Source organism: Dendrobates tinctorius, unplaced genomic scaffold (assembly GCF_039654945.1).
Source record: "Dendrobates tinctorius isolate UK_male_01 unplaced genomic scaffold, ASM3965494v1 ptg000019l, whole genome shotgun sequence".
Classification (NCBI taxonomy): Eukaryota; Metazoa; Chordata; class Amphibia; order Anura; family Dendrobatidae; genus Dendrobates; species Dendrobates tinctorius.
This window is the reverse complement of record NW_027361687.1, coordinates 59015299-59303656: the sequence shown is the minus strand read 5'-3', so window position 1 is coordinate 59303656 and position 288358 is coordinate 59015299. Positions and strand designations below refer to the sequence as shown.

General features: G+C 46.4%; 2 protein-coding genes across 6 annotated transcripts in view; one reads left to right on the top strand and one right to left on the bottom strand.

Annotated features, from left to right (window-relative positions):
- The window catches only part of ARHGEF11 (Rho guanine nucleotide exchange factor 11), a 173290-nt gene extending 143168 nt beyond the window's left edge, over window positions 1-30122 (top strand). For 4 of the 5 annotated variants that reach the window (XM_073567075.1, XM_073567073.1, XM_073567074.1 and 1 more), the window contains 19 exons: window positions 427-606; window positions 1378-1425; window positions 1623-1804; window positions 1886-2032; window positions 2114-2193; window positions 2733-2858; window positions 3023-3140; window positions 3566-3744; window positions 3833-3908; window positions 17676-17843; window positions 18115-18202; window positions 18284-18391; window positions 18519-18598; window positions 18710-18934; window positions 19079-19462; window positions 22382-22477; window positions 26170-26444; window positions 27355-27544; window positions 29370-30122. In XM_073567075.1, coding sequence (XP_073423176.1) covers window positions 427-606; window positions 1378-1425; window positions 1623-1804; window positions 1886-2032; window positions 2114-2193; window positions 2733-2858; window positions 3023-3140; window positions 3566-3744; window positions 3833-3908; window positions 17676-17843; window positions 18115-18202; window positions 18284-18391; window positions 18519-18598; window positions 18710-18934; window positions 19079-19462; window positions 22382-22477; window positions 26170-26444; window positions 27355-27544; window positions 29370-29419 — 2800 coding nt within the window. In that variant the 3' untranslated portion in view covers window positions 29420-30122. The remainder of the gene's footprint in view (window positions 1-426; window positions 607-1377; window positions 1426-1622; window positions 1805-1885; window positions 2033-2113; window positions 2194-2732; window positions 2859-3022; window positions 3141-3565; window positions 3745-3832; window positions 3909-17675; window positions 17844-18114; window positions 18203-18283; window positions 18392-18518; window positions 18599-18709; window positions 18935-19078; window positions 19463-22381; window positions 22478-26169; window positions 26445-27354; window positions 27545-29369) is intronic. The other variant, XM_073567077.1, reaches the window with a different exon arrangement.
- Window positions 30123-134835: 104713 nt separating this feature from the next.
- On the bottom strand, window positions 134836-275581 carry LOC141082979 (SLAM family member 5-like). Its single transcript, XM_073567072.1, has 6 exons — window positions 274990-275581; window positions 145383-145688; window positions 144034-144303; window positions 140755-140862; window positions 139964-140008; window positions 134836-136491 (listed from the first exon to the last, which is right to left on the bottom strand). The coding sequence occupies exons 1-6, from the start codon at window positions 275036-275038 to the stop codon at window positions 136238-136240; spliced, it is 1032 nt and encodes a 343-aa protein (XP_073423173.1). The 5' UTR covers window positions 275039-275581; the 3' UTR covers window positions 134836-136237.
- Window positions 275582-288358: the final 12777 nt, after the last annotated feature.

Sequence of the window (288358 nt, the reverse complement as noted above, 5' to 3'; positions counted from 1 at the left end):
CAACCTTTTGCCTTAAGCAGGTCTTATTCATTAGGGCCTTCTCGATAATCTTCTTCCTGTTTGTGATGTATTATTCTCTGCTCACTGACAGCCTTTAATGAAATCTTAATTTACCCTTGAGAGGATGGATGCTGGTCGTATCTCTTGTGTATTATTAGAGCAGCGTATTACAATGAATGACAAGGATGCTCGAATATGGTGTGCGTTATTGGGACTGGAAATGAATCAAGCTTGTAAATTAATTTATTCCCATTCCAAAGTTTTTGGATTCTCTTTGCCTTTCTCTCGATCATTTGACCCAAGGGTCACTGAAAGGACATAGAGACCCCACCAACAAGCACTTTTATCTTGTGTGACAGTACTTGGTCGTCTATCCGTGCACATTGAGTGAGGCCACCTCTTCACTCCGTCTTCTAACTCTTTCAGTGCCCGGTCGGAAGTAAAACTTGGACGTTCAGAAAGCTTAAAAGGGAGGGAAGAGCTGAAGAAATCTCGCAAAGCTGACAACGTTCCTCGCTCCCGTAGTGATGTGGACATGGATGCTGCAGCTGAAGCGACGAGACTGCATCAGTCGGCATCATCTTCAGCGTCCAGCCTGTCCACAAGGTGAAGACCTCCTTCTTACAATGCATTTTTTCACATGCTGCAGCTGCGTTAAGTGCTCCAGAGCTGCTCTGCCTACTATAAATCAAAAGGAAGCGACTCATGTAGACACCCATTTTGGAGGCGGTCACCCAAATTGCATACACTTACAAAAATGATTTAGGGTGCTTTTACATTGCACTTAGGCACCCATTCAGTGTTTCGCATTGGGGCTTGCTTCCGAATCCCTCACCAAAACAGGAATTGGACATATGTGCTAACGAGGCCATAGACTATAATGGTGCCAACAGAGCGAACATACGTGCTGAAGTGCATCATGTTCAGGCGTATATGGACAATCAGACGTAGTAGATTGCTTCTGGATGTCTGTCTCCAGTAGACATATATGCCAGAAAATGATGCACTTCAGAGCGCACATTCACTGCGCACCATTATAGTCTAATTTCCTGTCTGCGCATACTTCCAAATCTCGTTTTGTGAGGGGGGTTCAATTGTGATCCACGAGAGGGCCACTGAACGGGTGCCTAAATGCATTGTGAAAGCACCATAACGGTTCTCTCTGTTTTCTTTCTATGTCAGTCAATCTTGTGTGTGCTCCTCTTACAGCAGCAGCTTACTACATTCTTCCCAATGAGGGCATACTCAGCCAAACTAAGCATGCACATCTAAATGGGGTCAGAAAGAGTGGTTGTCTAAGATTTATGGGCTTGATGCTCTTTCTTCTTGAGCTGACCAAGTCCAATTGGATCTTCAAAAACTCTGTTTATGTAACAGGTCTTTGGATAACCCAACACCACCTTACACCCCCAAGCTGAGCCGCAGGTGAGTAAGAGTTGTTTTTTATGGGGTGGTTACCTCATGTTAGTTTGGGTGAGTTATAGGACCAGCATTTCTTTGTTGGATGAACTGTATTGACCATAATGTAGGGTGAGGTGATGGTGGTGAGTAGGAAGTCTTGGATTGGTAGACCCAAGTGGTACCATTACCACTGGAGCACTGATTTAGCTGTATTATTTTAGGAGTATGGAGTCTCCAAATATGATCTTTACTGGTGAATCCTTGCTGGCCAACCTACAAGAAGATGATTTGGGGCATATGTCTGACCCTGAGCCTGATGCCCAGAATTGGCAACACACCGTAGGCAGAGAGGTGACTCAACATCTTAGTGCAAAGGAGAGGGCACGCCAAGAAGTGATTCATGGTGGGTACCTGTACAGGTGTACAGAGATCATTGACATTTTAGGACCTACTCCGGTTCTCATGGTTGGTCACTTTTCCTCAGAGCTATTTATGACAGAAGCCTCTCATCTCCGGGTCCTTCGAGTTCTCGATCACATCTTCTACCAGAGGATGCGCAAGGAGAATCTTCTGTCCACCGAGGAACTTTTGCTCGTGTTTCCCAATCTCCCCGAGCTGATTGAGATCCACAGTAAGGATTTATTGACAAAATTTGAAGGGAAATTAAGACGACTTACAGTTTCTTACGCTCTCCCTCACTTTCTTATTGCAGATTATTTAGTAGAACTCATGAAGAGGGTGAGGGAGGAAGGACCAGTGGTTAAGGAGATTGGTGACCTCATGTTGTCCCGGGTGAGTACCGTTACCTAAAATTGAGAATTCCTACGCTGATCAGTTCAAAAATGACCAAACAGGCTTGTACATTAATGGATAGACTACCGTTGCCTATGGCCAAGAAGGTTTGATATCTGGTGTAGGAAAATTTGGTAATAGACTTGTCTATGCACATAAAAGTGTCTGTATGCCTGCCTATAAACCTATACTAGTCATCAACATAGAGGAACCCATTTTTAGCACAATTGTCCTCTAAGTCAAAAGGTGATATGGCTGTGTGGAGACCACCATGGTGGAGGGGCAGGACTAAGAAATTTCTGGACCTCTCTATAAAGCATTTATATTGATTATTATAAGGTCTGCATACATTGTCATTTAGGACAGTTCACATAAAGTTTTCTTATTCTTCTGAAACAAGTTGTAGGAGGGTTTGACGATCCTGTAAGAGTTCCATATATTAGGATGTTCCTTTTTTCTGAAGTGTGACTTTACTTCACTGAATAGGCCTAGACTGTAGTAAATGCTCATTAATTTTCTTCTTCTCCACTATTTTCCAGTTTGATGAGGCCGCAGGAGAAGAAGTGTGCCAAGAAACCGCCAAGTTCTGTTCATGCCAGACGATTGCGCTCGACCTTATTAAAATAAAAAAGCGTAAAGAAGCTCGGTTCAACCTTTTCATGCAGGTGCGGCCCATCTGTGAGCAAGCTGCTTCCTTGTCCATATTCCCTCCAGATCTTCAATAATCATTCATCCAAATCATCCATACATCCATCTAGTCATCCATATCCCCCATCGATTCATATATCCATCCATAATCATCCTTTGACTCTTCTTGCCCATGCTCTAGGAAGCAGAGAGCAGCCCTCAGTGCCGAAGACTTCAGCTGAAAGACTTAATTGTATCAGAGATGCAGAGACTGACGAAATACCCATTGCTCTTGGAGAATATTATCAAACACACAGATGGTAAGAAAATAAGTTAAAGGCAAAACTAAAAGAAAAAGCATTCGACTCCTTGCAACCTTCCCACTAGGGAGTCTGGTTAATATCACTGTGGTCTTTAACTAAACTGCCCACCACACAAAGTCCTTTATTTCCAATTCCCCGCTGTTCCTCCTTAGTGAGGCACAGGTCCCATGCTATTCACTTTGTGTCTTCTTTATGGTAAGGATGGAGCATGGTCGAAGTGGTAACCAACACTTCACTGCATAGGTTTAGCTATAAAGGCAGACCCACGTCCCCCACCGGAAGAGGAAGCAAAGAGACCCATGCCCTGCAGATGAAATGATGGACCGCTTTTTTAGATAGTCCCTTCTACCCTCCTCACTTAAGGGTGAGAGCTCTTGTTTTGTTTGAAACACGCACATTCATGCCTTTCTGTTCTTTTGCAGCTGGCACACCAGAAAATGAGAAGCTTTATCGCTGTTGGAGTAGATGTAAAGACATCTTGAAATTCGTGAACGAGGCAGTGAAGCAGCGAGATAACGAATATCGGTTGGGGGAATACCAGAAACGCTTGGACTCCACCTCCCTGGAGAGAAGTAATAACCCCTTGGCTGCAGAATTTAAGGTGAACATGACTGAAATCACACTTGTGGTCAAGGGACCTGTGGCACAGAGAAAATGTATCATGTAAATGACCATTTCCTATTTTACAGAACTTGGACCTGACGACAAGGCGAATGATTCATGAAGGATCTCTAACATGGAGGATAACGAAAGATAAAACCATCGGTAAGAAATATGCTTTGGTCGTCGAACTAAGGGTTGGTCAATAAATCTCATTGGCCTTGAAAACATGAAGAACAATGGTTTTGGTTTTCCACGTTGGGAAATCTCTTCTAGTTAGAAGGCTCTCTTGGCTCCTAGTTTCCCTAGTGATCAGTTATGGGGAAACCTGGTAATGTTTAATTTCTAAACGGCGCCACTAGAGGAGAAAAAAGGCATAACACAAAATACATTCACTTCAATGGATTGTCTATGTAATGCATGACAGGGCGGATTCTCCAAGGCAAAGGACACTCTTTGTAGCTGCATCTTACTATAGCCAAGAGGGGAGGATATTATCAATTAACTCTCTAAAGTTTCCTTGTTTAGCTATATGAGAATTGTTTTTCTAAACTTGGCAACCCTTCTGCTTGTCCTGATCTAATGGTACATCACTGTCATGTATTTGGAGGGCACAGGAGCTGAGCCCCATAGACTGTGTTTATAGCCAGCAGTGAGCGGAGCTAGCTCCGATTGCTGCTGTTTAATTCCTTAGATGCTGTTGTATAACACTGACTGCAGCATGTAAATGGTTGGCTTGCCCATCTGACCTTCACAGGGTGCCAAGAGGTCATGACATGGTAACCACGGGAGTTCCCAGTAATTGCTGGATTTTTCTTTTTTTGATTTCCATTAAATTATATGGTAAAATAAATGATGTAATTCAAAATTAAAACTGGTCTCCAGGAGGCTTGGCTGCCATGCACTGGCACTGAGTAGGCATTTGCGTGTGCATGAAGAGCTCCTAGTATCCTGCTAGAAAATCCTGATCTAATGACCACCTTGACACACTAAATCATTTTATGCCTGCCAAGGAGAATGTCAGCTGACAGCTGTGAGGAGAGGTACTAGCTGTGGAGCCTGAAAGAGCTGGAAACTGCAGAGGAGCCTCTGTGTCTGGAGTGCTGAGGAGAAGCAGCGGCCATCTTGGAAGTCTGGGACCAGCGTTCACAGAGAGACCGCAGAGGAGACACAGAGGAGGAAGAGTATCTCACACCTCACCTCAGAGAAGATACTGTGGATCTTAATACCTTGGCAAAGTTTGGCTGCTGGCGTGCAGTGAAGGTAAACAAGCAGCCAGCAGGAAAGCTGCAGTGTTAGTGCACCCTTGCTACTAAAGCCCTCCGTGTACTATTGCTGCAACCTGTGGGACACTCTGTGAGGAAGCCATAGAGAAGGAAAGTGTTCCTGGTACAGAGGGACGGCTAAGGCCGTGATTATGTAAATCATGCACCGAGGGTGGTGTTCAAGATGCAGCAGAGTCACGGATGCGAAAAGAATTAATTTCCACACAGTCCACTGTCAGTAACTATTCTACTTAAGGGGGTTTTACACATAGCGATATCGCTAAAGCATCACCGATTTGGTGACGCAGCAGCGATATTGCTATGTCTGATACTTACCTCTGACCGGCTCCCCCGCTGTCTGTCGCTTATCGCGCATCTCCATTTCTCATCGGCTGCTTCCTGTTGGGCTTCCTGCTGGCGCCGACGAGCGACGCGTGGACGCGGGATTGAGGACGTCAGGATCGTCTTGTCTGAAAGGTAAGTAACGACCGCTGTATCGCTGCTGCATCACTGTGAGATCTGCCTGTGTGGCAGCTCACTAGCGACCATTTAGCGATGCACCAGCGATCCTGACCGGGTCGTATCATTGTCGGGATCGCTGGTGCATCGCTAAATGTGAAGGGGCCTTTAGGAGCGAAGATATTCTTACTCGGTTTTGATAAACGCACAAAGAAACACATCAAGCAAACATTTTTCCAGAAGGCTATATCCACTGTGCTGGACAGCTCGGCACCCAAGAGAACTGTTTCTGCTATTTTCTCTGTGAGTTTACCTGTTGGTGTGCCCGTCTGAACCGGTTGCCGTTACCTTATTACACCTTGAGAGAAAACTGGTTTAATTAAGTAAGTGCCAAGCACGGGCTCGCCTGTGGTCTAGCACAGTGGTTCACAACCTTAAGAATATATATATATATATATATATATATATATATATATATATATATATATATTCCTATTTTCCAACCAAATGTTCCCCTACCGTTCCCATATATAAACAAGATACTAGAGGAAAAGTCCATCCTTGACAGTATGGAGAATATTAACACATTAACCTACACACATCAGAAAAGGTGCCATGGACAAAGTCAGTTGGAGCTGAATCACTGCTCCACCTTATATTGCCCCACAGAGAGACCCCGCTTCCAGCAGAGCAGAGGAAAACACAAGTCCTTCCTGGAGTTCACTGTGTGCTGTGTTAGCACCTAAATGTAGCATAGAATCCTTAGTTACTGAACAGCACGAAAATGTAGTGACAGATCCAGTTTTTCTGGCCCTTGATTCCGGTAGGAAAATGTGGTCCGAAGAGTCAATATACCTGACTAACTAAAGATTTTGTTCCGGCCATATGTCTCTTGGTGCCAAAATATACTGCGATGCATGCACGTTTACTTGCTGCCGGGTCTACTCCGAACGACACAATCAGGAAATGCAGGCGGATGCAGAGCTCTTCCAGCCAGTAAGCAATACCGAGGAGGCTTGTGCTATAACGCTTCCACAGGATGCGACACCTTTCGCTTCACAGGTCCCAAGTCACTTCTGTTCTTTAGCAGCTTTTCCAGCAGGAATTCCCTCGCATCCGGACAAGTTCGGATACAGGTTCAGTTCAGCTTTAATTTGCTACTGCTCTTTACTCAGTCGGATGCTGTCACGAGGGTATGTCACCTATCCCTCTCCAGCACAGCCTCATACACTCCTCATCCCAGATGACTCTTTCCAATATGGTCTCTCTTCCTCTTCCTGTCTTTCAGTTTTATAGAAAACCTCCCTTTTCACATCTTACAGACATATCACAGTCTCTTAACCATGTTCAAACAACAGCGACATCTTGTAGCCAGTTAACAACATTAACTATAAAGAAACAAATCAATTGACAACAAGTCAAAGATTATTCTAGAGTGAGTACAATTACATTTATCTTCAATTGTATCGCACTGGAGAGCCGACAAACATCTCACAATTATAAAGCTGCTATGACCCGTAGTAAAAAGATGGGCCAGGAAGATGGGGGACAATGTGCCGGCTTCCAAGATGGCGCCCATGTGTCTATTGGAAGGAGGCAAAAAGATGTCGGGAGATATTGCAGCAAGATTAGGGAAATTTGCACATAATGGGCCTGCTATTATACCTTGTCCACTGCGGTCAGGATCACATTTACAGGGAGCATAGAATACAACACCAACAGGATCCCTCTATTCAGCCCTAGTGAAGGAAGAATAAGAGGATGATGATATCCTGACACTGACCCAATCTGTTTCAACATCTTTAAACGTGGGGAAATCTCCCAAGGTAAAGGACTCATCCTGGTGAAACATTCCTGGGGGAATCCCCCTCCCATATGGAAGTATTTTATATGTTGTAACCAGAAATAACACCAATCTGATCTCATTGGCGGGCCAGGTAGGCCACATATTGCCACTATCGGCATGACATCCAAAAACTGGCGAAATTTGCTTTGGCAGTCGAGGGGAGAGTGGGGCTGCTTGAGGATGCTCCCCCTTCCCCTCCATCCGCAGCGAAAATCAAAATAATTCACAGGTGGTAGCAGCTCTCCAAGCCATGGTGGATGACCTGGAAAACCACACAACAATGTCTGGCTGGTCGGCGTCCCGGAGAAAATGGAGGGTAGGGATCCTTAAGGTCCCGTCACACCTAGCGACGCTATAACGATCCCGACAGTGATACGACACGACAGGGATCGTTGCCGCATCGCTATGTGGTCGCTATTGAGATGTCAGACAGTCCAATCTACCCAACAACGGAGCAACGATCTAGCATGTCATAGCGACCTTTGTAACGATGTCGGGAACGCTAATCCCCACCTTGTCTTGCTTCTGAGTCGCTAACGAGGTCGTTAGTCTAGGTGTCAAACGTGACGATACAAGCGACTCAGCGGGACATGAGCGACCAAAGAAATGTCCAGACATTTCGGGCACGATCAGCGATACCCGGCAGGGGGGCTGGTCACTGTCACACACAGCGATCTCGCTGGTAAGATCGCTATAACGTCACAGTTCTAGTGACTGAGCAGCGATCTCGCTAGCGATCTCGCTTAGTGGGCCTTTACTGGTTTATTGAAAAGTGGCTGTTGGTGAAAAGAGTCTCTCTCCCCGTTGTTTGCAGTGCAGATGACTCACAAAGTCCCTACAATACCGGGCCCAGTGGGAAGTCCTACTAGAGCTATCCTGATTAAAATTATTTACTTCAAGTATCTGGACACAAGCCTGAGGAAGGCATGTGATCTGCCAGATATTGCTCTTGGAGGTCAAAGGGTTTTATTTTTAAGATTTTTCAGTGGAAGTACAGCACAAGAGGTCCATGTTCCTTGACATTAAAAGAAGAATTTGCGAACTGGGTCTGCAAATACTCCATGACTTGCCCTGCCAAGTTGAGAGGTGTCACGCTGGGTTCCACTACATTTTTTTGAAAACCCGAGAGATGCTTTAAGATGGCTGGACACACGAGTGTCAGATCTGACAGAAGAGGGGAGGTGGAGGATTGTAGCTTTTATAATGTTTGTTCTTTCAGTTGTTGATTTGCATTTACATATGTGTATAAGAAGTATAAGGGTACGTGCACACGCTGCGGAATGCTCTGCGGATTTGGCCTCGCGTATTTTGTAAAATCCGCAGGTAAATCTGCAGGTCAAAAGACCTGCGGTTTATCTGCGGATTAGCCTGCGGTTTTGCCCTGCAGTTTATCATCTCTACAATGGAGGATATGGTAAACCGCAGCGGAATCCGCAGAAAGAATTGACATATGATGGCTGACTATTGCTGGAGCATCAAACGTGATTGTCCTCAAGTTAAACACTCCAGAAAAAGCTATAAATGTACATTTTTACCTTAAATACTTGCATATATATATATATATATATATATATATATATATATATATATATATATATATATATATATATATATATATATATATATATATAGATATATATATCCTTTGTAAAAAACATGATAGTGTTAAAAAACATATTTGTCATGCCTATTTCTTATATATTTCATTTTTTGTTCATATTTGTACTATTTAAAAAAAAAACAAAAAAACTTTTTAGGTACAGTAGTTTACATATTTTTGAGAAGACAAAAATCCTATAGTTCAAAAACTTGACGTGATGGAGAAAAACTGAGATCATTTCTGGATTCAGCATCCAAAAATTAATTAAGAACAGTTGTCTGACCTAGCTCCTAAAAAATTGCGTTCCCCAGTGTTATCTTTAACTGTCTTCATTTCTCTAATATGTACCCCATCAGAAAAGCCTTCATGATAAAACATACAACGTTATTTGGAGTCGACTCCTCGTTAATCTAAAAAAAACTTCACCAATTTTCTCTGAACGTCCTCACAATTAATTAGTTTCAGCCAGAAAGGATTAATTTTCCACTCAAGTGGTTGTCTATTCCCCATGTGATCTGCCTGCGTCCGGAACATTAGAGGGGAATGGTCCAACAAGGATCTTAGAGCATACTCAATGTCAAACAGAGATGGGACCATACATGAAGTACTTCACGTCTATTCTCGAAAGTGACTGGAATGAAGTGCAAGAGTATACTCATCTATCCACCACAGTTCGGCAGTGAAAAGTCCGAGTGGAGAAACCTTATCTTTCCCCCTTGGAAAATCATCCACAAGTGGATTCCAAACATTATTATAATTGTCCATAATTATTAAGGGTAGTTACAGCCATCCTGCAATTTTCACCAGGATTTTCGTAAAAAGAGGAGGGGGTATATGCCACTACAGTAATACATTCGAAGCATGTCACATTACAGCGTGCACCCGCACAAATCTTCCGTCCTCATCTTTAAAAAGGTCAATACATTGAAAGGGGATTTTCCTGTGAATTAGAAGGCCAACCCCCCCTGTGAGTAATTAGAGAAAACACAGTGAAGTCCAAACCCAATCCATGCTCTATTCATCAAAATAATGGGGGACCCGGTAAGCGATTAGTGTTTGGGTGCCATGGGATCACACCTCCCTGCACATTTCTTTATGGATTTCGAGAAGTTTCAGATTCTGTAGTAAAGGGTTAATGATTACCCTATGGACCATTCTACAGCTTGAAGTGCTCTGGGGTATCCTCAGGAGGAAAATAAACCAGAGCCGGTTTTCTGCCTAGCAACAGAGCCTAGGCATGCTGTGATTGGCTGCTTGGGCTGCTGAGGTAAGGGACGCCGTGATTGGAGGAGCGTCCAGGCGGGAAGGGAAATTATTCAAATGAACAGCTGAGAGGTTTTTCACTCAAGCTCTGGACGCTCTGAAGAGAAGTCACCCGCCCGCCCACCGCAATATGGAACGTTGGATTGGATCTTCGAGTTTGTCGTTTGGCTTTACTGTGGGCCAATTGATGTACTTAAAACAGTCGCCGTCAGTTGGCAATGCTTTTACAAATTGCTTCATGAGACCTAGTTTTATGTGCAGAGGTGGGAATAGTATATTCTTCCTGTCAACAAGTGGCTGATGTAGAATGTTAGCATCTCCAGGTTTAAGACCAGATCTTGGAGGCCAATTCGACTCAACTCAATGCTTTTCTCGAGCTCTGCTATCCCACATACAGAGAAAGCAGGGATACTTTGTGTACCCACGTTGCTGACCAAGAAGGAAGCAAACCATTTTAAGGTCAACACAGATGATCCAATTGTGTGTGTCATATTTCAATAACTCAATAACTCTCTTTACATCTCCATGTTCTTCACGAAGAGAGACAGAATGCCCAATAGGGACTGCACCAAATAAATTGCCATTGTGTAGAAGGACACACTTAAGACTCCGCTTTGAGCTATCAATAAACAGTCGCCATTCATTTGGATTGTACATTGAAAGCCCTAATTCTTGTAGTAAACCAGGAATATTATGGCAAAACACAAAACCGCTGTCACACCGAAAGTACTGCAAAAATGTACTTTCTCTAGTACGAAAGTATGATACCTTCGCTCCTTGTTCAAGTAACTGTTTCTCATTCAGCCTTGATGCTAGTAATTCTGAAGCTTTTTTTGATAAGCCCAATTCACGTGCTAAATCATTTAACTCGTGCTGATCAAATCCCTTACGAACTGAATCCTTGTGACTTTCAAATTCTGCATCATTGCTGTCACTGTGTTCGTCAACATCACTCAGAACTTCTAGAGATGGTAGCTGTTCGAAAACTGGCACTGGAATTTCAGCTGAATGAGGCATTGGTCTGATAGCTGACGGTAGATTTGGATATTCTATTTTACTTTTATTTTTCCTGTTAAATCCTGATGTTTTCACTAAACAGAAGTAACAGTCTGTGGAATGACTTTTTTGCTCTCTCCACACCATGGGGATACCAAATGCCAACTTTTCACGTGTTCCTTTGGTCCACATCCGTAAACTCTCGACACACTGCTTGCACACTATGTGAGGGGCCCATGGCTTATCTTGATCACCGAGTTTTACTTTAAAATATGCAAAATATGCTTGTTTGACAAATGCACTGATGTTTGCCCTTTGAACTGGAATGGTGAAAACACCACAAATATAGCAGAAGGAGTCAGGGTTGTTTAGGCATTTACGACGAGAGGAAGAAGAAGCAGACATGATCTGAAACAAAGGAAATATGTACATAAGTAAATAAAACACTGAGATGGAAAGTTACAAGCTTTGAAAACTAACAAAGAAAAAAATCATAAGATATATAAATTACAGCTAAGCGCCCAATGTAAAGAGAAAAGCTATCACAAATCCTATTTATTCCTACTATGATACATTTTTTGTGTAAAGATATTGATAATTATGACGTATTGGGAGCTGTACACACCTCTCACCACACTGTCTCAGTTGTGACTACTCTTACAAGTTGCCACGTAGCTCTATATGAGTCGAATTGTACTCAGATAGCAAGTCTTATTACAGAAATCAGTGCAATTGTGCTTCTATGGCAGGTAAGTTGAGGAGGAAAAACTTGACGTGATAGAAAAAAACTGACTACATTTTTGGAAACAGCATGCCAATTTTACAGTCATATGTAAAAGTTTGGGCACCCCTATTAATGTTAACCTTTTTTCTTTATAACAATTTTGGTTTTTGCAACAGGTATTTCAGTTTCATATATCTAATAACTGATGGACTCCGTTATATTTCTTGATTCAAATGAGGTTTATTGTACTAACAGAAAATGTGCAATCTGCATTTAAACAGAATTTGACCGGTGCAAAAGTATGGGCACCCTTATCATTTTCTTGATTTGAACACTCCTAACTACTTTTTACTGACTTCCTGAAGCACTAAATTGGTTTTGTAACCTCATTGAGCTTTGAACTTTATAGCCAGGTGTATCAAATCATGAGAAAAGGTATTTAAGGTGGCCACTTACAAGTTGTTCTCCTAGTTGATTCTCCTATGAAGAGTGGCATCATGGGCTCCTCAAAACAACTCTCAAATGATCTGAAAACAAAGATTATTCAACATAGCTTTTCAGGGGAAGGATACAAAAAGTAGTCTCAGAGATTTAACCTGTCAGTTTCCACTGTGAGGAACATAGTAAGGAAATGGAAGAACACAGGTACAGTTCTTGTTAAGCCCAGAAGTGGCAGGCCAAGAAAAATATCAGAAAGGCAGAGAAGAAGAATGGTGAGAACAGTCAAGGACAATCCACAGACCACCTCCAAAGACCTGCAGCATCATCTTGCTGCAGATGGTGTCACTGTGCATCGGTCAACAATACAGCGCATGCATAACGCCTTTTTGTATGACCAAACAACTCAATCTTTGTTTCATCAGTCCACAAGACCTTCTTCCAAAATGTAACTGGCTTGTCCCAATGTGCTTTTGCATACCTCAGGCGACTCTGTTTGTGGCGTGCTTGCAGAAACGGCTTCTTTCGCATCACTCTCCCATACAGCTTCTCCTTGTGCAAAGTGCGCTGTATTGTTGACCGATGCACAGTGACACCATCTGCAGCAAGATGATGCTGCAGGTCTTTGGAGGTGGTCTGTGGATTGTCCTTGACTGTTCTCACCATTCTTCTTCTCTGCCTTTCTGATATTTTTCTTGGCCTGCCACTTCTGGGCTTAACAAGAACTGTACCTGTGTTCTTCCATTTCCTTACTATGTTCCTCACAGTGGAAACTGACTGGTTAAATCTCTGAGACAACTTTTTGTATCCTTCCCCTGAAAAGCTATGTTGAATAATCTTTGTTTTCAGATCATTTGAGAGTTGTTTTGAGGAGCCCATGATGCCACTCTTCATAGGAGAATCAAATAGGAGAACTACTTGCAAGTGGCCACTTGAAATACCTTTTCTCATGATTTGATACACCTGGCTATGAAGTTCAAAGCTCAATGAGGTTACAAAACCAATTTAGTGCTTCAGGAAGTCAGTAAAAAGTAGTTAGGAGTGTTCAAATCAAGAAAATGATAAGGGTGCCCATACTTTTGCACCGGTCAAATTTTGTTTAAATGCAGATTGCACATTTTCTGTTAGTACAATAAACCTCATTTGAATCAAGAAATATAACTGAGTCCATCAGTTATTAGATATATGAAACTGAAATACCTGTTGCAAAAAACAAAATTGTTATAAAGAAAAAAGGTTAACATTAATAGGGGTGCCCAAACTTTTACATATGACTGTAGTATAAATCAGCTCAAAAACCTAACTCAACAGAAAATTTTTTTCAAATTGTTCCCCAATTAGCAGAAAAGGGTTATAGAATTGGCTGATAGTCAGGGAGATGGAGAAAATGCATATTCTAAAGAAATGCCCTGAGAATTTGGAACAGTGGAAGGATGCTCAAATGCTGCTATGATCCTTCCAGCTGGAGCAGGCGGACAACAAATGCATGTTTTTACAGCAGCAGGAAGGAGAGATAACCGGTCTTCTACTAACATGGCTAAAGCGCAAAGAGAAAACTCCTACATATATAGCTTAAAGGACAATGAGTGAAATGTTAAAACCCAGACGGTGGAAATATTAGAAGTATTACATTGATTTTACTCTAGGTTATACTCCTCTAGAGTCAATTATTCAAAAGAGGAGCTATTGGACTATCTGGGTGGGGTGGGTCTACTGGTTCTGCGGGACAAGGATAGGGAAGCTCGAGTTCAATTTCTTTGGAAGAATTGCAGCAGGCTATGGGGAAGATGCCCAATGACAAGGCCCGAGATCAGATGACCTGCCAATAGAACTCTATAAGTGATTTTAGGAAGTTTTGGGGCAAAAATACCTAAATATGACAAATAATGCATTCCAGTCAGGGAGCCTGCTGATCTCTTTACGGGGAAACAACAATCGTAGTGATTCCGAAAGTCAGAGAAGGAGAAATATCTCCTGGATTCATATAGGCCTGTATCATTGCTGACATACGACGTCTAGATTCTAGCAAAAATCTGAACAAGCCAGGCTTATGCCTTCAAAATCAACGGCCATTGACCTGCGAAGGGTATTTTTTAAACTTGCAAGCGGCACCAGATAAACCATCCACTAATCTATTGTCTAACTTGATGCCGCTAAGGTGTTTGATAGTGTGGAGTTTATGTGGGCGGTGTTGGGGAGATGGGATTCAGTCCTATTTTCATTAAATGGTTTAAGATACTATATGAATCCCCAAAGGCTAAAGTAAGGACTAATGGGGTATTGTCAGCGAGTTGAGGTTTTCAGGAGGACTTGACAGTGCTGCCCGTTATCGCCACTTCTCTTCGCACTTGTAGTAGAACAGTTGGCTTGTATTATTAGAAGACACCCAGAGATAGAGGGTATTAAGTTTGGGAACAAAGAAGAAAAATTGCTCTATATGCTGATGACCTATTATTGTTCATTAATAACTTGGATAACTCTATTCCAAACATAATGAACACATTTGGGACCTTTCGGGCCTTACAGTAAATTGGTCTAAATCTACTCTTCTAGCTTTGGGCTCCAGGAGTACTGCGTTTTGGGAGAGTCTGTACAACATTCTAGTAGTTTAGAAATTTAAGTATCTGGGAATTTACATTACTAATAAACCTCAGAAATTTATTCCATTCAATCTAAGTCCACTAGTTATTAAAGTGAGGAGCAAAATGTGTATATGGGAAAAACTACCTCTGTCAGCCTAGGTTAGAGTGAACCTCATTAAGATGTGCTTAATGCCATGCATTCTGTACGTTTTGCAAAACTCACCTGTCTGGATTCCAAAATACTGCTTTAGGAAAATGCACAACATCTTTAGAGATTTGGTGTGAAAAAGAGGAAATCCCAGAATAAAACTGGTAAAAATGCAATTACCCAAAAATCAGACGGAATTGGCTTTGCCTCATATGGGGGTACTACTTGGCTTCCCAGGTTCAGCACTTCCGAGGCTGGGCATTGGCAGAGGCCCAGGAAGCAGGATCGATTAGTATTAAAATACTTGGGTGGGGGAGAATTTACTGGAGATACTGGAATCGCACAAATTTGTAGGTAGTCAGAGTATATACCCTACCCGATCACTGGTTCATAAAATTGGTGGACATGTATAAGACTGTTTGGAGTGACAGACTGCTCAACATACACCCCTATCTGGAATGACTTTACTCTAGAGGAGTTGCGGAGATTGGAGGGATTTGGTGAATGGAAGAATCGGGGATTGAAATATGTGCATAAGCTATACTCAGATAAACATCTCAAGTCGTTCGAACAGCTGAAACGGGTTTAATTTACGTAAATCGGAATTCTTTAAATACTTGCAACGAAGACATGCAATATGGGCTCAGGAAGCCATCTCTGATCTTTCTATATCCTCTAATGGGCTGTTAGACTCCGTAATACCGGCAGAATCAACAAAGGGAATCCTCTCTCTGGTTTACAGCTCATTGTTGATAAAGATTTTAAAGATTTTGGGTGACCCAATGACTCAGGTTCGGGGTAAGTGGATGTGGTTAACATTTCTACAGGTTTTGGAATTTCCACAGTGGCTTTCAATAAACTCAGCAGTTTCTAGTTAATAGAGTTTATAGAATTGGGCTAAAGAAGGATAATCATTGTCCGCGTTGCAGCGAAGAAAATGCGGGCCTGATGCACATGCTTTGGTCATTCCTGAGACTGGTGGGGCATTGGCAGTGGGGGTGTTTGGTAGATTAATAGCAGAAATGTTTAATATTCAGACCACGCTTGGTGTGAAAATCTGTGTGTTAGGATTAACGGGGAAGGTGGGAGGACCTCCCCAGGTATAGTTAGCTATTGCTAAAATACTCTACCAGACTAGAGTATCCATATCTACACACTGGCTGGCAACCAGACCTACTTGTTTAGAAGAAGTGGTCCAAGCTCTCAACTCTACTATCTTAATGAAAAAAGGGGTTTATATTAAGAGGGGGGCTGTTAAATTTGGCAAAGTATGGGTAGACTAGATTAGGTGCGCAGCTCAGGTATCGGAGGAGCTGGCTAAAGACATCTTATTTAATTTACTAATCCTGTAAATTATGATTACCACCTGTCTGGGTAGTAAGATAATTTATTTGACTAATTGTTTAAGGGTCCTGTTACACATAGCGACGCTCCAGCGATCCCGACAACGATACGACCTGTTAAGGATCGCTGGTACGTCGCTACATGGTCGCTAGTAAGCTGTCAAACAGGCAGATCTACTCAACGATGCAGCAATGATACGGTGATCCATATAACGACCTCGGCGGTCATTGGGACCTTGTCACACAGCAGTTATTGTGACGACTCAGACCTCGATAGGCGTGCTTCAGCGTTGCCTTTTCCACGCCCCTCTGCTCCGATTGGTGGTCATTACTGCGTGGTTTGCTTCAGCGTTCCTGTCTGAGTCGCTAGTGCGCTATTTTTTCGTGGATCCGCAGTCATTGACACGGGGACACGCGATTATTATAACTGTACATGTTAAATGTTATGATTGCATATAATTGATAGCTGACCTATAAAAAGAAACACTACAAAGATCCTAATTTGAGACCACCAATCGAAGCTGACGGGGCGTTGAAAAGACAAAGCAAAATCACGCCTGCGTCCCTGAGTTCTGAGTAGCCAACGAGGTCGCTCGTCGTTGTTATGGTGTCAAACACAGCGATGCATGCTGGCCAGCGGGACACCAACGATCAAAAAATGGCCTAGGACATTCGAGCACGATCAGCGATATCGCAGCGGTTGGACGGTCGCCGCTATGTGTAACACGTAGCGAGATCGCTGGCGAGGTCGCTGTTGCGTTACCAAACCTGTGACGTTTCAGTAATCTCGCTAACGATCTCCCTATGTGTGAAGTACCCTTAAGAGTAACACCTATATCAGCATGGGTATGGTTTTATTTGTAATGCACATAGTGGGGGAGGGTGGTCGTTAGTTCTGGGTTGGGAAGGGGAGAACTGTATGGTGGTTATTTGAATGTCATTGAATGAACAATTGGTTTATATGGGTACTGTTAATGTATATTTTCTGTATGACGACATGTAAAATAATCTGCTGTAAACTGTTATTTTGCATTCAATAAAAGTTTATTGATTAAAAAACTTCTCTAAAAAAACAAGCCCTCATATGGCTTTGACGATGGAAAAATACAAAAGTTATGGCTCTTCGAAGAAAGAGCTGAAAGGAAGAAAGCATAAAAATGAAAAAATGTCTGCATCCTTAAGGGCTTAAACTAGTTGGTAATCTGGGATATGGTCATTAAGCCATTGTCTAATAACTAATATGAGTGGTCTTGGTTCTTGTCCCACAGATCTGCATGTTCTTCTTTTGGAAGATCTTCTAGTTCTCCTTCAGAAACAAGACGAGAAGCTGGTGCTTAAGTGTCACAGCAAGACCTCAGTGGTGTCCTCCGATACCAAGCAAACATTCAGTCCTGTTATCAAGCTGAACTCTGTTCTGGTCCGATCAGTAGCCACAGGTGAGGACTAGAGAAGGTATGAAGGATGGGGATCCATGGGATTTGTTGAGCTCTTACTTGAATAGCTTCGTTTTTGATGAGAATCGACACTGGACATTAATGACCTAAGGGGGTATTCCCGTCTCGCACTTGACACATACTCTGCTCCAAAGGACTTAGATGGAATCTCTCTTTAGTGACCAAATACGTTGTAGCAATTTTGTGATGGACAGCAGCTCCCTTGACGGTCTAGCGATCGTAGTTTGTGTTATTGTCTTTTTTCCTTTGACAGATAAGAGAGCCTTCTTCATTATTTGCACATCTGAACTTGGACCCCAGATCTATGAGTTGGTGGCGTTGACCTCTTCTGAGAAAAACACGTAAGTCTTGCTGCAGGAGGTGTTGTCAGATGGGATGTCTTTTCGTATCTAGCTTTTTATGACCTCCCATATTTCCGATAGGTGGAAAGACCTACTTGAAGAAGCTGCCAAAAGTGCCACGAGACATCCACCTACTTTTATAAAGCTGAACACTCAGAACCTAGTCCATTCCGGTACACCTTCTACAAGGTGAGGTCAAATATTGTCCATCTTGGTGTCTTTTACACATGTCTTATATACAATTGGATTAGGGTAGTTTTCTTAAAGAAATATCTAATCTTCACCGGATGTAACATTGTCCCTCTGTCTTTTGCAGTTCGGTGTTACGGGATGCAGGCATCCCAAATTTATTGGCCGAAGCAAGTATGAGAACCAACAGTGAAGACATCACAATTGGTGAGTTGTGAGATTTTCTAGAAAATCTCATCTATTCGATTTTTTTCCTCCGTGATTTCAAGAGAGACCAAATCATTCATGTGGTCTCTTGCTTGATGCTCTGTCCTGCAGATGAAAATCAGGCAGAGTTCCTGGGACACTCTAATAAAACTGAAGTTCTCCTAGAAGAATCAGAGAGCCTAGAAGATGATGAAGCACAGACACCTACACAATTGCCATTTCCAGCTCAAGTGGAAGATACAGGAGGGGGTTTGGAGGACCGGTCTGATCACACTTACCTCGCCTACCAGTGGCCTTCAGTGAGTGAAGGTTTGGCAGAATCTGCACTGGAAGATGGTAAGATATAAACTTGTTCACATTTTGGTCACTTGGTTGTAGAGGATCTGCTGTTACTTTTGCTTTGCAATATTGGTCTAGTGTAGGCTTTAGGTTCAATGACCATTATAGTTACATCCTTGATTGAAATTAATCTCTCTTTAGTCCAGAATCTCCGTCAGCTGATTCTACGGAGGCTTCTCCCCATGAGACATTCGGATCATTCTGATGATGACCACACACCTACGCCTTCAATGTCCGGTGGGGCAGGGCACCCATATGAGATGGTGACAGAATCTGTAATAGAGACTTTAGATGATGGTCGGGGAGAAATGTCATCACAACGCCCTAATATTGTAGAAAACCGTAGCACCGTGGAGGACCTCACTTATCGGCACAGGTGGCGAGGTTCAAAAGATGCAGAGGATACTATGTGGGATATGGTTGAAAGCCACTTGAAAGGGAGTTCAGAACTTGAGAACCAAAATGATCAATCACATACAAATTCTGAGGACCATAGTAGTAAAGCGTACAAAGTGGTGAGAAAAGGTAAGGTCGTTGATTTCACAGTCTGTCATTAACATGAACGTGGGTCAGGTAAACAAACTAGATGGGTCTGATTACTTGATCTGATACCATTAAAGGGAATCTGTCACCCCTTTTTTGAGATATCATATAATGGTATCATTCAATTGTGTGTCACATAAGGATTCTCTTAGTACTTTTGCTTCCCCCTGACCCCGCACCTTTCATGCATAAATACCTTTTTTATATCGGTTCAGATGTATGTAAACTGTCACTCTCCGGTCCGATGGGTGGGGCTTATTCAACTGCTCCCCCTCCCTGTCTTGCTCTACACATTTCTTCTTGTGTAGAGCAAGACAGGGAGGGGGGGAGCAGTTAAATAAGCCCCGCCAAGCGGACCGGACAGCGGCAGTTTACATACATCTGAACCGATATAAAAAAGGTATTTATGCATGAATGGTGCTGGGTCAGGGGGAAGCAAAAGTACTAAGAGAATCCTTATGTGACACACAATTGAATGATATCATTATATGATATCTCAAAAAAGGGGTGACAGATTCCCTTTAATGGTATCAACCATGCTTTACATCTGGGCTACAGATTATATGTGTATTATAGACTGAGCTGCCTTGCATTTGAGGGGTCTATTTGTTGTTTTAGTGTACCTTTCCTTCATGTCTGATAGCAAACTTTCGTGTTGAGGGCTTCACTTGTGATCAGATGTGGTTCTCAGAGTTTAAATTGATTCATTGCTTTTGATGACAATATTTTGTTAAAAGTGTTTCCTAACAATAAAATAACATAGTACCCAGTGATCAATCTGTAATGAAACCTGTAAATGTTGTTTCCCTGCAGTGCTGCCACAGTGCAAAAGAAGCATTACACATTCCAACTCCAATCAATGGGTTGTCCATGTAATGCATGAAAGGACAGGTCCTGAAAAGCAAGAACAATGTGCTTCTGCTCTTCACTTTGGCCTAGAGATGATTATTTATTTTGCGGACCACCTTTAATCCGTTCATAAGAATACTATAACAGGGTCTATAAAAAGGGAGTCCCACTTCAGCACAGTTTTTCAAGAGAACAGCTGTTGTTGCAGGTCACAGATGGTGTAAAAAGCCAATATTGTAATACTCGGCTTTATCTGTACCAACTTGTAAAACTATCAATCCTCTTGATGACTTTTTTTTTTTGTGCTTTGTCATTTAAAAGTCCCTTTTTGTTTTAGTTATGGTAAGAGTGATGAAATAGCAGTTCCATCCTTTAAATAGTGGGACACGTCTGAAAAAAGGTGTGTTTTTCACTTGCCCTTATTCCCTTGCGATGAACATCCAGTGTGAATACAACATTCCATGAAACGGTAAAATTCTCAAATACCAACCTAAATGATCACTATTGGTCGGCAGCACATTCCCTGATCGACAACACATTCTCTGGTGTTCCCTCGACATTAATGGAATAGGTGGCGGAATTAATTATAGTATGAATACCCCATGATAGTTGCAGTGGGATAATATTTAGCTATTCTCTCGTTATGAACAAATTGTTTTACTGCAGAAGTAATTAAAGGGTTACGACCATCATGAAAAGGTAATCCCTATCCAAAGGATCGGATGGACTCCCATGGATTCTGATAAGGGGACGTGAAATGCCCAGTGAGAATGCAGTAAAGTATTTAGCTAGCTCCGGCTAGTGATTGTTCACCTAACTGGCACTAACTCCGTTCTGATGCACCATTTGCAAGTTCCATTCTTGGGATCGATAGGATTCGAACCAGTGGGAGTCCCACCAATCCATTGTAAAGATGAGAACTTTAATCATTGGGAGAATCATTGATCCTAAGAATGAGACTGAGTTAGAGTATGCTTGGCATCTGCTCAGTTCTGGTGGGACATTTCAAAGCCCCGTTCTTGGGATTGGTGGGGGTCCAATCGATGGGATCCTTTGGATAGATGAGAACTTGTGGCTATGGAATAAGGGTGCTTTCACATTTCATTTAGTTATACACTCAGTGGCTCCATTGGGGCAGACATCTGAACCACTGCAAAACAGAACTTGGGCATATGTGCCAACTGGGCCATAAACTATGATTGTGCTTGGAAAGCAAACGTGCACTCTACTATGCATCATTTTTGGTTGTGTACGCTTACTGTAGACAGACAAACCAGATGCAGTCTACCAGATCTGAATGTCTGCCTCCAGTAGGCGTACTTGCCTTAAAATAATGCACTTCAGAGAAGTTTGCTCTGCCAGCACCATCATAGTCTATGGCCCATAGGCGCATACGTCCAAATCCCGTTTTGTGGGGCTTTGGACATATGCACTGACGTTGCCACTGAGTGTGTAACTTAAACGTAATGTTAAAGCACCCTAACCCTTTATCACCTATCCAAAGAATCCCATCAGTCAGACTCCCACCCATCCTGAGAATAGGGCTCGGAGATGTCCCCATCAAAATAGAGAAGATTCCTAGCAGGCACACGCAACACTTGATGGAGCTAGCCAAGTTCAGAACTGCATAATTAACCCCCTTAACCATATTGTGGCAAACAAATCTCTTAAATGGATTGTCCATCGTTATTAGAACAAGGTTGGCCAATCTCTTTATTCAGATCATGGTGATCACTATGGCACAGATAGCAGTTTCATCATGGGGGATCCATTGGGGGTGTTTGTAAGTCCTACATGTATCAGGCATGTAATAATTACCTTTTTGCCTTCTCGTCAGGGTGAGGAGACGGTATCTAACCTCCATGAGCCATTCCTTCTGGGAATTGTCAATCAGAATTGCACACTAACGATCTGTCAGCTGATTTTCTGTTTTACCTTCTAAAGTTTATATTTTTATTTTGTCTTTCCACCATATTCCCCCTTCCTTTTTATTTTCTTTTTCTCTTTTATTTCCTTTTTTTTTCTTTTTAAATTCTGGTGTCTTCTGCACAGCTGAGGTGGTGGGCAGTAATGATGTCATACCGTTGCCAGACAGCAGCCAATCAGAAAGAGTGTTGCAGGAAGCTGGCGGCGGAACGGTTTTAGATGGTAAATCTTTTTTTTTGCGTTGTAAGAATTGACAGGAGATGACCAGTCAGTCCTAATCACAGAGATGAGAAAACGCTATCTTCTCACCATCATGGCACAATGGCATCACCCTTCTCTAAAAAGAAAAAAAAATTCCAAAAATGTCTCATGTTGATATATCAATGACTAATAAAGTAAGGTTCCCTCATCTGTATGATGGTCAACAACATATTGAAGGTGGCATTTTAGATCTTGGGGTTAAAATAGTCTGCTAATTGGTGAAGGAATGTATTTAGACCACTGGGTTGAAAAAGTCTATTTGTTGATTTTGGAACATATTTTTGAAGCTGGTACTTTACATCCCGGGGTTGGTTAAGTCTACTTGTTGCTTTAGGAACATATAAGATTTGATTTATAGTTCACTGTCTCCTGATAAAGCAGCTTTTGAGTCTTGATTATAGAAACCTTAAGATTAATTCTATTCATTCTCAATCTTGACTGTGGTCTAAGCCAGGGTTCCCCAACGCCAGTCCTCAAGGCCCACCAACAGATCATGTTTTCAGGATTTCCTTAGAATTGCTCAGGTGATAATTGCATCACCTGTGCAATACAAATGAATTCCTGAAAACATTATCTGTTGGTGGGCCTTGAGGACTGGAGTTGGGGAACCCTGGTCTAAGCAACTAGACCTTCAAAGCTATGGACCATGAGATTTTATCTTACTAGTGTCAGAAGATGAGGTTGATGGGACTACCACCAATGTCCAGATTAATCAGGATCAATCTTAAGGCCTTTGTAGTAAAGAAACCAACGCTATTTTCCTGAACAACCAAACTCCAGGCATCCACAGTAACAGAAGAGACTATAGTGCTAACAACACTTATAAATTGTAGACCTACAGTGGGTACGGAAAGTATTGAGACACCTTTAAATTTTTCACTCTTTGTTTCATTGCAGCCATTTGGTAAATTCAAAAAAGATCATTTTTTTCTCATTAATGTACACTCTGCACACCTTCTTGACTGAAAAAAAAACAAATGTAGAAATTTTTGCAAATTTATTAAAAAAGAAAAACAAATATCACATGGTCAGAATTATTCAGACCCTTTGCTCAGACACTCATATTTGAGTCACATGCTGTCCATTTCATTGTGATGGTTCTACTCCTTCATTGGAGTCCAGCTATGTTTAATTAAACTGATAGGACTTGATTTGTAAAGGCACACGCCTGTCTATATAAGAGCTCACAGTGCATGTCAGACCAAATGAGAGTCATGAGGTCAAAGGAACTCGCCAGAGTACAGAGATATCCTGGATGAAAATCTCTTCCAGAGTGCTCTGGACCTCAGACTTGGCCGAAGATTCATCTTCCAACAAGACAATGACCCTAAGCACACAGCTAAAATAACAAAGGAGTGGCTTCTGAACAACTCTGTGACCATTCTTGGCTGGCCCAGCCTGAGCCCTGACCTAAACCCAATTGAGCATCTCTGGAGAGACCTGAAAATGGCTGTCCACCAACGTTCACCATCCAACCTGACAGAACTGGAGAGGATCTGCAAGGAAGAATGGCAGAGGATCCCCAAATCCAGGTGTAAAAAACTTGTTGCATCATTCCCATGAAGACTCATGGCTGTACTAGCGCAAAAGGGTGCTTCTACTCAGTACTGAGCAAAGGGTCTGAATACTTATGACCATGTGATATTTCAGTTTTTATTTTTAAATAAATTTGCAAAAATTTCTACATTTTGTTTTTTTTTTGTTTTTTTTTTTTCTTTTGTCAAGATGGGGTGCAGAATGTACATTAATGAGAAAAAAATGAACTTTTTTGAATTTACCAAATGGCTGCAATGAAACAAAGAAAATTTAAAGGGGTCTGAATACTTTCCGTGCCCACTGTAAAGCATTTGTGATCCCGAATATACTCATAAGAGTGAGACTGCTTCTGAAAGAAAATAACCCTAATTTTTCTAATTCTCCTTTTAATGAAGCCTAATTTTTTGGCATCTTCTCTATATTCCTGAGGGTCATAGATGAACAAGCTTAGCTCTGTTGACTTAGACTCATTTTTGTAAAGATGAACCAAGGGATGATGACTATCTAATGCCTTCATGTTTTATTTTTGTTCTTTGGGATATATGAAAGTTGGGTAGAAACTATTTTATCAGAAAACTTTGTTTTTTTTGAAACCCTATAGTATAAGTGTTAAGTTTACTTGATGCCTCTTGGTTTTTAATGGTGGTAACTTGATTGGGGTTTCAAACTATGGCTCTTTTTGGGTTTAGTAATTTGATTTACATAAGGGTATGTGCACACGTAGTTTTTAGTCTCTGCGGATTTTGTAGAGAAAACCGCAGGAAATCCGCAGGACAAAGTGCTGCGGTTTTTCTGCGGTTTATCTGCGGATTATCTGCGTTTTTTCTGCGGTTTTGCCCTGCGGTTTTACACCTCATAATGGATGAGGTGTAAAACCGCAGCGTTTCTGCACCAAACAATTGACATGCTGCGGATTGTAAACCGCAGCAAAACCGCGTGGAAAAAAACGCAGCATGTGCACTGCTTTTTTTTATTTCCATAGGAAATAAAGGTACTGTACAACGCAGCAAAATCTGCTGCGTTTCTGCAGAGCCAAAAACGCTGCGGAAACGCAGCAGAATCCGCAGCGTGTGCACATACCCTAATATTTTATATCAGGAAAAAACAATCTGATTGCATGGTTGTCTTGGATATTATGTTTTTTTTGTGGAGGATTGGGATATTTAGAAGTATCTTTACATTTGATCAATGATGGTAACCAGTCTAGATAACTCATTGGTCTGCATCCAAAAACTCAAAGGAACCTATTTTAAATACAAAAGAGGAGCAAAATCCTTCTTGAAAGGTAACCAAACTTTTTGATATGGTATAGCCACTGTCTAGCAGAGTTGATCTGTGGGGTTTGAGTTCTGAGACTCCCACCTATTGCAAAAGTAAAGGGGCAGAAGTGTTCAAGCTGGTATTTGGAGCATGGGTCTTTTGCAAAACTGTGATACAATACATTGATAAAAGGATTATCTAAGCAATACTGCCCTACTTTTATGCAGTCTTTGTTGGTTCTAAGATCCAAACCCCTTCCGTTAAAAAGCATTGAATGGTGGTTACAGCAAAGTTCTTTAAAAAAAAAAGTTTTGTCACCTTTTAAATAAGCTTCATATCCTCCCTACGTCGAGTTCTCCCACTTTTCCTTGAAACATAACTCATCCCACCTTCATTGTGTTCTTATCAATATTGTGATGTTATAGATGAGGTCCATTCGGAGATGTTCCTCAACCATTTTCACTAGAATCCAAAATCATTGATCTTCACCAATTTTATCGGTCAAGGGTGATGCCTCATAACCTTTTGCTTATCCAGCTAGCTCATTTTATTTTATTTTTAAACTTCTTTCCGCATTCATCTTGAGGTCTTTTCTTTGAACCTTGTAACCCCCGTGTTTCCTTCAAATAACATCTCTGAATGCACTTTTAGTTCTGCCAAGTCTAATCTGCTAATCCATTGGTTTGAAAGCTCAAAACCATATGGCCAGAGAGGAGAAGTCATCTCATCCGCTAGCCCTTCGCTTAGAAAGTGGTCTTGATATTGACTCCTCACCAATGTAACTGCATGATCTTGTGTTTTTTCCTATGTTAAAATTCCCTTTTCCATAACATTATTTTCTCTACTCTACACATTAGGAAATATGTTTTATGTGGTAATGCCAACTTTACCGCCATTACCAGAACCCAAGGAAGAGCTCCAACGATCTTCAGAATTGAGTCGGTACAAAGAACCAGAAGGAAGCCCAAATGTGACAAAATTGGCCAACAATGTAGAAAATAGTGATCTACCAGCTCAAAGTATAGAAAGCGAAGCGTCTGGCTCTGACTTGCCACCTAATTTGGTTATTGAAGATGTTGATACGATCTTCAGAACAATTGAACAGCTAACAGCCAAATTACACAGGTTACAGGTGAGATGACGCCCCCTTCAAATATATGACTGAATCGTGGGTACGGTGTGATCTAATTAATGTACAGTCTAACAGAAATGGAAATGGCCTCCTTGTTGGACATTCATTTGGATGGAGACTCATCTCTTGCCAAATAGAAATCCATTACAGAATTTGGCTCTGCCTCACTAGATTGCATAAGACCCGGTCAGCCTCCACATGCCGGCTTCTATACTCTGAGGTATTTGATACAAACTTCAACATGATTAGTTGGTCATGTTCTCGTCATTGTTGTTAGTATACATGTATACAAACAACTCTGATGGGCACGAAGATTTTTTTTTCCTATTCATATTCTGTGATCCTAAAGACCAAAACTTTATGATATGGCATTTTTAGATGAGCATCATCATTAGTTTGCTTCATCCCAAAATAGATTTTGGACTGGGATTCTCTTAAGGCCCCGTCTCACATAGCGAGATCGCTAATGCATCGCCGATTTTGTGACGTAACAGCGATCTAGCCTGCGATCTTGCTACATGTGATACGCAGCAGCGTCCGGCCGCCCTGCTGGATATCGCTGATCGTGCAGGAATGTCCTGGGCCATTTTTTCGTCGTTGACGTTCCGCTGGCCAGCATGCATCACTGTGTTTGATCGCTGGATCGTTGCTGCATCGCTGAAGAGATCTACCTGTTTGACAGTTTACTAGCGATCAATTTGCGACGCACCAGCGATCCCTACCAGGTTGTATCGTTGTCGGGATCGATGGTGCGTCGCTAAGTGAAACGGGACCCTTAGTCTCTCGAATTCTCCATGGTTAAGTCATAATTCCAGAAAAATGCTAACCTTTTCAGCAGAGCTCTTTGAAAGCATAGTTGCCCCCCAACGTGTCATAAATGTGAAATTTATGTGTTCTCACTTGTTATTAGGAGGTGGAGTCAGCACATCAGGAGCTCTTAAGATCTCTGAAGGATAAAACCACTGAAGATGCATCTCAGGAGCCTGAAACAGTGATGGTTGAGGACAACAAGCAACCAGAAGTACACCACGAGTCTGCTGTTAATAGTAGTTCCCTCTTTTTTGTCAAGAACAGCATTTCGGTGTCCCTTCATCGAGATAGTGAGTAGCATTTTCTCTGGTGGCTTTTTTTTAATTAGAAAACCTTGACTTTGATAGTTTTGTTGAATTTATGAAGTGTTGACCATAGTATGTTGTTCCTTGTGGGTTGGAAGATGTCCCCAGAGGAGCGATCTGGTCTTATGAAAGGTTATTTTCATGTCAAACATTTATGGCCTAGCCATTCCTATCTTGAGAATATGTCCTCTGGCCACAGGAAATGGAGAGGTGCCTGCTTGCTTGGAGACACAAAATGGGGGTCGGGGTATCTCAATTTTTTATATAGGTGTTGATTTCACCTCTGGGGCATCCACCACACATTTATGGCATCTCCTGTTTAAGATGAAAATAGCCTTTTGAACCTAAAAAGACCAAACATCATTTGTGTACTCAACTTTGTCTGGGTCTTCCATCCGCTTCATTTTAAAATTATGGTGTTAGTTTAGAGCTCCTCCTCAAATCTAGATATAAGTCAGGTGCTCCTGAGGAGTGCAGTATATATTATTTTTACGGCCTTTATAGCAAAACAACCCCTAGGTGTTTTTCATAAATACATATTAAAAAATAAAATATATAAAATAAATGTATATAATTTTTTTTTCACTTTATGGGTACATATATATCTTTTTTGCATAATAAATGTAATACAGACATCTAAACTCTAAGGCCGGGGTCACACGTGTGAGAAACTCGCACAAGTATCACATCTCAGTACCACTGCTGGTGGCACTCTGGACCGGAGTGTGCGGCTGCATGTATTTCTATGCAGCTGAGCGCTCCGGTCCCTAGTGCCAGCGGCAGTGCCAGGTATTGAGATGCAAGACTCGTCTGAGTTTCTCGCAAGTGTGACCCCGGCCTAAATGCAAAAGTATCATAAAATAAAAGATGGAAAAAAAATGAGAAACTGCCATTCACTGCAGTTAAACCATTGCCATGACCTCCCCATATTCTGGGATAACAGAAACAGATACTGAAACCCATTCTAATACTTTTAGTGTTAATTTGTTGATTTTAAACAGCAAAACTACTATAAATATAAAAATCCCTTTTTGTATATTCTACTTAATAAAGCAAAAAAAGACAACATTTTAGAAAAAATATAAAAATCAAACGCAAAGTTAAGTACAATATATGAAGTATAAATATAAAAGGCAAAAATAAAATCTATACCGGTATATAAAAAATGGCAACATGGTGAAGGAGGTTAAAAAAAAAAGTGTTACAATATTCATTTTATTCTTGTAGCCGTAGAAATATAGTTAAAGCGGTAAAGCCACCACTTACAATCGCTAAAAACTGTCTTGTCATTTAGGATCAAAACACTCTGATTGTTAAATGGAATCTGTAAGTAGGTTTTCCTGTGTAATCTGAGAAAAGCATAATGGAGGGCAAGAGACCTTAATTCTAGGCGGCTTGGTGCAGTTTTGATAAAATCCCAGTTTTATCTGCTGTAGCAGTGGTCTGACTGCTGAGCTGTTTATAACCCCACCCACAAAACTGATTAGCTGCTTCCTGTGTACATTGTCACCAATCAGTGGGGGCGGGGTTACACAGATTAGATGGACTGGCCTGCATGAGACAGCTAGTCCTGTAGTAATGATCTGCTGGTAAAACCGTGATTGTATTGAAACTACAGCACACAGCCTAATAAGTGACACATCGGTGGAATCGGACTCTCTTCCTCTACATTATGTTGCTCTCAGATTAAATACCCAAAACTTGATAAATTCCCTCTAATGGTGTTATTTAATTCCATTTTAAAGTCTACATCTATTTTTGTTTATTTTATTTGTGTGACAGCTGTAATCTGTATTTTTTTTCCTTGTAGGCCTTACAGATCCACATGATGATGCTTTAAATCTGACCATGGGCCTTTAACCATTGCCTAGATGCCAAAAAAGAAAACAAAAAACACTAGGGTCTCTACCACTACTGTTCAACCTCTGGTCTGTCCAGAATTGTATACAAGGGGGTCGGCATCATGGCGCGAAGCTGAACAAACATGGCTGCCGCCTGACGACATGGGCACTTTACAGTTGAGGTTATGATTGGACTGTGATTAAAAAAAAAAAAAAAAGTACTGACATGGAGGGGAAAAAAATAAACAAAAACTGGAATTATTTTTGGAGGCTGAAAAAAAAACAAAACACGAAGCATGTTAGCTTAATAAATTAAATATATATATATATATAAATATATGTATAGTTATATACCTATTTAAAAAAAACCTACATGATCATGGATTGGTTTCTAGCAAAATATGGGGGGTGTTTAATCTATCCCTCCCCCCAAAACGCGCATGCTCCTCCACGCCCGGCAGGAAGGAGACCTCTGGATGGATGGTTGGGGGAAGACGTTCTCGCCGGCCTGTGGTCGTCCATCTACACTGTGGAGAGTCTGTTCTGTAGAAAATGCACTATTTCCAGATAACGAGAAGCCTCAAACGTCTGCACACCGGGGCCACCTCCTTTTTGTTTTTCTTTATGTATAAATATGTATGTATGTGCATTTTTATTTTGTATATAGTTATATCCCCTTTGCCCTCTCTTCCATCTTGTAATTAAACAAGCTTTTTACCATTGGCATGTGTCATCTTTGTGAATGCCATGGTGTCTAAATGGTCGGGCTGTTGGCTTTTCCACAATTTTGGATACGTCCTAATGAAAATCCACAGCCACAAAAAACAGTACCTTTATCCTTGGGACCCTGTTATGAATGGGTCACCGAGGAGAGCAGGTCCAGGCTAAGTCACAGAAAACCAGAGAGGTTGGTACCTAAGCGGATTGCAGACCCCTGATCCTATCCACACAATTAGCAGTAGCCGTGAAGCGTAGTGAAGCGTACCTACGATGATCCTAGATGCCTTGGCACAGCCGGAGAGCTAACAGCCTAAAGCAAGAAAGGGGAAATCTAAACTGCCCCAGAGCAGACCCCAAAGGAATAGATAGCCCCCAAACATATATTGTCGGTGAGACAAGATGAAAACACAAACACAGGCAGGAAAATAGACTGAGCAAATGATGGGGCCCACACTGACTAGACAGGACAGGAAAGGAAAGAGACTGTCTGCAATCACGCAAAAAACCCTGCAAAAAGTCCAACACGTCTGATGAAAAAAACACTGAAGTCACATGACTTCGCCCCCCACTATATCAGCACTCTGGTATATTCTGAAAGCAGAGAAAAAAGAGACCAATCTAACAGGGGATAAAACAAACTGGCACAAGCAGTAATATATGGGCGGTGATTCAGCACAGCCCCAGCTGGAGCTGGCTGACCTGCACCAAGAAGAGATAGACAAAACCAGATCAAATGCTAACAAAATAGCAAATAAACCACTTAGCTGAACATGCAGGGACAGAGCTGGAGAAATCAGACCTCAGGAGGAACAGCAAGCAAATCACCAGCAGGGATAGAGGGAGTCAGCTGTCTTAAATTCCAATCTGAAACCCGAGATCTCCAATCGTCATCATCCTTATCAGGTGGCAAGCCTCTGTCAATCAGATCAGCTCCATTACCTCCAGTAACCACTAGAGGGAGCCCAGAAAGAGAACTCGCAACCCCTCTGTCGATCTGACCAGCTCCACTACCTTCAGTAATAACCAGAGGGAGGCCAGAAAACGAATTCACAACAGGACCCTATTCCAGTGAACTTTTTCTCTACCAACCCCCTCCTATTCTGCTTCTCTCTAGGACTGAACCGAGCAGGCGACACTACAGGTCTCTGGGCAGCCAACCATCTCCTACACACCACTCACCGGTCTCGTACAGGCTCCGTCTTGACTCAGCTGCTCCACTGCCCAGTCTGCCTTTTCTCCCTCTTAGGGCAACATCACAGACTAAATATATCAGTTGGGAGTCAAGTACACAACATTGCCATTACTACCACCACTTCAAGGGCTCATACTCAATTGCGAGAAATACGAATGAGTGCAATCCGATAAAAAATCGGATTGCACTCTGACCAATGTTATTCAATGGGTGACATCTCATTTGCAATTTTTTTCTCAGCCGAAGTCGGACTGAGAAAAAAATCACAGCTTGCTGCGTATCTCGGACGAGACTCGCCAATGCAAGTCAAAGGGTGCGAGAAAAAAATTGCACAGCACTCGCACCATGCGAATGCTGACCGATTTTTACGCACCAATGTCCTTTCAAAAGCCGGCAATTCATTTCCTGCGTACAGTAAAATCACACTGACACGTTAGAATAGAAAATATAGAATATGTACAAACAAACATATAGATAGTATTTATATTGCACTGAAAGATAGAAGAAAAGCTGGTAATTCATTTGTCGGCTTCTGTAAAATCATTGTTGAACCCGACAGGATAGGAGACATGGTTTACATACAGTAATCCCATGCAGAACAATTAAATTTATAGATGTCAGTGATTAATACTGTTAGTAGTATGTGTGTGTAAAATGTGGGACCTGTATGTATTTCATAAAAGAATGTTTCTCTCTCACCCATGACAGCACCACGGAGAGAGGGGATCCTCCCTTCAGGGACAGGAACCTACAGATAAAAGGGCGGTACCTCTCCTCCAGTTGGATTCCTGTCCCTGACGGGGGGACCCACAGTATGGCGTACCTGTAATTTTAGAAGAGTCCGGATCCGACCTGTCCGGTATACGGCAGCGGGGAGGCCCCTGTCGCGGCAGGAGCGGTGCCCGAAGCCGCCACCGCTGGGGCCGATGCGGGCTGCCGGGTGAGCGGGGGGGGAGACGTCGGAGCCGCCACTCCAGAAAGGAGATCAGGGCTCGCGAGGACCCGGTGGAAGTGCGGGCAGCGGCCATCTTGGTACTCTCTGTACCATGGCATTGGTCAGAGTGCAATCCGATTTTTTTCGCTGCCCCGAAAGTAGAGGAGCGGCTTCCGGGTCCCTGGAACCGGCGCATGCGCAGGAGCACGCTCCCCGGCCAGCGCGGTGCAGGATGGGAGCGGTGACGTCACGGGGGGGGGGGCAAAATTTTAAATGGTGGATTCACAACTCCTGGCTGGAAGCGATCCTGATAATGGGGGATAGCGACCAGCAACAGGAGCAGCATGCCAGGCTGCAGCCCAAGCAGCAGCAGCACCGGCAGAAGGAACGAGACAAAGATGGCCGTTCCAACAGTCACTCCACGCGGTGCAGTACGTCAGCGGCAAGGAGCAAATCGCCACCAGGAGATCAGCCTATACAGGACCTGACTCCATCTCCCGAACCGGTACCTGAAGCCGCTCTCCTTTGGGGGTAAGTGATCTTCGTGAATGTTCATCCTTGTAATACATTCCTCTCCCTTATTAGGGAAAGAAGAAGGGGAAAATGAAGAACAGGGAATGCCCCACTTGCACTAGACCCCTACCTGTATCATGGGAGAAAAAACTATGTGAGTCTTGCACAAAAGAAATTCTTTGTCAGGAGACTCCGGATTTCGCATCCGACCTAAGGGCCGCAATTAAATCAGAGGTTCAGAGTGCCCTTGTATCCCTTAAGCATAGGGATAAAACGAGGAAGAAAGACACGATAGAACCTCCCAGTCGGACTCTTCCACGTCGAGAGAAATCACGTCTAAAACCTCGGGATCCGGCTCCTCATCCTCAGACGAGGAAACAGGAGGGCATCACTGTTTTCCCCTAGAAGAGGTAGACAGACAAGTAAAAGCTGTAAGGTCTACCATGGGGGTATTGGACCCTAGGCCGGATAAAACAGTCCAGGACATGATCGGGGGACTAGGCCAGAAAAAACGGAGAGTATTTCCGCTTAACGAAATTGTCAAGGGCCTAATTGAAAAAGAATGGGACAAGCCAGACAGGAAAAATACTACAGTCCCTTCCCTTAAAAGAAAATATCCCTTTGAGGAGGAGGCATCTACGTCTTGGGATAAAGCCCCGAAGCTCGATGTAGCAGTCGCAAAGGCCTCAAAGAAATTCGCCCTTCCCTTTGAAGACATGGGCACCCTCAGGGACCCCCTAGATAAAAAGGCAGATACCTTTCTAAAGGGGGCATGGGAGTCAGCAGGCGGTAACCTCAGGCCAGCCATAGCGGCGACATGTACCTCAAGAGCCCTAATGGTATGGGTGGACCAACTTGAGAAACAGCTGAGGGAAGGGACACCAAGAGATAAGATCTAAGATTCTATCCCAGTAATAAGGGGACCACTGTACACACTGGGTATGGTGGAAGATGAAACCGGCAGGGTATCAAAGGGATATAATATATAAAGCAACACACAAAATAAATAATCAAAAAATGGCCTTTATTAAAATATAAAACAATAATAGTTGTACACTTTGAACAAATAAAAAGGCATCCCAAATATATACATGGTATTATAATTATATAATAAGCTTTATAATAGAGCTTTTTTAATAACCATGCCAAACTGGCTCAATGATAAACAGGTAAAAAATACATGTAATGGCCCCCAAAAAATTATAAATATTGTGCAATGTGTAACAAAAGATGATGTTGGCAAAGGCCAACAAAAGAAATAAGGTGCACAAATGATATGAACAATAAATGCCAATACGTGGTGAAGTGAAAACGCCACTCAATGGGAAAAAAGCCACACAATGGAAAAAAGGAAGGGGGACCAAGGATTAAACAATTACCTGGTGAGTAAATACCAGGAGAAAACACAGAGCATGCAATAAAAATTGTAACAAATTTTATTCAAGTAACGTACTACAAAAGACATGTATATAATAGTATGCATTTATGGACAAAAAACAGACAGTATCCACCCACAGTGCCCCACACCTCCATGTTGATGGAAAATAATCCCGGACTATGTCCCCGGGGAATACTTCAACCCCACAAACAATGTTAATACATAGTACCCAGGCACAATGGCCTAAATGTAATTACAATAAAGTGAACATCACTCAAGGGCATAAGTGTGAGAAAATAAACCGCAGTGTAAAATTGCAGTCTAAACATGGGGAAATGAAGTCCCAGGGGCACTTACCGGGAGTGGAGGCAAAGGAGAACCAGGCTATACCACCCCCTGGTGAGCCAGTAAATGGTGCCTAGTAACGCGCCCCGATGCGCGTTTCGGAGTTGATCTCCTTCGTCAGGGGGTGGATGTACTAGTGGCCGGTGCCTCCGTTTATAGTGAGTTCAATACCGGGCAAGGAACATGACGGCGCATGCGCCGCCACCACGACCCGGAAGACACATCGCGCGCAGCGTCACATGACCAAACACCGCCGGGTGAGCCCGGCGTGTCAGGGCATGGAGAGACGCCGTCGCCATGTGAACCACCGGCGCCGAGGAACAAATAAGAAGGTGTGCAGGTGCAGCTAAATACTGCAAGGAAAACCACTTATCCCTGCTTATCACCACAATGGATATATAACTTATGGGGACGCAAATATAAAAAAATCAATATGGTGGGTAATAAAGTGCAAAGTGCGTAAAAATTGATAAATAATGAGTGAGAAAAATAAAAAAGAATAATAATGAATAAAAAATAATAAATGATAAAATAAGTGACAATGTGTAAGCATCATTAACCCCTTCTTGCCATCCGACGTACTATCCCATCCACGGTACCCGGGCCCGTATGACCGGGGACGGGATAGTACGTCGGCGCGATCAGCGGCGCCCACGTGGTGAGCGCCGCTGATCGCGGCCGGGTGTCAGCTGATTATCACAGCTGACACCCGGCACAATGTGTCAGGGGCGGTCACGGACCGCCCCCGACACGTTAACCCCTTGCACACCGCGATCAAACACGATCGCGGTGTACCGGGGGTTAAAGGGAAGCATCGGCAGGGAGGGGGCTCCCTCCGTGCTTCCCTGAGCCCCCCACGGCAGCGCAATGTGCAGCGCTGCTGCGGGGGACTCCCTTCCTCCAGGCCCCCGAATCCAAGATGGCGACGGGGGCCTTCGGGGGCCTCCGGAAGCTGGCTTCCTCAGTGCCTGCAAAGCGCAGGCATGAGGAAGCCTTCTGCAGTGCCTGTGTCAGATCGCTGATCTGTCACAGTGATCTGTGATGTGACAGATCAGCAATCTGTCACAGGACAGTGATGTCCCACCTGGGACTATTTAATAAAGTAAAAAAAAAAATAAAAAAAAGTGTAAAAATAATTAAAAAAAAATCGCCAAATAAATTCAAAAAAAAAAAAAATATTCCCCCAATAAATCCATTTTTTGGAAATAATAAAAAAAAAACAATAAAAGTACACATATTAGGTATCGCCGCGTCCGTAACGACCCGCCCTATAAAACTGTCCCATTAGTTAACCCCTTTAGCGAACCCCTTAAAAAATAAAAATAAAAAACGAAGCAAAAAATCAAACACGATCGCGGTGTACCGGGGGTTAAAGGGAAGCATCGGCAGGGAGGGGGCTCCCTCCGTGCTTCCCTGAGCCCCCCACGGCCGCCAAACAAAGTGTAATAACGCGCGATCAAAAAGACGCATATAAATAGCTATGAAAACGTCATCTTGTCCCGCAAAAAACGAGCCGCCACACAGCATCATCAGCGAAAAAATAAAAAAGTTATAGCTCGCTGAATAAAGCGATGCAAAAATAATAATTTTTTATATAAAATAGTTTTCATTGCATAAAACCGACAAAAACATAAAAAACTACCTAAATGAGGTATCGCTGTAACCGTACTGACCCGAAGAATAAAACCGCTTTATCAATTTTACCGCACGCGGAACGGTGTAAACGCACCCCCCCCCAAAAGAAATTCATGAAATGCTGGTTTTTGTTCATTCTGCGTCCCAAAAATCGGAATAAAAAGCGATCAAAAAATTTCACGTGCCCGAAAATGGTACCAATAAAAACGTCAACTTGTCCCGCAAAAAATAAGACCTCACATGACTCGGTGGGTCAAAATACGGAAAAATTATAGCTCTCAATATGTGGTGATGCAAAAACTATTTTTACAATAAAAAGCGTCATTTAGCGTGCGACAGCTGCCAAACATAAAAACCGCCATAAATAGTAAATCAAACCCCCCGTTATCACCCCCTTAGTTAGGGAAAAATAATAAAATTAAAAAAATGTATTTATTTCCATTTTTCCATTAGGGTTAGGGCTAGGGTTAGGGCTAGGGGTGTGTTGGGGTAGGGTTAGGGCTAGGGTTAGGGTTAGGGGCGTGTTGGGGTTCGGGTAGGAGTTAGAATTGGGGGTTTCCACTGTTTGGGCACATCAGGGGCTCTCCAAATGCAACATGGCGTCTGATCTCAATTCCAGCCAATTCTGAGTTGAAAAAGTCAAATGGTGCTCCTTCCCTTCCAAGCTCTGCTATGCGCCCAAACAGTGTTTTACCCCCACATGTAGTGTATCAGCCTACTCAGGACAAATTGCAAAACAATTTTTGGGGTCCAATTTCTCCTGTTACCCTTAGGAAAATAAAAAATTGGGGGCAAAAATATCATTTTTGTGGAAAAAAATGATTTTTTTATTTTCACGTCCGAGTGTTATAAACTTCTGTGAAGCACTTGGGGGTTCAAAGTGCTCACCACACATCTAGATAAGTTTCGTGGGGGGTCTAGTGTCCAAAATGGGGTCACTTGTGGGGAGTTTCAATAGTTTAGGTACATCAGGGGCTCTCCAAACGCACATGACACCCGCAGACCATTCCATCAAAGTCTGCATTCCAAAACGTCACTGCTTCCCTTCCGAGCCCCGACGTGTGTCCATACAGTAGTTTTCTCCCACATATGGGGTGTCAGCGTACTCAGGACAAATTGGACAACAACTTTTGGGGTCCAATTTCTCCTGTTACCCTTGGGAAAATGAAAAAATTGGGGACTAATTGATCATGTTTGTGGAAAAAATACGATTTTTTTATTTTCATGCCCTGGCATTATAAACTTCTGTGAAGCCCTTGGGGGTTCAAAGTGCTCATCTCACATCTAGATACGTTCCTTAGTGGGTCTAGTTTTCAAAATGGGGTCATTTGTGGGGGGTTTCCACTGTTTAGGTACATTAGGGGCTCTCCAAAGGCAACATGACACCCGCAGACCATTCCATCAAAGTCTGCATTCCAAAACGTCACCACTTCCCTTCCGAGCCCCAACGTGTGCCCATACAGTAGTTTTCTCCCACATATGGGGTATCAGCATACTCAGGACAAATTGGACAACAACTTTTGGGGTCCAATTTCTCCTGGTACCCTTGGGAAAATAAAAAAATGGTGATTAAAAGATCATGTTTGTGGAAAAAATACGATTTTTTTATTTTCACGCCCGGGTGTTATAAACTTCTGTGAAGCACTGGGGGGGTCAAAGTGCTCACCACACATCTAGATAAGTTCCTTAGGGGGTCTAGTTTCCAAAATGGTGTCATTTGTGGGGGGTTTCCACTGTTTTGGTACATCAGGAGTTTTCCAAACGCGACATGGTGTCCGATCTCAATTCCAGCCCAAAAATGTCAAATGGTGCTGCTTCCCTTCCGAGCTCTGCCATGCGCCCAAATAGTGGTTTACCCCCACATGTGGGGTATCAGCGTACTCAGGACAAATTGCACAATAACTTTTAGGGTCCTGTTACCCTTGGAAAAATAAGAATTGAGGGTGAAAAGATCATTTTTGTGGAAAAAATATGATTTTTTAATTGTATGGCTTTATGTTATAAACTTATGTGAAGCCCATGGGGGTTCAAAGTTCTCACCACACATCTAGATAAGTTCCTTAGGGGGTCTAGTTTCCAATATGGTGTCATTTGTGGGGGGTTTCCACTGTTTTGGTACATCAGGGGTTTTCCAAACGCGACATGGTGTCCGATCTCAATTCCAGCCCAAAACGTCAAATGGCGCTGCTTCCCTTCCGAGCTCTGCCATGCGCCCAAATAGTGGTTTACCCCCACATGTGGGGTATCAGCGTACTCAGGACAAATTTCGCAATAACTTTTAGGGTCCTGTTACCCTTGGAAAAATAAGAATTGAGGGTGAAAAGATCATTTTTGTGGAAAAAATATGATTTTTTAATTGTATGGCTTTATGTTATAAACTTCTGTGAAGCCCATGGGGGTTCAAAGTTCTCACCACACATCTAGATAAGTTCCTTAGGGGGTCTAGTTTCCAAAATGGTGTCATTTGTGGGGGGTTTCCACTGTTTTGGTACATCAGGGGTTTTCCAAACGCGACATCGTGTCCGATCTCAATTCCAGCCAAAAACGTCAAATGGCGCTGCTTCCCTTCCGAGCTCTGCCATGCGCCCAAATAGTGGTTTACCCCCACATGTGGGGTATCAGCGTACTCAGGACAAATTGCACAATAACTTTTAGGGTCCTGTTACCCTTGGGAAAATAAAAATTGGGGTGAAAAGATCATTTTTGTGGAAAAAATATTATTTTTTAATTGTACTGCTGTACGTTATAAACTTCTGTAAAGCCCTTGTGGGTTCAAAGTTCTCACCACATATCTAGATAAGTTCCTTGGGGGGTCTAGTTTCCAAAATGGGGTCACTTGTAGGGGGTTTCCACTGTTTAGATACATCAGGGACTCTCCAAACGTGACATGGCGTCCAATCTGAATTCCAGCCAATTTTGCATTGAAAAAGTCAAACGGCGCTCCTTCCATTCTGAGTTCTGCCATGCGCCGAAACAGTCGTTCCCCCCCACATATCAGGTATCTGCGTACTCAGGACAAATTGCACAATAACTTTTGCAGTTCAATTTCTCCTGTTACCCTTGGTAAAATAAAAAAAATTGAACCTGAAGTATTTTTTTTATGAAAAAAAGTTAGATGTTCATTTTTTTTTTAAATATTCAAAAAAATTCCTGTGATGCACCTAAAGGGTTAATAAACGTCTTGAATGTGGTTTTGAGCACCTTAAGGGGTGCAGTTTTTAGAATGGTGTCACTTTTGGGTATTTTCTATCATATAGACCCCTCAAAGTGGCTTCAAATGTGATGTGGTCCTAAAAATAAAATGGTGTTGTAAAAATGAGAAATCGCTGGTCAACTTTTAACCCTTATAACTTCCTAACAAAAAAAAATTTTGGTTCCAAAATTGTGCTGATGTAAAGTTAACATGTGGGAAATGTTAGTTATCAAGTTTTTTGTGTGCCGTATCTCTGTGATTTAAGGGCATAAAAATTCAAAGTTGGAAAATCGCGAAATTTTCAAAATTTTCGCCAAATTTCCGTTTTTCTCACAAATAAACGCAAGTTATTTGAATGAAATTTTACCACTAACATGAAGTACAATATGTCATGAGAAAACAATGTCAGAATCACCGGGATCCATGGAAGCGTTCCAGAGTTATGACCTCATAAAGGTACAGTGGTCAGAATTGTAAAAATTGGCCCGGTCATGAACGTGCAAACCACCCTTGGGGGTGAAGGGGTTAAAGACATATTTATACATGATAGTACAAGTGCCACATATATATAAAAATGAAAAACAAAAGTACAAAGAAAAATAAGAAAAAATATACCAGTGTGTACAATAACATACTACAAAGTTAATAAAAAATATATATGATGTGCAACAAAATAATACGTCCACATTACATATGTGTAAATATAAACATAAAAACTTGTCTACGTCCATATTCCACATCGCAATATATACAAGCAAAAAATCTTGTCACTGTTTCTTCTTAATCAGATGTAAACGGTCCACCATAACACAGAATGCCGACCAAAATGTCTAAAATAGATAAAATAAAAATTAAAAAGTGCACAGAAATGTTATTATAAAAAAGGAATAAAAGATAAACTCTCATTTAGACCCAGTGGAGACACAGTATCCAGTGTCCAAATCCACTGGGTTTCTAACTGGGCAAGACGTTTACTGACATTTCCTCCTCTAATTCCTTTGCAAATCATATCAATGCCAGAGACTTTAAAATATATCACAATTGTGATCCTACTTTATTAAAAGTGTTTTGGCAAAGTTTTGAGGGAAGCAATATCTTCAACTTCTTTGGCTGCCTTTATGCCCAAAACCATGCTCACGAACCCTCACCTTAAGCTGGCGGGTGGTAAGGCCAACGCAGATGAGGGAACATGGGCACGTGGCATAATAGATCACAGCTGTAGATGAACAGGTGATGGATTTTTTAATATCAAAGACACGCAATCCATCAGAACTAGTAAAAGTACAAGCTCTGACAATATTGCAACAGGCAACACAAGAGCCACAGGGTTTACACCCTGCAGATCGTGTGTATTGGGTCATAAAATTGTTGACTGGTTTGGAAACATAATGGCTTTTCACTAACCGGTCACCAAGATTTGGTGATCTACGAAAAGCAATATTTGGATAGTCACCAATATACTTGGAAAGAATCGGGTCATTTTTTAAAATAGGTCAAAATTTTTTTAAATAAAATCTCATTTGTTCATTTTGACCATTAAAAGTAGTAACCTGAAAACATACTTCCGTCAATGCGCTTCTTCACGCTTCATCTTCCCACCCTCGTACCCTTATTAATTCAATTCCTATCGGGCAATTTTTACGTTTAAGACGTATTTGTTCTACAGACACGGATTTTTTGAAACAGGCTGGTCTACTAAAAGAAAGATTTCTTGAACGTGGCTATAGCAGGCGATCATTGAAGAGAGCCTTTAACAGAGCTAGAAAAATATTCAGGATTGAGAGTCCTCAGTAGTTGATACCTTTTAATGGCTAACTGAAAAGATGGTAATACATTGCAAGCTTTCGAGACTACTCAGGTCTCTTCATCAGGCTAGACTAATACAAAATCTGAAGTCACATATTTATGCACAATACAGCCTAACAGAGCTAAGCACACGTCACGTCATAATGCACTTTATACGGATACGAGTAGATCTGGATCTAAGGAAGTGGTCAGGTTCATAACTACTTTTAATCGGCATAGACCCCCCGGAAGGCCCGAACTGACAGCGCATCATGATGCGCACAGACCGCGCATCATGATGACGTCATTTCGGCAGCCAAACAGAGCCACAGCAGTGGCTCTTTGCATTATGGGAACTTCCGATTCCGTTATTGAAAAAATATCGGTACTCGGTATCGGAATTCCGATACTGCAAATCTCGGGTATCGGCCGATATTTGCTGTATCGGTATGCTCAACACTAGTAGTATGTATGCTTGTTGCATGCATGTAGTATATATGTAGTATGCATGTAGTATATATGTGGTATATATGTAGTATGCATGTTGCATGCATGTGGTATATATGTAGTATGTATGTTACATGCATGTAGTATATATGTAGTATGCATGTTGCATGTAGTATATATGTATGTTGCATGCATGTAGTATATATGTGGTATATATGTAGTATGCATGTTGCATGCATGTGGTATATACACTCACTGGCCACTTTATTAGGTACACCATGCTAGTAAGGGGTTGGACCCCCTTTTGCCTTCAGAACTGCCTCAATTCTTCGTGGCAGAGATTCAACAAGGTGCTGGAAGCATTCCTCAGAGATTTTGGACCATATTGACATGATGGCATCACACAGTTGGCGCAGATTTGTCGGCTGCACATCCCTGATGCGAATCTCCCGTTCCACCACATCCCAAAGATGCTCTATTGGATTGAGATCTGGTGACTGAGGAGGCCATTTGAGTACAGTAAACTCATTGTCATGTTCAAGAAACCAATCTGAGATGATTCGAGCTTTATGACATGGCGCATTATCCTGCTGAAATTAGCCATCAGATGTTGGGTACATTGTGGTCATAAAGGGATGGACATGGTCAGCAACAATACTCAGGTAGGCTGTGGCGTTGCAACGATGCTCAATTGGTACCAAGGGGCCCAAAGAGTGCCAAGAAAAAATTCCCCACACCATGACACCACCACCACCAGCCTGAACCGTTGATACAAGGCAGGATGGATCCATGCTTTCATGTTGTTTACGCCAAATTCTGACCCTACCATCCGAATGTCGCAGCAGAAATCGAGACTCATCAGACCAGGCAACGTTTTTGCAATCTTCTACTGTCCAATTTCGATGAGCTTGTGCAAATTGTAGCCTCAGTTTCCTGTTCTTAGCTGAGAGGAGTGGTACCCAGTGTGGTCTTCTGCTGCTGTAGCCCATCTGCCTCAAAGTTCGACGCACTGTGCGTTCAGAGATGCTCTTCTGCCTACCTTGGTTGTAACGGGTGGCAATTTGAGTCACTGTTGCCTTTCTATCAGCTCGAACCAGTCTGCCCATTCTCCTCTGACCTCTGGCATCAACATGGCATTTCCGGCCACAGAACTGCCGCTCACTGGATTTTTTTTCTTTTTCGGACCATTCTCTGTAAACCCTAGAGATGGTTGTGCGTGAAAATCCCAGTAGATCAGCAGTTTCTGAAATTCTCAGACCAGCCCTTCTGGCACCAACAATCATGCCACGTTCAAAGGCACTCAAATCACCTTTCTTCCCCATACTGATGCTCGGTTTGAACTGCAGGAGATTGTCTTGACCATGTCTACATGCCTAAATGCACTGCGTTGCCGCCATGTGATTGGCTGATTAGAAATTAAGTCTTAACACACAGTTGGACAGGTGTACCTAATAAAGTGGCCAGTGAGTGTATGTAGTATGTATGTTGCATGCATGTAGTATATATGTAGTATGCATGTTGCATGTAGTATATATGTATGTTGTGTGCATGTAGTATATATGTGGTATATATGTAGTATGCATATTGCATGCATGTAGTATGTATGTTGCATGCATGTAGTATATATGTAGTATGCATGTTGCATGCATGTAGTATATATGTAGTATATATGTATGTTACATGCATGTAGTATATATGTAATATGTATGTTGCATGTAGTATATATGTTGTATATATGCATGTTGCATGCATGTATATATGTTGTATGTATGTATGTTGCATGCATGTAGTATATATGTAGTATTCATGTTGCATGCATGTGGTATATATTGTTAGGAATCTGTGTCCTGCCATACTAATGCAGAGATCCAGACCCTCACATTCATCTCCAGAGGCTAAGTCCTTTCTGCCAGCTTGTGAGCATGCTCCTGGAATGAGCTCCCATTGGAGTTCAGGAGTCAGGTGCTCAGGTCCAGCTCCTGATTCCATTGGTTCAGCTCAGGTCTCTGGAGATTTCCGGAAGGTCCCGGTCACTATAAAAAGTGCGCATGGCCGTTATGCCATGCGCTAGTATTTTCTGATACTTGCTGCTGTATGTTTGTTGATGGATGCTTGGTCTGGTGGATGACTTATTATGAAACCCCTTCCCTCGGCTATTACGAGTGTGTGATTGGGTCAGCCAGTAGCAGCGCTAGCGCCAGCGCGCTCAAGCTTCAGCCATCTCAGCAGCAAAGCGTCCTGCATCGCGCTTGCGTTATTGCGGTTGCAGACTTCTGTGGCGTTCACAGTTGCAACGCCGTGCACACGCTCATTCACGGTAAGTCTGTTTGGTTGTAGTGCCACTTTAACTACTCCTGTGCTCGGCTACCGTACGTGTGCCGCTGTGTCCCTGTGCGTTTAACAGGCTCAGCGTTACCTTTTCTTTATTATTTTGCTGTGCAGCTCTGTGTCCCATAACAGAGACCGCCTCTTTTGCACTTGGGTGATTTAAAACCCTGTGCACACTACCGCTGTAGTGCACTGCCTCCCTTAGCAGCAGTTTTGCCATCTGCCGCACGGTGGACCCCGAGTGGCAAAGGCACTTAAATTATTTATTTTTTTTTGTGCCTTCCACCACTCATAACATATATGTAGTATGTATGTATGTTGCATGCATGTAGTATGTATGTAGTATGTATGTAGCATGTAGTATGTATGTAGTATGTATTTTTATTTTTTTGTACATTCAACACATTAGCCGGATGATGGGACTACTACTGTCCCATCATTGGCTAATGTGTCAATCACCGTCATGGTAGCAGGCATCGCCCGATGGGACTTGTAGTCCCATCGGACGATCCTGCACAGACCCCCGAAGCCTGCTCAGACCCCCGGACAGTCGGTACAGACCACCGGCAGGCCAGCACAGCCCCCCCGGCAGGCCGGCACAGACCCCCGCAGCCTGCACAGACCACCGGCAGGCCGGCACAGCCCCCCGGCAGGCCGGTACAGACCCCCGCAGCCTGCACAGCCCCCCGGCAGGCCGGTACAGACCCCCGGACAGTCGGTACAGACCACCGGCAGGCCGGCACAGCCCCCCGGCAGGCGGGTACAGACCCCTGGCAGTCGGCACAGACCCCTGGCAGGCCGGTACAGACCCCCGGGCAGTCGGCATAGACCCCCCGGAAGGCCCGAACTGACGTCGCATCATGATGCGCACAGACCGCGCATCATGATGACGTCATTTCGGCAGCCAATCAGAGCCACAGCAGTGGCTCTTTGCATTATGGGAACTTCCGATTCCAATATCCGATATTGAAAAAATATCGGTACTCGGTATCGGAATTCCGATACAGCGAATATCGGCCGATACCTGATATTTGCAGTATCGGAATGCTCAACACTAGTAGTATGTATGTATGTATGTTGCATGCATGTGGTATATATGTAGTATATATGTATATATGTTGTATATATGTAGTATGCATGTTGCATATATGTAGTATGCATGTTGCATGCATGTGGTATATATGTAGTATGTATGTTGCATGCATGTAGTATATACGTAGTATGCATGTTGCATGTAGTATATATGTAGTATATATGTATGTTGCATGCATGTAGTATATATGTATGTTGCATGCATGTAGTATATATGTGGTATATGTAGTATGCATGTTGCATGCATGTAGTATGTATGTTGCATGCATGTAATATATATGTATGTTGCATGCATGTTGTATATATGTATGTTACATGCATGTAGTATATATGTGGTATATATGTAGTATGTATGTTGCATGTAGTATATATGTTGTATATATGCATGTTGCATATATGTTGCATGCATGTAGTATGTATGTAGTATGTATGTAGCATGTAGTATGTATGTAGTATGTATTTTTTTTTTCTTTTTTTTGTACATTCAACACATTAGCCGGATGATGGGACTACTACTGTCCCATCATTGGCTAATGTGTCAATCACCGTCATGGTAGCAGGCATCGCCCGATGGGACTTGTAGTCCCATCGGACGATCCTGCTCAGAACCCCGAAGCCTGCTCAGACCCCCGGACAGTCGGTATAGACCACCGGCAGGCCGGCACAGCCCCCCGGCAGGCCGGTACAGACCCCCGGCAGTCCGCTCAGACCCCCGGACAGTCGGTACAGACCACCGGCAGGCCGGTACAGACCCCCGTAGCCTGCACAGACCACCGGCAGGCCGGCACAGCCCCCCGGCAGGCCGGTACAGACCCCCACAGCCTGCACAGCCCCCCGGCAGGCCGGTACAGACCCCCGGCAGTCCGCTCAGAACCCCGGACAGTCGGTACAGACCACCGGCAGGCCGGCACAGCCCCCTGGCAGTCGGCACAGACCCCCGGGCAGTCGGCACAGACCCCCGGCAGGCCGGTACAGACCCCCGGGCAGTCGGCATAGACCCCCCCGGAAGGCCCGAACTGACGGCGCATCATGATGCGCACAGACCGCGCATCATGATGATGTCATTTCGGCAGCCAATCAGAGCCACATCAGTGGCTCTTTGCATTATGGGAACTTCCGATTCCAATATCCGATATTGAAAAAATATCGGTACTCGGTATCGGAATTCCGATACAGCGAATATCGGCCGATACCTGATATTTGCAGTATCGGAATGCTCAACACTAGTAGTATGTATGTATGTTGCATGCATGTGGTATATATGTAGTATATATGTTGTATATATGTAGTATGCATGTGGTATATATGTAGTATGTATGTTGCATGCATGTAGTATATATGTAGTATGCATGTTGCATGTAGTATATATGTATGTTGCATGCATGTAGTATATATGTATGTTGCATGCATGTAGTATATATGTATGTTGCATGCATGTAGTATATATGTGGTATATATGTAGTATGTATGTTGCATGTAGTATATATGTATGTTGCATGCATGTAGTATATATGTATGTTGCATGCATGTAGTATATATGTATGTTGCATGCATGTAGTATATATGTGGTATATATGTAGTATGCATGTTGCATGCATGTAGTATGTATGTTGCATGCATGTAATATATGTATGTTGCATGTTGTATATATGTATGTTACATGCATGTAGTATGTATGTTGCATGTAGTATATATGTTGTATATATGCATGTTGCATGCATGTAGTATATATGTAGTATGCATGTTGCATGTGATATATATGTAGTATGTATGTAGCATGTATGTAGTATGTATGTAGTATGTATTTTTTTTTGTACATTCGACACATTAGCCAGATGATGGGACTACTACTGTCCCATCATTGGCTAATGTGTCAATCACCGTCATGGTAGCAGGCATCGCCCGATGGGACTTGTAGTCCCATCGGACGATCCTGCACAGACCCCCGGACAGTCGGCACAGCCCTCCGGCAGGCCGGTACAGACCCCCGCAGCCTGCACAGACCCCTTGACTGTCGGTACAGACCACCGGCAGGCCGGCACAGCCCCCCGCAGCCTGCACAGCCCCCCGGACAGTCGGTACAGCCCCCCGGCAGGCCGGTACAGACCCCCGGCAGTCTGCACAGACCCCCGGGCAGTCGGCACAGACCCCCGGAAGGTCCGTACACCCCCCCGAGAGGCTGTACAAGGACAGAAAAGGGTTTCTCTTATTCCGATACCGGAAGTCGCATAGACTTGAATGCGACTTCCGGTATCGGAATCGGCGATACCCGATACTTTTTTCATATCGGGCTGATACCATCCGATCCGATATTTTAGGGTATCGGATGGTATCGCTCAACACTACCTGTAAGGCATATTGTGCCAATTCAGGCCAGGTGTCCAGTTTAGCGGCCCAATAGTCAAATGGGAATGACCTGTGATTGAGAACATCGATATGGGACGAGAAGTAGTTTGTAACCATAGTTGACAAGTGCTGTCTCCTGTCACTTTCAATCGATGCAGTATTAGCAGTCGTGTGAGCGGGACTTGAAAAATCAGTCCACAACATGGTCATGAAAACCCTGTCTCCAACGCCACTTCTGATGTGTGCACCACCAACACCTCTTCCAAGTTGCCCCCGGCCCCTACGGCTCGTGTGAGAACCATCACCGCTGCTGTGTGCTGGGAATGCCTCAACCAACCTGTTTACCAAAGTTGCTTGTTTGTTAGCCAATATTAGGTCATGGTTCTCCTGTGGCATGATGCTTTGGAATTTGCCTTTATAGCGTGGATCCAGGATGCTGGCCAACCAGTAGTCGTCATCGTTCATCATTTTGGCAAAGCGGGGGTCCCTTTTTAGGATCTGCAAGGCATAATCTGACATGTGGGCCAATGTTCCCGGTGTCAATGATGCTCTGCGAGTGCTGGGTGGAGGAGCACTTTCTGGCAAATCCACATCCCTCCAGTCATGCACAAACCCTGTACCAGACCTTGCCACGCCAACATTTTTTCTTGCCCCACGAGAAGCATCCTCCTCCCCTAAATAATCATCCCCATCATCATCCTCCTCCTCCTCTTCATCTTCTTCCTCCACCTCGTCCAGGAGAGGTACCGGAGCAGACAATGGCTGACTGTCATCAAGACTTCCCTCCAACTCTTCCTCCTCATCAACCTCGGCTGCAGACGCCTGCTCCTTAATGTGCGTCAAAGTTTGCATGAGCAGACGCATAAGTGGGATGCTCATGCTTATGATGGCGTCGTCTGCACTAACCAGCCGTGTGCATTCCTCAAAACACTGAAGGACTTTACAGAGGTCTTTCAGCTTCGACCACTGCACACCTGTCAACTCCATGTCTGCCCTCAAAGTGCCTGCCCGTGTATCCTCCCACAAATGCATTACGGCCTGCCTCTGTTCGCACAGCCGCTCAACCGTGTGCAGGGTGGAGTTCCACCTTGTTGCAACGTTGATAATTAGGCGGTGCTTGGGAAGGTGGAGCAATCGCTGCAGCTTCTGCATACGACTGGAGTGTACCGGCGACCGGCGGATGTGCGAGCACAGTCTTCGGACCTTCTGGAGCAGGCCTGTTAACTCCGGATAATTATTGAGGAAGCACTGGTTCAAGGTGTGAGCCAAGCAAGGTATGTGTCTGAGTTTTGAAAGGGCTATCGCTGCCACAAAATTCCGGCCGTTATCACTAACTACCTTGCCTGCCTCAAGATGTAGACTGCCCAGCCATGACTCAGTTTGTCGCTGAAAGTAGTCAGCCAGTACCTCCGCGGTGTGTCTGTCGCCCAAACTCATCATCTTCAACAAAGCCTGCTGCTGATGCTTTCCACTAGCTGATCGATAGGGGGACACCTCGTGTGCAACTCTTGCAGCTGCGGATGGAGTGCTTGTGCGACTGCGCTCTGTGGACGAGCTTTCGCTTCTGGAGGAGGAGGGACGAACGCCTACAGCCAACTGTTTCCTATAACGTGGGCTAGGCAGCACTGTCCCACCACCGCTGTCCCCTGTGGACCCTGCATCCACCACATTAACCCAGTGCACAGTGATGGACACGTAACGGTCCTGGCCATGCCTACTGGACCATGCATCAGTTGTGAGGTGCACCTTTCCACTCACTGATTGCTTGAGTGCATGTACAATGCGGTCTTTGACATGAAGGTGGAGGGCTGTGATGGCTTTGCGAGAAAAGAAGTGGTGACTGGGTAGGTCATAGCGTGGTACTGCGTAGGCCATGAGTTCGCGGAAAGCTGTGCTTTCAACCAACCGATAGGGCAGCATCTCTAATGAGATTAGTTTGGCAATGTGGGTGTTCAAACACAGTGTACGCGGATGAGAGGATGAGTACTTTCTTGTCCTACTCATAGTCTCGGGTAGGGTGAGCTGGACTTGAGAGCTGCATATGGTCGAACTAGCGGTGGACATGGCGGACTGAGAGGGTTGATGATGGTGATGGAGTTGGTGTTCTTTCTGATGGCCTAGATTCAGTCTTTCGTTGCAATAACATTGATTCCCTGACTGATTTTCCCTTGCGCCGACAACTCAACATTTGCTGCTTGGGGTGTGCTAACCGGTGGGCTTACAGTGGGGGAAACAATGTAGTGTTGCTGACTACCTTCTTTGGGAGCAGTTGCACATGTGGTAAGTGAGTTTTGGTAGTCCGTCCACGCTTGCAAGTGCATGGTGGTTAAATGTCTTAGCATGCAACTGGTATTCAAATTTCTCAGATTTTTCCCTCGGCTAAAGGTATTTTCGCACTTCTTACAGATAACCTTTGCCTGATCATTAGGATTTTGTTCAAAAAAGTGCCACACTGCACTCTTCCTACTAGGGAAGACATTTTGAGGCCTTGCACGCTGTGCTATTTTGACTGTCTGGCCAAGCTGTCCTGCAACTCTTATGGTTTTTGTAACCTGTTTTTGGACTGCTCCGGGCCTGCCAGATAACAGCTGCTGCGATGTCGATGCCCCCTGCGGATGCTCCTCCTCCTCTTCTGAGCTATTGGTAGCGGCACCCTCTACCCCCAATGGATGCCAATCTGGATCAACAACTGGGTCATCCATCACCTCCTCTTCAATGTCATGTGCACCTTCCTCTGTGTCACCGTGTATGGTAGCATAGTATGCGGGAAGGGGCACCTGAGTTTCATCAGCGTCAGATTCTGCCTCAGTACACTGCGAGGACAATGTAGTGCTCTGAGTGAATGTACCTGCAGAATCATCTATCAGTGGCTGTGCATCAGTACACTCCATGTCAGATTCATCTTGGCCTGGGTAATTCACGATTTGACTTGATAACCCAGGCATGGTATGTGAAAACAGCTCCATGGAGTAATCTGTAGTGTGGCCTGCCGCATCCTTCAATTTTGTTTGGGGTGAAGGACACAAGGAAAGTTGTGGTTCATGACCATGAGCCTCCAATGACGACTCAGTGCTTTTATTTTTTTTTATTTTTTAAAACTTCAGAAGAGGAGGCGATAGAGCTTGAGGCTGAGTCAGCAATGTAAGCCAAAACTTGTTCTTGAAGCTCCGGCTTTAAAAGCGGTTTACCTACTCCCAGAAAAGGGAGCCTTCGAGGCCTTGTGGAGCCAGGCGATGATGCAGGCTCAACACCTCCTGCATTAGGTGCTATTTTGCTTTTGCCACTACCAGCAGATCCACCACCAACACCAACACCATCATTACCAGCTGCCAACCCCCGCCCACTTCCACGGACTCTTCCACCAGACTTCCTCATTTTTGCAGAAAATGTACCCAAAAAACCAACAACTATATGGTCCTGTACAACAAGGTACAAGGTGTATTATAGTAGTGTGGAGAATTGGAATCTCTCTAGACTTCAGGACACTGTTGGATTCTGTCAGGCCCTGTTTATATCACACCGCTATGTGACAAGCAGATTCTGGATGGTGTAAGAAAGGTATATAGAGGACTGTGGAGAATTGTAATCTCTCTAGACTTCAGGACACAGTTGGATTCTGTCAGGCCCTGTTTATATCACACCGCTATGTGACAAGCAGATTCTGGATGGTGTAAGAAAGGTATATAGAGGACTGTGGAGAATTGGAATCTCTCTAGACTTCAGGACACTGTTGGATTCTGTCAGGCCCTGTTTATATCACACCGCTATGAGACAAGCAGATTCTGGATGGTGTAAGAAAGGTATATAGAGGACTGTGGAGAATTGTAATCTCTCTAGACTTCAGGACACTGTTGGATTCTGTCAGGCCCTGTTTCTATCACACCGCAATGTGACAGGCAGATTCTGGATGGTGTAAGAAAGGTATATAGAGGGCTGTGGAGAATTGTAATCTCTCTAGACTTCAGGACACAGTTGGATTCTGTCAGGCCCTGTTTATATTACACCGCAATGTGACAGGCAGAAATTGCCTAGTGTATGACAAACTACAAGGTGTATATAGAATTGGGCAGAATTGGAATCTCCCTAGAGTGTAGGTCTGTAAGAACGGACAAACTCATGGGCTTTTCCTTACAGAGTCACACACAGATTGTCAAGCTCCGTGTTTTTGTATACGGACTGACACACTGTCTCTCTCTAGTTTTGAATGTAATCAAACAGCAAATATACTAAACTGTTAGAAAAACGGACAAAACTATAAGGTGTAGGTCTGTAAGAACGGACAAACTCCTCGACTTTTCCGTACAGAGTCACACACGTATATAGCTTCAATTTGGCCGTGATAACAGCCATTACACGGTACTGTGTGAGGAGCGTACACCGCTGTACGGTGTGTGAAAAAATGAACGCTCACTACCTCACCAGGACAAAACAATACAATTTGGATTGCTTTTAAAAAAGCAGTTTGAACACCAGTGTGCACACAGCAATGCAGCTAGCCTTAAAAGGCAGGCTAGTCACCACCAGCGCTGCTGCACAAAAGCTAAAATCTTCACCTTTCACTGCACTGTAACTACAGTGAAAAGCGCTAGCAGCAGAAGAAGTATTTTTTTTCTTTTTGCCTTCCTAACGCTCTCCCTACAGAATCAGCAGCAGCTCTCCCTATTCTGAGATCAGCATGAGTAACATGATCGGCGTGCACGCCCTTTTATACCCCCTGTGACGCCCCACAAAGCAAGCCAATCACTTGCATGCCCTTCTCCAAGATGGTGGTGACCGCTGCCTATGTCATCACGTTGCCCACAGTGTCCGTTCTTCCTGATTGGCTGAAAAAGGGCGCTAAAGCATCTTTTGAAATGCGACTTTGGCGCTAAAGTCGCCGACCTCGTGGCCGACCTCACGCTAAGGTCGGGTTTCGTTTCATGAAACCCGACTTTTGAATTTGTTTGACCCGTTTCGCTCAACTCTGTCCCGCAGGGAAGAAAAGTGAGTGATATAAAAACTCATGAGAACGGAAGAGTCTACAGAGTGTATGCTCCAAAATGGCTGAAATCATATTTCCGGTCACATGACCATATGGAAAACCCTCATTAACGCAATCCAACACATGGCTGTGGGGTACTCAGTACCGGCCGGGGTCTCAGAGGGAAGTGTCACAGCAGCGGTGACCCGGTCCGCCTGGGCGCCCATGTAAAAGGGGTTGAGTGATGGAATAAAGTTTGAGTGATTCGTGACGCCTCCTGTGGTGTTCGGCAAGGGAGGTGTTAAGCCGACACTGCAAGCAGATCCTCTGGGCCAGATGGTGTAGTGCAGCAATGATGTTGTAGCCCTCCACAGGTAGGGCTGTTGGTCCCAGGGCAGTGTAGGTAAATGTTTAGGAAGAGGGTGCAGTGTTTGGCACAGAGATGTAGCAGTGCTGAAGATGTTGCAGGAAGGAGGCAAGGACACAACAGGGTGCAGTTTCTTTACCTTTACTTGGCAAATGCAGTCCAGGGTCCCGATCACAGATGGCACAGGAGCAGGCTAACCTGGAAGCAACTCAGGAATCTCTCTATCAGATTCTATCACTAACTATTTTCCCTTCCTGGCCCTCAGAGCGCACTCCTCCCCCAATCCTGGTTCAGAGCTCCCGCTGTTGGCCTGGAGTGGGACCTGTGTTGCATGAAAATGATTAACTGCTAGAGAGACCCTTCCTTTCTTCCAAGCCTGACATCACCCTCCCTGGAGGAAGGCAATGCCACTGTGGCGACCATACTCCTGGGGGCGCCACATTGCCCCTTAGTGCAATTCAGTACTCCTGGACTGATGTAAAACAACATGAAAACATATAAACAATAAACAAATAAACAATTATGAAGGTTTCAAGATTTAAGAAAAAAATGAAAAATACAAAAACCAAAAGCTCCAAAAACAGTCCTGTGATGATAAGTCCAAGCATCAATGTCCATGGTCCATTCCTGGGCAAATGGTGAACTATGTGCAAGGTAGTGACCACACACAGTCCTGTGGTCAAAATGTCCATAAAACAAACGGAAAAAATTCAAAAAGGAAAATTCTTACAGAATATCTGTAGGCACAAAACTTGAACAGTTACATATATACATGTTAACATTTACATTACTTTAACTTCGTTATATACGGAATCTGATGGGTGGTACACCTTAGGTTGTACGAGTAGACCTGCGTAACTCTGGTGTGGGTAGACTGGGTAAACTGGGTAGTCGTTTGTGACCTCTTAGACTCACCATGGGCATGACAGATTCACCACTGTCAGGGCGAGGGTTCTCTGGCTCCACTGCTGGTATGGCATCTACTACCTGAATTTCCTGATTTTCAGAGTTCTCTTGAGTCACGTCTTCTTGTACTACCAGTTGGGGAAATGTCAACACTGGCACCACTATGGCATCATTTACTTTAGTCCAATTTGCAGGGAATTCTCCAAGTATAGTGCTGACCTTTTCTTCTTCTTCTATGGGTTGGATGTTGCTTTGTTCTTCCATTCTTTCTTTTAGCTGGTCAGGGCATAATTTCAAATGATCCCTTGATATTGCTGCTGAGGTTTCTCCTCCATCCTTGCTGATTAGGCACACCTTGGTATTGTCAAAGTTTGAGGGTAGAATGGTGTAAGGTTCAGCTTCCCATTGTTCATCCAATTTATGCAACCTACTTTTCCTCTTTAGGACTTGTTCTCCTGGTGACAAGGGAACTGCAGGTGCATGTTGATTGTACTGTCTTTCTTGTTTTTTGTCTTGCTTGAGCTAGACTCTTTTCCACACACTCTTGTACTCTATGGTACTGTTGTTGTCTCTCTGTATCCCAGTCAGCATCTGGTGATGTTACTTCTGGTGAAAGGACTCCCAAGTCCAAATCAATAGGCAACTTGCCAGGCCTCACTCTCATTAGGTAGGCTAGGGTGCAATTGGTGGAATTCACAGGAATATGTTTAATCTCTTTTTATTAAAGTGACTGGTTAGTACTGTATAGGTTCATTGCTCAGCTCATCTGTTCTTTCCTAGCATTTCGCAGTTTTCACCACTTGTTCCTTCATTTCGATATTTATTTCGTTAAGCGGAAATCTATTTCCAATTGCTATAATTATCTATAGTATCCGCCCAATTTATCATCATTTATCCCTGAAAGCAATTATGATTGCTTATGTTATTACGTCAGAATTAAAGTGAGAGTAAGAAGAAAAGGAAAGAAAAAATGGGAAAGGAAAGGAAGGACAATGCATCCGCTGTCCTCTGAAACCAGCCCAGGAGTACCGAAGAGAAACCCCACTACCGGGAATGTCCTTCCCATTTCTCCATGAGAGCCCTGAAACTCCCAGAGTCCCTGAATACAACCCAGGGTTGCTTGTCCATAAATACCTCGAGTTATCACCCAAAGCCTGTGCAAACAATTCCTCCATATGATGGATATGTGAGAATTCTGTTAGCCATTCAATCATGGATGGGATTTTCGTTGTATGCCAATGTCTAGGCATAACCATGCGGGCTGCCATCAGGCAAAATCTCAGGATGCTATTTTTTTGTTTTGCAATTGGTCCCGGTAACATGGACAGGATGGCCATCTGTGGAGTGGGGTTTATATCATCTCCTGATATTTTATTATAAGTTGAGAATACTTCTCCCCAGAAACTCGCTATCCCTGGACACTGCCACCAAATATGAATCAAGGTTCCTCTTGCGTTCCCACAGCGCCAACACCCATCTGCCACCGAGGGGAATATGGCATGCAACCTCACAGGGTATTGGTACCATCTAGTAAGAATTTTGAAATTCTTCTCTTGGGCATGGCTAGTCGGAGACATCCCATGAGCCCAGCGGTATGCCGATGTGATTTCCCTCTCAGTAAATGTGCACCCCATTTCCGCCTCCCATGCTCTAAAATATCCCGGGATTACTGTTGGAGTATCATCGTTTAGTAATTTGTACACAAGAGAAATTTGGTACAATGGGGGTGTCTGTTGGGCGAACAACCTCTCAAACTGTGTCAGAGAAGGTGGTGATCTCTCTCCACCAGAAATTCTTCTGACAAATGATTTTAATTGTTCATACTCCAACCAAGATAGTGTATGTGTGGGGTAATCGTCTTGTAACTCGTTGAGGGAGGAAAGTCCCCTCTGCGAGATTATTTGATATATTCTTTGATCGGATTCCACCCTCCATCCCAAAAACCTCTCACATTGAATGCCCGGTGGAAAATCAGGATTAGCGAATATAGGAGACAATGGAACAGTTGCGCTCATTAATTTTTTCTTATATTTTAGCTTGTCCCAACTCTTAAGAATCTCGCCAGCCATCATATCCCGACAACCCCCCCTATTTTCTCCCTATCTCTGGTAACTATCCACGGTAGATTTCCTGTTCCAGTCCAAACCATTGTTTGGTCTCCCGTCTGTAATGCCAATCAAAAAGATGGATCAATTGTGAGGCCTGATGGTATGTCTCTAAATCTGGAAGTCCCGCCCCCCCCTTGTGATTTAGGTCTCGTCAATGTTCTGTAACTCAGCCTATATCTGTTCTGACGCCATATAAAATGTATTAGAGCTGATTTAATAGTTGTAAAGAAACTTTGAGGTGGCGTGATCGGTACTGTCTGGAACACATAAAGGAACCGGGGAAGCACATCCATCTTGTATGTATTTATACGGCCAAACCACAAAATCATTTTCTGATCATACTTTTTGAGATCCTTTATAGTTTTATTCAGTAGGGTTTCATAATTTAGTGTGTATAATTTGTTTAGGTCTGAGGGGACCTGTATGCCCAAATATTTAATGGCGCCCGTCTGCCATTTGAATGGGAAATTTTATTTTGCCCTCTCCACATCCCCCCATGGTAAAAGGTTTTGGTGTAGTTTATCTTAAAATTACTGACCTCTCCATACTTTTTGAATTCGGACATTAGTGCAGGTATGGTGATGTGAGGTTGAGAGATGTATAAAAGAAGATCATCTGCATACAATGATGTTTTATAATGCTTCTGACCTATCTTGATACCCCATATGCTAGGGTTATTCCTCACCGCTACCGCTAAATGCTCCATTGCCACCATGTGCAACAAGGGCGAGAGAGGACACCCCTGTCTCGTTCCATTATGAATCTGAAAGGGGTCCGAGAGCAATCCATTAATTTTAATTGTAGCTGACGGGTTCGTGTACAGGGCCGCAATTTTGTATAAAGACCTGTCCCCCAGCCCTATCTGTCGGAGGGCTGATTGAAGGAAGCTCCATCTCACTCGGTCAAACGCCTTTTCGGCGTCCACCGATATCAGTCCCAGGTGCTTCCGGTGGGTCCTGGCATGAGCGATCAAAGATATAGTCTTCAACACTCCATCACGAGCCTCTCTTCCCTGAACGAAACCCACCTGGTCTGAATGTATGATATATGGTAATGGGGGTGCAAGTCTGTTGGCCAGTATCTTCGCGAATAGCTTTACATCTTGTGATAAAACACTCCGGGATCGCCTTTGCTGGGGTCAAAGGCCACGTGCGTTCAACATGAAACTCAGGCGCAGAGCTGGGATTCGGGTGTAACTGACCCTGGGTCAGGTTTATTAACGGTGAAAGCAATGCAAAAAGGAAATAAAACATAAAACTAATCCTTGCCTGTCTGGCACTAACTAAACAATGGACAACCTAACTACCAACTGGCAGGCTTCTCCCATCCAGCCAAACCACAGTTACAGTGGGCACTGCTTCCACTCACGTGTGTCTCTGTGTTCCCAGGCTGAGACACTCACACAACCACCTGGCATCCTTTTATATCCACCTCCCATTATTCACTAGCAAGCAAGTGCGATACTGACCAGACTAGGCCACATAGGAAAGGAATCTGGGTGAAATATATCTGCCCTCATCCACTATTCCCACATGATTCTCACATATCCCCCCTCTCTGCTCAGACCACTCCGGTCGAGCAATGACACCCGCCAAACAGTGCACTCAGGACAGGGCATCTGCATTCCCCATCTGTACCCCTGGGCGGTGTTCCACCGTAAAAGTGTAGGCCTGCAGGGCAAGGAACTACCGGGTAACCCGGCTATTCCGTTCCTTGTTCAAGTGCATCCACTTGAGAGGGGCATGGTCAGTGATCAGCCTGAACTTTCGGCCCACCAGGTAATATTTGAGGGCCACTAGAGCCCACTTAATGGCTAGGCACTCTTTTTCTATGACTGCATACCTTTGCTCGTGTTTATTCAGCTTCCTGCTGAGATAGAGGACTGGGTGTTCCACTCCATCCCTCACTTGTGAGAGTACGGCCCCGATACCGGTATCAGAGGCATCCGTTTGTACCACAAACTCGCTGCGGAAGTCCAGGGTCACCAGTACGGGCTGAGAGCAAAGTGCCCGTTTTAGGCTATGGAAGGCTTCTTCAGCCGCGAGACTCCATTTAATCATGACGGAGTCTTTCCCTTTTGTAAGATCCGTCAGGGGGGTAGCGATGGCTGCAAAATTGGGTATGAACCGGCGATAATAGCCGGCGATCCCCACGAAGGCTTGCACCTGCTTCTTGTTGACAGGTTGTGGCCAGTCCTGAACCGCCTGAATCTTATCAATCTGGGGTTTAACAACACCCCTCCCAATTACATACCCCAAATACCGGGCTTCTTCTAGCCCGATGTGACATTTCTTGGGGTTTGCGGTTAGACCTGCCTCCCACAGGTCGTCAATCACAGCTTGTACTTTCTGGAGATGAGTCTCCCAGTCCAAGCTGTAAATGACAATGTCGTCCAAATAGGCCGAAGCGTACTGCCTATGTGGCCTCAGGACTCAATCCATCAGTCTCTGGAAGGTCGCCGGTGCTCCGTGCAGTCCAAACGGCATCTACACATACTGAAATAGACCTTCCGGGGTAGCAAATGCCGTCTTTTCTCTGGCAGCCTCCGCCAGAGGGATCTGCCAATACTCCTTTGTTAGGTCTAGGGTCGTAATATACCGGGCTTTTCCTAACCGATCTATTAACTTGTCGACCCGGAGCATAGGGTAGGCATCAAATTTTGAGACCGCATTCAGTTTCCTGAAGTCATTGCAGAACCGGATGGTGCCGTCCGGTTTAGGAATTAGCACAATCGGGCTGGACAACGCACTGTGCGATTCCTCAATGACACCTAACTCTAACATTGCCTTCACTTCTCGGGAAACGGCTTCACGGCGCGCCTCCGGGATTCGGTAGGGCTTTACGTGAACTGTGACACCAGGTTCCGTTACGATGTCATGTTTCATTAGCATAGTCTGCCTGGGTTTTTCTGAGAAAAACTTTTGGTTGTGAAGTAGAAACTGCCTGATCTCAGTCTTTTGCCGCTCCGAGAGAGTCTCTGCAACCCGTACCTCCGGTACGGTATGCGAGCAGACGGGACGGGCCAGCTCCGCTGACAAGACAGACCGATCTTTCCAGGGTTTTATCAGATTTACATGATAAATCTGTTCAGGTTTCCATTTACCTGCCTGGTATACTTTGTAGTTTACTTCACCAACTCTTTCCTTAATCTCAAAGGGGCCCTGCCACTTTGCCAGGAACTTACTGTCCACCGTGGGGACCAGGATCAACACCCTATCTCCGGGTGCAAACGTACGGATCTTGGCACCCCTATCATAGATTCTTTTTTGAGCTCCTTGAGCCTGCATCATGTGTTCTTTGACGATAGGCATAATGGCCGCAACACGGTCCTGCATTTGTGTGACGTGATCTATCACCGTTTTAAACGGAGTGACCTGACCCTCCCAGGTTTCTTTTGCAACGTCTAACAGTCCGCGAGGACGTCGGGCGTACAATAACTCGAAAGGCGAGAATCCCGTGGAAGACTGGGGTACTTCCCTGATGGCAAAAAGCAAATACGGAAGTAAATAGTCCCAGTTCTTCCCATCCTTGTCTATCACCTTTCTCAGCATCTGCTTCAGAGTTTTATTGAACCGTTTGACCAACCCGTCTGTTAGAGGGTGATACACGGATGTGCGTAACGGTTCGATTTGTAACAATCGGCAGAGCTCCTTCATTACCCTGGACATAAAGGGGGTCCCCTGGTCGGTGAGTATCTGTTTTGGTATACCGACCCGACTAAACACATGCACCAGTTCCTTGGCAATCGTCTTGGTGGCCGTGTTACGCAAAGGGATGGCCTCCGGGTAACGAGTGGCATAATCCAAGATGACCAGGATATGTTGGTGTCCACGTGCAGACCGTGGAAGGGGCCCAACTAAATCCATCCCAATCCTCTCAAACGGGACTTCAATAGGTAGGGGTACCAAAGGGCTACAGAACCGGGGCTTAGGTGCAGAGGCTTGGCAGTCAGGACAAGACTCACAATATACACAAATATCGTGATGCATGCCTGGCCAAACAAAACAGTGTAATATCCTTTCGGTGGTTTTCTGGACTCCCAGGTGACCTCCCATCACATGTCCGTGGGCCAGGTCCAGCACCTGCCGCCGGTAGGGTTTTGGCACAACTAATAGTTGCACCGTATCTTCCCCCTTTTTCTCTATCTGATAGAGTAAATCATTCTCCAGAACCATGTAAGGATATGCCAGCCTAGAGCCAGGTTCTACGGGTACCCCATTTATCACTTTTACATTTGTCCTAGCCTGAGAAAGGGTAGGATCCTTTATTTGCTCGCTTTGGAAGTCATCTTTCTGAACTTCTAAATCCGGCAAACGGGGAGGTGGATGGCTGTCGGCCTCCTCCTCTTCCCTGGTCTCCTCCGTATCACCCGCCATGACTGAAAACAGGAACTGCAGGTCATTTCCCGCAGACTCTTCCCCCAAGTCTTCCGGGGAGACCTCTTCCAGGGGTTCGGGACCCACACGCGCCCTGGGAGAAGAATCATGTACACTATTACCCGAGGGCATCAACTGATTCTCCCACAATTGCCAGAAGTGGGGAAAATCCCGGCCCAAGATAACATCATGCAATAACGCAGGGACGAGTCCCACTTTATGTTGCACAGACCCATAGGAAGTAGTAATGCATATGACCGTGGTGAGGTACGAACAGGTGTCTCCATGCACACACGTTACCGAAAATTTGTCTGATGGTCCAGTCAGGGCTGACACCAGACTGGCCTTCACCAGAGTCACCACACTTCCCGAGTCTAAGAATGCCACCACATTTTTGCCATCAACAGTTAAATCACACAAGTGTTTTTCCACATCCTTTTGACCGGCATTCACACTCGCTACCCGTGCAACCATAGACATGCAGTTTTTAGAGTCTGTGACGTCGCACTGCATGGGTTCAGTAGTGACCGGACAGTTCGCAGCAATATGTCCCATCTCTTGGCAGCGGAAACACCTAACGGGCCCCTTGCTTAGACCATAGTTTGTTACTCTCGGCCTCGCAGTGCAGACAGTCCCGTTTTCCTCCCCCACTGTCTTAGGGATTTTTCCTTCTCCCCTACTCCCTGGAACAGTCCTACCGGTTCCACGTGGAGATGATGAAGAACGAGGTGGGGTAGCGTCGTCTCGGAGTCCTTCCGCCACGGAGTAACGTTCAACCAGATCCACCAGTTGATCTGCCGTCGTAGGATTTCCATGGCTTACCCACTTTCTCAGGGCTGGCGGTAGAGCTCTCAGGTACTTGTCCATGACGACTCTCTGGATTATCTCTGGTGGTGTCAGCACCTCGGGTTGTAGCCACTTCTTCGTCACGTGGATCAGGTCGAACATCTGTAACCGCCGTGGTTTATCCGGCTGATAAGTCCATTGATGCACTCTCTGTGCACGGACAGCGGTTGTCACTCCCAGCCGGGCCAAGATCTCGGCTTTCAATTTGTCAAAGTCCTGCGCAGCTTCAGGTTCCAAGTCATAATACGCCTTTTGGGCCTCACCGGAAAGAAACGGGGCAATCAGGCCGGCCCATCGTGCCTTCGGCCATTTTTCTCACACCGCCGTCCGTTCAAACGTGGTCAGGTATGCCTCGACGTCATCTTCGGTCGTCATCTTCTGCCAGTACCGACTCACGTGAATCACTCTCGACTCTGCTTCCAGGTTAACCTCAGGTAAGCTTGTCAGGCGCAGCGCCAACTGCTGGAGAAGCGAACGATCGGTAGCTGTCATGTCCACCAACTCCTTCAGCTGGGCCATCATCACCCGATTAGCTTCTTGCTGGACGGCGGTGGACTGTATCAGCGCTTTCACCACGTCCTCCATGCTCATGCTTGCAACGTGATGCCCGCATTCTCCACCACAATGTGATAAATCACTCCGGGATCGCCTTTGCTGGGGTCAAAGGCCACGTGCGTTCAACATGAAACTCAGGCGCAGAGCTGGGATTCGGGTGTAACTGACCCTGGGTCAGGTTTATTAACGGTGAAAGCAATGCAAAAGGAAATAAAACATAAAACAAATCCTTGCCTGTCCGGCACTAACTAAACAATGGACAACCTAACTACCAACTGGCGGGCTTCTCCCGTCCAGCCAAACCACAGTTGCAGTGGGCACTGCTTCCACTCACGTGTGTCTGTCACACAGACAGGCTCTCTGTGTTCCCAGGCTGAGACACTCACACAACCACCTGGCATCCTTTTATATCCACCTCCCATTATTCACTAGCAAGCAGGTGCGATACTGACCAGACTAGGCCACATAGGAAAGGAATCTGGGCGAGATATACCTGCTCTCATCCACTATTACCACATGATTCTCACAATCTATATTTATTAAAGAGATCGGTCTATAGTTAGAGACCACTGTTGGATCTTTTCCCGGTTTTGGCAATACTGTGATATAGGCCGCCAGAAATTGATGCGTAAACCCTGATGATTCAGAAATGGAGTTATAAGTCCTTGTCATATGTGGTGTTAACTGTTCTCTGAATAGTTTATAAAAGTGGGGGGAAAACCCATCTGGGCCAGGGCTCTTCCCGTTCCGTGTATTCCTTATGGCCTCATCCACCTCCTGTGTCGATATATCTGCTTCTAGCTCATCTGTTATCTCTGTGGAAAGTCTAGGAAGTGGCGTGTCTGCTACATATTTATCTATTTTAATCTGTATGTCCCCTGCGTAATTAGTCGACTGCGCCCCTTCCAAGCTATATAGCCTCTGATAGTATTCTCGTATTGTTTCCAGAATCTCCCCTGGGTCGTGAGTCTCCGTTCCCGTACGTTTCTGGATTTTTGGAATATAAGTTGTCTGAGTCCTAGGGTGTAATAATCTTGCTAGGGGGCGGTCGCATTTATTGGCCTTATGGTAAAGGAGACTTTTGAAATTATTTCTGAATTTCAATGATTGTTCGTTTAATACATTTCTAAGGGTCTCCCTATGTTTAATTAATTCCCCTAGTATTACCGGTGACATAGTATTTTTATGTTTTTGCTCCAATACATATATAGTATCCAGCAATTCTTTTGTTTTTTCCGATCTTCGTTTTTTAAGACGGGATCCATGTTTTACCAGGATACCACGAAGCACGCACTTAAGGGTCTCCCAATTCTCCGGGGTCGGGGTGTCGTCGTTTGTGTGATCTGACCAAAACTGATCTATTGTCTTTTTTATCTCGTGCAATTCAAGTCTTTCAGCAAATTTTCATGCAATCTCCAAGTCCAGTGACGGTCTACGATGTCCGGTGGGGAGACATCTAGGAACACCGGGGCGTGATCCGACCACAAGAAGCTATCAATAGAGGGTCGGGAGCGCCAGGACAGGGCATGATGGCTGACAAGAAAAAAGTCAATTCGGCTATAGGAATCATGAGAACTGGAGTAGTACGTATAGTCTCTACCTTCAGGATTTTGCGCTCTCCAAATGTCCAGCAGCTGCATCCCATGGATAGATTGTTTCAGAAGGGACAATTGTCTAGTGATTCCTCTCACATTTCATGTTGTGGTATCTATTCATGGGTCAAGAGTGAGATTGAAGTCCCCCCTATTACCATCACCCCCTCAGCAAATTCCGCTACCCTCTTCAGAAAGCCCCGACCAGCCCTGGCCTGATTTTCATTTGGGGCATACCACCCCGCAATAGAGTAAAGGGTTGTATGAATCCTAAGTTTTAATAGTAAGTACCTGCCCTCTGGATCCGCATGTGTGTCCTCAACCGTGTGCTGGAGGGACTTGTGGATCGCCACAGATACCCCCCTCGATCGGCAGGCGCTATGGAACCACGTCGTAAAGTATCGGTCCCTGATAGTAAGGATATGATTTTTTTCAAAATGAGTCTCCTGAAGTATAAGTATTCGTACCTTAAGCTTGTGCATTCCATATAGGATTTGTGTCCTTTTCTGGGACGTGTTAAGTCCCCTAGCGTTCAGGGATCCCATAGTGATCTTTGGATGCATTGTTGCCTGAGTTGTACCTCCTCCCTCCTGTCTGAGAGGGCCGCGGATGCTAAAGTAGATCTAAGTTATCAAAGAGATATAGATAGTGGATAGAAAAGGTAGATAATTAGACACGTATTCAGTTAATTGCGATATCAGGGTCAATATCTGTCAATACGTAGCACGTCTTTGAAGCCCGAAGTGGTGTGTTCTATGTAGGAAACCTTCTTATATCCTAAGATATACGATGGAGGAATATGTTAACTGCCAATACCGTTCAACGGGTTATGGCTCCTCCGTAAGGTCGTAAGCTATGCTCGATATGGAGTGAGACTCCCCCCTCCGACACAACCATCAGTTGTCTCCCCTCAACTGAGGGGGACAAATGTAAACTTTAACTGTAAATTAACCGAAACCCTTCATATAACGAGGTAGAGCCAGAATATGATTTGCGAACCTTGTTCTAGTGCCACTCACATCTCTAAATTCCCCATCAGGCCCCGAATGAAAGCTACACCAGGCTTAAACAATAACACAGGAGTGCCGGATGTCACAGATGGGTCAATGATTTGTTACAAAATACCATCTACATACTGTAATAATATGTTGCAGAAATCAACTATCTTCCAATACAGTCATGAACTTGTCTTCGGTTTGGACTACCACAGTGGGGCAGAACGATGGCGCGATATTTAGTACCCCTAGTAGAGGAGAAAGAGAAAAAAAAAGGGGGGGGGGGATTTTTAGAGAGGGGAGGAGAAGGAAGAAGGGGAAGTGGGGGAGAAAGGAGGGGGGAAAGGGAGACGAGAATAGGGGGAGAAAGGAGAGGGGGAAGAGGGAGGGAAAGAGGGAGGGAAAGAGGGAGGGAAAGAGGGAGGGGAAGGGGGCATTGTTTTCTTTATTCCCGTTGATTTCCTGTGGAAAGTGTCTGTTTTCTTTTTCCTATGTTCCGTCTATCTTGAAGACCTTGCGGAGTCAATAACGGTTGTTGCTTTGATAAAAATTCCGTTCCACAATACTATTCATATGTTAGTAAACTGGAGTTTAGACACTCATCTGCGCTCCTGTCCCCCATAAGAGTGAAACCAGATATATCCCGCAATCCCCTTCCCCCACCCAAACAGGCAGTCATGGAACCCGTTCTGTCATGGTCCTGACTTCATGGTTCTCTCCCATCTTCGTTGCCTCTGGGATCACGCCCTTCTCTGTCCAGTCTTCATGGTTCTCTCCCTTCTTCTTTGCCTCTGGGATCATGCCCTTCCCTGTCCAGTCTTCTGCCTGCTCTCCTCTGCCTTTGAGGGAGAGGTTGCCTGGGAGGGTCTGCTCCTCTATACTGCAACGGCAGAGAAGGCCAATCTGTGATTTCCACCCCTGGGATGTTAAGCGCCGCCGAAAAAGCAGGGATGCCATTCGGGTGACTCAGCAGGTGAACCCTGCCCTCTTTTTGGACACGTAGACGGAACGGAAACCCCCAAGTGTATGATATATCATTCTGGCGTAGGACGTCCAGTAATGGGCGGAGGGCTCTCCTCCTCTGCAGAGTCCACCGAGATAGATCAGGCAATAGCTTGATCCTGGTATCCTTGTATTTTATAGTGCTCTCTATTCTTGCCTTGGACATCACTTCGTCCTTTATTTGGTATCTATGCACCCGGCATATCACATCACGTGGAGGAGCCTGGTTATGAGGTCTTGGGCCTAACGCCCTATGAGCCCGGTCAAGTTCAAGAGGTGACTCCTGTGGTCGCTGCAGAACGGAGTTAAATACTTGCTGTAGTGTGCTGCTTAAGTCTTTGGGTGCCACTGTTCCTGGTAACCCCCGAACCCTAATATTGTTCTGCCTTCCCCTATTTTCGGCATCATCAAGCATATCTGCCAGCATTTGAATGTGATAGGATTGATCTGCAAGCGTCTCATCCTGAGCATCCAATCTGGCTGTCAGTGGCGTGATAGCTTGGTCATGTACATTAACCTTTTCATTGCACTGTTGTATCTTATCCCTCAAGGTTGATAATTCTGCCTTATAGGACGTCTCTAGGCGGGTCACATATTGTTCCATGTCCTGTCTGGTGGGCATATCACGTAGTCTAGCCTTCAACAGACCCAGATCGAGTCCTGGGGTCAATTGTGTGTTATATCCATAGCCCTGTGAATCATATGCAGGATATCAGTGAGAGGGCATCGTCTGTGGGGCCTGGGTTAGTGTGAGGCAACCCTCCTGAAATGGTTGGCCGCCCCCCACAGTTACTATAACAGGGGCTGTGATGTGCTGTGAGGATTCAGAGAAGCTTCTGGGGTGGGAGGACACAGGGCTCTGAGATGAGCCTTCATTGTAATCCATTTCACAATCTTCCTCTTCTGTCCTATGCTCTTCCCCGTCTTCCTGCATCTCCTCTGTCACTGCCAGCGCTGACCCCAGCTCTCCTCCCCCAGCTCCATCTTGGCGTGCTGCTGGTAGTGATTGATGTCCTCCCTCACACTCCCCAGTGCCAAAAGCAGCATCTCCGCTGTGTCTCACCTCCTGTGTCACTGATCTGTCGGCCCTGCTTCCCGCCCCTGCTTCTGCTGTGTCAGCGTCTGTTGCAGTGTCTGCTGCCTCCTTCTCATCCCCAGCCGCCAGGTTTCTCAGGCCTTCTCCTCTGTCTGGGCCGACCAGGAATTTTGTTATCTGTTGAGTGGCGGGCTCTGCCACCACCAAGGGGGCTCCCCCGTTTCCCTTCTTCTTCCTGGCACCCATGGTGGTGCTGTTGGGGTCCGGAATCGTGCGCTGATATGATTTTTAGTCGATTTTATGGAGAGAGCTCCTCTGCCTGCTTCCTCACTCCACTGCTGCCATGCCACGCCCCCTGAATTCACAGGAATATGATTGTAGAGGTCTACCAGATCTGGCAACTTTTCTGGCCACAGATTCCTCTCTTCCAAGGGCAAAGTCTTCAGTAGATCAATCACCACCTGGTTCATCTTTTCACACATGCCATTGGTCTGTGGATGGTACGGGGTTGTCCTGATCTTCTTGCAAGCGTACAAGTTACAGAATTCTTGGAACACTTCTGCCTCAAAGGCGGGACCTTGATCTGTAAGCACTCGCTTAGGATATCCATGTGGTCTACAGAAGTGCTGTTGGAATGCTCTGGCTGCTGTCCTGACTGTTTGATCTTTGACAGGCACAACTACCAGGAATCTTGAGTAGTGGTCAACGATAGTAAGAGCATAAATGTAGCCTGAACGGCTTGGGACCAGCTTCACATGGTCCAGGGCTATCAACTCGAGTGGCTGCTTGGTTATTATTGGCTATAGAGGAGCTCGCTGGCTGTTACGATCCTTTCTGCGCAGGTTACATTGTCCACACTCCCGGCACCAATTTTCAATGGCTTTCCTCATACCAGCCCAGTAGAATCTCTCCCGCCAATGCTTCCAACTTCTTCCATCCGAAGTATCCAGCTCCATTGTGGTATGCTTCCAAGACCATTGATGCCTCCCTCTTTGGGACTATCACTTGCCAGACCAGCTCATGAGTGCGGGCATTGATACTCCTCCGACACAGCTTTCCTTCATAGATGAACAGCTGGCTTCTTTCCTTCCACAACTGCTGGGTTTCTTCAGGAGCATCCGAGTCTGGGCGTGAGTCAGCTTGTGACAGTAGCTCCTTCACCAGGCGGACTGCGGGGTCGCTATCCTGCGTTTCTGCCCAGTCATGATGGGGCAATGGATTTAGGGTGACCTCTTTCAAGCCAGACCGTCTGTTTCTCACTCCTTTAGCATGTTGGGCCGCAAGTGGCCGGTGGAAGGGAGGTAACTCTATTTCTTCAAGAGCCTCAGGGTCTTCTCCTGGATCTGGCAGATTAGGCATTCTGGACAGCGCATCAGCATTGGCATTCTTGTGCCCTGCTCGGTACTTGATGGTAAATTCATAGTTAGACAGCCGAGCCATCCACCGCTGCTCCAGTGCACCTAGTTTTGCAGTTTCCAAGTGAGTCAACGGGTTGTTGTCCGTGAAAATGGTAAACTTGGCTGAAGCGAGGTAATGCTTGAATCTTTCAGTCACAGCCCACACTATGGCAAGGAACTCCAGTTTGAAGGAACTGTAGTTGTCTGGGTTCCTTTCAGTAGGACGAAGCTTCCTGCTGGCGTAGGAGATCACTCTTTCTTTGCCATTCTGTACCTGTGACAGTACTGCTCCCAGTCCCACGTTGCTGGCATCAGTATACAACACAAATGGTTTGTCATAATCTGTGTAGGCCAGAACTCCATCCCCTGTGAGAGCCATCTTCAGTCGGGTGAAGGATCTCTCCAACTCCTCAGTCCATTCAAATGTGGAACTCTTCTGTTTGGCTTTCTTGGACTGTCCCACCAGAAGATTTTACATAGGGGTGGCTATCTCAGTGAAGCCTTTGATGAATCTTCGGTAGTAGCCTACTAACCCGAGGAATTGGCGTACTTCACAGAGGTTGCTGGGCTTCGGCCAGTCCCGGATGACTGTGACTTTGCCAGGATCTGATGCCACACCTTCTGCACTCACCACATGACTGAGGTATTGTACCTTGGGCTTCAGGAGGTGGCACTTGGAAGGCTTCACTTTCAGGCCAAAATTGAACAGAGCTTCAAACACCTCAGCCAGGTGTTCCAGATGGTCTTCATAAGTCTTGGAGAAAACAATGACATCATCAAGGTACAACAGGACCGTCTTGAAGTTCTTGTGTCCCAGGCAGCACTCCATCAGCCGTTGAAATGTTCCTGGGGCGGTGCAGAGCCCGAATGGCATATTGTTGAACTCACAGAGACCCATTGGGGTGGTAAATGCGGTTTTCTCCTTGTCTGCCTCTGCCACGGGAACCTGCCAATACCCACTAGTGAGATCCAAGGTGGAAAAGTAGTTAGCAGTTTTAAGTGCAGCTAAGGACTCCTCAATTCTAGGTAATGGGTAGGCATCTTTATGTGTAATGCTATTAGTTTTCCTGTGATCAACACACATTCTCATGGTACCATCCTTTTTCTTTACAAAAACTATGGAGCTGCCCATGGGCTACAACTGTCTCTGATAACCCAAGCTTCCTTCATCTCTCTCAACATACCTTTAGCACATTGGTATTGTGTTGGGGGTATAGGCCGGCACCTTTCTTTAATGGGCGGATGATCTCCAGTGGGGATATGGTGCTGAACCCCTTTTGCCTTCCCAAAATCTAGGGGGTGTTTACTGAATACCCGTGGGTCACCCCCGTCCAGGGCTGTGGGGTACTCGGTACCAGGCCAGTGTCAGCGGGGGATGTGCGTGTCACAGCAGCGGTGACCCAGTCCGTGGCCCTGGGCGCCCAATATCAATGGCGGTGATGTTTTTAGAGTTTATATGAGTAGTTCGTGACGCCACCCGTGGTGTTTGGCAAATTTGATGTTAGGCCAACGCTGCATACAGATCCGCTGGGACTGACGGTGTGGTGCAGCAGAGATGGTGTAGCTCCCCACAGGCGGAGCTGTAGTCCCAGGGCAGTGTAGGTGCAATGGATGAGGAGAGGCGCAGGATGGGGTAGATGTTGGTACCCAGGTGTAGAGGTGCTGGAATAACTGGAGGACACAGGGTGTGCGGTTCCAAGGCTTACTCACTGTTTGCAGTTCACACACACGCCTGCCTCCGTACTGTGTTCTCCGAGTCAGGGCTCCAGCCAACCTCCAGGCCAGATAGGGTTCTCCCTTCCACACTCCGCCAATATGTTCCTTCACTGATCGACTCCTCAATACGCCTTAAGGTGCGAAGCACTCCAGTACTTAGTTACCCTGGACTGCCTCTCTCTAGGTGTTCCTAGTCTTTACTTGTATGACAGACAGCTGTAGCCTCCTTTGGGGACTTCCCGCTACGTCCCGGCTCTCTACTCATTTGCTGTTGTGCCCCAAGTCTATGGTGGGAGTAAGGTGTTAGCGGCTCACTACTCCTTCGGTGTCTGTTGCCGGACCTAAAGTTCCAATCAACCTCGGGGACCGGGCCCCGGCCTTTTGCGCTCTCTGGACTGGAAGGGTTCTCTCTCTTTCTCAACCTGCTTCCCACCGTCCTTCTCTTCTTGTTCGTTCCGATCTGTTCTATCTCTCTCTTGGAATCTGTAGTCTCCAGTCTACGTCTCTCTCGCTCTTCTTTCCCCGAGGAGCTCGTTCCACTAAGACCAGTGCTCAGCCTCTCCTGACTGACTGTCTTTCTCCGCCTTGAGCTCCTCTCTGACTGACCTGCTGTCAGCCTGCTCTCTCTCTGGTCTCTCCCAGACAGACCTCCTGTCAGACTGACTTGAAATCCTACACTTTCCCTCTCTTTTATAGCTAACTCCACCCGCCTCCCCAGCACCTCTTGTGTTACGAAGCCAGGGACCACAAAAGGCAACCTATGACCTTTCCAGCCTAAAGCATGGATGGGCCCCTGCTGAACTATCTTGTGTGTGGGGTGCAAGTGTGGAGTGTGGTCAGGAGTTCCCACCTTACCTGGATGGTGGGGCACTACACCTTAGGAGAAGGTGCAGTACCTCTGTGGCGACTGAAGCCTCAGAGGCGCCACATACCCCCCTCGTTAAACACAGCACGTCCGCGGGCTGTAAAACATCAAAAGGTACAATACAGGAACACACAAAAATTTTTAAATGCTGTTCAACATTACTTATCTAAGCTTCCTAATGTAGGAGGTGCATTAAACGTTACAAACAAGCTAACTTCCTATCTTAGCATCAAAATGTTCTCAAGTGCAATTCTCAATTCAAAGTGCTATATTCAACATACTTTCTTTATTACATTTTCTAGCAATTATTCTCTTTTACTTTTTCTCTTTCTCTCTACTGGACGCAAGACACTGCCCATCTACTCTTGGCCTGTCACCTGTCACTTTCAATTCTTTATTCAATTCTCACATTCTATCTAAACATTGTCTAATTCTTTGCATCAAACATTCCAGAAAAGTCATTTAAAACACATTATCGCATTCTTCACAATAAAACAGTGCAAAGATTCTTGTAAGTGCTGAACACTGCTCCCAGCCGGGTTTTCTTCCAGTGTCCCTTGAGGTAGAAGTCCTTCTTCAAAAAGTGTCCATTCAGAAAAACCATCTTCGCAAAGAGTCTCTGTATATAAAACCAAGAAGGGGCACCTAAAGAGGTGCAAACTATTTACAATAAAGTTCTGGATCACTCAGCGTCCATGATCTCCTCTGTTCAAATTGCTGAAACAGACAACAAAAGTGCTACCAGAAAAACAAGATAGCCAAAAATAGAAAAGACACAACGGGTGCAACCAAAAACCCTCCTGGGTAACGAAATTTCTGTGAATTGTTACTACTTAAAGGCTACCAGCCTCAAAGTCGTCGCTGGCAACTCGTAGGTACTCTTCTTCCCAAGGGGCCAGGTCAGTAAACTTCAGCTTGGGCTGCCGGGTAGGTGTCTTAGTAGCCGGTACAGGAACCGAGGTAGAGGTAGGGGCAGTAACCGGTGAACTGGACAGGTACTGGCAGAGGGACTCCTTGGGGATGCGGTGGATGTTCAGGGCATACCACCCCCTTAGTCCTTTATGCCGGGTAAATGTCACATACTCCCCGGGCTGCAGGTCCCTGTCTGGATGTCCTCTCCTCAGATGGGGCTCTACATCCCTCCGGTTGAGGAACAGGTCGCCGATTTGGCCAGGTTCCGCAATAAACCCAAACCCCTTCTCGTGGTTTACGTTCAGCACCTGCCCCCAACTGGCTGCATCCCGGGGACCATGATGCCCAGCACGGGTCCGCTCCTTCTGGGCCATATCCGGGCCCAGCACAGCCTTCTTCCTCTGTTCCCTATCCCGGTGCTCAGCCGCCAGCTGCCGGAAAGTAGCCCTGCAACAGGCCTCGGTCTTCTCCTCCAGGGACCTGCTATCACCCATTGGGGCCCGCGGTACCACCGTTAGGGGTTCAGATGTTTCCCCCCTGGGACTAGCATCCCGGTCCCACATGAGATCCAACACAATCTGTCCCTCCTCCGCTATGGGCGCACACCCCGGGGCCTTCCCATGCGCAGGGGCTGCAGTCCTACCTGGGACCTCCTGGCGGTGCTCCGGTTCCATCTCAGGCCCGAAGCGGTGGGGCCTTGCGGGGACATCTTCCGGAATGGTGGGTCCGGGTACCGGTGGTGGTGGAGCAGGTGACGGCTCCGGGTCCGCGGAAGTTGCAGCGGGGACCTGCACGTCCGCGACAGGTCCAGGCGGGAGCACAGTCTCAGATCCCGGGGCCTCCAATACTCTCTTCGGGCCAGCGGCTCTCAGCTGCACGGACAGCGTGGAGGTGAAGATTACCGCTGCCGGAGGACAGTCCATTGCAGCGGCAGCGACGGTTACCGGTGGAGGGGGTACCGCTGATGTAGGCCGCTTCAGCCTCTCTAGCGCTTCTTTTCTCAGCTGCAGGCGGGTAGTCAGTTCTATAATCTCGTCCTGCAGCTGCTGACAAATCATGTCAGATTCAGGGTTGGAGCCGTCAGCCATGGCGCTGGGGGTTTGCTCTTCCCTGCGGTCCGAAGGCCTCCTTCTCTTACTCTCCAAAATGGCGTTCTGGCGCTCTTCTTTCTGCTCCGCCCTTCTCGCCACTGGCTCTCTCTGTCCCTCCTTCTGACAGTCACCCTGTAAACCCCATTTTTCTGGTATGAAGGTGTTTTGTCCGTTCCCACCTGCAGTTGCTGGCACCACTCCTCCAGCTGCTTGACAGAGCCATTGTCCTCCACCTGGTCGGATGAGGCCAAGGGCTCTGCTGCCTGCATTGCATTGTTACTGACAATGAGCAGCTTAGCAACTGTGGCATACCGAGGTATTGTGGCCTCCTCCTCCCCACAATTCAAGAGGCGTACAGGTACTCTCCCTTTTCGGACATCAGCTACCACTCTGGCTGTCAGGACAGTGGGCCGGCTATCAGAGTACACTGGTTCCACCAATGCCTGGTAATCTTTTCCTCTGAGGCCTATGGCTGCCCGACACCAAATCAACATTTCACATCTGGGGGGTATTGCAATGGGGAAAGAATCACTCACTCTGACACTGCCAATTTCTCCGCCAGAGAGTTCTACCTGCTATCTTTGCATCAGGGCCTTGATCTCCTTCTGCAGGACTCGTTGTTCACTGGAACCAGCAGTCTCAGCCACCTGTTGCAACAAGACAATAACCTCGGAAAGACCATTTTCAATTACATTTGTACCAACAGTCATCATGGGATTACATTCTCGTCGATCAGTATCCACAACTATCAGACCTTGAGATTTTAACTCTACTCTCCCCGCTTTAGCAGTAATTTCTTTACATCCTACTTGTGATAAAGACTGACCATTGCTGGCCACTACTGTCAGTTCATCAGTTGGGCCATGGGTAAGTTCAGAGTCAGCCCAATACCGCTTGTAAAGGATATAGGGCATAGCTGTCACCTGGGAGCCAGTGTCCAGCAAAGCGTTCATGGGGATGCCGTCAATCACCACTGGAAGGATCGGTCTCCCTCCAACATACTTGGCTCGTCAGTTCTTTGGGCCTTGTGGTCTTACTCCTGGGGGTTGGCCCTCTGCCCCAGGGGTTGCTCGTTTAAATAACAAAATCTTGCAAGGTGGCCTGCCTTGTGGCAGTGACGACAGATGGGACGTCTGTCCTAGTCATAACGATCGTTGCTTCTCCCTTGGAGTGGCGGAATCCTCTTCTTCCGGAGCCACGGGACATCCTCTGGACTGGAGGCAAGCTGGATCTTCTCCTTGGAGGACACCTGCAGGGACTACACAGTTTTAATAAGTGCAGCCATACCTTTGGTCAACTCCTGGACCTGAAGACGTAGGTCTGCAGATGGGTCTTTATCCAGAGTCTGTGCATCAGCCTCCACAGGGATGGAAGGGAAAGATGTTGCTTCCTGGTGGTAGGTGATCACTGGGCGCCAAGGGGGCGCTGGACGGTTGACAGTTGGTTCCTGCAGCACCCGGATAGCCCGGTCCTTGAAATCAGCAAAGTCTAGGTCAGGGTTTTGTAGGGCTATGATGCGCAGCTGTGCTCTGTGGGTAGTGGATAGGAGTCCTTCAATAAACTGCTCCTTTAACAGTCCATCTCCATCTGTTACACTGTCTTGATCAATTTGCTTGACGGCTCGCAGCGCCTCCTACAGGTTAAGAGCATAGTCCCTTATACTGTCCTGCGCTTTCTGTTTACATCCAAAGAACCTCATCTTGATTTCAGCTGCAGTGCGGGTGTCAAAGGTACTTCTCAGCTTGGCCAGAATCTTTTTAACAGTCTCTTTGTCAGCGTCCTGCCAGGCTTTTACTTCCCTCTGTGCTGCACCTGTTAGCTGCCCAATAAGGATGTTCACCTTCTGGCTTTCAGATAGAGGATACACCTCAAACAAACTGCACAGTCTCTCTTTAAATTCACTCAGGGTATGTGACTCCCCTGAATACTGCGGTATCCATGCTGCTCCCGGTATGTAGGGCATAGACAGCGGCATTATGGGGACCGCTGCGGTGGGCGCTGTTTCTTGCGGTTCCCTGGAGGCAACACTGGCTGCTGGATTCAGCGGCGCTATTGGAGCCGCAGCCGCGTTGAGCCCTGCATCTTGCGGCGCTAAGGGGTTTGCGAGGGTGTCCGCCGCTGCATCGGCGCTTGCCTCAGACATTCTCTTCTCCCCCCTAGTTAACGTTAGCCAGGGCCTGGGGTTGAGCAGGCTTACCGGCTGCCGCGTTACAGGCTGGATGATCGGGCCGCAGGCCTCCACTTCTCACTTCTCGCGCGCTGTCCTCTCTTCCCGCGCGGGACATCACTGTTCGCGCTCTTCAACAGGCTCTGCCCACGAAGGCCCGCCTCTTTGGTTTCCCGCACGTGCCAAGCAGTGGGATAATGGCGGCAATGGCGCCAACAGTCTTTTGCACAAAACACAGTCACTGGCACACAGGACCCGAGGATACCGGGCTCCGTAATCCTGTTCGTGACGCCAAGATGGGTCGCCCTCCCAGGGTTGTGGGGTACTCGGTACCAGGCCGGGGTCTCAGAGGGAAGCGTCACAGCAGCGGTGACCCGGTCCATGGCCCTGGGTGCCCATGTAAAAGGGGGGTTGAGTTGTTGAATAAAGTTTGTAAGTGATTCGTGACGCCACCTGTGGTGTTCGGCAAGGGAGGTGTTAAGCCGACGCTGCAAGCAGATCCTCTGGGACAGATTGTGTAGTGCAGCAATGATGTTGTAGCCCTCCACAGGTAGGGCTGTTGGTCCCAGGGCAGTGTAGATAAATGTTTAGGAAGAGGGTGCAGTGTTTGGCACAGAGATGTAGCAGTGCTGAAGATGTTTCAGGAAGGAGGCAAGGACACAACAGGGTTCAGTTTCTTTACCTTTACTTGGCAAATGCAGTCCAGGGTCCCGATCACAGATGGCAGAGGAGCAGGCTAGCCTGGAAGCAACTCAGGAATCTCTCTATCAGATGGGTTGTGTAGTCTCCCTCCTAGGGCTGGCTTGAGGTACATGCAGTACAGTGTTACACTGAAGTTCCTCCTTCTTATCTTCTTTTAGAACTACCTCGTATGGCAGACAGCTGTAGCCCTCTATCTCTCTTGATTCACCCGTCTCTGTTGTGCCTCCGAGTCTTAGGTGGGAATAGAGCATTTACAGCTTCCTATTCCTCTGGTTTCTGTTGCAGGACCTTCAGTATCCTTACAACCGTGGAGACCAGGCTCCAGATCATGCGCTATCACTGGGAGGGAGCTCTCTATCCTCTGCTCAACCTCCAGCTTTTCTCTCCACGTCTACACACGTTGCCCTCCTCACACTATTTTCCCTTCCTGGCCCTCAGAGCGTGCTCCTCCCCCAATCCTGGTTCAGAGCTCTCTCTGTTGGCCTGGAGTGGGAACTGTGTTGCATGAAAATGATTAACTGCTAGAGAGACCCTTCCTTGCTTCCAAGTCTGACATCACTCTGCCTGGAGGAAGGCAATGCCACTGTGGCGACCATACTCCTGGGAGCGCCACAGTTTCATTTGGACATTTTGCTTGATTTGCGTCTGGCTGCCTTTGCAATAGACTTCCATGGCAGAAATAACGCTTCTGTTACCCGTGCGTTTGCTGTACCGGACCCGAAAACGCTGCAGGCTGCGTTGGAAGGTGCGTCAAAAAAACGGAATGTTGCAAACGCATGCCAATATTGACATGCGTTACGATGCGTTACACTAATGAAAGTCTATGGGTGTGTTACAATGTCCGTTACATTGCGTTTTGGCTACTTAACCCCTTCACTACCAAGGGTGGTTTGCACGTTAACTCCCGGGCCAATTTTTACAATTCTGACCACTGTACCTTTATGAGGTCATAACTCTGGAACGCTTTCATGGATCCCGGTGATTCTGACATTGTTTTCTCGTGACATATTGTACTTCATGGTAGTGGTAAAATTGCATTCAAATAACTTGCGTTTATTTGTGAAAAAAACGGAAATTTGGCGAAAATTTTGAAAATTTTGCAATTTTCCAACTTTGAATTTTTATGCCATTAAATCACAGCGATACAGCACACAAAAAACTTAATACATAACATTTCCCACATGTTTACTTTACATCAGCACAATTTTGGAACCAAAATTTTTTTTTGTTAGCAAGTTATAAGGGTTAAAAATTGACCAGCGATTTCTCATTTTTGCAACACCATTTTATTTTTAGGGACCACTTCACATTTGAAGCCACTTTGAGGGGTCTATATGATAGAAAATACCCAAAAGTGACACCATTCTAAAAACTGCACCCCTTAAGGTGCTTAAAACCACATTCAAGAAGTTTATTAACCCTTTAGGTGCATCACAGGAATTTTTTGAATATTAAAAAAAAAAATGAACATTTAACTTTTTTTCACAAAAAAAATACTTCAGGTTCAATTTTCTTTATTTTACCAAGGGTAACAGGAGAAATTGGACTGCAAAAGTTATTGTGCAATTTGTCCTGAGTACGCTGATACCTGATATGTGGGGGGGAACCACTGTTTCGGCGCATGGCAGACCTCAGTAGGGAAGGAGCGCTGTTTGACTTTTTCAATGCAAAATTGGCTGGAATTCAGATCGGACGCCATGTCGCGTTTGGAGAGCCCCTGATGTACCTAAACAGTGGAAACCCCCCAAGTGACCCCATTTTGGAAACTAGACCCCCCAAGGAACTTATCTAGATATGTGGTGAGAACTTTGAACCCACAAGGGCTTCACAGAAGTTTATAACGTACAGCGGTACAATTAAAAAATCATATTTTTTCCACAAAAATGATCTTTTCACCCCCAATTTTTATTTTTCCAAGGGTAACAGGACCCTAAAAGTTATTGTGCAATTTGTCCTGAGTACGCTGATACCCCATATGTGGGTGTAAATGACTATTTGGGCGCATAGCACAGCTCGGAAGGGAAGCAGCGCCATTTGACGTTTTTGGCTAGAATTGAGATCGGACACCATGTCGCGATTGGAAACCCCCTGATGTACCAAAACAGTGGAAACCCCCCACAAATGACACCATTTTGGAATCTAGACCCCCCAAGGAACTTATCTAGATGTGTGGTGAGAACTTTGAACCCCCAAGGGCTTCACAGAAGTTTATAACGTACAGCAGTACAATTAAAAAATCATATTTTTTCCACAAAAATGATCTTTTCACCCTCAATTCTTATTTTTCCAAAAGTAACAGGACCCTAAAAGATATTGTGCAATTTATTCTGAGTACGCTGATACCCCACATGTGGGTGTAAACCTCTATTTGGGCGCATGGCAGAGCTCGGAAGGGAAGCAGCGCCATTTGACGTTTTTGGCTGGAATTGAGATCGGACACCATGTCGCGTTAGGAAAGCCCCTGATGTACCAAAACAGTAGAAACCCCCCACAAATGACACCATTTTGGAAACTAGACCCCCCAAGGAACTTATCTAGATGTGTGGTGAGCACTTTGAACCCCCCAGTGCTTCACTGAAGTTTATAACGTCCGGGCGTGAAAATAAAAAAATCTTATTTTTTCCACAAACATGATATTTTAGTCCCCATTTTTTTATTTTCCCAAGGGTAACAGGAGAAATTGGACCCCAAAAGTTGTTGTCCAATTTGTCCTGAGTACGCTGATACCTCATATGTGGGAGAAAACTACTGTATGGGCACACGTCGGGGCTCGGAAGGGAAGTAGTGACGTTTTGGAATGCAGACTTTGATGGATTGGTCTGCGGGTGTCATATGCGTTTGGAGAGCCCCTGATGTACCTAAACAGTGGAAACCCCCCACAAGTGACCCCATTTTGGAAACTAGACCCCCTAATGAACTTATCTAGATGTGTGGTGAGCACTTTGAACCCCCCAGTGCTTCACAGAAGTTTATAACGACCGGGCGTGAAAATAAAAATATCGTATTTTTTCAACAAACATCATCTTTTAGTCCCCATTTTTTTTATTTTCCCAAGGGTAACAGGAGAAATTGGACCCCAAAAGTTGTTATCCAATTTGTCCTGAGTACGCTGATACCTCATATGTGGGAGAAAACTACTGTATGGGCACACGTCGGGGCTCGGAAGGGAAGTAGTGACGTTTTGGAATGCAGACTTTGATGGATTGGTATGCGGGTGTCATGTGCGTTTGGAGAGCCCCTGATGTACCTAAACTATTGAAACTCCCCACAAGTGACCCCATTTTGGAAACTAGACCCCCCACAGAGCTTATCTAGATGTGTGGAGAGCACTTTGAACCCCCAAGTGCTTCACAGAAGTTTATAACGCCTGGGCGTGAAAATAAAAAAAACATTTTTTTCCGCAAAATTATATTTTTGCCCCCAATTTTTTATTTTCCTAAGGGTAACAGGAGAAATTGGACCCCAAAAGTTGTTTTGTAATTTGTCCTGAGTAGGCTGATACCTGATATGTGGGGGGGAACCACTGTTTCGGCGCATGGCAGAGCTTGGAAGGGAAGGAGCACCATTTGACTTTTTCAATGCAGAATTGGCTGGAATTGAGATCAGACGCCATGTTGCTTTGGAGAGCACCTGATGTGCCCAAACAATGGAAACCCCAAATTATAACTCCAACCCTAACCTCAACACACCCCTAACCCTAATCTGAGCCCTAGCCCTAACCCTAGCCGTAACCCTAACCCTAGCCCTAGCCCTAGCCCTAACCCTAGCCCTAACCCTAACCCTAGCGGGAAAATGGAAATAAATACATTTTCTTTTAGTTTTATTATTTTTCCCTAACTAAGGGGGTGATAACGGGGGGTTTGATTTACGATTTATGGCGGTTTTTATGTTTGGCGGCTGTCGCACGCTAAAAGACGCTTTTTATTGTAAAAATAGTTTTTGCATCACCACATATTGTGAGCTATAATTTTTCCGTATTTTGACCCACCGAGTCATGTGAGGTCTTATTTTTTGCGGGACGAGTTGATGTTTTTATTGGTACCATTTTCGGGCACGTGACATTTTTTGATCGCTTTTTATTCCGATTTTTGGGGCGCAGAATGAACAAAAACCAGCGTTTCATGAATTTCTTTTGGGGGGTGCGTTTACACCGTTCCGCGTGCGGTAAAATTGATAAAGCGGTTTTATTCTTCGGGTCAGTACGGTTACAGCGATACCTCATTTAGGTCTTTTTTTATGTTTTGTCGGTTTTTTGCAATGAAAACAATTTTATATAAAAAATAATTATTTTTGTATCGCTTTATTCTGCGAGCTATAACTTTTTTACTTTTTTGCGGATGATGCTGTATGGCAGCTCGTTTTTTGCGGGACAAGATGACGATTTCAGCGGTACCATGCATATTTATATGCGTCTTTTTGATCGCGCGTTATTGCACTTTTTGTTCGGTGGTATGATAATAAATCATTATTTTTTGCTTCGTTTTTTATTTTTATTTTTTAAGGGGTTCGCTAAAGGGGTTAACTAATGGGACAGTTTTATAGGGCAGGTCATTACGGACACGGCGATACCAAATATGTGTACTTTTATTGTTTTTGTTTTTTTATTTTGAAAAAATGGATTTATTGGGGAATATTTTTTTTTTTTTTACTAATTTATTTAGCGATTTTTTTTAAAATTATTTTTAACACTTTTTTTTTTTTTTTTTTTTTTTACTTTATTACCTTGTCCCAGGTGGGACATCACTGTCCTGTGACAGATCGCTGATCTGTCACATCACAGATCACTGTGACAGATCAGCGATCTGACACAGGCACTGCTGCAGACTTCCTCATTCCTGCGCTTTGCAGGCACTGAGGAAGCCAGCTTCCTCAGGCCCCCGAAGGCCCCCGTCGCCATCTTGGATTCGGGGGCCTGGAGGAAAGGAGCCCCCCGCAGCAGCGCTGCACATTGCGCTGCCGTGGGGGGCTCAGGGAAGCACGGAGGGAGCCCCCTCCCTGCCGATGCTTCCCTTTAACCCCCGGTACACCGCGATCGCGTTTGATCGCGGTGTGCAAGGGGTTAACGTGTCGGGGGTGGTCCGTGACCGCCCCTGACACATTGTGCCGGGTGTCAGCTATGATAATTAGCTGACACTCGGCCGCGATCAGCGGCGCTCACCACGTGGGCGTCGCTGATCGCGATGACGTAATATTCCGTCCATGGTAATTAGGTCCATGGTCACATGGACGGAATATTACGTCAATTGTAGGTAAGGCGTTAAAAACGTAATGTAAAAACTGCCCTAGCGCAATGTGAACCCAGCCTTTCTTACAATGCTCCACAGGTTGCACCAGCCGAACATGTCAGCTGTGTTATCGGTGACGTCCGCACTGCTCTCTGAGTAGCTCTCAGTGCCGGAGCCGGGAGTAGTGGTGACGCAATGCTGGGAGGACGCCCTGCTCATGGCTCCTCCCGCAGTTAGTCAGAGAACAGTGCGGGCGTCACATGTTCGGCTGCTGCAGACTGCGGCACACTGTAAGTAACAGAGCGCTCTTGTGTTCACATGACCTTTTCTGTCACTGCTAGGGGAGAGCGGTCTGTATGCACAGTGACTTATGTTCACTGTGCAGACTGTGTCAAACACTGCCGGCTGCTAAAGTGAAATTAATAACCACCCCTCTCCTCTCCATGGGGGCGTGGAGAGCAGTGAATATTCATTTCTCTTCAGCAGCGGGAACAGGCTTTAGCCACAGCAGCCAGCTTCTGCTTCCTGTCACCCGCTGCTGCTCTGCTGGCACCGGGGGCCCTCATATAGCAGCTGCTCACTGGCTGGGGGCCTCTGGAGCAGTGGGGGACCTAGGCAGCAGCTGTCTATGCCTGAGCCCACCGGAGAATCCTCCGGTTCTTCGGTGGGCCAGTCCAACCCTGTCTACAGGCAGGGCTGCCAATAGGAATTTCAGTATAACCACTCTGTGACCTGTCTGTCACCTGTCTCTGACCAGTGTGACCACACTGCAGGGGTCCTCACACATAGATGAGGATTCCTGCAGAGTGGTCACACTGCCAGAGCTCCTCCTGTGCTGGGTCTGCTGAAGAAAGAAGACAGAAGAAAGAAAAAAGAAGAGAGGCTACAACCATAAGCGTTGATCCCTGATCGATCTCTCTTCATCCCCCCAATATCCCCCATCCCCCTCTTCCCCCTTCCCCCCTCTTTTTATCCCCTCCACCCCCCTTTGCGCCGCTTCTGTGCACACATTTAGCAGCCGTTGACAGTTGATTGGTAACACAGTTCATCGATCAACACTCATGCTCGCTTTTTTTCAGCTTCCTTTGCGCCAACTCCGTATGCACATCCCGCAGCTGCCAAACTTTGATAAGTGATGCTGTTCACCTATCAGAGCTTGTGCCTGCTGTTTTCCATTTTTTTCACCCGCCTTTGCGCCACCTGCCCGATCTCTCTCCATTTACCCCAATCCCCCTCTCTTTACCCCCTCCACCCCCTTTGCGCAGCTGCTGAGCGTTGATTGGTGACACAGTTCACCGATCAATACTCGTGCTTGCTTTTTTTCTCAGCCTTCTTTGTGCCAACTCCGTACACACATCCCGCAGCTGCCAAACTTTGATTATCAGAGGTCGTGCCTGCCATTTTCCATTTTTTTTACCCCTCTTTGCGCCACCTGACTACAACCGTAAGTGTTAATCCCTAATCCCTGCCCAATCTCTCTTCATCCACCCCAATCCCCCCTACTTACCCCCTCCACACCCTTTGCGCAGCCATCGAGCGTTGATTGGTGACGCAGTTCACCGATCAACACTCGCGCTCGCTTTTTTTCTCAGGCCAACTCCGTACACACATCCCACAGCCTCCAAACTTTGGTAAGTGACACAGTTCACTTATCAGAGCTAGGGCCTACTGTTTTAGACACTTATTTTCGCCACCCCCGTGTGCACATCTAGCAGTCGCCGAACTTTGATAAGTGACGCAGTTTACTTATCAGAGCTCGTGCCTGCTGTTTTAGACTTTTCTTTTCACAGGCATTTTTTTCTCCCTATTTCCTTTTTTTCTTTTAGCTTTTTCTTTTCAGAATAGTTTGCACCAATTACTACCCCCCCACACATACACATAGTTATAAATAAAGTATACACAAAGCACCATACTCAAAAATGTCCCACCCGTCACGTTCGTCTCAATAGCACTATTCATTGGAGGAGGTATATGCTTTCCTTGCCTCTGACACTGATAGCCAGGAAGAGGATCCCACTTTTCTTTACTTTTCCGATTTTTCATCCTCATCCTTTTCCTCCTCCTCATATTCCCTCTAGGGTCCTGCGGAACTGCCATGCCGACACCCCTGGACAGGAGATGAGGTAGCGCCCACCATTCCCGAAGATGAACCAGTGCACCCCACTGTGGACCCCGTATGGACCTCGCCCCCCCCCCCCCCGAAAATTATGAGCCACTGATTCCTGATTTTGCGGCAGAATCAGGAATCAAGTTTGACACCACTGGCCTCACAGAAATAAACTTTTTCAAAGTCTTTTTCTCTGAGGATTTTGTTAACCTCAAGGTGCAGCAAACGAATTTGTACGCTCGTCAATTTTTTTTTTTTTCAGTAAATATATTTATTGACGTTCTAAACAGTAAAAGCAGTATAAAGAGCCGTTACCATGTCCAGGGCTAAACAATACATCTCTGTAAAAGCAGCAATCTTATAGCCAAACAAGGACTCTGGCATATATAGGATACATGCTTGCTATCTTGAGAAACATCTCCAGATATGAACCTTATAAACAAAGTAAATAACCTGTAAGAAAAGCAATTATTGAGATAGAAGAAGGAAAGCAAGAGAGAAGAGAGAGAGAGAGAAAAAAAAAAAAAAGGGGGGGGGGGGTGGTGGAATAGGAGATTGGGGAGTAGGGAGGGAGAGGGTTAAAGGGGACCCAATAGCATCAGTGTCCACGTATTGAGGGTTGTGAATATGTACGTAGCCAGTTCAGGAACCCCTCGCTCTCCTTGAAGGATTGCCAGAGGAACCAGGTGCGCCCCTGTTCACATGCAACATCACCGTCACCATCGCCACCCACCGCCATTGACTCCAGGCGATGAAGTCTCTCCATTTCAGATATCCATTCCTCCGTGGAGGGAACCTCAGTGGACCTCCAATGCTGAGGAATAACCGCTCTGGCAGCCGTTAAACAGAATCTTAAAATCCCCTTTTTAACTGAAGCTATCAAATTGGGAATCAGGGACAGTAGGGCAATTTGGGGGAAGGGCTCATGGCAGACCCCAGTCATCAGATGAAAGGCATCAAACACCGAGCTCCAGAAGGGTTGCAGGAGACCACGGGACCACCAAACATGAAGCATAGAGCCTGCGGCGGATCCACATCTCCAACAGGCATCCCGGGTCTCCGGGTTAATCCTATGGAGAAGTGTGGGACACCTATACCAGCGCGTCAGCAATTTATAACTCCTCTCCTGCGACTGACTGGACATTGTCATCTTGTGCGCGAGAGTGAAAATTTTTAAACTATCCGCCTCAGAAAAGGTAATCCCCAGGTCCCTCTCCCAAGCCTCCATGAAGCCGAGCGTAGTAGAGGGAAGTGAGTTCAAGACCAGGCCATAGAGCACCGAAACCACATGAGAGGGATCCTCGGTAGGGAGCATCAGGGACTCAAATGGCGTTGGCGCCCCTAATAGTATACTGAGAAGGAAGCTCCGCAATTGCAGAAACTACAGCCAGGACACCGGCGTCGTTTGACCAGGGCCTCGCAACCTCCGCACATCGGAGAGCCCCACAAGTTTATCCCTCACCTGACCCAGTACCACCTCGCCAGGTCGCGACCAACACAAAAACGTAGATCTATTCATTGCTGGGGGAAAGGCCGGATTGTCAAAAAGGGGACTCAATCTGCTCAATCGAGAGGTCAGGCGTAATTTCATGTAGGATCTATCCCAGAACCTCAGAACAACCTCTGTGAGTGGAGCATAACTTGACCCAGGCAGGCGTCCGATCCCCCCCAGCCAAGGTAGCCGATACAAAGAAGAGGGCAATAAAAGTTTCTCCAAGAACACCCACTGTTTATGAGCATCGCCAAACCTCCAATCGACTATCCTAGAGAGCAAGACTGCCTGATAATAACGTTTAAAATCAGGGAGGCCTACCCCCCTTTAGTCTTGGGTCTCACTAGTACCGAGAACCGAGTCCGTGGTTTCCTAGTTCCCCAAATAAAGCTATTGATAGCCGATTGCAGGCGCCTTAAAAAGCAATCCGGGACCTGCACTGGAGCTGTCTGAAAAAGATAGAGGAATCGGGGCAAGATTTCCATCTTGATCACTCCTACCCGTCCGAACCAAGATAGCTGAGGTCTGCTATATCGTTTAAGGTCCAAGATAGTTTTCCGCAGGAGTGGGACATAGTTCAGAGCATATGTTGCGCTAATGTCAGCAGGTATTAAGACTCCTAAATATTTCAAGGTGGCCGTCTTCCACTTAAAAGAAAAGGATGTCTGGAGCTGAGAAACCAGATATCAGGCAAGGAGATACTGAGCGCCTCCATCTTGGAGTAGGTGACTTTAAAATTTGAGACCTCCCCGAACCTACGGAACTCTGAGGAGTACAGGAAAGGCCACAGTCGGGTTGGTAATGTATAGCAGTAAGTCATCCGCATATAGGGATATCTTAAACTTATGTTGACCAATCCGCAAACCCTCAATATCGGGTGTCTTCCGTAATGCCACTGCTAGGTGCTCCATCGCGAGGATATAGAGTAAAGGAGAGAGGGGGCAACCCTGGCGGGTCCCATTCCTTATATTAATGGGCAGGGAGAGGGTGCAATTAACTCTGAGACGGGCAGTAGGTCTATGATACAGAGCAAAAATCCTCTCCATCATGTTAGGACCCACTCCTAGTTGCTTCAGAGAAGCACACAGAAAGGGCCAACCTAGGCGGTCAAACGCCTTCTCAGCGTCAATGGATAATAAGCATGCTGGTACCTTTCCTGTGTGCATGTATGAAGTCAGAAGCAACGTCTTCACCGTGTTATCCCTGGCCTCCCTGTGTGGCACAAAGCCTGCCTGATCATTATGGATGGACCCACGGAGAACAGGGTTCAGTCTACCAGCTAACACTTTCGCGAACACCTTCACATCTACATTACTAAGGGATATGGGCCTATAACTTGCACATAATAGGGGATCTTTACCCAGTTTAGGAATCACGGTGATTGTAGCCATCAGCACTTGGGGGGCAAAGAGACAGCTGGCCGAGATAGAGTTAAACAGTTTGATCATGAAGGGGACCAGGGAGTTCGCAAACAATTTATAAAAGGCAGTAGAAAATCCATCCGGGCCAGGACTTTTACCATTAGCTAAGGATTTTATTGTGTCGAGAACCTCCTGCTCCGAAAGAGGGCTCTCCAGGGTCTCAGACTCCTCCACCGACATAGGCGGGAGCCCAGTATCTCGGATGTAATCATCCACCCGTGCTTGAAACTCGGGGGGGACATATCAGACAACGGGCCTTTTAAATTATAAAGAGAGTCGTAATATGCTCTGAACGAGTCCACAATCTCCCCAGGAAAATGGACCAGTTCACCCGTAGCAGATCTCATGGTAGGAATATAAGTGGTAGGGGCACGGGGATGCAAATACCTCGCCAGGGCCCTCCCAGGTTTATCAGAATATTTGTACAAAAATTTACGGAAGTGGTCCCTCTGTCGTGCTAACGTCGCGTCCAACAAGGTGCTCAACTCACAGCGCGCCCGGAGTAAATCAGTCAGCACACCAGCATCTCTAGTCCGTTTATGGTCCGTCTCCAAAGCTTGGACACGAGTCAACAAACCCATTATATTAGTCTCCCTCTCTCTTTTCAGTCTGGCCCATTGTTGAATAAATACCCCCCGTATGACTCCTTTCAAAGCTTCCCATTGATACGGAATAGCCGTAGGGTCGTGTTTGTGAAAATCTAGAAAGTGTGAGATTGCTGTCCGCACGGCCGCCTGACACGTTAGGTCTCCAAGGAGACCAGGGTTTAAGGACCAAGTCCATTCTTTCGGAACAAAACTCGGCAACTGCAGGGAGAGCAAGACCGGGGCATCATCCGACCATAACATCGTGTCGATGTCGGATCTAGGGTCAAAAGACAGGAGCCCGTGGCTGATCAAAAAATAATCCAATCTACTGTAGGAATTATGTATTGTGGAAAAATAGGTATAATCCCGGGCAGTGGGGTGCAGTAATCTCCAGACATCCACCAACCTTGAGTCCGTCAGGGCCCGACGTAGTCTCTCTATCTGCGAGGGGGACACCGCTGACCTGCCCGAAGAGGAATCCATAGCGCGGTCCAACACCATATTGAAGTCCCCTCCCATGATTACGTAGCCCTCCGCAAAAGCCGATAGGTCCCGCAAGTACTTTCTGCATGCTCGGACCTGGTCTTGATTGGGGAGATAAATGTTAGCTATGGTGAACAGATCATGGGCGATTTTAAGCTTCAGAAACACATATCGACCACCAGAATCCGTCTTAGAGGCGACAACCTGAGCCTGTAGAGACTTATGTAATGCAATGCTGACTCCTTTAGACTTGGAATCAGAATTACTTCCATGGAACCACTGTGTGTAGTATTTATGGCTAAGCGTAGGAATTCTGTCTGATCGGAAATGCGTCTCATGTAGCAAAAGTACGTCAACCCGTTGCTTATGCATACCATATAGAACCTTCGATCACTTTTCGGGGACATTAAACCACCTAACATTAAGTGAGCAGAGTTGTAGGGATGCCATATGAACTATCGGGCCCACAGGTGGCACAATCGGGTCAGGGAGGAGTGGGGGGGGGGTGGGGAGTGGGAAGAGATAGAGATAGTAAAAGTAAAGCACCAAGGAAAGAGAGTAGTTCAGCCGGGGGACAAGGAACCGACCGAAAAGAAAAAAGAAATAAAGGGAAGACCAAGAGGCCACTAGGCCTCTGGTGTAGAGAACAATATCAGAGAAAACTCTGAGATGTAGTGTCACAGACACACCCTAGTGGGGAGGTGATTGGGCAAGAGCAAGCAGCCAACAGCTAAGCCCCTGCAGCAAAAAAAAAAAGGGAAAAAAAGAAATCCAAACTCTACCCCATAGGTCCGTAGACCTGTCAATATAAACATTATTAACAAACACAACAGGACGAGTCATAAACCAGATACATTTGCAGAAGTGAACACAGTCGGAAAGGGTCTCCGAAGGGGCATCTCCGAGTGCTAAATTTAGGAGAGAGAGTAGCGTTAGTCAGCCTAGGATATAATTAGTGGAATTATAAAGTAGTACAACAGGTAAGCACATCATTTGGGGTGCCCATCGGACTAGGAAACTATTCATAAACAGTGTAAAATGGGCTATGCTGGGAGCTCCGTTCAAGAGTCCCAGATAGAGTCAGATGAAAATGAAACCGCTACCAAACATATGGCTCCAGTCCCCCTGCATTAATCAAACTTGAGCAAAGTTATGACCAGACTCCTCTTGGGAGCCCGACAATATGCAGAGGCAATGCAGGCGGAACAAAAGAGATAATAGAAAACATATAATCTAGGATAGATGATCAAGTGTCGTCGGCCTGAGTGACGGATTCATGTCTCCGGTGGGAGCTCCGCTTCCTCTTTCCCATAGTCCCAGCAGGAGGTCCTCCATCGCGGCACAGTCCCCATAAGTCAGACGCAGTGAGGCGAGGCCAGTCCCCCAGCGCAACCATCATGGGTAAGCCCATAGCAGTGGTGAAGTTCCGGAGATCCGATGGGTATCTCAAAGTTGTCAAACCCTTATCACTGCGTACTTGCAATTGGAATGGGTAGCCCCAACTATAGGGATCCTATTTTCCCGCAACATCTCCAAGAGGGGACGTAGAGCCTTCTGTTTGGCCAGGGTGAAACGTGAGAGATCAGACAGAAGAAGAATATCAGATCCATTAAAGTCTATAGCATCGTGGTACCTCGCCTTACGCATGATGTCATCCTTAGTTTGGAAGTAGTGAATCCTGCATATGACGTCCCTCGGCTTAGATGTGTCGGGGTTCCTTGGCCCTAGCGAGCGATGAGCTCGATCAATTTCAATGTGTTCAGTGGATGGTTTCCCTAAGAGCGAATTAAAAATGCCATGAAGGGCCGAGGAAAGGTCACGTGGGGCCACAGACTCAGGGATCCCACGGAGCCTGATATTATTCCTCCGGTTCCTGTTCTCAGAGTCCTCCAGCATATCTAGGACCATATTAAAAGACTCCGAGTGTAGATCCAAAAGTTGTTGCTGGCTCTGTAATTGTGAGGAAAGCGACTCCACTCTCGCCTCCAATGCAGAGACGTTAGTAGTAAGGTGGGACACGTCCTCCTTAAGGGACCCTCTTTCACCCCTGCACACCGCCTCCAGGCGCAGAATATAGCCCTCCATATCGGCCCTGGTGGGGATGGCACTCAGCTCTGAAGCATTTATGGAATCATCAGGGCCCACAGGACTAGAAGGAGCTTGAGCAGGGGGGCCATGAGATGTAGTGGTGGCGGAGACACTGTCCTGGGACACCAGACAGGGAGATGCCCCACTTTCATATCCCCCTGATGGTATTGAAGGGACCGCTTCTGTCATCTGGGTCTGGTAGGGCTGTAATATAGGAGGAGACCTGTCCTCAGCCTGCTCAGCCTGTGCTATGGTCTGACCGGGGGGTGGGGGGCAGGACGCAGCTCTCACCTCTCCCATGCTTTGTGCCAGGCTCCCTCCTGTCTGCATCTGTGGTGAACGGCCGGTCTCAGGAGCGGCAGTCCTCCCTCCCCGATCCAGCGCCTTCCCTGCTGCAGCTCCATTCTTCTGCGTGCTCGTGGTCTCAGGCGAAGGGCGCCCATGTGCGTTCAGCCGCACAGGGGAGGCACCTCCCCCCTCCACCATTGCCGAGGGCGCCGTTCTCTTTTCCGCGCCTCCCTGGGCCGACATGTATCTGGCTATTCCGGCGCCTCCGGGACCCGCAGCAAGCTCTCTGGGTGCCTGGGAACAGAGACCAGTCTTGCCCTTCATAACGACGGGTGAGAGGAGCTAGATATAGCTGATTAATCGCTGCAGGGGCCTCAGGCACGCCGGAGCTCAGCAGAGATGCGGCCTCACAGCTCCATGTCCAAGCCACACCCCCCGCTAGTCAATTTTTGGAACAAACCCCCATTCATCATTTTCTAACTTGTCTCCTGTAGACACAGTTGAAATGATGCAGTTTTGGGGCCTGGTCCTTCACATGGGGATCCTGAAGAAGCCAGAACTTCGGCAATATTGGAGTGTTGATATTTTATATAACACTCCAGTGTTCCGAATGGTCATGGCCCGGAAGCGTTTTGAGACCATCCACAAATTCCTGCATTATAGCAATAATGCAGTGTTCCACACAAGTTGACCCCAACTTTGACCGTCTGTTCATAGTTCGGCCGGTCATCGAACACTTCAACATAAAGTTTGCTGAACTGTACTTGCCCCATAGGGACATCTGCGTGGATGAGTCCTTAGTTTATTTTAAGGGAAGGCGCAGATTCCATTAGTACCTGCCCAGCAAGAGGGCCAGGTACGGAATCAAACTCTAAAACTGTGTGAGAGTATCTCAGGGTACACCCACAGGTTTAGAGTGTATGAAGGAAAGAACACCAGGATTGAACCCCCTGAGTGTCCTCCTGTCCTAGGAGTGTGTGGGAAAATTGTGTGAGATTTGGTGCACCCACTGCTGGATAAAGGTTATCACCTTTACATCGATAACGTTTATACCAGCATCCCACTCTACAAATCCCTCTCTGCATGATGTACCACAGCCTGCGGTACTGTCCACAAAAATCAGAGAGGCCTCCCGAAAACGCTACTTGTGCAGATGCTCAGAAGGGGTGACAGCAGAGCCCTATGTAGTGACCACCTGCTGGTGGTCAAGTACAAGGACAAGAGGGATGTAATTCTCTTGACCACCATACATGGTGATGGCAGCGCCCTCAGCACTGTACGAGGTACCTCTACACACGTCTGCAAACCGGACTGTGTACTGGAGTACAACAAAAACATGGGGGCGTTGATCTGTCCGATCAACTCCTCCAACCGTACTGTGCTTTGAAAAAGGCCAACATGTGGTACAAAAAGATGGCAGTGCACATCGTACAAATGGCAATGCTCAATGCTTTCCTGCTGTCACGATGTGCACGCCATATCGATACCTTGTACCTTCAGTTCCAGGAGGTAGTGGTTAAGGCCCTGATATTCGGCACTCAGGAAGGAGCGGGCCCCAGTACTTCCGGATCTGAAGGTGCTCGTATCGGACCAGGTCAACATTTCCCGGGGGAGGTCCTGCAAACTGGAAAAAAGTTAAGTCGCAAAAAAGGTGCCAAGTGTGTTACAAAAGTGGAATACGCAAGGACACCATTTACTAATGCGACACCTGCCCCGACAAACCTGGACTGTGTTTGAAGGATTGCTTCAAATTGTACCACACCTCCATGCACTACTAAGTTACTTTACAGGAAACAGTAGATTAGTTCCAAAAAGGGGGCACATCTAGGTAAGTTTCTTGGGGGTCTAGTTTCCAGAATGACGTCACTTGTGTTTTTTTTTTTTACTGTTTAGGCACATCAGGGGCTCTGCAAACGGAACATGACACCTGCAGACCATTCCATCAAAGTCTGCATTCCAAAACGTCACTACTTCCCTTCCGAGCCCCGACGTGTGCCCAAACAGTAGTTTTCTCCCACATATGGGGTAACAGCATACTCAGGACAAATTGGACAATAACTTTTGGCATCCAAAATCTCCTGCTACCCTTGGGAAAATAAAAATTTGGGGACTAAACGATCATTTTTGTGGGAAAAAATAGGATTTTTAATTTTCTCACCTGGGCATTATAAACTTGAGTGAAACACTTGGGAGATCAAAGTTCTCACCACGCATCTAGATAAGTTCCTTAGGGGGTCTAGTTTCCAAAATAGGGTCACTTGTGGGGGGTTTCTACTGTTTAGGCACATCAGGGTCTCGCCAAACGCGACATAGCATCTGATCTCAATTCCAGACAATTTTAGTTTGAAAAAGTCAGCGCTCCTTCCCTTCCGAGCCCTGCCGTGCACCTAAACAGTGGTCCCCCCACATATGGGGTATCAGCGTACTCAGGACAAATTGCACAATAACTTTTGGAGTCAATTTTCTCCTTTTACCCTTGGTAAAAAAAAAAAATTGTTGCCAAAAGATCATTTTTATGCGTAGCAGGACGGAACCGCAGGTATGCAGAGCAGGATGGAACTGCAGGTATGCAGAGCTCAGGCAGAACAGAAAACCGCAGGTAGGCGGGGTAAGTGCTGAGCCGCAGGAGTGTGGAGCAAAGACAGAGCAGCAGGAGTGCGGCGAGAAGCTGCAGCAAGAGGTGCTGCAGCAGCAAGAGCAGAGCAAAGCAGAATCACATGGTATGCGGAGAGCAGCTGCATCAAGAGGTTATGCAGCAGCAGGAGCAGAGCAAAGCGGAACAGAGATGAACTACAGTAGCAGCAAGACAGAGGGAGAAAACACAAGGGTATACAGAGCAGGGGAGGACAGGCTGCAGACTGGGATACCACAGACACTGCACAGGACAGAGCCGGCAGCAGACAGAACTCACAGCATGGCCCGGAGTAGTGAGTAAGTTGGTGTGTAAGGCAGGTTGGGGGATGGATGGGAGGCCATGCAGTGATCCTGGCAAGGTTGTTACCGTTACCCCCCTTTATGCCCACTCTTCTTCAAGCCCACCAGCATGACCTACAGAAGAAGAATAGGAGCACACACAGTCAGAGCCATCACAACTTCCCTCAGGTAGAATAAGTAGGTGTGACATCAGGAATCCCAGATTCCCATCTCTTTGTGCCCGGCGAGGTCAGCTCCCAACACTGAAGATACATGGACCTGGACCTCTTCCTCCTGGTTGGTAGAAAGCAGGGATTTGGAAGCTTCTTTTTTTACCTCAATATCAACCGGCCACCTGGAAACTGAAGGCACCCTCACTGGGTCCAACTTCAGCCGGTTATCCCGAGAAAACAGGACCTCCTCGTCTAGATCAGAGGGAAGCCTAGACGAGAAAACTTCCGTTTTGGTATCTTCACCAACCGGCCACATGGAAGCTGAGGGTACCCACATTGGATCCATTTTCTGCCCATTATCCAAAGTAAACTGGACCTCTTCCTTCAGGTTGGTGGAAAACAGAGACACAAAAACTTCTGTTTTAACATCTTCAACCACCTGCAACATAGAATCTGTAGGCATCCTCTCAGGATCCATCTTCTGCCCGTGGTCCAGATGAAAACATTCAAGCGGCATGGAAGTTCCTGGGAACAGATCACTGGTACCACCAATAGAGATGTGTGAAGTGAAGAGAACGCCACTGCTTCCCTTTCTTTAGTGTTGTCAGCACATGACTCATTGACCAGCAGATCAGGTGGATAAGGTGACAACACTGTACACTGACCTTTACGTATTGGAACTAGACACCTCTCGTGACTTGGTAGTTCCAAACGCAGCACCACGCTGGATCTCCGGACCGTAATGGGCAGTAGAGTACCCGGCTCTGGATGACCGTTTGGCACACTGGACAGCACGTGGGAGACAAACTTCTCCGTATATAATGCTCCAAGTTGGATCTGTAGTTGTCTTTGCAGGACTAGACTGCTTGGCTATCATCAGGCAACACCCTCACCAGACTCTGGAGCTGCAAAACAGAGACCATACACCGACTTCGTATGGCTGGCGGCTTATATACACCAAAGCTGCCAGAAGGACCGGAAACAGTCTTTGAGCTTAGCGAAGAGGAGGTACTCTCACCAAGGGCAGCCTCTCCTACTGGACCAATGTTCTGGAGCTTTAGCTCCTTCGGACAGAGACCGTCCGGGTGTTCCACACAACTGCAGCGATACCGTATGCCCTTCTTACGACTGGTTTCAGGCTGCTGCTCTGCCAGCCCACTTTTATCAGCCTTCTTTGGTTTTACTCGGGTAGCTGCCTTAACAGGTAGAGGAACAGGAGAGTCTCGGACGGTCGTGGTCCGACGTGGCGGTTTACTAACAGGTTTTGCCCGTCTGGAGCGCTGTTGTGAGTTCATTTTCCCCTTCACTGTCGATGTCTGATGAACTCCCTCTTCTGGTGAAGGAAGGTAGTGAGGCTGATTACCAAACACCTGATCTCTGTAGATGATGACTGGGTAACAGGAAATTCTGACTGGATATAAGGCAGCCGACGCCCTTCTGAGTCGCCGGTGATTTCTCTGCTGGATTCTTGGAGACCAGTCTGATTCCTGCTTCCCAAAGATAAGTTTTTGCTCTGCTATTGAGCTTATTAGTTTTGTTTTGTTTACCTTGTTTTTTGGAGTTCAGCCATCCCCGGTCGGGGGTGTGCTGAGTTCCATTTTTGTCTCTGATCAGTTTGTCTCTTTGCTCTGTCTTCAGAATTTACCTGAGTGCTGATATAGTCTTTTTGAAGTCCTAGCGACTTCAGGGCCTGTTTTTCCTATCAGACGGTTGGGACATTTTTTGGTAGGGTTTTTTACGGATTGGAGACAGCAGCTTTTCTATCCTGTCCTTTTTAGTTAGCTTGGGCCCCATCGTTTGCTCAACCTATCTTTCTATCTGTGTTAGTGTTTTCATCTTGCTTCACCGTCATTATATGTTGGGGGCTGCCTATTGCTTTGGGGTCTGCTCTGGGGCAGTTTAGATTTCCCCTTTCTTTCTTTAGGCCTATTTAGCTCGCCGGCTGTGATCGAGGGGTCTAGGGCATCGTAGGAACCCCCCACGGCTATTGTAAGTTGTTGTGGATAGGATCAGGGGTCTGCAATCCGATAGCTACCAACCTCTCCGGTTTTCTGGACTTAGCTTGTATTTTTGTTTTTTCCTCCTTCGGTGACTCATTCATAACAGAATCAAAAAAAAAAAAGAAAAAAAAAAAGTTTGTCAGAATTTTTTTTTTTTTTTGCGTATATTTTTTTCTCTATGTCTCTGAGGCCGTAGGGGGAATTTTTTTTTCTTTCTCAATGGAGATGAAGCAATTGTCTGATCGTGTGGAGCAGCTCACTGCTGAAGTACGGGGAATTTCCACCTATCTTGCTCATTCACATGCTGCTGAACCAAAGATCCTCCTGATGTGTTTTTGGGGATCGGTCTAAATTTTTGAATTTTAAAAATAATTGTAAATTATTTTTGCCTTGAAACCTAACTCGTCGGGGAGCTCCGTGCAGCAGGTTAAAATTGTCATCTCTTTGCTGCGCGGCGATCCCCAGGATTGGGCGTTTTCTTTGAAACCTGATGATCCTATTCTTACTAATGTGAACGCATTTTTTCAAGCCTTGGGGTTGTTATATGATGAACCTAATTCTATTGATCAGGCTGAAAAGGCCCTGTTGGCATTGAGCCAGGGTCGGGATTCTGCAGAGTTGTACTGTCAAAAATTCCAAAAGTGGGTGGTCCTTACTACCTGGAATGATGGTGCCTTGGCAGCTCTCTTTCGGAAGGATTTGTCAGAAACCGTAAAAGATAATATGGTGGGATTTCCTGTTCCCTCTGGTCTTGACGATGCTATGTCATTAGCCATTCAGGTTGATCGGCGTTTGCGTGAACGCAAAACCGCACGAGAGGTGTTGCCACCTGTTGAACAAATGTCTGAACCTATGCAATGTGATAGAGTTTTGTCTAGGGCGCAACGTCAGGAGTTCAGAAGGCGTAATAAGCTGTGTTTCTTCTGTGGTGATGCCTCGCATATTATTTCTGTCTGCCCTAAACGAGAGAAACGTTTTGCACACACATTTGCTGTGGATGGTGTTCAACCTAAGTTTCTTCTGGCAATTACTCTGATCTGCTCCCTGTCCACATTTTCCGCTAAGGCTTTTGTGGATTCGGGAGCAGCTCTGAACCTGATGGACTTGGATTTTGCTAAACGTTGTGGATTTCCTATGGCACCTCTGCGGACGCCTATCCCTTTGGGCGGTATTGATGCTACTCCTTTGTCGAAGAATAAACCTCAGTTTTGGACCCAGGTGGTAATGCGGGTCGCCCCAGACCATCAAGAGAATTGCAGATTTTTGGTGTTGCATAATTTGCATGATACCTGTAGTGAAACCTCCACCAGGGGGAGCTGGTGAGGGAAGAGAGGTTATACACTAAGAGCAGCAACCCTGAGCAACAGCACAGGTGCCACAGGTAACGAGAGAGAATAGTCAGACGAACCGAGTCAGAAACTAACCGGAGCAGACGTACCAGAAGGAGCAGCAATACACGTAGTCAAAATACCAAAGCCGAGAGTCAGAAAGCCAGAACATGAGCACGGGGTCCAAAATGTGAGACGAAATACGTGGTCGGGGTACAAGCCAGGGAGTCAGATGCCAGAGAGGGAACATAACAGCAGAGACGAATACCAAGAGACGGGGTCAGAAATCAGTCCGGGTCATACACGTGAATATCAGTCAAAGGCAGGAGGATCACCAGGGTACCAGGGTCAGCGGCTCTAAACTGCAAGCTTGAGCTATCACTAACACTGGTCAGCAGGCTGTGAGGGATTGAAATAGCCCAGCTAGCTCCAGAACGAGGCTGAGGAGATTAACCCCCGCATGACCAGTCCGGAGTGAAGACAGCAGAAGATAAACTCCGGACTGGACCATGACAGTACCCCCCTCTCAATGGGGAGCCACTGGACCCCCAGGCTTCCCTGGATGACGAGCGTGAAAGGCCCGGACCAACTGATCCGCATGGACCGAACGCGCCGGCACCCATGACCGATCCTCAGGACCGTATCCTTTCCAATGGACCAAGTACTGAAGTGAACGACGGAGCATACGAGAATCCACCACCTGTTCCACCTTGTACTCGGTCTGCCCATCTACCATAACAGGCGGCGGGTGCGAGGGAGACTCGTCAGAGGAAGGCACCGATGGCTTCAGAACCGCTTTATGGAACACATTAGGAATCCGTAATGACGGAGGCAACCGCAGGCGAAAGACCACAGGATTAATCACCTCTAAAATCTCATACGGACCAATAAACTTGGGACCCAACTTAGCAGAGGGAATTCTCAGCCTTATGTTTTTGGTGGATAACCATACCTTATCCCCCACCTGATAAGTCGGCCGCACCGAGCATCGTTTATCTGCAAAAAACTTATATTTGCCCTGAACCTCCCCAATGTTTCTCTGAACTTCCCTCCAAACCTCTTCCAACCGCAAAAAGGCTGAATCAGCCCCTGGACATTCCGAATCTAGTCTGGAGAATTCACCAAAATGAGGGTGAAACCCATAGTTGCAGAAGAAAGGAGAAGTACCAGTAGACTGATTGACACGATTATTGAAGGCGAATTCCGCCATAGGTATCATAGAGCACCAATCATCCTGTCTGGATGTGACAAGACACCGCAGGATCTGCTCTAAAGACTGATTGGTCCTTTCAGTCTGACCATTGGTCTCGGGATGGTAGGCCGATGAAAAGGTCAGACTGATGCCCAGCCTTTTACAAAAAGCTCTCCAGAATTTTGACACGAATTGCACCCCTCTATCAGACACCACACTGACAGGCACACCATGCAACCGAATCACATGCTCAATGAATAGCTTAGATAGAGTCTCAGCATTAGGAAGGCCCGTTAAGGGTACAAAATGTGCTTGTTTACTGAACCTATCCACAACTACCCAGATCACGGTTTTGCCATTAGAGGGTGGAAGATCGGTGATAAAATCCATGGACAGGTGAGTCCACGGTCTATCCGGAATTGGCAGTGGCACCAATTCCCCGGCCGGCCGGTTGTGGGAGGCTTTAGCGCGGGCACAAGTTTCACAGGAGGACACAAAACCAGTGACGTCAGAAGTCAACGAGAGCCACTAGAACAGCCTAGTGATGGCTTTACGAGTGGCCGAGATTCCTGGATGCCCACTCAGAACTGAGTCGTGGAACTCCCGAAGCACCCTTAACCGATACTGGACAGGCACAAAGAGCTTATTTTCAGGTATGGATGGGGGAGCAAGAGATTGGGCCTCACGAATCTCCTGCTCCAATCTCTGGGACACCAAGGCCACCACCACCCCGCGCTGAAGAATGGAGGAAGGAGGCGATACCGGATCTAGGCTGCGAGACAAGGCATCCGCCTTCACATTCTTGGAACCTGGTCTGAAAGTGATGGAAAACTGAAATCGGGAAAAAAAAAGTGACCACCTTGCCTGTCTCGGAGTCAGACGTTTGGCGGATTCGATGTAAGACAGATTCTTGTGATCTGTAATGACAGTGATACGATGGACAGCCCCCTCCAAAAAATGCCTCCATTCTTCAAAAGCCAATTTAATGGCCAACAACTCTCGGTTACCCACATCATAATTCCTTTCAGCACAGGAAAATTTTTTAGAAAAGAAGGCACAGGGTCTTAAGTTAGTTAATGTGGTGGGCCCCTGGGACAACACAGCCCCCACTCCCACCTCAGAGGCATCCACTTCTACGATGAATGGTTTAGACAAGTCAGGTTGCACCAGTACCGGAGCAGTCATGAAACATTCTTTTAACAAAGAAAACGCCGCCACAGCTGGAGCTGACCAGTTTTTAAGATAGGCTCCCTTTTGGGTGAGATCAGTGAGGGGTTTGACCACTTGAGAGAACCCCTTGATGAATTTTCTGTAATAATTTGCAAAACCCAGAAATCGCTGAAGATCCTTGAGATCTCTGGGTTGCACCCAATCCACAATGGCCTGTACCTTCCTAGGGTCCATACGAAACCCCTCAGCAGACAGGATGACCCCTAGAAAGGACACTTCTTGAGTAAAAAATGAACACTTCTCCAATTTGGCAAAGAGTGAGGTCTCCCTGAGCCTATGGAGAACCGCATGAAGATGACCCATATGACTTTGTCTATCAGAAGAATATATAAGTATATCGTCAAGATAAACAACTACAAAACGTCCAATAAAATCAGAAAAAACATGGTTGATGAAATTCTGGAATACCGCTGGTGCGGTAGTCAAACCGAAGGGCATAACCAAATTTTCAAACAGACCCTCAGAGGTGAGAAACGCAGTTTTCCATTCATCCTCCTCCCGCATACGGATGAGATTGTTTGCTCCCCTGAGGTCCAACTTAGAGAACCACCTGGCCCCCGACAATTGATTGTACAAATCAGGTATCAGTGGGAGAGGGTAGGCGTTTCTTATGGTTATTTTATTCAGTTCTCGAAAATCGAGGCATGGGCGTAAACCACCATCCTTTTTTTTTTTACAAAAAAGAACCCCGCTGCCATGGGAGAGACAGATGGCCGTATATGCCCTTTACGGAGGCTCTCAGAGATATACTCCTTCATAGCAGCCCGCTCAGGGACGGAGAGATTGTACAGCCGGGCTTTGGGCAATTTGGCACCGGGAACAAGATCCACGGCACAATCGAATGGGCGGTGTGGTGGTAGAACCTCAGCCTCCTTTTCGGAGAACACATCCTTAAAACCCTTTAGGTACTCCGGAATACCCTCCAGGTTGACGGATGACATAAACACAGTAGCAAGACAATTTTCAGAACACCCAGGTCCCCATTTAACAATATCCCGGGACCCCCAGTCAATAACTGGGTTATGCCATTGCAACCAGGGAAACCCTAACACCAGGCCAGCAGGGAGGTTATCCAAAACAAAGCATGACATGCGCTCCTGGTGTAGGGCCCTCACCCTGAGGGTAAATTCTTTAGAACTGAAATGGAGACCATCCTTAGTGAGAGGTGTAGAATCAATAGCCACAATTTTTAAGGGAGTCTCCAACCTAACTGTCCCTAATCTACAGCGAGCCACCAGCTTAGAGTCAATCAGGTTCAGAGATGACCCACAGTCTACAAAAGCCGAAGTATGGAAAAAGCCGTTCTCAACACCAAGTTCCACCTTTAGCAGTACTCTTAAAAAGGAAGAAAAAGGTACCTGAGAGTCTGGGTGACCTCCACGATTATCACCCAGACTCAGCCGCTTGTTAGTCGGAGGACAGGAGGGGCAGTCTTTTTTCCAATGTCCGGGATCTCCGCAGTAAAAACACAATTTTCCATCGCGTCGCCGTCTCCTCTCTTTCTCCTGGGGGTTGGTGGCTCCCACCTCCATAGGTTCAGATGGAAGCAAAACATCAGGGTTAGCAGGGAAAAACGGAACCCCTCGCTGAGTAACACCTCTCTCCCGCAGTCTCCGATCCATACGGATAGCCTGAGTCATAGCCTCCTCCAATGAACTGGGAGGTGGATGGAGAGCCAGAGCGTCCTTCAAGCAATCCGACAGTCCCTTCCTGAACAGACATCTCAGTGCAGAGTCGTCCCAGGACACCTCAGTGGACCATCGACGGAATTCGGAGCTGAACCATTCGGCTGAGTGCTTCCCTTGCCCCAGACCCAAAATAGTGTCCTCTGCCACCCTAACACGGTCCGGTTCGTCATAGATAAGTCCTAGGGCCTCAAAGAACCTATCTACCGACATCCGTTCAGGGGCAGTAGGGGGCAATGAAAAAGCCCAGGATTGGGGACCCTCCCTAAGTAAGGAGATAACAATCCCCACCCGCTGAGTCTCATCCCCAGACGATCGGGGTCTAAGAGAAAACCATAATTTACAACTCTCCTTGAATATGTGAAATTTATCTTTTTCGCCAGAAAATGTGTCAGGAAGTTTAACTGAGGGTTCAGGAGAGTGCAAAATAACATCTACAGAGTCACCTGGTGGACAAACAATATGAGAGGTGTTTCCCTGCATGGTCTTAATAGTCTCAGTCAGTTCTTTCTGTAAGTGGGTCTGAGACATGACAAGGGTCTGATGATTCACAGAAAAGTCCTGCGCCATCTGTGTCAAACTGGACACTTGATCTGCCAAGTTATGCAGCAGATCCATGGCCAGAGAAAAAAAAAAATGCAAAATCCCGTTTAAATGTGAGGTTAGTGATAATGTAGTGAAACCTCCACCAGGGGGAGCTGGTGAGGGAAGAGAGGTTATACACTAAGAGCAGCAACCCTGAGCAACAGCACAGGTGCCACAGGTAACGAGAGAGAATAGTCAGACGAACCAAGTCAGAAACTAACAGGAGCAGACGTACCAGAAGGAGCAGCAATACACGTAGTCAAAATACCAAAGCCGAGAGTCAGAAAGCCAGAACATGAGCACGGGGTCCAAAACGTGAGACGAAATACGTGGTCGGGGTACAAGCCAGGGAGTCAGATGCCAGAGAGGGAACGTAACAGCAGAGACGAATACCAAGAGACGGGGTCAGAAATCAGTCCGGGTCATACATGTGAATATCAGTCAAAGGCAGGAGGATCACCAGGGTACCAGGGTCAGCGGCTCTAAACTGCAAGCTTGAGCTATCACTAACACTGGTCAGCAGGCTGTGAGGGATTGAAATAGCCCAGCTAGCTCCAGAACAAGGCTGAGGAGATTAACCCCCGCATGACCAGTCCGGAGTGAAGACAGCAGAAGATAAACTCCGGACTGGACCATGACAATACCATTGTTCTGGGGTTTCCCTGGTTGCAAATCCATAATCCAGTTTCGGATTGGAAATCTGTGTCTGTGGTGAGTTGGGGTTGTCGGTGTGCCCTTAGTGATGCTCCTGTTTTCTCCACCTCTCCCCAGTCGCATGATGTTCCTGACTATTTGTCTGATTATTATGATGTATTTAGTGAGAATGAGTCTGCGTCTTTGCCTCCTCATAGGAGTTATGACTGTGCAATTGAGCTGAGCCCTGGGTGTAAATTTCCCAAGGGTCGACTTTTCAATTTATCTGTACCCGAACAGGAGGCTATGCGATCCTATATTAAGGAGTCGTTGGAACAAGGGTCATATTAGACCATCCTCTTCACCCTTAGGTGCTGGGTTTTTTTTCGTGGCTAAGAAAGATGGGTCATTAAGGCCTTGTATTGACTATCGTTCCCTCAACAAAATTACTGTTAAATATCAGTATCCGTTACCCCTAATTTCTGATCTATTCTCCAGAGTTAAAGGTGCTTGCTGGTTTACAAAGCTTGACCTCAGGGGGGGGGCGTATAATCTTATTCGCATTAAGCATGGGGATGAATGTAAGACGGCGTTTAATACTCCGGAGGGACATTTTGAGTACCGGGTGATGCCTTTTGGGCTCACTCATGCCCCTTCTGTCTGACAGTGCTTCATGAATGATATTTTCCGAGACTTGGTGGATAAATTTTTGATCATCTATCTGGATGATATTTTGATCTTTTCCAAGGATTGGGACTCTCATGTGGAACATGTTCGGACTGTGTTCCGGATTTTGAGGGAGAATTCCCTGTATGTCAAGGGATCGAAATGCCTTTTTGGTGTAAAGAGGATTTCATTTTTGGGATTTATTTTGTCTCCGTCAACTATTGAAATGGACCCGGCCAAGGTACAGGCCATTTATGATTGGGTTCAGCCCACTTCTTTGAAGGCCCTCCAGAAATTTTTGGGTTTTGCTAATTTTTATCGTAAATTTATAGCTAATTTTTCTGGTATTGCCAAACCATTGACTGATTTGACTAAGAAGGGTGCTGATGTGCTGAATTGGTCTCCGGAGGCTGTTTCTTCCTTTCAGGAGCTGAAGCGAAGGTTCACTTCTGCTCCGGTTTTGCGGCAACCTGATGTCTCACTCCCGTTTCAGGTAGAGGTGGACGCTTCTGAGATTGGTGCAGGAGCTGTTTTGTCCTAAAAAGATCCTGTAACATCTAAAATGAATCCCTGTGCTTTCTTTTCCCGAAAGTTCTCCCCATCCGAACGTAACTATGATGTGGGGAATCGGGAACTGTTAGCCATGAAATGGGCATTTGTGGAGTGGAGACATTGGTTGGAGGGATCTAAACATCAAATCGTGGTCCTTACTGACCACAAGAATTTGATTTACCTGGAGTCGGCCAAACGCTTGAATCCTAGACAGGCTAGGTGGGCCTTGTTTTTCACACGTTTTGATTTTGTGGTCTCTTTTCTTCTGGGCACTAAGAATGTCAAGGCAGACACCCTCTCTAGGAGTTTCTTTGCTGATTCTCCTGTTGTGACCAAGTCTGCTACCATCTTAGGTGAGGGGGTAGTTCTTTCTGCCATCTCGCCCGATTTGAGACATGCTCTGGAAGAGTTTCAGGAGGACAAACCTGAGCGTTGTCCCATTGGAAAATTGTATGTTCCTGACCAGTGGAGGAAGAGAGTGATGTCTGAAGTTCATTGCTCTGCATTGGCTGGTCATCCAGGTATTTTTGGTACTAGAGATTTGGTGAGTCGGTCTTTTTGGTGGCCCGCCTTGTCTCGTGATGTCAGGAATTTTGTGCAGTCCTGTGGGACTTGCTCTCGGTCTAAACCTTGTTCTCGCTCTAGTGGGTTGTTGATGCCTTTGCCAGTGCCCGGGAGGCCATGGACCCATACTTCAATGGATTTTATCTCTGATATGCCTGTCTCTCAGAGAATGACTGTAATTTGGGTGATTTGTGATAGATTCTCTAAGATGGTCCATCTTGTACCACTCCCTAAGTTGCCATCTTTCTCAGAGTTGGTGCCCTTGTTTTTGCAACAAGTGGTTCGCTTGCACGGGATTCCTGAGAACATTGTATCTGGCAGAGGAGTTCAGTTTGTGTCTAGATTTTGGAGGACTTTCTGTTCCAAGCTGGGAATTCAGTTGTCCTTCTCCTCTGCGTTTCACCCTCAGACCAATGGGCAGACGGAGAGAACAAACCAGACTTTGGAGTCGTATTTGAGATGTTTTATTTCTGCTGATCAGGATGATTGGGTTTCATTTTTGCCCTTGGCCAAATTTGCTGTAAATAATAGAGCTAGTTCTGCCACTTTGATGTCACCTTTTTTTTGTAACTTGGGTTTCATCCTCGATTCTCTTCAGGGCAGGTGGAGCCTTCTGCCTGCCCAGGTGTTGACACTGTGGTGGAGAGAATGCACCAGATCTGGGACCAAGTGGTGGATAAGTTGTCTCTCTCCCAGGAAAAGGCCCAGCGGTTTTCCAACCGGCATAGGACCATTGGTCCCCAGTTTAAGGTGGGTGATATGGTTTGGTTGTCATCAAAGAATATCGCTATGAAGGTGGCTTCTCCAAAGTTTAAACCTAGATTTATTGGACCTTAAAAGATTTTGGAGATTCTTAATCCAGTCTCTTTTCGATTGGCTCTTCCTGTTACATTTAAGATCCATAACGTGTTTCATAAGTCTCTGTTAAAGAGGTTTGTTGAGCCAGTAGTTCCTGTGGTGGCGCCTCCTGACCCGGTATTGGTTGAAGGTAATGTGGAATATGAGGTTGAGAAGATACTGGATTCTCCCCTGGCTAGACGGAGACTCCAGTATTTGGTTAAATGGAAGGGTTATGGCCAGGAGGATAATTCTTGGGTCCCTGCATCCAATATTCATGCCGAAAGATTGGTTCGTGCCATTCATCGGGCCCATCCTGATCGCCCTGGTGGCGTGGATGAGGGTTCGGTGACCCCTCCTCAAGGGGGAGGTACTGTTGTGAGTTCATTTTCCCCTTCACCGTCGATGTCTGATGAACTCCCTCTTCTGGTGAAGGAAGGTAGTGAGGCTGATTACCAAACACCTGATCTGGTAGATGATGACTGGGTAACAGGAAATTCTGACTGGATATAAGGCAGCCGACGCCTCTGAGTCGCTGGTGATTTCTCTGCTGGATTCTTGGTGACCAGTCTGATTCCTGCTTCCCAAAGATAAGTTTTTGCTCTGCTATTGAGCTTATTAGTTTTGTTTTGTTTACCTTGTTTTTTGGAGTTCAGCCATCCCCGGTCGGGGGTGTGCTGAGTTCCATTTTTGTCTCTGATCAGTTTGTCTCTTTGCTCTGTCTTCAGAATTTACCTGAGTGCTGATATAGTCTTTTTGAAGTCCTAGCGACTTCAGGGCCTGTTTTTCCTATCAGACGGTTGGGACATTTTTTGGTAGGGTTTTTTACGGATTGCAGACAGCAGCTTTTCTATCCTGTCCTTTTTAGTTAGCTTGGGCCCCATCGTTTGCTCAACCTATCTTTCTATCTGTGTTAGTGTTTTCATCTTGCTTCACCGTCATTATATGTTGGGGGCTGCCTATTGCTTTGGGGTCTGCTCTGGGGCAGTTTAGATTTCCCCTTTCTTTCTTTAGGCCTATTTAGTTCGCTGGCTTTTTGTTTTTTCCTCCTTCGGTGACTCATTCATAACAGAGCGCCTTTGGGATCTAGAAAGGGAAGACTTTGCAGGAGCAGCTGGGCAAGGCATATCGAAGACTCTATGAAAGGCCTCTAGGTCCATGATGATAGGTTTCCTGCTTCCCAGAGGGGGCTGATCCATATTAAAGCATGTCCTTCTAGGTAGGACATTATGTATCCCACCTTGACCCAATTAGAGGGGAAACAGGCTGCATTCCACTCGATGTACTGCAAGTACTGCAATAAAAACCCTTGGCACTCCTTTGGATTCCCATAGAACGTTGGCGGATCTGCTGGGTCAAGCTTCTTGTAAGCCAGTAGTTGATTGAAGATTGCATCGGAGCCTATGATTGGGTCTGGTTTATTGATAATCTGAACTACCCTTGGAGAAAAAAATTCTTCTGGTTGCTAATACAGGCAAGGAAAAAGTTCATCATGCTCAGAAAGCAAAAGTACATGGGACTTAGCGGGGTCCATGGCCTGAACAAACTGTTATGCTCTCGCTCTGACTGGTTGGTGCGAGTGTGGGGGTTGTGGCCCCACTGTGCAACAAACCAGACTACCCTGGAAGGGGAGTGACTAAGCAGCTACCTTGGTGTTCACTGGAGCCTCTGATGGTGAGATCAGGCTTGTGCGGCAGGTAGCTGCCAGGTACCACTCCAGGGTGGTGTCTGGCTGTGGCTGCTGATCCTACTGGAACCAGAATACTATGACAGGTGCGGGCAAGAGTCGATGGGCACAACTGGTACTATGGTGGGCACGGCAGGTATTCTTGGCAGGTGGGCATGGCAGAGACACTGGCAGACAGGCGGGCATGGCTGAGACACTGGCAGACAGGCGGATTAAGACAGAAGGGACAGAAACTGACTTGGGAGACTCAGGAACACGAGCAGGTATGAATGGGACAAGGGAACAGGTAAGAGTAATGTGTGGGAACAGGTAGGGACCTATTCAGACTGGAGGAACTGGAGCTGATTTGGGAACCAGTACAGACTGTGGGACGGAACTGCAGGTATGCGGAGCAGGACGGAACTGCAGGTATGCGGAGCAGGACGGAACTGCAGGTATGCGGAGCAGGACGGAACCGCAGGTATGCGGAGCACAGGCAGAACAGAGAACTGCAGGTAGGCGGAGTAAGTACAGAGCAGCAAGAGTGCAGAGCAAAGACAGAGCCACAGGAGTGCAGAGCAAAGGCAGAGCCGCAGGAGTGCGGAGCAAAGGCAGAGCCGCAGGAGTGCGGAGCAAAGGCAGAGCCGCAGGAGTACAGAGAGAAGCTGCAGCAAGAGGTTCTGCAGGAGCAAGAGCAGAGCAAAGCAGAACCGCAAGGTATACGGAGAGGAGCTGCAGCAAGAGGTTCAGCAGCAGCAGGAGCGGAGCAAAGTGGAACAGAGAGTAACTGCAGTAGCAGCAAGACAGAAGGAGGAACCGACCCGCACCTTACAGCAGGTCCAAGCAGCTCCCCAACAAGTGGCAGCATGATCTATTTGACAAGGATATACAGAGCAGGGGAGGATAGGCCGCAGACTGGGATACCACAGACACAGGTATAGGACAAAGTTCAGACAGGGAAAGGTAGGAGACAAGGTCACTTCAGACCCTATGAAGAAAACAGATGAGGACTTTATGGAATTTTCTTTTTTTATTGAACAAACACAAGATGCAATAAAGTAATGGTATAGAAGCTTATCAGTAAGATTAGGCTCCATTCACATTGGGACAGGATTATATAATGGATGGCACCCCTGACTTCATTGAAATTTCCATTCAGTGAGGCATGAACAGAGCCAAATACTGCACAAGTTTATAAAGTGCAAATAATAAAAAAGAAACCAATAAAGCAAAAAGAAATTATACCAACCAACAATTAAATACAAAACAAAAGAGATTAAGTTCAGTGCAAAGAAATGTCATGTGCAAGACAGAGAAATAAAGACAAATTTATGAAGTCTCAAGTACCGGCCTAATGCCTGTGAAATGTATTATCGCACCACTAGAAAGAATCCAGAGAGGAAACCTTACAAGGGATTGTCACGCCTAAAGGGAGTCTGTTACCCCCAAAAGTGAAATTTAACTTTTTAGCCTCTATCATTTAAGTGCTTTAGTTTTATTAGATTTGAGGCATCTTTGGCTCACCACTGGATGCACCAACACTGCAGGGGAAGAGAGCAAAGACAGTGTCCGCGTATATATTCTTATCTCTACCTCTATATAGTGGCCACCAACTACTTTGTGATCCTGTCTGCAGCGAGTGGCTGTTACACAGAGGAGAAGAGATGAGGACTCACATAAACAGACACTGTGTGCGCTCTCGGTCCCTGCAGTGGTCGTGTGTGTAGGGCTGGGGATTAGATGAAAGTGAGCACGGTCAATCACCATAAAGTGAGGGGTGGAGGATTGTAATCGAGGGAGTGAAATGGTGCACTAAGCCATCATATGTCATATGTAATAAAACCATTTTATGTAAAACTAAATTGCTAAATATTAACAGCACCAGAATGGTTTTATTGGGGCCGGGGCCCAGTCCCTTCTTTGGAGGTCTAAATCGTGCCATTTAAGATTTGAGAGTGACAAGCTCCCTTAAGGGTATGTGCATACTGTTTTTTTTTTGTTTTTTTAATAGTGTTTGGAGCAGAAAAGGAGTGGAAATTCCAAATCCTCTTAGCAAATGTGGAGTTTCCATTCCAAAAACACTCAGTGTGTATACACCCCACGGTGAGTATGTCAAGCAGAAATGGCTTCTGAAAATTTTTCTTACATGTTTGGAGGAGTTATTTTCCTGAAGCATTTTTGCAGTCTTCTACTAGATTCTACCAGGATCCATTTTGAAGACATGACTTACACTTTTGTCTTCTACCACGGGTGGAAAAACAAAAGCCTCAAAATACTCCTCAGAATTTCAGAAAAATGAATAAGAAGATTTCCAATCTTTTAAGTGGTTTTTGAGAAGCAGATACCAAAAAATTCAGTGTGAACATAGCCTAAAGTGGCAATTCCGGTTTATTGAGCAGCATTCATATAGTTTTGTCTTAAGAAAATTTGTGCATAATAAAGTTAGAAAATTACAGACCAGGAGGCAATGATAGATCTCAACTGGGTGAGAAGATCCAGGGTGATCTGCAACCTTGAGATGCAATGGTAATAAATAGAGATCACTTGGCAATCGCCATTATTTACTAGAACTAACTTTCCCTGTAAACGTTAAAAGAATTTCATAAATAACTAAGAAACAACGTCATCATTTATAATTTGGTGCTTGGAGAGAAAACTCCAGGCTCCTGAGTCCCATAACAAAATTTGTTATCAGCGTCCACCTACTTAGCACCATTATTAGTACTGGTGTCTTCTTATGTAGAAGAGAAGCCTTTGGACCCTCTTGGGGCATTAAAACTTGAATTTGACTACTCCAGATCCATCTCCGTAGCTAGACCGCCACTATGCCTACATATACTTACAGTAGCTAATAAAATATTCATAATTACACATTTGAATCATGACACAAACTACTCATATCAAAACCTTATAATATAATATGGTATTTATATATAAATATATTTCCCTTTCAGGGACATTATGTACTATTTTTGCACATCACTGAGGAGCAGCTCTTTTCCCTCCTTTGGATTGAACAAGCCCTGAGTTGAATACATACAAAAGCACCAATGACGTTAAGTAGCAGATTACCCTATAAAGATTTCACATTAGAAGGGGTCACTTCTCAGGGTATATCATTAGCTTTAAACTTTAGAAAAGTCAACAGATAAATGACCTCTTAACCAAGCTATGAATGGGTTTGAGTTGAAGCTCATCTACGATGGTGTGGTACCCCAGGAGTTCGCTTGCCACAGTGACCTTTCCTCCCTCCAGAGGGGAGTGATGTATTGCCTGGAAGCAAAGAAGGGATCCCCTTATCAGGTAGTTCCAGCATACAACAGTTCCTGCTCCAGGCCAACAGGGAGAGCTCTAAACCTGACTTCACGGAGCTGCTCTCTCTGATCAGAAGCAGGAAATTAGTAGGTAGTTAGTGCCTAAGCAGGGTTGAGACAGGACGTGAGGAGAGAAGCTGGGGACAGGAGTTATAGCTGAGCTCACCCCCTGACTTGAGCGCCAGAGACTGGACCCCGGAGTCCGAGGCTGTGTGGGTGCTAAAGCCCAAGCAGCAGAATCCGGAGGACAGAAGACCGCAGATCCTCTGTCCCCCAACTGATACTCAAAGACACAGCAGCACGTGTGATCCAGAGACGCCAAATATGAGCGATCCCTGAAGCAGGCTACAGCTGTCTGTCATGCGAGTAGAGTTCTACCTAAGTAACAGACAGAGAGAAGGACTTGAATAAAGTTCACAGCAGCAAGTACCTCAGAAAATAGCATTAGAAAGGAGGCCTCACAACCAACCTGAATAAGGAGATTCCCAAATTGCTTTCAGGCTGATTGACTCCAGAGCCATCTGTAACCTGAGCCCTGGACTGTACCTGCACAGCTCAGTAAAAGGTAAAGGAAACTGCATTCTGTTGTATCCTCTAATTCAGAGGTGGGGAATCTTTTTTTCTGCCATGGGCCATTTGGATATTTATACCATCCTTTGGGGGCCGTACAAACTCCGCCCACAAATTACATCCTGACTGTGGCACTGGTGTCATCACGCAATCTTTCATTGCATGCCCTTCAGTGTTCATTAGAGCAGAACAGAGCAAGAAGAAATTAATGAGTTTGTGGCAATCAAAATACAGCTCCCTGCCAAAGCACTGCGGTTCCAGAGAATCTGCCCAAGGGCCTGATAAAAGGTCTTCAAGGGCTGTAAATGGCCCTGGGGCCTGAGGTTCCCCATCCCTGCTCTAATTGTTCCTGTGTCACCTATCCAACTCTGCTATCATCAAACGCAACATCTTTACTACAACAACTGCCCTGGGACAAAGCTCTGCCTGTGGAGAGCTATACCAACTCTGCTGCATCATCATCAGTCCCAGAGGATCTGCCCTGCAGCGCTTGTCCCCTCTGACCAGAAACCACAGGTGGTGTCACGAACACTTTATTATAAACTCTTTCATTTCCCCTTTTTCATCATTCCCCTTTTTATTGGATACCCAGGGCCACGGACCGGGTCACTGCTGCCGGGACACTGCCACTTTAAGACGCGGCCCGGTACCGAGTATCCCACTGCCCTGGTGGGCGATCCAACTTGGCATCACAAACAGAATCCGCACCCCGGTATTGCCAGGTACTGTGTGCCATAGACTGTATTGTACTGTGTGATTGCCGCTATTACAGCGCCACGAGGCGCGCAGGAGAAAAAGGGGTGTGCCGTCGTGGGTGGAGCCAGGGAGAGAGCGAAAAGAGAAGTGCTGCACTCGGAGACAGCAGCTGGCAGAGAGCAGGGAGTTGAGGCCTGGAATCCCGGCGTACACCGTTCATCCAGCCAACGGAACAACAGCCTGGTAAGCCAGTGGAAACTCAGAGCCTAGCTAAGATTCCCTAATTCAGGAGAAGATTTAGCAGCAGACGCAGCTACAGCCCCCATGGTGCCACAAGATTCAGTGGCAGATGCAGCTGCAGCCCCCATAGCACAGCAGAATCCAGGGGACGGCGCAGCCACAGCTCCCACAGCGAAACAAGATTTGGCGACCACAGCTGCAGTCCCTATAATGCCGCTATCAATGCCATATATCCCGGTAGCGGCCTGGCTACCGCAATGCTCAGGGGAGTCGCATATTCCGAGGAGAGACTGTGTAGTTTGTTTGACGTGCACCCCCTTTCTGAAAGCCAAAAAGTAAATATTCTCATTGGACAGTTAACTGGTGCAGCTCAAAGAGAAGTAAAGTCCTGGCAGGACACTGATAAAAAGACTGTTAAGCAAGTTCTGGCTAAGCTGAGGAGCACCTTTGACACCCACACTGCAGCAGAAATAAAGATGAGGTTCTTTGGGTGCAAACAAAGGATGCAGGACAGTATACGGGACTATGCTCTTAACCTTCAGGAGGCACTGCTGGCCATAAAGCATCATGGCCCTACAAAACCCTGATCTGAACTTTGCAGAATTTAAAGATAGGGCTATCTGGGTGCTGCATGAACCAAATGTCAGCCGCTCAGCGCCCCCTAGGTGCCCACCAATTACATACCACCAGGAGGCGGCATCATTCCCTCAGACCCCTGTTGAGGCCGACGCACAGACCCTGGATAATGATCCATCTGCAGAACTACGTCTTCAGATCCAGGAGCTGACCAAAAGTATGGCTGCACTAACCAAAACCGTGCAGTCCATGCAAGTGCCCCCAAAGGAGTAGATCCAGTTGGCCTCAAGTCCAGATGACGTCCTGTGCCTACGGCAGAAGAGGATCCCACCGATCAGAGGGAGAGACAACGATCGCTATGACCAGGACGGACTACCCATTTGCCGCCGCTGCAGCAAAGTGAGGCACATTGCAAGATTCTGCCATTTAAACGAGCAACCCATGGAGCAGGGGGCCAACTCCCAGGAGTAGGATGACCAGGCCCACTGAATTGGTGAGCCAAGTACATCGGAGGATGACCGATCCTCCCAGTTGTGATTGATGGCATCCCAGTGAACGCTTTACTGGACACCGGCTCTCAGGTGATGACTATGCCATATATTCTTTACAAACGGTACTGGGCTGACTCGGAAATTGCTCGTGGCCCAGATAATGAGCTGACAGTAGTCGCCAGCAATGGTCAGCCTTTGCCACAAGTGGGATGTAAAGAGGTGACCATTAAGGTGGAGCGAGTAGAATTAAAAGCCCAAGGCCTGATAATTGTAGACATTGATCGACGAGAATGTAACCCAATAATGATCCTAGGTACTAATGTAATAGAAAATTATCTTGCCGAGGTTATTGTTTTGTTGCAACAGGTAGCCAAAACTGCTGGTTCCAGTGAGCAACGGGTCCTGCAAAAGAAGATCAAGGCCCAGATGCAAAGACAGCAGGTAGAGCTATCTAGCGGAGAAGTCGGCAGTGTCCGAGTGAGTGATTCATTCCCCATTGCAATACCCCGAAGGAGTGAAATGTTAATTTGGTGTCGGGCAGCCATAGGCCTCAAGGGAAGAGATTATCAAGCCCTGGTAGAACCAGTGTAGGCCCACTACCCTGACAGTCAGAGGGGTAGTCAATGTCCGTAAGGGGAGGGTGCCAGTAGGCATCTTAAATTGTGGGGAGGAGGAGGCCACACTACCTCGGTATGCCACCGTTAAGCTGTTCACTGTCAATCACAACGCATTTCAGACAGTGGAACCCTTGGTCTCGTCCTACCAGGCAGAGGACAATTGTAATAGCGTGCAGGAGGAGTATATGTCACCACGGAACAGACAGACCAACAGTAAAAGGGGAGGTTTATTTACAGGGAGTAAAACAGGTAAACATATCATATAACAGAGAGTATGCTGTAACAGATAATATCAGAGACTGAAGAAATAACAGAAGTGCACAACAATAGACAGTTATTCTCTTATGAGGTGGCAACTTATCAGTTCCTGGAGAACTTGATTGTAGAAATCACTCTTCTCCCACATAGGCACCCAGGCATAAGGGATGCTTGATGTCATCCGACTCTGGAATCCTAGGTTTAGTCCCACTGACGTATGAGGGGTTAACGTGGAGGCTCAAGGGGTATGACGATGACAGTATCCCCCTGTATGCAAGATCCTTCCTTCTGCTGCAGCAGAGGCGCTCCCTTACCAGGGTCTTGGGCTCTGCCTGTGCCAGTCTCTCTTGGCAGGTCAGTGTCACATTACAGTCTGTCCCTTGGTCACAGGGAAGCGTCTCAGGGTTATGCAGGGTCTCACTGCCGGGGAGCATCTTAAGGCGCGCAGTATGTTGGTGTGACAAAGTCTCTAACAGGAGAGGAGAGTCCAGACCTCCGAGCGGTGCAGTGACAGGCTCCTCGTACTCAGTGCTCACCGCCTGTGTCTGCGGTCTCTCAGTATTCAGTCGCTGCGCCTGTCTGCTGTCCTCTCCTCTGTCAGCGTCCTCTCTCCTCTCGTCCCCGCGCTGCTCTGACCAAAGCCCGCTCTTTTCTCCCGCCCTGTGCTCTGCAGGCTTCCTGTTCCTGGTTCTAGTACAGTCCCCTAAAGCATCCCCCGGGGAACCTAATGACCTGCTCGATGGTTCCGGGCACGGAGCTAGGCAGGCAACTCCCCCTCGGCTCCTTCGGTGTTTCACCCCCTTACACAATGGCTCTGCAAAACAGCTGGATGATTGGTGTCAACAGCTGCACATAGGCACTGACTCCACCCTTCCACACCAAAAGAATGGGGTTTACCGAGTAGTCCAAGAATTTGAACGGGTATTCAGTAAACACCCTTTAGACTTTGGGCAAGTAAAAGGGGTCCAACATCATATCCCCACTAGAAATCATCCGCCCATTAAAGAGAGGTACCGGCCTGTACCCCCAGCTCACTATCAATGTGCCAAGAGTATGTTATGAGAGATGAAGGAGGATGGGGTGATCAGAGACCGTTGTAGCCCTTGGGCAGCTCCGCTAGTCCTCGTTTGAAAGAAAGATGGTACAATGAGGATGTGTGTTGACTACAGGAAAATTAACAGCATTAACCACGAGGACACCTATCCGTTACCTAGGATAGATGAATCACTAGCTGCACTGAGAGCTGCTAACCATTTCTCTACCTTGGATCTCACCAGTGGGTATTGGCAGGTTCCTGTGGCAGAGGCGAACAAAGAGAAGATCGCCTTTGCAACACCAATGGGCCTCTCAGGATTCAACTACATGCCGATCGGGCTTTGCAATGCGCCAGGAATATTCCAGATGTTGATGGAGTGCTACCTCAGACACAAGAACTTTGAGACAGTTCTGTTGTACCTAGATGACGTCATTGTCTTCTCCAAGACCTATGAGCACCTGGCCAAGTGTTTGGAGCAACTGGCCGGGGTGTTCGAAGCCCTGTTCAACTTTGGCCTGAAAGTGAAACCGTCCAAATGCCATCTCCTGAAGCCCAAGGTGCAGTACCTGGGCCACGTAGTGAGCACAGAAGGCATGGCACCAGACCCCAACAAAGTCACTGTTATCCGGGACTGGCAGAGGCCCAGCAACATTCATGAAATACGTCAGTTCCTCAGGTTGGTAGGCTACTACCGAAGGTTCATCAAGGGCTTCACTGAAATAGCCGCACCCCTGAAAAACCTTCTCGTGGGCCAGCCGAAGAAGGCCAGGAAGAAGAGTCCTATGTTTGACTGGAATGATCCTTCACTCGTTTGAAGTTGGCTCTCATGGGGGATGAAGTTCTGGCCTACCTAGACTATGACTAACCATTCATCCTCTATACTGATGCCAGCAACATTGGACTGGGAGCAATACTGGTGCAGGTACAGAAAGACAAAGAAAGGGTAATCTACTACACCAGCAGGAAGCTTCATCCCACTGAAAGGAACCCCGACAACTACAGCTCCTTTAAACTGGAGTTCCTCGCCAGAGTCTGGGCTGTGACTGAGTGATTCAAACACTACCAAGCTGCGGCAAAGTTTACCATCTTCACGGACAACAATCCGCTGGCTCACTTGGAAACCGCAAAACTCGGTGCACTGGAGCAGTGATGAATGGCCCGGCGGTCCAACTACGAGTTTACCAGCAAGTACCGAGTGGGACATAAGAACGCCAATGCTGATGCGCTGTCCAGAATACCCAACTTGCCAGATGTGGGAGAAGATCCGGAGGCACTCGAAGAAATCGAGTTACCTGCCTTTCACCGGCCAGCTTTGGCCCAATGCACCCAAGAGGTGAAAGACAAGCGCTACGTCATAAAAGAGGACACATTAAACCCCATTGCTCCACTATGAGTGGGCAGAGACGCAGGATAGCGACCCAGTAGTCTGCCTGTTAAAAGGAGCTACTGACGCAAGCTGACTCGCTCCCCGGTCCAGATGCTCCACAAGAGACCGAACAGTTGTGGAAGGAAAAGGGCAGGCTATTCATCTACGAGGGAAAGCTGAGTCGGAGGAGTGTCAATGCCCGAACTCACAAACTGGTCTGGCAGGTGGTAGTCCCAAAGCGAGATGCATCAATGATCATGTAAGTGTACCACGATGGAGCAGGACACTTCGGATGGAAGAAGTTGGAAATCCTACTTCGCGAGAGATTCTCCTGGGTTGGTATGAGGAAGGCTATTGAAGATTAGTACCGGGAATGTGGACCATGCAACCTGGGCAGGAAGGACCATCACAGCCAGTGAGCCCTGTTATGAATGGATCACCGAGGAGGATGGCAGGAATAGGTTAAGCCACCAGAAGACCAGAGAAGTTGGTAACTAAGCATTGCAGACCCCTGATCCTATCCGCACAACTAGCAGTAGCCGTGGAGTGCTCCTCCGATGCCCTAGACGCTTTGTCACAGCCGGAGGACTAACTAAGCCTAAAGACAGAAAGATGAAATCTAAACTGCCCCGGAGCAGATCCCCAAAGGTACAGACAGCCCCCAAACATATATTGTCGGTGAGACAAGATGAGACACAAACACAGGCAGAGAATAGACTGAGCAAACGGTGGGGCCCAAGCTGTTTAGACAGGACAGGATAGAAAAAGATACTGTCTGCAATCATGCACAAAACCCTGAAAAAGTCCAACCAGATTAGATGCAAAGGATTAGCGAAAGAATCATTTAGCTGAACATGCAGATCAGGCAGAGGACAAAAGAGCTCAAAATACACACAGGAAAAAATCACCAGCAACCTTCAAGAGCAGCCAGCTCCATTATATGCTCCCAGCCAGCAAACCCAGATTCCCAATTATCATCATCAGGTGGAGAACCTCTATCCACCTGGTCAGCTCCACTACTCTCAGTAACCACCAGAGGGAGCAGATGGAGCTTCGGCTCAGAAATCCGAGCAAGGGAGTTCACAACAGTACCCCCCCTTGAGGAGGGGTCACCGAACTCTCATCCATGCCACCAGGCCGATCAGGATGGGCCCGGTGAAAGGCACGAATCAATCTCTTGGCATGGATGTCAGAAGCCGAGACCCAAGAATTATCCTCCTGGCCATAACCCTTCCACTTGACCAAGTACTGAAGCTTCCGTCGAGCCAGACGAGAATCCAATATCTTCTCTACCTCATACTCCAATTTACCCTTAACCAGTACAGGGTCAGGGGGTGCTGCCAAGGGAACGACTGGCTCCACAAACCTTTTCAACAAAGATTTATGAAAGACGTTATGAATCTTAAACGTCACTGAAAGTCCAAATGAAAAGAAAAGAGGTTATGGATTTCCAAAATCTTATAAGGTCCAATAAACCTTGGCTTGAATTTTGGAGATGCAACCTTCATGGGAATATTTTTTGAGGACAGCCAAACCATATTGGGTCGCCCTCCCAGGGCTGTGGGGTACTCGGTACCGGGCCGGTGTCGAGGCGGGAATGTGTCACAGCAGCGGTGACCCAGTCCGTGGCCCTGGGCACCCAATATCAATGGCAGTGAAGTTGTTAAGAGTTTATATGAGTAGTTCGTGACACCACCCGTGGTGTTTGGCAAATATGATGTTAGGCCAACGCTGCATACAGATCCGCTGGGACTGATGGTGTGGTGCAGCAGAGATGGTGTAGCTCCCCACAGGCGGAGCTGTAGTCCCAGGGCAGTGTAGGTGCAATGGATGAGGAGAGGCGCAGGATGGGGTAGATGTTGGTACCCAGGTGTAGCGGTGCTGGAATAACTGGAGGACACAGGGTGTGCGGTTCCAAGGCTTTACTCACTGTTTGCAGTTCACACACACGCCTGCCTCCGTACTGTGTTCTCCGAGTCAGGGCTCCAGCCAACCTCCAGGCCAGATAGGGTTCTCCCTTCCACACTCCGCCAATATGTTCCTTCACTGAACGACTCCTCAATGCGCCTTAAGGTGCGAAGCACTCCAGTACTTAGTTACCCTGGAATGCCTCTCTCTAGGTGTTCCTAGTCTTTACTTGTATGACAGACAGCTGTAGCCTCCTTCGGGGACTCCTCACTACGTCCCGGCTCTCTACTCGTTTGCTGTTGTGCCCCAAGACTATGGTGGGAGTAAGGCGTTAGCGGCTCACTACTCCTCCGATGTCTGTTGCCGGACCTAAAGTTCCAATCAACCTCGGGGACCGAGCCTCGGCCTTTTGCGCTCACTGGACTGGAAGGGTTCTCTCTCTTTCTCAACCTGCTTCCCACCGTCATTCTCTTCTTCGTTCCGATCTGTTCTCTCTCTCTCTTGGAATCTGTAGTCTCCATTCTACGTCTCTCTCGCTCTCTCTTCTTTCCCCGAGGAGCTCGTTCCACTAAGACCAGTCCTCAGCCTCTCCTGACTGACTGTCTTCCTCCGCCTTGAGCTCCTCTCAGGCTGACCTGCTGTCAGTCTGCTCTCTCTCTGGTCTCTCCCAGACTGATCTGAAATCCTACACTTTCCCTCTCTTTTATAGCTAACTTCACCCGCCTCCCCAACACTTCTTGTGTTACGAAGCCAGGGACCACAAAAGGTAACCTATGACCTTTCCAGCCTAAAGCATGGATGGGCCCCTGCTGAACTATCTTGTGTGTGGGGTGCAAGTGTGGAGTGTGGTCAGTAGTTCCCACCTTACCTGGATGGTGGGGCACTACACCTTAGGAGAAGGTGCAGTACCTCTGTGGTGACTGAAGCCTCAGGGGCGCCACATACCCCCCTCGTTAAACACAGCACGTCCGCGGGCTGTAAAACATTAAAAGGTACAATACAGGAACACACAAACATTTTTAAATGCTGTTCAACATTCCTTATCTAAGCTTCCTAATGTAGGAGGTGCATTTCTTAAACGTTACAAACAAGCTAACTTCCTATCTTAGCATCAAAATGTTCTCAAGTGCAATTCTCAATTCAAAGTGCTATATTCAACATACTTTCTTTATTACATTTTCTAGCAATTATTCTCTTTTACTTTTTCTCTTTCTCTCTACTGGACACAAGACACTGACCATCTACTCCTGGCCTGTCACCTGTCACTTTCAATTCTTTATTCAATTCTCACATTCTATCTAAACATTGTCTAATTCTCTGCATCAAACATTCTATAAAAGTCATTTAAAACACATTATCGCATACTTCACAATAAAACAGTGCAAAGATTCTTGTAAGTGCTGAACACTCCTCCCCCAACCGGGATTTCTTGCAGTGTCCCTTGAGGTAGAAGTCCTTCTTCAAAAAGTGTCCATTCAGAAACACCATCTTTGCAAAGAGTCTCTGTATGTAAAACCAAGAAGGGGCACCTAAAGAGGTGCAAACTATTTACAACAAAGTTCTGGATCATTCAGCGTCCATGATCTCCTCAGTTCAAATTGCAGAAACAGGCAACAAAAGTGCTACCAGAAAAACATGATAGCAAGAAAAAAATAGAAAAGGCACAACGGGTGCAACCAAAAACCCTCCTGGGTAACAAAATTTCTGTGAATTGTTACTACTTAATGGCTATCAGCCTCAAAGTCGTCACTGGCAACTCGTAGGTACTCTTCTTCCCAAGGGGCCAGGTCAGTAAACTTCAACTTGGGCTGCCGGGTAGGTGTCTCAGTAGCCGGTACAGGAACCGAGGTAGAGGTAGGGGCAGTAACCGGTGAACTTGACAGGTACTGGCTGAGGGACTCCTTGGGGATGCGGTGGATGTTCAGGGCTTACCACCCCCTTAGTCCTTTATGCCGGGTAAATGTCACGTACTCCCCGGGCTGCAGGTCCCTGTCTGGATGTCCTCTCCTCAGATGGGGCTCTACATCCCGCCGGTTGAAGAACAGGTCGCCGATTTGGCCGGGTTCCGCAATAAACCCAAACCCCTTCTCGTGGTTTACGTTCAGCACCTGCCCCCAACCGGCTGCATCCCGGGGACCATGATGCCCAGCACGGGCCCGCTCCTTCTGGGCCATATCCGGGCCCAGCACAGCCTTCTTCCTCTGTTCCCTATCCCGGTGCTCAGCCGCCAACTGCCGGAAAGTAGCCCTGCAACAGGCCTCGGTCTTCTCCTCCTCCTCCCGGGACCTGCTATCATCCATTGGGGCCCGCGGTACCACCGTTAGGGGTTCAGATGTTTCACCCCTGGGACTAGCATCCCAGTCCCACACGAGATCCAACACGATCTGTCCCTCCTCCGCTACGGGCGTGCACCCCGGGGCCTTCCCATGCGCAGGGCCTGCAGTCCAACCTGGGACCTCCTGGCGGTGCTCCTGTTCCATCTCAGGCCCGAAGCAGTGGGGCCTTGCGAGGACATCTTCCGGAATGGTGGGTCCGAGTACCGGCGGTGGTAGAGCAGGTGACGGCTCCGGGTCCGCAGAAGTTGCAGCGGGGACCTGCGCGGCCGCGACATGTCCAGGCGGGAGCACTGTCTCAGCTCCCGGGGCCTCCAATACTCTCTTCGGGCCAGCGGCTCTCAGCTGCAGGTGAAGATTACCGCTGCCGTGGGACAGTCCAGTGCAGCGGCAGCGACTGGTACCGGTGGAGGAGGTACCGTTGATGTAGACCCCGCCGGGGCGCGCTGCCGCTTCAGCCTCTCTAGCGCTTCTTTTCTCAGCTGCAGGCGGGTAGTCAGTTCTATAATCTCGACCTGCAGCTGCCGACAAATCATGTCAGATTCAGGGTTGGGGCCGTCAGCCATTGCGCCGGGGGGCATGCTCTTCCCCGCGCCCCGCTGGCCTCCTTCCCTTACTCTCCAAAATGGCGTTCTGGCGCTCTTCTTTCTGCTCCGCCCTTCTTCTCGCCACTGGCTCTCTCTGTCCCTCCTTCTGAGGGCGGCGTCTTCCAGTGCCTCCATACCAAGCCAGTAGACGAACCCCTCGGGGGGTGGGCCATGCATCGGTCACATAGTAATTCAGGCAGGGTCGGCCCAACACTCTTCGCGGTCTTTTCCTAGGGCCTCCCATCTCTTCATGCCCCTTCTCTGCACCAGAGGCCATTTCTAATGTCCATTTTACAGTCTATTAAATTTGGTCTTAACATTTTTCAAAATTTGTAAATCCAAGGCACACAGAACCCGATGGCATCGGGTCTCGTCATCCTGTTCGTGACGCCAAAATTGGGTCGCCCTCCCAGGGCTGTGGGGTACTCGGTAAAGGGCCGGTGTCAGCGGGAGATGTGCGTGTCACAGCAGCGGTGACCCGGTCCGTGGCCCTGGGCGCCCAATATCAATGGCGGTGATGTTGTTAGAGTTTATATGAGTAGTTCATGACGCCACCCGTGGTGTTTGGCAAATATGATGTTAGGCCAACGCTGCATACAGATCTGCTGGGACTGATGGTGCGGTGCAGCAGAGATGGTCTAGCTCCCCACAGGCGGAGCTGTAGTCCCAGGGCAGTGTAGGTGCAATGGATGAGGAGAGGCGCAGGATGGGGTAGATGTTGGTACCCAGGTGTAGCGGTGCTGGAATAACTGGAGGACACAGGGTGTGCAGTTCCAAGGCTTTACTCACTGTTTGCAGTTCACACACACGCCTGCCTCCGCACTGTGTTCTCCGAGTCAGGGCTCCAGCCAACCTCCAGGCCAGATAGGGTTCTCCCTTCCACACTCCGCCAATATGTTCCTTCACTGATCGACTCCTCAATGGGCCTTAAGGTGCGAAGCACTCCAGCACTTAGTTACCCTGGAATGCCTCTCTCTAGGTGTTCCTAGTCTTTACTTGTATGACAGACAGCTGTAGCCTCCTTCGGGGACTCCTCACTACGTCCCGGCTCTCTACTCGTTTGCTGTTGTGCCCCAAGTCTATGGTGGGAGTAAGGCGTTAGCGGCTCACTACTCCTCCGATGTCTGTTGCCGGACCTAAAGTTCCAATCAACCTCGGGACCGGGCCCCGGCCTTTTGCGCTCTCTGGACTGGAAGGGTTCTCTCTCTTTCTCAACCTGCTTCCCACCGTCCTTCTCTTCTCCTTCGTTCCGATCTGTTCTCTCTCTCTCTTGGAATCTGTAGTCTCCAGTCTACGTCTCTCTCTCTCTCTTTCCCCAAGGAGCTCGTTCCACTAAGACCAGTCCTCAGCCTCTCCTGACTGACTGTCTTCCTCCGCCTTGAGCTCCTCTCAGGCTGACCTGCTGTCAGTCTGCTCTCTCTCTGGTCTCTCCCAGACTGATCTAAAATCCTACACTTTCCCTCTCTTTTATAGCTAACTCCACCCGCCTCCCCAACACTTCTTGTGTTACGAAGCCAGGGACCACAAAAGGTAACCTATGCCCTTTCCAGCCTAAAGCATGGATGGGCCCCTGCTGAACTATCTTGTGTGTGGGGTGCAAGTGTGGAGTGTGGTCAGGAGTTCCCACCTTACCTGGATGGTGGGGCACTACACCTTAGGAGAAGGTGCAGTACCTCTGTGGCGACTGAAGCCTCAGGGGTGCCACAATATCACCACTTTAAACCTGGGACCAATGGTCCTATGCTGGTTGGAAAACCGTTGGGCCTTTTCCTGAGAGTGGGACAACTTATCCACTACTTGGTCCCAAATCTGCTGCATTCTCTCTACCACAGAATCCACACCTGGGCAGGCAGAAGCTTCTACCTGCCCCGAAGAAAATCGAGGATGAAACCCAAAGTTACAAAAGAAAGGAGACATCAAAGTGGCGAAAATGAGAATGGGCGACAATGAGACCCAATCATCCTGATTAGCAGATATGAAACATCTCAAATAGGACTCCAAAGTCTGGTTTGTTCTCTCAGTCTGCCCATTGGTCTGAGGATGAAATGCAGAGGAGAAAGACAACTGAATTCCCAGTTTGGAACAAAAAGCCCTCCAAAATCTGGAAACAAACTGGACCACTCTGTCCGACACAATGTTATCAGGGATCTCGTGCAAACGAACCACTTGTTGTAAAAACAAGGGCTCCAACTCAGAAGAAGATGGCAACTTTGGGAGTGGTACAAGATGGACCATCTTAGAAAATCTATCACAGATCACCCTGAGAGACAGGAAGATCAGAGATAAAATCCATTGAGATATGGGTCTATGGCCTCCTGGGCACCGGCAACAAACCATTAGCACGAGAACAGGGCTTAGACCGAGAACAAGTCCCACAGGACAGCACAAAATTCATGACATCACGATCTAAGGCAGGCCACCAAAAAGACAGACTCACCAAATCTCTGGTACCAAAGATACCTGGATGACCAGCCAACACAAAGCAATGAATTTCAGACATTACTCTTTTCCTCTACTGGTCAGGGACATACAATTTTCCCATAGGGCATCTTTCAGGTTTATCCTCCTGAAATTCCTCCAGGGCACGTCTCAAATCAGGAGAGATGGCGGAAAGAACTACACCTTCATTTAGAATGGTCGTAGGCTCGGTCACGTCAAGAGAATCTGCAAAGAAACTCCTAGAAAGGGCGTCCGCATTAACATTCTTAGTGCCCGGAAGAAAGGAGACCACAAAATTAAAACAAGTGAAAAACAAGGCCCACCTAGCCTGTCTAGGATTCAAGCGCTTGGCTGATTCAAGATAAATCAAATTCTTGTGATCGGTGAGGACCACAACTTGATGTCTAGCTCCCTCCAACCAATGTCTCCACTCATCAAATGCCCACTTCATGGCCAATAATTCCAGATTCCCCACATCATAGTTACGTTCAGATGGAGAAAATTTTTGAGAAAAGAAGGCACAGGGATTCATCTTAGAGGTTACCGGATCTCTTTGAGACAAAACGGCTCCTGCACCAATCTCAGAAGCATCTATCTCCACCTGAAAAGGGAGTGAAACATCAGCTTGCCGTAGAACCGGAGCAGAAGTGAATCTCTGCTTAAGCTCCTGAAATGCCAAGATTGCCTCTGGAGACCAATTTACCACATCAGCGCCCTTTTGGGTCAAATACGTCAAAAGTTTAACAATACCAGAAAAATTATTTATAAATTTACGGTAGAAATTAGCAAAACCCAAAAACTTCTGAAGAGCCTTCAGAGAAGTTAGCTGAACCCAGTCATAAATGGACTGTACCTTGGCTGGATCCATTTCAATAGCAGACGGGGACAAAGTGAATCCCAAAAATGAAGTCCTCTGTACACCAAAAAGACATCTCGATCCCTTAACATACAGAGTATTTTCCCTCAAAATCCGGAACACAGTCCATACATGTTCCACATGAGAATCCCAATCACTGGAAAAAAATCAAAATATCATCCAGATAAATGATCAAAAACTTATCCACAAGGTCCCGGAAAATATTGTTCATAAAAGATTGGAAGACGGAAGGGGCATTAGTGAGCCCAAAAGGCATCACCAGGTACTCAAAATGTCCCTCCGGAGTATTAAACGCCGTCTTCCATTCATCCCCATGCTTGATGCGAATAAGATTATACGCCCCCCTGAGGTCAAGTTAGGTAAACTAACAAGCACTTTTAACTCTATAAAATAAATCAGAAAACAGGGGTAACAGGTACTGATATTTAACAGTGATCTTGTTAAGGGAACAATAGTCAATACATAGCCTTAATGAGCCATCTTTTTTGGCCACAAAGAAAAAACCAGCACCCAAAGGCAAAGAGGATGGTCTGATATAACCCTTCTTCAATGATTCCTTGATATAAGATAGCATAGCATCATGTTCAGGTACAGATAAGTTGAAAAGCCAACCCTTGGGAAATTTACAACCGGGCATTAACTCAGTTGCGCAGTCGTAACTCCTATGAGGAGGCAAAGACGCGGACTTACTCTCACTAAATACATCAGAAAAATCAGCCAAATAGTCATTAGCGTCTTGAGACTGGGGAGAGGTGGAGAAAACAGGAGTGTCACTAAGAACACATTGAAAACCCCAACTCACCACAGAGATTTCCAATCTAAAACAGGATTATGGGTTTGCAACCAAGGAAAACCCAATACAATAGTATCATGCAAATTGTGCAACACCAAAAATGTACAATTCTCTTGATGGTTCGGGGCGACCCACATTACCACCTGGGTCCAAAACTGGGGTTTAATCTCCGCCAAAGGGGTAACATCAATCCCCCTCAAGGGAATAGGGGTTCTCAGGGGCACCATGGGGAAACCACAATGCTTGGCAAAGTCAAGATCCATCAGATTCAAAGGTGCTCCTGAATCCACAAAGGCCATAGCAGAAAAAGTAGCTAAGGAGCAGATCAAGGTAACCACCAAAAGGAACTTAGGCTGTACACTGCCCATCGCAAATGCGTGAGCAAAACATTTTCTCGTTTAGGGCAGACAGAAATAACATGAGAGGCGTCCCCACAAAAGAAGCATAACTTATTACGCCTTCTAAACTCTTGACGTTGCGTCCTAGACAGAACCCTATCACATTGCATGGGTTCAGAAGTTTGTTCAAAAGGCAGCAACGCCTCTTGCGTACTTTTACGTTCACGTAAACATCGATCAATTTGAATGGCTAATGACATGGAGTCGTTAAGACCAGAGGGGACAGGAAATCCCACCATAACATTTTACGGTTTCTGCCAGACCTTTCTGAAAGAGCTGCTAGGGCATCATCATTCCATTTAGTAAGGACCGCCCACTTTCGGAACTTCTGACAGTATAACTCCGCAGCATCCTGACCCTGGATCAATGCCAATAAGGTCTTTTCAGCTTGATCAATAGTATTAGGTTCATCATATAACAACCCCAGGGCCTGAAAAAACACATCCACATTAGCCAGAATAGGATCTCCAGGTGTCAGAGAAAAAGCCCAACCCTGGGGATCGCCGCACAGCAGTGAGATGACAATTTTAACCTGCTGCACCAAGCTCCTTGATGAATTAGGCTTCATGGCAAGAAATAGTTTACAGTTATTCTTGAAATTCAAAAATTTAGACCTATCCCCAGAAAACACATCAGGAGTAGGGATCTTTGGTTCTACAGCAGATGATTGAGCGAGACAGGCAGAAATTCCCCGCACTTTAGCAGCGAGCTGCTCAACACGATCGGATAATTGCTTAGTCTCCATTAAAGAAAAAATCCTCCTACGGCCCCACAGAAAAAGAGGAAAAAAAATATAAAAAAAAAATAAAAATTCTGACACTTTTCTTTTAACAATTCCTTCCTTCTTTTGAGTAACCTAGAGTCTGCGGTTAGGCTGGTGATTCTGTTATGAATGGGTCACCGAGGAGGATGGCAGGAACAGGCTAAGCCACCAGAAGACCAGAGAAGATGGTAACTAAGCGGATTGCAGACCCCTGATCCTATCCGAACAACTAGCAGTAGCCGTGGAGCGTTCCTACGATGCCCTAGATGCTTCGTCACAGCCGGAGGACTAACTAAGCCTAATGACAGAAAGATGAAATCTAATCTGCCCCGAGCAGATCCCCAAAGGTATAGACAGCCCCCCAAACATATATTGTTGGTGAGACAAGATGAGACACAAACACAGGCAGAGAACAGACTGAGCAAACGGTGGGACCCAAGCTGTCTAGACAGGACAGGATAGAAAAAGATACTGTCTGAAATCACGCACAAAACCCTGAAAAAGTCCAACACTTCTGATATACAAAAAAACCTGAGATCACACGATCTCACCCCCGCTAGATCAGCACTCTGGTATAAACTGGCAGCAAGCAAAAAGATACTAACATAACAGGGGACTGAACAAGCTGTAACATATGAAGCAGGGCCCAGCGCTTCCCCCAGCAGGGAGCATGCTGAACCCTGGCAGCAAAACAGAAAGCAAAAGAAAGACACAACCAGATTAGATGCAAAGGATTAGCAAAAGAATCACTTAGCTGAACATGCAGATCAGGCAGGGGACAAAAGAGCTCCAAATGCACACAGAGGAAAAAAATCACCAGCAACCAAAAAGAGCAGCCAGGTCCATTATATGCTCCCAGCCAGCAAACCCAGTTTCCCAATTATCATCGTCAGGGGGAGAACCTCCATCCATCTGGTCAGCTCCACTACTCTCAGTAACCACCAGAGGGAGCAGAGGGAGCTTCGGCTTAGAAATCTGAGCAAGGGAGTTCACAACAGAGCCCCATTGCAGCCAATAATCACCAAACAGCCACTTGAGTTGGTAACCTTAGACCGTGTAACGCTGGTCCCAAGCCATTCAGGCTATGTCTACGCCCTCCTCATCGTTGACCATTACTCAAGGTTCCTGGTAGTCGTGCCTGTCAAGGACCAAGCAGCAAATACAGCGGCCAAAGCATTTTAACAACACTTTTGTCGACCGCACAGTTACCCTGAACGAGTGCTTACAGACCAAGGCCCAGCCTTTGAAGCAGACGTTTTCCAGGAGTTCTGTAACCTGTATGGCTGCAAGAAAATCAGAACAACGCCGTACCATCCATAGACAAATGGCATGTGTGAGAAAATGAACCAAGTGGTAATTGACCTATTGAAGACCTTGCCCTTGGAAGAGAGAAACCTGTGGCCAGAGAAGTTGCCAGATCTGGTAGATCTCTACAATCATATCCCTGTAAACTCCACCAACTGTACTCCAGCCTACTTGATGAGAGCAAGACCTGGCAAGTTACCCATTGACTTGAACATGGGAGTCTTAACACCTGAAGTAACATCACCAGATGCAGATTGGGATACAGAGCGGCAGCAGCAGTACCGCAAAGTGAAAGAATGCATAGAGAAGAGTCTAGCCCAAGCAAGATAGAAGCAAGATAGAAACTACAATCAGCACGCACCTGCAGTTCCCTTGTCGCCTGGAGAACAGATACGCAAAAGAAAGACGAGTACACAAACTTGATGATTAGTGGGAAGCTGAACCATATACCATCATGCCTTCAGACTTTGATAACACCAAGGTGTACCTCATCAGCATAGTTGGAGGAGAAAACTCCACAGCAGTGTCAAGGGATCATCTGAAACCATGCCTGAAGGAAAAGATTGGAGATAAGGACATTCTTCAGCCAGTAAAAGAAGAAGTAGAAAAGATCGGCACTGTACTCGGCAAGTTCCCTTCAAATTGGACAAGAGTGAATCAGGCCATAGTAGTGCCCGTTTTGACCTTTCCCCAACTAGTAGTGCCAGAAAGAGAAGCGACTCAAGACCAACCTGAAAATCAACAGGCTCAAAACAGCAGATGCCACACCAGCAATGGAGCAAGAGAATCCTCACACTGCCAATGGGGAATCTGCCGTGCCCACAGTGAGCAGAAGTAGTCCTAGAAAATCAGGTATACCCGTGCTACGTAGAGTCACGTGTAGCGTAGCCAGTAGAGAGCGCACTACACCAGTGGTAGTTAGAACAGTGAATCCAAAAAGGTCACCACTCACCACCAACACCAGTGCTACGTAGGTCTATCCGTACTACCAAAGGCCTACCCACTATGAGGTTCCGCATATAAGTAGACTGTGTACATAGAAAATGTAAATAAGTTAAAAATGTTTACAACTGCAACCATTAAGCATATGTGCCTACAGAGACTACTGTAAGAACTTTTGAGCATTCTTATGGATGATAGGGTCACTGGACTCGTATTGACCAGGACAATGCTTGTCAATAGTTAGCACTAATGACCACAGAACAAAAACCGTCTGGCGTGGCCGAAGATGTGGCCCAAAAGGTAGACCAGCCATGCCTTGTAGCCTGCCCAGGGCCTACGTTGAAGGTTTTAGATGGGTTCTCTCATATTGTACTTTTTAGGGCGAAAAGGACACTCCGTTTCAGGAGTTCGACGAATTTATGTATCTGTTGTTAAAATCCTGTAAAAAGTTATGTTTTATTTCTCAGTCCGGGAGTACTGTATTGTACTAGAGGGGAATGCGGCACCCCAGGACTCCGGTTGCCACAGTGGCCTTGCCTCCCTCCAGAGGTGAGTGATGTCATGCCTGGAAGCAAACAAGGGATCCCCTTTTAGGTAGTTCCAGCATACAACGCAGTTCCTGCTCCAGGCCAGCAGGAGGAGCTCTAAACCCGTCTTCAGGGGAGCTGCTCTCTCTGGTCAGAAGAAGGAGATTATTTAGTTAGTGCCTGAGCAGGGTTGAGACAGGATGTGCGGAGAGAAGCTGGGGACAGGAGTTATAGCTGAGCTCACCCCCAGACTTGAGCGCTAGAGAGCGGACCCCGGAGTCCGCGGCTGTGTGGGTACTAAAGCCCCAGCAACAGAATCTAGAAGACAGAAGACTGCAGATCCTCTGTCCCCAACTGTTACTTGATGACACAGCAGCACATGTGAGCCGGAGACGCCAAATAGGAGCAATCCCTGAAGCAGGCTACAGCTGCCTGTCATGTGAATGGAGAGTTACCTAAGTAGCAGACAGCGAGAGGGACTTGTATAAAGTTCACAGCAGCAAGTACCTCAGAAAATAGCGTTAGAAAGGAGGCCTCACAACCCACCTGAATAAGGAGATTCCCAAATTGCTTTCAGGCTGATCGACCCCAGAACCATCTGTAACCTGAGCCCTGGACTGTACCTGCACAGCTCAGTAAAAGGTAAAGGAAACTGCACTCTGTTGTGTTCTCTAATTATTCCTTTGTCACCTATCCAACTCTGCTACATCTATCATCATCAAGCAAAACATCTTTACTACAACGACTGCCCTGAAACAAAGCTCTGCCTGTGGAGAGCTATACCAACTCTGCTACATCACCATCAGTCCCAGAGGATCTGCCCTGCAGCGCCGGTCCCCTCTGACCAGAAACCACAGGTGGCGTTACAAACACTTTATTATAAACTCTTTAATTTCCTCTTTTTCATCATTCCCCTTTTTATTGGACTCCCAGGGCCACTGAACGGGTCACTTCTGTCGTGACACTGCCCCTTTAAGACGCGGCCCAGTACCGAGTATCCCACTGCCTGGCGGGCGATCGAATGGCACACACAAGAGGAAATCGTACATCCTATGACTAGCTGCAACTTAACAGCAGTCAGTTTTCAAAATCTACTCTACGGTTCTTTATATCTACAGAATCTTATACTAATGTCTGTAATTTCTAATAAAACATGAAGTTAGTGAAACTATGACCACATAAAGAGACAAGAGGGTGGACAGTTCATATAACACTATTAAACCGGAAAACTGGAACAGTGGCTTATTGGATGACATCAAAGTTTTAGCCACTCTTCATACCTAAAACTTGCAGTACATTGACCAAATAGCTTTCATAAGACAGGTCCTGTTATAACGAAAGATGTTTAAAAATACTAAAGAAGCCCTAAGATTAAAAAATACTTTGAGCTTAACCTCTATCTAGGATCAGTGACCAAAGTTGGAAGTTCCAGTGACGTTCCAGTTTCAGTCGGTCACATCACAAAGCACTTGACTTCCATGAAGTTCTTTGAAATTTGGTGATTTCAAGCAAAAGTTACCATGATCTTGGTCTTTACAGAAACATTCTTTATGGTCTAAAGGAATTTGATATTCTTGATCACAAAAGTAACCTAAAAAAATCATCCAGGTACAAAAGAAATCTTCTGCAGCACTTCCTTGTGTTATGAAAGAAAGTAGATGAGGAAAGGTAGAAGATCTCATCTCAGCCATTAACCAAAATATACAGTACTTTGATGGGATGACTTCCTCTAAATATGGGAAATTAATGAAGATTAAATATGCTTGGGTGATGTGTTTCAGGCTGATGATCAAAGCTGGTTCTCAGATGCTCCAGTTTCAGCAGAACATGTAAACAAAAATGTTAATGCACTTGACTTTTACGTAGTGCTTTGAATTAGTGGTCCTTACTATAATTCCAGCCAAGCTCTTCCATGGACTTTAAAGACATTCTCCATGGTACAATGGAAATATTTAATGCTCTTGACCACAAAATTAAACTCCAACCAAAATCCTAAATAAATGATCGAGGAATCGAACAAGTGTTCTGTGCAAAGAAAAAAGGAAGATGAGAGCAGATCTGTCCCCAAACATGAGCTGTAAAATAAAAGAGAAATAAAAGTGTATGTCAGAAACAGAAAAAAACAAGCCCCCCAAAATAATGTATGTTTAAACATGTACTGTACACGTGAATACATATGTGTTACATAAAATATAGGTACAATGGACACATTCTATTGTTTGAGTTCAGAGCTGATGTCATTGCGGCCTAATCAGAAATCAGGTATGCTGGTAGATAGGTTTGCAAAGCTCTGGTACAATTATTAAGGACTACTAATGTGGCTTCTGAATCAGGTTCCTGCGAACCAGGTTTTATTCAACTCTACCGTGGATACAAACCAACCTTCTAACCAAACAAAGCCCATGTATAGACAGCTTTTTTGGAGGTAAAAGCAAAGCAAGGTATTGGTTAGCTGGGTGAGAGGCGTTTCATGTGGGTCTTTCAAGTAGCCACAAGCCCAAGTTGGTCAAGACCAGTCAGGTTTGGCTGAAATAAAAAATAAAAAAAATAAGAAAAAAGTTTGGTTTGGGTACCAGAATTCCATTCAAATGAATGCGGGTCCTGAACCTTCGGCATTTCCCACGCTGTCATCTGTATAACAAATTGAGAAACACAGGCGCTGATCTGCGGTAAGTTAGGTACCGCCGTTGAAAGTGCTGCGGTTCTCATGCTGCCACACACAGATGACAGCGTGTGAGGCAGCAGCTGTGACCAGTGGTAAAAAGTTTACCACCAGTCACAAGCGTCGGCTAATGACAATACTGCTCATCATTGTACACCTAATTTTGCTGATAGCAATAAATAGAAGAAAGAAAAAATGTCATGGGTTCCCCTCTATTCTTGATAAGCAGCGCAGGTAAAGCTGACAGCTGTGGGCTGCAGCCTTCATCTTTATCTTTGCTATCAAAGTAGAGGGGTCCACATGTCATTTTTTTAAAAATATTTACATAAATTTAAAAAACGGCATGGGGTCCCCCTATTTTTGCTAACCAGCCAAACTAAAGCAGACATCTGGGGACTGGTATTCTCAGACTGGGAAGTAGCCCTTCCAGGGTAAAAATAGCAGCTCGCAGCCACCTCTAGCGCTATGCCTGGCACTTCCCACTTGCCCAGATGCTGTGACAAGTAGGGTAATATTTGTGGGGTTGATGTCAGCTTTTAATGTCAGCTGACATTAAGCCCAGGGGTTAGTAATGGAGAGGTGTCGATCATTACTAATCCTGTAAGTTTAAGTTAAAAAAAAACACACAGAAATTATTTTTTTTTTAATTTGGAATAAAAAAAAAAACTTCTCAACCCTCTTTTACCTATTTATTCTTTTCCAAACAAAAATACACAGTATTACTCACCTGTGTTCTGATAATCCATATGTCTCACAACGTGCTCCAACTCATCTCCATACATCTGGATGAATTGCTGAGTGGTGCATGATGCGACCACTCAGTCCTGCATCCAGGAGACATGGAGCAGAGCTTGAGAATGCAGCTTCAGTGCCGAGCGGTTACGTCAATAAGGTGACAGGAGTTTATTGGTTATGAACTCTGCTCACCTTATTGACGTCATCGCAGGGCTGAGCTGTCACATCATGCCACTGCTCAGCAATGCACCCAGATGTAGCAGAGTTCATGGGACATATGGATTATCAGCAGACATATGAGGAATACTGTATTTTTAATTTTTATTTAGAAAATAGTAAATGGGTAAAAGAGGGCTGGGGAGTTTTTATTTCAAATAAAGGACTTTACTATGTTTTTTAACTTAAACTTCCGGGGTTAGTAATGGGGGCGTGTGATACATGCATCTCCATTACTAACACCTGGGCTTTATGTCAGCTGACAAACACCACAAATATTACTGCACTTGCAACCGCACAAGTGCAAGTGGGAAGAGCCAGGAAAAGTGCTAGAATTGGCTCATCTATTAGATGCACCTTTTCTAGGACGGCTGTGGGATGCTATTTTTAAGCTGGGGAGGGTCAATAATCCATGGCCCCTTCCCAGCCTGAGAATACCAGCCTCCAGCCATCTGCTTTAGCTTGGCTGGTTATCAAAAATGTTGGGGACCCCACGCAGGTTTGAAAAAATATATATTTAAATAATTAAAAAGAAAAAGCATGAGGAACCCTCTATTTTTGATGACCAGCAAAGATAAAGCTCACAGCTGTGGGATGCAGCTCTCAACTGTCTGCATTAGCTTGGCTGATTATCAAAATGTGGGGGGAACCCACATCATTTTTTAAAAATTATTTATTTAAGTACACTGGAGCTGCAGCAACTGCAGGGTGTCAAGCTGCGCTCTGCGAGGCCCAGCTGCTGGCAGCTGAGGTGACATCAGTAACATTATCTCAGTTCACAGTGTCCGATTCTCATGAGGGCCGATGTGAATTGAGAAAACTGAACTGTAAGGCCAGCTGACTACATAGGAGCTGGCTCTCATGCAGCTCAGTGCCAGTGCCGCACTGACGAACGACCGTGAGTCTGGCACTGGAGCTATCTTGAGAGCTGGTGGCTGTGAACTCCAGTAGCATTAAAGGTTATTAGAGTTCACAGCCACCATGTCTCCCGGCAGCTGCGAGGCCCGGAACCCTCATGGTAAACTTACAAGATTACTGTCATGGTCACTGTGTGTCTGGGCGCAGGTGTTACCGCAAGGCGAACCCATAACACACGTGACCCTGGATACAGCGCCTCCAGTGGGGCGAATTTAAATAATAATACGTGCAGGTGGATACGCCGCCTCCACCTGGCGAATTTAGGTATTACACGTTATACATACAATAATCAAATGATAAAGGGGGAACCTGGGAAACTTTAACAATGGTGGGCCCTGCAATAGGGAAAAGGGAATTGGAGACCTCCTGAGCTCCCCTGAGCCAGTGTCCCTGCACTCCTAACGTTCCCTATGCCGGTTTCGCACCGGGCGCCGCACGCGTACCTCAACGCCCTAGCTCGCCCTGACCCTAAACCCTCACTAGGGAATAGGTCGGTGCGGAAACTAATCCCACCACTGCACTAATAACACACATGAGGAAAGAGACAATACAGGGGAAACACCACTTAGCTTTGCTCTGTTGCGTGCGCTCCTAGCAACAGAGCCCACCACCTGTGTGCATCTTCTCCTCCACCCTGATCCATCACATAACTGGATCCGTCACCATCGTGAAGCCTGGGAGCAGAGTCCATCACCACTTGCAGCAGTCCAGTACACAGAGTCCCAAGATGAGTCCAGCCTCTGCCAAGAATCTAAGCATGCTCGAGTCCAGTTCTCAGCAACCAAGTCGAACATGCTGAGTGCAACTCTCTTCCTAGTCGCCACTCCTCTAAGCCATGCCCGCACTTCCCGCCGACACCACAAACTGCGACTCCACCAAGCCATGCCAGTCCTTCCTGCAGACACCATTAGCTGGCACTCATCCTCTCTGGCTGACTGCGCAGGACTCCTATCCCGCTCCATCCTTCCACCAGGCTCTCCAACAACTCAGAAATAAATATCACCAGCGGTGAGTGAACCCCCTAAGCACACCTTTATAGGGAGTCACACCTGATCCCTAATTAAGTGAACATTAACCTAAACCTATGGTGCGATACCGCTAACCACCAGCGGGGACAGTCAAAACACCTTTGAACTCAACCAAAGTAAAAAAAGTTCACTTTGTGCTTTTAATACCGCCAGATCCAACACTGGATCATGACAATTACTTGTGTTTCCAACTGCTGAGACACCTGAAGGATGTGAGCCAAGATTACCTTGTGTGTGTATTTTACTGTACTGGTTAATAAATAAAAAAATACGTGAAAAATACAGCATGTTTCATAACCAGCTGAGGGAAAGCCAACAGCTGGAGCTGATGTTAATATTCTGGGAAGGAGCCAATAGCCATAAAGATTCCCAGGCTAATATCAGCTCACAGCTGTTTGCTTATACTTTACTGGTTATTATACAGAAGACTCCCCAAAAAAATTATGTGGGATCCCCCCATTATTAGTCTAGGATGGGGCAATGTATATTGGCCCCCTCCCAGACTAAGAACATCAGCTCTCAGCCACCCCAGAAGTGGTGCATCCATAAGGTGCTTAGCCTCACTCCTCCCACTTGCCTTGATGCGGCGGCACGTGGGGTAATAGTATTGGGGTTGATGTCGGCTTTGTAATGTCAGTTGTTATCAAGCTCAGGGGTTAGTAATGGAGGTGTCTATAAGTCAAATATAAAAGACACAGAGTGTTTTTTTATTGAAATAAATACTCTGGCCCCTTTTTACGCATTTATTCAATAAAAATGCAAAGTTATATTCACCTTTCCGCTGATAATCCATTAATGGCCATGTCCAACGACGATCTGGATGATTTGGAGATCAATCACATCAGTGATGCGACCTCTCATCACGCTAACCTGAATACACTGAGCAGAGCATGAGAACGCGGCTGCATGTGACCGATGACGTCATTAAAGTTACCGCCGATCACAAGCACTGCAATGTGTTCCAGCTGGCGTGGAGAGCGGTCGCATCACTGATGTGTGACTGCTCTGCAAACAATCCGGATCTTCGTGGGGCAAAGGTATTAATGGATTATCAGCAGAAAGGTGAGTATAACTTTGTTGTTTTTTTTTGTATTTTTGTTGAATAAATGAGTAAAAGAGGGTAAGGGAGTTTTCATTACAAATAAAGGACTGTATTTATTGAAATTAAAGGACTTTACTCTGTTTATGACCTCTATTACATTTGTATATGTGGTTAGTAATGGGGGTGTCTGATAGACGCTTCTCCATTACTAACCCCTGGGCTTGATGTCAGTAAACAAAATTCAGCTGACATCAACCTCACAACTATTACCACACTTGCCATTGCACCAGGTCAAGTGGGAATAGAAAGGTAAAGCATCAGAATTGGCATATCTAATGAATTGGCCTTCTCTAGGGCAGCTGTGGGCTGTTATTTTTAGGCTGGGGAGGGTCAATATTTATGGCCCCTTCGCAGTGTGAGAATATCAGCCCCCAACTGTCAATTTTAGCTAGGATGATTGACAAAAATAGAGGAAATCTCATGCCGTTATTTTTTATAAATGTTTATTTTTTAATTTAAACGGTGTGGGGACCCCTCTGTTTTTTATAACAAGCCAAGATAAAGCTGACAGCTGGGTGCTGTAACCCGCAGCTGTCGATTTTGCCTGTGCTGGCAATCAAAAATAGACAAGACCTCACTTTTTTTTTTATCAGTGTGCACCAGCCAATCACAGGCATGCCAATACTTGATATGGCTGTGACTAAGCCGGAAGTGGTCACACAGTAAAGCATGTGGATAGGCTGCGCTGCAGCCTTTCAACAAGCTTTGTTCGGGCTGCCAAACCCGAACAGTAACACAGACTTCTGGTAGAAGTCAGTGTTTGGGGCCGTGTACAGACACTAGGTGTCTGGTACAAACCCCCAACTTTACCGTTTGGGTTCACTCATCTCTAGTCAAGATCGACCAAATAAAAGTACTTTTGGGTGAGCTGGTAACTAGTCGACTTGGCACTATAACTTCAAGACCGCTGACTGTTATGGTTCTAACTTCTTGTTTTTAGAATAGAAAAAGCTAATTGAGCTGATATTTCACACATTGCGTTCAGCAATTTACCTCCTCGTCTGCCTCGTTAGTCTTCACACTAAGTAAAAAGATGAGAAAAGTGATCTTAGACTAGTTTCACACTAGCGTTTTTTAGCACTGCGCTTCGTGCGCAATAGAATCGCATGCAAAAAACGCATCATGCGTTTTGTATGCATTTGCTTTTTTTAGGCGCATGCGTTTTAACCAGTTTCTAGCCATGTTAACTCTTAAAACGTGATTTTAAACGCAGGCGTGCGCATTTCCATGCGCACTCCTGCGTTCCCATAGACTGTAATGTGAATTTTTTGCGCATTCTGTGCACAAGCGTTTTTTTGAGACAGGTCGGACAGACCAAAAATGCAACAGGTTGCGTCCGGCGTGCCTAGGCGCACACTACAATAAAACGCATGGGCACGAAAATGCATATGAACGCGTGCATACGCTAGACCATGCGCCCCCATGTTAAAGATAGGGCGCAGGACGCATGCGCATGGACGCGCACGAAGCGCAGCGCTAAAAAACGCTAGTGTGAAACCAGCCTTAGAGTGATGAAGTAATTGTGTAAATCACATGTAGAATCAAAAAGGGAAAATTATACATTTCTAAACGTACTTGTCACTCCGTTCTGTTTGTATCTGCTTGTCGGCGTGACAATGCATGTTTATGCTTTAACCCTTTGCTCCATTCCCCATAATTGAGCTGGGATACTGTTAGCTGTTACCTGTATGGAGCCTGCTCAGTACCCTGCTCTGCTGCGTAGCCGTACATGTGTTGTTACGTCTTTGCTCTGCTGCATGACCATTCGCATGTGCGGTCCCTGGTTGCCGCTGTGTAAAGTTGTCCTCGGGTTGCGAGGTCATTTGCAGCTGGAGAATGACTTTCCACGTGTGTCTGGGAGTGCAGAAACTGCAAGGTGCCCTGAGCCTCAGTTCCTGCAGTGATTGTGCTGTAATGGTTTCTGTTTGTGCTTAGGGCGTGCACGGCCACACCTCCCCTGCTTTTATCAGGGATAGTGTGTCTACTAGAAATGTTGTCCCCAGCCAATGGCTGAGGGGCAGCTCCTATATAAATTTCCCCTTCACTGCTGGGCATTGCCAGAGCTACTCACAAAGCTACTGAACTTTGCCATGTGTGTTTTGTGTCTGTGTCCCTGGACCTCTCCTGTCTATGTTTTGCTTCCAAAGTCCCTGCCTTGATTCCTGCTTTGTCCTGTTCCAGAACCCTGCCCTGGAGGCGGTATATCCAGGCCTGAATTCTTGATCCTGTACCTGTCCTGTACCTAACCCTTTCTGAACTGTGTCTGTTGTGTTATGTTTCTGGAATCCCTCTGTGTCTGGAACCTCGTACCCAGTGACTATGAGTCTCTTGTAATCAGTGTTTCTGCTGAGCTTCTACTACCCTGCGCTCTGACTACCATGCAGTGCTAGCTCCATGCAGGCCCAGCAATCCTGCGGTTTTAGCACCATCACGCTTGAGTTCCTTCCTAGGTCCGATGCCCGGAGCCTGACAACCACTGTCTGGAACATGATGACCGCTGCCTGGAGCCTGGAGCTTGATGACTGCAGTGGTGCCTGTAGGTCGTGTTGGATGTCCGGAACTGAACGACTCCTGTTTGATGTCTGCCGGTGACTGATGTCCTGATGCCCAATCTGTGTCCTGATGTCCAGCCTGTGTCCAGATGTCTTGATGTCCAGCCTGTGTCCTGGTGTCCTGATGTCCAGCCTGTGTCCTGATGTCCAGCCTGTGTCCTGATGTCCAGCCTGTGTCCTGATATCCTTATGTACCCTTATGTCCTGCCTATGTGTGCCTCGGTGATCTGTTGGTGCCTTGGGGTCCACTGGGTGGTACCCTTCTGGGAGGTGTGGAATCGGGAGCCTGTCATAGCCCTGTTTCGTCTATGCACTGTGTGACTTTACTTTTGTAAACTTTATATTCTTTATACCTGAAGTTGTGTGGTGTTATCAAGTCCTACGTGTCTTCTCCTTGTCCACATGCTCAGCTGCCACAGAATCCCGGTCGCTGCCCTTCCCTAGTTCGGGTAGGCTTGGGTCCCCCTCTGAGATATAGGGTGTCGATATTGAGTCCCCGGGGGACACCTGCCCCTCGCCGTCGTGGTCGGTTGGCATGGGGGCGTTTTTGGGCTGGGCTGCGTCTGCAGTTTCTTTGACATTACTTTTTCCGAGAGAGATTGAGATGAATGGAGACTCTTGAGAATCTAAAATAAGAACAGAAGAACATTGGTTTTATTGAATCAGCAGGAATTGAACATTTTTAGGCTTGTGCCCATCCACAACCCAATGACCCTATCATTGATGAGAACTAGGGAGACACATCAAGAACCTCTGAGGATCAGAGAAGCTCATTATCACTTGAGATGCAGAATATACGGACAGAAATTGGAGTAAGATTCACCATCCGGGACTCATCCTCAATATAAGGCAGGTTCCCCTGCTTGCTATAACTTTCCTGTCAATGTTCATATGCACCATTTCACAATGATTTCAGTTCAGACTCTATGAATCCACCTCCCATGTGCTGGTAAACTGTCAGATTGCCCAACGTTGATTAGCCCCAATAAATGGGGAACTTTTCTCTTGGATCTACACTAGTGCAATTTACAAGTTTGGGGCATATCCAAGACAGACATCAAAGAGTTAGCTCCAGGTTTTTGCCATGGAACATTCATGTTGTGTATATACTAGCCTGCCTATGAGGAGCATCTCTCTTTCCTCACAGGTCATTGATATTTATTTATTAGGGTGCCAAGGAAATGCATGGTAAAAATTAAGTAGCAAGTTTTTGAAGGTCTTACCTCCTAATTTTGTTCCTTTTTGGTCATAGATATTTTATAATTTTCTTTTTTTAAGATTAGTTATCATTTACTGGTTGCTCAATGGCACATCATATTGCAGTTTTAAAAGTTTGTTTAGTATTTATCGTCATGCATATCCCGCATTATGTATGGTATGTTATGCCGTTTACCGATCAGATTAATTGACTATATATTTTGATAGATCGGGAGTTTCTGAACGCGGCAATATCAAATGTGTGTGTATATATATTATATATATATATATATATATATATATATATATATATATATAATATATACTTGAGCAAGTGGTAAATCTAAATTTAATGTCAACATATTTTACATGGTGAATCCTAATGCCAAAAGGAACAAATTTGAGGGGTAAGGGGTACGTCACACTAAGCGATTTTGTGACGCATCAGCGATCTCGCTGTGTGTGGCATGCATCAGCGACCGGTCCCCCCGCCGGGTATCGCTGATCGTGCAGGAATGTCCTGGGCCATTTTTTGATCGTTGGTCTCCCGCTGGTCAGCATGCATCGCTGAGTGTGGCAGCGGCAGACCAGACCAACGATCAGCGAGCTCCCAGCGCTGTAAGCAGACGCTGGGAGCTGGTATCCAAGGTAAATAGAGGGTAACTAAGCGCACGCGTCCCTTAGTTACCCGCTGTTTACCTTGGATACCAGCTCCTGGCGTGAGCACGCTGGTATCCAGGGTACACAGCGGGTAACTAAGGGACGTGCGCACTTAGTTACCCGCTATTTACCCTGGTTACCAGCGTCCTCACTGGCCCTGATCGCTGGTGAGTCTGCCTGTTTGAAAGCTCACCAGCGATCATGTAGCGATGCACCAGCGAACCTGACCAGGTCATATCGTTGTCGGGATCGCTGGTGCGTCGTTTAGTGTAACAGGACCCTAAGACTTACCAATTTGCAAAGTTAAGTTTTCCTTGGCACCCTACTATTTATTGATGTCCTTCCTCGAAACAATGTGTCTTTTTAGTCTTCTGGTCTCGGCATCTCATCATGTTTTTTCATGAATCTTGAGAAGATTAGACCACAAATATAATAAGGGATTTCATTTATTTGCTCATACCTGTACCACCCAATTTCCACTGGTCAAAGATAAACATTTTATGAGGGAGGATCCTCCAACAATGTTGTAGGTCACTCAATCAATTTGGCCACAAAATAAGATTGTACCAGCTGATCCTCGAATGGAGGAGGATCTTTTTTTTTCTTTACATACCATCACCATTGGTGTCCTTTCACTAAACTATGGTTCACGTTTGGATCGAATCTTCTTAACAGTAATGCTACAATAATGATGCTCCCTTCCATACCACTGACTAAACCATGTACTGCATACCTTCCCATCTTTCCACAGGTCAAAGAGGGGCCTTTCATGATGGAGGATTCTACAACTGTCTTCTAGATCACTCAACCAGATTGTTACAGAAGAATGTCACCCAGTTACCAGTGGCGCCCCTGAGGCTTCAGTCGCCACAGAGGTACTGCACCTCCTCCTGAGGTGTGGTACCCCACCATCCAGGTAAGGTGGGAACTCCTAACCACGCTCCAACACCTGCACCCCTCACCACAAAGTAGTGTAGCAAAGCCACATTGCGGCTCCCTGCTTAGAGTGTAGCAGAGCACCTTTGGTGGTTCCCTGCTTGGAAACACGAAACGTGCTGGGAGGTGGGTGGAGTTAGAATATATAAAAGAGTGGGAAGGTTTAGGATTTGAGGTCAGTCGGACAGTCGGTCAGTGAGTGAGGAGGAGAAGGAGAAGATCCCTGAGAGAGGGATGGAGGAAGGAGGTGCTGCAGCAGATCTCAGTGATCTGGGTCTGCTGGCACGGGAAGGGAAAGAAGGAGACAGACATTGAACAGAAACTTGACCTTCTATAAGAAGGAAAGACTAGTACGGAACGTGAGGAGTAAAGAGAACAGAAGACGTGGGTAGAGAACCCTGCCTAGAAGTTCTAAGCGCAAGGCCGGGGCCCGGTCCCCGAGGTTGTATGGATGCTAATAATCCTGCAGCAGACACCGGTGGAGTAGTGGGCTGTAAATGCACTACTCCCATCTAAGACTTGGGGGCACAACAGCAACTTGGATAGTGAGCCGGGACTCAGGAGTAAGGAGTCCCCGAAACAGGCTACAGCTGTCTGCCGTACAAGTAGAGTTCATAGGAACATCTGTCAGGAGGAACTCCAGTGTAACTCAGTACTGGGAGTACTTCACTTAAAGGCACTATAGCGGAGACGTTCAGAAAGGCACATGTTGGCGGAGTGTTGGAAGGGAGCATCCTATCTTGCCTGGAGGTTGACTGAGCCCCTGACCGGGAGGACACAGCATGGAGGCAGGCACCTGTGTGAACTGCAGACTGTGAGTAAAGCTTTGGAACTACTTGCCCCGGTGTCCTCCAGTTCTTCCCGCACCAACACACTCTGCACTGCTACATCTGGGTACCAGCTTCTACCCTGCCTGCATCTCCCCTCCATCACTACATCCACACTGCCCTGGGGCTACAGCTCCACCTGTGGGGAGCTTCACCATCTTGGCTGCAACACACCACCAGTCCCAGAGGATCTGCATGCAGTGTCGGCTTAACATCTCACTTTCCGAACACCACAGGTGGCGTCACGAACTATTCATAAACTCTATTTAATTGGTCATTCATTCCCCCTTTTTGCCATGGAGCCCCAGGGCCACGGGCCGGGTCACAGCTCCCGTGACAACTCCCATTGAGATCAACGGGCCCGGTACCGAGTACCCCCGCTAGCCCTGGCGGGCGCTCCATACCTAGTTCTTCAAACATTGAATTCCTAGTTTTGGCCTTCATGATTTTCTCCACCTCACTGATACCATTGACTTACCTGAATCTTGAACAGGAGATGTCAAATTCTTATTGCCATCTTCACCTGTGAATAACAAAATACATTTACCTATGTTATAGTAAAGGCAGCAATTATATAAGGAATCCTAAATACAGCACTGGAGTATAAAATAGGTTAGAACTCCGATATAAAGGCAAACCCTTGAAAAAATTGTAGTTCAAAGGGTACACACACTTGTTTTTGGAAAGAGGGCTATAATAATATAATAATCTGAGGTAGCTAGACTTTAATAAAGATTTTTTTTTTTTTTTTACATATTTGCTCCAGAAGTGCAGTTCTAAAAGATGGGTAATAAGTGAGAAAGAGAAAAAATAAACTGTAGATCTGGAATTATCCAGGCACTTGTTTCTGAGGACTGCGTTGTTTAAAGGGGACCTGTCACCAACTCAAAATTGGCTATTTTTTCCTTTATTATATTCCTGTTGTTCCTCTGAGTAGTTGGCTTTTTTTCCTATAACCCACCATACGGATCACAGAGATATGGGGATATATTCAGTGCTAACTTTCATGATCTTTAGCAAGGAGGCGTTGCTCAAAGGATCCTCTGGGGTGTTTGTTTTGGTTGTTCTGCATAATTACCCTGTGAGCACTAAATAAAAAGTCTTATGTCTCTGGAACTGTATGGCAGATTTAAAAAAAAAAAAGAAGAAAAGCTGAATACTTAGAGGAGGAGCAAGAATAAAAAAATACAAGCGGCTTGTTTGACCCAGTGACAGGTCCCCACTTTAAATTCACCAATATCTCATCCAGACATCTATATGTAGTCATACCTTGTCCAGTTGTCTTTGCTGTCTTCCACATCGCTCCGACTACTGCTGCCACAAATACGGAAGAGACAATGCAATATAGATGTCCTCGCGTCTTCCCCTCTTTTATAACTATCAAAACAAGACAATAGATTTCATCCCACTAAATTATAATAAAATGAACTTGTCAGCGGGATATTACCCCCCTATTTATGTAAAGACTATTTAATGCTTCCTAAACCCATACCTAGCCTATAATATTTTGTTTGGAAATTGTGGAGAAATCCAGCCTTGAAGTTGTAATTGCAGTATGGGGGCTGATGCTTCCTGCTTCCAGGCTTTAACTGACAGGCGACACTCTGCTTAATGACCTGTCTCCACTGCCTCATTCTGCACAGGTGCCGTCATTGCCAGGGGGTCTTCTCACTAGAGGAAGCAGTACATGTGGAGACTGACAGTTCGGATCACACAATGTCAAATGCTTAATGCGCATGCACCCCCCTGATGAGACAACCCTAAGGAAATGACAAGCACCTGCACAGAATCTGAGACATTTTTTGTGAAATTCAAAGTTCAATTGATCTCATAGCAATTTGCTCATCTCCAGAAAAACAATTCTCTCCTTAGTCCCACCTAGCAAAGGAAGTCCTTTAACCCCTTAACGACCAGGGGTATTTTTGGTTTTGCATTTTCATTTTTTGCTCCCCTCCTTCCCAGAGCCAAAACTTTTTTATTTTTTCATCAATATGGCCATGTGAGGGCTTATTTTTTGCGAGACGAGTTGTACTTTTGAATGGCACCATTGGATTTACTATGGCGTGTAACAGCAAACAGGAAAAAAATCCCAAGTGCGGTGAAATTGCAAAAAAAGTGCAATCTCACACTTGTTTTTCTTTGACTTTTTTGCTAGGTTCCCTAAATGCTAAAACTGACTTGCCATGATGATTCTCCAGTTCATTACGAGCTCATAGACCCCAAACATTTCTCTTTTATCTAAGTGGTGTAAAAAAAATCCAAAGTTTGTAAAGAAAAAAATTGAAAAAATTGCACCATTTTCCAAGACCCGTAGCGTCTCTATTTTTCGTGATCTCAGGTTGGGTGAGGGCTTATTATTTGGGTGCTGAGCTGACGTTTTTAATGATATCATTTTTGTGCAGATACGTTCTTTTGATCGCACATTACTGCATTTTATTGAAATGTTGCAGTGATCAAAAAAACGTAATTCTGGCGTTTCTATTTTTTTCTCGCTACGCCATTTACTGATTTGATTTTTTTTTATATTGAACTATCCTGCAAAAAGAAATTAAGAAACTCTACCGACAAAATAAATCTTTATTAAATATAGCAGCACATAATAACATACACATTAAAAGTGGTACATGATTAGTCAAAATGTGGTACGTCCTACTAAAAATGTGATATCAATAATACAGATTTTTTCAGGACACAATTATCCTCTTATAAAGTCGTCCTTATTTTATATATATTTTGACCTCTGAAAATTAATTATCCACATTAATTTATTAGTAGAAGGAAAAACTATATGCATTTTACAGATCTCTATAATCAATTACATAGTTTTATTTAAAAATTGCATCATACAATCTTGTATATATTCTTTATTGTCATACTGCTACCTAATAGTACAAAAAATGAAGTAGCCTTTCAAAAATTCATAAGTACCTATCTTCATTTATAATCCTTCCTACTGTTCCTCATATATGAATTGAAGAGAGTGCCGAGCACTATTTAATTACATAAAAATAAAAAAATCAATAAAGCGCATAAAGCAAAAATAGTTTGTAGAAAAGTGCATGCAAACGCTTATTATAAATAGTACCAGGCAGTCTTCATAGCACAAACATTCATGAGCCTCAGAACGACATACCACAGGTTAAATGCTGAAGGACCATGTGTAGGAATCCCCGTAATGCGCGTTTCGCGTAATTGCTTCTTCCGAAGGTGTGTTATTATCGGATAGTTATTCTTTTTTTAAATTGATAGATTGGGCGATTTTGAAAGCGGCGATACCAAATATGTGTATAAATGATTTTCGGGGTGATTTAAACTTTTATATTTTTTTGTTTTTTTAATATTTTTAAAAACGGGAGACTTGAAGCTGCACTACTCTGATCGGCACTGCTACATAGAGCAGGGCTGCAGTCCTGCTCTATGTAGCAGAAATGCTCACTTGCTATGAGTGCCGACCACTAGGTAGCGCTCATAGCAATGGAGCAATGACAACCACAGGGGTTTTCTCTTGATCCCAGGTTGTCATGCCAACCCGCCAGCAACCCGTGGTCATATGACACGGGCGCCAAAGGGAGGAAGGAATGACGCTCTTCCTGCGCGTCCTTGTTAAATGCCGCTGTCAGAGTTTGACAGCTGCATTTAACATGTTAACAGTCGCAGGTGAATCGCAATTTCACCCGCGGCTGTTGCGGGCACATGACAGCTGTACAGATCAGCTGTCATGTCCCGGAAAAGGTGCGGGCTCATCGCTGGAGCCCGCACCAAAGAGGGGGAGGCGTCCAATTATGGACTGTGTCCGTCATTGGACGTTAAGGGGTTAATAAATGTTGACTCACTGTTTAAGAGTTCTATTTCATCATCAATTTACAGTAGGGTAAAAGGCTTTTGTCAGAGGTCTAAAGGACACAATTTCTCCGTGTCGAGACTATCCAACTAATATAGTGAGACTTTAAGGAAGACAAAATTGAACTTTCCTCCAAAAGGACAAAAAGCGGACTCTAGTGCCACCTATTGGAAGCGCAAGCACTAAGACTGCATGCAAGCACTAAGACTGCGTGCAAGTACAATGCTTGTACCTATAACCAGGAAAGATATGAACAGGCACGACAAAAAGACTGTATGGTGCATGCACAAGATTTTCTACATGTAGACAAGAAGTAACTAACAACCAGAGTAGGACGGCATTAAAGTATGCGAGGAATACATCTGGAGGCCAAGACACTGGAAGTGCATCATCTCTAATGCCATTCCACCATAATTAACGCACATCTTCAAAACACTTTTTTATTTGGGGCTGGCTGAAAAACTATTAGTTGTGTTATATTTTAAAGATCTACCCAGCCATAGTGTAACTAGCAAGCCTGCAGCGAACTGTATCCATCAAGTGTGCTGCGCCTCTACGATCTGAAGATTAGACTTTTCTGACCCGAGACCCCATCCGTCAATAAGTTTCTTAGAAATCAGAGACCGAAAAACAATTTCAGCTTTGAGCGTATGATGACAAACCCCTAGTAATTACTTTTTTTTTTAGTCTTATTTGTAAATCCTTACCCACACAGTGTTTTATCTGGACAGAGTCATTCTTCTGGTCAGCCGGGTTTCGGACTAGACATACAAATTCAATATCCTGGTCTAGTGGAAAGGTTTCTTCAATTTCATTTCCAGCATTACTTATAGTCTGAAACTCAGAGCTTCCATTTCTGTATTTCCAGGTTAAAGAAAAACTTGGTGTTTTTGATGTGACAAAACAATTGAGCTTTACAGAACATTGATCCACAATTCTCCTCACATTTGGTATGATCTTTGGAGGCGGGACGGGATCTGTAACCAGAAAGAAACATTATTAATTTGCAGTATAAATCTTGTTAATTTTTCATCTTCTGCATTTGGCATCATTTTCTTTTGTTAAATTATAAAATACAATGTTTGAAGAATGGTTTCCTTCCTTCATAAACCACAAGACCAGAAGTTTCCATATGAGGTCGACCACAATTTGGCCCACACTAAAAGAAAAAGCTGGGACTTGTATCACAAGCAAACATGGTGATAAGAATACGAATGACTAATACAGATACAGTCATTAGTGAAAAATATAATACCGGAGGCAGTGGGAGGCAGCAATATACCAGAGACAGCGGGGGCGGGGGGCAGCGCTATACTGCAGACAGCGGGGGACAGCAATATACCGGAGACAGCGGGAGACAGAAATATACCGGAGACAGCGGGGGACAGCAATACACAAGAGTCAGCGGGGGTCAGGGGTATAACAGAGACAATGGTATAACAGAGACAGCGGGGGGCAGAAATATATCGGACACGGGGGGGGGCAGCGGTATACCGGAGACAGCGGGGGGCAGCGGTTTACCGGAGACAGCGGGGGGCAGCGGACTGGAGAGAGCAGGGGAAGAGCAGCACAATGACTTTTTACAGGTTTTGTGTGAAAGGATAGATTAAAGTATAGCTCCGATGAATGTCTTTATTCATTAAATGTGCGTGTATGTATTATCAGTGTATTAATATACTCCGCTACCGCTGCTCTCTCCAGTGCTGTTCTGCTCTGCCTCTCAGTGACGTCACCACAATTGCTCCCCTCTATCACTCTGCATGAGCCACAAGCCTATTCTACAATGTAAGCCTATGGGGCTTCGTTCTGACGCTCCATAGACTTACATTGTAACAGTCGCTTTTGGGTCATGCAGAGCCAGGAGGAGTCTATGGAGTAGAGACGTCACTGAGAAGAGGAGCAGAACGGTGCTGCATCCCACAGGGAGCAGCAGTAGGTCTGTACATTAATACTCACACTACATTACATGGATATACACATATTTATTGAAGATAAACATTAATGGGAATGCTTCTCTTAGTATGCTCCAATTATCTTAATATATGTGAACACCTACCATGAATAGTAAGGTAAAACATCTTTGTTTCTATTCTATCATCAGCCATCGTAGCCTCAGCGGTGTAGCATCCATTATCACGCTTCATCACATTACGGATGTACAAGTCTCTCCCATTATCACCCAGTGAGTATCGGTCATGCAGTCTGTCAGTCATGGAGTGATTCTGAATCTTGGCAATCTGCAATTCAGCTTCTGTTGTCTTAAGTTTCCATATAATGTCTTTAGGAGATTGGTCAAAATGTGTTAGAAGATGAATGGAGGAATTTGTAATCGCATGTATTTCCTTTCCACATGAAGCGAGAGCTACAACAGAACACACAAAAAGGGGACATTTTCACTAGAGCAAATTAACCTTCAAAACCTCCCATTGTCTCATGTCCCCCAGCTTAGTAATTTATCATAGATAAACCCGACACTTTATAGTGACTTTGCAGTGATTTTCTTATCTCTCCAATGACCTGAGAAGGTTCCCAACAGCTTTTGAGAACCGTTGATGCTTGGGCAAATAGATGAGGTTGAGTAATGAACTAGTCGGACAGTACAATTTCATATAAAGCATTTTTTGTTTAGGGTCAAGATCCTATCCAAGGACTTAGGCGTGCCGATGCGTGATTATATGCATAACATTAGTTAATGGGGAACTAGATAAAAAATAAAAGGTACTAGCAGGCACGGTCCTAAATAAGGAACATGCCTCTGACTGCGGAGCCCCCATAAGGAAAAACTACAGGAAAATACAGTTCAGTACCCATTTCCCCCCCTTCCACCACTCCCTAAGTGATGCAATAATTGGGATGCCCAACTGACCAATGGTATTAAAGGGGAAGGGGCGTCCGGCAACTCCTACATGGGTTAAATTCAGATGCTCAGGGTCATTGTCTTTCTCTTTCCCCTCGGCTGACCCCTGGAAGCTGTTATTCCCATCCTCCCTCCCCTATATATTCAACTCTGTTTTTTTTTTTGAAACATCATTTTTATTGATTTTGTAATGAAGTTGCATATTACAAGTTATAAAACGTTGCATTGAATTGTTACAAAGAACATATTTAAACATGCTTATCACCTAAGCCTGAATAGAAGCAAAAATAAACTTAACAAATATAAAATTATCAAACCCCCTTACGTCCACATTTTCATAGATCACATTGACTGAAATCAGACACCTTATCTCCAGCTCCACCTTATCCTCCATATAGCTCATATAACACATTTCAGTTTACCCAGATTACCACTCAAATCCTCTAATAGATACCAATCCGAATCCACAAAGGCGCTCATTAAGTCTTGAATTTCTCTGGTGGTTGTAAGAGAATGGTCAGCCATAATATACTGAACGGCCATGTTGAGCGAGGCAGCTATCTTGTCGAAAGTTAGAGAAGATTCAACTTTTACAAAAGAGCTAATAAAATGTACTAAATGGAGGATGGAAAATGAGATCATGTCTCCTACCAACCTCAGTAGATGTGCATAGAGGAAAATTAGATCAATAGGGGAATAAGGTTACCAAATATATGGTCAATATGTGTATACGTGATAGTTTTGGAAGAAAGAACAGAGTCATTAAAATGTCAAATGCATGAATTTATGGATCAAGTCTGAAAGCAGTGATAATATTAAGGACAGTAGCCATAGATACCAATGACTTATGGGTTTTCGTGTTGCTTGGAGAAACGTTAATTAATGTCTTCATATTATGTCATTATATTCTCTGTTTTAAACCACGTTTCTGTAGATTACCATGAAAACGCCTTAGAATTATAATCTAAACGCCCTCTGCGGCAAGATGCAGCTTTCTTTGTTCTCATAATGTATAAGAAGCCCCTGTTACTGTTGCTTGTTGCCATTCCACCGCCATCATGCCACTGTGCCATACCATGGCCAGGGCACAGGGCCTCATCACCGCCAAACTTCCTAGGGAATCTCTGCCCGTCTGAATTCCTGTTTTTACCCGCATATTCCAACTCCTCTGTTTTTCTGTATCTGTTTTGCCGTGTATCTCCGAATAAACTTCAACCTCAGCTTCAAGAAGAATTGTCTGCAGTTTTGTCTGGCTCTTCCAGCTCTCTAAGTAAGAACTTTCTCTTACAGTGGTCAGTGACATTTCTATAAACACTCTCCATTTTTAAAAAAAAAAAATTTCGTCATTTTATCTTTATTTCTTTCTTTTTCTCTTTTTTCCAAAAATAAGACCGATGTTAAATCTTCCTTGATCTCTTTTACCCCTGGGAGTGTTTTAGCTAGCCAGTGTTGCAGAATTAGACATTTTGTCACCCTTGCAATGGTGTGAAACCAGTCATGTAGCCGTCCCCCTCTTGCTTTACCCGTCGTAAAGTGAAGCAACCAACACAATGGATCTACTTCTACCCATATCCCACATATCTTCAGATACATATCCTGGACTTTTAACCAGAGTTCTTGTGTCCTGGGACATGACCACAATCCATGTTCTGTGTCTGTTTTGGGCATTGTACATTTTGGGCAGCTTGTCTGCCTATCAGGATTCTGCGGAGTTGGAGGTATATTGAAGCCACATATTGTTTTATGCATTATTCTGAACTGACTATCTCTCCATTGTTCATTGATGATATGCTTTCTTACCAATTCCCAGCCCTGCAGAATCTTATGCTCAAGTTCTTCATCATGTATATGTTTTTCCCATTTGTGAAATATTTTGCCCTTCCCTGAAGGGCGTAATATGTCCCTCAGCATCCCATATATTGAGGTGATAGATATTTCTCTAATGTCTTTGGTAACCAAGTCCTCCCATATTTCTGAATCGATTTCCTTCCTCAATCCTGAAGGAGGTCTAATACATAATGTTTTAATTGACTATATAACATCAAATGAAATCTCGGTAGCTCAAATTTGTCTATTACTTCCAAACCCGTCAGCCAGCGGCCTTCTTGTAGATGTAGTAAGTCCCCTAACGTCTGTATACCTTTCCCCAACCACTCTGTGTATAATTTATTTTCTCTTCCTAATCTAAAGGCAGTCAAAATCAAAGAGGCCGCACAGTCATGAGGTCAAATAGCAAATAAGATCAATAAACAGGCAAGAAATAGAAGGAAAAAGAACACTCCAGCAATGTATAATAAATCAATGACATAGAAAAAAATATAACTTAATGAATTGACAATGTGTTCCTTTAAGGTTGGATGGCAGACCATCCGGTATCAATAAAGAAAGAAGAACTAACACGTGATGTATACGAACCACAAATTAATGAATATGTGTATATGAGGAACTTAATGAAAACCAAAGAAAATATTACAAAAATAATGTTTATTATTATAAATTCTGGCACAATATACAACAACAATGGATAAAAAAACATATAGAAATGTTATATTATATGGCAGAAAGAACCCCTCAATGTATTAATAATCTAGTTACATACTATGTTAATTTCACCACTGTACAAAAAAGTTTTTTTGCAATATAAATCAAGCATATATAATAATCCCCGAATAAAGCAGCAAAAAAATAATAATATGAGTGCATCAAAATTAGTGAAGTGATAAAAAATTGATAGAATACAATAATAAAATTGTCAAATATAAATCGCTATACCAAAATTTGTAATAAAGTTTGCAAAAAATGTGTGACACTAATATGTGTAAAAAACAAATATGTATGTTAGAAAATAACACAGAAGTGAAAAAACACAAAGTTGTGAAAAAATAGCTGCTGGGATAATGGGGTAAAGAGTACTGAACTCACATAGGGAGTGCTAAAATATGCAATTATGGAAGCGCTTATATAGACAAATTTCTAGCACTATGTAAAGCGCTATACAATGAGCAAAATATCCAACGCTTCTACAATACAAAAAGCATATGACCCAATATAATGAGATAAACTGCCATGTAGCGCTATTAGGTAAGAATGAGCCAGCACAGGAAAATAGTATGTAGCACTGTGCAATGAACAAAATGTCTAGCGCTGGATATCTTGCTCATTGTATAGCGCTATACATGGTGCGCTAGACAATTTTCTATATAAGCGCTCCTATCATTGTAGATTGTATTTTTGTGCTGACCCATTTCTGCTATATAGCGCTACATGGTAATTTATTTCATTACATTAGGTTACATCCTTTGCCATTGAGCGCTAGACATTGTCTATATAAGCACTCCCATAATTGCATATTTTAGCACTCCCTATGTGAGTTCAGTACTCTTTACCCCATTATCCCAGCAGCTATTTTTTCACAACTTTGTGTTTTTTCACTTCTGTGTTATTTTCTAACATACATATTTGTTTTTTACACATATTAGTGTCACACATTTTTTGCAAACTTTATTACAAATTTTGGTATAGCGATTTATATTTGACAATTTTATTATTGTATTCTATCAATTTTTTATCACTTCACTAATTTTGATGCACTCATATTATTATTTTTTTGCTGCTTTATTCGGGGATTATTATATATGCTTGATTTATATTGCAAAAAAACTTTTTTGTACAGTGGTGAAATTAACATAGTATGTAACTAGATTATTAATACATTGAGGGGTTCTTTCTGCCATATAATATAACATTTCTATATGTTTTTTTATCCGTTGTTGTTGTATATTGTGCCAGAATTTATAATAATAAACATTAATTTTGTAATATTTTCTTTGGTTTTCATTAAGTTCCTCATATACACATATTCATTAATTTGTGGTTCGTATACATCACGTGTTAGTTCTTCTTTCTTTATTGAGGCAAGAAATAGGGCTAGAAGATGGAACATGATTATTCCAACCACATACAGGAGGCCCAGGATGAGTCTGTCAGAAGGCAAATATACATAGACATCGTACTGGTATAAACATATCACATAGCTCCTCTAAAAGTGCACAGTAGCAACAGGTACAAGACACATAAGTCAGGCATATATGCCAGGGACCAGGCATAAGCCACATCCACAACCAAGATAATAGCGCAATATGATATTGAAAATACACTCACTGGCCACTTTATTAGGTACACCTGTCCAACTGTGTGTTAAGACTTAATTTCTAATCAGCCAATCACATGGCGGCAACTCAGTGCATTTAGGCATGTAGACATGGTCAAGACAATCTCCTGCAGTTCAAACCGAGCATCAGTATGGGGAAGAAAGGTGATTTGAGTGCCTTTGAACGTGGCATGATTGTTGGTGCCAGAAGGGCTGGTCTGAGTATTTCAGAAACTGCTGATCTCCTGGGATTTTCACGCACAACCATCTCTAGGGTTTACAGAGAATGGTCCGAAAAAGAAAAAAAATCCAGTGAGCGGCAGTTCTGTGGCCGGAAATGCCTTGTTGATGCCAGAGGTCAGAGGAGAATGGGCAGACTGGTTCGAGCTGATAGAAAGGCAACAGTGACTCAAATTGCCACCCGTTACAACCAAGGTAGGCAGAAGAGCATCTCTGAACGCACAGTGCGTCGAACTTTGAGGCAGATGGGCTACAGCAGCAGAAGACCACACCGGGTACCACTCCTCTCAGCTAAGAACAGGAAACTGAGGCTACAATTTGCACAAGCTCATCGAAATTGGACAGTAGAAGATTGGAAAAACGTTGCCTGGTCTGATGAGTCTCGATTTCTGCTGCGACATTCGGATGGTAGGGTCAGAATTTGGCGTAAACAACATGAAAGCATGGATCCATCCTGCCTTGTATCAACGGTTCAGGCTGGTGGTGGTGGTGTCATGGTGTGGGGAATTTTTTCTTGGCACTCTTTGGGCCCCTTGGTACCAATTGAGCATCGTTGCAACGCCACAGCCTACCTGAGTATTGTTGCTGACCATGTCCATCCCTTTATGACCACAATGTACCCAACATCTGATGGCTACTTTCAGCAGGATAATGCGCCATGTCATAAAGCTCGAATCATCTCAGATTGGTTTATTGAACATGACAATGAGTTCACTGTACTCAAATGGCCTCCTCAGTCACCAGATCTCAATCCAATAGAGCATCTTTGGGATGTGGTGGAACGGGAGATTCGCATCAGGGATGTGCAGCCGACAAATCTGCGCCAACTGTGTGATGCCATCATGTCAATATGGTCCAAAATCTCTGAGGAATGCTTCCAGCACCTTGTTGAATCTCTGCCACGAAGAATTGAGGCAGTTCTGAAGGCAAAAGGGGGTCCAACCCGTTACTAGCATGGTGTACCTAATAAAGTGGCCAGTGAGTGTATATACAAGTACCTTGTAAGGAGCAGAGCACCTTCCCAGACAGTCCTATCCGGGATAGGTGTCTTGTACCTTTTGCCACTGTGCACTTGCAGAGGAGCTATGTGATATGTTTATACCAGTACGATGTCTATGTATATTTGCCTTCTGACAGACTTATCCTGGGATTCATGTATGTGGTTGGAATAATCATGTTCCATCTTCTAGCCCTATTTCTTGCCTGTTTGTCTATATACTTTTTATATTAATAAAATTGATCTTATTTGCTATTTGACCTCATGACTGTGCTGCCTCTTTGATTGTGATTGTATCACTACAGTTGGTCATATACTATCCCTATCTATGGTGGTTTTGTGGGATTTTGTCTCTATCTTAATATTACACAATTTTGGCTAATTTTTCCACCAATTATGTTCATTGGATTTGTCTTATATACTAATCTAAAGGCAGGAAATGCCCAAGGATTCAGGTGTTTCGACACTCTCCAAGACATTTTGTTTTTTTCTTACTGCCTTCGATGTGGCAATGGTATCTTTACATATTACCGAATATTTAATGTTTGGCGTATGTAGCAGCGCCGTCAGGTCCCACAAACCACAAAATTCCGTTTCCAATTTGTAGTCAGTATACCACCCCGTTTTTTTAATCCAGTCTATTACATTCCTCATTAAACACAATAAATTATATCCCCTAATATTTGGCAATCCCACTCCCCCTCCCTCCTTTGCGTGCATTAGAGTTCTTATAGCCAATCTCACTCTTTTACCCCTCCAGATGAATTTAGAAAAGGCCCTGTTTAATCTGAGAACATCTGCGTGACAAATTAACATTGGGATAGTTTGCATTGGGTAAAGTAATCTCGCAAAGCTTGTCATCTTGATTAGGTGGCAGCGACCCAGCAGCGAGGGGGTAGATTTCCCCACCTCTCCAACTCCTTCTCTATTTTGTCTATGATGGCTTATAATTGAGATCATAAATCTGTTTCGGCATTCTGCCCAAATAAACTCCCAAGTACTTTATAGATGTTGTCGCTTTCGGGATACCCATTATATTACTCTCCTGGCCACGTTTTACCTCACTCCTCATGAACAGAATCTCACATTTAGACTTATTTAAACGAAAGCCTGAGAATTTTCCAAACTTTTCAATTTCAAGTAGCAGCATAGGGAGATCTTCCTCTGGGTTGTTCATGAACAGAATCATCTGCAAATAGGGCATTTTTGACTGTCTCATTTCCCACCTTTATCCCTTTATAGGAACTGCAATCACTTAGATATCTCGACATAGGTTCTATCGCCAAATTAAACAGTAAGGGGGACAGCAGGCACCCCTGCCTCGTTCCCTTTTTCAGCTCGAAGGCATCTGAGAGAAACCCCGGCGTGTATACCCTTTCTTTGGGATTCTGATATAGTACCACCAAAAATTGTCTAAATGGACCTACCAGATTTATTTTATCCAACACTTGACCCAGCCATGGCCACCTCACATTATCGAACGCTTTTTCTGCGTCCAGTGTGACCATAGCTGGATCCTCTCCCTTATCCAAATGCTTCCCTCTAATTTTGTCTAGCAATAGCATGGCTTTCCGTATATTAATAACGGCTTATCTTCCCTTCACAAAACCTGTTTGTTGCTTTGATATCAATATAGGCAGTATCCTAGCCAGCCTGTCTGCCATTATCTTTGAGAGATGTTTAACATCTTGATTTATTAATGATATCGGTCTATATCCCGAAGGGTCTTCCAAATCCTTCCCTCCCTTCGGGAGAAGCTGTTATGATTGGGTCACCAAGGAGGAAAGCAAGACCAAGCTGAGCCACAGAAAACCAGAGAGGTTGGTAACTAAGCAGATTGCAGACCCCTGATCCTATCCACACAACTAGTAGTAGCCGTGGAGCGTACCTACGATGATCCTAGACGCCTTTACACAGCCGGAGAACTAAATAAGCCTAAAACAAGAAAGGGGAAATCTAACCTGCCCCAGAGCAGACCCCCAAAGGAATAGATAGCCCCCAAACATATATTGTCGGTGAGACAAGATGAAAACACAAACGTAGGTAGGAAAATAGACTGAGCAAACTATGGGGCCCACACTAACTAGACAGGACAGGAAAGGAAAGACTCTGTCTGCAATCACGCAAAAAACCCTGTAAAAAATGCCCAACACGTCTGATAAAAAAATACTGAAGTCACTAGACTTCGCCCACTATATCAGCACTCTGGTATATTCTGAAAGCAGAGCAAAAAGAGGCCAATCTAATAAGGGACAAAAACAAACTGGCACAAACAGTAACATAAGGGTGGAAATTCAGCACAGCCCCAGCCGGGGCTGGCTGACCACACAAAACTGAAATAGACAAAACCAAATCAAATGTGAACAATAGCAAAAGAACACTTAGCTTGAGCATGCAGGGACTGAGCTGGAAACTAAGACCTCAGGAGGCAGGAAAAAATCACCAGCAGGGATAGAGGGAGTCCCATGTCTTAAATCCAGTCAGAAACTCCAGATATCCAGTCATCCTCCTCATTATCAGGTGGCAGGCCTCTGTTAATTAAATCAGCTCCATTACCTCGAGTAACCACCAGAGGGAGCCCGGGAAGAGATCTCACGACCCCTCTATCAATATAACCAGCTCCACTACCTTCACTAGTAACCAGAGGTAGGCCAGAAAGCGAATTCACAACAGAAGCTTTATGTAGGCCGTATTCATCCCTTCTGAGATAGCTTCCCCTTGCAAAATGTGATTATATAAATCTTTAAGCGTGGGAACTATTTTCTCACTCAGCACCTTATAAAATGAACCATTAAATCCATCGGGCCCTGGAGCCTTATTGGCCCCAGTTCTTTTATTGCAATACTAATTTCTTCCTCCATGATGCAACCATTTAAATCCTGTAATTCCTCCTCCGTCAGTTTAGGGATATCAACTCTACCCAGCCATGTCTCCCCCACTACATCTTGATGATCCTCATCCTTGTATAACCTAGCATAGAATTTGCCCAGCACTCTGTTTATATCTTTGGGATTAGTCAGTCGTTGTCCTTTTTTATCTCTAATTGCCATTATAGATGTACCCACATATCTTTCCCTAGCCAAATTAGCCAGTATTCTCCATGCTTTGTCCCCATACCTATTTAATTCTACATCCCAGTGATTTCTATATAATTGCTCTCTCTTTTTTTTTTGGCCCGCATCCATTTATCTTTATCCTCATCCAGTAGTGAGTTCTTATATTTTGTATAGGTGCTCCTAACTTCACTGCTTGCTGCTAAGTACTGCTCTTTTATTTATTTTTTTATTCTCTGCATGTAAGCCATGTGGTTTCCCCTTATCACCACCTTCGCTGTTTCCCAATATAATCTAGGGTTAGATTTGTGCTCCTCATTATACATTGCAAACTCTGTCCACCATTCCCCCATCCGTTTCACAAAATCTTGCTCTTTTGTCATGTTTCCTGGAAATCGCCATAAATAGTCCGTCCCTTTCTGATGTGCGTCAGCTAAGTCTAGAGATATAGGACTATGATCAGCTATCACCATGTCCTCAATATTGACATCACACATTTTGTGTAGTATCTTATCTGACACAAAGAACATGTCTTGTGTGCATGAGAGTAATGTGAAAATTCTCGATCCATAGGGTGTGATGTTCTCCACGCATGTTTCAGCTGCCAATTCGATATCATATCTTCCAAATAACCTTTTTTCCCCCTATATCTTCAACTCTGTTTTATATTGCCACAATAAATGCAAAAACAAACTTGACGATATTAAGTCACAACGGAAGTTGTAGAGAGGAGCAAACCGCTCATAGGCCTGCTCACTTGTTGGTCGCACACAGGGCCTTCAGCGATGAGCCCGATGCGAAATTTAACTGCCTTTTTCTGCTTTTGTAATTAATAAACTGTGACAGACCTTTTTCAACCCATCAAGGCCTGTCTGTGTTTTCGTTACAGGACTGATGGGAGGGGAGAAGGCACTGTTTGAGACACGCGGGTCTCTGCAGTCTAACCTAGCGTGTAAATAAACAAGAGTCAATACACAAGTAACAGAACCTCGTCAGGGATAGGATGGGTGTTCCTGGCCATTTCTGATGGTCTGCACCTCAATAGAAGTTTAGCTTTAAGAAAAGGGATTTGAGACTCAAAAGAGCAAAGCTTCATAACGTGAGGGAACCAGCTTGTGCCAGGAAAAAAAAATTGGAAAAGTCATGTTGACCAGGTGTATGCTAAGTTTTCTTAGTTCCCAAAGCAAGGTTTTCTAAATAAAGTCTTCAGTACAGGCCTGGAGGCCACCCTCAGAACACAGACACAGTGTTATATAATGGTGAAGCCGGGAGCAGTCTGACCCCCTACTCCATCATTCTTTCTGGTTAGAGGCTGAAGGACCTGAAGGTACCTTCTGATTAAATAGCATTCTCAGTTCATGTGATTGCATTTGAGCTGGTCTCTGCTGCCCAGAGAACACACAGTCAAGTGAGATGCTCGCATGAGTACCACTGTGGGCTATCATTGTACCGTGTGTGGAGGGAATGTACTATGGGGACATCATACCGTGTGTGGAGGGAATGTACTGTAGGAACATCATACCGTGTGTGGAGGGAATGTACTGTGGGGACATCATACCATGTGTGGGGGGACTGTACTGTGGAGACATCATACAGTGTGTGGAGGGAATGTACTGTGGAGACATCATATCGTGTGTGGCGGGAATGTACTGTGGGTCCATTATATTGTATGTGAGAAAAATATATAAAGTGCTCTCAGTGAGAGGAAGAAAATAGGAATCTTGTGGGTGTGATACCTTTTAATGGTTGACAAAATATAGTGAATGATGTTACAAGGCAAGCTTTCGAGACAGCTTATGTCTCTTCATCAGGCTGATATAACAAAATATTTGAAGAAACCTAATTATATACAGTAAAAAGCACAGGCATGGTGTGATATGGGTCGCCCTCCCAGGGGTCCCGGCTCTCTATTAAGATTGCTGTTGTGTCCCAAGTCTATGATGGGAGTAAGGCGTTAGCGGCTCACTACTCCACCGGTGTCTGCTGCAGAACCATCAGTGTTCATACAACCTCGGGGACCGGGCCCCGGCCTTTGCGCTCTGGACTGGAAGGGTTATCTATCTTTCTTCAACCTGCTTCCCACCGTCCTTCTGTCTCCTTCGTTCCAAACTGTTCTATCTTTCTTATGGAAGGTTAGGTTATCAGTCTTGTCAGTCTCCTTCTCTGCCTTCCCCGTGCCAACAGCCCAGATCACTGGGACCTGCTGCAGCACGTCCTTCAAACATCCATCCTTCTCCTTCTCCACTCTCTAACCAACTACCCACTAACTCTCACTCTTCCCACTCTTGGTGTAATCTGACTCCACCCGCCTCCCAGCACATATCGTGTTACGAAGTCTGGGACCACGAAAGGTGCTCTGCTACCTTCCCAGCATAAAGCATGGATGGGTGTTATGATTGAGTCACCGTAGGAGGCAAAAACAGAAATGCTAGCTAAGTCCTGAAAACCAGAGAAGTTGGCAACTATCAGATTGCAGACCCCTGAACCTATCAACACAACTAGCAGTAGCCGTGGGGGGTTCCTACGATGACCTAGACCCCTCTATCACAGCCGGAGAGATACATAGGCCTAAAGAAGGAAAGGGGAAATCTAACTGCCCCAGAGCAGACCCCAAAGCAATAGGCAGCCCCCCACATATAATGACGGTGAAGCAATATGAAAACACTTACACAGACAGAAAGACAGGCTGAGCAAAGACGGGGCCCAAAAACTACCTAGATAGGAACGGATAGGAAGGCTGCTGTCTGCAATCTGCCAAAACCCTATCAGAGACAAAAGCCAACAAGCTGATATAAAAATGGCCCTGAAGCAACTAAGCTTCAAAAACTAAATCAGCACTCAGGTACATTCAGAAGACAGAGCTCAAGGAACACTGCACACTCCAGCAGGGAGTGGCAGAATCCAAAAAGCAAGAAAAACAAAAACAAATCTTAGATGCAAAAAGGCAAAACAGAAAACTTAGCTTTAGGAGAGCAGGAATCAGACTGGTGTCCAAGAGTCCACAGAGAAATCACCCGCAGGGCAGAAAGGGCGTAGGCTACCTTAAAACCAGTCAGTGACTCCACTCAGCCAATCATCTTCATCAGTCCCAGGTGCCTGATAATCAGGCTCACTACCTTCCTTCACTAGAATAGGGAGTTCACCAGGCCTTAGTGACGGAGGGGAAAATGAACTCACAACAGTACCCCCCCTTGAGGAGGGGTCACCGAACCCTCAACAACGCTACCAGGGCGATCAGGGTGAGCCCGATGAAAGGCACGCACCAATCTTTTGGCATGAATATCAGAGGCAGAGACCCAGGAATTATCCTCCTGACCATAACCCTTCCACTTAACCAAATACTGGAGTCTCCGTCTAGCCAGACGGGAATCCAGAATTTTCTCTACCTCATATTCCAAGTTACCTTCAACCAATACAGGGTCCGGAGATGCCACCTCAGGCACAACTGGCTCAACAAACCTCTTCAACAAGGACTTATGGAACACATTATGGATCTTAAATGTGACAGGAAGAGCCAAACGAAAAGAGACCAGATTAATAATCTCCAAAATCTTGTAAGGTCCAATAAATCTAGGCTTAAACTTAGGAGAAGCCACCTTCATAGCAATATTTTTTGATGATAACCACACCATATCACCAATCTTAAACTGGGGACCAATGGTCCTATGTCGATTGGAAAACCGCTGGGCCTTTTCCTGGGAGAGAGATAACTTATCCACCACTTGGACCCAGATCTGGTGCATTCTCTCCACCACAGTGTCAACACCTGGGCAGGCAGAAGGCTCCACCTGCCCTGAAGAAAATCGAGGGTGAAAACCAAAGTTACAAAAAAAAGGTGACATCAAAGTGGCAGAACTAGCTCTATTATTTAAAGCAAATTCAGCCAAGGGCAAAAATGAAACCCAATCGTCCTGATCAGCGGAAATAAAACATCTCAAATACGACTCCAAGGTCTGGTTTGTTCTCTCTGTCTGCCCATTGGTCTGAGGGTGAAAAGCAGAGGAGAAGGACAACTGAATTCCCAACTTGGAACAGAACGTCCTCCAAAATTTAGACACAAATTGAACTCCTCTGTCAGATACAATGTTCTCAGGAATCCCGTGCAAGCGAACCACCTGTTGCAAAAACAGAGGCACCAACTCAGAGGAAGATGGCAACTTAGGGAGTGGTACAAGATGAACCATCTTAGAGAACCTATCACAAATCACCCAAATAACAGTCATTCTTTGAGAGACCGGCATATCAGAGATGAAATCCATTGAAATATGGGTCCATGGCCTCCTGGGGACCGGCAAAGGCATCAACAACCCACTAGAGCGAGAACAAGATTTAGACCGGGAGCAAGTCCCACAGGACTGCACAAAATTCCTGACATCATGAGACAAGGTGGGCCACCAAAAAGAGCGACTCACCAGATCTCTAGTACCAAAAATACCTGGATGACCAGCCAATGCAGAGCAATGAACTTCAGACATCACTCTCTTCTTCCACTGGTCAGGAACATACAACTTTCCACTGGGGCAACGCTCAGGTTTGTCCTCCTGGAACTCTTGCAGAGCAAGTCTCAAATCGGGCGAGATGGCAGAAAGAACTACCCCTTCGCCTAAGATGGTGGCAGGCTTGGTCACCACAGGAGAATCAGCAAAGAAACTCCTAGAGAGGGCGTCTGCCTTGACATTCTTAGTTCCAGGAAGGAAAGAGACCACAAAATCAAAACGTGTAAAAAACAAGGCCCACCTAGCCTGTCTAGGGTTCAAGCGTTTAGCTGACTCTAGGTAAATCAAATTTTTGTGGTCAGTGAGGACCACAACTTGATGTTTGGCTCCCTCCAACCAATGTCTCCACTCCTTAAATGCCCATTTCATGGCCAACAGTTCCCGATTCCCCACATCATAGTTACGTTCAGATGGAGAGAACTTACGGGAAAAGAAAGCACAGGGATTCATTTTAGATGTTACAGGATCCTTTTGGGACAAAACAGCTCCTGCACCAATCTCAGAAGCATCCACCTCTACCTGGAACGGGAGTGAGACATCAGGTTGCCGCAGAACCGGGGCGGAGGTAAATCTACGCTTCAGCTCCTGAAAGGAAGCAACCGCCTCTGGAGACCAATTCAACACATCCGCACCTTTCCTGGTCAGGTCAGTCAATGGTTTGGCAATACTAGAAAATTTTGCTATAAATTTCCGATAAAAATTAGCAAAACCCAAAAACTTCTGGAGGGCCTTCAAAGAAGTGGGCTGAACCCAATCATAAATGGCCTGTACCTTGGCTGGGTCCATTTCAATAGTTGACGGAGACAAAATAAATCCCAAAAAAGAAATTCTCTGTACTCCAAAAAGGCATTTTGATCCTTTGACATACAGAGAATTCTCTCTCAAGATCCGGAACACAGTCCGAATATGTTCCACATGAGAATCCCAATCCTTGGAGAAGATCAAAATATCATCCAGATAGATAATCAAAAATTTATTGACAAAGTCTCGGAAAATATCGTTCATGAAGCACTGGAAGACAGAAGGGGCATTAGTGAGCCCAAAAGGCATCACCAGGTACTCAAAATGTCCCTCCGGAGTATTAAACGCCGTCTTCCATTCATCCCCCTGCTTAATGCGGATAAGATTATACGCCCCCCTGAGGTCAAGCTTGGTAAACCAGCAAGCACCTCTGACTCTAGAGAATAGATCCGAAATCAGGGGTAACGGATACTGATATTTAATAGTAATTTTATTGAGGGCACGATAATCAATACAAGGCCTTAAAGAACCATCCTTCTTGGCCACAAAAAAAAACCCGGCACCTAAGGGTGAAGAGGATGGTCTAATATGACCCTTCTCCAACGCCTCCTTAATATAGGACCGCATAGCCTCGTGCTCGGGTACAGATAAATTGAAGAGCCGACCCTTAGGAAATTTACACCCCGGGTTTAGTTCAATTGCACAGTCATAACTCCTATGAGGAGGCAAGGACGCAGACTCATTCTCACTAAATACATCATAGTAGTCCGCCAAATAGTCAGGAACCTCATGCGACTGAGGAGAGGTGGAAAAAACCGGAGCCTCACTAAAGGTACACCGGCAACCCCAACTCACCACAGACACAGACTTCCAATCCAAAACTGGATTATGAATCTGCAACCAGGGAAACCCCAGAACAACGGCATCATGCAGACCATGCAACACCAAAAATCTGCAATTTTCTTGGTGGTCTGGGGCGACCCGCATGACCAACTGGGTTCAACACTGAGGTTTATTTTTAGCCAGAGGGGTAGCATCAATCCCCCTCAAAGGGATAGGTGTCTGCAGAGGTGTCAACGGAAATCCACAACGTTTAGCAAAATCCAAGTCCATTAGGTTTAGCGCTGCTCCCGAATCCACAAAAGCCTTGGCGGAAAATGTGGACAGGGAACAGATCAGAGTAATCGCCAAAAGAAACTTAGGCTGAACCCCACCAACAGAAAACGTGTGTGCAAAGCGTTTCTCACGTTTAGGACAAACAGAAATAACATGTGAGGCATCTCCACAGAAAAAACACAGCTTATTACGCCTTCTGAATTCCTGACGTTGCGCCTTAGACAAAACTCTATCACATTGCATAGGTTCAGACGTCTGTTCAACCGGTGGCCACACCTCTCGTGTAATCCTGCGTTCACGTAAACGCCGATCAACCTGAATGGCTAAAGACATAGAATCGTCCAGACCAGAGGGAACAGGAAATCCCACCATAGTATCTTTTACGGCTTCTGACAAACCCTTCTGAAAGAGAGCAGCCAAGGCACTATCATTCCAGGTAGTAAGGACCGCCCACTTTCGGAACTTTTGACAGTACAACTCTGCAGATTCTCGACCCTGGTTCATTGCTAACAGGGTCTTTTCAGCCTGATCAATAGCATTAGGTTCGTCGTACAGCAACCCCAAGGCTTGAAAAAATGCGTTCACATTAGTCAGAATAGGGTCATCTGGTTTCAAGGAAAACGCCCAATCCTGGGGATCGCTGCACAGCAAAGAGATGACAATTTTAACCTGCTGCGCGGGGCTCCCTGACGAGTTAGGCTTCAAAGCAAAAAATCATTTACAATTATTTTTGAAACTCAAAAATTTAGATCGATCCCCAAAAAATACATTAGGTGTGGGGATCTTTGGTTCAACAGCATGAGAACGAGCAAGATAGGCGGAAATTCCTCGCACTTCAGCAGCGAGCTGCTCCACACGATCAGACACTTGCTTTATCTCCATTGAGAGAAAAAAAAAAAAAAAAAATTCCCCCTACGGCCTCAGAGATATAGAGGAAAGAATATACACACACCCTTTTTTTTTTTTTTAAACACAATTCTTTCCTGCTATTGAGTACCCCAGGATCTGCAGTTGGGCGGGTGATTCTGTTATGATTGAGTCACCGTAGGAGGCAAAAACAGAAATGCTAGCTAAGTCCTGAAAACCAGAGAAGTTGGCAACTATCAGATTGCAGACCCCTGAACCTATCAACACAACTAGCAGTAGCCGTGGGGGGTTCCTACGATGACCTAGACCCCTCGATCACAGCCGGAGAGATACATAGGCCTAAAGAAGGAAAGGGGAAATCTAACTGCCCCAGAGCAGACCCCAAAGCAATAGGCAGCCCCCCACATATAATGACGGTGAAGCAATATGAAAACACTTACACAGACAGAAAGACAGGCTGAGCAAAGACGCGGCCCAAAAACTACCTAGATAGGAACGGATAGGAAGGCTGCTGTCTGCAATCTGCCAAAACCCTATCAGAGACAAAAGCCAACAAGCTGATATAAAAATGGCCCTGAAGCAACTAAGCTTCAAAAACTAAATCAGCACTCAGGTACATTCAGAAGACAGAGCTCAAGGAACACTGCACACTCCAGCAGGGAGTGGCAGAATCCAAAAAGCAAGAAAAACAAAAACAAATCTTAGATGCAAAAAGGCAAAACAGAAAACTTAGCTTTAGGAGAGCAGGAATCAGACTGGTGTCCAAGAGTCCACAGAGAAATCACCCGCAGGGCAGAAAGGGCATAGGCTGCCTTAAATCCAGTCAGTGACTCCACTCAGCCAATCGTCTTCATCAGTCCCAGGTGCCTGATAATCAGGCTCACTACCTTCCTTCACTAGAATAGGGAGTTCACCAGGCCTCAGTGACGGAGGGGAAAATGAACTCACAACAGATGGGACCCTGCTGAACATCCTGTGTGTGGGGTGCAGGTGTGGAGTGTGGTCAGGAGTTCCCCACCTTACCCGGATGGTGGGGTACCACACCTTAGGAGAAGGTGCAGTACCTCTGTGGCGACTGAAGCCTCAGGGGCGCCACAGATACATGGACATTTCAATAAACAAACACTGAGCTTAAAGAGAGAATCTTTAATTAGGTAAGATTAGAAAAGTGGTGTGAAAGTTTTATGGACCCCCATATGCATGTGAGTTTGAAGGGCTGGTGGTGCTGTGATACCTATGTGATATGTATGGTGTGTGCATGAAGAAGATAGGTGTCCAGATTCCAGATTAGGTGATCACGGGTCTTATTCCTTTTTGCATTTAATTCAGCACAGTTTTAGATGGCTGAAGTGGTTGACCGCTACATGACCTGATAAAAGCATGTGGGTTTTGGTGAAAAAACAATTATACAGCGCCTGCGTGACATGAGCTGATTACAAGCTCAAGAATTAACCACGCAGGCGCCAAGCAGATAGCTGAAAGGGTTGACCACTACATGACCTGATAAGAGTATGGAGGTTTTGGTGTAAAACAATTATACGGTGCCTGTATGACATGAGCTGATTACGCACCCAAGAATTAATCATGCAGGCGTCAAACGTAAACATGTTATATGAGTATTACTTACAAAAAGTGTAATGCGCATGACTGAACTGATATCTGATCGTAAACAGCATATAACAAAGGGGGTTCTCACTGATGAGCAGGGACATTCCAGGAGATTTTATGGACGCATAACTTCTGTGATGATGTGCTGCTGGATATTTCTCCTCCTCACCAGTCGAGTCCCCCGATAGAGGAGTGATGCTGCAATATCTGGTAATATATATATTGATGCATACTTTCTCTATGTTATAGATGATGATGATGATTGTGTAATGTTAGACTAGCACTGCTATAATTCATGTGCCTATAATACATATATTGGACTATTATATTAATAAACTATAAATTGTTTTACCGATATAAAGACCTAGTAGTCTTCTTGCCTAATTAGGATATTAGTGAGCGCTGCGTAAGTAAGGGGCTTGCCCCTCTTAAGGTGAAAACTCGGTAAGACATAAATTGGCGTAGTCGGCAGGATATTTCTTTTTTTTTTTCCACCCCTAAAATGTTTAAGAAACGAAAGGAAAAGCAGGAGGATGTTGTGGATGTGCCCGGTTGGACTGAGGCACCGTATAATATATTAACATGAATTGAGCAGTTCTGAACTAGCAGAACAGTGGTCTAGTAAGCTTAAAGGTAGTGAACCCACTGATGTTGTTAAAGTACTCAGGGGTGATGTAGAGTCTTTAGGACGGCGTATGTGGATTTGTTTTCCCTGCAAAGGCAGGTGATGCAGTTAACCCATGATGTTGTTGGTTTACTCATGGGGATCCCTGCAAAGGCAGGTGATGCAGATAACCCCTCGATGTTGTTTAGTTACTCGAGGTTTTCCCTGCAAAGGCAGGTGATGCAGTCAACCCAGGATGTTGTTAATGTACTCAGGGGTGTCCCCGCCAAGGCGGGTGATGTTGTGTCGCTTGGGCGACGAACTTGGATTCTGCTCAGAGCATATCGCGCGATGCATGAGCGGAATCAACAAATGCAGAGGAAGTGCTCTCAATTGGAACAAAAAGTTGCAGAGCTAGGAGGGCAGAAAGTGGTGCTGGATTGCAATACCCGTCTGCTCAAAGATAAGTTGGAACATTACCAGAGTGTAGCAGAGAAAGCTGCTATCATAGTTGCTCAAAATAAATATCGCAAGAGAAGAGGAAAAATTAATAAAGAAAAAGTATTCCCACAAAATTCAAAGGTCCAAAAATTAAAATTGCCGGACTAGGAGGACAGGTAATCACCGGAGTACAAACACAAGTTGCTTTGAAAATAGGAAATCTACCGATAAGAAATTACCGTGTTTTAGTAGTACCCATTCCGGAATATATATTGGGAATTGATGTTTTAAAAGGAATGACTTTAAATTTATCGGCTGGCAAATTCTCCTTTGGAGTAAAAAGGGCAGAAATACAAATGAGACCTGTAACGGTAGGAAAAGTAAAAATGCCCCCTGTACATATCCCTCCTGCTACCAAAATGGTGGCAATGAAACAGTATCGAATACCAGGGGGACACAAAGAGATTACTGAAACAATTAAAAATCTGGTGGACGCAGGAGTCATGCGTACCACTACTACTGCATGGAATAATCCAGTCTGGCCAGTTAAAAAGAGTGATGGCTCCTGGCGTATGACAGTGGATTACAGGGAACTGAACAAATGTACCCCTCCATTAACAGCTGCAGTGCCAGATACTATCACTATAATAGAAAATATACAGAGTCATAATGGAATTTGGTATGCAGTGATTGGTTTGGCTAATGCCTTCTTTACAATTCCAATAGAGGAAAAGGCGGAGGATCAATTTGCTTTTACCTGGTTAGGTCGACAGTATACAATGACCAGATTGCCTCAAGGATGGCTTCATAGCCCTACTATTTGTCACCGGACGGTGGCAGAACATCTAGATCAGTTCTCCTTGCCCTCAGATAGGCAAATTTCACATTATATTGATGATATAATGATACAAGGAAATGAGGAGCAGGCAGTGAAATCACAATTGGAAAAACTTTTGGTGCATATGAGGAGCAAAGGAAGGGAAATAAATGAAGCAAAGGTCCAAGGACCGGCTCAAGTTGTAAAATTTCTTGGAATACAATGGAATAAAGGACATAGGGAAATTTTACCAAAAGTAAAACAGAAGATTATTAATTTCCCTACTCCCAAGTCTAAGCAAGAGACTCAATCTTATATTGGGCTATTTGGATTTTGGAGACAGCATATACCTCATTTAGGACAGATGCTGTCCCCTTTGTATAAAGTTACGAGGAAGAAATATGAATTTCATTGGGGGGAAGAACAACAAACCGCCTTTGAAATGGTAAAAGAGGCCATACAGCAAGCTGTAGAGTTATGGCCAATGACAGCGGGGAGTGTAGAATTGCATGTATCAGTACAAAATATGTATGCAAATTGGTCATTATGGCAAAAACAAGGGGGAAAAAGAGTCCCCTTAGGATTTTGGAATCGAAAACTCCCTGATGCTGGAGAAAAGTATACTCCATTTGAACAACAATTGCTAGCTTGTTATTGGGCATTGGTAGAAACAGAACAGCTAACTTTAGGACATGAAGTCTTATTAAGACCAGCAATACCTATAATGCAATGGGTATTGTCTAACCCTAAAACCAATAGGGTAGGACATGCACAGGAACAAAGTATCATAAAATGGAAATGGTACATTTCTGAAAGAGCAAAGAAAGGAGAAGGCGGGATCGCCTCCCTCCATGAGAAAATAGCTGAAATAGGGGAAGAAATCAAATCCCCTGTGAAACCAACTGTCCTGGAAGAGTCCCCTGTAAAATGGGGAAAATCTTATGAAGATTTAACAGAACAACAACAGCAACATGCTTGGTTCACTGATGGGTCAGCTCGATATGTCAATGGAAAGCGACACTGGAAGAGTGTGGCTTATAACCAGAAACTGGAAAAACATTTGGTTATGGAAGGTCACGGTAAAAGTAGCCAATATGCAGAATTATATGCTATCTTTCTGGCATTGAGTTTTGAACAAGGGAAGGAGTGTCACCTTTTCACAGACTCATGGTCTGTGGCTAATGGTTGCAACTTGGATGATGGGATGGAAGAAATATGGTTGGCTAATCCATGGTAAGGAAGTGTGGGGTAAGGAGGTGTGGGAATTTATAGAAGAAATGGTTCAAGTCACCCCCTACTACTGTTTTTCATGTTGATGCACATATGCCTGCTGACTCACTTGACCGTTTGTTCAATTCTGAAGCAGATAAAGCCGCCGCCATTAGACAGACTTCTGAAGTTGATCAAGAAAAAGAAAAATGGCTGCAAGGTACAGCCGTTTGGGCGCACAACAAGAGTGGACACCTTGGAGAAAGAGCCACTTACAGGTGGGCCCAAGAAAGAGGTGTTCCACTAACTATGGACATAATAAAACAAGTCATTGCACAATGTCCAGTATGCCAGCATTCACAAAAAAGGGAAGTTCCACACACAGTAATGGGACACATAGCTCGAGGACAATTACCAGCTCAAATTTGGCAGATGGATTTCATTGGTCCACTCACTGAGAGTAGGGGATGTAAATATGTCTGCACAGCAGTAGATACCTACTCAGGACTTATGATAGGATTCCCTTGCAAAGCAGCCACACAATGGAGCACATTACCTACATTAGAGATTATCACACAATACTATGGTGTTCCACTGCAGATACAGACTGACAATGGGTCACACTTCACTGGTCAACAGATAAAGGATTATGCTAATGAGCATAATGTCCAATGGGTATATCATATGCCCTACTATCCCCAAGCTGCAGGGTTGTTGGAAAGGATGAATGGACTCTTGAATGGACTCCTCTCACCTTCCTCTTACTGTTGGGGTTCCTCAAGGATCGGTTCTAGGCCCCCTCCTCTTCTCCTTGTACACTGCCCCTATTGGTCAAACAATCAGTAGATTTGGTTTCCAGTACCATCTCTATGCTGATGACACCCAATTATACGCTTCTTCTCCTGACATCACGCCAGCCTTTCTAGAAAACACTGGCGATTGTCTAAACGCTGTGTCTAATATCATGTCCTCACTATATCTGAAACTGAACCTATCAAAGACTGAACTCCTTGTATTTCCTCCCGCTACTAATGTACCTACACCCGACATTGCCATTTCCGTCTGTGGTTCCACTATTACTCCCCAGCAACATGCCCGCTGTCTTGGGGTCATACTTGATTCCGAGCTTTCCTTTGCCCCCCACATTCGATCACTGGCTCGCTCTTGTCATCTGCACCTCAAAAACATTTCTAGAATTCGACCTTTTCTTACTTTTGACTCTGCAAAAACTCTTACTGTTTCTCTTATTCATTCTCGTCTCGACTATTGTAACTCTCTTCTAATCGGTCTCCCTCTTACAAAACTCTCCCCTCTCCAATCTGTCTTGAATGCTGCAGCCAGGATCATATTCCTCACCAATCGTTACACCGATGCCTCTACCTTGTGCCAGTCATTACACTGGCTACCCATCCACTCCAGAATTCAGTATAAACTTATTACCCTCACCCACAAAGCCCTCCATGGCTCAGCACCACCCTACATCTCCTCCCTTGTTTCAGTATACCACCCTACCCGCGCCCTCCGTTCTGCTGATGACCTGAGGTTAGTATCCTCAATAGTCAGAACCTCCCACTCCCGTCTCCAAGACTTTACACGTGCCGCGCCAATTCTTTGGAATGCACTTCCCAGGTCAATACGATTAGTCCCCAATCCCCACAATTTTAAGCGTGTCCTGAAAACGCATTTATTCAGACTGGCCTATCGCCTCAACACATTAACCTAACCTATCCCTGTGTGGCAGAGCCAAAAATTTTACCATAACCAGGTTCCCAGCATCATGTTCCCACATGCTTTATGCATCCATTAGCCCTCTGTGTCTGTACTGTTACACACTTAACATTATGGCTGGTCCATACAATCAGGGCAACTGTTACCACCCACCTTTCGTGTCTACCTCTTTCCTCATAGACTGTAAGCTTGCGAGCAGGGCCCTCACTCCTCTTGGTATTTGTTATAATCTACTGTATGTGATTATTGTTATGCTGTAATGTCTATTGTCTGTACAAATCCCCTCTGAAATGTAAAGTGCTGCGGAATATGTCGGCGCTATAAAAATAAAATTTATTATTATTATTATTATTATTGAAGTCCACTCTGAAAAAGATACACAATAAGGAAGGAGAATATGGCCAGTGGAGAGACAATTTGAGTGAGGCTTTACAAATTATCAACAATAGGCCAATTACTGATTCCATGACACCATTGATGAGAATGCAGACACCCAACCTTACCATACACGAAACTCATATTGTACATACAATTACTTGGTGGAAGATGAATCAAGAGGCTAAAATTCCTGAAAGAGCAACTTCCCTATCTGCGGGATTGGATCTCAGTGCAATAGAAGTGACTATTGTACCTCCAGGTAAGACTGTTCCTATACTAACAGGATTGGGATGTCAAATGCCTAAAGGACATTATGGTCAGTTGGCAACTCGGTCTAGTTTTGCTTTAAGAAGGGCCATAGTGGTGGGAGGAGTAATTGATGCTGATTATCAAGGAGAAATTAAAGTTATTATGTCCAATCTAGGACAAGAGCCGCTAGTTATCTCTAAAGGACAGAAGATGGCTCAAATGTTGGTAATACCTATTAGTTTAGATCAAGCCATCGAAGGACAAGCTCCACTAGAACTCTCCTTACGGGGGGATAAAGCATTCGGGTCATCAGATGTGACCAATGTAGGAGCTAGAATTTGGGTACAGAGTCCTCAAGGACCGCCATCGGCGGCTGAAGTCATTGCTGTGGGCAAGGATCGTACTTTGCTAATCATGAGACCAGGAGTGGAGAAATGGGAATATGTTCCCCAGGAAAAATGTTATTTGCGTGAATAAAATCATGCTTTGTTTTTTTTTTTTCCCTAACAGATATTTCTGGGAACATGTGGAATTATTGAAATCCTTGGAAGCGAGTGTTTGGTGAAAGTTGAAGGATGAACACCGGGTACTCAAATCCAAAGTCAAAACACCAGTCGGATAAGGTGGTTGTGGAAGGAAAGCGCAAAAGAACGAAAACAAGATGACTATTTGCCCAGAAGGACAGAGCTGTAACATAGCTAATGTAACAGTGGAAGGATATGTATGGATAGGCCCCCGTGGGGCCACCTTATTTCAAGTAGCATATATGTTACACAATATGCACGGAACTGCGAATATTACCGCTAAGGTGAATTTAACATGTTGTAACGCCGGTGAGGGTTTTGAGTCTTTGTCTCCAACTCAACAAATATGGATCTATAAGAATTGCACCCCCACCATTGGAAGTGGAACAGAATTAGTATTCAATATTAATGTCCTACAGACTTTACTTTGTCATAATGCTACTAGTATAACAAATAGAAGTACTTGGGCACAAAGTATAACGTTTGTTAATATGAATTCGTCAAAAACGGATCCGGGACATATGAAGAGGATCCCCTCGTCCTGTGTAAAGACTGGAACTCAATCACAAAAGACTGTAGTAACAGCTATAGTGATATTTCCGTCTAACGTTCTCTGCCCTATAAGACAAAAAAGGGCAAGGTATGATACGTTGCTGGGGGGAGTGGGAACTGTTACTGGGACTTTGAATTCTTTTGATATTGAAACTCTAGCAAATCGCATGAGTAAAGCATGTGCAGGAATACAAGATGTTTTAACTTTACAAGGTAAATGGATGCCTACAATATGGCACCCACTGATACAAGCTTGGCAAGCAGATAAATTTTTACTAGATATGCAGAATATTTCAAATTCTTTTGTATTCAAGGAAGGATCAAATATTAGTGCGATTCTTAATTGGACTATGTGTACAATGCAGGCTATTTATCAAATGCAGCAGAAGGCAACAATGCAGACTCGTCTTATGACAGGAAATGAATGGGTATGGAGGACTATGTTTAATAACACAATCCCTGGAGTTTCATGGCTTAAAATTGAAGCTCCCAAAATGGTTTGCAATGACACAGTATGTCAAGGGATATTGAATATATATAATGTAACCAACCAGCAAGTAATGTGTAGATATGTAGTTTTACCACTATTATTGGGACCCCTAGGGGATCAATGGTTGTGGATGCCTAAAATGAATGGTCTATATATTGATAATAATAATCGTACACATGATTTAAGTTTATGTGAAAACACTTTAGAAGGTAAAATTTGTAGATTGCATTCTGCTATATATGAACCGTGCTTATTACAAGGAACTGTGAATGTTTGTGAATTTACCATTCTCCCACCATCATATAAAATGTTGGTGGAAATTGGTCCACAGGAAGTTTGTGTAATAACGGATGTTCCTGTGGTCCCAGGTATGAAAGTTCCTTATGTTGGATGACTGCAAAATGTTTCAGCTTTAGAGTGGGAAAATCAAACTTTTCTTCTTACTCCTGATCGAGTGGTGCGGAAAACCATACAATGGCAACCTGCCGTGCTGCAGATAAACAACTGGGAGCTGAATATGACCAAACTTCGGGATATCATAGAAAAATCTAAAGAAGGTTCTGAAATGATTAAAATACTAAATAGGACTATACAACAGCATATAATTAGTACCACTATAGTAGCGGGCAAAATTGTTAAAATAGGTTCTGTAATTGCTGATGCCACTTCTCATCATTGGTATGATATTTTCATGGGTCATTCCCCTTCAGCTCAAAAGATGTTAAATTGGATCATTCACCCTGTGTTGGTGCTTGTCATTGTAGTAATGATTCTATCCATATGGAATTGCTACATGGCATACAAAGTCTTCTGTAGGAAACCAAAAGTGCTAATGGTGACCTATAGAAGTGGAAAATAATTCCCGTGATCAAGGACCGATTGTGATACCTATGTGATATGTATGGTGTGTGCATGAAGAAGATAGGTGTCCAGATTCCAGATTAGGTGATCACGGGTCTTATTCCTTTTTGCATTTAATTCAGCACAGTTTAAGATGGCTGAAGTGGTTGACCGCTACATGACCTGATAAAAGCATGGGGGTTTTGGTGAAAAAACAATTATACAGCGCCTGCGTGACATGAGCTGATTACAAGCTCAAGAATTAACCACGCAGGCGCCAAGCAGATAGCTGAAAGGGTTGACCGCTACATGACCTGATAAGAGTATGGAGGTTTTGGTGTAAAACAATTATACGGTGCCTGTATGACATGAGCTGATTACGCACCCAAGAATTAATCATGCAGGCGTCAAACGTAAACATGTTATATGAGTATTACTTACAAAAAGTGTACTGCGCATGACTGAACTGATATCTGATCGTAAACAGCATATAACAAAGGGGGTTCTCACTGATGAGCAGGGACATTCCAGGAGATTTTATGGACGCATAACTTCTGTGATGATGTGCTGCTGGATATTTCTCCTCCTCACCAGTCGAGTCCCCCGATAGAGGAGTGATGCTGCAATATCTGGTAATATATATATTGATGCTTACTTTCTCTATGTTATAGATGATGATGATGATTGTGTAATGTTAGACTAGCACTGCTATAATTCATGTGCCTATAATACATATATTGGACTATTATATTAATAAACTATAAATTGTTTTACCGATATAAAGACCTAGTAGTCTTCTTGCCTAATTAGGATATTAGTGAGCGCTACGTACGTAAGGGGCTTGCCCCTCTTAATGTGAAAACTCGGTAAGACAGGTGCCTTCATTGTTTTTGGAGGAAATAGCTCAGATTTGGTAATGGGCCATAAATCCTCCGGACAAATTGAGTCCTATGTGAACAGAATCAAATATTGTAATGAATTTGTATTCCCACACCCTGCGATGTTTCTGTGATTTGAAATTGCCTTTTAAAAGGACAACTTTCATATTGTCTATGTTGTGTCCTGGACCACAGAAATGTTTGGCCACAGGTAAATGGGTTTTTTTGTCTGTAATTGTATGATGATGAGACCTCATCCTTGCTCTCAGTCTCTGTCCTGTTTCTCCAACATAGAGGCTACCCACAGGACATATGTGACACCCCAGAGTCCGGTTGTCACAGTGACATAACCTCCCTCTAATGGGTAAAGTCATGCTTGGAGGCAGAAGGGGGGCCCCCATGCCAGGTAAGATAGATTAAATCACAATTCCTGCTGCAGGTCAGAAAAGGGAGCTGCCTTATAAATTCTGGCCAGCAGATGGGGTTGGTGAGTCAGCGAGAACTCAGCTGAGGGAGTTGTCATGGAAACGAGAGCAGCTGTGAGCAAATGACAAGACAGTTAAAACCTGAGGTAAAAAGATCTTTCTGGAAGATCCAGTCAGTTCGTGAGGGAGAGCCGATCTGACAGGAGGGGAAGGACGATAGCAGAGACAAGAGGCTTTGGGGAAGCTAAAACTGCGTGTAGCAGACCCCAGAGCGAAGCGCTAATAGAGAAAAAAGGGACGCTAGAATCCATGGTGGTCAGGAGCTGTAAGTATCCCCGAATCTGAAGGTACAGGGGACTGTAAGTTCCTATGCGACATTGAACACCTGAGGGCACAGCAGCAGATAAGGAGCCCTGGGCTGACGGTGAAAAGGACGGTACCCGTGGAATAGGCTCACGCTGACAACCGTACAGGTTAGAGAAACCATCACGAATAGAGGGTCACAGCTTAGTTACAAACAGCAAAGACCCACACACAAAGCGCAGAAGGAAGGTCCTAAATCCCCACCTGGCAGGGTGGATTCCCTGAATGCCTCCAGGCGAGCCGGACTCAATCCATCACCTGTATGTGGTACTCCGGATTGCAACCAATTGCCAGTAAAAGGTAAAGAAACTGCACCTCTCTGTGTCCTTCTCTCATTTCTCTGTACCCCAACGTTCACCACCATCTTAACTATTAATCAAGCATCTTTGCCCTGGGACTATTGCTCTACCTGTGGAGAGCTATTTTCACCTCAGCTACGACACACCAAAAGTCTCAGGGGAACCACACTGCAGCGCTGGTCAACTCTGACCAGAATACCACAAGTGGCGTCACGTATTCATCTATAAACTTTTTCTTCATTTTTTCCACACTTCAAGATCACACAACTATCCCCCCATTTAATTACTGGATGCCCCAGGGCCACGGACAGGGTCACCTCCGCCGTGACACCGTCCCCCTTTGAAGTCGACGGGCCCGGTACCGAGTACCCCACAGCCCTCCGTGGGGTGCTCCAACTGGCGTCACGAACAGGATTTAGCGAGCCTAGCAAAGTTGGGTACAAGGAGCCTGGCAAAGCTGGGTAATGTGCGCCATAGATTTTATTAAATTGAGTGCTAAAGACTTTACTGAGCTTTCAAATAACTGCCATAACTGCGTCATACAGTGCGTGCCAGCAGAGAGGGGCGTGCCAGTGAAGCTGGAGCTGCGCTCTATTGTGAGCAAGTGAAAAAACAGCAAGAAAATGCCCAACGCGGGTGAAGATTCAGCGTTGGTCGCAGCCGCAGCCTCCATAAAGCCGCTATCAATGCCATATATACCAGGAGCGGCCTGCCACAGTACTCAGGGGAGTCGCACACCCTGAGCGATTTTAAAGAAAGACTATGTAGTTTGTTCAAAGTCTTACTATAGGTTACGAATAACATAATATTATAGGTAGATGGTTGACCCAGCTTAGGAGTCGGGAAGGAATTTTTTTTCCCTATGGAGAAAATTGGCTTCTACTCTGTGGGTTTTTTGCCTTCCCCAGGATCAACAATGCAGAATAGCTGCACTAAAAATAGGCTGAACTAGATGGACATAAGGTCTTCCTTCAGCCTTTAAAACTATGTTACTATGTTACCCCCTGTCTCAGAGTCAAAAAGTCAGTATCCTCATTGGTCAGTTAACTGGTGCGGCTCAGAGGGAAGCAAAGTCATGGCCGGACACTGATAAAGGAACTGTCAAACAAATCTTGGCCAGACTGAAAGACACCTTTGATACACGCACTGCAACATAAATAAAAATGAGATTCTTTGGGTGCAAACAGAGAGTGCAGGACAGTATACGGGACTATGCCCTTAATCTTCAGGAAGTACTATGGGCTGTAAAGCAGGCTGACACTGAGAGCATGCAAGATGAAGATAGATTACTAACGGAGCAGTTCATAGAGGGACTCCAGTCTAACAACCAAAGGACACAGCTGCGTATAATGGCCCTACAAAATCCTGAAATGGACTTTGCACACTTTAAGGATAGAGCCATCCGGGTGCTGCGTGAACCAAATCCTAGCAGCACAGAGCCCTCTAAGCATCCAGCAATTACATACCAGCAGGAGGCAGCATCCTTTCCAAAGACCTCTATTGAGACTGACAAGCCGTCCCAAGATGATGATTCTGCTGCAGACTTGCATCTCCAAGTCAAGGAACTAACCAAAAGTGTGGCTGCACTCAAAAACTGTGCAGTCCCTGCAAGTGACTCCAAAGAAGAAGATCCAGCTGGCCTCCTGTCCATATGACGTCCTGTGGGGACAGCAGAAGAGGATCCCACCGACCAGAGGGAGAGACAGCGATCGTTATGACGAGGACGAACAGCCCATCTGTCGCCACTGTAACAAGGCGGGACATCTAGCAAGATTCTGTCATTTAAACAAGCAACCCCTGGGGCAAAGGGCCAACCCTCAGGAGTAAGACGACCAGGCCCACCAAATTGGCGAGACAGGTATGTAGGAGGACGGCCAGCCCTGCCCGTCGTGACTGACGACTTCCCGATGAATGCTTTACTGGACACCGGTTCCCAGGTGACAACAATACCATATGTTCTTTTTAAGCAGTACTGGGCTGATTCAGACATTACTCATAGCCCAGAAAAAGGTATTGCCATTTTTGCCAGCAATGGTCAGCCCTTGCCTCAGATGGGATATAAAGAGGTGACCATCAAGATTGGCCGAATAGAATTGCAATCGCAAAGTTTGATTATAGTAGATATTGACAAACGAAAACGCCATCCTATGATCACTTTAGGCACTAATGTAATTGAAAATTGTCTTGGAGAAATTATTGTTTTGTTACAATATGTAGCCGAGACCGCCAGCTCCAGTCAGCAACGGGTCCTGCAAAAGGAGATCAGAGCCCTGATGCAGAGACAACAGGTAAAGCTGCCTGGTGGAGAAGTCGGCAGTGTCAAAGTAAGTGATCCTTTCCCCATTGCAGTATCTCCCAGAAGTCAAATGTTAGTTTGGTGTCGGGCAGCGATAGGACCTAAGGGGTCAAGATTACCAAGCCATGGTAGAACCCATGTACTCTGATAGTAGGCCCACTATCCTGACAGCCAGAGGGGTAGTTGATGTCCACAAGGGGAGAGTACCAATACGCATCTTAAATTGAGGGGAAAGAGAGGTCCAATTACCCTAGTATGCCACCCTTGCTAAGCTGTTCACTGTCAGTAACAATGCAATAGAAGCACTAGAACCCTTGCTTCCGTCTGACAAGGTGGAAGAGAATGGCTCTGAAGGGCAGCAGGAGGATTGGTGTCAGCAGCTACATGTAGGCACTGAATCCACCCCTTCGCACCAAAAGCATGGGGCTTACCGGGTGGCTCGAGAATTTGAACGGGTCTTCAGCAAGCATCCTCTAGACTATGGGCAGGCAAAAGGGGTCCAACACCATATCCCCACCGGAGATCATCCACCCATTAAAGAGGTACCTGCCTGTACCCCCAGCATGCTATCAATCTGCCAAGAGTATGTTACGGGAGATGAAGGAGGCTGGGATAATCAGAGATAGTTGTAGCCCCTGAGCAGCTCCATTAGTCCTCGTTAAGAAGAAAGATGGTACTATGAGAATGTATGAGAATGTGTGTAGACTACAGGCGGATTAACAGCATTATACATAAAGACGCTTACCCATTGCCTAGAATTGCGGAATCACTAGCTGCACTGAGAACCGCTAACTATTTCTCTACCTTAGATCTCACCAGTGGGTATTGGCAGGTTCCTGTGGCAGAGGCAGATAAAGAGAAGACAGCGTTTACAACACCAATGGGCCTCTGCGAGTTTAACTACATGCTGTTCGGGCTCAGCAATGCGCCAGGAACATTTCAGCAGTTAATGGAATGCTGCCTTGGACATAAAAACTTTGAAACCGTTCTGCTGTACCTGGATGACATCATCGTCTTCTCCAAAACCTACTACGAAGACCATTTGAAGCACCTAGCCGAGGTATTCAAAGCCCTGTCAAACTTTGGCCTGAAAGTAAAGCCATCCAAATGTCACCTTTTGAAACCCAAGATGCAGTACCTAGGCCATATGGTGAGCGCGGAAGGTGTGGCACCAGACCCTGACAAAGTCACCATTATTCGGGACTGGCAAAGACCCAGCACTATTCATGAAGTGAGGCAATTTCTTGGTTTAGTAGGCTACTACCGAAGATCTATCAAGGACTTCACCAAAATAGCTGCACCCCTGCAAGATCTTCTAGTGGGCCAAGCCAAGAAGGCTAAGAACAAGAGTCTTCCGTTCGAGTGGAACAAAAGGATAGAAGAGTCCTTAATCAAGTTGAAACTGGCCCTTAATCAAGTTGAAACTGGCCCTCACAGGAGATGAGGTCCTGGCCTACCCTGACTATGACCAACCATTTGTACTTTACACTGATGCCAGCAACGTGGGATTAGGAGCAGTGCTGTCACAAGTGCAGAAAGGCAGAGAGAGAGTGATTGCCTACGCCAGCAGGAAACTTCGTCCCACTGAGAGGAACCCTGAAAACTACAGTTCCTTTAAACTGGAGTTCCTCGCCATAGTCTGGGCGGTAACATAGTGCTTCAAGCACTACTTGGCTTCAGCCAAGTTCACCATCTACACGGATAATAATCCGCTAACCCACCTTGAAACGGCAAAGCTTGGGGCACTTGGGCAGCGATGGATGGCCCGGCTGTCCAACTTCGAGTTCACCATCAAGTACAAAGGAGGACATAAGAACGCTAATGCGGATGCGCTGTCCAGGATGCCCAATTCACCTGACGGGGGAGAAGATCCAGAAGAACTTGAAGGAATTGAGTTACCAGCCTTCCACCATCCAATTGCAGCCCAGCGCTCCCAAGGGGTGAAGAATAAGCCCTTTGTTGTACAAGAGGTAACGTTGAACCCATTACCCCATCATGAGTGCGCAGAGACACAAGATAGTGACCCAGCTGTTCGCCTAGTAAAGGAGTGGCTGGCACAAGCTGATTCACACCCGGGTCCAGATGACCCACAGGAAGCACAGCAGTTATGGAAGGAGAGAGGCAAGCTGTTCATCTACGAGGGTAAACTGTGTCGGAGGAACATCAACTCATGCACACACGAACTGGTCTGGCAGGTGGTAGTCCCGAAGAGGGATGTGCCAATGGTCTTGGAGGCGTACCACAATGGAGCAGGACACTTCGGTTGGAAGAAGTTGGAGGTCCTACTTCGTGAAAGATTCTACTGGGTTGGCATGAGGACAGCCATTGAGAAGTGGTGCCAAGAATGTGGCCCATGCAACCTGCGCAGAAAAGACCGTAACAGCCAGCGAGCCCCATTACAGCCGATCATCACAAAACAGCCGCTTGAACTGGTAGCCTTGGATTACATGAAGTTAACTCCGAGTAGGAATGGCTACACCTATGCTTTGACCATTGTGGACCATTACTCAAGGTTCTTGGTAGTTGAGCCTGTTAAAGACCAAACAACGAAGACAGCAGCCAAGGGTCCAAGGCATTTCAGCAACACTTTTGTCGACCGCACGGATACCCTGAACAAGTGCTCACCGACCAAGGTCCAGCCTTTGAGGCAGAAGTGTTCCAGGAGTTCTGTAACATGTACGGTTGCAAGGAAATCAGAACGACGCCGTACCATCCACAGACAAATGGCATGTGTGAGAAGATGGACTAGGTGGTCATTGACTTATTGAAGACCTTACCTCTGGAAGAACGAAACCAGTGGCCAGAGAAGTTGCCAGATCTGATAGATCTATATAATCATATACCGGTAAACTCTACAAATTGCACTCTGGCCTACTTGATGAGAGCAAGACCTGGCAAGCTATCCACTGATTTAGACATGGGAGTCTTAACACCTGAGACCACATCACCAGATGCAGACTGGGATACAGAGCGGCAGCAACAATACCGCAAAGTGCAAGAATGTGTGGAGAAAAGTTTGTCCCAAGCAAGACAGAGGCAGGAAAGGAATTACAATCAACACGACCCTGCAGTTCCCTTGACACCAGGAGAACAAGTACTCAACAGAAAGAGACGTGTTCACAAACTAGATGACCAGTGGGAGGCAGAGCCATACACCATTATACCTTCAGACTTTAATAACACCAAGGTATGCCTCATCAGCAAGGATGGAGGAGAAACCTTAGAAGCAGTCTCAAGAGATCATCTAAAGGTGTGCCCTGATCAATTGAAGGACAAGAAAGAAGTCCAAGACACTCCACAGCCCATAGTAGAGGTGGAAGAAAAGATCCAAACTATCCTTGGAGAATTTCCTCAGAAGTGGACACAAGTAAATCAGGCTATCGTAGTACCAGTCCTAACCTTTCATCAGCCTACTGCACCAGAAGAAGCAGAGACTCATAATGAAATGACTCCAGTAACAGATACCACATCTGCAGTGGAATGCGGAAATCTGTCCCCTGCTAACAGCGAATCTGTCAATCTCATGGTGAGTCTAGTAGTCAAGAGAAGGCAGTCTAGAATACCAATATTACACAAGTCTACGTCTAGCGTAGTGACTAGTGCAGTAGACATGAAAGAACAGGTCAGGTCATCAGAAATACCTATACTGCGTAGGTCCACTCGTAGTAGTAGAGGTCAGATCCATGCCCGTTATAGAGATTACATAATGTAAATAAAGTAATAAGAATGTATAGTTGTAACCATTAAGCATGAGAGCCTACAGAGACTTACTGTATGAATTTTTTTAAAGTATTCGTAATAACCAGTTAAAGGACAATTGGGCCACAGGACTATGTGTGGTCAGAACTGTATTTGTAAATAGTTACTCCAACTTGGCCTTGAAAATAAGCCGCCGGCGTGGCCGAAAAACAGGCCCATCTCCAGAGTGCCCTGTAGCCACGCCCAGGGACGACACACAAAGTGGGCTAAGGCGGTTCCCACCAACCAAACTCCAGAAACAAGGACAAAGACAATTCCTGGATAGCAGTGTAAAGATTGGTCGTTGCAGTAACTGTACTATTGTTTCTTTTTCTTGTCTGGTTTTTGATAATTTTTACATTTTTAAGACTTTGTAGATTTTCATTAAATGTTGTTGTTAACAATTCTTGTTATGTTTCCTCAGTCCGGGAGTACTGAACTTAACTGGGGGGGAATGTGACACCCCAGAGTCCGGTTGTCACAGTGACATAACCTACCTCTAATGGGTAAAGTCATGCTTGGAGTCAGAAAGGGGGCCCCCATGCCAGGTAAGATAGATTAAATCACAATTCCTGCTGCAGGTCAGAAAAGGGAGCTGCCTTATAAATTCTGACCAGCAGATGGGGTTGGTAAGTCAGCTAGAACTCAGCTGAGGGAGTTGTCATGGAAACGAGAGAAGCTGTGAGCAAATGACAAGACAGTTAAAACCTGAGGTAAAAAGATCTTTCTGGAAGATCCAGTCAGTTCGTGAGGGAGAGCCGATCTGACAGGAGGGGAAGGATGATAGCAGAGACAAGAGGCTTTGGGGAAGCTAAAACTGCATGTAGCAGACTCCAGAGCGAAGCGCTAATAGAGAGAAAAGGGACATCAGAGTCCTTGGTGGTCAGGAGCTGTAAGTATCCCCGAATCTGAAAGTACAGGGGACTGTAAGTTCCTATGCGACATTGAACACCTGAGGGCACGGCAGCAGATAGGGAACCCGGGGCTGACGGCTGACAGTGAAAAGGACGGTACCCGTGGAATAGGCTCAAGCTGACAGCCGTACAGGTTAGAGAAACCATCATGAATAGAGGGTCACAGCTTAGTTACAAACAGCAGAGACCCACACACAAAGCGCAGAAGGAAGGTCCTAAATCCCCACCTGGCAGGGTGGATCCCCTGAATGCCTCCAGGCGAGCCGGACTCAATCCATCACCTGTATGTGGTACTCCGGATTGCAACCAATTGCCAGTAAAAGGTAAAGAAACTGCACCTCTCTGTGTCCTTCTCTCATTTCTCTGAACCCCAACGTTCACTGCCATTTTAACTATTAATCAAACATCTTTGCCCTGGGACTATAGCCCTACCCGTGGAGAGCTATTTTCACCTCAGCTGCGACACACCAACAGTCTCAGGGGAACCACACTGCAGCGCTGGTCACCTCTGACCAGAAAACCACAGGTGGCATCACGTATTCATCTATAAACTTTATCTTCATTTTTATCACACTTCAACATCACACAACTATCCCCCCATTTAATTACTGGACGCCCCAGGGCCACGGACCGGGACACCGTCCCCCATTGAAGTCGACGGGCCCGGTACCGAGTACCCCACGGCCCTGCATGGGCCGCACCACATACATTGCATAGAATTAAATACACCACATTGGAAGAAGAACATGTGAATGTCCCGGGGATCTTATAGTCCTGCTGTGTGTTGAGGATTTGGATCTTGTCGTTAGTCTCTATATGAATGCAGGTTTCGCATCTTCTCCCACTGCAAGGATATGTCTCTCTTGGTGAATCTGAGGGCACTGAATTTCGGATAATGAAAATGTGCAAGTTGACTTGCACTATAGGACTCAGGAAAATAAACAATAATTAAATAATAAAATGATGAAAACAAGCCAAAATAGCAACTCTGAGAAATAATGAACCAGATACTAGACCCTAGATAATTAAAAGGAATGATAATGAAAAATGTATATTTGAATACATAGGATGCATAGATAAAATAAATATATATATATATAAAATATTAACATATATGTATAACGTGTCACTCACCAATAGGAGGCAGATGGATAAACGTAATACAAATTGGCTGCCAGTGACTGCTTATCTTGGAAGGTGATAAGAAGACACTCAGCAAGTGTCTCTCTGCAAGGAGTTAAATGAGCCAGATGTGCTCCTTATCCGTACAAATGACAGCTTGTAAAAGCTGAAAAGGGTGAGCACCACTAGCAGTGGCCTGGCCTGAAGCCTGAAGCGCTCCAAGGCAATGAGGCTGTAATGAGACCCAGCACAGGGAGCGAACTGCCGAGAGACGCTGGCTAGCACAGAGTAGAAGGGGAAGGGAGATTGAAAAGTGTGCGGTAAGAACAGGGAAAACTCCGGCCGAAAGCGTCCCTGGATACCCGCTTGGAAACAGCCGCCCAAGAATACCTGAGCGTGTGACGTCACAGTCCGTACAGGGCAACACAAGGATCAAAAAGCTGACCAACGCGTTTCAAAGGCCAAATCTGCCTTCTTCATCAGGGTCTTGGAGTGATTCAGCGATTTTTTATCTATGCATCCTATGTATTTAAATATACATTTTTCATTACCATTCCTTTTAATTATCTAGGGTCTAGTATCTGGTTCACTATTTCTCAGACTGGGCTGCTATTTTGGCTTGTTTTCATCATTTTATTATTTAATTATTGTTTATTTTCCTGAGTCCTATAGCACAGGTCAATCTGCACATTTTCGTAATTTCATTTTAGTTTGGGCTGGCACCGACCCTTATTTGATCTTAGCAGCTGAGGACGTAGCTCTTTATTGTCAGGTAAGCGCTTGTCTGATTTTTTGTTTTTTTTAAATTTCGGATAATGATGTTTCTTAGATTAGGAGGTTGTCTGTAACATAGCAAGGTGGGGGGGGGGGTCTTTGAATAATATTTTTAACCGGTCATCCTTGTGTAGGATATGGTGACGTTTCGTAGCCGATTTTCTCAGTATTTCAAGCTGTGAGTTGTAGGTCACTACCAGACGTACACGATGATTTTCCTCTTTTTATCTGTATTGAAGTACTTGACTCCTAGGGATCCTTGTGGCCCTAATGATCTGATCATCAATGGAGGTGGAATGGTAACCTTGATTTAAAAATGACATTTTAAGCTGGGTTAGGTGTCCATGCCAGCTAAGGACAGCTATGCGATTCCACAGCAGTAAAATCCGCAGCATGGGCACAGCAACTGCGGAATCCCATAGGATTGCATGAGGATGCGTTTTATTAGCAGTTTTTAAGCGTTTCCACTGCGGCAAAAACGCAACGTTGGCACACAGCCTAAAAGGGATGGGGAGGATTGCTATAAGGAAGCATTAGTCTGTACAGTCCCCCCCGGTTATTATCTGTCTGCTATAATTAAAGATACAATATGGCATAATGAATTTATAGATATCCTGTTCTTACTGCCAGCATCCAAAGATTTTAGAAGGCTGAATAAGGATTAGGATAGGTGTAGACCGATAGCCAGGACATTTAATAATTGCCTGCTGCATTCTGTATTTATGCCAGTGTTACTGGGGAGAAGTTCCCCAGCAAAAGCTCCAGGCTATATCTTTCCTGTATCAACATGTAGAATAGTGTTATAAAATTTGGTAGTTTGAGTTGGTATTTCTATGACAAGAATGTTAGTCAGAAGCTAGCTATGTACCCATCCATGAAATGGAGTGTTTAAGTTGTAGGTCTGTGGCTTAATCTAATGCTTTCAGGTAAGCCATCTACATTCAGCATCAGGTACCAACTCAAACCACCTTTAGAAAAGGTACATGCTTTGCTTTCAGTGAGACAGTCTAATTCCTGCAAGTACAAACAGGAATGCTCCTTTTGTGGAGGATCGCACCCGATGGCCAGGTGGTTTTTTAAAAAAAGACAAACCTGGCAGGACAGCCCTTAACAAGGGAGTATTTTAATAAGGTCCCTTTCACACATCAGAGTCTCCATTACGTGTGGTAACAGTTTTCACACATCCCGGAGACAGACACATGTAGACCCGTTCAAATAAATGGGTCTGTGCACATACCTGTGTTTTCTCACGGACCATGGGTCTGTGTGCTCCACACGTTGACATGTCCATTTTTTGTGCATCTGCACAGATCCCACGGACCCATACAAGTCAATGGGTCCGTGTAAACACGTACTGCACACAAATGGGGTCCATGTTCCGTCCGTGTGCGTTTTTAAAGTCATAGGGTTAAAATTTAAACAAATTATTTCAATACACAGACACCGACAGCACACGGATGGTACACACGGATGGCAAACGGATGTGATAAATGGACACACGGACATCTCCGGTACCGGAAATATCAGGACGTGTGAAACCGGCCTAAAGGGATTGAGTCCGGTAGAGTGGAGAAAATGCAACCAAATGGTTAGAGCATTACTAGAAGGTTGTGTTTGGGTTAATAATTTAAAATTGGCCGAGTTGCACCCGGAGTTGGTAGAGAGGAAATTGGTGAAAGAAATTATAGTTGGTAGGTGGCGAATCCATTTACAGTCCCACTTTAAAAAAAAATAAAATATATATATATATATATATATATACATAAATTCCTCTCATCACCTTTGGGGTGGTTTCAGAACAGGAGAAAATTGCATTTTGTTTCATTTGTCTTATCAATACGGTTCATCCCTTAATGATAGTGTTGATAATAATCTAATCTAATTTCTATTACGTATACCTCTTTTGTTAAAGCTGTTGATATTGTTAGAAATTTTGGGCATATGGCTTTAATGGTCAAAGCCAATGTTGAATCAGCATTTAGATTATTGCTCATTCATTCCAGTCTTCATTTCACCATTTGAACCAATGGCTGAGTGGTTAAGTGCCTGGATTATGGTATAGAAAGCTTGAGTTCAGCCCAGTGAAAGTAAACTTTGTTTTATGGGTTACAGCAATTGAAGCCTGAGTGGGGCAGACCTTTCCCTATTGCCGAAGGGAAGGAGGAGTGAGACAAGGCTTCCTGCTGACAGTAGGGGGCAGGGAGAGCCAGAAAAGGGCACGCAGCAGCAGAGAGATGAAAGGAGAAAGTGTGCGAAGGATAGTAGTTTGGCGCCAGGGCAGAGCAGCGTGCAGAGTGGTAAGTGGCGTGTTCTGCCTTCCCTTCCCTCAGAGAGTACCGGTGCTGTAGCAGGCACCACAGAGAGTGCCCCATCGCCTAAAGAGCCAAGCGTGTACAGTAGCACGTCAGAGACCGCTGCGGAGCTGTGCAAAGCGGAGCAGAGCAGGGCTGTATACCCCAGGCAGAACCGTGCAGGACTGAGTCGTGTACATAGAGCCCCCTCCCATCTTTTGAAGTCCACTCTGTCCGCATCTACTCTCCCTCCAACCTCCAAGTGGCCGTCATATACTGACCTCCAGACCCAACCACTGCCTTCATTGATCAATTCTCTACCTGGCTTCTTCATTTTCTTTCAACTGACATCCCCACTGTCATCATGGGTGACTTCAACATCCCCACTGATACCCTTCAGTCAGCAGCCTCCAAACTCCTGTCCCTTACTTCATCCCTTGGACTTAAGGCCCCGTCACACTAAGCGACTTACCAGCGATCCTGACACCGATATCAAGGTGTCAGGATCGCTAGTAAGTCACTATGTGATCGCTGGTGAGCTGTCACACAGACAGCTTCACCAGCGATCAGCACAGCGATGCCGAGCGTGCGGCATCGCTGGCCATCACTATAAAAAATAGAATCAAAATAAAAAATATAGTTATTCTCACCTTCCGACGTCGCGTTCAGCCATCCTGCCTCTCTCCACGCTCCGGTCCCAGTGATCCTTTGCGAGAATGACCGCGAGATGTCACGGTCTCGAGGGATAACAAAGTCTCGCGGTCATTCGTGCAAAGGATCACTGGGACCGGAGCGTGGAGAGAGGCGGGATGGCTGAACAGGATGTCGGAAGGTGAGAATAACTTTATTTTTTATTTTTTTAATTATTTTTTACACCTGATCGCTGGTCTCCCGCCTTTCACACACAGCGATGCGTGCTGGCCAGCGGGAGACCAGCGACCAAAGAAATGTCCAGAGGTTTCTTCCAGCGATCAGCGATACCGGCAGGGGGGGCCGCTCGCTGATCGCTGTCACACACAGCGATCTCGCTGGTGAGATCGCTGTTACGTAACAAAAGTTGTGACTCAGCAGCGATCTCGCAATGTGTCCACGTATTTTTAATTCATGCATATTAGACATGATAGATTTTGGTCCTTAGAATCCCCTTTTGGGTTATGATATTTAAGTAGCAAGTCAATCAATAATGTTAGGGATGCGATATTCAGACACTGCGGTTTTGTATTAATATACAGCAACTGTTGGCTACTAAAGTCTATTCTGACCTACAGATGTATAGTTCTTTTTGCACATTACAACTACTGATGCTAAATACTATTTAGATGTCTTCTTTATTTACGGTCCTATATAAATCAAATTACATAATTCTATTGATTATAATTGGTATGGTTATGTGTAACACATGACAGATTTCTCTCTGTGGAGAGAAATACATATCTGACATTATGACCTAGTTGTGGCCTTTGGTTTAGTCCTGTAGGATTGAAGTTACCATACTGTGGCGGTTCCGCTTATTATGTAGGTATGTGCGATGTGGCGTCATTTGTGATTTTCATCTGCTTGTTGCAGTGACCATTAAGTATGTATGTATGTTTTCCGCACTCCTGTCTAAACAGAGATATCGTTCGAAGTGCCACGCCCTCTAGATTATGATTGGCCCATTTTTTGTTTTAAGGGCTATGATTGGCCGTTTGGTATGACACCAGCTATAGGTGCAATGGTGTACAAACTGTGGCTTTTGGAAGCGCCACACCTCCTGGATGCTGATTGGCCCAATTTCTGTTTTAAGGGCCATGATTGGCTGCCTGTTACACGATGTCAGCTATCACATAAACTGTGATTCGTGCAGTTTTCTTATGACCTATCGGTTTGGCAGTTTTTATATTATCAACTAATATCGTAATGCTAGATGTGGCAGTCTCATTGAATTTAGTTTGTGTGCAATATACGCATACATTTTAATAACAATTGAAGCACCACGCCTCTTCGACCACGATTGGTTTAAAGTTTGTTTAATGAGTTATGATTGGTTGTTTGGTACATAAATACCTATTGGTTTTTGCCAGTATCCACCCCCTGACGAAGGCAACTGGCCGAAACGCGCGTTGGGGAAGGGCAGCTACCTTTGGCGTGTAGGAGCATTTACTAATCCACAGGTATAACTATTTAAGAGTATAGTCTGGTTGTTGGCAGCAACCATTCCGTTTTCTGATTATTCTATTATTATCTGTGGTGGTCTTCTATCTCCGAATTGCGCCTCTACATGCTCTTATTTTTTAAGAGGTATACATTTATGTCCATAAGACCATTATTTCTGTGTAGCAACCCCTGCTGGACATTTTTGCACTTTGCACTTTATTGTTCACTAATCACATAATGTGTTCCTTTGGTTGCACATATGTTGTACTTTATTTTATTGGTATGTTATTGTGGTAACATATGTTTGTAATCACATATTTTCACGGCACTACTATAGACAATGTTATACAACACTATTACATTATGAGTTTTTTATGATTTTGGTACACTGCTTTTAGTGGTCACATTATATATAATTTTTTCCATAAATTTGCCATGATATGGGACCCTACACATATATGTAACCTCTTTTCAGGATTATGGTTAGCTGACCCTTTAATTTCCATCTATATGATTATATGATTATGTATACTTGATGCTTTGTATTTTAAACCTTCTATTTATGGTATTACTTAATAAACATTTTTGATAGGACTTTGGTCATGTGTTGTTGTTTCAATCCGAGATCACTTAGTGTGACGGGGCCTTTACTCAGTGGTCCTCCTCAGCCACCCACACAGACGGACACACATTAGACCTGGTCTTCACCCGCCTCTGCTCTCTTTCTAACTTCACCACCTCCCCTCTCCCTCTGTCTGACCACCATCTACTCACTTTCTCATCCCTGTCCTCCTCACCTGTCACCCATATCCAGCAACATGCACACCCCCGCAGAAACCTTGCACACCTAGACACCCACACGCTCTCTAACTCTATTCTACCACTGACATCCATATCCTCACTCCACGACACAGACACTGCCACTGCTTTCTACAATACCACTCTCGCATCAACTATTGACGCGATGGCCCCTCTCGTTAATGGCAGTATGCGACATATCAGCAGACAACCTTGGCACAATAACACCACTAAAAAGCTCCGGCAAGTGTCCAGTATTGCAGAGCGGCGCTGGAAGAAAGCAAATTCACAAGACGACTTCACACAGGAAACACTAGCTTTCGAATCTGCCCTCACCTCTGCTAAACAGGCCTACTTCACAACCCTCGTATCTTCCCTATCTTACAACCCCAAACAGTTATTCAGAACTTTTAACTCCCTCCTCCGCCCACCACTGCCCCCTCCAACCTTCCTCATCTCTTCCGAGAACTTTGCCACACACTTCAAAAATAAGATTGACCAAACGAGGCAAGTCTTCATCGTTCAACCACCACAACCACTTTGTATACCAGACCAATGCCCAAACCTCACTCTCCAACATCACTGAAGGAGAGTTTAATTGTCTCTTCTCCAAATCGCACCTCACAACCTGTGCACTTGACACCATTCCATCCTACCTCCTCCCCAACCTCACCACCACACTTATCCCATCCCTAACCCACCTCTTCAACCTATTGCTAATGTCCGGTACCTTCCCTTCTGCTTTCAAACATGCCACAATCACGCCTATCCTTAAAAAGCCAACCCTCGACCCAACCGCTATGTCCAGCTATCGCCCAATATCGTTGCTCACATTCGCTTCCAAACTCCTGGAGCAGCACGTCCACGCTGAACTTTCCTCCCACCTATCATCTAACTTGCTCTTTGACAATCTACAATCTGGATTCCGCCCCCATCACTCCACTGAGACAGCCCTGACCAAAATTACTAACGACCTACTTACAGCCAAATCAAATGGACAATACTCTATACTCCTGCTTCTAGACCTGTCCTCTGCATTTGGCACAGTTGACCACTGCCTCCTACTACAGATCCTCTCCTCCTTCGGCATCAAAGACCTCGCCCTATCCTGGATCTCCTCATACCTTTCCAACCGCATATTCAGCGTCTCCCACTCCCACACCACCTTCTCATTCCACCCTCTCTCTGTTGGAGTCCCCCAAGGCTCTGTTTTAAGACCCCTACTCTTCTCAATCTATACACTTGGTCTGGGGCAACTCATAAAGTCCCACGGATTCCAGTACCACCTTTATGCTGATGACACTCAGATCTACCTCTCTGGCCCAGATGTCAACTCTCTGCTGTCCAGAATCCCAGAGTGTCTATCAGCCATATCCTCCTTCTCCTCTCGCTTCCTCATGCTCAATGTGGACAAATCTGAACTCATCATTTTTCCTCCATCTCACAGAGCATCCTTGCCCGACCAAGCTATAGCACTTAATGACATCACGCTTTCCCCAGTATCGGAAGTCCGCTGCCTCGGAGTAACCTTTGACTCTGCCCTATCCTTCAAACCGCAAATCCAAGCTCTTTCTATCTCCTGTCGCCTCCAGCTCAAAAATATTTCCAGAATACATTCTTTCCTCAACCCTCAATCTACCAAAATGCTTGTGCATGCCCTCATCATCTCCCGCCTTGACTACTGCAACATCCTTTTCTGTGGTCTCCCTGCTAACACCCTCGCCCCTCTCCAGTCCATCCTTAACTCTGCTGCCCGACTAATTAATCTCTCTCCTCGCTACTCCTCCGCTTCTCCCTTCTGCAAATCTCTTCACTGGCTCCCATTCCCTCAGCATATCCAGTTAAAATTACTAATACTGATCTACAAGGCCATCTATAACCTGTCTCCCCCATATGTCTCTGAACTAATCTCCCGATACCTTCCCTCACGTATTCTCCGGTCCTCCCAAGACCTCCTTCTCTCCTCCACACTTATTCGCTCCTCATCCAACCGCCTCCAAGACTTCTCCCGAATTGCCCCTGTCCTCTGGAATTCTTTGCCCCAACAAGTCCGACTATCAACCACATTTGGATCCTTCAGATGGAACTTGAAAACCCACCTCTTCAAGAAAGCCTACAGCCTGCAATGACCCCGCTACCTCCTTCTCTCTCACCACTACTGGAGATATCACCTCAAACAACACCGGAACTGCTGCAACCCACCTACTGTTTTCTTCGCGACCATCCTGTAGCATGTAAGCCCGAAAGGGCAGGGTCCTCTCCCCTTTAGACAGTACCGTGGGACGTACTCTTTTAGGCAACTGCAGTATATGGACTAGGGGTAGTGGAAGGTACCGGAGAAAGACCACTGTTATCAGAAGATGGAGGATTGTCATCTACCTGACCCCACTAGAGAGGACACTGCGCCTGCTTTTGCCAGCGCCATTGAGCTCGCAGCACTAGCTGCAGTTATAGGACTTCCTGAAACTATTGCTACTGAACTGCCGTTAACTTTACTGTTGTATTTCACCTTGAAAAATCTGTTGTCATTCATTTTGTCTAATCTTTTACCTCCCTGCATGGAGAAATTTACCCTGTAAATAAACCTTTCAACTCTTCCTCTGCCTGCATCCCGTCACTGCATCCCACGTTCCTGCTTGATACTTTGCACTTTACCTAGGTGATTTTGTATTCACAGGTCCTAAGGATTCAACAGTCTGTAGAGAAGTTCTCCATACTTTCCAGATTATTTGCAGTAACTTTGGTATACCTTTTGCTTTTAATAAAACAGTGGCTCCTGTTAATTGCATAGAGTTTTTAGATATCACCATAGACATGGTCAAAGGTCCGCATCGTCTGCCAATAGCTAACATTGAGAAATGCAAGCAGACATTACAGTCCTTGGTTGGTAAGGGTGGAGTTTCGTTTCATGAAACCCGACTTTTCCAAAAGTCGGGTCGAGCAAAATCGGCCGACTATAGGGAAAAGTCGGGGGTCCGACTCAAACACGAAACCCAATGTAAGTCAATGGGGAATTAAAATCGGCAGTGAGAGGAGGACAGGAAACACACCTACAGTGCCCATTTGAATGCCAAAAGCATCAATTCTTATTACTTAAGCTTGTCAACCTTAATTTACTTCATAATACTAGTTACGCACTGAAAAATGGGGGTTATTTGGCTACAGTTGTGGGGGGGTAGGGCTGGCTCCAGGTTTTCGTGGGCCCAGGGCGAAAGAGCGCCCCTTTAACACATACCACAACTCATGATGCTCCGATACGGCAGAGAAATAGCAGTATAGTACAATGAAAAATACTTCACTTCTTACATCTCATGACTGATATCCATTTTAAATTCTCCAATACCTCCAAAAATGGACAGTATATAACTCCATACAGTATAATGGCCAGCGCTTAGTGCTCTATACAGAGTAATGAGGCCCATATATTTCTCCATATGGAATCATTGATCCCATGTAATGTTTCAAACCGTATATGATGAGCTCCACATAATGCTATAGTATATGTTGGTCCCAATGGATGAAGCTCCACTGTCTTATGGGCCCAAATAATGCTCCATATATAATGGGCCCCATTTCTACTGCTCTAGGGTATAATGGGCCCTGTAAATGCTGCTCCAGTGTCTGATGTCCACCTTTGGAATGCTCCAGTGTATGGTGGGCCCCATATATCATTCACCAGAGTATAGTGCTCCCCAAAAATTGCTGTCCCAACATTGAAAACAATTACATAAGTCTCCTTGCTAGGGAATCCCTGCACTACTCTGAACTCCTTGTCGTCCCCATCTTCCATCTCACTGCACTTGGCTGTTTAGGCCCTCCCACCAGCAGAGACACTTTTGCGTACTATGTGGTGCCCTGTGCCAGTGCCATCGCCCATGAGTATGCCACCCCCACCTGCTCAAGGAACCTGCACTTTCATCTGCACCTTCCTCTTTGTCACCGTGTAAGGTGGTATAGTATGTGGGAAGGGGAACCTGAGTTTCCTCTGGGTCAGATTCTGGCAGTGTAGAGTGCGAGGGGAATGTAGTGGTCTGGGTCAATGTACCAGCAGCATCATCCAGCAGTGGCTGGGCCTCAGTGCACTTGTGGCGTCCCCAAGAGTACGGTCGCCACTGTGGCATTACCTTCCTCCTAGGGAGTGTGTTGTCAAGCTTGGGAGCAACGAAGGATCTCTCTAGCAGTGAAAGCAACACACAACAGATTTCCCACTCCAGGCTAGCAGGGAGACCTCTGAACCTGACTGCTGAGGAGCTGCTCTCTGTGGTCGGGAGGAGGTAAGTTAGGGCACTCTGTGCAGGGAGGGGGAAGTGTGTGGACGTGAGAAGGGGAGCTGGATGAGCAGAGTTAAGGCTCACTCCTAGCTGGAGCGCATGGTCCCGATTCCGGTCTCCGAGTTTGTAGGGACACTGACGTTCCTGCAGCAGAAACCGGGGGAAGTAGCAGCTATAAATGCTCTGTACCCAACTAAGGCTCGGAGGCCCCAGCATCGACGTGTGGGAGCCAGAAGGAAAAGGCTACAGCTGTCTGCCATACAAGTAAAGTCTGAGAAACATCTGTTAGACAGGAGGCGCTTCAGTGAACCACGGTCCTGTGAGTGCTTCCCCCACAAGCGCTAGAAAGGAGACGTTCAGGAAGGTACATGTTGGCGGAGTGTTGGAAGGGAGCTTTCCATTTTGGTCCCGGAGGTTGGCTGAGGTCCTGACCCGGAGGACACAGCACGGAGGCAGGCATCTGTGTAACCTGCAGACTGTGAGTAAAGCTTTGGAACTGCACGCTCTGGTGTCCTACAGTTATTCCAGCACCGCTACATCTGGGTACCAGCACCTACACCGCCTGTGCCTTTCCCCCATCACCACATCTACACTTCCCTGGGACTCCAGCTCCACCTGTGGGGAGCTTCACCATCTTTGCTGCACAACACCATCAGTCCCAGAGGATCTGCATGCAGCGTCGGCCTAACATCTATGTTGCCAAACACCACAGGTTGCGTCAAACTATCTATATAAACTCTTTACCATTATACCATGCCATTTACATGGGCGCCCAGGGCCACCGTCCGGGTCACCGCTGCTGTTACACATCCCACTGACACCGGCCCGGTACCGAGTACCCCACAGCCCTGGGAGGGCGACCCATATGCCGACTGCTGATCGGGCGGCGCTATTCCCACGAACCTCCAAACAGCGTCCATGAAAGCAAAGTTTTTGGTTTCCGGGGGCAGTATGATTGCAAAGCTGAACCTTAAAGGAATGTCTAAAAGGGCACCACAGGAGCGGAGCCTGTGGCTTAATTGGACTCCACCCGGGAAACCACAACCATGCCACCTAAAGAAAAGATGCACACTTTGAAAGCTTTGTTGATTCTGTGTGTGGTGTGGTATGTGTGTTTGTAGTTGTGCTAGCGATTTCTCAGCTTTATTCCGTTAACAACCGAGACTCCGGCATGCCCCCCGCAGTACGCGTCAAGCTTACTAGAGGGATAAGCGAGGCTCTGGCACGTGAGATCGAGCAATAACAGGTCTAGCATTCCCGTACATGTCCAGGCCTGCATGCACGCTACACTGAAAGGACCAGCTTTTGTCGCTTACAGGTGCAGATAACCTGCTGAACTCCGTTAGTGATGGGGATCTGGGATTCAGATTATTCCCCGCGAACGATGATTTCCCAGTAAGTTCAGGTCAACCGCAATTCCAGAGTTAGGCCTAACTGTCATTCCTGAAAAAATTACGTGTCCAAACCACAGGTGCTGTAGCTTGCTTAACAGCTCGGCAGCCGTTCTCAGGCCCAGTATGGATTTAACAACATTGTAGAAAGTTGATAAAGGGTACAGTTTCACCGGATAACACGTATATAAGTAGCCTAGTTTACACATTAAAAATATATGTCTATAGATCAGGAGGCAGACTCCGATGTTCTCAGGCCCAGTATGGATTTGACCAGATTGTACAAAGTTGAGAAAGGGTACTTTATCACTGGATAGCAGGTATATATAGCATAGTTTAAACATGTAAAATCTCCGTGTTCTCAGTATGGATTACACAGCAATCTAAAAAGTGGAAAAAAGGAAATGCATGTGAGGTGTACACAACTATATACTTTTGGTGTTATTTTTAAATCTTCATATATATTTCTGTCTCAGTAATACAGTCCAGCCTCTCCGCAATAGGAAATGAGATGCATACAATTACTGACATAAAGGCTTTTTTGTGAATAAAGTCTTGCTGTATCGCACTTCCGTTGATTCCATCACTGTTACTCATCTCAATCAAATTTTTATCACAGGGAGCGATGTAAACATGGTGCTCACTGGCTATCATGATCTGTCACGTAACTTTGGAGTGCAAAAGACAGAAGCCACAGGCTGTAGGCGATTCTATTTGATTGGCATGAGAGGGCACATTTTAAAATGTGCACCGGAATGTCACACGTTTGTGAGTAGGAAAACTGTGAAAGCTGATGATAAACCTCCACTGCATGTCATTGTGAGTCGACGTCCATAAGAAATGGAAGCCATTGATCATCTGGAGCTAGAGCCCGGCCAGCAGGACAGGGCATAGCTACATTTTAACCATCATCTTTCAGTTCAATCAATTTGTAGTGACACTCCCAGTGAAGGATTTGACAGCCCAGACTACACAGCGGAGGAGCAGGGAGAGGTAAACATTGCAAATGCTGGGGCCCTGCCCAAGCAAGGGGGGCACACTCGTGGGCGTCGGTACTGGCATCGGGCCCCTCATAGTACGGCGGTGTGTCTGACGGCGGGTGTGCACCACCACCGTCAGAGACACTTGATTGCACTATGAGAGGACCCTGTGCCAGTGCCCGCGCCCAAGAGTCGGCCTACCCACCTGTCCAGGGCAACGGCACTCGCACTGTTTCGTGTGCTAGGTGGTGACCCCGGCCATGGGGGGGGCAGCCCAGTTAGGGCGGTTTACAAAGTGGTATATGTTGATGTGGGACATTCAGCTGCTGCCAAAGGCGAAATAGGTCAAGTTTGCGGAATAGGAGGAGGACCAAAGCAAGCCATTTTTCTGGCAACATATGTGTCATCAAGGGAAGGTGGGACAAAATCCTTGGAAACCCATGCATGTTTCATTTTAATGAAGGTTAGATCATCCACATTTTGGGTTGACAGACGGGTCCTTTTTTCTGTCAGGATTGATCCAGCTGCACTGAAGACTCTTTCCGATAACACACTTGCAGCTGGGCAAGCGAGCTCCTGTAAGGCATATTGGGCCAATTCAGGCCAGGTGTCCAGTTTAGCGGCCCAATAGTCAAAAGGGGAATGACCTGTGCGGGAGAACATCGATATGGGAGGAAAAGTAGTTTGTAACCATAGTTGACAACTGCTGTCTCCTGTCACTTTCCATCGATGCAGTATTACCAGTTGTGTGCGCGGTACTTGAAAAATCAGTCCACAACATTGTCATGAAACCCCTGTCTCCAACGCCACTTCTGATGTGTGCACCACGAACACCTCTGCCAAGCTGCCCCCGGCCCGTACGGCTCGTGTGAGAACCATCACCGCTGCTGTGTGCTGGGAATGCCTCAACCAACCGGTTTACCAGAGTTGCTTGTTTATTAGCCAATATTAGGTCAAGGTTCTCGTGTGGCATGATGTTTTGTAATTTGCCTTTATAGCGTGGATCCAGGATGCTGGCCAACCAGTAGTCGTCATCGTTCATCATTTTGGCAATGCGGGGGTCCCTTTTTAGAATCTGCAAGGCATAATCTGACATGTGGGCCAATGTTCCCGGTTTTAATGATGCACTGCGAGTGCTGGTTGGAAGAGCACTTTCTGACAAATCCACATCCCTCCAGTCACGCACAAACCCTGTACCAGACCTTGCCATGCCAACATTTTCACTTGCCCCATGAGATGCATCCTCCTCCCCTAAGTAATCATCCCCATCATCATCCTCCTCCTCCTCTTCTTCCTCCACCTCGTCCAGGAGAGGTCCCTGAGCAGACAATGGCTGAATATCATCAAGGATTCCCTCCTCCTCTTCCTACTCATCAACATTGGCTGCAGACGCCTGCTCCTTAAGGTGCATCAAAGTTTGCATGAGCAGACGTATAAGTGGGATGCTCATGCTTAGGATGGCGTCGTCTGCGCTTACCAGCCGTGTGCATTCCTCAAAACACTGAAAGACTTTACAGAGGTCTTTCAGCTTCGACCACTGCAAAGGAGTTCCACCTTGTTGCGATGTCGATAATGAGGCGGTGGTTGGGAAGGTGGAGCAATCGCTGCAGCTTCTGCATACGAATGGGGTGTACAGGTGACCGGCGGATGTGCGCGCACAGTCATCGCACCTTCTGGAGCAGGGCTGTTAACTCCGAATAATTGTTGTTGAGGAAGCACTGCACCACCAGGTTCAAGGTGTGATCCAAGCAAGGTATGTGGCTGAGTTTTGAAAGGGCTATGGCTGCCACAAAATTACGGCCGTTATCACTAACTACCTTGCCTGCCTCAAGATGTATACTGCCCAGCCATGACTCAGTTTGTCGCTGAAAGTACTCGGCCAGCACCTCCGCGGTGTGTCAGTCGCCCAAACACATCATCTGCAACACAGCCTGCTGATGCTTTCCACTAGCTGCTCGATAGGGGGACACCTCGTGTGCAACAGTGGCAGCTGCAGATGGAGTGCTTGTACGACTGCGCTCTGTGGACGAGCTTTCGCTTCTGGAGGAGGAGGAGGAAGGTCGAACGCCTACAGCCAACTGTTTCCTATACCGTGGGCTAGGCAGCACTGTCCCACCACCGCTGTCCTCTGTGGACCCTGCATCCACCACATTAACCCAGTGCGCAGTGATGGACACGTAACGGCCCTGGCCATGCCGACTGGACCATGCATCTGTTGTGAGGTGCACCTTTCCACTCACTGACTGCTTGAGTGCATGGACAATGCGGTCTTTCACATGATGGTGGAGGGCTGGGATGGCTTTGCGAGAGAAGTGGCGACTGGGTAGGTCATAGCGTGGTACTGCATAGGCCATGAGTTCGCGGAAAGCTGCGCTTTCCACCAACCGTTAGGGCATCATCTCTAACGAGATTAGTTTGGCAATGTGGGCGTTCAAACCCAGTGTACGCGGATGAGAGACTGAGTACTTTCTTGACCTACTCATAGTCTCTGGGAGGGTGAGCTGGACTTGAGAGCTGCATATGGTGGAACTAGCGGTGGACAGGGCGGACTGAGAGAGGGTTGATGATGGTGATGGAGTTGGTGTTCTTTCTGATGGCCTAGATTCAGTCTTTTGTTGATATAACAGTGGAATTCCCTGACTGATTTGGCCTTGCAACGACACCTCAACATTTGCTGCTGTGCTAACCGGTGGGCTTACAGTGGGGGAAACAATGTAGCGTTGCTGACTACCTTCTTTGTGATCAATTGCACATGTGGTATTTGAGGTTTGGTGTTGTGTCCACGCTTGCAAGTGCATGCTGGTTAAATGTCTAAGCATGCAACTGGTATTCAAATTTTTCAGATTTTTCCCTCGGCTAAAGGTCTTTGCGCACTTCTTACAGATAACCTTGGCCTGATCATGAGGATTTTGTTCAAAAAAGTGCCACACTGCACGCTTCCTACTTTGGAAGACATTTTGCGGCCTAGCACGCTGTGCTATTTTGACCGTCTGGACAAGCTGTCCAGCAACTCTTTTGATTTTTGGAACCTGTCTTTGGAGTGCTCCGGGCCTGCCAGATAACAGCTGTTGCTATGTCAATGTCTGCTGTGGATGCTCCTCCTCCTCATCTGAGCTATTGGAAGCAGCACCCTCTTCCCCCAATGGATGCCAATCTGGGTCAACAACTGGGTCATCCATCACCTCCTCTTCAATGTCATGTGCACCTTCCTCTGTGTCACCGTGTATGGTGGTATAGTATGCGGGAAGGGGCACCTGAGTCTCATCAGGGTCAGAATCTGGCTAATTACACTGCGAGGACAATGTAGTGCTCTGAGTGAATGTACCAGCAGAATCATCTATCAGTGGCTGTGTATCAGTGCACTCCATGTCAGATTCATCTTGGCCTGGGTAATTCACCATTTCACTTGATAACCCAGGCATGGTATGTGAAAACAGCTCCATGGAGTAATCAGTTGTATGGCCTGCATCATCCTTCAATCTTGGTTGGGGTGAAGGACACAAGGAAAGGTGTGGTTCATGAAGAGGAGGCGATAGAGCTGGAGGATGAGTCAGCAATGTAAGCCAAAACTATTTCCTGAAGTTCTGGCTTTAAAAGCGGTTTGCCAACTCCTAGAAAACTAAGCCTTCGAGGCCTTGTGTAGCCAGACGATGACGCAGGCTCAACACCTCCTGCATTCGGTCCTATTTTGCTTTTGCCACTACCATCAGATCCACCACCAACACCATCATTACCAGCTGGCAACCCCTGCCCAATTCCACGGCCTCTTCCCCCAGCCTTCCTCATTTTTGGTAAAAATGTACACAAAAACCCACAAACTATATAGTAATGTATAACAAGGTACAAGGTGTATATAGGACAGGGGAGATGTAGAATTTCTGAACACACTTGTGGACACTGTTGGATTGTGTGAGGCCCAGTGAATATCACACCGCTATGTCACAAGCTCAATGTCGCAGGTGTGAAAAATGTCACTATAGGACAGGGGAGATGTAGAATTTCTGAACACACTTGTGGACACTGTTGGATTGTGTGAGGCCCAGTGAATATCACACCGCTATGTCACAGTCTCAATGTCGCAGGTGTGAAAAATGTCACTATAGGACAGGGGAGATGTAGAATTTCTGAACACATTTGTGGACACCGTTGGATTGTGTGAGGCCCAGTGAATATCACACCGCTATGTCACAGGCTCAATGTTGCAGGTGTGAAAAATGTCACAATAGGACAGGGGAGATGTAGAATTTCTGAACACACTTGTGGACACTGTTGGATTGTGTGAGGCCCAGTGAATATCACACCGCTATGTCACAGGCTCAATGTCGCAGGTGTGAAAAATGTCACTATAGGACAGGGGAGATGTAGAATTTCTGAACACACTTGTGGACACTGTTGGATTGTGTGAGGCCCAGTGAATATCACACTGCTATGTCACAGTCTCAATGTCGCAGGTGTGAAAAATGTCACTATAGGACAGGGGAGATGTAGAATTTCTGAACACACTTGTGGACACTGTTGGATTGTGTGAGGCCCAGTGAATATCACACCGCTATGTCACAGGCTCAATGTCGCAGGTGTGAAAAATGTCACTATAGGACAGGGGAGATGAAGAATTTCTGAACACACTTATGGACACTGTTGGATTGTGTGAGGCCCAGTGAATATCACACCGCCATGTCACAGGCTCAATGTGGCAGGTGTGACAAATGTCACTATAAGACAGGGGAGATGTAGAATTTCTGAACACACTTGTGGACACTGTTGGATTGTGTGAGGCCCAGTGAATATCACAAATATCACACCGCTATGTCACAGGCTCAATGTCACAGATGTGAAAAATGTCACTATAGGACAGGGGAGATGTAGAATTTCTGAACACACTTGTGGACACTGTTGGATTGTGTGAGGCCCAGTGAATATCACATCGCCATGTCACAGGCTCAATGTCGCAGGTGTGAAAAATGTCACTATAGGACAGGGGAGATGTAGAATTTCTGAACACACTTGTGGACACTGTTGGATTGTGTGAGGCCCAGTGAATATCACACCGCTATGTCACAGGCTCAATGTCGCAGGTGTGAAAAATGTCACTATAGGACAGGGGAGATGTAGAATTTCTGAACACACTTGTGGACACTGTTGGATTGTGTGAGGCCCAGTGAATATCACATCGCCATGTCACAGGCTCAATGTCGCAGGTGTGAAAAATGTCACTATAGGACAGGGGAGATGTAGAATTTCTGAACACACTTGTGGACACTGTTGGATTGTGTGAGGCCCAGTGAATATCACACCGCTATGTCACAGGCTCAATGTCGCAGGTGTGAAAAATGTCACTATAGGACAGGGGAGATGTAGAATTTCTGAACACACTTGTGGACACTGTTGGATTGTGTGAGGCCCAGTGAATATCACACCGCTATGTCACAGGCTCAATGTCGCAGGTGTGAAAAATGTCACTATAGGACAGGGGAGATGAAGAATTTCTGAACACACTTATGGACACTGTTGGATTGTGTGAGGCCCAGTGAATATCACACCGCCATGTCACATGCTCAATGTCGCAGGTGTGAAAAATGTCACTATAAGACAGGGGAGATGTAGAATTTCTGAACACACTTGTGGACACTGTTGGATTGTGTGAGGCCCAGTGAATATCACGAATATCACACCGCCATGTAACAGGCTCAATGTCACAGGTGTGAAAAATGTCACTATAGGACAGGGGAGATGTAGAATTTCTGAACACACTTGTGGACACTGTTGGATTGTGTGAGGCCCAGTGAATATCACATCGCCATGTCACAGGCTCAATGTCGCAGGTGTGAAAAATGTCACTATAGGACAGGGGAGATGTAGAATTTCTGAACACACTTGTGGACACTGTTGGATTGTATGAGGCCCAGTGAATATCACGAATATCACACCGCTATGTCACAGGCTCAATGTCACAGGTGTGAAAAATGTCACTATAGGACAGGGGAGATGTAGAATTTCTGATCACACTTGTGGACACTGTTGGATTGTGTGAGGCCCGGTGAATATCACACCGCTATGTCACAGGCTCAATGTCGCAGGTGTGAAAAATGTCACTATAGGACAGGGGAGATGTAGAATTTCTGAACACACTTGTGGACACTGTTGGATTGTGTGAGGCCCAGTGAACATCACACCGCTATGTCACAGTCTCAATGTCACAGGTGTGAAAAATGTCACTATAGGACAGGGGAGATGTAGAATTTCTGAACGCACTTGTGGACACTGTTGGATTGCGTGAGGCCCAGTGAATATCACACCTCTATGTCACAGGCTCAATGTCGCAGGTGTGAAAAATGTCACTATAGGACAGGGGAGATGTAGAATTTCTGAACACACTTGTGGACACTGTTGGATTGTGTGAGGCCCAGTGAATATCACACCGCTATGTCACAGGCTCAATGTCGCAGGTGTGAAAAATGTCACTATAGGACAGGGGAGATGTAGAATTTCTGAACACACTTGTGGACACTGTTGGATTGTGTGAGGCCCAGTGAATATCACACCGCTATGTCACAGGCTCAATGTCGCAGGTGTGAAAACGCTATGTCACAGGCTCAATGTCGCAGGTGTGAAAAATGTCACTATAGGACAGGGGAGATGTAGAACTTCTGAACACACTTGTGGACACTGTTGGATTGTGTGAGGCCCAGTGAATATCACACTGCTATGTCACAGGCTCAATGTCGCAGGTGTGAAAAATGTCACTATAGGACAGGGGAGATGTAGAATTTCTGAACACACTTGTGGACACTGTTGGATTGTGTGAGGCCCAGTGAATATCACACCGCCATGTCACAGGCTCAATGTCGCAGGTGTGAAAAATGTCACTATAGGACAGGGGAGATGTAGAATTTCTGAACACACTTGTGGACACTGTTGGATTGTGTGAGGCCCACTGAATATCACACCGCTATGTCACAGGCTCAATGTCGCAGGTGTGAAAAATGTCACTATAGGACAGGGGAGATGTAGAATTTCTGAACACACTTGTGGACACTGTTGGATTTGTGTGAGGCCCAGTGAATATCACACCGCTATGTCACAGGCTCAATGTCGCAGGTGTGGAAAAAGTTACTATAGGACAGGGGAGATGTAGAATTTCTGAACACACTTGTGGACACTGTTGGATTGTGTGAGGCCCAGTGAATATCACACCGCTATGTCACAGGCTCAATGTCGCAGGTGTGAAAAATGTCACTATAGGACAGGGGAGATGAAGAATTTCTGAACACACTTATGGACACTGTTGGATTGTGTGAGGCCCAGTGAATATCACACCGCCATGTCACAGGCTCAATGTCGCAGGTGTGAAAAATGTCACTATAGGACAGGGGAGATGTAGAATTTCTGAACACACTTGTGGACACTGTTGGATTGTGTGAGGCCCAGTGAATATCACGAATATCACACCGCTATGTCACAGGCTCAATCTCGCAGGTGTGAAAAATGACACGATAGGACAGGAGAGATGTAGAACTTCTGAACACACTTGTGGACACTGTTGGATTGTGTGAGGCCCAGTGAATATCACACCGCTATGTCACAGGCTCAATGTCGCAGGTGTGAAAAATGTCACTTTAGGACAGGGGAGATGTAGAATTTCTGAACACACTTGTGGACACTGTTGGATTGTGTGAGGCCCTGTGAATATCACACCGCTATGTCACAGGCTCAATGTCGCAGGTGTGAAAAATGTCACTATAGGACAGGGGAGATGTAGAATTTCTGAACACACTTGTGGACACTGTTGGATTGTGTGAGGCCCAGTGAATATCACACCGCTATGTCACAGTCTCAATGTCGCAGGTGTGAAAAATGTCACTATAGGACAGGGGAGATGTAGAATTTCTGAACACACTTGTGGACACTGTTGGATTGTGTGAGGCCCAGTGAATATCACACCGCTATGTCACAGGCTCAATGTCGAAGGTGTGAAAGTGTATGACAAACTACAAGGTGTATATAGAATTGGGCAGAATAGGAATCTCCCTAGAGTGTAGGTCTGTAAGAACGGAACATGTCCTCGACTTATTCTTACAGAGTCACACACAGCTACACTGTGGCCGTGATAACAGCCGTTACACGATACTGAGAGAGGAGCGTGCACGTACACCGCTGTCCGGTGGCCGTAAAATTGTCAAGCTCCGTGTTTTTTAAGTATACGGACTGACACACGCTGTCTCTCTATAGTTTTGAATGTGATCAAACAGCAAATATACTTAACTATTTGAAAAACAGACAAAACTAGAAGGTGGAGGGCTGTAAGAACGGAACATGTCCTCGACTTATTCTTACAGAGTCACACACAGATAGCTTCACTGTGGCCGTGATAACAGCCATTACACGGTACTGTGTGAGGAGCGTACACCGCTGTATGGTGTGAAAAAATGCACGCTCAGTACCTCACCAGGACAAAAAAAAAAATTTGGATTGCTTTTAAAAAAGCAGTTTGCAGAGCAGTGGGAAAACAGCAATGCAGCTATCAGGAAGCCTTATAAGGCAGCCTAACAACCAACGCAGCTGATCCAGCAAAATATAGCCTCCACTTGCACTGCACACACAGTGACTGGTGTGTTGAACAGGCAAAATCGCTAGCAGCAGAAGCAGTTTTTGTTGTCTTCTTCCCTGCCTAACGCTCTCCCTACAGAATCAGCAGCAGCAGCAGCTCTCCCTATTCTGAGATCAGCATGAGTAATATGGCGGTCGGTGTGCACGCCCTTTTATACCCCCTGTGACGCCCCCCAAAGCAAGCCAATCACTTGCATGCCCTTCTCAAAGATGGTGGTGACCCCTGCCTATGTCATCACGTTGCCCACAGTGTCCGTGGATCCTGATTGGCTGAAAAAGGGTGGAAAACAAACTTTTGAAACGCGACTTTGGCGCTAAAGTCGCCAAGCTCGTGGCCGACCTCACCCTAGGGTCGGGTTTCGTTTCATGAAACCCGACTTTACCAAAAGTCGTCGACTTTTGAAATTTTTCGACCCGTTTCGCTCAACTCTAATAGCGGGTATTAGAAACCCATGTTTTCATGTTAGAATTTCCAAGGAAATTAAAGAAGATTTAATAGTGTGGATAAGTGGCTTGAGTGTCTCACTGCCCTGATGACACAGGCTTGTTAACTGCAGTTCATTCTCAGAATGTTTTAATGGTCGGTCTATGTGGCGAGGATTGCCCGGAGACTCTATGGGGGTTAATCTGGTAATCGTAATGGAGCTGCTACAGCAGTCTGTTGCCAGTTTGACTAAAGGGCCCGTTACACACCGTGATCTCACTGGCGAGATCGCTGATTTTGTAACACATCAGTGATCTCTCCAGCGAGATCGCTGTGTGTGACATTCAGCAGCGATCGGCCCCCCCGCAGGGTATAGCTGATCATGCTGGATCGTCCTGGCCCGTTTTTTCATCGCTGGTCTCCCGCTGGCCAGCGCGCATCGCTGTGTGTGGCAGCGGGAGCCAGCGATGAGCGACGCTGCACGCTGGTTACCAACGTAAAAATCAGGTTTCTAAGGGCCGCGGGGCCCTTAGAAACCCGATATTTACCCTAGATATCAGTGTGCACTGCAGGCAGGGCAGGAGGTGGAGGCAGAGCGGCGCACAGACCGAAGTAGCTCTGCTATCTGCTACTCCAGTCTGTCAGACCAGAGTAGCAAATAGCAGAGCTATGCCGGTCTGTCTGCCCTTAGAAACCCGATGTTTACGTTGGTAACCAGCGTGCTCCCTGGTCCTGATCGCTTGAGGGGCTGTCTATGTGACATCTCACCAGCGATCAGCTAACAATGTCCCAGCGTTCCCATCCACGTCGGATCATTGGTGGGATCGCTGGGACATCGTTATGTGTAATGGTACCCTTAGAAAGGTTGTGGCGCCCCTGAGGCTTCAGTCGCCACAGAGGTACTGCACCTTCTCCTAAGGTGTAGTGCCCCACCATCCAGGTAAGGTGGGAACTCCTGACCAGGCTCCACACCTGCATTCCACACACAGGATAGTTCAGTGGGGCCACCTAACAGCTTCAAGCTGGGGGTTAGCAGAGCACCCCTCGTGGAACCCTGCTTCGTAACACGAGATGTGCTGGGAGGCGGGTGGAGTTAGATATAAAAGAGAGGGAAGGTGTAGGATTTCAGATCAGTCTGACGGAGGGTCAGAGAAAGAGAGAGCAGGCTGACAGCAGGTCAGCCTGAGAGGAGTTCAAGGTGGAGGAAGGCAGTCAGTCAGGAGAGGCTGAGGACTGGTCTTAGTGGAACGAGCCCCCTAGGGAAGGAAGAGAAGGAGAAAGAGACGTAGACTGTAGACTACAGATTCCATGAGAGAGATAGAACAGATCGGAACGAAGGAGAATAGAAGGACGGCGGGATGCAGGTTGAGAAAGAGAGAGAACCCTTCCAGTCCAGAGAGCGCAAAGGCTGGGGCCCGGTCCCCGAGGTTGATTGGATCTTTATGTCCGGCAACAGACACCGGAGGAGTAGTGAGCCGCTAACGCCTTGCTCCCCTCATAGACTTGGAACACAACAGGAACTGAATAGAGAGCAGGGACGCAGCGAGGAGTCCCCGAAGCAGGCTACAGCTGTCTGTCATACAAGTAAAGACTAGGAACACCTAGAGAGAGGCATTCCAGGGTAACTAAGTACTGGAGTGCTTTGCACCTAAAGGCGCATTGGAGGAGTCGTTCAGTGAAGGTACATATTGGCGGAGTGTGGAAGGGAGAACCCTATCTGGCCTGGAGGTTGGCTGGAGCCCTGACCTGGAGAACACAGTACGGAGGCAGGCGTGTGTGTGTGAACTGCAAACTGTGAGTAAAGCCTTGGAACCGCACACCCTGGTGTCCACCAGTTATTCCAGCACCGCTACACCTGGGTAACAACATCTATACCATTCTGCGCCTCTCCTCATCCGTTGCACCTACACTGCCTGGGACTACAGCTCCACCTGTGGGAGCTACACCATCTTTGCTGCACCACACCATCAGTCCCAGCGGATCTGCATGCAGCGTTGGCTCAACATCTTACTTGCAAAACACCACGGGTGGCGTCACAAACTATTCTAATAAACTTTAACACCATTAACATCACCGCCATCGATATTGGGCGCCCAGGGCCACGGACCGGGTCACCGCTGCTGTGACACATTCCTGCCTTGACACTGGCCCGGTACCGAGTAACCCCGCTGCCCTGGGCGAGCGTGGGCGACCCAATTTTGGCGTCACGAACAGGATGACGAGACCCAATGCCATCGGGTTCTGTGTGCCTTGGATTTACAATTTTTGGAAATGTGCAGAAGACCAAATTTAATAGACTGTAAAATGGACATTAGAAATGGCCGCTGTCGCGGAGAAGAAGGGCGTGAAGAGATGGGATGTCCTAAGAAAAGACAGCGAAGAGTCTTGGGCCTTCCCTGCCTGAATTGCTATGTGACAGATGCATGGCCCACGCCCCGAGGGGTTCGCATACTGGCTTGGTATGGAGGCGCTGGAAGAAGATGCCGCCCCGGAAGGCGGGGCAGAGAAATCCAGTGGCGAGCAGAAGGGCGGAGCAAGAAGAAGAACGCCAGAATGCCATTTTGGAGAGTGAGGGAAGGAGGCCTGCGGAACACGGGGAAGTGCAAACCCCCGGCACCATGGCTGACGGCTCCAACCCGATCTCCGGAATGAACCGCCAGCAATTAGAAGATGAAATCGCTGAACTGACTACCCATCTGTAGCTACGAAGAGAAGCACTGGAGAAGCTGAGACGGCGGAGCGCCCCGGCGGGCCCTACACCAGCGGTACTACCCTATCTGTCGGTACCCGCTGCTACCGCATTGGCCTGTCCCCGGGCGGCGCTGACCTACACCTCTACTTTGACCGTTGAGCACCACCGGCCTGGAGAAGTTACCGGAAGACCCGGGAGTGGAAGCAGAGCTCCCGCCTGGACCTGGCGCGGCTGCACCGGTCCCCACAGAGACCCACGTGGATCCAGAACCCGCAACTACTCCATCATCTGCACCGGAGCCGAGGCCGCACCGCCAGGAGACCTCAGGTATGTCCAGTGCCCCTTCACCCGAGAAGACCCGAGGTTTCCCCACCGTTGCAACGGCCGGCCAGGTTGTGTTAGACCTGGTCTGGGATCGGGAAGCCAGTCCCCGGGGGGAGATACTGGAACCCCCAACGGTGGCACCGCAGGCCTCAGTAGGCCAAAGCAGGTCCCGGGAGGAGCAGAATGAGGCCTATTGCCAAGCCACCATTAAAAAGCTGGCAGACGAGTACCGGGAGAGGAAGCAGAGGAGAATGGCTGTACTGGGCCCGGATTTGAGCAGGAAAGAGAGGGCCCGTGCTGGGCATTACGGTTCCCAGGATGCAGCCGGTTGGGGGCAGGTGCTGAATGTGAACAAGGAGAAGGGTTTTGGATTCATCGCAGACCCTAAGCGCATTCGTGACCTGTTCTTCAACCGGCGGGATGTGGAGTCCCATCTGAGGAGAGGACATCCAGATAGAGACCTGCAGCCTGGGGAATATGTGACCTTTACCCGTCATGAAGGACTCAGGGGATGGTACGCCCTGAATGTACGACGTATCCCTGCAGAGTTCATCGAGAGGTACCTGCCATCAAAATCAGTCAATACTCCATCCACCGGTACCACACAGACTGCTCAGGTACCTGTGGCCAAGAACCAGGCTGCTATTGCATCACCTCCAGTTCGGCAGCCCAAACCAAAGATCTCTGGCTTGACACCGTGGCAAGAGGAGTACCTGCGGATTGCTAATGACTGCTTGGAATCTGGTAGCTGTTAAAAATAATTTACTAAATCTCGTTACCCAGGAGGGTTTTGTTTGCACCAGTTGTGCCTTGTTTGCTATCATGTTTTTACGATAGCACCTTTGTTGCCTGCTTCTGATTGGCAGTGTTTTTCTACCAAATGGAACTGTGGAGATCATGAACGCTGTATGGTCCAAAAACTTTTATTGTAAATAGTTTGCACCTCTTTAGGTGCCCTTTCTTGGTTTTACATATAAAGACTCTTTGCGAAGATGATGTTTTTGAATGGACACTTTTCGAAGAATGATGTCTACCTCAAGGGACACTGCAAGAAATCCCGGCTGGGAGCAGTGTTCAGCACCTTACAAGAATTTTTAATGTTTTATGAAAAAGTATTTGATAATGTTGTGTCTTATGAAAAGTAAATGTCTTTTATAGAATGTTTGATACAGAGAATTAGAAAAGCTTTGAGACGGAATGTGAGAACTGAATAAAGACTGAAGAATTGAAAGTGACAGGTGACAGGCCAAGTGTAGATGGTCAGTGTCTTGCGTCCAGTAGAGAGAGAAAAAGAAAAAGAGAATAATTGATAGAAAATGTAATAAAGAAAATGTGTTGAGTATAGCACTTTGAATTAAGAATTGCACTTAAGTAAATTTTTGGTACTAAGATAGGAAGTTAGCCTGTTTGTAATGTTTAAGAAATGTGCCTCCCACATTAGGAAGATTAGATAAGTATTGTTAAACAGCATTTAAAATTTTTTGTGTGTTCCTGTATTGTACCTTTTGTTGTCTTGCAGCCCGCGGACGTGCTGTGTTTAATGGGGGGTATGTGGCGCCCCTGAAGCTTCAGTCGCCACAGAGGTACTGCACCTTCTCCTAAGGTGTAGTGCCCCACCATCCAGGTAAGGTGGGAACTCCTGACCACGCTCCACACCTGCATTCCACACACAGGATAGTTCAGTGGGGCCACCTAACAGCTTCAGGCTGGGGGTTAGCAGAGCACCCCTCGTGGAACCCTGCTTCGTAACACGAGATGTGTTGGGAAGCGGGTGGAGTTAGATATAAAAGAGAGGGAAGGTGTAGGATTTCAGATCAGTCTGACGGAGGGTCAGAGAAAGAGAGAGCAGGCTGACAGTAGGTCAGCCTGAGAGGAGCTCAAGGCGGAGGAAGGCAGTCAGTCAGGAGAGGCTGAGGACAGGTCTTAGTGGAATGAGCTCCCTAGGGAAGGAAGAGGAGAAAGAGACATAGACTGTAGACTACAGATTCCATGAGAGAAATAGAACAGATTGGAACGAAGGAGAATAGAAGGACGGTGGGAAGCAGGTTGAGAAAGAGAGAACCCTTCCAGTCCAGAGCACAAAGGCCGGGGCCCGGTCCCCGAGGTTGATTGGATCTTTATGTCCGGCAACAGACACCGGAGGAGTAGTGAGCCGCTAACGCCTTGCTCCCCTCATAGACTTGGGACACAACAGCAAATGAATAGAGATTCGGGACGCAGTGAGGAGTCCCCGAAGCAGGCTACAGCTGTCTGTCATACAAGTAAAGACTAGGAACACCTAGAGAGAGGCATTCCAGGGTAACTAAGTACTGGAGTGCTTTGCACCTAAAGGCGCATTGGAGGAGTCGTTCAGTGAAGGTACATATTGGCGGAGTGTGGAAGGGAGAACCCTATCTGGCCTGGAGGTTGGCTGGAGCCCTGACCTGGAGAACACAGTACGGAGGCAGGCGTGTGTGTGAACTGCAAACAATGAGTAAAGCCTTGGAACCGCACACCCTGGTGTCCTCCAGTTATTCGAGCACCGCTACACGTGGGTAACAACATCTATACCATTCTGCGCCTCTCCTCATCCATTGCACTAAAACTGCCCTGAGACTACAGCTCCACCTGTGGGAGCTACACCATCTTTGCTGCACCACACAATCAGTCCCAGCGGATCTGCATGCAGCGTTGGCTCAACATCTTACTTGCCAAACACCACGGGTGGCGTCACAAACTATTCTAATAAACTTTAACACCATTAACATGACCGCCATCGATATTGGGCGCCCAGGGCCACGGACCGGGTCACCGCTGCTGTGACACATTCCCACCTTGACACCGGCCCGGTACAGAGTAACCCCGCTGCCCTGGGTGAGCGTGGGCGACCCAAGGTTATTTAGCAGCTTGGAATGTTTGGTCCAAATTTTGTTTTAAAGGAAGGCTAGATGTGGGAGCAAGTTCAGAGCCGGCTGCCCTAATGTTTCTGTTATTTTCTTTGATAGGGGCTTTGCTTATTCCACAGTTGTTAATTAAGAGTATAGCACAGTGGTAAAGTGTGCAAACTTATAAACAGAGAGCTTTGTGTTCAAACCCCAGCAATGGAACTTAATTTTCAGTACTTAGACGGTATTTCCTTTTATGAAATTCTAGACCAAGAGGCTTTGAATTCTTATTTTATTGTTAAGTAGGTTTTCAAGGGATACAGAAGGATCACTTTTCTGGAGATGGGATGCGATTCACTTGTCATTAATATAGGCAGATCCAAACTAACAAGAAAGGGAAGGGCAATAGTTTAAATTTGATGCGTTTTTCAGAGAAGTCGTTTTGTCCAGACAATGTATTGGTGGGCACCCTGCTGGTATGGATAAGTTCCTCATCATCTTACTGGCAAGCCCATTACGCAGTTCTAGTTCAGGAGTATTTTCAAAAGTGTTTATTAATATGGGTCTAGTTGACATATACTATTCCACCCATTCCTCCAAAAAGTTTTGGATCTGCGACAAAGATCTGCGACAGAGGTGGCCAGGACTGGCTTCAGTGAGGCCATGATTTAAAACTGGGAAGATGGAGTTCAAAATGTTATAAGTTATACATTCAAAAATATGGTATTAACTTTTGTTTGTAGTTTTTTTGTAGGTGTCACAAAGCATGGATCCTGGGCCATTCTTTTGATCGCTGGACAGAATGGAGATCTCATCAACGCTGCTATGGTTTGATCTTATTTATGTCTTTTGATTTAAAGGGAAGGTGACATAAAAAAAATTTTTTTTTCAGCAATTAAAAAAAGGAAAGAATTAATGTTTACATTTTCTTAAAAAATATTATCATTTGTTTATAATTTAGTAAAATATGAAAAATAATTATAAAAGATTTGGCATTTCCACTTGTTAACACTAGGGGGAGCAGCTGCTGAAATTTGACACAAAAACCTAGTGTACAACTAGCTCACATTACTGCCCTGCAGTAATTATGGGCGGAATCTGCTGACATGGGTGTGGTGTCACTCCTCTCCTCCCCTTCTGGCTGTTTGCTAAGGGAAAAGAGAGGATGACATTTAGGAGCCATTTTGTTGATGACAAGTTATACTGACAAGTAGACAGTCACCTAGGATGGCAGGCAGCAAGGATTCTGGGAGATATATGGTGGAGGGAGCAGGGAGACAGCAGCACAGAGTATTTCAGGAGAGCAGTGTGCTGGTCTATGTGGGGCACAGAGGGAGATATATGGGGGAGGACCAGGGTGACAGCAGCACAGAGTATTTCAGGAGAGCAGTGTGCTGGTCTATGGGGGTTCACAGAGGGGAGATATTTGGGGGAAGGAGCAGGGTGACAGCAGCATTCTTTGCCATCCTGACATGGCGATGTATGAAAGCGAGGTGACGGGCGCAAGCCAGAGTGATGCTGGGAAGCAGGCTGGGGGAAATGTAGCCATATAGTAGCGATAAAAATGAGACCCCTCTCTTCAGCTGCCTCACTCACCCTCCCCTGACTGCCCCTAACTGGAGGTCAGGCTGCCCCCTCTATTACCCCAGACCCATGTGCAGGTGTTCAGCCAGAACCACCCTAGAATGGGTCCCCTTTCTGCAGATAATACTTCCATAGTGTTCTCACATAAGACTGCCATATGGATAACACATAATACTGTCATAGTGTTCTCACATGATACCGCCATGTATCTAATCCTATTAAAATTAGTGTTGAGCGATACCACTCGATACTGAAAAATATCGGATCGGAATGTATCGGCCGATCTAAAAAAAGTATCGGGTATCGCCGATTCCGATCCCAGAAGTCCCATTAAAGTCAATGGAACTGAAATATCGGAATTAAAAAAAACCCCTTTCTTTCCCTGTAGGTTAATTCTACATGAAGAAACACAACTAATAATAATGTAGAATGTATTGTGGGAGGTGTAGGAGACATTAAAGCCATAGAGTTTTAGCCCAATCAAATGGAATAGCAGGAATTAAATTTTTTATTTAAAGACGTTTGGAGTTACAAAGATATTTACTATGTTAACCTCTTTTATATTTTGTCAGATATGTATGTTGCACTACTTCCATGCTCTTCACCTTCTTTTTTACTTCTCCCACACTTTCTCCTTCATCATCCTCAGCAGCATCTTTTTCATCAACTTCTTCTTCACCTTATTCATCTTCTTCACCTTCTTCCTATCTAATTTTTATTTTACATTCTTCATATTCTTCTTATTCAACTATTATTCTTCTTCATATTCAACTTCTTCAGCTTCTTCCTATTCTTCTTCATCATATTCTTATTTGTGTCAGGCATTCCTGTAGTTGTTATCTATAAAAGTTTGAAGATTACACCTTCCGTTCAGCCTGTCACAAAAGATTTACAACAGGATTTGTCCGCGTTCAGTTTGGCCTGCAGTAGCAGGCCTTTTCCAGGGGCACCACGAGGAAGAACGGACTCACCCCCATACACTGGTTAGTCTTCTTCTGCTTATAAATTAGATAATATCATTTGCTCTGATTTTTAGTCTTATGCTTAATGTTCTTCTGCTTTTGGTTTTTATGCTTCTTGGTCTTCTGTCTCTTGTTGTTCTGCATCTTGGTGGTTGTCTTCCTGTTCTTTGTCCTCTTAGTCATCTTCTTCAGTGTCATCTTTTAGGTATTCTTCTGTGTGGTCTTCAGGGTCGTCGTCTTCAGGGTCATTGTCAGGGAGATCCAGAGTGAGAATCAAAAACCATTTCCACAAGCTTGAACTTGGAAAAGTAGCAGAAGGTACAAGAAGGCTGAGGAACTGCCGAGAACCAGCTGACGGTACTGGAACCCGGAGGGGCAGCAGAATGAACAAGAGCCAATGGCACAACCGTGGACCAGCTGACGGTGCTGGAACACGGTTACTAAGCAGGAGGTACCTGTGCTCCAAAGCAGTAGCAATGACCAGCAGACGTTGCTGGAACTCAGATACCAAGGAGGCACCTAGGCCAAAGGCACTGCCGAGAACCAGCTGACAGTGATGGAACACGGAGGGGCAGCAGAAGGAGCAAGAGCCAATGGCACAACCATGGACCAGCTGACGGTGCCGGAACACAGTTACTAAGCAGGAGGTACCTGTGCTCCAAAGCACTACCAAGGACCAGCAGACGTTGCTGGAACTCGGATACCAAGAAGGAGGCACCTAGGCCAAAGGCACTGCCGAGAACCAGCTGACGGTGCTGGAACCCGGAAGGGTAGCAGAAGCTGGAAGAGCAAATGACACTAGCGAGGACCAGCTGATGGTGCTGGAACCCGGAGGGGCAGCAGAAGGAATAAGAGCCAATGGGACAACCGTGGACCAGCTGACGGTGCTGGAACATTGTTTCTAAGCAGGAGGTACCTGTGCTCCAAAGCACTAACAAGGACCAGCAGACGTTGCTGGAACTCGGATACCAAGAAGGAGGCACCTAGGCCAAAGGCACTGCCGAGAACCAGCTGACGGTGCTGGAACCCGGAAGGGTAGCAGAAGCTGGAAGAGCAAATGACACTAGCGAGGACCAGCTGACGGTGCTGGAACCCGGAGGGGCAGCAGAAGGAATAAGAGCCAATGGGACAACCGTGGACCAGCTGACGGTGCTGGAACACGGTTTCTAAGCAGGAGGTACCTGTGCTAAAAAGCACTACCAAGGACCAGCAGATGTTGCTGGAACTCGGATTCCGAGAAGGAGGCACCTAGGCCAAAGACTCTGCCGAGAACCAGCTGACGGTGCTGGAACCCGGATGGGTAGCAGAAGCTACAATACTCTATGGCACTACCGAGAACCAGCTGACGGTGCTGGAACCCAGAGTGGCAGCAGAAGGAACAAGAGCCAATGGCACAACCGTGGACCAGCTGACGGTGCTGGAACACGGTTTCTAAGCAGAAGGTACCTGTGCTAAAAAGCACTACCAAGGACCAGTAGACGTTGCTGGAACTCGGATACCGAGTAGGAGGCACCTAGGCCAAAGGCTCTGCCGAGAGCCAGCTGACGGTGCTGGAACCCGGATGGGTAGCAGAAGCTACAATACTCTATGGCACTACCGAGAACCAGCTGACGGTGCTGGAACCCAGAGTGGCACCAGAAGGAACAAGAGCCAATGGCACAACCGTGGACCAGCTGACGGTGCTGGAACACGGTTTCTAAGCAGGAGGTACCTGTGCTAAAAAGCACTACCAAGGACCAGCAGACGTTGCTGGAACTCGAATACCGAGAAGGAGGCACCTTGGCCAAAGGCTCTGCCGAGAACCAGCTGACGGTGCTCGTACCCGGATGGGTAGCAGAAGGTACCCATGATCAACAAAGTTGCAAGGCCGCGAGCAGGACGCAGTTTCCGAAACCCACAGTCCAACAGGGGGTGCTTGTCCTATTGGCATTACAGAACCAGCCTTTATTACCAGAACCCGCAGCCCACATAGGAAGCACCAAAACTGCAGGCACCATAGACTCGGCTAACCTGACCGCAACACGACAGGACAACGTATCGGTGGCAAAGTGATGTTGACACTTCCCGGAAACAGCAGGCGGGCTGGAACCAGGCTGGGCAGGAGGGAGTACCCGTGCCAAAGACTGCTGAGAACCAGCTGACGGTGCTGGAACCCGGATGGGTAGCAGAAGCTACAATACTCTATGGCACTACCGAGAACCAGCTGACGGTGCTGGAACCCAGAGTGGCAGCAGAAGGAACAAGAGCCAATGGCACAACCGTGGACCAGCTGACGGTGCTGGAACATGGTTTCTAAGCAGGAGGTACCTGTGCTAAAAAGCACTACCAAGGACCAGCAGACGTTGCTGGAACTCGGATACCGAGAAGGAGGCACCTAGACCAAAGGCTCTGCCGAGAACCAGCTGATGGTGCTGGAACCCGGATGGGTAGCAAAAGGTACCCATGATCAACAAAGTTGCAAGGCCGCGAGCAGGACGCAGTTTCCGAAACCCACAGTCCAACAGGGGGTGCTTGTCCTATTGGCACTACGGAACCAGCCTTTATTACCAGAACCCGCAGCCCACATAAGAAGCACCAAAACTGCAGGCACCATAGACTCGGCTAACCCGACCGCAACATGACAGGACAAAGTATTGGTGGCGAAGTGACGTTGACACTACCCGGAAACAGTAGGCGGGCTGGAACCAGGCTGGGCAGGAGGGAGTACCCGTGCCAAAGACACTTCTGAGCTGCAACTGGCGATGTTGGAGCCCAGGGGTCAATCATGCAGCAGGCTGAGGCCTACTTGGAGCGAGTTTTATATTGGTTGTACACAACTACTGATTTTAACCGGGCTCCACTTAGGCCTCTGGCTCTACTGTCTCTAGTATTTCCCCTGGCCTCCAACCCTGCCAGTCGCTACTCTGAAGTGGCGTGTGCACAATCCACACTTGTTCCTGTGTGACTGGGGCTCATTTACGTCAGTTGATCCACTGATGTGTGTCCGGCAAGGTCTCCTGCTCTGTCCACATTCCCACTTCTAGTAATGGGAATGGGGACAGAGCGGGAGACATTGCCGGACACACATCAGTGGATCAACTGACATGCCTGAGCCACAGTAACACAGGAACAAGTGTGGATTGTGCAGATGCCACTTCAGAGCAGCGACTGACGGGGTTGGAGGCCAGGGGAAATACTAGAGACAGTAGAGCCAGTGGCCTAAGTGGAGCATGGTTAAAAATCAGTAGTAGTGTGACTGTGTAGGCAGCAGGAGACTTTGCCATCCACACAGCAGGGGAACAGCTGGCGTAACTGAACCCCACAGACACAGGAGCGAGTGTTTCAATCTGTGCGGATGGCACTTCCAGGCTACAACTGGATGTGTTGTAGCCCTGGATCAATGCTCCAAGCAGGCTGAGGCCAACTTGGAGCAAGGAGAAAATACGATGTAGTGTGAGTTTGGAGGCAGCAGGAGACTTTGCCATCCACACGGCAGGGGAACAGCTGGCGTTACTGAACCCCACAGACACAGGAGCGAGTGTTTCAATCTGTGCGGACGGCACTTCCAGGCTACAACTGGCTGTGTTGTAGCCCAGGATCAATGTTCCGAGCAGGCTGAGGCCTACTTGGAGCAAGGAGAAAATACGATGTAGTGTGAGTTTGGAGGCAGCAGGAGACTTTGCCATCCACACAGCAGGGGAACAGCTGGCATTACTGAACCCCACAGACACAGGAGCGAGTGTTTCAATCTGTGCGGACGGCACTTCCAGGCTACAACTGGCTGTGTTGTAACCCAGGATGAAGCATGCAGCAGGCGGAGGCCAACTTGCAGCTGGTTTTATAGAGGTTGTAGACTACTACTGATTGTAACCGTGCTCCACTATGGCCTCCGGCTCCACTGTCTCTAGTATTTCCCCTAGCCTCCAACCCCGCCAGTTCCTGCTCTGAAATGGCGTCTGCACAATCCACACTTGTTCCTGTGTAACTGTGGCTCAGTCTCGTCAGTTGATCCCCTGATGTGAGTCCGGCAAGGTCTCCTGCTCTGTCCTCATTCACACTACTAGTAATGGGAATGTGGACAGAGCAGGAGACCTTGCCGGACACACATCAGGGAATCAACTGACGTGACTGAGCCACAGTAACTCAGGAACAAGTGTGGATTGTGCAGTCGCCACTTCAGAGCAGGAACTGGCGGGGTTGGAGGCCAGGGGAAAAACTAGAGACAGTGGAGCCAGAGGCCTAAGTGGAGCACAGTTACAAATCTGTAGTAGTTTGCATGTGGATGGAGCAGGAGACTTTGCCATCTACACAGCAGGGGAACAGCTGGCATTACTGAACCCCCCAGACACAGTAGCGAGTGTGTTTTTCTCTGTGAAGATGGCACTTCTGAACACCAACTGGCGTTGTTGGAGCCCAGGATGAGGCATGGAGCACGCTGAGGCCTGATGTTGTTGGAATGTGGAGGCAGCACTAGACTTTGCCGTCTACACCGCAGAGGAACAGCTGGCATTACTGAACCCCACTAACACAGGAGCTAGTGTGTGTTTCTCTGCGAAGACGGCACTTCTGAACACCAACTGGCGTTGTTGGAGCCCAGGATGAGGCATGGAGCAGGCTGAGGCCTGATGGTGTTGGCATGTGGAGGCAGCAGGAGACTTTGCCGTCTACACAGCAGGGGAACAGCTGCATTACTGAACCCCACTAACACAGGAGCTAGTGTGTGTTTCTCTGCGAAGACGGCACTTCTGAACACCAACTGGCGTTGTTGGAGCCCAGGATGAGGCATGGAGCAGGCTGAGGCCAACTTGCAGCATGTTTTAAAGAGGTTGTAGACTACTACTGATTGTAGCCATGCTCCACTTAGGCCTCTGGCTCCACTGTCTCTAGTATTTCCCCTGGCCTCCAACCCCGCCAGTGACAGCTCTGAAGTGGTGTCAGCACAATCCACACTTGTTCCTGTGTTACTTGGGCTCAGTCCCGTCAGTTGATCCCTTGATGTGTGTCCGGCAAGGTCTCCTGCTCTGTCCTCATTCACACTACTAGTAATGGGAATGTGGACAGAGCAGGAGACCTTGCCGGACACACATAAGGGGATCAACTGACGGGACTGAGGCCAAGTAACACAGGAACAAGTGTGGATTGTGTAGACGCCACTTCAGAGCTGTCACTGGCGGGGTTGGAGGCCAGGGGAAATACTAGAGACAGTGGAGCCAGAGGCCTAAGTGGAGCAGGGTTAAAAATCAGTAGTAGTTTGAATGTGGATGGAGCCGGACACTTTGCCGTTCACACAGCAGGGGAGCAGCTGGTGTTACTGAACCCCACTAACACAGGAGCTAGTGTTTTTCTCTGTGCAGACAACACATCTGAGCGACAACTGGCTGTGTTGAAGCCCAGGGATTATAGTTCAGGTGGTAGAAACATGAACACAACAGGAGACCTCGATACAGTTGCCAACCAATTATTTAGTCTGGAAGAGGACTGGCAAATTCTGGAGAGATCCAGGCCATGTTCATTTTCAGAAAAGTAAGCCGGTCGACGTTATCGGAAGATAGTCGCGTGCGACGGTCTGTTAGTACACCACCTGCGGCACTAAAGCCGCGTTCCGATAATACACTGGCAGCAGGGCAAGCCAGCACCTCCAATGCATACTGGCTAAGCTCTGGCCATGTATCCAGCTTAGAGACCCAAAACTTGAAGGGGGAAGAGCCATCTGGGAGTACAGTCACAGGGCAAGACATGTAGTCTGTCACCATCTGACAGAAACGTTGCCTCCTGCTGACTGGAGCCGTCTGTGATGGTGTAGACAATTGTGGCGGACACACAATACTTTGCCACATTTTGGCCATAGTGGTCTTGCCTTGTGCTGAGGCGCTGCCTCTGCTCCCTCTTTGTGCCGAGTTTCCTCCACTGGCTGGACGCACAGAGGTGCTTTGTAATGCACTAGCACCACTGCTGTCGGGTGGAATGGAAAACACGATTGTCATGATCTGACAGTTTTAAATTGCACTGGGTGAACTTTTTTTACTTTGGTTAAGTTCAAAGGTGTTTTGACTGTCCCCGGTGGTGGTTGTGGTATTGCACTTTAGGTTTTTGTGCACTTAATTTGGATCAGGTGTGTCACCCTATAAAGGTGTGCTCAGGGTGTTCACTCACTGCCTGTGATATTGCTTTCACTTTGAAGTGGAGAGCCTGGAGGAAGGATGGAGCTGGTGAGGAGTCCTGCGCAGCTTAGCCAGGGGGGACGTGTTGCAGCTATGGTGTCTGGACGAAGGGCTGGCATGGCATGGTGGGGTCGCAGTGATGGAGTCAGCGGGAAGTGTCTGCATGGTCTGGTGGAGTGGCTACTATGGAGAGTGGCACTCACCATGTGGGACTTGACCGCTGAGCTGGACTCAAGCATGCTTGACTTCGTGGCAGAAGCTGAACACTTCCTTGGGACTCTGGTACTAAGCAGCTGCAACTGGTGTTGGACTCTGCTCCAAGGCTGCACTAAGGTGAAGGGTCCTGTTATGGTGATGGATCCGGGTGGAGGAGAAGACGCACGCAGGTGGTGGGCTCTGTTGCTGGGAGTGCACGCAACAGAGCAAAGCTAAGTGGTGTTTCCCCTGTATTGTCTCTTTCCTCATGTGTGTTATTAGTGCAGTGGTGGGATTAGTCTCCGCACCGACCCATTCCCTAGTGAGGGTTTAGGGTCAGGGTGAGCAAGGGCGTTAAGGTACGCGTGCGGCGACAGGTGCGGAGCCTGTTTAGGGAACGTAAGGAGTGCAGGGACACTGGCTCAGGGGAGCTTAGGAGGTCTCCACGTCCTCCATTCCCTATCGCAGGGCCCACCATTGTTAAAGTTTCCCAGGTTCCCCCTTTATTATTTGATTATTGTATGTATAACGTGTAATACATAAATTCGCCAGGTGGAGGCGGCGTATCCACCTGCACGTTTTATTATTTAAATGCGCCCCACTGGAGGCGGTGTATCCAGGGTCACGTGTGTTATGGGTTCGCCTTGCGGCATCATCTGCGTCCTGGCACACGTGATCATGACATTATCACAGGCCATAGTTTTTTTTTCTGGTGAGCTTTGGCCATGTGGAGACCTATGGTAGTTGCTGCCGGGCCTCACTGAGGTGAGTGGGGAGCGGCAAGGTGTGTTAGAGCCACTGCAGCAGCAGTTATCAGGGTCTGGGGCTTCTGCTCAGCTAACCAGGAAATCAAAATGGCGGCTGCGGTCTGGCTAAAGCCCCCTAGAGTCGCTGCTGGGGAGCAGGACTGGTTCATGCATGCGGGCGCACCCAGGCAGGTGGGAGGAATGGTGCCCCACGGAGCTGCCTGGTATTCCCCGAGGTGAAGGGGTACGCCCCTGTGGTGAGCTGACTGGTGTGATAGTCCGCGGGGTTTACGCCATATCTTCTATTCCATCGAAGAAGCCGCCCTCCTGGTTGTGTGGAGGCGACCAGCGAGTGTATATTTCCTCCATTTTCCGTCCCCTTCTCCTCCTGGTGTGTGCAGCAGGTGTGCTGCGGGGGAGTAGGGACAAATCTCTACCCTCGCCATTAACCAACCCTAGGAGGCGAAGTCCTCATGGTGAAAGGGTTGGAGGGTGGTGTCCCTTGGTGAATAGTGGGGGTGTGAGTGTGGTGATGCAGGGGGACGCCTCTGCTGTCTAGTTCAGAATGAGTTCACCAATTTTTTGACAAACGATTGTGTGTAATAAACGTTCAGGTCCGGACCTGTGTGTGAACGAGCATGTATGTGTGCCACCAAAAAACATCTTGTGGAAGTGTGTTGTGGAGCCTGATCAGCTCATAACAAACAAACATACACATACATAAACTCGTTCCCCAGGTCGGCGCTGTGGAGATGAGTGGTGCCTCCAAAATGAACATATGTTGCCAATACCAGCGGTGCGTTTGTCATAAACCTGAGGTGTCAGGTAGTGGTGGGGTGAACTCAGGATCTGGGCGTCCCCGCTGTAGGTGTTTCCCTAATGAGGGGTGGTCTTGAGGGTCCAGAGGCCCCTCATTAAGGAGGGGGTACTGTCATGATCTGACAGTTTTAAATTGCACTGGGTGAACTTTTTTTACTTTGGTTAAGTTCAAAGGTGTTTTGACTGTCCCCAGTGGTGGTTGTGGTATTGCACTTTAGGTTTTTGTGCACTTAATTTGGATCAGGTGTGTCACCCTATAAAGGTGTGCTCAGGGTGTTCACTCACTGCCTGTGATATTGCTTTCACTTTGAAGTGGAGAGCCTGGAGGAAGGATGGAGCTGGTGAGGAGTCCTGCGCAGCTTAGCCAGGGGGGACGTGTTGCAGCTATGGTGTCTGGACGAAGGGCTGGCATGGCGTGGTGGGGTCGCAGTGATGGAGTCAGCGGGAAGTGTCTGCATGGTCTGGTGGAGTGGCTACTATGGAGAGTGGCACTCACCATGTGGGACTTGACCGCTGAGCTGGACTCAAGCATGCTTGACTTCGTGGCAGAAGCTGAACACTTCCTTGGGACTCTGGTACTAAGCAGCTGCAACTGGTGTTGGACTCTGCTCCAAGGCTGCACTAAGGTGAAGGGTCCTGTTATGGTGATGGATCCGGGTGGAGGAGAAGACGCACGCAGGTGGTGGGCTCTGTTGCTGGGAGCGCACGCAACAGAGCAAAGCTAAGTGGTGTTTCCCCTGTATTGTCTCTTTCCTCATGTGTGTTATTAGTGCAGTGGTGGGATTAGTCTCCGCACCGACCCATTCCCTAGTGAGGGTTTAGGGTCAGGGTGAGCAAGGGCGTTAAGGTACGCGTGCGGCGACAGGTGCGGAGCCTATTTAGGGAACGTAAGGAGTGCAGGGACACTGGCTCAGGGGAGCTTAGGAGGTCTCCACGTCCTCCATTCCCTATCGCAGGGCCCACCATTGTTAAAGTTTCCCAGGTTCCCCCTTTATTATTTGATTATTGTATGTATAACGTGTAATACATAAATTCGCCAGGTGGAGGCGGCGTATCCACCTGCACGTTTTATTATTTAAATGCGCCCCACTGGAGGCGGTGTATCCAGGGTCACGTGTGTTATGGGTTCGCCTTGCGGCATCATCTGCGTCCTGACACACGTGATCATGACAACGATGGACTGCACCAGTGTTTCTTGGTACTCCTGCAGTTTACGCTCCCAGTTCAATGTTGGTATGAGGCTTTGCAAGTTGTCCCGGTAGCGAGGATCTAGGAGGGTGTACACCCAATAATCAGCCGTGTAGAGAATGTGGGCGATGCGGAGGTCGTTTCTCAGGCACTGCAGCATGAAGTCAACCATGTGCTGCAGACTCCCAACTGCCAAAGAACCGCTGTCCCCTGCTTGAGGCGTGATCTCTGCCTGCTCTGCATCACCCCACCCTCGCTGTACATACTGACTACTGCTTTGTGTACCTCCCTCCTCTGGAGAGATGTCTTCCTCCTCCATCGACTCCTCCTCATCCTCCTCACAAAGTGTCCCCTACCTAGGCCTTTGTGAGGAACCACGTAGCGCAGACTGTCCAGAAGCAGATGGCATTTGGGACTCATCGTCCTCCACCTCTTCCAAAACCTCCTCCTTTAGTGCTTGCAGTGATTTTTGAAGCAGGCAGATAAGGGGGACAGTCATGCTGACTAGTGCATCATCTGCACTCGCCATCCGCGTGGAATCATCGAAGGCACACAAAACGAGGCAGATGTCCTTCATAGAGGCCCACTCAGTGGTGCTGAAGTGTGACCGGCGCACAGTGCGACTTGTTTGCGCCTGATGCAGCTGGTACTCCATGACTGCTGCCTGCTGCTCACACAACCGCTCCAACATATGTAACGTAGAATTCCACCTGGTGGGTAGGATACATATGATGCGATGTTCCGGAAGGCGTAATCGGCGCTGCAGAGCAGCAAGGCGCGATCTTGCCGTGCTGGAACGACGCAAGTGAGCGCACTCTATGCGGACCTTGTGCAGCAGTGCATCAAGATCCGGATAGTCCCTCAGAAAGCTCTGCACGACCAAGTTGAGCACATGTGCCAGACATGGGATGTGAGTGAGGTTGCCTAGGCCAAGAGCTGCCACCAGATTTCGGCCATTGTCACACACTACCAAGCCCGGCTGGAGATTCGCTGGCCCAAACCACACGTCGCTCTCCTGCTTGATGGCATTCCAGAGCTCCTGCGCTGTGTGGCTTCGATTCCCCAAAGAAATTAGTTTCAGTACGGCCTGTTGATGTTTGGCCATGGCTGTGCTCATATCGGTCATAACAGGTTCCTGCTGCGCTGTTTCAGAGGAACTTGAGTAGGAGGAGGAGTCAATTTGTAGACTGGATTCCTGCAATCCGTGAAGTTGGCAGAACACGTACAGCGCCACTCTCCAGATCTTTACCCGGCTCCACAACATTGACCCAATGGGCAGTGAGGGAAAGGTATCGTCCCTGTCCATGGTTACTGGTCCACGCATTGGTGGTCAGGTGGACCTTGCTACTGACGGCGTTTAGTAGCGCATGTTTTATTTTTGCCTCAACATGTTTCTGCGAGCCGCCTGCTGAAATAAAAGCGGCTGGGCACGGTGTATTGTGAGACTGCCAATGCCATGAAGTCCCGGAAGGTGTCAGTCTTCACCAGCCTGAATGAGAGCATTTCAAGTGCCAGTAGTTTGGCAATGCCAGCATTCAGAGCCTGTGCTCGGGGATGGTTTGCCGAGTATGGCCACCTTTTCTCCCTTGCCTCTGCTACCGATGGCTGTCGAGTGGCCTGGGAGGGTGGGGATGACTGGAAACGTGGTGCTGTGGGTGGAATGTCACAGGGTCTCCGGACAACAGTGCCAGAGGTTCTTCCTTGGTGTTCCTGTGAGGAAGCCGAACCAGCTGTGTGTGAGCTGGAGGAAGAGGCCCCAACACGAGCTGAAGAGGTGGTAGGTGGTGCTGTACGTTGGCATACGTCTTCAGTGTGTCTGTGTAACTCCACCTCGTGCTTGGTCCGCACATGTTTCCACATATTAGTGGTATTGAGGTTGCAGACATTTTTCCCTCTTTTGACTCTCTGATGACACAGCTTGCATTTGACAAAGCAAATGTCATCTGCAACTGTGTCAAAAAAGGCCCACGCACTGCAAGTCTTGGGAGCGCCCGTTTTGCCTTTTGAAAGAGGAATGCTCCTAACGGGTGCCGAAGTGGAGGCTACAGGCAACCAAGTCTGCCCCCTCCCTCTCCCTCCGGTTTTGGCCGTTCGGGGAATCTCTTCCTCAGAGCTGCTCCCACCACCTTCCTGTTCCTCACGCCATAATGGGTCAAGCACCTCATCATCTACACTCCCCTCTTCAAACACCTGCTTCTCCTGGGTTGTCTCGCTAGCACTGAACGCACCAGAAAGTGGCACCTGTGTCTCGTCATCATCTGATGCGTACTGAGGTGTGCTGACCATAGGCACTGGCCCACCCGCCTCTTCAGATTCAGAGGGACAAAGAAGTTGCGCATCACTGCATACTCCCTCTTCTTCACATTCTGGAATGCTGCTTGGCTGGCCCCCTCTTTCCAAGCCAACAGATTCCGAGACCAGAAGTAGAGACTGTGATGGCTCCTGTCCAGGGCTATCTAACTGCCTGGGCACTTTGGCAGGTGGTGAAGAGACAGATGGTTGCTCTTCGGTGCTCTGGCCCTGAGAGGATGTGGAAGTAATTGAAGTCGATGCATTAGCTGCCATCCATCCCACAACGGCTTCAATTTGTTCCTCCCGCAGCAGTGGGGTATGGTGAGGTCCTACAAAGCTGCGCATAAAGGACTGTTGCCTGCTAAAACTGGGGGATGCTGACTCACTGGTGCCAACAGCAGGCACAGAACCCCCACGTCCTCTCCCTGCAGAATCCCCACGTCCTCTCCCTACAGAATGCCTACGTCCTCTCCCTGCTGAAACTCCACGGCCACTTGCCTTACTCCCTGCCTTCTTCATCTTGCTAGACTGAGAAAGATAGGCAGAAAAGTGCAAAGGGGGGCCTTAGTGTGCTTATTCCTGAACAGCTGGTTACAGGTATAAGAAACACTAATTTTATGAAGTGTGTGTGTCGACTACACTTTAATGGGAGCTAATGTGGCCTACACAACTTTCAAATGTAGTGTTTGGTGAACTTTGTTTTTTTTTTTTTGGGAAAAAAAACTAAAAGGATGTGACCAAAGATTTGAAAGTGAGAGTATCACCAACTTTCTGGAGCTATTACAATGCAGGCAGGTAACCTACAATGTAAAAGATGAGGCTCCAAAAAAATTGGGTAATCTGGCTGCAGCTGAAGGGCACAAGCCAGAAAAAAGGCTCCTCTATCTACTCCTATATAGTGTTTGCAACCAACCAATGTAGATGGATATGGATGGATGCACACTAATAGGAGAAGAAAAAATGAGCTGCAATTAAAGAAAAATATGTGTGAGGCAGTGACGCATGCTGAGCGGCCTACAACCAGACGTAGCTGCAGGACACACTACTCAGCGTGAGCTGCACTCACACACAGTCAGAGACCTCTCAGACAGCCGTGAACAGTGCAGCTAAGTGGGCACTAGCACTGAAAGGCTGCAGAAAGGCTCCGCTGTCTACTACTAGTGTTTGCAACCAACGTATATGGATACGGATGGAAGCACACTAGATAGCATTTAAGAAAAATAAGCAGCTCAAAAATAAAAATATGTATGAGGCAGCAGTGATGCACGCTGGGCGTCCTACAACCAGACGTGGCTGAAGGACCCACTCCACAGCGTGAGCTGCACTCACACAGCCCTTGCAGACAGCTGTGAACACTGCTGCTAGGGAAAAGCAAGCTACATTGGTGGTTTATGTAGCCTGGGTTAAGCACTATATGTTTTGTGGTATCGATATTTCTAACTGTCCCTCACAGTCTTCAACAGCAGCCTGTCCCTAACTTAATTCACAGCAGAGTGACCAGAAATGGCGACGGCTTTTATAGTGCATCATGACATCATTTCAGCAGCCAATCACAGCCATGCCAATAGTTAACATGCCTACATGCCTAACAGGATGTGCCCACACTTCTGAGGATTCCCATTGGCTGAATCAAAGCGAGCGGGCTGATAGCATTATGGGAACTTCCGATTCCGGTATCCGATATGAAAAAAGTATCGGAAGTCAGTATCGGAATTCCGATACAGCTAACCCGCGGTATCGGAATGCTCAACACTAATTATAATACAATAGGTTTAGATACAAGGCTCATCAGACAGTATCACACCCTCTCCAATCCGGTTTCCGCTCTTTACATTCTACTGAAACTGCCCTCACTAAAGTCTCTAATGATCTACTAACAGCTAAATCAAATGGTCATTACTCCATGCTAATTCTCTTTGATCTCTCTGCAGCATTTGACACTGTGGATCATCAGCTCCTCCGCACTATGCTCCGTTCCATTGGTCTCAAGGACACCGTTCTCTCCTGGTTCTCCTCCTATCTCTCTGACCGCTCCTTTACTGTATCTTTTGTTGGCTCCTCCTCCTCCTCCTCTCATCTTCCCCTTACTGTTGGGTTTCCTCAAGGATCGGTTCTAGGCCCTCTCCTCTTTTCCTTGTACACTGCCCCTATTGGTCAAACAATCAGTAGATGTACCATCTCTATGCTGATGACACCCAATTATACGCTTCTTCTCCTGACATCACGCCAGCCTTTCTAGAAAACACCAGCAATTGTCTAAACGCTGTGTCCTCCCTCTACAAATGTACCTATACCCAACATTGCCATTTCTGTGTGTGGTTCCACTATTACTCCCCAGCAACATGCCCGCTGTTTTTGGGTCATACTTGACTCCGAGCTTTCCTTCGCCCCCCACATTCGATCACTGGCTCGCTCTTGTCATCTGCACCTCAAAAACATCTCTAGAATTCGACCTTTTCTTACTTTTGACTCTGCAAAAACTCTTACTGTCTCTCTTATTCATTCTTGTCTGGACTAATGTAGCTGTCTTCTAATCGGTCTCCCTCTTACCACTCTCGGAGACTGATTAGAAGAGAGTTACAATAGTCGAGATGAGAATGAATAAGAGTAACAGTAAGAGTTTTTGCGGAGTCAAAAGTAAGAAAAGGTCGAATTCTAGAAATGTTTTTGAGGTGCAGGTAACAAGAGCGAGCCAGTGTCAGATGTGGGGGACAAAGGAAAGCTTGGCGTCAAGTATGACCCCAAGACAGTGGGCATGTTGCTGGGGAGTAATAGTGGAACCACACACAGAAATGGCAATGTCGGGTATAGGTACATTAGTAGCGGGAGGAAACACAAGGAGTTCAGTCTTTGACAGGTTCAGTTTCAGACATAGTGAGGACATGATGTTAGACACAGCATTTAGACAATCGCCGGTGTTTTCTAGAAAGGCTGGCGTGATGTCAGGAGAAGCGTATAATTGGGTGTCATCAGTAGAGTTGAGCGAAACGGGTCGAAAAAATTCAAAAGTCGCCGACTTTTGGCAAAGTCGGGTTTCATGAAACGAAACCCGACCCTAGGATGAGGTCGGCCACGAGGTCGGCGACTTACGTGCCAAAGTCACGTTTCAAAAGTTTGTTTTGTGCTCTTTTTCAGCCAATCAGGATCCACGGACACTGTGGGCAACGTGATGACATAGGCACGGGTCACCACCATCTTTCAGAAGGGCATGCAAGTGATTGGCTTGCTTTGGTGGGCGTCACAGGGGGTATAAAAGGGCGTGCACGCCGACCGCCATCTTACTTCTGCCGATCTTAGTATAGGGAGAGGTTGCTGCTGATTCTGTAGGGAGAGCGTTAGGCAGGGAAGAAGACAAAAAAAACTGCTTCTGCTGCTAGCGATTTGGCCTGCACAACACACCAGTCACTGTGTGTGCAGTGCAAGGGGAGGCTATATAGTGGTGTATCAGTGGTGTTGGTTGTTGGGCTGCCTTTTAAGGCTTCCTGACAGGCTGGCATTGCTGTTTACCCACTGCTCCGCAAACTGCTTTTTTAAAAGCAATCCCAATTTTTTTTTTTTTGTCCTGCTGAGAAGAAAAAAAAACTGCTTCTGCTGCTAGCAATTTGGCCTGCACAACACACCAGTCACTGTGTGTGCAGTGCAAGGGGAGGCTATATAGTGGTGTATCAGTGGTGTTGGTTGTTGGGCTGCCTTCTAAGGCTTCCTGACAGGCTGGCATTGCTGTTTACCCACTGCTCCACAAACTGCTTTTTTAAAAGCAATCCAATCTCCCTTATCCTCTAGTCACTTTTGTCACAGCTGTGCCATCGAGCCTGTCACATAGCGCTCAGATATTCATTGGGCCTCACACAATCCAAAAGTGTCCAGTGTCCAAAAGTGTGTGCAGAGATTCAAAATCTCCCTTATCCTCTAGTCACTTTTGTCACAGCTGTGCCATCGAGCCTGTCACATAGCGCTCAGATATCAGTGGGGCTCACACAATCCAAAAGTGTCCACTGTCCACAAGTGTGTGCAGAAATTCAAAATCTCCCTTATCCTCTAGTCACTTTTGTCACAGCTGTGCCATCGAGCCTGTCACATAGCGCTCAGATATCAGTGGGCCTCACACAATCCAAAAGTGTCCACTGTCCACAAGTGTGTGCAGAAATTCAAAATCTCCCTTATCCTCTAGTCACTTTTGTCACAGCTGTGCCATCGAGCCTGTCACATAGCGCTCAGATATCAGTGGGCCTCACACAATCCAAAAGTGTCCACTGTCCACAAGTGTGTGCAGAAATTCAAAATCTCCCTTATCCTCTAGTCACTTTTGTCACAGCTGTGCCATCGAGCCTGTCACATAGCGCTCAGATATCAGTGGGCCTCACACAATCCAAAAGTGTCCACTGTCCACAAGTGTGTGCAGAAATTCAAAATCTCCCTTATCCTCTAGTCACTTTTGTCACAGCAGTGCCATCGAGCCTGTCACATAGCGCTCAGATATCAGTGGGCCTCACACAATCCAAAAGTGTCCAGTGTCCAAAAGTGTGTGCAGATATTCAAAATCTCCCTTATCCTCTAGTCACTTTTGTCACAGCAGTGCCATCGAGCCTGTCACATAGCGCTCAGATATCAGTGGGCTTCACACAATCCAAAAGTGTCCACTGTCCACAAGTGTGTGCAGAAATTCAAAATCTCCCCTGTCCTATAGACACCTTGTACCTTGTTTTACATTACTATATAGTTTGTTGGATTTTGTCTACATTTCTACCAAAAATGAGGAAGACTGGTGGAAGAGGCCGTGGAATTGGGCGGGGGTTGGCAGCTGGTAATGATGGTGTTGGTGGTGGATCTGATGGTAGTGGCAAGAGCAAAATAGGACCGAATGCAGGAGGTGCTGACCCTGCGTCATCGTCTGGCTACATAAGGCCTCGAACGCTTAGTTTTCTAGGAGTTGGCAAACCGCTTTTAAAGCCAGAGCATCAGGAAAAAGTTTTGTCTTACATTGCTGACTCAGCCTCCAGCTCTATCGTCTCCTCTTCTTCAGTTGTAAAAAGTAAAAGCACTGAGTCGTCATTGGAGGCTCATGTTCATGAACCACACCTTTCCTTGTGTCCTTCACCCCAACCAAGATTGAAGGATGACGCAGGCCATACTACTGATTACTCCATGGAGCTGTTTTCACATACCATGCCTGGATTATCAAGTGAAATGGTGAATTACCCAGGCCAAGATGAATCTGACATGGAGTGCACTGATGCACAGCCGCTGATGGATGATTCTGCTGGTACATTTACTCAGAGCACTACATTGTCCTCGCAGTGTACAGAGCCAGATTCTGACCCTGATGAGACTCAGGTGCCCCTTCCCGCACACTATACCACCATACACGGTGACACAGAGGAAGGTGCACATGACATAGAAGAGGAGGTGATGGATGACCCAGTTGTTGACCCAGATTGGCATCCATTGGGGGAAGAGGGTGCTGCTTCCAATAGCTCAGATGAGGAGCATCCACAGCAGACATCGACATCGCAACAGCTGTTATCTGGCAGGCCCGGAGCACTCCAAAGACAGGTTCCAAACATCAAAAGAGTTGCTGGACAGCTTGTCCAGAGGGTCAAAAGATCACAGCGTGCTAGGCCGCAAAATGTCTGCCAAAGTAGGAAGAGTGCAGTGTGGCACTTTTTTGAACAAAATCCTCATGATCAGGCCAAGGTTATCTGTAAGAAGTGCGCAAAAACCTTTAGCCGAGGGAAAAATCTGAAAAATTTGAATGCCAGTTGCATGCTTAGACATTTAACCAGCATGCACTTGCAAGCGTGGACACAACACCAAACCTCAAGTGCCACATGTGCAACTGATCACAACGAAGGTAGTCAGCAACGCTACATTGTTTCCCCCACTGTAAGCCCACCGGTTAGCACAGCAGCAAATGTTGAGGTGTCGTTGCAAGACCACAGCAGTCAGGGAATCCCACTGTTATATCAACGAAAGACTGATTCTAGGCCATCAGAAAGAACACCAACTCCATCACCATCATCAACCCTCTCTCAGTCCGCCCTGTCCACCGCTACTTCCACCATATGCAGCTCTCAAGTCCAGCTCACCCTCCCAGACACTATGAGTAGGTCAAGAAAGTACTCAGTCTCTCATCCGCGTACACTGGGTTTGAACGCCCACATTGCCAAACTAATCTCGTTTGAGATGATGCCCTTTCGGTTGGTGGAAAGCACAGCTTTCCTCGAAGTCATGGCCTATGCAGTACCACGCTATGACCTACCCAGTCGCCACTTCTTCTCTCGCAAAGCCATCCCAGCCCTCCACCATCATGTGAAAGACCGCATTGTCCATGCACTCAAGCAGTCAGTGAGCGGAAAGGTGCACCTCACAACTGATGCATGGTCCAGTCGGCATGGCCAGGGCCATTACGTGTCCATCACTGCGCACTGGGTTAATGTGGTGGATGCAGGGTCCACAGGGGACAGCGGTGGTGGGACAGTGCTGCCTAGCCCATGGTATAGGAAACAGTTGGCTGTAGGCGTTCGACCCTCCTCCTCCTCCACCTCCTCCAGAAGCGAAAGCTCGTCCACAGAGCGCAGTCGTACGAGGACTCCATCTGCAGCTGCCACTGTTGCACACGATGTGTCCCCCTATCGAGCAGCTAGTGGAAAGCGTCAGCAGGCTGTGTTGCAGATGATGTGTTTGGGCGACAGACACACCGCCGAGGTGCTGGCCGAGTACTTGAAGCGACAAACTGAGTCATGGCTGGGCAGTGTACATCTTGAGGCAGGCAAGGTAGTTAGTGATAACGGCCGTAATTTTGTGGTAGCCATAGCCCTTTCAAAACTCAGCCACATACCTTGCTTGGCTCACACCTTGAACCTGGTGGTGCAGTGCTTCCTCAAAAATTATCCGGAGTTAACAGTCCTGCTCCAGAAGGTGCGAAGACTGTGCGCGCACATCCGCCGGTCGCCTGTACACTCCGTTCGTATGCAGAAGCTGCAGCGATTGCTCCACCTTCCCAACCACCGCCTCATTATCGACATTGCAACAAGGTGGAACTCCACCCTGCACATGGTGGAGCGGCTGTGCGAGCAGAGGCAGGCCATAATGCATTTGTGGGAGGATACACGGCCAGGCACTTTGAGAGCAGACATGGAGTTGACAGGTGTGCAGTGGTCGAAGCTGAAAGACCTTTGTAAAGTCCTTCAGTGTTTTGAGGAATGCACACGGCTGGTAAGCGCAGACGACGCCATCCTAAGCATGAGCATCCCACTTATGCGTCTGCTCATGCAAACTTTGACGCACCTTAAGGAGCAGGCGTCTGCAGCCAATGTTGATGAGGAGGAAGAGGAGGAGGGAATCCTTGATGACATTCAGCCATTGTCTGCTCAGGGACCTCTCCTGGACGAGGTGGAGGAAGAAGAGGAGGAGGAGGAGGATGATGGGGATGATTACTTAGGGGAGGAGGATGCATCTCGTGGGGCGAGTGAAAATGTTGGCGTGGCAAGGTCTGGTACAGGGTTTGTGCGTGACTGGAGGGATGTGGATTTGCCAGAAAGTGCTCCTCCACCCAGCACTCGCAGTGCATCATTGACACCGGGAACATTGGCCCACATGTCAGATTATGCCTTGCGGATCATAAAAAGGGACCCCCGCATTGCCAAAATGATGAACGATGACGACTACTGGTTGGCCAGCATCCTGGATCCACGCTATAAAGGCAAATTACAAAACATCATGCCACAGGAGAACCTTGACCTAATATTGGCTAATAAACAAGCAACTCTGGTAAATCGGTTGCTTGAGGCATTCCCAGCACACAGCAGCGGTGATGGTTCTCACACGAGCCGTACGGGCCGGGGGCAGCTTGGCAGAGGTGTTCGTGGTGCACACAGCAGAAGTGGCGTTGGAGACAGGGGTTTCATGACAATGTTGTGGACTGATTTTTCAAATACCGCTCACACAACTGGTAATACTGCATCGATGGAAAGTGACAGGAGACAGCAGTTGTCAACTATGGTAACAAACTAGTTTTCCTCCCATATCGATGTTCTCAAACACAGGTCATTCCCCTTTGACTATTGGGCCGCTAAACTGGACACCTGGCCTGAGTTGGCCCAATATGCCTTACAGGAGCTCGCTTGCCCAACTGCAAGTGTGCTATCGGAAAGAGTCTTCAGTGCAGCTGGATCAATCCTGACAGAAAAAAGGACCCGTCTGTCAACCCAAAATGTGGATGATCTAACCTTCATTAAAATGAACCACGCATGGGTTTCCAAGGATTTTGTCCCACCTTCCCCTGATGACACATAGGGTGACAGAAAAATGGCTTGCTTTGGTCCACCTCTTCCTGGTACTTCACCTATTTCGCCTTTTGCATCAGCTGAATGTCCAACATCAACATATGCCACTTTCTAAAACTCCCTAACTGTGCTGCCTCCCCCCCATGGCCGGGGTCACCACCTACCGCACGACACCGTGCGAGTGCCGTTGCCCTGGACAGGTGGGTAGGCCGACTCTTGGGCGCGGGCACTGGCACAGGGTCCCTCATAGTGCAATCAAGTGTCTCTGACGGTGGTGGTGCACACCCGCCGTCAGACACACCGCTGTACTATGAGGGGCCCAGTGCCAGTACCAACGCCCACGAGTGGGCCCCCCTTGCTTGGGCAGGGCCCCAGCATTTGCAATCTTTACCTCTCCCTGCTCCTCCGCTGTGTAATCTGGGCCGTCAAATCCATACTGTGCCTGACACCGTCTGAGCCTGCCTCCTGAGACATATATTTTGAATGTGTACGCTATCCATACATGTTATCCAGGGATACGGTACCCTTTCTAACCTTTGTGCAATCACGTGCAATCCATACTGGGCCTAACACCGTCTGAGCCTGCCTCATGCTGTATAGACATATATTTTGAATGTGTACGCTATCCATACATGTTATCCGGGGATACGGTACCCTTTCTAACCTTTGTGCAATCACGTGCAATCCATACTGGGCCTAACACCGTCTGAGCCTGCCTCCTGAGACATATATTTTGAATGTGTACGCTATCCATACATGTTATCCAGGGATATGGTACCCTTTCTAACCTTTGTGCAATCACGTGCAATCCATACTGGGCCTAACACCGTCTGAGCCTGCCTCATGCTGTATAGACATATATTTTGAATGTGTACGCTATCCATACATGTTATCCAGGGATACGGTACCCTTTCTAACCTTTGTGCAACCACGTGCAATCCATACTGGGCCTAACACCGTCTGAGCCTGCCTCCTGAGACATATATTTTGAATGTGTACGCTATCCATACATGTTATCCAGGGATACAGTACCCTTTCCAACCTTTGTGCAATCACGTGCAATCCATACTGGGCCTAACACCATCTGAGCCTGCCTCATGCTGTATAGACATATATTTTGAATGTGTACGCTATCCATACATGTTATCCAGGGATACGGTACCCTTTCTAACCTTTGTGCAATCACGTGCAATCCATACTGGGCCTAACACCGTCTGAGCCTGCCTCCTGAGACATATATTTTGAATGTGTACGCTATCCATACATGTTATCCAGGGATACGGTACCCTTTCTAACCTTTGTGCAATCACGTGCAATCCATACTGGGCCTAACACCGTCTGAGCCTGCCTCATGCTGTATAGACATATATTTTGAATGTGTACGCTATCCATACATGTTATCCGGGGATACGGTACCCTTTCTAACCTTTGTGCAATCACGTGCAATCCATACTGGGCCTAACACCGTCTGAGCCTGCCCCCTGAGACATATATTTTGAATGTGTACGCTATCCATACATGTTATCCAGGGATACGGTACCCTTTCTAACCTTTGTGCAATCACGTGCAATCCATACTGGGCCTAACACCGTCTGAGCCTGCCTCATGCTGTATAGACATATATTTTGAATGTGTACTCTATCCATACATGTTATCCAGGGATACGGTACCCTTTCTAACCTTTGTGCAATCACGTGCAATCCATACTGGGCCTAACACCGTCTGAGCCTGCCTCCTGAGACATATATTTTGAATGTGTACGCTATCCATACATGTTATCCAGGGATACGGTACCCTTTCTAACCTTTGTGCAATCACGTGCAATCCATACTGGGCCTAACACCGTCTGAGCCTGCCTCATGCTGTATAGACATATATTTTGAATGTGTACGCTATCCATACATGTTATCCGGGGATACGGTACCCTTTCTAACCTTTGTGCAATCACGTGCAATCCATACTGGGCCTAACACCGTCTGAGCCTGCCTCCTGAGAGATATATTTTGAATGTGTACGCTATCCATACATGTTATCCAGGGATACGGTACCCTTTCTAACCTTTGTGCAATCACGTGCAATCCATACTGGGCCTAACACCGTCTGAGCCTGCCTCATGCTGTATAGACATATATTTTGAATGTGTACGCTATCCATACATGTTATCCAGGGATACGGTACCCTTTCTAACCTTTGTGCAATCACGTGCAATCCATACTGGGCCTAACACCGTCTGAGCCTGCCTCATGCTGTATAGACATATATTTTGAATGTGTACGCTATCCATACATGTTATCCAGGGATACGGTACCCTTTCTAACCTTTGTGCAATCACGTGCAATCCATACTGGGCCTAACACCGTCTGAGCCTGCCTCATGCTGTATAGACATATATTTTGAATGTGTACGCTATCCATACATGTTGTCCGGGGATACGGTACCCTTTCTAACCTTTGTGCAATCACGTGCAATCCATACTGGGCCTAACACCGTCTGAGCCTGCCTCCTGAGACATATATTTTGAATGTGTACGCTATCCATACATGTTATCCAGGGATACGGTACCCTTTCTAACCTTTGTGCAATCACGTGCAATCCATACTGGGCCTAACACCGTCTGAGCCTGCCTCATGCTGTATAGACATATATTTTGAATGTGTACGCTATCCATACATGTTATCCAGGGATACGGTACCCTTTCTAACCTTTGTGCAATCACGTGCAATCCATACTGGGCCTAACACCGTCTGAGCCTGCCTCCTGAGACATATATTTTGAATGTGTACGCTATCCATACATGTTATCCAGGGATACGGTACCCTTTCTAACCTTTGTGCAATCACGTGCAATCCATACTGGGCCTAACACCGTCTGAGCCTGCCTCATGCTGTATAGACATATATTTTGAATGTGTACGCTATCCATACATGTTATCCGGGGATACGGTACCCTTTCTAACCTTTGTTCAATCACGTGCAATCCATACTGGGCCTAACACCATCTGAGCCTGCCTCCTGAGACATATATTTTGAATGTGTACGCTATCCATACATGCTATCCAGGGATACGGTACCCTTTCTAACCTTTGTGCAATCACATGCAATCCATACTGGGCCTAACACCGTCTGAGCCTGCCTCATGCTGTATAGACATAAATTTTGAATGTGTACGCTATCCATACATGTTATCCAGGGATACGGTACCCTTTCTAACCTTTGTGCAATCACGTGCAATCCATACTGGGCCTAACACCATCTAAGCCTGCCTCATGCTGTATAGACATATATTTTGAATGTGTACGCTATCTATACATGTTATCCGGGGATACGGTACCCTTTCTAACCTTTGTGCAATCACGTGCAATCCATACTGGGCCTAACACCGTCTGAGCCTGCCTCCTGAGACATATATTTTGAATGTGTACGCTATCCATACATGTTATCCAGGGATACGGTACCCTTTCTAACCTTTGTGCAATCACGTGCAATCCATACTGGGCCTAACACCGTCTGAGCCTGCCTCATGCTGTATAGACATATATTTTGAATGTGTACGCTATCCATACATGTTATCCAGGGATACGGTACCCTTTCTAACCTTTGTGCAATCACGTGCAATCCATACTGGGCCTAACACCGTCTGAGCCTGACTCATGCTGTATAGACACATATTTTGAATGTGTACGCTATCCATACATGTTATCCAGGGATACGGTACCCTTTCTAACCTTTGTGCAATCACGTGCAATCTATACTGGGCCTAACACCGTCTGAGCCTGCCTCATGCTGTATAGACATATATTTTGAATGTGTACGCTATCCATACATGTTATCCGGGGATACGGTACCCTTTCTAACCTTTGTGCAATCACGTGCAATCCATACTGGGCCTAACACCGTCTGAGCCTGCCTCCTGAGACATATATTTTGAATGTGTACTCTATCCATACATGTTATCTGGGGATACGGTACCCTTTCTCACCTTTGTGCAATCACGTGTAATCCATACTGGGCGTGAGAACGGCTGGCGAGCTGTTAAGCAAGCTACAGCACCTGTCCAGACAAGTACAGGGATTCCCTAGCGAGGAGACTTATTTGATTGTTTTCAATGTTGGGACAGCAATTTTTGGGGAGCACTATACTCTGGAGAATGATAGATGGGGCCCACCATACACTGGAACATTCCAAAGGTGGACATCAGACACTGGAGCAGCATTTACAGGGCCCATTATACACTAGAGCATTAGAAATGGGGCCCATTATGTTTGGAGCATTATTTGGGCCCATAAGACAGTGGAGCTTCATCCATGGGGACCAACATATACTGTAGCATTATGTGGAGCTCATCATATACTGTTTCAAACATTATATGGGACCAATGATTCTGTTTGGAGAAATAGATGGGCCTCGTCATGAGATGTAAAAAGTGAGGTATTTTTCATTGTACTATACGCTATTTCTCTGCCGTATCGGAGCATGATGAGTTGTGGTATGTGTTAAAGGGGCGCTCTTTCGCCCAGGGCACATGAAAACCTGGAGCCAGCCCTCCCCCCCCCCAGTTTGTAGCCAAATAACCCCCATTTTTCAGTGCGTAACTTGTATTATGAAGTTAATTAAGGTTGACAAGCTTAAGAAAGAAGAATTGATGCTTTTGGCATTCAAATGGGCACTGTAGGTGTGTTTCCTGTCCTCCTCTCACTGCCGACTTTTATTCCCCATTGACTTACATTGGGTTTCGTGTTTCGGGACGACCCCGACTTTTCCCTATAATCGGACGATCTTGCTCGACCCGACTTTTGGAAAAGTCGGGTTTCACGAAACGAAACGCGACCCTAAAAAACCAAAAGTCGCTCAACTCTAGTCATCAGCATAGAGATGGTACTGGAAACCAAATCTACTGTACTGATTGTTTGACCAATAGGGGCAGTGTACAAAGAGAAGAGGAGGGGGCCTAGGACTGATCCTTGAGGAACCCCAACAGCAAGGGGAAGATAAGAGGAGGATGAGCCAGCAAAAGATACAGTAAAGGAGCGGTCAGAGAGATAGGAGGAGAACCAGGAGAGAACGGTGTCCTTGAGGCCAATGGAACGGAGAAGAGTGAGGAGGAGCTGATGATCCAGTGTCGAATGCTGCAGAGAGATCCAAGAGAAATAGCATGGAGTAATGACCATTTGATTTAGCTGTTAGTAGATCATTAGAGACTTTAGTGAGGGCAGTTTCAGTAGAGTATAAAGAGCGGAAACCAGATTGGAGAGGGTTGAGAAGAGAGTTATCAGAGAGATAGCGGATAAGACGGGAGTGGACCAGGCACTCCAGGAGTTTAGAGATGAAGGGAAGATTAGAGACAGGTCTATAGTTAGCGGCACAGTTTTGGTCAAGGGATGGTTTTTTAAATAGTGGATGTATGATGGCATGCTTAAATGAGGAGGGAAAGATACCAAAAGAGAGAGAGAGGTTAAATATTTTAGTTAGGTGAGGGGTGACAGCAGGGCAAAGGGACTGGAGTAGATGTGATGGAAATGGGTCACTAGTGCAAGTGGTTGGGCGAGAGGATGCAAGGAGCCTGCTTACTTCTTCTTCTGTGACTGGTTCAAAATCAGAGAGTGAACTACATGCAGTGGGGGAGGGAGGACAGTGCATGGTATGAGGTGATTGGGAGATAATTTCCTGTCGGATCTGGTCAATTTTTTCTTTGAAATAATTGGCCAGATCGTGCACATGCTGCTTTTTTTCTGCAACATGTCAATTCTTTGTGCGGATCTGCAGCGTTTGACTTGCATTAAGTCAGGCACATCTGCAGCAAAACCGGAGGTGTAAAAACATCTGCGGTTTTGCTGCGGATGTGGATGTGAGAAATGCTGCGGACCGGGAGGAGGTAAGTGTGTGGGTGGTGACTATGTGCGTGTATAGTATATGTGTGTGTGCGCCGGTGTCGGCGTGAATCTGTGTGCGCGGTGTCCGTGGGGCTGTGTGCGGTGTCCAAGGGGGTCTATGGGGCTGTGTGTGTGGGCATCGTCCAATGGGACTACTAGTCCCATCCGGCTATGCCTGCTACAGTCACACCATTAGCCAATGGTGGGACAGTAGTAGTCACATCAACCGGCTAATGTGTTGAATGTAAAAAAAAAAAATACATATACACACATATATAATCCATACTCACCATATACACCTAATCCCCGAAGCCCTCGCTCACCTGACAAAAAAATTAAAATAAACAACCAATATACTCCCTGTGTCCGACGTAGTCCATATAATAAAGATTGTCCCACGACAATCTCCCGTGGAGAGCTGTCACATCAGCAGATGCAACCACTCTCCATGGGCTCCGGTGATACAATGACAGAGATAATCCTCTGCATTGTATCACTCCGCCGCCAACAGGTCACCTGAGTTCACCTGTCACTTTGCGGCACTACAGCGTGAGAATTCTCACATTGTAGTGCTGTAAAGCGAGAGGCTTAACTCCGATGACACACTGCGGGAGGGTTACCTCCGGTCAGTGTGTCATCGGAGGCCTTTAGAGCGGTCATATCTGCTGATGGGACTGATCTATAGGGGAGATCGTCGTGGGACACTCGTTGTTAAAGAGGGACTGCATCGGATCAGGGAGTATACTACTGGTTTGTTTTTTTAATTTTTTTGCAGGTGATCGATTGCTTCAAATGGATTTAGGCGTACTATAAAAATTATGAAAAACTGTGTCATGTTTTATTACATTAAAATATTTTATTCTTATGTGTGTGTTTTTTTAACCCTTTATTACTATAATATTAATAATGGAGAGGCATCTTATTGACGCCTCTCCATTATTAACCGGGCTTACAATGACATTAACCTCTTATTACCCCATATGCCACCGCTACAAGGGAAGAGAGCGGCTAAGTGCCCAAATTGGCGCGTCGTACAGATGCGCCATTTCTGGGGTGGTTGCAGGCTGGTGTTTGTAGCCGGGGGGGGGCCAATATCCATGGCCCCTTCCTAGGCTATGAATATCAGCCCGCAGCTGTCTGCATAGCCTTTCTGGCTATAAAATACAGGGGGACCCCACGTCTTTTTTTGGGGGTCCCTATATTTTAATAGCCAGTAAAGGCTGTGCAGACTGCTGCGGGCTGATATTCAAAGCTTGGTAAGATCCATGGGTATTACCCCCTTCCCAGGCTACAAATATTGGCCCCGGCTATCGGCTTTCCCTCTCTGGCGCAGAAAATTGCGCGGGAGCCCACGCCATTTTTTAAAAAATTAAACAGATATTGCGTTTAAGGCCAGGGTTACACTTTACGAGAAACTCGCAAGAGTCTCGCACCTCAATACCCAGCACTGCCACCGGCACTCGGGACTGGAGTGTGCGGCTGCATGTATTTCGGTCCACATAACATGGCGATGTTTAAGCTCATACCGAGCCTTTCTCAAGCAATGTGTCTCACTCACAGACGAGTTTAAATACAAACTACTTAACAATCCATCATTATAATATAAAGTGCAAAATGTACGTAATATCATTTTATACATTATATAACAACCCCATGTTGTATCAGACTATTAAAAAATGTATTAAAAAGTAAACGTTGCCATGCTATGTGGACCTGAATAAATTCCACTTTTTTCCACCTTAGAATATTGGAGTGCTGTTCTCCGTTTTGTTTTGTCTGGATTGGGCAAGTATTTGACATTGCTGAGGAGGCCAGGGCACCCGCCATATGGTATTGTGCTGTTCCATTTTTCTATTGTATGTATATCCGGAAATTCTTGCACATGAAAAATTGTACGCATTTTTTCATATTTTTCCCATTTTTTCTAAATTTACTTAACAATTCTATGGGTAATATTTTTGTACGGACCATGGATGAAAACAATATTTTAAACATCCTAACATTACTAAGGAGGAATATGTGGCATTACAAGAACTTGTCATGGACAAGGATAAATATATCCTAGAAATTAATAGACAACTTGGTGATGGAGAAGTGTACTTGAAATTAAATGGGGACCCTAAATTTGAAATTATGAGAGAGATCAAGGAATGTTTACAAATGGCATTAGACCAACATGTTATTGATCAGGATTTATATGATTTTTTGTTATTAGAAAATCCAAGAACCCCAGTATTGTATATTATCCCCAAAGTTCACAAATCCCTTGATAATCCGCCAGGTTGTCCAATTGTGTCGGGGTTGGATTCTATTTTTAGTATAATGGGGATGTTTTTGGATAAGATTCTGAATCCACTTACTAAAAATATGAAATAATATATTCAAGATACCACTGACTTTTTTACTAAGTTGGAAACAGTTTGTTTGGAGGGGGAGGTGCTTTTAGCATCTTTTGGTGTAACTTCCCTTTATACATCAATAGACCATACATGTGGATTATAAGCAGTGGAAAAAAAAATCAGATCTGGGGATTTGTCAAGGGAAGGGAGAGATTTTGTTTTGAAAATGTTATTTTGAAGAAGAATGATTTTTTATTTGGGGATAATTACTATCAGCAACTACGTGGTACAGCTATGGGGGCCAATATGGCCCCTTCGTATGCTAATATAGTTATGGTTACCTTGGAGGAGGACCTTGTCTATGTGTCCCTCCACGTCTGATTCGCATTGGCTTGGTGGAGATACATAGATTATGTCTTCCTCCTTTGGTCAGGAACTCAGGATGAGTTAAATCAATTCAATGATTACTTAAATACGATTGATCGAACAATCAAATTTACATTAGTATCATCTCTTAAAAGGGTACAATTTTTGGATGTTTTGGCAGAACAGAAAAATGGTAAATTGGATACTACCTTGTTTGTTAGACAGGAATAATTTATTAATATTTAATAGTCACCATCCATGCAGTATGGTTAAATCGATTCCTTTGAGTCAAGTCTTAAGGGTATGTTGGATAGTTAAAGAGCTGGAAAAAGTGAAAGTGGTTTTGAATAGTCAGGTTGAAAAATTTAAACAAAAAGAGGATACCCGGTGAGATTTTTGGAACAGACAAAGAATAGGGTTTTGAAACAAGATAGTGTCTCATTATTACAGGTTAAACCAAAAAGGAAAGAATTAAAAAGTATTCCATTTGTAACAACGTATACAGAGGAAAGTAGAGAGGTAGCTAATATTGTGAACAATATTAGTGGGGGTATGTTAGCGAAATGTATCTCCAATATGGAAATATTTAAGAGCCTCTCCTTTCATATAAAAGAAACAAAAATATTAGGGACTATCTAAGTCAGATATAGGCTCCTTTAAGAAATCTTGTCAAATGTCATTAACTGGGAAAGAAAGAAGAGGATGTTTTCCGTGTCTAACACGTATAAATTGTCCTTTGATGATCAAGGGGGAGACTTGATCATCCCCACACATGAAAAAGATATTGGATAAGGCATTTTTTTTTTTCAAGTTTTGTTTTCAAATATTTTTATTAGGTATTTTAACAAAATTTACAAACATGCTCTTTGTTTATGTAATAGTTCACCTTGATAAGTAGGGAAAGGGGGGGAAGGAAAGGGATAGGAGTAGGGAAGGGAGAGAAAGGAGTTTTGATAGTAACATAGACAGAGCTGAACATATTTGTATATCTACTACAAAAAAATGTATCTGTCTTAGTGAGATAATCTTCTTTGAATTTCCATGTTCAAACCATGTACATCGAAAATAGCTGGGAAGCTACCTTTAGCTTAAGGGTAAGAAAAAAAAACTTATTAACAAGAAAGTCTTAACTAAACTAAACTAAATCTTGGTATTTAGTGTTCCATATGCTCCATTTATTGTCATATTTATGTAAGCATCCATTTGCTATTGAGAATTTTAGGTCCAAGGAATTATGTGTCTTTAGTCTATCCACAATGTCAGAGAATCTTGGTATGTCAGTTCTTCTCCAGAAGGAGGCTATCATATTTTTAGTTATCAGTAAAAGGTGTATTATAACTTTTTTAGTTGAGTAATGTACCTCTTCCAAGTCCAAGGAAAAAAGAGCTGTTTGAGGGGAAAGTGTAAAGTTCTTGTCAAGAAGTTCACCAATGTATATGGAAATCTTATTCCATAATTCTGTGAGAGCTGGGCAGGACCAGAAAATATGTTTCAAATCTCCCTTGAGCCCGCACCCCCTCCAGCACAATGGGGATGAATCTGTTTTGAAATGTGATATTCTAGAGGGAGTTAGGTACCATCTCGTTAAAATTTTGTAGAATGATTCGTGAAGTAGTATTGATATGTTGGAAGAGTACGAGTCCCTTATTGCCCTTTCCCATTGACCCTTTGTTGCGCAAAACTGGAAGTCTTTCTCCCACTTGAACATATATTTGTTTTTTGTGAAGTCGCCATCCTTATTGAAAGAGCTACAAAGGAATTTAGTGCTCCAGAAAATCTTATGGTTTGGACTGTTTAGAAGAAGATGAACCACCTCTGTTTTCAAAGGGACCAAGCTGACAAATTTTTGTATATACTCCTTGATTATGCAATATTGCATAAAGTCTGAGAAGGGTAGGTTGAATTTGTTTCTAATCTCGGAAAAACTGAGTAATTTATCCATTACGAGAACGTCTCCCAACTTTCGAATGCCATTTTTTGACCATATTTCAGGCACAGTAAATCCGTAAATAGACGCGATCAGGGATATTGGGAAATTTTCTTTTAATTTTGGCTTCTCAGCTCTGTTCGGTGAGGCCAAATGATCCCAAGCCTGGGTAATTGCCAGAAAAATAGGGTGATTTAGTCTATATCTTTTTAGATGGAATATATGATTGAGGAGAAGATTTTTAAGTGGGTTTGGGGAACTATGGTCTCTTTCCAGCATCATCCAAGAAGGTTCTGCATTCTCACCCATCCAACATTGGCTTTGTTTGATAAGAATGGCGTAGTAGTAAGTTAGAATGTTCGGAATCCCCATTCCTCCGTTATATTTATGTTTATAGAGAATTGTTCTGTCTACTCTAGCTCTCTTCTCTCCCCAAACAAAGGAGAAGATTTTTTTGTTGCAGCTATTAAAGAATGTTATTGGAAAGGAAAGAGGGAGAGCCCTAAAAATGTATAAAAGTTTCGGGAGTATCACTGTTTTTATTGCTAGCACTCTGCCCACCCACGACAGGCCTATGTTTTTCCAGGGTTGGAGATCATTTGTGATAGTGGCTAGGAAGGTCTCGCAATTTGCTTTAACTGTATTGCGTAATGTTTTTTTGAACACAATACCCAGGTGTGATATTTGATCCTCCTCCCAACCAAACTCTGATATATTTTTAATAGAGTTTATTGTAGTATCTGAAAGGTAGAATTGCAAGATTTTTGATTTACTATTATTAATTTTAAAGTTTGATAATTGTGAAAATTCCTCTATTATCTCGAGCAGTGTTGCAATGGATTGTGTCGGGTTTGTGAGTGAGAGCAGCATATCGTCTGCAAACAGACTTATTTTGAATTGTTTAGATGGAGTGTTGATCCCTGTGATTTTTTTCGTTTATGCGAATTGCTTCGGCTAAAGGTTCTATCGCCAAGGCAAACAGCAGTGGCGAGAGGGGGCACCCTTGTCTTGTCCCATTATTTATATAAAAAGATTTGGATAAGGTGTTATTTATGTAAATTTTGGCCCTTGGTTGGGAGTATAGGGTGAATACCGTTTCTATCCATTTGTTGTTGAAACCAAAATTTAGGAGAACAGTTTTTAGGTATGACCAATTGACCCTGTCGAACGCCTTTTCGGCATCTAGTGTTAGGAGTATTGAAGGAGTTCGAGTAGAGTTAATTCTGTTAATAATGTTGACAAGTCTCCTAGTGCTATCAGAAGTTTGTCTGCCTTCAATGAAGCCTGATTGATCATCATTTATTAGTTTTGGTAGTATTCCCTTTAATCTTGTAGCCAGTATTTTGGAAAAAATTTTTATACCTGAATTTATCAGGGAAATTGGGCGAAAATTTTTCACCTCTTCTAGATTATTTAATGACTTGGGTATCACAATGAGAATTGCCTCCAACATCTCTCCCGGAAAAGAACCACCCTCCGAAGCTTGATTGAAAATTTTAGCCATATAAGGGATGAGTATATCTGCAAAATTTTTGAAGTATTCATTTGTTAGTCCGTCTGGGCCTGGTGATTTTTGTAGTTTTAAAGAGTTTACCGTTTCAATAATTTCTGAAATTGGTATAGGTGAATTAAGTTGTCCAAAATGGCGCCGATATGTGGAAAATGTGCATGAACAGAAGAATGTCATGTATTAGGTTCTGTGCCATATTCAAGATGGCGTTGAACTATCCGGAATGAAGAAGTGCGCATGTGGATTGCCCCCTGTTGACGGCAGGGTAGGGCCGTGGGGTACTCGGTACCGGGCCCGTCGAGCTCGATGGAAGATGTCATGGTAGCGGTGACCCGGTCCGTGGCCCTGGGCGCCCATTGCAAAAGGGGAATGGTTGAACATGTGGATGATGATTAAAGTTTATAAGTGAATGATTCGCGACGCCACCTGTGGTGTTCGGCAATGAAGATGTTAAGCAGACGCTGCAGACAGATCCTCTGGGACAGATGGTGTGGTGCAGCAATGATGTTGTGGCCCTCCACAGGTAGGGCTGTAGTCCCAGGGAAGTGTAGATGGAGAGATAGTGAAGAGACGTAGATGGTGCAGTGTTTGGCACAGAGATGTAGCAGTGCTGAGTGTGTGTCGGCGCAGGAATAAGTGAAGGACACCAGGGCATGTAGTTCCAAAGCTTTACTCACAGTCTGTTGTGCGTACAGGTGCCCGCATCCATGCCGTGTCCTCCAGGTCAGGAGCTCAGCCAATTTCCAGGCAAGATGAAGTACTCCGTTCCAACACTCCGCCAACATGTGCCTTTTCTGAGCGTCTCCTTTCTAGCGCCTATTTGAAGTACTCACAGTACTGAGTTACACTGGAGTTCCTCCTTTCTGATGTTCCTTAGAACTCTACTTGTACAGCAGACAGCTGTAGCCTGCTTCAGGTACTCCTTGCTACTAAGTCCCGGCTCACTCACGTTGCTGTTGTGCCCCCAAGTCTTGTGTGGGAATAAAGTGGTGACAACTTCTATTCCTCCGGGGTCTGCTGCAGGACCATTAGTATCCATACAACCTCGGGGACCAGACCCGGCCATGCGCCTAGAACTTGAGGAAGGGCTGTACTCTAACCCTTGTCCTTAGTTCTCTTCTTCTCCTTACTTTCCGTACAAAACTATCTTTCTTATGGAGAATTAGGCTTTCTGAATATCTCTTTCCTGTGCCAGCAGACCCAGGTCACTGAGGTCTGCTGCAGCACTTCCTTCATCCATCCCACTCAGGGGATCTTCTCTCCTCCTCTCCCTCTGTCAGACTCACTGACTGACTCCTAAACTCCTCCTGCTCTTTTGAGTGCAAACTAAACTCCACCCGCCTCCCAGCACGCTTCTGTGGTGCCCTCAGGAGTATGGTCACCACACTGGCTTTGCCTTCCTCCAGGGGAGGGTAATGCCATGCTTGGAGGCAACGAAGGGCCTCTCCAGCAGTTTACCAATACATGCAACACAGTTCCACTCCAGGCCAGCAGGGGGAACTCTGAACCAGAGTGGGAGGGAGGAGTGTTATGAATGGGTCACCGAGGAGGAACAACAAAAAAGCTAAGTCCCAGAAAAACAGAGAGGTTGGTAACTATGCAGATTGCAGATCCCTCATCTTAACCACACAACTAACAGTAGCAGTGGAGCATTCCTACGATGTTCCTAGAAGCCTCGTCACCGCCGGAGGACTACATAAACCTAAAGCAAGAAAAGGGAAAACTAACTGCCCCAGAGCAGACCCCAAAGGAATAGATAGCCCCCACACATGTATTGACGGTGAAGCAAGATGAAAACACAAACACAGGCAGGAAAATAGGCTGAGCAAACGATGGGGCCCGACTAACTGGAAAGTAAGGAAAGGAAAGCCACTGTCTGCAATCTGCCAAAAAACCCTACAAAATAATGTCCAACACGTCTGATAGCAGAATTAACCCTGAAGTCACTAGACTTCTCCCACTATATCAGCACTCTGAAATATTCTGAAACAGAGCAAAAAGAGGCCAATCTAATAAGGGACAAAAAGGCAAATTGGCAAATACAGATAAATAGGAGTGGAAGTTCAGCATAGCCCCAGGAGGGGCAAGCTAACCACACAAGAAACTGAATTGACCAACACACGCAAGTGTGAATATTAGCAAAAAACAAACTTAACTTGAGAAGACTGGAAGAGAGCTGAAGTCCAAGACCTGAGAAGCAGACTGAATCACCAGCACTAGGATAGGGCGTCGGCTGTCTTATATCCAGTCTGATACTCCAGAGATCCAATCATTATCCTCCTCATCAGGTGGTAGATCACTACCACTTAAACCAACCTCCCTACCTCCTGTCACCACCAGAGGGAGAACGGAAGGAGAACTCTCAACTGGGGGAGCAGAAAAGGAGCTCATAACAGAGGAGTGCTCCCTGAGGACCAAGTGAGGAGAGTGGTCAGTTAGTCTGGGTGTGGAGGGTGAAGTGTGCAGACGTGGAGAGAGAAGCGTGGAGGTTGAGCAGAAGGAAGAGAGCTCCCTCACGGCTAGAGCGCAAGAACTGGAGCCTGGTCTCCACGGTGGTACGGATACTAACGGTCCTGCCACAGATACCAGAGGAGTAGGAGGCCATAAATGCACTGCTCCCAGCCAAGACTTGAGAGCACAACAGTAGCTTGGATAGAGAGCCGGGACTCAGGAGTCCCCGAATAGGCTACAGCTGTCTGCCATGCAAGTTAGGTTCTTAGGAACAGTTGACAGGAGGAACTTCAGAGTAACTTAGGACTGGAGTACTTCACACTTAAAGGCACTAGGAAAGGAGACTGCACAGCCCGTCTGCAGAGAGAGAACCCTGAGTTGCTTCTAGGCTAGCCTGCTCCGTTACCATCTGTAATCAGGACCCTGGACTGCAGTTATCAAGTAAAAGTACAGAAATTGCACCCGCTGTGTCTTGTCTGCTTCCTACCCCACCGGCACTGCTACATCCCGGTGCCAACTACATCTACACTGCCCTGGGACTATAGCTTCACCTGTTGGAAGCTTTTACAACTCTGCTTCACCATACCATCAGTCCCAGCGGATCTGCATGCAGCGCCGGCTTAACACCTCCCTTGCCGAACACCACAGGTGGCGTCACGAACTATACCAATAACCACCATTAACCATTCCCCGTTACTTGAGTGCCCAGGGCCATGGACCGGGTCACTGCTGCTGTGACACATCCCCCTGACACCGACCCGGTACCGAGTACCCCACAGCCCTGGGAGGGCGACCCAATTTTGGCGTCACGAACAGGATTACGGAGCCCGGTATCCCCGGGTCCTGTGTACCATAGACTGTGTTTGTGAAAATACTGTGTGTGAAATTGGCGCCAACCGCCGCCATTGTTGCGCTGCTTGGCGCGCGCGGGAAGAAGAAGGGGCAGGCCTTCATGGGCGGAGCTAGCCACAGAGCGTGAAGAAGTGAAGTGTCGCGCGGGCAGAGAGGACAGCGTACGAGAAGGGGAGGAGCTGAGGCCTACAGCCCGAAGCAGCGGGCCTGTGAAGCGGCCGCCGGAGAGCTCACGCAATGCTTTCACGAGGATGTCCGCACTGGACGGCAATGCAGCGGCGGACGCCGCCAGCCCCGGAGCACCCGCCGCAGCGGTCCCAATCATGCCGCTGTCTATGCCCTACATCCCGGGAGCTCATGGAGATCAACATCCACACTGCGGAGACACCATCACGAGTTTCTCAACGCAGTGATTCTAGAGCACTGCCCCCATCCCTTATGGGAAATATGCAAAACATGCAAAACAGAAGCCGCGGAGACACCATCACATGTTTCTCAACGCAAGCAATGACCAGCCAGGTCTTTCCCCGGGAAGGAACAACCACGGGAAGGGCAGTCTCCAATGAAGGAAACCACCTATGCCAAAACATGGTATCCATCCACAGACAGCTGTTTCGGGGTATTTCTCCTCTTCAGTGTGGAGTAGGAAACTGGCTGGTAGGAGCAATGCCTAGTAAAAGACTGTGATAATGAGGATGAATGAACTCATGGAGATCAACATCCACACTGCGGAGACACCATCACGTGTTTCTCAACGCAGTGATTCTAGGGCACTGCCCCCATCCCTTATGGGAAATATGCAAAACATGCAAAACAGAAGCCGCGGAGACACCATCACATGTTTCTCAACACAAGCAATGACCAGCCAGGTCTTTCCCCGGGAAGGAACAACCACGGGAAGGGCAGTCTCCAATGAAGGAAACCACCTATGCCAAAACATGGTATCCATCCACAGACAGCTGTTTCGGGGTATTTCCCCTCTTCAGTGTGGAGTAGGAAACTGGCTGGTAGGAGCAATGCCTAGTAAAAGACTGTGATAATGAGGATGAATGAACTCATGGAGATCAACATCCACACTGCGGAGACACCATCACGTGTTTCTCAACGCAGTGATTCTAGAGCACTGCCCCCATCCCTTATGGGAAATATGCAAAACATGCAAAACAGAAGCCACGGAGACACCATCACATGTTTCTCAACGCAAGCAATGACCAGCCAGGTCTTTCCCTGGGAAGGAACAACCACGGGAAGGGCAGTCTCCAATGAAGGAAACCACCTATGCCAAAACATGGTATCCATCCACAGACAGCTGTTTCGGGGTATTTCCCCTCTTCAGTGTGGAGTAGGAAACTGGCTGGTAGGAGCAATGCCTAGTAAAAGACTGTGATAATGAGGATGAATGAATGCTCTTACCAGCCAGTTGGCATGTGATGGTGTCTCCGCGGCTTCTGTTTTGCATGTTTTGCATATTTCCCATAAGGGATGGGGGCAGTGCTCTAGAATCACTGCGTTGAGAAACACGTGATGGTGTCTCCGCAGTGTGGATGTTGATCTCCATGAGTTCATTCATCCTCATTATCACAGTCTTTTACTAGGCATTGCTCCTACCAGCCAGTTTCCTACTCCACACTGAAGAGGGGAAATACCCCAAAACAGCTGTCTGTGGATGGATACCATGTTTTGGCATAGGTGGTTTCCTTCATTGGAGACTGCCCTTCCCGTGGTTGTTCCTTCCCGGGGAAAGACCTGGCTGGTCATTGCTTGCGTTGAGAAACATGTGATGGTGTCTCCGCGGCTTCTGTTTTGCATGTGCTACATCCCGGGAGCGGCCTGGCTACCATAGTACTCGGGTGAGTCGCATACCCTGAGTGACTTTAAAGAGAGACTGAGCAGTTTGTTTAAAGTGTACCCTCTGACTGAAAGCCAGAAAGTGAATATCCTGATTGGACAGCTAACGGGTGCAGCACAGAGGGAAGTGAAAGCCTGGCAGGACACTGATAAAGAGACTGTTGCTAAGATCCTGGCCAAGCTGAGAAGCACTTTGATACCCGCACTGCAGCTGAACTCAAGATGAGGTTCTTTGGCTGTAAACAGAAGGCACAGGACAGTATCAGGGACTATGCCTTCAATCTGCAGGAGGCGCTGCGAGCAGTTAAGCAAGTTGATCCTGACAGTGTAAAAGAAGAAGATAAACTGTTAAAGGAGCAGTTCATTGAAGGACTCCTGTCTAGTACCCACAGAGGACAGTTACGCATCCTAACCCTGCAAGTCCCTGATTTGGACTTTGCTGATTTTAAGGACAGGGCTATTAGGGTACTGCAGAAGTGCACTGACAGCCATTCAGCGCCCTCTAGGTGCCCAGCGATCACCTACCATCAGGAAACCACATCCTTTCCTTACATCCCAGTGGAGGCGGATGCACAGACCCTGGATAAAGACCCCACTGAGGAGCTGCGACTTCAGGTCCAGGAGTTGACCAAAGGGATGGCTGCGCTCACCAAAACTGTGAAGTCCCTGCAGGTGTCCTCCAAAGAAAATTTCCAGCTTGTTTCCAGTCCAGAGGATGTCCCATGGCTCCGGAGGAGGACCCCGCCACTTCGAGGAAGGAACAACGATCGCTATGACCAGGATGGACGTCCCATCTGTCGTCGCTGTTTCAAGGCAGGACATTTTTCAAGACATTGTCCTTTAAACGGGCAACCCCTGGGGCAGAGGGCCAACCCCCAGGAATAGGATCACCAGGCCCAAGGAACTGGAGAGCCAAGTATGTGGGAGGGAGACCAATCCTTCCTGTGGTCATTGATGGTATTCCCATGAACACTTTGCTGGACACTGGCTCCCAGGTGACCACTATGCCCTATATCCTTTACAAGAGGTATTGGGCAGATTCTGAACTCACCCGTGGCCCAACTGATGCGCTAACAGCAGTTGCCAGTAATGGCCAGACTTTTCCGCAGATAGGATGCAAAGAAATTACTGTTAAAGTGGGGAGGGTGGAGTTGAAGTCCCAAGGTCTGATAATTGTTGATATTGACCGACGTGAATGTAATCCCATGATGACTCTTGGTACAAATGTAATTGAAAACTGTCTTTCCGAGGTTATTGCCATGTTGCACCAGGTGGCTGAGACTGCTGGTTCCAGCAAACAACGCGTCCTGCAAAAGGAGATCCGAGCCCTGATGCAAAGGCAACAGGTAGAACTCGCTGGCAGAGAAATTGGTAGTGTCAGAGTGAGTGATGCTTTTCCCGTTGCAATACCCCCCAGATGTGAAATGTTGATTTGGTGTCGGGCAGCTATAGGTCTCAGAGGGAGAGATTACCAGGCATTGGTAGAACCAGTATACTCAGATAGCAGGCCCACTGTCCTGACAGCCAGAGGGGTAGTTGATGTACGTAAAGGGAGAGTACCTGTACGCCTTTTGAATTGTGGGGAGGAGGAGGCCACAATACCTCGGTACGCCACAGTTGCTAAGCTGCTCACTGTCAATAACAACTCATTGCAGGCAGCAGCACCCTTGGCCTCATCCGACCCGGTGGAGGACAATGGTCCTGTAAAGCAACTAGAAGAGTGGTGCCAGCAACTGCAGGTCGGGACTGACTCTACGCCTTCCTACAAGAGAAATGGGGTTTACAGGGTGACACAAGAGTATGAGCGAGTATTCAGCAAACACCCACTGGATTTTGGGCAGGCAAAAGGGGTCGAACATCATATGCCCACAGGAGACCATCCACCCATAAAGGAGAGGTACAGACCTATACCCCCAACACAATACCAATGTGATAAGAGTATGTTGAAAGAGATGAAGGAAGCAGGGGTCATTAGGGACAGTTGTAGCTCATGGGCAGCTCCAATAGTGTTTGTAAAGAAAAAGGATGGTACCATGAGAATGTGTGTTGATTACAGGAAAATAAACAGCATTACACATAAAGATGCCTACACATTACCTAGGATTGAGGAATTCTTAGCTGCGCTTAAAACTGCTAATTACTTTTCCATGTTGGAAAAGTGGCGGAGGCAGACAAGGAGAAGACAGCATTTACCACTCCAATGGGTCTCTGTGAGTTCAATTATATGCCATTTGGGCTCTGCACTGCTCCAGGAACCTTTCAACGGCTGATGGAGTGCTGCCTGGGACACATGAACTTTGAACAGTCCTGCTGTACCTGGATGATGTCATTGTTTTCTCCAAGACCTATGAGGATCACCTGGAACACCTGGCTGAGGTGTTTGAAGCTCTGTCCAATTTTGGCCTGAAGGTGAAGCCCTCTAGGTGCCACCTCCTGAAGCCCAAGGTACAGTACCTCGGTCATGTGGTGAAGTACATCGGTCATGTGGTGAGTGCGGAAGGTGTGGCACCAGATCCTGACAAGGTCACAGTCATCCAGGACTGGCCGAAGCCCAGCAACCTCCATGAAGTACGCCAATTCCTTGGACTGGTAGGCTACTACAGAAGATTCAAAGGCTTTACTGAAATCGCCACCCCTATGCAAAACCTCTTGGTGGGGCAGTCCAAGAAGGCCAAACAGAAGAATTCCACATTTGAATGGACTGAGGAGTTGGAAAAGTCCTTCACCAGATTGAAAATGGCTCTCACCGGTGATGAAGTTTTGGCCTACCCAGATTATGACAAACCCTTTGTGCTATACATGGATGCCAGCAACGTGGAACTGGGAGCAGTACTGTCGCAGATACAAGATGGAAAAGAAAGAGTTATCTCCTACGCCAGCAAGACGTTGCGTCCCACTGAAAGGAACCCTGACAATTACAGTTCTTTCAAGCTGGAGTTCCTTGCCATAGTCTGGGCAGTGCCTGAGAGGTTCCGGCATTGCCTGGCTTCAGCCAAGTTTACAATCTTCACGGACAAAGATCCGTTGACCCACTTGGACACTGCAAAGTTGGGTGCACTGGAGCAGCGATGGATGGCCCGGCTGTCCAACTATGAGTTTACTATCAAGTACCGGGCAGGGCACAAGAATGCCAATGCGGATGCGCTGTCCAGAATGCCTAATCTGCCAGATGCAGGAGAAGACCCTGAGGCTCTTGAAGAAATAGAGCTACCTCCCTTCCACCGGTCCCTTGCGGCCCAGCGTGCTCAGGGAATGAGAAACAGGCGGCCTGGCCTGAAGGAAGTCACCTTTAACCCATTGTCCCATCATGACTGGGCAGAAGCGCAAGATAATGACCCTGCAGTCCGCCTGGTGAAGGAGCTACTGTGCCAACCAGACTCACACCCTGAGTCAAATGCTCCTGAATAAACCCAGCAGCTGTGGAAGGAGAGAGGTCGGCTGTTCATTTACAAAGGGAAGCTGTGTCGGAGGAGTATCAATGCCCGTACACATGACCTGGGCTGGCAGGTGGTGGTCCCGAGGAGAGAGGCACCAATGGTCCTGGAAGCATACCACAATGGAGCTGGACACTTCGGATGGAAGAAGTTGGAAGTATTTCTCTGGGAGAGGTTCTACTGGGCTGGTATGAGGAAAGCCATTGAGTGATGGTGTTGGGAGTGTGGACAATGTAACCTGCGCAGAAAAGATCGACGAAAGCCAGAAGGCTCGCCTGCAGCCAATCACCAAGCAGCCGCTTGAGTTGGTTGCCCTGGATCATGTGAAGCTGGTTCCAAGCAGGTTAGGCTACCTTTATGCCCTTACCATTGTGGACCACTATTCAAGATTCCTGGTAGTTGTGCCTGTCAAAGATCTAACAGCCAGGACTGCAGCCAGAGAATTCCAACGGCACTTTTGTAGGCCACATGGTTATCCTGAGAAAGTACTTACTGATCAAGGTCTGGCTTTCGAGGCAGAAGTGTTCCATGAGTTCTGCAAATTGTATGGTTGTAAGAAGATCCGAACAACACCATACCACCCACAGAACAAAGGCATGTGCGAGAAGATGAACCAGGTGGTGATTGACCTGTTGAAGACATTGCCCTTGGAGGAGAGAAATCTGTGGCCGGAGAAGTTACCAGACCTGGTGGACCTCTACAACCATATTCCAGTGAACTCTACCAACTGTAACCCAGCATACCTCATGAGAGCAAGACCTGGTAAGCTGCAGATGGATTTGGACATGGGAGTCCTAACGCCTGAAGTAACGTTGCCAGATGCTGACTGGGACAAAGAGAGGCAGCTACAGTACAAGAGGGTACAAGAGTGTGTGGAGAAGAGTCTGGCCCAGGCAAGACAGAAGCAGGAGAAGCTTTACAATCAAAATGCACCTGCTGTCCCCTTTTCACCGGGAGAACAAGTTCTCAAGAGGAAAAGAAGATTGCATAAGCTGGATGATCAATGGGAAGCCGAACCCTACACTATTCTTCCCTCGAACTTTGATAATGCAAAGGTATGCCTTGTTAGTAAAGATGGTGTGGAGACCTCAGCAGCAGTGTCCAGGGACCATTTGAAATTGTGTCCTGACCAGTTGAAACGGTGGAAGAGCAAGATGACATCCAACCCGTGGAGAAAGAAGAGAAGGTCAGCACAGTGCTTGGAGAGTTCCCTGCGAACTGGACTAAAGTGAATGATGCTGTGGTGGTGCCAGTGTTGATATTTCCCCAAGTGGTAGCACAGGAAGACGTGACTCAAGAAAATCAAGAAAATCCGGTAGCAGAAGCCACACCCGCAGTGGAGCCAGAGAATCCTCGCCCTGCCAGTGGTGAACCTGTTGTACCCATGGTGAGTCCATGAGTGCCTAGACAGTCTAGCATCCCTGTGTTACTTAGAACCCTCAGTAGTGTATCCAGTGCATTACACACCCCAGCAGAACTCCATAGGTCTACCCACACCACACAAGGAACACTACCCATTAGATATCGTATTTAGTATAGAATAGTGAATGTAAATGTTGAAACTGAATGTAAATAAGTAACCGTTTTGCAAGTTTTGTGCCTACAGGTAACCTGTAAGAGTTTCCTTTGGAGTTTTACCTTGTTTATGGACACTGAACCACAGGACTTGTGTGTGGTCAAAAACTTTATTTGTGCATAGTTAACCATTTGCCAGGGATGGACCATGGACATTGATGCAGGACTTATCATCATAGGACCATTTTTGGAAAACTTGGTTTTTGCATATTTTTCCCTTTTTCAATCTTGTACAATTATTACTGTTGTATGTTTGTATTGCATTTATGTGTTTCATATTTTGTTCAGCCCAGGAGTGCTGACTTGCACTAGGGGGGAATGTGGCGCCCCCAGGAGTATGGTCACCACACTAGCTTTGCCTTCCTCCAGGGGAGGGTAATGCCAGGCTTGGAGGCAACAAATGGTCTCTCCAGCAGTTTACCAATACATGCAACACAGTTCCACTCCAGGCAAGCAGGGGAACACTGAACCAGAGTAGGAGGGAGGAGTGCTCCCTGAGGGCCAAGTGAGGAGAGTGGTCAGTTAGTCTGCGGAGGGTGAAGTGTGCAGACGTGGAGAGAGAAGCGTGGTGGTTGACCTGAAGGAAGAGAGCTCCCTCACGGCTAGAGCGCAAGAACTGGAGCCTGGTCTCCATGGTGGTACGGATACTAACTGTCCTGCCACAGATACCAGAGGAGTAGGAGGCCATAAATGCACTGCTCCCAGCCAAGACTTGAGGGCACAACAGCAGCTTGGATAGAGAGCCGGGACTCAGGAGTCCCCGAATAGGCTACAGCTGTCTGCCGTGCAAGTAAGGTTCTTAGGAACAGTTGACAGGAGGAACTTCAGAGTAACTTAGCACTGGACTACTTCACACTTAAAGGCGCTAGGAAAGGAGACTGCACAGCCTGTCTGCTGAGGGAGAACCCTGAGTTGCTTCCAGGCTAGCCTGCTCCGGTACCATGTGTAATCAGGACCCTGGACTGCAGTTATCAAGTAAAGGTACGGAAATTGCACCCGCTGTGTCTTGTCTGCTTCCTACCCCACCGGCACTGCTACATCCCGGTGCCAACTACATCTACACTGCCCTGGGACTATAGCTTCACCTGTTGGAAGCTTTTACAACTCTGCTTCACCATACCATCAGTCCCAGCGGATCTGCATGCAGCGTCGGCTTAACACCTCCCTTGCCGAACACCACAGGTGGCGTCACGAACTATGCCACTAACCACCATTAACCATTCCCCGTTACTTGGGCGCCCAGGGCCACGGACCGGGTCACAGATGCTGTGACACATCCCCCTGACACCGACCCGGTACCGAGTACCCCACAGCCCCGGGAGGGCGACCCACTTCGTGTTCCAAGCAGGGAGCCACCAAAGGGTGCTTTGCTACACTACTGTGTTGTGTGGGATGCAGGTGTTGGAGCGTGGTCAGGTAGACATCTTACATGGATGGTGGGGTACCACACCTCAGGAGGAGGTGCAGTACCTCTGTGGCGACTGAACCCTCAGGCACGCCACACATGCACGAAGAAGATTATGCCACACGTTCTTTAGTATTGGCCGTCAGCCTCTTGTATGTGTAATGAGGTGCTTGTACATGCACAGTTGGTATTGTGGAACGCCGAACGTTCATGGTGTACTCCATGTGCTGGATCATATCCTTATTTGGGTGAGCTTATTATTATTATTATTATTATTATTTATTATTATTATTTATTGTTATAGCGCCATTTATTCCATGGCGCTTTACATGTGAGGGGGGTATACATAAAAACAAGTACAATAATCTTAAACAATACAAGTCATAACTGGTACAGGAGGAGAGAGGACCCTGCCCGCGAGGGCTCACAATCTTCAAGGGATGGGTGATAATACAGTAGGCGAGGGTAGAGCTGGTCGTGCAGCGGTTTGGTCGATCGGTGGTTACTGCAGGTTATAGGCTTGTCGGAAGAGGTGGGTCTTCAGGCTCTTTTTGAAGGTTTCGATGGTAGGTGAGAGTCTGATATGTTGTGGTAGAGAGTTCCAGAGTAGGGGTGATGCGCGAGAGAAATCTTGTATGCGATTGTGGGAAGAGGAGATAAGAGGGGAGTAGAGAAGGAGATCTTGTGAGGATCGGAGGTTGCGTGCAGGAAAGTACCGGGAGACGAGGTCACAGATGTATGGAGGAGACAAGTTGTGGATGGCTTTGTATGTCATGGTTAGGGTTTTGTAATGGAGTCTCTGGGCAATTGGGAGCCAGTGAAGGGATTGACAGAGGGGAGAAGCTGGGGAATAGCGGGGGGACAGGTGGATTAGTCGGGCAGCAGAGTTTAGAATAGATTGGAGGGGTGCGAGAGTGTTTGAGGGGAGGCCGCAGAGCATGAGGTTGCAGTAGTCAAGGCAAGAGATGATGAGGGCATGGACTAGGGTTTTTGCAGATTCTTGGGTGAGGAATGAACGGATGCGTGAAATATTTTTGAGTTGAAGTCGGCAGGAAGTGGAAAGGGTTTGGATATGTGGTTTGAAGGAGAGATCAGCATCAAGGATTACTCCGAGGCAGCGAGCTTGTGGGACTGGGGAGAGTGGGCAGTCATTTACTGTAATTGATAGGTTCGTAGGCGGGGTCACGTGAGATGGGGGAAAGATGATGAATTCTGTTTTGTCCATGTTGAGTTTCAGATATCTAGTGGAGAAGAAGGATGAAATAGTGGACAGACATTGAGGGATTCTGGTTAGTAGGGAGGTGATATCTGGTCCAGAGATGTAGATCTGTGTGTCATCAGCATAAAGATGATACTGAAAGCCATGAGATTCTATGAGCTGTCCCAGGCCAAGGGTGTAAATAGAGAACAGCAGGGGCCCTAGGACCGAACCTTGTGGGACTCCGACAGATAGGGGGCGAGGTGAGGAGGTGGTGTGTGAGTGGGAGACGCTGAATGTCCGGTCTGTTAGGTATGATGAGATCCAGGAGAGGGCCAAGTCTGTGATGCCGAGGGATGAGAGGGTCTGTAATAATAGGGAATGGTCCACTGTGTCAAAGGCAGCCGACAGGTCCAGGAGGAGGAGGACAGAGTAGTGCCGCTTGCTCTTGGCAGTTAAGAGGTCATTGGTGACCTTAGTAAGGGCAGTTTCAGTGGAGTGGTGTGACCGGAAGCCAGATTGTAAGCGGTCGAAGAGGGAGCAAGAAGAGAGATGGGAGGACAGTTCAAGGTAGACGTGTTGTTCCAGTAGCTTGGAGGCGTATGGGAGAAGTGATATAGGGCGATAGCTAGATGCAGAGGATGGGTCAAGAGAGGGCTTTTTGAGGATAGGTGTGATGGAGGCATGTTTAAAGCTTGAGGGGAAAACACCAGTTGTTAGTGATAGGTTGAAGAGATGGGTTAGGGTTGGGATGAAGACTGTGGTGAGGTTTGGGATGAAGTGGGATGGGATCGGGTCGAGTGCACAGGTGGTGAGATGTGATCTTGAGAGTAGAGTGGAGAGTCGATCTTCTGTAATGGTGGAGAAGTTGGTTTTGAAGGTGGAGGGCTGGGAAGTCGGGAGGAAGGGCTCTGGGGGTTGTTGACCAAAACTGTCCCTGATGTTATCAATTTTCTGCTTGAAAAATGAGGCAAAGTCTTCAGCTGAGATGAGTGGGGAGGGAGGAGGTGCTGGGGGGCGGAGGAGAGAATTGAAGGTGTTGAATAACTGTTTAGGGTTGTGAGACAGGGAGGATATGAGAGATGAGAAGTAGGTTTGTTTAGCTGTGGCGAGTGTGGTCTTGAAAGTAGTGAGGGACTGTTTGAATGCGATGAAATGCTCGTTGGAGTGGGATCTCTTCCATCTGCGCTCAGCAGCCCTGGAAGCTCGCCTCAGCTCTTTGGTCAGGCTGGTGTGCCAGGGCTGTCTGTTGATTTTGCGAGTTTTGGTATGTGTAAGTGGGGCAGCGGATTCCAAAGCTACAGCTATTGTGGTGTTATATAGAGCGGCAGCGTCATCCGCATTGTGTAAGGAACTTATATCTGTAAAAGGGAGGAGGGATTCGGAGAATGAGTGTAGGTCAAGGTGTTTAAGATTCCTGCGAGGGTGTGAAAGTTTGTGGGGTGGGGATTGTAGACATGGAGTGAAGAGGGAAGAGAATGTGAGCAGGTTGTGGTCAGAGAGAGGAAGAGGTGAGTTAGAGAGGTTAGATAGGGAGCAGAGGCGGGTGAAGATGAGGTCCAGTGTGTGACCATCTTTGTGGGTGGCTGTAGAAGACCATTGAGTGAGGCCGAAGGAGGAAGTGAGAGATAGAAGTTTAGTGGCAGCTGAGAGGGAAGTGTCAATGGGGATGTTGAAGTCGCCCATGATGATAGTAGGGATGTCCGCGGAAAGGAAATGAAGTAACCAGGTGGTGAAGTGGTCAAAGAAGGTGGTGGCTGGCCCTGGGGGGCGGTAGATGACAGCCAGTTGGAGGTTGGAGGGGGAGTAGATGCGCACAGAGTGCACCTCAAAGGAAGGGAGGGTAACAGAGGGTGGCAGTGGGATTGGGGTGAAGGAGCAGGTATCTGACAGGAGAAAACCAACTCCTCCACCATGTTTGCTGCTGGGGCGGGGGGTGTGAGAAAGGTGGAAGCCGCCATACGAAAGTGCAGCAGGAGAGGCTGTGTCAGAAGGGGTGAGCCAGGTTTCGGTGATGGCGAGGAAGGAGAGTTTGGTAGTAACAAAAAGATCATGGATGTAGGAAAGCTTGTTGCAGACAGAGCGAGCGTTCCACAGAGCTCCTGTTAGTGGGACTGGGGAAGCGGGGGCTGGGTGAATGGGTATAAGGTTGGAGAGGTTACGGAAGGTTGTGATAGAGCGTGGATGGGAGGTAGAAATGACTGTGGGAATGTGGTGAGGAGGACCAGGATTTGGAGAGATATCACCAGCAGTGAGAAGGAGCAGAGAAAGTGTTAGCAGGTGGGAGCAGGAGAGGGCATGAGGGGGCTGTCTGTGTTTGGAGACAGAGGATTGTATGTTAAGGAACAGTTTTTTAGAGTTATTAGAGAACAGTTATTAGAGAAATATATAAGCACACAGCTGCACTAATTTGATTAATAACTATTTATATATGATATATGAATAATTTTTTGCATATGTATGGCACTTGCTGCACAAGAGCACTTTTTAATACGTTTAATAGTCTGATACAACATGGGGTTGTTATATAATGTATAAAATGATGATATTATGTACATTTTGCACTTTATATTGGGTCGCCCTCCCAGGGCTGTGGGGTACTAGGTGCCGGGGCGGTATCAGGGGGATGTGTCACAGCAGCGGTGACCTGCACCTTGGCCCTGGGCGCCCAAGTAATAGGAAGATATGAATGGTGGAATGTAGTTAGATGAATAGTTTGTGACGCCACTCACAGTCTGCAGTTCACACAGATGCCTGCCTCCGTGCTGTGTCCTCTGGGTCCTGGGCCCAGTCAAACTCCAGGCAGGATGGGATGCTCTCTTCCTACACTCCGCCAACATGTACCTTTCTGAACGTCTCCTCTATAGCGCCTTTAAGTGAAGTACTCCTAGTACTGAGTTACACTGGAGTGCCTCCTGACAGATGTTCCCAAGAACTCTACTTGTACAGCAGACAGCTGTAGCCTGCTTCAGGGACTCCTTACTCCTGAGTCCCGGCTCACTATCCAAGTTACTGTTGTGCCCCCAAGTCTTAGATGGGAGTAGTGCATTTACAGCCCACTACTCCACCGGTGTCTGCTGCAGAACCATTAGTGTCCATACAACCTCGGGGATCGGGCCCCAGCCTTGCGCTTAGAACTTCTAGGCAGGGTTCTTCCTCTAACCCACGTCCTCTGTGTTCCCTTTTATTCCTACGTTCCGTACTTGTCTTTCTTTATTATGGAAGCTCAGGCTTCAGTTCAATGTCTTTCTCCTTCTTTCCTTTCCTGTACCAGCAGACCTAGGTCACTGAGATTTGCTGCAGCACCTCCTTCCTCCATCCCTCTCTCAGGGATCTTCTTTCCTCACTCCTCTCTGAGTGACCCTCCTGACTGAACTGAACTCACTCCTAAAACTGTCCCGCTCTTTTATGTGTTCTAACTCCACCCGCCTCCCAGCACGTTTCGTGTTTCCAAGCAGGGAACCACCAAAGGTGCTCTGCTACTCTCTAAGCAAAGAGCCGCAATGTGGCTTTGCTACACTACTTTGTGGTGAGGGGTGCAGATGTTGGAGCGTGGTTAGGAGTTCCCACCCTACCTGGATGGTGGGGTACCACACCTCAGGAGGAGGTGCAGTACTTCTGTGGCAACTGAAGCTTCAGGGGCGCCACAATATTATAACTAGATAGAGGCCTGATGCTATTGCATCGGGAGGGCTGTGACATCCCGATGGGGGCATGCTTTGCAGCAGAGAATCTCTCCTCCCTAAGCACTCACCCACCTATCTACTCTCTCTTTCCACCATGTGCTGAGTTCTCCTGTCCGTGCTCTCTCCTCTGACCTGTCTACCCCCTGTACACTGTCTCTCTCCCCCTGTGTGCTGTCTCTCATGTTCTCTCCTCTTTGACCTGTCTACCCCATGTGCTCTCCCCCTTGTCTGCTCTCTCTCTCCTCCTACTGGGCTGTCTTCTTTCATCATGTGTTCTCTCATTTGAGCAGTCTACCCCCTGTGTATTCTCTTTCCCATGTGCACTAGCCCCTCTTCCTGTGGTAAAATGAAAACAAAGTAGGTAAAAAATAACTTTTTGTTAACATGGAAAAATTTAACACAAAGGTGCTTTAATTTACATTGTATCAACGTAAGCACAACACACATATTGTTCTATAATGTGTGTCTATCTATCTATCTATCTATCTATCTATCTATCTATCTATCTATCTATCTATCTATCTACCTATGTATCTCATATGCTGAGATAGTGTTTAGCCATTATACCTGTACTATATCAGGACACACCAATACTCAGCTGGAAACCAGACAAAAAAGGAAAAATTATTTTATCCCTCATTTAGACAATATAAGGCGTTTCAGCACAGGTTGCTGTTTTTATTGGCACTATTGCACGGGCACTTTTTTGCACTATTTGGCACTTTACAGTTTTAACATTTGAATAAAAGTTAAGTTTTATTTTTATCTATACCAATTTGCTACCTACGCTTTTGATATTGGTACAATAGACCCCTGCTTTTCTATACCATTGTCTACTCCCCAGAAAAGAGCACAGAGCACATGACAGAACTGAATCCCCCCTCCCGTGGATCAATGGTATGCAAGTTAGGGCAAATCCACTCAGCATTTTGGTACTGACCCCAGGCCTTTCTTAAAGGGATCTCCGGTAAGAAAGGCAGGGAAAATCCATCCAGTGCTCTGATTCTGACCCCAGGGTTCTATTAAAGGGATCATTGGTATGCAAGTCAGGGAAAATCCATCCAGTGCTCTGGTTCTGATCCCAGGCTCTCTTAAAGGGATCCCCGGTTTGGAAACGAGGGCAAATCCAATCTGCACTTTGGAACAGACCCCAGTCCTCTCTTAAAGGGATCCCCGGTATGGAAGTCAGAGCAATTGCCTTCAAATGCTCTGGTACTGACCCCAGGCTCTCTTAAAGGGATCTCCTGTGTCGAAGTTAGGGCAAATCCCTCAGCGCTCCGATTCTGACCCCAGGATTTCTTTTATTAAAGGATTATTGGTATGCAAGTCAGGGCAAATCCACTCAGCGCTCTGGTTCTGATCCCAGGCTTTCTTAAAGGGATCTCCGGTATGGAAGTTAGGGTAAATTCCTAAGCGCTCTGATTCTCACCCCAGGCTTCTATAAAAGGGATCATTGGTATGGAAGTCAGGGCAAATCCACTCAGCGCTCTGGTTCTGACCCTAGGCTGACGGGATGATGTGGGATATTATGGGGAGAGTAGTCCAGTAGCTCTGGCTGACGGGATGATGTGGGATATTAGGGGTAGAAGTCCGGTGGCTCTGGCTGACGGGATAATGCGTGATATTAGTGGGAGTAGTCCGGTGGCTCTGGCTGACAGGATGATGTGGGATATTAGGGGTAGTAGTCCGGTGGCTCTGGCTGACAGGATGATGTGGGATATTAGGGGTAGTAGTCCGGTAGCTCTGGCTGACGGGATGATGTGGGATATTAGGGGTAGAAGTCCGGTGGCTCTGGCTGACGGGATAATGCGTGATATTAGTGGGAGTAGTCCGGTGGCTCTGGCTGACAGGATGATGTGGGATATTAGGGGTAGTAGTCCGGTAGCTCTGGCTGACGGGATGATGTGGGATATTAGGGGTAGTAGTCCAGTGGCTCTGGCTGATGGGATGATGTGCAATATTAGGGACAGTAGTCCGGTGGCTCAGGCTGAAGGGATGATGTGGGATATTAGGGGTAGTAGTCCGGTGGCTCTGGCTGACAGGATGATGTGGGATATTAGTGGTAGTAGTCTGGTGGCTCTGGCTGACGGGATGATGTGGGATATTAGGGGTAGCATTCCGGTGGCTCTGGCTGACAGGATGATGTGGGATATTAGAGGTAGTAGTCCGGTAGCTCTGGCTGACGGGATGATGTGGGATATTAGAGGTAGTAGTCCAGTGGCTCTGGCTGATGGGATGATGTGCAATATTAGGGACAGTAGTCCGGTGGCTCAGGCTGAAGGGATGATGTGGGATATTAGGGGTAGTAGTCCGGTAGCTCTGGCTGACGGGATGATGTGGGATATTAGGAGTAGTAGTCCGGTAGCTCTGGCTGACGGGATGATGTGGGATATTAGGGGTAGTAGTCCTGTAGCTCTGGCTGACGGGATGATGTGGGATATTAGGGGGAGTAGTCCAGTGGCTCTGGCTGACGGGATGATGTGGGATATTAGGGGTAGTAGTCCAGTGACTCTGACGGGATGATGTGGGATATTAGGGGTAGTAGTCCGGTAGCTCTGGCTGACGGGATGATGTGGGATATTATAGTGAATGTGGCTATGCGGAGTGGGCGGGGCTCTACACTCAGCTTTATATATATATAGATATAATCATTATAATTTGTTATAACTAACCGTAGTTAGTTACTATGCCCGAGCAGCGCTGGGCTCTTCAGCTAGTCTATATATAAAACTGAATGTATGTATGTGTGTATCACCAACCAATCACAAAGCATCTTTCATTTCACCAGAGCTGTTCAAAAGATGCTGAGCTGTGATTGGCTGCTATGAGCAACAGTTTTCCTTGCAACCAATCACTAAACATCTCTCATTTCACCAGAGCTGGTTAAAAGAAGCTGAGCTATGATTGGTCGCTATGAGCACGTTTTCCCACTTGACAACACCTCAGCAGACACTGACATGGTGGGAGAAATCTAGCATCCCTTGGAACATAAGCTCCCAGCCATTGTCTGCCCCACAGAAAGGAGCAGCGAGCACATGACAGAAATGAATCCCCCCTCCCGTGCCCATATCCCCATCACACATCCTCCATCCCATAGGCACATCTTCCCTCTTAAAAGGATCATTTGTATGGAAGTCAGAGCAAATCCATCCAGGACTTTGGTTTTGACCCCAGGGCTCTCTTAAAGAGATCCCTGGTATGGAAGTTAGGACCGTTCCATTCAGCTCTATGGTTCTGACCCCAGGGTCTCTTAAAGGGATCATTGGTATGGAAGTTAGGGCAAATCCACTCTGCGCTTTGGTACTGACCCTAGGCCTTTCTTAAAGAGAACTCTGGTATGGAAGTCAGGGCAAATCCATCCAGCACTTTGGTTCTGATGCAAGGGTTCTATTAAAGGGATCATTGGTATGCAAGTCAGGGCAAATCCACTCAGCGCTCTGGTTCTGACCCAAGGCCTCTCTTAAGGGGATCCCCGGTATGGAAGTCAGGGCAATTGCCTTCAAATGCTCTGGTACTGACCCCAGGCTCTCTTAAAGGAATCCCCAGTATGGAAGTTGGGGCAAATCAACTCAGCGCTCTGTTTCTGACCCAAGGCCCCTCTTAAAGGGATCCCCGGTATGGAAGTGAGGGCAAATCTACTCTGTGCTTTGGTACTGACCCCAGGTTTCTCTTAAAGGAATCCCCGGTATGGAAGTGAGGGCAAATCCACTCTGCGCTCTGGTTCTGACCCCAGACTGACGGGATGATGTGGGATATTAGGGGTAGTAGTCCGGTGGCTCTGGCTGATGGGATGATGTGGGATATTAGGGGTAGTAGTCCGGTGGCTATGATGGGATAATGTGGTATATTAGGGAAAGTAGTCCGGTGGCTCTGGCTGACGGGATGATATGGGATATTAGGGGTAGTAGTCCGGTGGTTCTGGCTGACGGGATAATGTGGGATATTAGTGATAGTAGTCCGGTGGTTCCGGCGGACGGGATGATGTGGGATATTAGGGGTAGTAGTCCGGCAGCTGTGACGGGATGATGTGGGATATTAGTGGTATTTGTCCGGTGGCTCTGGCTGATGGGATGATGTGGGATATTAGGGGTAGTAGTCCGGTGGCTTTGACAGGATGATGTGGGATATTAGGGGTAGTAGTGCGTTGGCACTGGCTGACGGGATGATGTGGGATATTAGGGGTAGTAGTCCGGTGGCTCTGGCTGACGGGATGATGTGGGGTAGTAGTCCGGTAGCTCTTGCTGACGAGATGATGTGGGATATTATAGTGAATGTGGCTATGCGGAGTGGGTGGGGCTCTACACTCAGCTATATATATATATATATTCATTATAATTTGTTATAACTAACCGTAGTTAGTTACTATGCCCGGGCAGCGCCGGGCTCTTCAGCTAGTACTGTATATAGGAGGCTATATGGGGCACCTATTGTATATAGAAAGAGCTGTGTGGGGGCTCTCCCTGTCGTACGTCTTTTACATTTACTGGTGTATGGAATAGTTCAGTCTACTACACTATTCCATACTTTTATTCGTAATATACTACCAGATGACAGACATATAATGTAATATAACATATACACTCACTGGCCACTTTATTAGGTACACCTGTCCAACTGTGTGTTAAGACTTAATTTCTAATCAGCCAATCACATGGCGGCAACTCAGTGCATTTAGGCAAATAGACATGGTCAAGACAATCTCCTGCAGTTCAAACCGAGCATCAGTATGGGGAAGAAAGGTGATTTGAGTGCCTTTGAACGTGGCATGATTGTTGGTGCCAGAAGGGCTGGTCTGAGTATTTCAGAAACTGCTGATCTCCTGGGATTTTCACGCACAACCATCTCTAGGGTTTACAGAGAATGGTCCGAAAAAGAAAAAAAATCCAGTGAGCGGCAGTTCTGTGGCCGGAAATGCCTTGTTGATGCCAGAGGTCAGAGGAGAATGGGCAGACTGGTTCGAGCTGATAGAAAGGCAACAGTGACTCAAATTGCCACCCGTTACAACCAAGGTAGGCAGAAGAGCATCTCTGAACGCACAGTGCGTCGAACTTTGAGGCAGATGGGCTACAGCAGCAGAAGACCACACCGGGTACCACTCCTCTCAGCTAAGAACAGGAAACTGAGGCTACAATTTGCACAAGCTCATCGAAATTGGACAGTAGAAGATTGGAAAAACGTTGCCTGGTCTGATGAGTCTCGATTTCTGCTGCGACATTCGGATGGTAGGGTCAGAATTTGGCGTAAACAACATGAAAGCATGGATCCATCCTGCCTTGTATCAACGGTTCAGGCTGGTGGTGGTGGTGTCATGGTGTGGGGAATTTTTTCTTGGCACTCTTTGGGCCCCTTGGTACCAATTGAGCATCGTTGCAACGCCACAGCCTACCTGAGTATTGTTGCTGACCATGTCCATCCCTTTATGACCACAATGTACCCAACATCTGATGGCTACTTTCAGCAGGATAATGCGCCATGTCATAAAGCTCGAATCATCTCAGATTGGTTTCTTGAACATGACAATGAGTTCACTGTACTCAAATGGCCTCCTCAGTCACCAGATCTCAATCCAATAGAGCATATTTGGGATGTGGTGGAACGGGAGATTCGCATCAGGGATGTGCAGCCGACAAATCTGCGCCAACTGTGTGATGCCATCATGTCAATATGGTCCAAAATCTCTGAGGAATGCTTCCAGCACCTTGTTGAATCTCTGCCACGAAGAATTGAGGCAGTTCTGAAGGCAAAAGGGGGTCCAACCCGTTACTAGCATGGTGTACCTAATAAAGTGGCCAGTGAGTGTATATGGTTGGTCTTTGCTAGTTCCAGCAGTTATCATGTAACCACAAGGATGCGCTTTACACATTTGCTGGCATGTGCCAACTAGAGAGTCTGCCATGTCTGCAATGTTCTTCTATTCATTGACATAGCTGACTTGCGAGTTGTCACCTGACTGCAAGTATGGCTGTGCTGGAACCAACAGAATCGAAATAGAACTTTTGCTATGGGGTCCTGTGATTGCTATGCACACCCCTGCTTGCAGGGCAGTAATAATGAGGGCAGTCTTGCTTGTTGCTCAAAGCCTGAGGCTCTGGGATCCGTAGCCAGATTGCCCTCATCATGAGCAGCGTGCCAGTCAAGGAGCGGGGCCCAGACATATTTCTTGCACAGGGGCCCAAAGCTGTCAGTGTCCGCCTCTGAGTCTCACATTGGCGCTACACCCGGGTAGCGGTCTCACATGGGTGCTACAGCAGGATAGCTGCCTCTCATGGGCGCTACACCAGGATAGCGGTCTCACATGGGCGCTACACCAGGATAGTGGTCTAACATGGGTGCTACACCAGGATAGCAGTCTCACATGGGCGCTACACCAGGATAGCGGTCTCATATGGGCGCTATACAGCGGCGCATATGGGTTGCCCTCCCAGGGCGGTGGGGTACTCGGTCCCGGGCCGGTGTCAGGGGGATGTGTCACAGCAGCGGTGACCCGGTCTGTGGCCCTGGGTGCCCAAGTAACGGGGAAATGGAAATGGTGGTTTGTAGTTAATGTAATAGTACGTGACGCCACCTGCGGTGTTTGGCAAATGAGGTGTTAAGCCGACACTGCATGCAGATCCGCTGGGACTGATGGTATGGTGCAGCAAAGATGTAAAAGCTTCCCACAGGTGAAGCTGTAGTCCCAGGGCAGTGTAGATGTAGTTGGCACGGGGATGTAGCAGTGCCGGAAGGGTAGGAAGCAGACAAGACACAGCAGGGTGCAATTTCTGTACCTTTACTTGATAACTGCAGTCCAGTGTCCTGATTACAGATGGTACCGGAGCAGGCTAGCCTGGAAGCAACTCAGGGATTCTCTCCCAGCAGACGGGCTGTACAGTCTCCTTTCCTAGCGCTTATTGGAATAGTACTCCCAGTACTGAGTTACACTGGGGTTCCTCCTGACAAATGTTCTCAAGAACCTTACTTGCACGGCAGACAGCTGTAGCCTATCTCGGGGACTCCTCTCTTCTGAGTCCCGGCTCTCTATCCAAGCTGCTGTTGTGCCCTCAAGTCTTAGATGGGAGTAGGGCATTCACGGCCTCCTACTCCTCTGGTATCTGTTGCAGGACCGTTAGTATCCGTACAACCGTGGAGACCAGGCTCCAGTTCTTGCGCTCTAGCCGTGAGGGAGCTCTCTTCCTTCAGCTCAACCACCACGCTTCTCTCTACACGTCTGCACACTTCACCCTCCACAGACTAACTGACCACTCCTCCCTGTTGGCCCTCAGAGAGCACTCCTCCCTTCAATTCTGGTTCAGAATTCCCCCTGCTGGCCTGGAGTGGAACTGTGTTGCATGTATAGGTAAACTGCTGGAGAAACCCTTCATTGCCTCCAAGCCTGGCATTACCCTCCCCTTGAGGAAGGCAAAGCCAGTGTGGCGACCATACTCCTGGGGGCGCCACACATACTTCATACATGCATGGACTGCAGCGGCAGACTGGAATAATAGTGGTCAGTGCAGCCTTCATTCCCAGGGCAGGTATTAAGCTCTGACGCCATCCTCTAGGATTGTGGACTACATAGTACTCCTAAATTATCTTCAACACCATGCAGCGCGATTACTCACCAATGTAAATCTCCATTACATGTAGTGCAGCATCACTCCCATCATCTGCTTAATCACCATCATGCACAATCCCATAGGATTTTCTCTGCAGCTTGCACAACTGAATTCAGCATTGGGATCAGGGTAAACTAACATCCACTTTCCATGAGGGATAAGGAAGGAGGCATCTCTGACTACACAGCATCAGTTCTCTGCCTCCTCTGCTCTATTGATCTCACCTGACTGCTCTGCTCTCCTCCAAGCTCCACGCTGTTGCTGGATCTTATATAAACTTTTATCCCCCCAACCTTCTAGATCCTTCTACACAGCCGATTGGGGAGGTTAACTCTGTAGTGTGTGATGAGCTAAAACTCCCTCCTAAAACAATGTTCATACGTATGCATTTTTGGGGTGTTTATTTTCAGCATTTTTTCATGCTAATTTTAGTTGTGTTCTACAGTACCAGCAAAGTCTATAAGATTTCAGAAATCTCATGCACATATCGTTACACAGGTATCAGGTTTTGCTGTGTTTTTTGTGCCATAACCTGATGAATTTTAATCAGATTTTTTTTGCTAATAAACTTTATCAGCATGCACAAGAGATAAGTGTACCCGACAAAAACGCAGGAAAAAAAGCCACAAAAACACAACAAAAACCAAGCAAGACCAGCTTTTTGCAGCAAGTTTTTTATGGACAAGATACATTTTTCTGCAGAAAAAAATCTGCAGAAAAACACATTGTGTGAACATAGCCTTCAAGCAAAACATACAATAACACTGGTCTACAAAAAAAAAAAAAGAAATTCTGGCATGGACTTTAAGAACAGTTTTAGACTAATTTGAGGGTGCTGAATTCAAATCTGATCTTATAATTTCTCTATCACATCACGTTTTTGCGCTATAGGTATTCAGCCCATTTTCATGAATTTCATGAAAAATATAAGTAGTGTATGAAAAGTGCCGATAAATGTGAGAATATCTTTGTTTTCTTTGAACATGCATAATTCCCATTTGTTATTTTGTTATGATAATAAAGTAAACAAACAGTTTTCAACGTACACAACAGTCGTGTGCAGGTACTGCTTTAACTATATATGTTCAACTTTTCCTGGTCTTAGTGAAGAGAAGAAAAAGGCTGGAATATTTTGTGGACCTCAAATAAGAGCACTTATGAGAGACCCAAATTTTATCACATCAATGAATGAGACAGAAGAAAGAGCTTGGAATGCATTTTGTAATGTGGTGCAGAATTTTCTAGGAAATAAGAAAGCAGACAACTATGAAGAGATTGTGGAAGAGCTACTAATGAGTCTGCGAAATCTTGGATGTAGAATGAGTATCAAGATTCACTACTTACACAGCCATTTGGACTTTTTTCCAGAGAACCTGGGGATGTGAGCGAGGAACAAGGGGAGCGTTTTCAGCAGGACATTAAAACAATGGAAGAACGGTATCAAGGCCGGTGGGACTCACATATGATGGCTGACTATTGCTGGAGCTTGATGAGAGACAACCCAGAAGCTGTACATCACAGATCGGCCAAGAAAAGAAGGTTCAAATAACTGCCATTTGCCATTCATCTGTGCGCCATATATATGTGATTTTGTAGTTTAATTCTGTAAGTAGATTTGATTTGCTGTACATAGACTTTGTAATCTTTGTTATTCCTTGATTAAAAATATACAAAATGTAGTACCGAAAATCATGTGTTTTATCATAAAAAAACCTGCGATAGGAGTAATTTTCATCAAAAATTGAAACTATCTCGAAATCCTGATGTGATAGCCAAAAACGGAGCTCATATTCGCAATCAGCAGCCAAAATTGACTTAAAATACGTTTTAAAACCTTTAGCCAGAAAAATTGCGTTGACCTAATACATGGTATTTGGGGCATTACACCAATATACTGGAGAGAGCAGGGGTCAGCGATATACTGGAGAGAGCAGGGGGCAGTGATATACTCGAGAGAGCAGGGGGCGGTGACATACTGGAGAGAGAAGGCGCAGTCATATACTGTTGACAGCAGGGGGCAGCGATATACTCGAGAGAGCAAGGCACAGCGATATACTGGAGAGAGCAGGGGGCAGCGACATACTGGAGAGAGCGGGGGGCAGCAACATACCGGAGAGCGGGGGCGGCGACATACTGGAGAGAGCGGAGGGCAGTGACATACTGGAGAGAGTGGGGGGGCAGCAACATACTGGAGAGAGGAAGGCACAGCAATATATTATAGAGAGGAAGGCACAGCGATAAACTAGAGAGAACAGGGGGCAGCGACATACTGGAGAGAGAAGGGGCAGTCATATACCGTAGACAGCTATATACTGGAGAGAGCAGGGGGCAGTGATATACTGGAGAGAGCAAGGCACAGCGATATACTGGAGAGAGCAGGGGGCAGTGATATACTGGAGAGAGCAAGGCACAGCGATATACTGGAGAGAGCATGGGGCAGTGATATACTGGAGAAAGCAGGGGGAAGCGATTACTGGATATGTGGTGCCCCAGGAGTATGGTCGCCACACTGGCTTTACCTTCCTCCAGGGGAGGGTAATGCCAGGCTTGGAGGCAGTGATGGGTCTCTCCAGCAGTTTACCTATTCATGCAACACAGTTCCACTCCAGGCCAGCAGGGGGAACTCTGAACTGGAATTGAAGGGAGGAGTGTCCTCTGAGGGCCAAGAGGAAGGAGTGGTCAGTTAGAGCGAGGAGGGCCACGTGTGCAGACGTGGGGAAGAAGCGGGAGATTGAACAGGGAGGAAAGGTTCATCTCCAGTGAGAGCGCATGAACTGGAGCCTGGTCTCCACGGTTGTACGGATACTAAAGGTCCTGCAACAGAAACCAAGGGTGTAGGAGGCTGTAAATGCCCTACTCCCATCTAAGACTTGAGGGCAGAACAGCAGCTTGGATAGAGAGCTGGGACTCAGAAGAGAGGAGTCCCTGAGAGAGGCTACAGCTGTCTGCCGTGCAAGTGAGGTTCTTGGGAACATCTGACAGGAGGAACTTCAGTGTAACTCAGTACTGGAGATCCCACAAGTAAGCGCTAGGAAGGAGACTGCACAGCCCATCTGCTGAGAGAGAATCCTGATCTGCTTCCAGGCTAGCCTGCTCCAATACCATCTGTGATCAGGACCCTGGACTGCATTTATCAAGTAAAGGTACAGAAATTGCATCCCGCTGTGTCTTGTCTGCTTCCTACCTTTCCGGCACCACTATATCCCCATGCCAACTACATCTACACTACCCTGGGACTACAGCTTCACCTGTGGGGAGCTTTTACATCTTTGCTGCACCATACCATCAGTCCCAGCGGATCTGCACGCAGCGTCGGCTTAACATCCCACTTGCCGAACACCACAGGTGGCGTCACAAACTATTCCTTTAACCACAAACCACCATTCAACACCCCCATTACTTAGGTGTCCAGGGCCACGGACCGGGTCACTGCTGCTGTGACACATCCCCCTGACACCGGCCCGGTACCGAGTACCCCACAGCCCTGGGAGGGCGACCCAGATAGAGCAGGGGGTAGCGATATACTGGATAGAGCAGGGGGCAGTGATATACTGGTGAGAGCAGGGGGCAGCAATATATACTGGAGAGAGCAAGGAACAGAGATATACTGGAGAGCATGGGGCAGCGACATACTGGAGAGAGCAGGGGGAAGCGATTACTGGAGAGAGCAGGGGGCAGCGATATTTTGGTGAGAGCAGGGGGCAGCGATATACTGGTGAGAGCAAGGCACAGTAATATACTGGAGAGAGCAGGGGGCAGCGATATACTGGATAGAGCAGGGGGCAGCGATATTTTGGTGAGAGCAGGGGGCAGCGATATACTGGTGAGAGCAAGGCACAGTAATATACTGGAGAGAGCAGGGGAAGCGATTACTGGAGAGAGCAGGGGGCAGTGATATACTGGAGAGAGCAGGGGGCAGCGATATACTGGAGACAGCATGGGGCAGTGATATACTGGAGAGAGCAGAGGGCAGCGACATACTGGAGAGAGCAGGGGGAAGCGATTACTGGATAGAGCAGGGGGCAGCGACATACTGGAGACAGAGGTGGGCAGCGACATACTGGAGACAGCGGGGGCGGCGACACACTGGAGAGAGCGGGGGGCAGCGACATACTGGAGAGAGCGGGGGGTGGCGACATACTGGAGAGAGAGGGGGCGGCGACATACTGGAGAGAGCAGGGGGCAGCGACATACTGGAGAGAGCAGGGGGAAGCGATTACTGGAGAGAGCAGGGGGCAGCGACATACTGGAGAGAGCAGGGGGAAGCGATTACTGGATAGAGCAGGGGGAAGCGACATACTGGAGACAGCGGGGGGCAGCGACATACTGGAGAGAGCGGGGGGCAGCGACATACTGGAGAGAGCAGGGGGAAGCGATTACTGGAGAGAGCAGGGGGCAGCGACATACTGGAGAGAGCAGGGGGCAGCGATATACTGATGAGAGCAGGGGGCAGCGACATACTGGAGAGAGCAGGGGGAAGCGATTACTGGATAGAGCAGGGGGCAGCGACATACTGGAGACAGCGGGGGGCAGCGACATACTGGAGACAGCGGGGGCGGCGACATACTGGAGAGAGGGGGCGGCGACATACTGGAGAGAGCAGGGGGCGGCGACATACTGGAGAGAGCAGGGGGAAGCGATTACTGGAGAGAGCAGGGGGCAGCGACATACTGGAGAGAGCAGGGGGCAGCGACATACTGGAGAGAGCAGGGGGCAGCGACATACTGGAGAGAGCAGGGGGAAGCGATTACTGGATAGAGCTGGGGGCAGCGACATACTGGAGAGAGCAGGGGGAAGCGATTACTGGAGAGAGCAGGGGGCAGCGACATACTGGAGAGAGCAGGGGGCAGCGATATACTGGTGAGAGCAGGGGGCAGCGACATACTGGAGAGAGCAGGGGGAAGCGATTACTGGATAGAGCTGGGGGCAGCGACATACTGGAGAGAGCAGGGGGAAGCGATTACTGGAGAGAGCAGGGGGCAGCGACATACTGGAGAGAGCAGGGGGCAGCGATATACTGGTGAGAGCAGGGGGCAGCGACATACTGGAGACAGCGGGGGGCAGCGACATACTGGAGACAGCGGGGGCGGTGACATACTGGAGAGAGCGGGGGGCAGCGACATACTGGAGAGAGCAGGGGGCGGCAACATACTGGAGAGAGAGGGGACGGCGACATACTGGAGAGAGCAGGGTCAGCGACATACTGGAGAGAGCAGGGGGAAGTGATTACTGGAGAGAGCAGGGGGCAGCGACATACTGGAGACAGTGGGGGGCGGCGACATACTGGAGAGAGAGGGGGCGGCGACATACTGGAGAGAGCGGGGGGCAGTGACATACTGGAGAGAGCAGGGGGCAGCGACATACTGGAGAGAGCAGGGGGAAGCGATTACTGGAGAGAGCAGGGGGCAGCGACATACTGGAGAGAGCAGGGGGCGGCGACATACTGGAGACAGTGGGGGGCGGCGACATACTGGAGAGAGAGGGGGCGGCGACATACTGGAGAGAGAGGGGGCGGCGACATACTGGAAAGAGAGGGGGCGGCGACATACTGGAGACAGTGGGGGGCGGCGACATACTGGAGACAGTGGGGGGCGGCGACATACTGGAGAGAGAGGGGGCGGCGACATACTGGAGAGAGAGGGGGCGGCGACATACTGGAGACAGTGGGGGGCGGCGACATACTGGAGACAGTGGGGGGCGGCGACATACTGGAGAGAGGGGGCGGCGACATACTGGAGAGAGCGGGGGGCGGTGACATACTGGAGAGAGCAGGGGGAAGCGATTACTGGAGAGAGCAGGGGGCAGTGACATACTGGAGAGAGCAGGGGGCAGCGACATACTGGAGAGAGCAGGGGGAAGCGATTACTGGATAGAGCTGGGGGCAGCGACATACTGGAGAGAGCAGGGGGAAGCGATTACTGGAGAGAGCAGGGGGCAGCGACATACTGGAGAGAGCAGGGGGCAGCGATATACTGGTGAGAGCAGGGGGCAGCGACATACTGGAGAGAGCAGGGGGAAGCGATTACTGGAGAGAGCAGGGGGCAGCGACATACTGGAGAGAGCAGGGGGCAGCGACATACTGGAGAGAGCAGGGGGAAGCGATTACTGGATAGAGCTGGGGGCAGCGACATACTGGAGAGAGCAGGGGGAAGCGATTACTGGAGAGAGCAGGGGGCAGCGACATACTGGAGAGAGCAGGGGGCAGCGATATACTGGTGAGAGCAGGGGGCAGCGACATACTGGAGAGAGCAGGGGGAAGCGATTACTGGATAGAGCTGGGGGCAGCGACATACTGGAGAGAGCAGGGGGAAGCGATTACTGGAGAGAGCAGGGGGCAGCGACATACTGGAGAGAGCAGGGGGCAGCGACATACTGGAGAGAGCAGGGGGCAGCGACATACTGGAGAGAGCAGGGGGAAGTGATTACTGGATAGAGCTGGGGGCAGCGACATACTGGAGACAGCGGGGGGCAGCGACATACTGGAGACAGCGGGGGCGGCGACATACTGGAGAGAGCGGGGGGCAGCGACATACTGGAGAGAGCAGGGGGCGGCGACATACTGGAGAGAGCAGGGTCAGCGACATACTGGAGAGAGCAGGGGGAAGTGATTACTGGAGAGAGCAGGGGGCAGCGACATACTGGAGAGAGCAGGGGGAAGCGATTACTGGAGAGAGCAGGGGGCAGCGACATACTGGAGACAGTGGGGGGCGGCGACATACTGGAGAGAGAGGGGGCGGCGACATACTGGAGAGAGCGGGGGGCAGTGACATACTGGAGAGAGCAGGGGGCAGCGACATACTGGAGAGAGCAGGGGGAAGCGATTACTGGAGAGAGCAGGGGGCAGCGACATACTGGAGACAGCGGGGGGCGGCGACATACTGGAGAGAGAGGGGGTGGCGACATACTGGAGAGAGCGGGGGGCAGTGACATACTGGAGAGAGCAGGGGGCAGCGACATCCTGGAGAGAGCAGGGGGAAGCGATTACTGGAGAGAGCAGGGGGCAGCGACATACTGGAGACAGTGGGGGGCGGCGACATACTGGAGAGAGAGGGGGCGGCGACATACTGGAGAGAGTGGGGGGCAGTGACATACTGGAGAGAGCGGGGGAGCAGTGATATACCATAGACAGCAGGGGGCAGCGATATATTGTATAGATAACACGAGGAACGCTTTTTAGTGTAGGATAAGAGTTAAAATCCACTTTTGAGGCTGACTGTATAAACATTGTGAGACACCGCCGCCTGATACAATGGTTACTGGTTACGTTTGCTGATGTAGTACCACTAGTCCCAGCATTTGCTTGTAGAATTTTCACTTCTCTGCTATCTATAGTACATTACATTTTCCCCTATAAGATTTTGATTAGTCTTTATTCCTATGACTGGTTTCCTCGTCAAAATGTTTATTGACGTGGTACTACAAGTCCCAGCACTTGAGTTTACTGTTTCCATTTAAACATTGAATGTTTCTATCATGAATTACGAGGTTTGGTGTTTTGTCCATTTCCCTCTGTCTCATCTGTTTATATGCACTGACCCTTGACCCCATGATGTCATCGTATGACCCTTGTTCCTGCCTATGTATGCTCGGCTTATTGTCCTGCATACATGCATGCTCGGCCTGCCTGTCTCACATGTGCAGAAGCTTCAGGTTATGGAAATTTTGCAACAAATCTGCTGCAAATTATTCTGTAGAGAGGAGCGAGTCCAGGAGGAAGGAGGGGGAAGGAGGAGGAAGGTGGAGAGCTGAACTGATCAGATGTCAGAAAGAAGTTTGGAAGAACACAGGAAGCAGGGATAAGGACTTTGTACAGATAATGGAGGCACAGGTCACATAACACAAGCAGTACTCACCAACACCAAGACGCCACATACCGAGCACCAGTAACATTTCGGTCTTCATGATGTGAGTGCACTCACGGGAGAAGAGTGGGCCGGAGTGAGTGTCAGTGTGCTCAGAAGGATGACGCAACTTTCTGGGAGTTCTGCCTCGTGGTTTGCACTTCCGTAATAAAACACACAAAGTGAGAGCTGGAGAGCAAATGACAACAAACCCCCGATACCGCAGGGACTGAAGACTGGAGATGAGGCTGAGCAAGCGTCCTCGTCACTACTCATCACTCGCTCGAGCATCAGTGTGCTTGGGATGCTCGTCACTTGGCGAGTATTTTTTAATGCTCGAGTACACACCCCAAATGTTTGGCTCTTTGTAGACAGCCAATGAACATGTGGGGATTCCCTGCCAGTCACTGTAATGCCATAGCCATCTTGATTGTGGCATTACTGTGATTGGCTGGCCGCATAGCGTCATCAGGTCTAATAAGACCAATGACGCCATGCTCGACTGTCAGAAGTGAAACCTAGTAGTGATGGGCAGTCCGGCTCTTTTTGGTGATCTGGCTCACTCGGCTCCACTCACCAAAAAGAGTCGTCTCTTTTTGGCTCAAAAAACGTCTCTTCTTGCAAAAAGTGCTCCTTTCCCCACTTTTATCACTCCAGTCTCTTCACTATAAAGCCTGGGCCTCATTATACAGCTGTACAGGGGTCTAGTGAAGGCTTTTTAGCCATTTTCTCAGAGTGTAAATGTGGCGCCCCCAGGAGTATGGCTGCCACAGTGGCTTTGCCTTCCTCCAGGGAGGGTAATGCCAGGCTTGGAGGCAGTGAAGGGTTTCTCCAGCAGTTCACCTATGCATGCAACACAGTTCCACTCCAGGCCAGCAGGGGGAACGCTTAACCGGAATTAAGGGGAGGAGTGCTCTCTGAGGGCCAAGAGGAAGGAGTGGTCAGTTAGTGTGAGGAGGGTCACGTGTGCAGACGTCGAAGAGAAGCGCGGAGATTGAGCAGAGAGGAAAGGCTCATCTCCAGTGAGAGCGCATGAACTGGAGCCTGGTCTCCACGGTTGTACGCATACTAACAGTCCTGCAACAACGAAGCTGAAGTTGGTTTCTTATTCGTTCATTTTCATATTCAGCTATTTTTTATTTTCTGTTTTTTTCAAGTTTTTCAATAAAAATAAATCATTCTAAGTATATAATAATATGCAATCATGTGTCCTTTTGTGAATACACTTCAAAACAGATAAAAAATAGAAGGCTGGCGCAAAAATGGGCATCAAAGTGGGCACTGAGGTATGGTATTGAAGGGGTTAAATGGCTTTGTGCCACTGATCTGACACCTCATTTACATACATTGTGATGCCCCATATCAAGTTCATGTCAATCCAGCCTGGCACAAATGGGTTATGGGCATCAAAACTGGTGGGCAGAAAATCAATTTTCACACATGTGAATAAGTAACAGCTAATTTTAAGGTGTTAAATGCCTTTGTGCCACTGATCTAACACCTGATATACATACTTAGTGATGCTCCACATGCAATCCATGTCTCTCCAGCCTGGCACAAATGGGTTCTGGGCATCAGAACTGGCTTCAAAGTGGTCAAATCACCCATTTTCACAGATTTGAATAAGTAACAGCTATTTTTAAGGTGTTAAATGCCTTTGGGCCACTGATGTAACACCTGATTTACATACCTACTGATGCCCCACATGAAATCCATGTCTCTCCAGCCTGGCGCAAATGGGTTATCGGCATCAAAACTGGCATCAAAGTGGGCAAATCACACATTTTCACAGTTTTGAATAAGTAACAGCTATTTTTAAGGGGTTAAATGCCTTTGGGCCACTGATCTAACACCTGATTTACATACCTACTGATGCCCCACATGAAATTCATGTCTCTCCAGCCTGGCACAAATGGGTTCTGGGCATCAGAACTGGCATCAAAGTGGTCAAATCACTCATTTTCACAGATTTGAAGTAACAGCTATATTTAAGGGGTTAAATGCCTTTGGGCCACTGATCTAACACCTGATTTACATACCTTGTGATGCCACACATCAAGTTCATGTCAATCCAGCCTGGCACAAATGGGTTATGGGCATCAAACTGGCATCAAAGTGGGCAGAGAACCAATTTTCACACATGTGAATAAGTAACAGCTAAATTTAAGGGGTTAAATGGCTTTAGGCCACTGATCTAACACCTGATTTTCATACCAACTGATGCCCCACATGCAATCCATGTCTCTCCAGCCTGGTACAAATGGGTTATCGGCATCAGAACTGGCATCAAAGTGGGTAAATCACCCATTTTCACAGATTTGAATAAGTAACAGCTATTTTTAAGGGGTTAATGGCTTTGTGCCACTGATCTAACACCTGATTTACATACCTACTGATGCCCCACATGAAATCCATGTCTCTCCAGCCTGGCACAAATGGGTTCTGGGCATCAGAACTGACATCAAAGTGGTCAAATCACCCATTTTCACAGATTTGAATAAGTAACAGCTATTTTTAAGGGGTTAAATGCCTTTGGGCCACTGATCTAACACCTAATTTAAATACCTACTGATGCCCCACATGAAATCCATTTCACAGCAGCCTGGCACAAATGGGTTCTGGGCATCAGAACTGGCATCAAAGTGGTCAAATCACCCATTTTCACAGATTTGAAGAAGTAACAGCTATTTTTAAGGGGTTAAATGCCTTTGGGCCACTGATCTAACACCTGATTTACATACCTACTGATGCCCCACATGAAATCCATGTCACTCCAGCCTGGCACAAATGGGTTCTGGGCATCAGAACTGGCATCAAAGTGGTCAAATCACACATTTTCACAGATTTGAATAAGTAACAACTATTTTTAAGGGGTTAAATGCCTTTGGGCCACTGATCTAACACCTGATTTACATACCTACTGATGCCCCACATGAAATCCATGTCACTCCAGCCTGGCACAAATGGGTTCTGGGCATCAGAACTGGCATCAAAGTGGTCAAATCACACATTTTCACAGATTTGAATAAGTAACAGCTATTTTTAAGGGGTTAAATGGCTTTGTGCCACTGATCTAACACCTGATTTACATACCTACTGATGCCCCACATGCAATCCATGTCTCTCCAGCCCGGCACAAATGGGTTCTGGGCATCAGAACTGGCATCAAAGTGGTCAAATCACCCATTTTCACAGATTTGAATAAGTAACAGCTATTTTTAAGGGGTTAAATGCCTTTGGGCCACTGATCTAACACCTAATTTACATACCTACTGATGCCCCACATGAAATCCATTTCACAGCAGCCTGGCAAAAATGGGTTCTGGGCATCAGAACTGGCATCAAAGTGGTCAATTCACCCATTTTCACAGATTTGAAGAAGTAACAGCTATTTTTAAGGGGTTAAATGCCTTTGGGCCACTGATCTAACACCTGATTTACATACCTACTGATGCCCCACATGAAATCCATGTCACTCCAGCCTGGCACAAATGGGTTCTGGACATCAGAACTGGCATCAATTTGGTCAAATCACCCATTTTCACAGATTTGAATAAGTAACAACTATTTTTAAGGGGTTAAATGCTTTTGGGTCACTGATCTAACACCTGATTTACATACCTACTGATGCCCCACATGAAATCCATGTCACTCCAGCCTGGCACAAATGGGTTCTGGGCATCAGAACTGGCATCAAAGTGGTCAAATCACACATTTTCACAGATTTGAATAAGTAACAGCTATTTTTAAGGGGTTAAATGCCTTTGGGCCACTGATCTAACACCTGATTTACATACCTACTGATGCCCCACATGAAATACATGTCAATCCAGCCTGGCGCAAATGGGTTATCGGCATCAAAACTGGCATCAAAGTGGGCAAATCACACATTTTCACTGATTTGAATGAGTAACAGCTATTTTTAAGGGGTTAAATAGCTTTGGCCCACTGATCTAACACCTGATTTACATACCTACTGATGCCCCATATGAAATCCATGTCTCTCCAGCCTGGCACAAATTGGTTCTGGGCATCAGAACTGGCATCAAAGTGGTCAAATCACCCATTTTCACAGATTTGAAGTAACAGCTATTTTTAAGGGGTTAAATGCCTTTGGGCCACTGATCTAACACCTGATTTACATACCTTGTGATGCCACACATCAAGTTCATGTCAATCCAGCCTGGCAAAAATGGGTTATGGGCATCAAAACTGGCATCAAAGTGGGCAGAGAACCAATTTTCACACATGTGAATAAGTAACAGCTAAATTTAAGGGGTTAAATGGCTTTGGGCCACTGATCTAACACCTGATTTTCATACCTACTGATGCCCCACATGCAATCCATGTCTCTCCAGCCTGGCACAAATGGGTTCTGGGCATCAGAACTGGCATCAAAGTGGTCAAATCACCCATTTTCACAGATTTGAATAAGTAACAGCTATTTTTAAGGGGTTACATTGCTTTGTGCCACTGATCTAACACCTATTTTACATACCTACTGATGCCCCACATGAAATCCATTTCACAACAGCCTGGCACAAATGGGTTCTGGGCATCAGAACTGGCATCAAAGTGGTCAAATCACCCATTTTCACAGATTTGAAGAAGTAACAGCTATTTTTAAGGGGTTAAATGCCTTTGGGCCACTGATCTAACACCTGATATACATACCTACTGATGCCCCACATGAAATCCATGTCACTCCAGCCTGGCACAAATGGGTTCTGGGCATCAGAACTGGCATCAAAGTGGTCAAATCACCCATTTTCACAGATTTGAATAAGTAACAGCTATTTTTCAGGGGTTAAATGCCTTTGGGCCACTGATCTAACAACTGATTTACATACCTACTGATGCCCCACATGAAATCCATGTCACTCCAGCCTGGCACAAATGGGTTCTGGGCATCAAAACTGGCATCAAAGTGGGCAAATCACCCATTTTCACAGATTTGAATAAGTAACAGCTATTTTTAAGGGGTTAAATGCCTTTGGGCCACTGATCTAACACCTGATTTACATACCTACTGATGCCCCACATGAAATCCATGTCACTCCAGCCTGGCACAAATGGGTTCTGGGCATCAGAACTGGCATCAAAGTGGGCAAATCGCACATTTTCACAGATTTGAATAAGTAACAGCTATTTTTAAGGGGTTAAATGCCTTTGGGCCACTGATCTAACACCTGATTTACATACGTACTGATGCCCCACATGAAATACATGTCAATCCAGCCTGGCGCAAATGGGTTATCGGCATCAAAACTGGCATCAAAGTGGGCAAATCACACATTTTCACTGATTTGAATAAGTAACAGCTATTTTTAAGGGGTTAAATGGCTTTGAGCCACTGATCTAACACCTGATTTACATACCTACTGATGCCCCACATGAAATCCATGTCTCTCCAGCCTGGCACAAATGGGTTCTGGGCATCAGAACTGGCATCAAAGTGGTCAAATCACCCATTTTTACAGATTTGAAGTAACAGCTATTTTTAAGGGGTTAAATGCCTTTGGGCCACTGATCTAACACCTGATTTACATACGTACTGATGCCCCACATGAAATACATGTCAATCCAGCCTGGTGCAAATGGGTTATCGGCATCAAAACTGGCATCAAAGTGGGCAAATCACACATTTTCACTGATTTGAATGAGTAACAGCTATTTTTAAGGGGTTAAATAGCTTTGGCCCACTGATCTAACACCTGATTTACATACCTACTGATGCCCCATATGAAATCCATGTCTCTCCAGCCTGGCACAAATGGGTTCTGGGCATCAGAACTGGCATCAAAGTGGTCAAATCACCCATTTTCACAGATTTGAAGTAACAGCTATTTTTAAGGGGTTAAATGCCTTTGGGCCACTGATCTAACACCTGATTTACATACCTTGTGATGCCACACATCAAGTTCATGTCAATCCAGCCTGGCAAAAATGGGTTATGGGCATCAAAACTGGCATCAAAGTGGGCAGAGAACCAATTTTCACACATGTGAATAAGTAACAGCTAAATTTAAGGGGTTAAATGGCTTTGGGCCACTGATCTAACACCTGATTTTCATACCTACTGATGCTCCACATGCAATCCATGTCTCTCCAGCCTGGCACAAATGGGTTCTGGGCATCAGAACTGGCATCAAAGTGGTCAAATCACCCATTTTCACAGATTTGAATAAGTAACAGCTATTTTTAAGGGGTTAAATGGCTTTGTGACACTGATCTAACACCTATTTTACATACCTACTGATGCCCCACATGAAATCCATTTCACAGCAGCCTGGCACAAATGGGTTCTGGGCATCAGAACTGGCATCAAAGTGGTCAAATCACCCATTTTCACAGATTTGAAGAAGTAACAGCTATTTTTAAGGGGTTAAATGCCTTTGGGCCACTGATCTAACACCTGATATACATACCTACTGATGCCCCACATGAAATCCATGTCACTCCAGCCTGGCACAAATGGGTTCTGGGCATCAGAACTGGCATCAAAGTGGTCAAATCACCCATTTTCACAGATTTGAATAAGTAACAGCTATTTTTAAGGGGTTAAATGCCTTTGGGCCACTGATCTAACACCTGATTTACATACCTACTGATGCCCCACATGAAATCCATGTCACTCCAGCCTGGCACAAATGGGTTCTGGGCATCAAAACTGGCATCAAAGTGGGCAAATCACCCATTTTCACAGATTTGAATAAGTAACAGCTATTTTTAAGGGGTTAAATGCCTTTGGGCCACTGATCTAACACCTGATTTACATACCTACTGATGCCCCACATGAAATCCATGTCACTCCAGCCTGGCACAAATGGGTTCTGGGCATCAGAACTGGCATCAAAGTGGGCAAATCGCACATTTTCACAGATTTGAATAAGTAACAGCTATTTTTAAGGGGTTAAATGCCTTTGGGCCACTGATCTAACACCTGATTTACATACGTACTGATGCCCCACATGAAATACATGTCAATCCAGCCTGGCGCAAATGGGTTATCGGCATCAAAACTGGCATCAAAGTGGGCCAATCACACATTTTCAATGATTTGAATAAGTAACAGCTATTTTTAAGGGGTTAAATGGCTTTGAGCCACTGATCTAACACCTGATTTAAATACCTACTGATGCCCCACATGAAATCCATGTCTCTCCAGCATGGCACAAATGGGTTCTGGGCATCAGAACTGGTATCAAAGTGGTCAAATCACCCATTTTTACAGATTTGAAGTAACAGCTATTTTTAAGGGGTTAAATGCCTTTGGGCCACTGATCTAACACCTGATTTACATACCTACTGATGCCCCACATGAAATCCATGTCAATCCAGCCTGGCGCAAATGGGTTATCGGCATCAAAACTGGCATCAAAGTGGGCAAATCGCACATTTTCACTGATTTGAATAAGTAACAGCTATTTTTAAGGGGTTAAATGCCTTTGGGCCACTGATGTAACACCTGATTTACATACCTACTGATGCCCCACATGCAATCCATGTCTCTCCAGCCTGGTACAAATGGATTCTGGGCATCAGAACTGGCATCAAAGTGGTCAAATCACCCATTTTCACAGATTTGAATAAGTAACAGCTATTTTTAAGGCGTTAAATGCCTTTGGGCCACTGATCTAACACCTGATTTACATACCTACTGATGCCCCACATGAAATCCATGTCACTCCAGCCTGGCACAAATGGGTTCTGGGCATCAGAACTGGCATCAAAGTGGTCAAATCACCCATTTTCACAGATTTGAATAAGTAACAGCTATTTTTAAGGGGTTAAATGCCTTTGGGCCACTGATCTAACACCTAGTTTACATACCTACTGATGCCCCACATGAAATCCATTTCACAGCAGCCTGGCACAAATGGGTTCTGGGCATCAGAACTGGCATCAAAGTGGTCAAATCACCCATTTTCACAGATTTGAAGAAGTAACAGCTATTTTTAAGGGGTTAAATGCCTTTGGGCCACTGATCTAACACCTGATTTACATAACTACTGATGCCCCACATGAAATCCATGTCACTCCAGCCTGGCAAAAATGGGTTCTGGGCATCAGAACTGGCATCAAAATGGTCAAATCACCCATTTTCACAGATTTGAATAAGTAACAACTATTTTAAAGGGGTTAAATGCCTTTGGGCCACTGATCTAACACCTGATTTACATACCTACTGATGCCCCATATGAAATCCATGTCACTCCATCCTGGCACAAATGGGTTCTGGGCATCAGAACTGGCATCAAAGTGGTCAAATCACACATTTTCACAGATTTGAATAAGTAACAGCTATTTTTAAGGGGTTAAATGCCTTTGGGCCACTGATCTAACACCTGATTTACATACCTACTGATGCCCCACATGAAATACATGTCAATCCAGCCTGGCGCAAATGGGTTATCGGCATCAAAACTGGCATCAAAGTGGGCAAATCACACATTTTCACTGATTTGAATAAGTAACAGCTATTTTTAAGGGGTTAAATGGCTTTGGGCCACTGATCTAACACCTGATTTACATACCTTGTGATACCACACATCAAGATCATGTCAATCCAGCCTGGCACAAATGGGTTATGGGCATCAAAACTGGCATCAAAGTGGGCAGAGAACCAATTTTCACACATGTGAATAAGTAACAGCTAAATTTAAGGGGTTAAATGGCTTTGGGCCACAGATCTAACAACTGATTTTCATACCTACTGATGCCCCACATGCAATCCATGTCTCTCCAGCCTGGCACAAATGGGTTCTGGGCATCAGAACTGGCATCAAAGTGGTCAAATCACCCATTTTCACAGATTTGAATAAGTAACAGCTATTTTTAAGGGGTTAAATGGCTTTGTGCCACTGATCTAACACCTGATTTACATACCTACTGATGCCCCACATGAAATCTATTTCACAGCAGCCTGGCACAAATGGGTTCTGGGCATCAGAACTGGCATCAAATTGGTCAAATCACCCATTTTCACAGATTTGAAGAAGTAACAGCTATTTTAAGGCGTTAAATGCCTTTGGGCCACTGATCTAACACCTGATTTACATACCAACTGATGCCACACATGAAATCCATGTCACTCCAGCCTGGCACAAATTGGTTATCGGCATCAGAACTGGCATCAAAGTGGTCAAATCACCCATTTTTACAAATTTGAAGTAACAGCTATTTTTAAGGCGTTAAATGTCTTTGGGCCACTGATCTAACACCTGATTTACATAACTTGTGATGTCACACATCAAGTTCATGTCAATCCAGCCTGGCACAAATGGGTTATGGGCATGAAAACTGGCATCAAAGTGGGCAGAGAACCAATTTTCACACATGTGAATAAGTAACAGCTAAATTTAAGGGGTTAAATGGCTTTGGGCCACAGATCTAACACCTGATATACATACCTAGTGATGCCCCACATGAAATTCATGTCACTCCAGCCTGGCACAAATGGGTTCTGGGCATCAGAACTGGCATCAAAGTGGTCAAATCACCCATTTTCACAGATTTGAATAAGTAACAGCTATTTTTAAGGGGTTAAATGCCTTTGGGCCACTGGTCTAACACCTGGTTTACATACCTACTGATGCCCCACATGAATTCCATGTCAATCCAGCCTGGCACAAATGGGTTCTGGGCATCAGAACTGGCATCAAAGTGGTCAAATGACCCATTTTCACAGATTTGAATAAGAAACAGCTATTTTTAAGGGGTTAAATGCCTTTGGGCCACTGATCTAACACCTGATTTGCATACCTACTGATGCCCCACATGAAATCCATGTCAATCCAGCCTTGCATAAATGGTTTCTGGGCATCAGAACTGGCATCAAAGTGGTGAAATCACCCATTTTCACAGATTTGAATAAGTAACAGCTATTTTTAAGGGGTTAAATGCCTTTTGCCCACTGATCTAACACCTGATTTACATACCTACTGACGCCCCACATGCAATCCATGTCTCTCCAGCCTGGTACAAATGGATTCTGGGCATCAGAACTGGCATCAAAGTGGTCAAATCACCCATTTTCACAGATTTGAATAAGTAACAGCTATTTTTAAGGTGTTAAATGCCTTTGGGCCACTGATCTAACACCTGATTTACATACCTACTGATGCCCCACATGAAATCCATGTCAATCCAGCCTGGCGCAAATGGGTTATCGGCATCAAAACTGGCATCAAAGTTGGCAAATCACACATTTTCACAGATTTGAATAAGTAACAGCTATTTTTAAGGGGTTAAATGCCTTTGGGCCACTGATCTAACACCTGATTTACATACCTACTGATGCCCCACATGAAATACATGTCATTCCAGCCTGGCGCAAATGGGTTATCGGCATCAAAACTGGCATCAAAGTGGGCAAATCACACATTTTCACTGATTTGAATAACAGCTATTTTTAAGGGGTTAAATGCCTTTGGGCCACTGACCTAACACCTGATTTACATACCTACTGATACCCCACATGAAATCCATGTCTCTCCAGCCTGGCACAAATGGGTTCTGGGCATCAGAACTGGCATCAAAGTGGTCAAATCATCCATTTTCACAGATTTGAAGTAACAGCTATTTTTAAGGGGTTAAATGCCTTTGGGCCACTGATCTAACACCTGATTTACATACCTTGTGATGCCACACATCAAGTTCATGTCAATCCAGCCTGGCGCAAATGGGTTATCGGAATCAAAACTGGCATCAAAGTGGGCAAATCACTCATTTTCACTGATTTGAATAAGTAACAGCTATTTTTAAGGGGTTAAATGGCTTTAAGCCACTGATCTAACACCTGATTTACATACCTACTGATGCCCCACATGAAATCCATGTCTCTCCAGCCTGGTACAAATGGGTTCTGGGCATCAGAACTGGCATCAAAATGTTGAAATCACCCATTTTCACAGAATTGAATAAGTAATAGCTATTTTTAAGGCGTTAAATGCCTTTGGGCAACAGATCTAACACCTGATTTACATACCTACTGATGCCCCACATGAAATCCATGTCAATCCAGCCTGGCACAAATGGGTTCTGGGCATCAGAACTGACATCAAAGTGGTCAAATCACCCATTTTCACAGATTTGAATAAGTAACAGCTATTTTTAAGGGGTTAAATGCCTTTGGGCCACTGATCTAACACGTAATTTAAATACCTACTGATGCCCCACATGAAATCCATTTCACAGCAGCCTGGCACAAATGGGTTCTGGGCATCAGAACTGGCATCAAAGTGGTCAAATCACCCATTTTCACAGATTTGAAGAAGTAACAGCTATTTTTAAGGGGTTAAATGCCTTTGGGCCACTGATCTAACACCTGATTTACATACCTACTGATGCCCCACATGAAATCCATGTCACTCCAGCCTGGCACAAATGGGTTCTGGGCATCAGAACTGGCATCAAAGTGGTCAAATCACACATTTTCACAGATTTGAATAAGTAATAACTATTTTTAAGGGGTTAAATGCCTTTGGGCCACTGATCTAACACCTGATTTACATACCTACTGATGCCCCACATGAAATCCATGTCACTCCAGCCTGGCACAAATGGGTTCTGGGCATCAGAACTGGCATCAAAGTGGTCAAATCACACATTTTCACAGATTTGAATAAGTAACAGCTATTTTTAAGGGGTTAAATGGCTTTGTGCCACTGATCTAACACCTGATTTACATACCTACTGATGCCCCACATGCAATCCATGTCTCTCCAGCCCGGCACAAATGGGTTCTGGGCATCAGAACTGGCATCAAAGTGGTCAAATCACCCATTTTCACAGATTTGAATAAGTAACAGCTATTTTTAAGGGGTTAAATGCCTTTGGGCCACTGATCTAACACCTAATTTACATACCTACTGATGCCCCACATGAAATCCACTTCACAGCAGCCTGGCAAAAATGGGTTCTGGGCATCAGAACTGGCATCAAAGTGGTCAATTCACCCATTTTCACAGATTTGAAGAAGTAACAGCTATTTTTAAGGGGTTAAATGCCTTTGGGCCACTGATCTAACACCTGATTTACATACCTACTGATGCCCCACATGAAATCCATGTCACTCCAGCCTGGCACAAATGGGTTCTGGACATCAGAACTGGCATCAATTTGGTCAAATCACCCATTTTCACAGATTTGAATAAGTAACAACTATTTTTAAGGGGTTAAATGCTTTTGGGTCACTGATCTAACACCTGATTTACATACCTACTGATGCCCCACATGAAATCCATGTCACTCCAGCCTGGCACAAATGGGTTCTGGGCATCAGAACTGGCATCAAAGTGGTCAAATCACACATTTTCACAGATTTGAATAAGTAACAGCTATTTTTAAGGGGTTAAATGCCTTTGGGCCACTGATCTAACACCTGATTTACATACCTACTGATGCCCCACATGAAATACATGTCAATCCAGCCTGGCGCAAATGGGTTATCGGCATCAAAACTGGCATCAAAGTGGGCAAATCACACATTTTCACTGATTTGAATGAGTAACAGCTATTTTTAAGGGGTTAAATAGCTTTGGGCCACTGATCTAACACCTGATTTACATACCTACTGATGCCCCATATGAAATCCATGTCTCTCCAGCCTGGCACAAATTGGTTCTGGGCATCAGAACTGGCATCAAAGTGGTCAAATCACCCATTTTCACAGATTTGAAGTAACAGCTATTTTTAAGGGGTTAAATGCCTTTGGGCCACTGATCTAACACCTGATTTACATACCTTGTGATGCCACACATCAAGTTCATGTCAATCCAGCCTGGCAAAAATGGGTTATGGGCATCAAAACTGGCATCAAAGTGGGCAGAGAACCAATTTTCACACATGTGAATAAGTAATAGCTAAATTTAAGGGGTTAAATGGCTTTGGGCCACTGATCTAACACCTGATTTTCATACCTACTGACGCCCCACATGCAATCCATGTCTCTCCAGCCTGGCACAAATGGGTTCTGGGCATCAGAACTGGCATCAAAGTGGTCAAATCACCCATTTTCACAGATTTGAATAAGTAACAGCTATTTTTAAGGGGTTAAATTGCTTTGTGCCACTGATCTAACACCTATTTTACATACCTACTGATGCCCCACATGAAATCCATTTCACAGCAGCCTGGCACAAATGGGTTCTGGGCATCAGAACTGGCATCAAAGTGGTCAAATCACCCATTTTCACAGATTTGAAGAAGTAACAGCTATTTTTAAGGGGTTAAATGCCTTTGGGCCACTGATCTAACACCTGATATACATACCTACTGATGCCCCACATGAAATCCATGTCACTCCAGCCTGGCACAAATGGGTTCTGGGCATCAGAACTGGCATCAAAGTGGTCAAATCACCCATTTTCACAGATTT

Coding starts and splice junctions, on each gene's coding strand:
- LOC141082979 (XM_073567072.1), bottom strand. CDS start 275,038: ATGAAGACCGAAATGTTACTGGTGCTCGGTATGTGGCGTCTTGGTGTT. Junction 145,689..274,989: donor TATGTGGCGTCTTGGTGTTG/GTGAGTACTGCT, acceptor GTTCTGTTGTAG/CTCTCGCTTCATGTGGAAAG. Junction 144,304..145,382: donor GTTTTACCTTACTATTCATG/GTAGGTGTTCAC, acceptor TTCTGGTTACAG/ATCCCGTCCCGCCTCCAAAG.